General features: G+C 48.1%; 38 protein-coding genes, 4 long non-coding RNA genes, 1 other non-coding gene and 2 pseudogenes across 63 annotated transcripts; 26 read left to right on the forward strand and 19 right to left on the reverse strand.

The window, feature by feature from the left end:
* The first annotated feature begins 5,047 nt into the window (after window positions 1-5,047).
* LOC112271028 lies at window positions 5,048-5,987 on the forward strand. The gene is made up of 2 exons (XR_002963805.1): window positions 5,048-5,582; window positions 5,763-5,987. It is a non-coding gene; the product is annotated as an uncharacterized LOC112271028 (long non-coding RNA).
* Window positions 5,988-8,646: 2,659 nt separating this feature from the next.
* On the forward strand, window positions 8,647-12,968 carry LOC100830318. The gene is made up of 3 exons (XM_003568049.4): window positions 8,647-11,031; window positions 11,408-11,543; window positions 12,022-12,968. The coding sequence occupies exons 1-3, from the start codon at window positions 9,259-9,261 to the stop codon at window positions 12,693-12,695; spliced, it is 2,583 nt and encodes an 860-aa protein (XP_003568097.1). The 5' UTR covers window positions 8,647-9,258; the 3' UTR covers window positions 12,696-12,968.
* A 540-nt stretch (window positions 12,969-13,508) lies between these two features.
* LOC100830711 lies at window positions 13,509-14,491 on the reverse strand. Its single transcript, XM_003565248.4, has one exon. It carries the CDS (start codon window positions 14,326-14,328, stop codon window positions 13,762-13,764), a length of 567 nt encoding a protein of 188 aa, XP_003565296.1. The 5' UTR covers window positions 14,329-14,491; the 3' UTR covers window positions 13,509-13,761.
* Window positions 14,492-17,051: 2,560 nt separating this feature from the next.
* On the forward strand, window positions 17,052-22,372 carry LOC100834792 (plastidic glucose transporter 4). 2 transcript variants are annotated; one of them, XM_010232115.3, is made up of 14 exons: window positions 17,052-17,292; window positions 17,431-17,710; window positions 18,849-18,960; window positions 19,144-19,211; window positions 19,443-19,575; window positions 19,666-19,765; window positions 19,857-19,969; window positions 20,072-20,165; window positions 20,252-20,405; window positions 20,909-21,055; window positions 21,140-21,213; window positions 21,309-21,387; window positions 21,488-21,602; window positions 21,905-22,372. In XM_010232115.3, exons 2-14 carry the CDS (start codon window positions 17,473-17,475, stop codon window positions 21,936-21,938), a joined length of 1,461 nt encoding a protein of 486 aa, XP_010230417.1. In that variant the 5' UTR covers window positions 17,052-17,292; window positions 17,431-17,472; the 3' UTR covers window positions 21,939-22,372. The 2 variants fall into 2 exon arrangements, with proteins under 2 accessions (XP_010230417.1, XP_003568113.1); XM_003568065.3 differs by having other exon boundaries at window positions 17,055-17,292; window positions 21,309-21,397.
* A 301-nt stretch (window positions 22,373-22,673) lies between these two features.
* On the reverse strand, window positions 22,674-23,507 carry LOC100831017. Its single transcript, XM_003565249.4, has one exon. The coding sequence runs from the start codon at window positions 23,505-23,507 to the stop codon at window positions 22,674-22,676; it is 834 nt and encodes a 277-aa protein (XP_003565297.1).
* Window positions 23,508-24,060: 553 nt separating this feature from the next.
* Window positions 24,061-30,395, forward strand: LOC100840116. 5 transcript variants are annotated; one of them, XM_024458528.1, is made up of 13 exons: window positions 24,061-24,632; window positions 24,876-25,023; window positions 25,104-25,255; window positions 25,350-25,532; window positions 26,019-26,094; window positions 26,288-26,365; window positions 27,163-27,248; window positions 27,976-28,049; window positions 28,509-28,554; window positions 28,753-28,862; window positions 29,140-29,314; window positions 29,975-30,176; window positions 30,256-30,395. In XM_024458528.1, exons 1-12 carry the CDS (start codon window positions 24,366-24,368, stop codon window positions 30,137-30,139), a joined length of 1,560 nt encoding a protein of 519 aa, XP_024314296.1. In that variant the 5' UTR covers window positions 24,061-24,365; the 3' UTR covers window positions 30,140-30,176; window positions 30,256-30,395. The 5 variants fall into 5 exon arrangements, 4 of the variants coding, with proteins under 4 accessions (XP_024314296.1, XP_010230419.1, XP_003568131.1 ...); XM_010232117.3 differs by having other exon boundaries at window positions 29,975-30,160; XR_730207.3 differs by adding an exon at window positions 29,562-29,887 and having other exon boundaries at window positions 24,066-24,632; window positions 29,975-30,280.
* Window positions 30,396-30,654: 259 nt separating this feature from the next.
* LOC100831322 lies at window positions 30,655-32,381 on the forward strand. Its single transcript, XM_003565250.4, has 2 exons — window positions 30,655-31,322; window positions 31,574-32,381. Exons 1-2 carry the CDS (start codon window positions 30,711-30,713, stop codon window positions 32,231-32,233), a joined length of 1,272 nt encoding a protein of 423 aa, XP_003565298.3. The 5' UTR covers window positions 30,655-30,710; the 3' UTR covers window positions 32,234-32,381.
* On the reverse strand, window positions 31,383-31,455 carry TRNAF-GAA. The gene has a single exon. It is a non-coding gene; the product is annotated as a tRNA-Phe (tRNA).
* A 735-nt stretch (window positions 32,382-33,116) lies between the features above and the next one.
* LOC100831933 lies at window positions 33,117-34,839 on the forward strand. Its single transcript, XM_003565252.4, has 2 exons — window positions 33,117-33,726; window positions 33,898-34,839. The coding sequence occupies exons 1-2, from the start codon at window positions 33,175-33,177 to the stop codon at window positions 34,549-34,551; spliced, it is 1,206 nt and encodes a 401-aa protein (XP_003565300.3). The 5' UTR covers window positions 33,117-33,174; the 3' UTR covers window positions 34,552-34,839.
* Window positions 34,840-35,150: 311 nt separating this feature from the next.
* Window positions 35,151-36,545, reverse strand: LOC100832229. The gene has a single exon (XM_003565253.3). The coding sequence runs from the start codon at window positions 36,543-36,545 to the stop codon at window positions 35,265-35,267; it is 1,281 nt and encodes a 426-aa protein (XP_003565301.2). The 3' UTR covers window positions 35,151-35,264.
* A 1,536-nt stretch (window positions 36,546-38,081) lies between these two features.
* Window positions 38,082-40,627, forward strand: LOC100832536 (probable leucine-rich repeat receptor-like protein kinase At1g68400). Its single transcript, XM_003565254.4, has one exon. It carries the CDS (start codon window positions 38,254-38,256, stop codon window positions 40,327-40,329), a length of 2,076 nt encoding a protein of 691 aa, XP_003565302.1. The 5' UTR covers window positions 38,082-38,253; the 3' UTR covers window positions 40,330-40,627.
* Window positions 40,628-46,235: 5,608 nt separating this feature from the next.
* On the forward strand, window positions 46,236-50,084 carry LOC100823877 (delta(7)-sterol-C5(6)-desaturase). Its single transcript, XM_003568116.4, has 3 exons — window positions 46,236-46,665; window positions 48,737-49,042; window positions 49,506-50,084. Exons 1-3 carry the CDS (start codon window positions 46,419-46,421, stop codon window positions 49,793-49,795), a joined length of 843 nt encoding a protein of 280 aa, XP_003568164.2. The 5' UTR covers window positions 46,236-46,418; the 3' UTR covers window positions 49,796-50,084.
* Window positions 50,085-60,683: 10,599 nt separating this feature from the next.
* On the forward strand, window positions 60,684-63,209 carry LOC100825599 (protein SAR DEFICIENT 1). Its single transcript, XM_003568121.4, has 6 exons — window positions 60,684-60,993; window positions 61,081-61,156; window positions 61,254-61,967; window positions 62,062-62,256; window positions 62,349-62,469; window positions 62,559-63,209. The coding sequence occupies exons 1-6, from the start codon at window positions 60,896-60,898 to the stop codon at window positions 62,678-62,680; spliced, it is 1,326 nt and encodes a 441-aa protein (XP_003568169.1). The 5' UTR covers window positions 60,684-60,895; the 3' UTR covers window positions 62,681-63,209.
* Window positions 63,210-66,233: 3,024 nt separating this feature from the next.
* LOC100827470 (anti-sigma-I factor RsgI6) lies at window positions 66,234-68,697 on the forward strand. Its single transcript, XM_010232120.3, has 3 exons — window positions 66,234-67,052; window positions 67,207-68,144; window positions 68,278-68,697. Exons 1-3 carry the CDS (start codon window positions 66,408-66,410, stop codon window positions 68,462-68,464), a joined length of 1,770 nt encoding a protein of 589 aa, XP_010230422.1. The 5' UTR covers window positions 66,234-66,407; the 3' UTR covers window positions 68,465-68,697.
* Window positions 68,698-73,769: 5,072 nt separating this feature from the next.
* Window positions 73,770-76,584, forward strand: LOC104582485 (anti-sigma-I factor RsgI6). Its single transcript, XM_010232122.3, has 2 exons — window positions 73,770-73,899; window positions 74,582-76,584. The coding sequence occupies exons 1-2, from the start codon at window positions 73,885-73,887 to the stop codon at window positions 76,379-76,381; spliced, it is 1,815 nt and encodes a 604-aa protein (XP_010230424.1). The 5' UTR covers window positions 73,770-73,884; the 3' UTR covers window positions 76,382-76,584.
* Window positions 76,585-78,195: 1,611 nt separating this feature from the next.
* LOC112271176 lies at window positions 78,196-79,548 on the forward strand (annotated as a pseudogene).
* Window positions 79,549-80,309: 761 nt separating this feature from the next.
* Window positions 80,310-81,411, reverse strand: LOC100829798 (probable calcium-binding protein CML16). Its single transcript, XM_003568134.4, has one exon. It carries the CDS (start codon window positions 81,217-81,219, stop codon window positions 80,650-80,652), a length of 570 nt encoding a protein of 189 aa, XP_003568182.1. The 5' UTR covers window positions 81,220-81,411; the 3' UTR covers window positions 80,310-80,649.
* A 7,855-nt stretch (window positions 81,412-89,266) lies between these two features.
* Window positions 89,267-90,253, forward strand: LOC100832848 (17.9 kDa heat shock protein 2). The gene has a single exon (XM_003565255.4). It carries the CDS (start codon window positions 89,428-89,430, stop codon window positions 89,962-89,964), a length of 537 nt encoding a protein of 178 aa, XP_003565303.1. The 5' UTR covers window positions 89,267-89,427; the 3' UTR covers window positions 89,965-90,253.
* A 2,363-nt stretch (window positions 90,254-92,616) lies between these two features.
* Window positions 92,617-94,432, forward strand: LOC100833161 (tyrosine decarboxylase 1). The gene has a single exon (XM_003565256.2). The coding sequence runs from the start codon at window positions 92,617-92,619 to the stop codon at window positions 94,246-94,248; it is 1,632 nt and encodes a 543-aa protein (XP_003565304.1). The 3' UTR covers window positions 94,249-94,432.
* Window positions 94,433-95,118: 686 nt separating this feature from the next.
* Window positions 95,119-96,965, reverse strand: LOC100833475 (aromatic-L-amino-acid decarboxylase). The gene has a single exon (XM_003565257.4). The coding sequence runs from the start codon at window positions 96,816-96,818 to the stop codon at window positions 95,271-95,273; it is 1,548 nt and encodes a 515-aa protein (XP_003565305.1). The 5' UTR covers window positions 96,819-96,965; the 3' UTR covers window positions 95,119-95,270.
* A 4,966-nt stretch (window positions 96,966-101,931) lies between these two features.
* LOC100833782 (tricetin 3',4',5'-O-trimethyltransferase) lies at window positions 101,932-103,618 on the forward strand. Its single transcript, XM_010232123.3, has 2 exons — window positions 101,932-102,398; window positions 102,571-103,618. The coding sequence occupies exons 1-2, from the start codon at window positions 102,016-102,018 to the stop codon at window positions 103,250-103,252; spliced, it is 1,065 nt and encodes a 354-aa protein (XP_010230425.1). The 5' UTR covers window positions 101,932-102,015; the 3' UTR covers window positions 103,253-103,618.
* A 2,066-nt stretch (window positions 103,619-105,684) lies between these two features.
* Window positions 105,685-107,044, reverse strand: LOC100838174 (tricetin 3',4',5'-O-trimethyltransferase). Its single transcript, XM_003568161.4, has 2 exons — window positions 106,659-107,044; window positions 105,685-106,366 (listed from the first exon to the last, which is right to left on the reverse strand). The coding sequence occupies exons 1-2, from the start codon at window positions 107,042-107,044 to the stop codon at window positions 105,685-105,687; spliced, it is 1,068 nt and encodes a 355-aa protein (XP_003568209.1).
* Window positions 107,045-110,663: 3,619 nt separating this feature from the next.
* LOC100839695 (16.9 kDa class I heat shock protein 3) lies at window positions 110,664-111,375 on the reverse strand. Its single transcript, XM_003568166.4, has one exon. It carries the CDS (start codon window positions 111,299-111,301, stop codon window positions 110,837-110,839), a length of 465 nt encoding a protein of 154 aa, XP_003568214.1. The 5' UTR covers window positions 111,302-111,375; the 3' UTR covers window positions 110,664-110,836.
* A 272-nt stretch (window positions 111,376-111,647) lies between these two features.
* On the forward strand, window positions 111,648-112,439 carry LOC100841526 (16.9 kDa class I heat shock protein 1). Its single transcript, XM_003568172.3, has one exon. The coding sequence runs from the start codon at window positions 111,777-111,779 to the stop codon at window positions 112,236-112,238; it is 462 nt and encodes a 153-aa protein (XP_003568220.1). The 5' UTR covers window positions 111,648-111,776; the 3' UTR covers window positions 112,239-112,439.
* A 1,042-nt stretch (window positions 112,440-113,481) lies between these two features.
* On the reverse strand, window positions 113,482-114,516 carry LOC106866108. The gene has a single exon (XM_014898808.2). The coding sequence runs from the start codon at window positions 114,185-114,187 to the stop codon at window positions 113,765-113,767; it is 423 nt and encodes a 140-aa protein (XP_014754294.1). The 5' UTR covers window positions 114,188-114,516; the 3' UTR covers window positions 113,482-113,764.
* Window positions 114,517-115,048: 532 nt separating this feature from the next.
* Window positions 115,049-128,647, reverse strand: LOC100834393 (LEAF RUST 10 DISEASE-RESISTANCE LOCUS RECEPTOR-LIKE PROTEIN KINASE-like 1.2). 4 transcript variants are annotated; one of them, XM_024458494.1, is made up of 4 exons: window positions 127,768-128,647; window positions 116,937-116,972; window positions 116,488-116,742; window positions 115,049-116,376 (listed from the first exon to the last, which is right to left on the reverse strand). In XM_024458494.1, the coding sequence occupies exons 1-4, from the start codon at window positions 128,630-128,632 to the stop codon at window positions 115,439-115,441; spliced, it is 2,094 nt and encodes a 697-aa protein (XP_024314262.1). In that variant the 5' UTR covers window positions 128,633-128,647; the 3' UTR covers window positions 115,049-115,438. The 4 variants fall into 4 exon arrangements, with proteins under 4 accessions (XP_024314262.1, XP_014754857.1, XP_014754858.1 ...); XM_014899371.2 differs by lacking the exon at window positions 127,768-128,647 and adding an exon at window positions 123,259-124,143; XM_014899372.2 differs by lacking the exon at window positions 127,768-128,647 and adding an exon at window positions 119,249-120,897.
* Window positions 124,041-126,125, reverse strand: LOC104583012 (LEAF RUST 10 DISEASE-RESISTANCE LOCUS RECEPTOR-LIKE PROTEIN KINASE-like 1.2). Its single transcript, XM_024458495.1, has 2 exons — window positions 125,342-126,125; window positions 124,041-124,392 (listed from the first exon to the last, which is right to left on the reverse strand). The coding sequence occupies exons 1-2, from the start codon at window positions 126,108-126,110 to the stop codon at window positions 124,070-124,072; spliced, it is 1,092 nt and encodes a 363-aa protein (XP_024314263.1). The 5' UTR covers window positions 126,111-126,125; the 3' UTR covers window positions 124,041-124,069.
* Window positions 128,648-130,561: 1,914 nt separating the features above from the next.
* On the reverse strand, window positions 130,562-131,673 carry LOC112271180 (LEAF RUST 10 DISEASE-RESISTANCE LOCUS RECEPTOR-LIKE PROTEIN KINASE-like 2.1). The gene has a single exon (XM_024460295.1). The coding sequence runs from the start codon at window positions 131,645-131,647 to the stop codon at window positions 130,562-130,564; it is 1,086 nt and encodes a 361-aa protein (XP_024316063.1). The 5' UTR covers window positions 131,648-131,673.
* Window positions 131,674-133,656: 1,983 nt separating this feature from the next.
* On the reverse strand, window positions 133,657-137,226 carry LOC100835006 (LEAF RUST 10 DISEASE-RESISTANCE LOCUS RECEPTOR-LIKE PROTEIN KINASE-like 1.2). The gene is made up of 4 exons (XM_014898320.2): window positions 136,378-137,226; window positions 135,431-135,463; window positions 134,986-135,258; window positions 133,657-134,885 (listed from the first exon to the last, which is right to left on the reverse strand). The coding sequence occupies exons 1-4, from the start codon at window positions 137,150-137,152 to the stop codon at window positions 133,960-133,962; spliced, it is 2,007 nt and encodes a 668-aa protein (XP_014753806.2). The 5' UTR covers window positions 137,153-137,226; the 3' UTR covers window positions 133,657-133,959.
* A 1,431-nt stretch (window positions 137,227-138,657) lies between these two features.
* On the forward strand, window positions 138,658-155,588 carry LOC100835315. Its single transcript, XM_024460297.1, has 10 exons — window positions 138,658-139,511; window positions 139,600-139,635; window positions 139,784-140,892; window positions 142,892-143,717; window positions 144,107-144,148; window positions 144,453-145,518; window positions 145,616-145,831; window positions 146,154-146,313; window positions 155,161-155,196; window positions 155,490-155,588. The coding sequence occupies exons 1-7, from the start codon at window positions 138,773-138,775 to the stop codon at window positions 145,704-145,706; spliced, it is 3,909 nt and encodes a 1,302-aa protein (XP_024316065.1). The 5' UTR covers window positions 138,658-138,772; the 3' UTR covers window positions 145,707-145,831; window positions 146,154-146,313; window positions 155,161-155,196; window positions 155,490-155,588.
* On the forward strand, window positions 147,459-156,969 carry LOC100835622 (annotated as a pseudogene).
* Window positions 149,137-153,609, forward strand: LOC104582486 (LEAF RUST 10 DISEASE-RESISTANCE LOCUS RECEPTOR-LIKE PROTEIN KINASE-like 1.2). Of its 2 annotated transcripts, XM_024459495.1 has the most exons (3): window positions 149,137-149,365; window positions 151,923-152,698; window positions 153,071-153,609. In XM_024459495.1, exons 1-3 carry the CDS (start codon window positions 149,271-149,273, stop codon window positions 153,118-153,120), a joined length of 921 nt encoding a protein of 306 aa, XP_024315263.1. In that variant the 5' UTR covers window positions 149,137-149,270; the 3' UTR covers window positions 153,121-153,609. The 2 variants fall into 2 exon arrangements, with proteins under 2 accessions (XP_024315263.1, XP_010230427.2); XM_010232125.3 differs by lacking the exons at window positions 149,137-149,365; window positions 153,071-153,609 and adding an exon at window positions 149,372-150,535 and having other exon boundaries at window positions 151,923-152,086.
* A 2,279-nt stretch (window positions 156,970-159,248) lies between the features above and the next one.
* LOC112270901 lies at window positions 159,249-160,749 on the forward strand. 2 transcript variants are annotated; one of them, XM_024459497.1, is made up of 2 exons: window positions 159,249-160,238; window positions 160,322-160,749. In XM_024459497.1, the coding sequence occupies exons 1-2, from the start codon at window positions 159,545-159,547 to the stop codon at window positions 160,324-160,326; spliced, it is 699 nt and encodes a 232-aa protein (XP_024315265.1). In that variant the 5' UTR covers window positions 159,249-159,544; the 3' UTR covers window positions 160,327-160,749. The 2 variants fall into 2 exon arrangements, with proteins under 2 accessions (XP_024315265.1, XP_024315264.1); XM_024459496.1 differs by having other exon boundaries at window positions 159,250-160,238; window positions 160,337-160,749.
* Window positions 160,670-174,801, forward strand: LOC100835928 (LEAF RUST 10 DISEASE-RESISTANCE LOCUS RECEPTOR-LIKE PROTEIN KINASE-like 2.4). 2 transcript variants are annotated; one of them, XM_010234659.3, is made up of 10 exons: window positions 160,670-161,528; window positions 162,644-163,252; window positions 166,582-166,620; window positions 166,919-167,984; window positions 168,093-168,202; window positions 171,106-171,261; window positions 172,646-172,773; window positions 172,877-172,954; window positions 173,064-173,231; window positions 173,785-174,801. In XM_010234659.3, the coding sequence occupies exons 1-5, from the start codon at window positions 160,820-160,822 to the stop codon at window positions 168,196-168,198; spliced, it is 2,529 nt and encodes an 842-aa protein (XP_010232961.1). In that variant the 5' UTR covers window positions 160,670-160,819; the 3' UTR covers window positions 168,199-168,202; window positions 171,106-171,261; window positions 172,646-172,773; window positions 172,877-172,954; window positions 173,064-173,231; window positions 173,785-174,801. The 2 variants fall into 2 exon arrangements, with proteins under 2 accessions (XP_010232961.1, XP_024315262.1); XM_024459494.1 differs by lacking the exons at window positions 162,644-163,252; window positions 171,106-171,261; window positions 172,646-172,773; ... (1 more) ...; window positions 173,064-173,231; window positions 173,785-174,801 and having other exon boundaries at window positions 168,093-168,406.
* Window positions 165,138-169,397, reverse strand: LOC112270902. 2 transcript variants are annotated; one of them, XR_002963499.1, is made up of 2 exons: window positions 168,960-169,397; window positions 165,138-166,219 (listed from the first exon to the last, which is right to left on the reverse strand). It is a non-coding gene; the product is annotated as an uncharacterized LOC112270902 (long non-coding RNA). The 2 variants fall into 2 exon arrangements; XR_002963500.1 differs by having other exon boundaries at window positions 165,138-166,120; window positions 168,960-169,395.
* A 1,981-nt stretch (window positions 174,802-176,782) lies between the features above and the next one.
* On the forward strand, window positions 176,783-180,382 carry LOC100836540 (LEAF RUST 10 DISEASE-RESISTANCE LOCUS RECEPTOR-LIKE PROTEIN KINASE-like 2.1). Of its 2 annotated transcripts, XM_010232128.3 has the most exons (4): window positions 176,790-177,801; window positions 178,564-178,599; window positions 178,714-179,929; window positions 180,049-180,382. In XM_010232128.3, exons 1-4 carry the CDS (start codon window positions 176,988-176,990, stop codon window positions 180,080-180,082), a joined length of 2,100 nt encoding a protein of 699 aa, XP_010230430.1. In that variant the 5' UTR covers window positions 176,790-176,987; the 3' UTR covers window positions 180,083-180,382. The 2 variants fall into 2 exon arrangements, with proteins under 2 accessions (XP_010230429.1, XP_010230430.1); XM_010232127.3 differs by having other exon boundaries at window positions 176,783-177,801; window positions 178,714-180,382.
* Window positions 180,383-187,240: 6,858 nt separating this feature from the next.
* Window positions 187,241-189,317, forward strand: LOC100828687 (putative glutamine amidotransferase GAT1_2.1). The gene is made up of 2 exons (XM_003568215.4): window positions 187,241-187,676; window positions 187,759-189,317. The coding sequence occupies exons 1-2, from the start codon at window positions 187,589-187,591 to the stop codon at window positions 189,030-189,032; spliced, it is 1,362 nt and encodes a 453-aa protein (XP_003568263.1). The 5' UTR covers window positions 187,241-187,588; the 3' UTR covers window positions 189,033-189,317.
* Window positions 189,318-191,291: 1,974 nt separating this feature from the next.
* LOC100831238 (L-Ala-D/L-amino acid epimerase) lies at window positions 191,292-194,909 on the reverse strand. The gene is made up of 7 exons (XM_003568224.4): window positions 194,312-194,909; window positions 193,597-193,707; window positions 193,287-193,503; window positions 192,777-193,110; window positions 192,555-192,616; window positions 192,047-192,123; window positions 191,292-191,687 (listed from the first exon to the last, which is right to left on the reverse strand). Exons 1-7 carry the CDS (start codon window positions 194,831-194,833, stop codon window positions 191,682-191,684), a joined length of 1,329 nt encoding a protein of 442 aa, XP_003568272.1. The 5' UTR covers window positions 194,834-194,909; the 3' UTR covers window positions 191,292-191,681.
* A 415-nt stretch (window positions 194,910-195,324) lies between these two features.
* On the reverse strand, window positions 195,325-197,365 carry LOC112271106. The gene is made up of 3 exons (XR_002963973.1): window positions 197,229-197,365; window positions 196,875-197,071; window positions 195,325-195,405 (listed from the first exon to the last, which is right to left on the reverse strand). It is a non-coding gene; the product is annotated as an uncharacterized LOC112271106 (long non-coding RNA).
* Window positions 197,366-199,411: 2,046 nt separating this feature from the next.
* LOC100837161 (reticulon-like protein B4) lies at window positions 199,412-200,896 on the forward strand. Its single transcript, XM_003565267.4, has 5 exons — window positions 199,412-199,571; window positions 199,658-199,838; window positions 200,078-200,219; window positions 200,327-200,396; window positions 200,510-200,896. The coding sequence occupies exons 1-5, from the start codon at window positions 199,430-199,432 to the stop codon at window positions 200,671-200,673; spliced, it is 699 nt and encodes a 232-aa protein (XP_003565315.2). The 5' UTR covers window positions 199,412-199,429; the 3' UTR covers window positions 200,674-200,896.
* Window positions 200,897-203,703: 2,807 nt separating this feature from the next.
* Window positions 203,704-206,663, reverse strand: LOC100836637 (trithorax group protein osa). 2 transcript variants are annotated; one of them, XM_010232130.3, is made up of 3 exons: window positions 205,333-206,663; window positions 204,299-205,222; window positions 203,704-204,217 (listed from the first exon to the last, which is right to left on the reverse strand). In XM_010232130.3, the coding sequence occupies exons 1-2, from the start codon at window positions 206,538-206,540 to the stop codon at window positions 204,322-204,324; spliced, it is 2,109 nt and encodes a 702-aa protein (XP_010230432.1). In that variant the 5' UTR covers window positions 206,541-206,663; the 3' UTR covers window positions 203,704-204,217; window positions 204,299-204,321. The 2 variants fall into 2 exon arrangements, with proteins under 2 accessions (XP_010230432.1, XP_010230431.1); XM_010232129.3 differs by having other exon boundaries at window positions 203,704-205,222; window positions 205,333-206,662.
* A 4,646-nt stretch (window positions 206,664-211,309) lies between these two features.
* Window positions 211,310-214,577, forward strand: LOC100838994 (putative lipid phosphate phosphatase 3, chloroplastic). 5 transcript variants are annotated; one of them, XM_024459543.1, is made up of 8 exons: window positions 211,310-211,481; window positions 212,362-212,675; window positions 212,774-212,861; window positions 212,972-213,081; window positions 213,188-213,281; window positions 213,700-213,888; window positions 213,974-214,033; window positions 214,162-214,577. In XM_024459543.1, the coding sequence occupies exons 2-8, from the start codon at window positions 212,460-212,462 to the stop codon at window positions 214,320-214,322; spliced, it is 918 nt and encodes a 305-aa protein (XP_024315311.1). In that variant the 5' UTR covers window positions 211,310-211,481; window positions 212,362-212,459; the 3' UTR covers window positions 214,323-214,577. The 5 variants fall into 5 exon arrangements, with proteins under 5 accessions (XP_024315311.1, XP_014753896.1, XP_014753897.1 ...); XM_014898410.2 differs by having other exon boundaries at window positions 212,397-212,675; XM_014898411.2 differs by having other exon boundaries at window positions 212,400-212,675.
* A 3,353-nt stretch (window positions 214,578-217,930) lies between these two features.
* On the reverse strand, window positions 217,931-218,871 carry LOC112270936. The gene is made up of 2 exons (XR_002963598.1): window positions 218,293-218,871; window positions 217,931-218,223 (listed from the first exon to the last, which is right to left on the reverse strand). It is a non-coding gene; the product is annotated as an uncharacterized LOC112270936 (long non-coding RNA).
* A 30,733-nt stretch (window positions 218,872-249,604) lies between these two features.
* LOC100843656 lies at window positions 249,605-254,639 on the forward strand. Of its 3 annotated transcripts, none has more exons than XM_010232132.3 (2): window positions 249,605-251,022; window positions 254,621-254,639. In XM_010232132.3, exon 1 carries the CDS (start codon window positions 249,757-249,759, stop codon window positions 251,020-251,022), a length of 1,266 nt encoding a protein of 421 aa, XP_010230434.1. In that variant the 5' UTR covers window positions 249,605-249,756; the 3' UTR covers window positions 254,621-254,639. The 3 variants fall into 3 exon arrangements, with proteins under 3 accessions (XP_010230434.1, XP_003568312.2, XP_014753729.1); XM_003568264.4 differs by lacking the exon at window positions 254,621-254,639 and adding an exon at window positions 251,414-251,787; XM_014898243.2 differs by lacking the exon at window positions 254,621-254,639 and having other exon boundaries at window positions 249,605-249,814; window positions 249,972-251,326.
* A 4,149-nt stretch (window positions 254,640-258,788) lies between these two features.
* On the reverse strand, window positions 258,789-260,726 carry LOC112270903. The gene has a single exon (XM_024459504.1). It carries the CDS (start codon window positions 260,577-260,579, stop codon window positions 259,299-259,301), a length of 1,281 nt encoding a protein of 426 aa, XP_024315272.1. The 5' UTR covers window positions 260,580-260,726; the 3' UTR covers window positions 258,789-259,298.
* Window positions 260,727-271,811: the final 11,085 nt, after the last annotated feature.

Raw genomic sequence — 271,811 nt, forward strand, 5'->3', positions numbered from 1 at the left:
GGAGGAGTAAGATATTTATAAGGAGCCTTGTTGTGAATACGAGAAGATCAGAATATTCTAAAGGTTTTAAAATTTGAATAGAAGTTGAGATATTTGTCATGATAACTCCTACAACAATTTCATCCTGGAAAATATAAAATATTTCAGAAATCTTCAGAGATTGCATGAAAAGAGATGATATATATTTACCATGAAAGACAAAGTAAAAAAGTAAGGTCACGAGTCAGTGAGAAATTTTCTAAAACTAAGATATTTGTAAAGTATTTCAGAAAATAGATTTTTGTAGGTGTAAGATTTGGATGGTTTCCACTTGGAACTAATCCAACGGTATTGCAGTTTCTTCCAAGTGTAATATAAGTGTTGTTAGTGTGCGCAGACATGTTCCAAAACATTGATCACATATATTTTTCCTGACTCTAAGTTTCATAAAACCTCTCCGGTGTTTAATGAGTGCACCTCCGCTTGCAAATGCGAGATTTTTTTTTTACATAGTATTTAATATACAAAAAAAAGAGATCCCAAAAGCTCATCTCCTCCGTTCCAATGTCTTGTTCATCGTATCATAACTAAACTCTTAGCATGCGATTTAACGATGCATACTTGAAAAAAAATTAGAATACCAAGGACAGTGCATTGCTAGGGTCTTTACAAATTATTTATATTTAAAAATTTAATTGATAATTATTAGACTCACTAATTGGATCATGCCCATTAATGCAGGGGTATCAAAGAGTTGTTGATGAACGGACATCAACTGTAAATATTAATAGGTAGTGTAGATTGGAGGAGTAAGATATTTATAAGGAGCCTTATTGTGAATACGAGAAGATCAGAATATTCTAAAGGCTTGAAAGTTTGAATAGAAGTTGAGATATTTGTCATGATAACTCCTACAACAATTTCACCCTGGAAAATATAGAATATTCCAGAAATCTTCAGATATTGCATGAAAAGAGATGATATATATTTACCATGAAAGTCAAAGTAAACAGTAAGGTCACGAGTAAGTGAGAAATTTTTTAAAACTAAGATAATTGTAAAGTATTTCAGAAAATAGATTTTTGTAGGTGTAAGGTTTGGATGGTTTCCACTTGGAACTAATACAACGGTATTGTAGTTTTTTCCAAGTGTAATATCTTAAGTGTTGTTAGTGTGCCCAGGTCGTCACTAGTGGTCATTAGAGTTCTATAGCAAGATTTTAAGAATTAAGGTATTTAACCATGATTCATTGATTCATGACTATTAAGATTGTGAGGCTCAGATTGTAGACTTGATTATCATATACTCGAGGTAAATGCATCGTCACTCTATTAACTTGGCACGCATGTGCAGATTAGTCACCATACTTTGCCAAACGCTAAATTTGAGTGTTACAACTTGGCATGTATGAGCGTGCGAGGTTAAAAATACGAATCTGTATGTTTGGACGCTGACGTGGACGAAAACGATTTGATTTATTTACAAAAGATACCCTGAATTAATATAAGAGGGGGTAAATTGCAAAATTGCGATGAATAAAGAAAATCTCCTTCCTTCCTCCTCCAAATCCCTAGCCCGAGGCATCCGTTTGTCCGTCCCAAAATAAGAATTTATACAATTTCAAGTCACTTATTTTGGGACAGAGGGAGTAGTAGTTTTGTAAAATAAAAAATGTCTTGTCGCCCCACTGAACAAAAAACCTAGCTCCGCCACGGCCTCCAGTAGATGGCGTGTGCATCTCTGTTAGCTTGGTTAGGCCAGCGTGTAGAGATCTACGAGGTACAAATAAGACCAGGTAGTTGTAGATGAATGTATATAAGTATGGATGGGAATGGGGCCCGATACCCGGTTAGCAGCGGGTTTGGGGGAAAATCAGACCCACGGGTCTGTAAATAAGGAATTTTTGGACCCGTCAGGTTTGGTGGGTCCGGGTCTGGTAGTGGCTTACCTGGACCCGTATACCCGGAAATCTAGTTCATAATTTCATACATGTGGACCAAGGCCCATAGTGATAAGTTAATAAAATTAAAGCCCAGCCCATCTAATTCAAATGCTACCACACCCTTCTACCCCCGTACGAGATTCCTCACTCGGTCTCTCCCGCACCCCAGTCCTGTTCCCACGATTCACCCCCTCCCCCATTCCCTCCCTCTTCCCACGATTCCCCCAGCTGTGCTCGACTCTGCTGCGGCCTTCCTCGCTGTCTTGCCGGCCAACGTCCTCTACGCCCGCGACTACTCCTCCCTCTGCAGCGCCAATGCCTGCGGTGGCGCAGGCTGCTGCCGATGGAAGCACCGCGACGGGCTCACCTTGTCCGACGGCGGCGGCTGGAATCACGACGACGGGCTTCTTCCTCTCCTCTCCTCCCTTCGCCCTTCCCTCTCTCTGACCCTCCTCGACGCTGCCACCTCCGATCTGGCGCCCGTCGAGGCTGCATCCCACATCGATGTGATTCGGACTATCGAGTGCTCTCCAGAGTCGGGTCGGGTAAACCCGCGAGACCCGAGTCGATTCTGGGTCTGGTAGAATTTTGGACCAGACGTCGGGTCTCGGGTCGAGTCGCGGTTGAGAGGTTGGTGTCCAGGTCCGGGTCTGGTACTGCTGGACCCGGCCCCAAACCGGGTGGGTGCCATCTATACGTATGAGTGAAGGTAGCTCTCCACGAGCTCCGATATGCATGGAAAAGGGAGTCTTGGGTTAGGCCCGTAGAGATCTATGGGGTACGTACAAATACAAGGTAGCTATAAATGAACATGGGAGTGTCTAACTATTTATCATAGCCATCCAATTAAGATTTTCTCATCATTTATGATTGTACGAATCTTGCACGAATCTCAGTGATTGGATCGGATGATTGTTAGCGTCAACTTAGAAATAGTTATTTCTCAGTCGCCTTAGAAATAGCAAAACCGAATGAACATATGAGAGAAGGTAGCCCTCCACGAGCTCGATGTTGGAAATATGCCCTAGAGGCAATAATAAATTTGTTATTATCATATTTCATTGTTCTTGATAAATGTTTATTGTCCATGCTATAATTGTATTGATTGGAAACTCAAATACATGTGTGGATAAATAAACAAATACCGTGTTCCTAATACGCCTCTACTAGATTAGCTCGTTGATTAAAGATGGTTAAGGTTTCCTAACCATAGACATGTGTTGTCATTTAATAACGAGGTCATATCATTAGGAGAATGATGTGATGGACAGACCCAAACCTAAACATAGTTTTTGATCGTGTCACTTAAGTTTAAGTTGCTTATGTTTTATTATGTCAAGTATTATTTCTTTAGACCATGAGATCATGCCACTCCCTAGTACCGGAAGAATACTTTGTGGGCATCAACCATCATCTCGTAACTGGGTGATCATAAAGGTGTTTTTCAGGTATCCCAGAAGGTGCTTGTTGGGTTGTATGGATCAAGACTGGGATTTGTCACTCCTTGTGACGGAGAGATATCTCTGGGCCCTCTCGGTAATATAACATCCTAATGAGTTTGCAAGCATGCAACTAATGTGTTTAGTTGCGGGGGTATTATATTACGGAACGAGTAAAGAGAACTTGCCGGTAATGAGATTAAACTAGGTATGGCGATACCGACGATCAAATCTCGGGCAAGTAATATATCGCGAGACAAAGAGAATTGGATACTGGATTAATTGAATCCTCGACATAGTGGTTCAACCGATGAGATCTTCGTGGAATATGTGGGAACTATTATGGACATCCAGGCCCCGCTATTGGTTATTGATATTTGATCATGTCCACATGTTCTCGAACCCGTAGGGTCACACACTTAACGTTTCATGTTGCTTGGGTTAGATGAGATAAATGATGATGATATCGAATTATGATTCGGAGTCTTGGATGGGATCCTAGACGCAACGAGGAGCTCCGGAATGTTCCGGAGATAAAGATTTATATATGGAAAGTTGTTTTCAGGGTTCTGGAAAGTTTGGAATATTTCCCTGTTTTGACCGGGAAGCTTCTAGAAGGTTCCGGAGGGATCCGGAGGGTTCCACCTTGAGGCCCACCTATCCCTGGGCTAAATGGGCCTGTGAGGGAGCACCCTGGCCTTAATGGGCCGAGGGGCTAGCCCACAGGGCCCATGCGGCCAGGAGGAGAGTCCTGGCCGCGGGAGAGTCCTGGCCGCATGAGAGCCCTGGCCGCCGGAGAGTCCTGGCCACGGGATAGTCCTGGCCGGCCACGCCTCCTCTACCCCTATATAAATAGAAGGGGGGGCAAGGGAGAGAGACAACCCCAAGCTTTCAGTTGGATCTCTCTTCCCTGAGCCCTTCTCTCCTCCTCTTCTCACGCGCATGGCGTAGCCCTGCCCGTGAGAATATTCACCATAGTCACCACGCCGTCGTGCTGCCGGGATCTCGTCTACCTCTCCCTCTCGCTTGCTGGATCGAGGAAGGAGGAGACAACGTGAAGCTGAACGTGTGGATACCAAGGAGGTGCTGTCCGTTCGGCACTGAGATTGATCTCATTGAAAGTTCCACTACACCAACAACGATCTCGTGATCATAACGCTTAGCGGTCTATGAGGGTATGGTGTTCATGATCCCTCTCGTTACATACATCTAGTATATATATTCTTGGGTTTTCTTCCGCACTTCTCGTAGGAAATTTTTTGTTTCCTATGCAACGGACCCAACACTCGAAATCGGAGGGCTACTCGGAAAAAGGGTGTCTCGGAGTGGTCGTCGAACGCCATGGTGGTCGCTGGGAGGGCAATGGTGAGAGAAGGTGACGGGATGGGGACGGGGCGTACGGGATGTGGGGAAGCTCGTAGGGTACACATGTCAGTGACGCAAGGAGTATCTTAGAGCTGCCACGTCGGATTTTTGGTGAGGTGGCGTCACGTTAAAGAAGAAAGAAGGAAAGTTCGTATCTTAGGCCTATCGCAATGTTGGTCTCTTAGTACAATATTTTAGACATTTTGCTGACGTGCCATGCTAGTTAATGAAGAAATAGAGGAGGGTTGTCTTTTGTTGGAGATACTACTCTTACACGTAGACATAGGCAAAGACATTGATTCCTCCAATCAAATGCAAACACAACTACTAAATTAATTAATGCAGCCTTGTTTAGAGACAACTAAGGTACCACCTCCGTTCCATAATTCTTGTCGAAATATTAAATGTAACTAGACAGTTTTTAGGAATAAATACATCTATGTTTGAGCAAATTTGAGACAAAAATTATGAAACGGAGAAGTACAATGCAATATAGAGTTATTTAAGATAGACAATGCACCGGGAGAGGCCTGACGCAAGCGCCGGTCTCGTCAGGGGAACGAACACATTTCTAATTACTGCACCACCAAATCCCTTACCCTCTTTCGTCTGGACGCCATTCTTGCTCGCGGCGTTGCTCTGTCGCCTTTGAACTTGACCGTCCGAGATTGCCGCTGTCGCCCCACCCATGACGGCACGGATGGAGCTCGCCCTCCGCCGGAGAGCATCCATCGAAGTTGCCCGTCTCGACCGCTGCCCAGGCCGTAGCCGCACCATCCCGGCTGATCTCGGATGACGATGCAGTTGAGCACAGTTCCCGAGTCTTTCATTTGCCCCTGGGTACAGCCTAACGCGAGGTAAAAGTGATACCCAACCAAGGTTTCTGTTATTCCCGATCTGAAATTAATACCCATGCTTCAAATCCTCAAAAATCCATCCATTTGATCGACCCTTCTAACAAATCAACTTAAAAAATCGGTTTGTTGCCTTCCTACGGCCTCAGTTTTGCCTTCCCTTCATTGATTTTTTTGTCCCAGAAGAGGACGTGGTGGAAAGAGATGGCAAGAGTTAGGAGGGCGTTCGATGTCAGCAAAGGGGATCAGCCGCTCGTGCTCGACATGCATCTCTGACGGACTGGACTCCGTAGGTGTTCTGTTTTGTTGTTTGCGTGTCCTTGTACTGGGGTTGCCGGGTTGGCATGATTGATTGGCGCGGATGAAATAGAAAAGGCATCGGGCTAATAAAAAAAACTCCAGTTTCAACGCTGCCCCTCACAAAGTGCATGCTTGGCTACGCGACAGGGACCCAGCGGTAAAAGTGTTACTAGTAAGGGGAGGAATATTTAAAGCGGTCGGATTTTAGATAACTGACCGAGGTGGGACTAAACCTGGCCTCCTTCGCTGGGTCGCGCGCAGTAGCCTTGGGCCGCACCCGAATTTGCGGCAAAAATAGGCCCGTTTGGTTGCCTGGGCCGCGTCCGCACGTTGCACGCGAGCCTGCATCCAGAAAACGAAGGGATGGGCCGTTTCTTAGCTGCAACATCGATTCGTTTGTCTCCGCCGCATCGATCTCTCGCTCCGATCTTCTTCGTCTCATCCGTCGGCCGCTCGCAAATCGCGTCCTCCTGCTCTACCGGCGGGCGCTGCTCTTTCTCACCGCCGGTCCCGGCCGTTCCTCCACTGCCCGCCGGCCTCTGCCGTCCGCCGCTCCTCCCCTTCCTCCTCTTCAAGCGCTCGCCGGCGTCCTCAAATCCCTGGGCCGCCGCAGCCATTGATTCGACCGGTTCCGGCTCCGACGACGACGGCTGTGCGGCGTCCCGTCCGGTGTGGGCTGTGCGACGTCCGCCGTCGGAATAGTGTGCCGTCTCGGCACGCCTCCGCGTCCGAGAGACAAAGGCCAAGACCAAATGGCGGAGACGGAGAGGCTTGCGACCATCCCGGCAACCCCTCTCTCACCCTGGCTGGACGTGACACGTGATGTCGAGTCACTGGTGAATAGAAATTGCAAGTGTCAATGAAAGAAACGACAAGTGTCAGTGAAAGAAACGATTTTAGTTTTCGTTTTCATCTTGTCGCTGAACGCGGTTCTTCAAACTGATGCGATGCTCTAATTTGAAGTGTCACTGTAACTCTTTTTTGATGCCATAGCATGATGTGGTTGTCGATAATAACCCAAGTGCTAGTTGTTGTTCCTCGTAGATTTCTGAATGGTAGCTTCCAGTCCTTGGTCAGAGCCATCTCATTCTCCAACTTCTTCTGGTCCAAAACTCGTAAAAACCAACGGTGCAACATTGAAAATGAGGCAATCACCTCACCTCGACGCATAACTTATTAAATTGAACTAATCAGTATAGCTCATCATACTTACACAGAGAGGAACAGTTGCTATTGTTTTAGGTGTTCTGAAGTCTCGCATCCCGGTACATCGATCATGAACATAGCTTGTGCCGATAGTAACAGTATTACCGCGGCCATTCTGCCTGCGTACGCCAACGCCACCAGACCAGCTACCCCAATCATAAAGAAACGGTACGTACACCTTGGATCTTGGTCTCTTGGAGCACGCATCAAGAGCGACAGGAGTGAGACTGAAGTCACACAGCCTGCAGCAGCTACACTTTCATCTGTCAAAGCTTGCAACGGCAGGAAGGAAGGTTTTGGCCCGCAGCATGGCGGCTGGCGCCCATCATCAGCTCGTGATGTGCAAAACATACGCTGCATATATCGACAAATCATCATACTGCACGACGGCGCTATGAACAAAATGAGTAGCACACGGCCATGATGCATAGGTAGATGATGCAGCCATCGAGCTTCCGCTCACGAAAAGGGCAGAAGGAGGGAATCATGATCAATGATCATGAGTCGATCGCCCTTTGCGAGACCACCCTCTACCGCGTCCGACCCCGGAAATCCCGCGAGTAAAATCGGTCTAGTAAAAGACTGTTGCTTCTTCTGTTTTTAACGGACGCTTTGACAAACTAAAAACTTAGTCCCCAATACTGATCACTGGTTGTCGATGTGCAAGAGATCGAAGAAGTGAAGAGAAGCAGGGGTGCCGACGGTGCCGAGCGCCGGGCAAGCGAGACTCGGCGCTGTGCGTGTGCCGCATCTGACGAAGGACCCACTCAATAATCCATTCCGCACCCGTCCACATCCAAACTGAGGGACACTGTTGGCCCGTGTCGCGTCGAGACCCCTGCGCCCTTTGACGGCCCTGTCTCTGGCCCCAGCCCGTCACGGATCGGGACGACGAGAAACGAAGAGTCCGTCGCCTTTGACCGATCCACGCGGCGCAGGCCAGCTCCATCCGCTCCTCCTGGCCATGCCACGCACCACGCACCAGCCGTGCCGACGCCACAGTGTGACTGACTGACCGGCCGTGTGGGTGAGTGAAAAGACCGCAGCGAGAAGTGAACCCGACAATCGGCGCGCTTGGGTCTTCAACACTGACCCGGTTGTCCACTCCTTTTTCGTTTTTTTTATATCTCTGCCGCCGCGCGCCGATCGCCGATCCACCGATGATGATCTATCTATCCCCACCGAGTCCCATGCACCGACGCGCTTGCTTGCGTACCAACGGCCGGTGCCGCCTGCGCCCACCTCACCTACCCTCCCTCTTCCGCCGTTTGTCCCGATCGGCATCCGCTCGGTGAGAGTACTGGCACTACGTGGCCCTCATTTTGTCTTGACATGTTCCCCGGCGGGGACAACACCGTTGCGATCGTCCCGGTGTGCGGCCACCGGCTATGGAGAAAAAGATGTTGTTGTACATCGGTGCATGAAAGCTACGTACCGGTAACGGAGGAAAAGGAAATGGACGGCCTTCGCTCTCGATCGATCGTGTCGGTGGTCCGCGGCACATATCGGATTATTGGGCGCTTTTCTTTCTTTTTGACTGGCCACCTCCTCGAGCAGGAAACCAGAAAAGGAAACGAAAAGCCGCACACTCCGCTGAAGTACAGCTTTGTTCCCTCCCCATCCATGGCCAGCAGCAGCTGATCACAAGGCTGCTGCTGCCATTGGCTTCCTCCTCCCGTCCTGTGAAGTACCCGTCCGCACACGAGGCCTGGCCCACCGGTAAGTCGGACTGCGCGCCATCTCTCTCCTCTCCGCCTCTCCGCTCAGGTCGTTCCAGCCCCCCAAGCCTCGCTTCGATCCCTGTGCCGAGGAGAGAAAAGCTGCTGCATCAGCTGCTCGGTTGGCTTTCCTTCTCCGCGACGCGTCCCTCTTGTCCCGTCAGCGTCACGCCGCCGGAGGCAAACCTACCGCCACTGACGCCACGGCCCAAGGTCCCCAAGAGCCCCACCTGTCATCGCCCACACCTCCCTTCACCTCCTTCCTCGCGGCGCGTGCCGAGGTGGAGGAGGGGGTTAGCTCTAGCTGCCGTTGCGTGCCAGCTACTACAACATCCTCTGCTGTGCTCCACGCGACCCTCGCTTTCCACGCCTGGAATCGAATCGAAGCACGGGTCGGCCAAAGCGACTACACACGGCCTCGTCGGCAACCCGAGCTCGCGCGGTAGGGAGGGAGGATGAGCGGTACGAGCCTGGCCATTGTGGAGAAGAAGCCGCCGTTCGGCGGTGCCGGCGGCGGGGGTTGCGCTGGTGGAGTGCTGTTCCACCTCCTGGACTGGCACCGCCGCCTCGCCCGCAAGCGCCGCCTCTTCTCCCCGCGCCGCCTCCTCCCCTCCTCCATCCGCTCCTCCGCCTCCTCTCCACGCAGGCTCCCGGCCCCGCCGCCTTCCAGTTCCACCACCCCGCCGCCTCGCCCCGCGCTGAGAACGGGCAGCGAAGCCGATGGTGCCGGTGCCGCCGCCGCTCCGGGCGTCGTGGCGCGCCTCATGGGCCTCGACTCCTGGCCCGCCGCCGCGGCCCAGCCCGCGGCGCCGCCGAGGCCGCAGAAGCAGCGGAAGGTGGATTCGGCAGCGGGGGACAATGAGCCGGCAGCAGTGGTGAGAATGTTGCCACCGAGCCGCCGTTCATCCGCGCCGGCATCCGCACACGCGCCGCGGAGCCACCACAGCGCCGACCTGCCGGCTCGGAGCCCGAGGCGGGGCAGCCGGCTCGTGCACGCGGCCGCGGCGAGGCTGCTGGACCCAGCCGCGCGGGGGAGCTCATCGAAGGCCAGCGCCCCCAGGCTGCAGGCCCTCGCGTACGCCTGCTCCTCCCCGCAGCACCGCCACTCCGGCGCCTACCAGCACCACAGCTGGGGCGGTACGCTCGACGACTTCTTGTCTCGCTCCGGTAGCCTGTCGTCGGAGCGTCCCACTCCTCCTCCGGCGGATACAGGAGGACGGGGCAGTGCCGTTACTTCCCGCTGGCACGAGACGCACTCCATGAACGCCATGAGCAGCATTGCTGTTGAAGGATCAGTGGGGAGTGATACGGTGGTTCTGCCAAGAACAGATTTTGGTGATGCATACACAAGTTCAGGCACTTCTGATGTGGATGCAGTGCGCAGAGGTAATAGGGTAAGAATCGATGGAATGGGCAGTTGTGCTGGGGTTAGATCGCGCAATGCTGGCGCTAGAACAGAAGAGAGGCTGTTGCGCAGACGGGGAACCTTCTCGAGGCCAGATGTTTCTAGGAGTGTTGGCTCTGTGAACTTGGTTAGTTCGATGCGTCCGAGCGGCAATGCTCGTGAACTGGTATCTGGTAGTAGTAGGAGGGCAGCACATAGTTCTGGTCCAAGGAGGAGGGAGTTGACGAATTCGACCTATACGCAGAGAAGCAGTCACCGAGACGTGATCGATCGAAGTGGGTTGGCATCCACGAGTAGGAACACAAGTAATGCATCTGGGCCGAGGAGAGGATCACACAAGACGATGGACCGTGGTATATCTCGCGGCAACAGAGAAGATCGTAATGCAGTTGCAGTTGCAGTTGCATCTAGTTCATCAGTCAGGCCAGTATCCAGGGCTTCATCACATGGTAAAGTTTCAGAGAAGAGAGGTTTCCAATGTACCCAATTTGATACCAGTTGTGCAAGAATGCCGGTAGTAGATGCCACATGTTTGGAAGCTCAACCTTGTGTTGTTGATACATCTGAGAAAGAGGAATTTAGCAGATTGTTGAAAGCAAAAATCTATGAACTTGGCATGTCTGATAGGGTTGAGCCAAGTGAAGCTTGTTCCCGGAACTTGACTGCCTCAGTGCTTCAAGAGCTCATCTCTGCCCTTACTAATGACACAAACACCTCTGTGTCCCAAACTAGTGATCATTCTGATTCACCAGCTCACCTAAATAATGTGCAAACTGTATGCAATTCCAATGATCAATCGCCTGATTTTCAGCAGCGTTATCAGGTCAGTTTAGATGTTGCCTTGCTGCTTCATTATATCAACTGTTTATTAACTGTTATATATGCTTCAATAAATGTCGCTCTGATCAATATGTCTTTGATATTTTATATGTGTCTTCCCTTTCTGACTTGTTCAATAAATATGAACTTTTAGTGCTTATATGTAGCACTTTGTCTAATGGTAGACACTACTAACAAAGATTAGCAAGAAATCCATAGATGACGCATTTGTGAGTTTTGTTTACAAGATGTTATTGGTTGTTCCCAAGTATTTACTGAATTAAGGATATGTCAACTTTGGTGCTGATACCTGCAGAAGATGCTGAACTACTATTTTTTCTTTCTGACTATTGAAATTTGGATAACTTCTTTTGTTCTAGATCCAGGATGACCAAGAGGCTGATTCTTCCGCTACATGCATGAACGATGAGCCCAATCAACCAAGTCCAACATCAGTCCTGGAAGCATGCTTCTCAAATGATGCTTCCTCCTTAGGAAGTCCAACTGAAAAGACCGGTAAATTTTTTATCACCTTGATGCTGAGCTAGAAATTAATCCTTTCGCTTTATTAATTTACTCAGCTTCTGTTGCTGAACTGAAGTAAATAAATATGTCGATAAAACCACGAATGAAAAGTTATGTTTTGTATAAAATGCATTGGCCCCAAAATTGATAGCTTTCGTGCACTCCTTGATGCTTGGTACGATTTGAAGGTCATGTGTGCAAATGTGTAGGAAAAGCAACAGTAGATTGTGTTCGTGTATCACTAATATTTTGCTAGAATAAGATGGTGTTCTGTCACATTTGACATTTGGATGTTTTATAAGTATAGTGAGATGTTTGCAGCTCAAACCAGTTATTTTCATAGGAAGCTTAAAACAATTCTAAGTTGCGCAATGAATTTGATTAGTAGGTTTTGGCGTGTGTAAGCTGTGTTTGTGCTTCGACTAAGTAGAGTATGATGGTATCTTTTTTTTTGCTCTTTTGCTTGCAGAGGGTAAAGAATTCTTGAGCTCAATTGAGAACAAAATGGAAGATCTCTTCAATTTAGAATCTGACATTGAAGATTTGGCCATGTCCGTGGACACAATGAAGACTGATGCTCATGGCAGTGGTGAAATATCATGTGATCAGACTTTTGCGGTGCATGATTTCGAGTTCTTAGAAGGCAGGCTCCACAGCATTGGAGAAGCTATTTCAAATGCTGAACTCCTTCTGGACAGTACCCTTTTCTGTACCACGCCACCAAGTCTATCACTCCATTATTTCATCATTGAAATGCTGGAAACTGTTGATGGCTTGTGTGGTGGATCGAAGAGCGTAGGTTTCACGGAAGAAAAGAAGTATCAACATACCAACTTCCTATTTGACTGCATTGTAGAGTCTCTGGATTCAAAGTTCAGCAATTTTGGCAAATGTGGATACAAGGCGTGGCTGAGATTGCCTCTCACTTTGAGCAAAGACCTATTGAAGGGGGAGATATCCGAAAAGGTCAGCAGCTGGAGGCAAACTAGCCAGATTTCTTCGAACCAAGCCGCCGAGAAAGAACTGGACCAAGTGGCTGCCAGGTGGGACGCGTGCCAAGTCGAAGCATTTGATATCAGCGTCGCGATTGAGGAGGACATACTTGAGGCGCTGGTTGATGAGTTTGCATTCGAACAATGGTGATGAAAAGGCTTCTGGTTCACAGGACATGATCACATATAAATAACACTCTTCGGATAGTCTGTAAGGAAATTTTTGTACAGTCTCATGTAGTAAGATCGAAGCAGTCCTGCCGGTTATTCGGTACCTTCTAACTGAAACGTGCTAAAGTGTCTGCACTTTTTTACCCTCTGAGACCTTTCTGCCATTTCACTGAATAATTGTAAGAACTTTGAAGGATTTTATACCCTAGTGTTGTAGACCGAAATTTCGTTTTTCTACTGATTCCTCCTGGAATTACTGAGTTTGTTTGTCTGTCGAAGGACACTTTGCCTTGTGTGATGATGGAAAAAGGGGATCTTTTGCTGGATCTATCAAGCAAGACTAGCTAATCCCTCGGAAAACATTCTCTTTATCTGGAACGCTTTTAACCTCTTTTTCGGCATGATTATGCCGTTGTGATTTGTGAACAAGCTCCCACTGAGCAATCTGGGATAGTTTATTGCTTCATTTCCTGGACTTGCTCTTGTTGTTAAGTAGGAGTAGCACAAACTCACCAGGAAACAGGCAAGAGCCAGAGAACAAAACAGTGCCAGTTCTCGAAGCAGAGCCGCGCATTCTCTGCATTAGGAAAAGAGCATTCGTTCCTCGATTGACTTGATGCGCACCTTGAAATGCTCTTTTTTTTTATCACATTAAATAACGGTGAACTTTTTAGCACGGTTTGCTCTCTGCCACCGGCCGTTGCCGTTCCTTGGGATTTCGAAACAAACAGCCGAATTCGAATAGAGACGTGCTGCGTGATATCGCCAAGCAAACAACAAAAACAAGCCGTAATTGTGGGCCAAAATTTGAACTCGATCGAAGATAAAATTAATCAGCACCACAGCGACCAACAGAGGAACAGTAAGGTGACAGTACGACGAGCGTGTAAATTCAGACATGAAGTCCATCAGTGGACAGAACGACAGCAACAACAACAGAGGAGATGCGATGGAGAGAGACCACGAAGCAGGGACGAATTTCAAGCGGGACAGAACTGCAGCTAAGATAGCTCGCGACGCCCATGGCGAGAGGAGTCAGGAGAGGTCTAGAGGAGGCGGTGGGTGAGAGAGCTCTGCTGCTGCTGCTGCTGAAGGCGCATCTCCTCGTAGAACCGCTCGATGAACCTTTCCGCGCGGCCGTCCACCTCCTCGTCCCCATACTCCTCTTCCTCAATCTCCTCCTCGTCGCCGTCGCCGGCCCAGCCCAGAGCCCGCGGGGATTCATGGGTCCGTGGCAGCGGCGGCGGCAGGAGGAAGCCGTCGAGGCCCGCGCTTTCTTCTGCTGCGGCGGCGCCGCAGAAGCAGAGGGAGGCGAGGATCATCCTGACCGTGCTGCCGGTCTTGCTGCGCTTCCTGATGGAGCGCCAGGTGGAGACGCCGGGCGGGCGCGGGAGGAGGAGCGGAGAGGCGGAGGGGGAGAACTGGTACTCGCCGACGTAGGCGTAGTTGTAGTGGCGGAGGCGGCGGCGGTTGGCCCCCGGCCACGGCCGGTGCTTGCTGAAGAGCAGCAGGCTCTTCCTTGCCTTGGCCTTGGACAGCGGCAGCGCCAGGATGGCCATGGCCCTGCCCAGGATGGGCTTCGAGGAGGAGGAGATTGAGGACGACCTCGGCATGGCTGGCTTGCCGGCCGCGGCGAGGTCTCGGGTGGTTTGGTTTCCCTCTCTTTCTCACATTCAAACGGGCGTGGTGGGATGGGATACTACAGTGGTCGGGGTGGCGGTTTGCTGTGGAGGAGTGTGGTGTTGGATGACTGACTGACTGACTGAGTGGGTGCTGGTTTTATGGTGGTGCTGCAGCGGTCTGCGCCGCTTCGGGCTGCTGTGGACGTACAAATCTGCGTGTTTTTGCGACGGGTGTGTAAAGTAAAGCGCCTTTAAATTACCGGCGGAGCATTTACTACTAATTGCTATGCAGCGTACATAGCTACTACGGTCTTTTCGGTCCAGCGAGAAATCGATCTGATCTAAAGGCGACCGATCCACGTAGTAGGCCCAACTGAAACCAGCGTACGCGTACATTTTTTTCCTTTCAAAATCTGTACGTGCCCGGTCGTATCAATACGCCTCCGGGGGAGAGTTGTACATTAACGAACCGCAACCAGATGCCAGAACCATGGGTCCTGGTTACGCGCGGCCATAGTTGGTCATCTCACTGGTGCGCGGCAGGCAGGAGCAGGACGCGCGCTCTCGGCCTCGGAGAACCGGAGATGGATGGAGCGTGGTGGACTCTCTTTTTCGCGTGGGGTCGTAGCTGGAAAGCGGCCGATCACCCAGGTCGGTGCTCTCCGTCTGAGCTGGCCATCGTGGTCGTGCAGTGGCCAGTGGGTGCCCGTGCCGTGTGCCCCTTTTCAAAACCAAGCTAGCCGTTGTTGCCCTTTGCCTTGCCGCCTCTCCTCCGCTTCTCCACGCAACGGGACCGAGACTGCCATCCCTTCTGACCTGACCTGAACCGACGCGCGCCATCATCTCCAGATCGCAGTACGAATTCGGGCGATGCACGCACGCACGCAACGGGGGTGGGTTTGGTTTGCTTAATTCCGGTCGCTCGATCCGCATTCACTTCCCGGGTCCATGGGCCATGTGGGCGGTTCGTTCGTTCGTATCCGCACTTTCACGTACGCTCGCTACTTGCTCGATCCAATTGACTTTTGCTTCCTCCTCTCGCACATCGGCCGAATTCGCCGTCAGGGGGGCTGCTACCTGTGCCGGAATCCGTATCGGGTCGCGACTAATGACTGACAGGCCGGTAGACGGTAGTCCCTGGTACTGCTGCATACCACGATGGCATATGTACGATGATAAGCTGTTAATGTTTTTTTTATCTGGATCTAAAATCCGTACGTGTCCCTTTGGTGGTTGTTCGTTCGAACAATGCGTGGTGTTCCCATCGTCGCCGGTCCGCATCGATCCTCTCACCAGCGACCGTGTCACACTGTCACTGTGTCAGCGACTCTAGGCGTCTAGACGGATAGCTAGTGCGCGCAGGGACGACAAGCACACAAGGGGGATGTTTTTCGTTTTTTCCTTGGAGAAATTCGAGGGATCGATCGCAACGTCGGTGTTTTTATACGTGTATGTTGATCTCTTGTTCGGCGGGCTCCATGTCTTCTTCCCGGCGGACGTCTTTGGTCAACCACGATGTTGCACGAACCATGTGCTGTCACCGGACACCGGCTTTCTAAAACGATCGACCCTCGTTCGTCGGTGTTTTTTATCCAAGTCCGACAGATGTTCCTTCTTCGCTGACTCGGGCAGCGACCGTGCCAAAGTTCTGAGTAACGGCACCGTGGCGTTGGGAGTAGGGCATGGTATATCGAGGGAATTGATCATTTATGCCTCTTTGCGCTTTGACCATTTGCCTCGCCCTATCTCATTTACAGGTGGTCTCATACCTCATGTGTAAATGACACAGGTTCAGACAAAATCATCAAAGTGAAGTAAAGTGGTGCAATAATCAATTATGCTACTTCCTCTCTCCGTCCAACAAAAGATGTTTCAACTTTCACTAAATTTAAATGCATCTATACACTAAGTCATATCTAAATACATCTAAATTTTGACAAATTTTAGACATCTTTATCTTTTGTTGAAAAGAGGAAATATATCAAAATTACAAAGAAGCCAAATGAAACATATACTCCCTCCGTCCCATACTAAGTGACGAAATATTACATTTATCTAAACGTTTTTTGGATAAAGATACACTATATTTAGACAAATTTGAGTTACTTACTACTCCCTCCGTGCCATATTAAGTGACTTTCTATTAAATGTATCTAGACGCTTTTTAAACATATATACATCCATATTTGGCAATTTTGAGTCACTTAATATGGGACGGAGGGAGTACGAAACTGGGGAGTAATTGACACCTTTAAGTTAAGAACTTAAGATGACATGGCAGCTGTGGACTACTGTATTGTTTGTTCTTCTGACGATTGTCCTGAGGCAAGCAATGTAAATTCCCAGACTAACATTCGGAAGTGATTTTACGAGAGTGACAAAAAAAAAGTGGAAGCGAGGAGCACAAAGCCACAGGCCCAAAGGAAGAAAGATCTGGGCCGAGCTATCTACTTGGACCTTTCAGATTTAGATCGGCCTGGTCCGGTTATGGCCGTACCAGGCTGACATATTCATATGTTACGGCCGAGCCCGAACCACAATCCCGTTCTTGTGCTAAAAAAGAAAAAGAAAAAACAAATCACAATCCGTTGCTGTGCTAAAAAACAAGAAGAAAAAATCACAATCCGTTGGCGAGTGCTGACAAATCCTTATCCGTCTAAAAAAACAAAAATCCTTATCCAACAATGCACACGTCGTTGCCAGCACGGCAAAAGAAACGCGAAAAACGGAAGAAGAATTCCAGCGAGAAATCCGAGCAGACCAGACGAGCTCTCTCATCCCCCCCTCGGGACTATCGGATCTCGCCAAGGAGCGAGTTATCTTGGCTGGCACTCGTCTTCCTCCTCCTCTCCGCCATCCCTAGGCACGATCTACTCCAAGATAAGATACAATCCGATCGAGACCTCGCCGGAAATCGCACCACTCGAGGAGGGGCAGCTTCCTCTCGAAGGCACGGTACGTCGTCATCTTCATCCACTCCCCACTAGTCATCGGCAGTCAACGCATCGAGTTACGGCGACTTTTCTCTCTTTCTATTTGTTCCTTTTTTTTTAAGGGAAAGTGTGAATTTCTGGTGGTGGTGTGCGATCGCAGGGTCAGCAGGTATAGCCGGGGCCTTCTCTTCTCCCCGTTAAGATGTTGCGGTGCGCCGTAAAGGGTGGCGTCGGGGTCGTCGGTGCGCGGAGGTCGTCGTCGTCGTCGCCGCCGGGGGCCAGCAGCAGCAGCGTCGTGCGGATGCCGGACGGTCGCGGTTTTTGCTGCGGCATGAGGTCGCGGGCGGCGGATCTCGCCGGCGGCCTCGAGCTGGGCAGGTCCGGCTCCACGGGGCTATTCCGGAGCCCGCGCTACGGACGAGTGCGCGCCACGGCCGCAGGTGCGTCGTCTCGTCCCGCGTCACTGATTGAGGGGGCAGAGTGCTTGCAGCGGATGTGTGCTTTTGCCGTTGGGGGCTGGTCTGGTACGGTGATTCGGGTTCTAGTGTCAGGTGGAAGGGATGCGGTCAGCTCTAACAACCAATTGACGCTAGATTCCGTGCGATGGTGTGAATATTAAGATGAGGAATGTGACGGGTGGTCATCTGGTCATGCATGTTGTACGGGCTAGCATTTTCGCTGTGAATTTCGTCGGGGGATTATTGGAAACAGGGATGCATTTGCACTGCCTACTAGTAGTACCAGGTATAATCGTCCTGGCTGGTGGTTGGCGCAGCGGACTTGAACATGCTTATTATCTGTCTCAGATTCAGCTTGGGAGGGGTCTTGATTTATGTGGATGTATCATGGTCCTTGAGTTGCAAATTACGTAGTAGTACACCCCTAAATGGTTCTGCCCGTAAGGAGCTGTTCCTGTTTTGCTCTGTACTATGCCACTGCAAAATTGTGCAGCTGTGTGCACTCAAATTATGGTTAGTTTGTATGACCATGACATTGTACCACTGGATTTTTTTTCCTGTACGGTTTTCCTTTTTGGGTTACTGAATGGTAGTTGTTGCAGTTGTAAACATACATTTTGAGTGATCTACCAATTTTGTGAGAACCGTCAAGTAAGATGTTCTGACTTCTACGGACCGTTACTGAAAGGCAACTTTATGCATATGGGTGTATCATGGTCCTTGAGTTGCATAGTACACTCCTAATTATACGCGCTATTGGTATGGAGCTGTCCCCGTTTTGCTCTTTACTATGCACTGTATAATTTGTGTGGTTGTCTGCATCCAGCCTGGAGTTAGTTTTACATGATGACCATGACAGTATCACGGGATTCTTTTTGTACGGTTCTCTCTCAGTGTTACTGGAGGGGTCTGGCAGCTGTAAAATGCAACATTCATTATTAAATGTTTCACTAATTTTGTGAGAACCGAAAGATGATCTATGGACCATTTGATCCTTGTGATACTGTTTTCACTCTTATAGTCGCTGCCCATTTTTTCATAGCTTTGGTTCTGCAAGTTGAAACTGGAATAAGGGTTTAACTGTGTCAGCTAATCTCGACTCATTTACTATGTTATCCAGTTGACCCTGAGGATATTCCGTCTGACAAGGTTCAAGCTAAATCTTCTGGAAACGTTCTGCCATATGTTGGCGTTGCTTGCTTGGGGGCAATTTTGTTTGGCTATCATCTTGGGTATGTATTTTTTTTCACTGTATCGTAGAGTAGAAAATTTCCCATTCCAGGGGATAAAGCATATTTCATAGTCTGAAGTTTAATTGTTGCGTACTAGTGTCGTCAATGGCTCACTTGAATATCTCGCGAAAGATCTTGAGATTGCTGAAAATTGAATATCTCTTTTGAATATATGTGGTTCAGTGTCGTCAATGGCTCACTTGAATATCTCGCGAAAGATCTTGGGATTGCTGAAAATGCTGTGTTACAAGGTATGCCACTCTTCTACCTCCTCTTGGTGTCGGCTATTGGAGCACCTGATATTTTAGATCAATTACATGTACATTATATGTACAACGTTTTTTTTTTCAATGGACTATTTGGATACTGATATTTAAAGGGATAAGAATGATAACTAAACATGAACGCTGAAACTTGATAGCATGATTCTGTGATATACTATTTTGCCAGTATGCTTCACAATACACCCACTTTTCACTCAGGATGGGTGGTTAGCACAACCCTGGCTGGTGCGACAGTAGGTTCTTTTACTGGAGGGGCTTTGGCTGATAAACTAGGGAGAACACGGACATTTATCCTGGATGCAATCCCTCTTGCTGTAGGTGCATTCTTGAGGTGTGTTTTCAGACACAATTCACTCCTGTAACAATTAAGAATTCAAGGCATACTATTCCTACATAAACCTAATGCACAACTTGTTTGTAGTGCGACAGCTCAAGACATTCGCACTATGATTATTGGTCGATTACTTGCTGGGATTGGTATTGGGATTTCTTCTGCGCTTGTGCCCCTTTACATATCTGAGGTTTGTGGCATATCAAATTATTGCAATCGCTGTTTAGCAACTACTGCCTGTGATACTGAACTTCTCCAACTGAGCTATTTGTGTCTTGCAGATTTCGCCAACTGAAATTCGTGGAGCACTTGGTTCGATTAATCAGCTTTTTATCTGTGTTGGTATTCTCGCAGCTTTGGTAGCTGGCTTGCCGTTGGCAGGAAACCCTGCATGGTGAGGTTTCCTATTGCGCTTCGTCAAATACCTTCTAGATTTGTTATGATATACGGATGAATAATTTTCACTTTGTTTTTTATCTGTTCGTGCTGTAATCAGGTGGAGGACGATGTTTGGAATTTCAATAGTTCCATCTATTTTACTGGCTCTAGGAATGGCTGTTTCACCTGAAAGCCCTCGCTGGCTATTCCAGGTTTGTGTTCTGTAAGCTATTTCACCATATTTGGTACTCGGGTGGAGTACAACACTTGAGAATAACTTTTCTGGGATTGACTGCAGCAAGGAAAGCTTTCTCAAGCAGAATCAGCTATAAAGAAACTATATGGGAAAGAAAAGGTTACTGAAGTTATGTACGACCTAAAATCTAGTGGGCAAGGTTCTTCCGAGCCAGATGCTAGCTGGTTTGATCTTTTCAGCAAACGCTATTGGAAAGGTAACTTTGCAGACTGTCTCAGAACTGACTTACTTAGTTTTCTACGTTTTGCACCATGACATGTTTTCTGGTTTTCGATTTCATACCCGTTCTACCGGTATTATCTGATACTCCCTCCGTCCCATAATTCTTGTCTCAAATTTGTCCAAATATGGATGTATCTATTCCTAAAAAGCGTCTAGATACATGTAATATTTCGACAAGAATTATGGGACGGAGGGAGTATTTAGTAAAGTTAATGGCTTTTAGAAAATCTTACTGATAAAGATTGACGTGTCACAGAAGGCCTGACTATTGTAGATCTAAGTAGTTTGGGCAAAGCAATTTCCATCTATCATCTATGACAAATCTATAGCAAGTTGTAGATGTTGATTCTGAGGAGAACCTAGGTGGCCAGTGCAGTAGTATTCTTTGGGTACTCCCATTAGTGCATGTAACTAATAACTGATGATTAAGATGAAATTCGGCTGCGTGTCTCCTGATGTATTTCTCTGCTACTGCAGTTGTGAGTCTGGGAGCGGCACTGTTTTTGTTTCAGCAACTTGCTGGCATAAATGCTGTTGTATATTACTCTACATCAGTGTTCCGCAGTGCAGGCATTGCATCTGATGTTGCAGCGAGTGCTCTTGTCGGTGCTGCCAACGTTTTTGGTTAGTTCACTGTTTGGTAAGAGTATTTTTTGTAGTAACTTTGTAACTCCTTTCCTGAGGAGAGTATATATATATTTCTTATAGGCACGATGATTGCATCTTCACTGATGGACAAGCAAGGAAGGAAGAGCCTTCTGATAACAAGTTTTTCTGGAATGGTATTGCCTTTATCCAGTACAACATGCGTGCTTGTGTTTTTCATTGTGGAAATGAAGGATTTCTTACAAATTTACCTCATTTCTCTCTCTTGAAGGCTGCATCAATGTTACTCTTGTCATTGTCCTTTACCTGGAAGGCGTTGGCACCTTATTCTGGCACTCTTGCAGTTGTTGGTACTGTTCTGTAAGTGGGATACATTCCCTAATATGCCCTGTGCTCATTATTCCTTATTAAGTTGAGGTCTTAACATAACTTGCATATAATTTTTTTCAGGTATGTGCTGTCTTTTGCTCTTGGAGCTGGTCCTGTTCCAGCACTGCTCCTTCCTGAGATATTTGCCTCAAGAATTAGGGCCAAGGCTGTTGCATTGTCCCTGGGCATGCACTGGGTAAGTCTATTATTTTGCGCAAGTCAATTTGTATTCTGCATCCTTCTACAGTAGTCTCATATTATCTTCTGCAAAATACAAGGTAGTTTTAATTCGTGCATTAGGTGGAATCTGATTACTGTTGTCCACTTGATAATCGAAATCCGGGAAAATTTGCATTTTGGTTCATTTTGTAACAGTCAAAAACTGAACATAGATAATCCTTTCGACATGCTAAGGTGTTGTACGATGATCGACGTTGTTTTTCTCTTGACTTAATTACTGGCATCAGCCATTAATTATCTGTTCTTTCTCTGTTGCAGGTATCCAACTTCTTTATTGGCCTGTACTTCCTGAGTGTTGTCAACAAGTTTGGAATCAGCACGGTGTACTTGGGGTTTGCGTGTGTGTGTGCCCTCGCGGTTCTTTTCATAGCTGGAAATGTGGTCGAGACCAAGGGGCGATCTCTGGAAGAGATCGAGCGGGCTCTAAGTTCCCCGAGTAAAGCCGACGCCAGCCGTGCAGGTGCTTTTTTGGTGAGTGATGAATGAGCATGCAGCGCAAACATCCTTTGGTTCTGGAGATGTCCTTCCTAACTTTTATGTAGTTTCTGAAATAAACGGGCTTCAAGATCACCTGATGCCATGAAAGCCAGTGAGCTCAGCTTTTTTATTCTACGGAACTTCAGAATCAAAGAGCAGCAGTGCCTGGAGTTGACAGATTTAGCTTGTTTTTAGTGTACAGATGACCCTTTGATCTGTTGGAAATAAAATTCCAATTTGCCGTTACCATCTGATGTTCATTATCATTGCGAGTCAGGTTTCCCTAGCATCTTGTTGTACATCTATGTGCAAAACTGCAAATTCGCTGGCTTCGCAGCAACAAAGTGAGCTCCTGCTGATTCTAAAACTACACATGAAAACTTCATCTTAAACCATCCCAAATACTCGGCCCAAAGCCCCAAACACTAGCAAAAGGAATTCCGAACCTTTCGCATAGGAATAAAACTCCGGTTTCATGGCAGAATGCATACATGTATCAACGGACAGGGGATGCAAACTTCTTCCATTTAGCAGAACCCATGCAATGAAATTACTCGATGAATTCTAGCAGCATGTCGACGGCCTTCTTCCTCAGCTCGGCCCGCTGGGCGTTCACCTTCAGTTCCGCCAGCCGCTGGTTCCTGGCCTTCTTCTCCAGCGCCGCCGCCTTCTCATCGCCAATCCGCCCGAAAGCCCTCTTGAGCGCGCCGGCTGTCGCGCCGCCCGGCCGCCTCGCCATGACCGCCTCCACCTCCGCGGCGAGGCAAGGGTACATCCCCTGGAGCTCCTCGAAGCCCCTCCGCTCGGGATGCGTAACGGGCGCCGCGCGTGGCTTCCTCCTAGTCCTCGGGCACCCCCCCCAGACGCGCTTCGAGAGCCTGTAGATCTCCACGTCGGCGTCCTTCTCAGGGACGGTGCCGCGGGCGAGCCGGAGGACGGAGCCTTCGTAGCGGCGTCGCAGGCGGGGCACGCGCCCGGCCAGCTGGTCGGCGCTCGCCTGGATGCCGCTGCCGCGGAGCGCCGCGGAGAGGTCGCGGCCGGAGGGGACGCGGCCGTGCTGCTCGTGGTGCGCCGCGACGGCCTTCATGACGGTTAGGTCGTCGGCGTCCGGACACGTCCGGCAGCGTTGGAACGGACTCTTCTTCCTGAAAGCGGTGGTGGCGGTGTCGAGCTCGTCCAAGAGTGACGACGGGTCGTCGTCGGGCTCGGGGGACGCGGAAGGCGACGAGGGGAGGCTGATGTCGTCGTCGTAGTCGTGTTCCGAGGAGGCCGCGATCTCGTCCGAGGAGAAGGTTATCTCGTCGGAAGAGAGCGTGGTCTCGTCGGAGGAGGCCCCTGTTTCGTCGGAGGAGGCCCCTGTTTCGTCGGAGGACGCCGGAGCCATCGGCGGCGGCGGCGGGTGAGAGCGATTTGGGAGACGAGACGCCCGCCCCCCGGCGTGGGGTTTGCCGTTCTGGATTCGTCGATAATATGTGTCTGGACTCTGGTGACATGATCCGTTCGGAAATGGCTCAGTTGGGCCATAGCCCCATGTTCGTCTTTCTTAAGTAGTCAGGCCCAAAAGGCCATACAAACTTATGGTCCTACACAGTCCTTTTGAAATTCTTCTAATAAAAGAATTTCTTTTGAAATTCAAAAAATTATCACAGCACAGAGATTACAGTAGAAAACACTTACAAATATATTTAGAAATGATCAATCAGACACCTGACATATGCAAGAGGAACTTGGCTGGACCTTAAAGAGAGAGCAGATTTTGGTATAAAAAAAAGGAAAGCCATAAACATGTGAAGACAAACAAAATACTCCGTATGTTTTACATGTACAGTTTTGACCACCCTCCATCAGTGTAGAATTTGTGTGCCAAATTTCAGAATAACTGTTGCATGGCTGGTGTCCCACAGTTCGGTGTATCTCAGACAGAAGAATCACATGACGGGATTACTCCCAGCCGCGGAAGTAGATCGATCTCCATCCCTCATCGGTCCCATGGATTTGAATTCTGCGCAAGTATTGTTGGTTCCTTGTTCCCCATCTCGTCTCGGCGTGTTCCGCAACGTAAAGCTCGCGGTCGCGGACGAAACCAAGCTCCCCTCTCGAAATTTCCTCCCATCCTGGCTCCTGAGTCCGGAGAAGTAATCCCAATTCTGAACTGCTGCTGTGGCAGACAACCCCTGCACAACAACAAGCACGGTAGCTCCTGCTCCCGCTCTAGCATCCGCTGCAGCCTGCGGGTGCAGTCATGGGACCCCCCTCGTACCGGCTCGCGGCGGCGATCACGGCCCCCTCCAGCGGCGAGTTCCTCGTCGTCCGGCAGCAGCCCCCGCCGTCCCCGCCGTCCGCTGCACCGGGGGAGGAGGAGTACCGGCGTTACGTCGACAGCGACCTCTACGACCTCCCGTCGGCACCCCTCCTGCGCCTCGCGGATGAGCTGGCCCGGTCGGGCGTGGCCGTCGCCGGCGCTGATTCCCTCGTCGGACGCCTCGACGTCCCCGCCGCCCTCGACCAGGTAGGTGATCCATTAGTTGCGGAAAATTCGGTCGCTCTGCAGATGTTGACTGTTGTAATGTGAAGCGTATTGAACTTGGCAAAAATAATAGCAACTGCCCTCAAATGGATCTCGAAGTAGTTTGCCAAATCTAGTGGAATTTTTTCGGGGAAAGCTGCGGATTACGAGTTACGAGCTGTTTTACTTGTCCTAGAACTATAATTTGACAAACGGTAAATAATCTAAGAGATGGCTTCTCACTAGATTTTGAACCCACTGGGTTTGACTACTGCGATGTGTGGGGAGTGGAGGCTTCTCAAGTATGTTGAGGAAGCAGAGTTTGGCCCGGATGCCGGTGTCAACACGGTTCTCATCTCCGGGTCGCTGGAGTCGAAGCTGGAGATGTTGCAAGGTCTGGTGCTTAGTTTTCTTACTAGTCTTTGCGTCCAAGAACTCGTTTAAGTGCTTAACCACCTGAGTTGCGAGCTGTAGACTCATGTAAATGGATGTCTAAGGAGGGCGCCTCGGAATTGCTTTCTGAAGCTAAGCCTGGTAGTGCTCGAATTGGGCCATATGCGTACATTGGACTTCTGAAGCCGGAGGTGTCGTCCAGTCAGACTGCCGCCTCTGCACTTGCCTCACAGGTCTCTATAATTTTTGCTTGAATCAACTTTCAGTCTGTAGGCAACTGTCATGCTGGTGTCTCCTTTTTCCTGAATTTTAATGTTTGATTGATAGGAATACCCTCCTGGATTAACACTTGTACCAATGAAGAGTAGGACCTTGGCTCCTTTTCGTACAACTAACCTTGTGGTAATACAAGCAACCAGTGATGCATGTGGATCAAAGCGCTCTGATTTTTTTGCTTGTGGAGATGCTCTACTGATAGATCCTGGATGTTGCTCACAGGTTCATGGGGAGGTAAGAACAATATCTAAGAGTACATTCTTGTACGTCCACATACAGTGACACTATCTTTTACTAGATGCAGCTTCTGTCTCTGACTTGTTTTTCAAGTACTCTGATGTGCTGGTGTAGATTTCAGAGAAGTGCAAGTGTCTTCTCTCTTATCTTATTCATTTGCTTTGGTTCCTTCCAGAGGACTTTATATTACTGAAACCATCTTGTTGCCACACCATTAATTCTAGAAGGCGTCAATACTACCCTTAGCTTTATGATGGAAAGAGCTTGTGCTTGAATGTTTATCTTTTAGAGTAGAAACAGCAAAGACTACCAAACAATGACAGAAGGGAAAGAGATAGCACACCAAATCATGCTTTTGCAATAGTATTTGTTTAATATATTTTTGAATGATACCTTAATGCAGTAATTGCTTATGTTGGTGCCATTTTGATTAGAAGCTAACCATTATATTCGAACAGATGACCAAATACCTGTCATGTTCAGCTTGCAGATCTTGTCAATTCCCTTCCAAAGAAGTTAGTGGTCCTTGTTACACATCATCATAATGATCATGTCGATGGTACGGTTACAACGGCTTCCTGTAGCACTTCTTAATTATTCTGTTGAAAATTAAGGTCATATCTGGAAGAAACCAAAAGAATAATGAAGCTGGAAATATGTACATGTTATAGTTCCTTCCTTAGTTCCCTTTTTGCTTTAATGATCATTTGTCCATCATGAATAAACTGGCTGCATTTGCGTGAATAATGTAGGTCTGTCGGTTGTTCAGAGATGCAACCCTGATGCTGTTCTTTTGACACACGAAAACACAATGAAGCGGATAGGGAAAGGTAACAACCAACACCTTTTTTTAGCAATTGCCAAAGCATATCCATCTTCCCTTTTTGGAGTATCAAAAGCAGTTCAGGATATGGTACTTGGATAATTCAATTGGTATTGAGAAAGTAAAAACATGTCCTTGGACATTGTTTTGATGATCCAAAAATATTTAGAAGGATCGTCAGTCCATAAATCTGTAATTCACATGCACATCCTTCAACAGTAATGGTGCAAGAGGAGCTTATGAATAAAAAAGGAGAAATGGAAAGAAAATGACATCTAATAACCTAGACAATTATTTCAAATTTTCCAGCAGATTGTGTGCTTTCCTAGATGTTGAGCACTATAAGTGCAGTACCACTTGCCAGTTCTGTTTTTGTGGTAGAAGGGGGGACAGGAGAGCCATCGGGAGTAGTATGGGAGTAAAAATTGTAAAATAGGTATGTTTAAGCTTGTGATGCAACAAGTTTTTTACTTGGATACTCTCATATGTATGCCTTTGAATATGGTCCTCCTCAAGTAATTTTAAGTTGGTCCTGGTATGTTGACAGTTCTAAATGTGCTGTATTGTTGGGTCATCTGTGATTGTTGAATGTCAAACAAGCTATTGTTTATGTAATTCTGTTTTGCTTGTGAATGATGGTTGTGGATAATAATCTAGTTTTATATCATTAAGTTATGCTATTCACTACCTTCAACTGCTATATACCATGTGTCCGTGTGATTTAGGTCATACTTAATGCTCATTAAATTATTTGTTTTGTTCATACACATCTTATATTTCATCTGCAATGTCCATGGTGTATAGGGAATTGGTCAATTGGCTATACTGCAGTGACTGGTGGTGAAAACATATGCATAGGTGACCAAGAACTACAAGTTGTTTTTGCCCCTGTAAGCCAGTGTTTTGCTTGGAGAACTGTTCCCCTGTTTCAGTTTATGCGAATGTATTTTTACCTTACATGATTATTCATTTTTTTCTGATCATTAATAACTTAATTTATTTAGCGAGTTATATAAAGGCCAACACAAGAATATTACCCCGTAGAATGGTTTTAGTAGAAACTGACAGTCCGGCGTGTATTGCTTGGTAGAAAATATTTTTCTCTGTGCAGTTTGAATGTAGATGCATGCCATAGTCCATAGAGAAAGATTTTACTAAGCACTGATGTTATTTTACATTGATTGTTTTAACAAAAGATGGTGGCATGACATTTGGTACTTACTGGATTAGAAGTTAAAAGAATCTCAGGACTTCAGAAAAAAGGAGAGCAAAATGTACCATTCTTGATGTTGTTCTGAGAAAAAAAATAGTAGTAACAACATTATATGTGATTTCTACATCACCTAGAATTGTTCTGTAGGAAATAATTAATCTTATACAGTAATCCAAAATCTTCCTTTAAAGAAGTATATGTTTCTGTTATTTCTGTCAGATCTGCTCTGAACTTTGAACTTCTTTTCTTGCAATTATGGGTGAATCTTCTTGGTAAATGCATTAAATTTTGTATGTGTGGAATTTATGTACTAAATCAACTGTATTTTTTAATCAATTTCTTATAACTAGACCAGAAGATATGCTGGATTGTTGATTGACACTTATTAATGTTTCCAATCTTAGGGTCATACAGATGGTCATATGGGAGTTCTCCATGTTAATACCAATGCACTAATTGTTGGAGATCATTGCGTAGGGTAAGCATCATTCTTCATCATATTAGTGGCAGCACTTGCATACACCCTTTCATTGTCCTCGACCACTATATAGTTACCTGCAGGGCTGCAACTATCGAATTGAAGTACCACATCTAAATTGTTTAACTAACAGAATGACCTACTTCTAAGGACTACGACTTGCTTGGATGCAGAACTTGGTCGAACTCACAAAAGCACTTGCTCGGATGCTTTCGGTTGTCATCATGCTAGTGTCAAGTTCTTGTCAAGATAAACACAGTTGTTCATCTTTTCCAACATTTAAAAACTATAAGAGCCTACCGTTTTTCATTATTAATTTATTAAAACATGTTACGAGAGTTGAACTAGTTGCTAAGTTTCCTCGAAAATAATAAGGAAATGCTCCCACCCCAAACATGCAAGTGATGCTAAAATAAAGTAAAAACTGGTAAGTGAAACACACTTTTTTGCCATTTTCAGGCATGGGAGTGCAACATTGGACAGTAGAGCTGGTGGCAACATGAAGGTAATTATAATTATTTTTGTTTGGAAGGTAATTATTGTAATGCATGACAAAGATCGTTGTAAATCCTGAGAAAATAATCTCGATTTCTTTCATCTTGTAATTTGTTTGGGTGCTTTACCTTTTCTGGCGCTCCTGCCTCCAGAACTGTGTTGTCTAAATCAGAGTTGCATTAGCATAAGGCTGGCCTAAAATATGCAGGACTACTTCCAAACCACATACAAATTCTTGGAGATGTCCCCACATGTGCTAATTCCAATGCATGGAAGGATCAACCTATGGCCTAGACATATGCTTTGTGGATACCTAAGGTATGCAACTAATCACTACTACAAACCGTATCTACCACTTTACAAATAATATATAGTTGAACAGGTTCATTCATAGCAGGTGTTGTCAAATCAATTCAATGCAGCATATTTCCTTCTCACTCTTTTTTTAAAATAAGCGCCTTTTTTTGTATTTCTACTCTTGATCGCAGATGTCAATGCAAATTTTTTTTTCATATTTTCCATACTTGATATGGCTGTCCATTTCTAGATGCTGTTGACATTATTTTCATGTAATGTGTGTTTTCTGTTTTTTAAGGCATCGAAGGGCTCGAGAAGCCTCCATTCTGAAAACCATAGAGAATGGTGCTCAAACTCTGTTTGACATAGTTTCAAAGACTTATGGTGATGTAGACAGTAAATTGTGGATTCCTGCTTCCTTTAATGTTCGCCTTCATGTTGATCATCTGAACTCTCAACATAAACTTCCTAAGGTGAGTGAAAGTTGTAATCAACTTCTGTATGTTCCATAATTAATCCCGAATAATAAGCCTGTGATGCCTATCTGTCTTTAAGAAAACACCTAAAGTGAGTGGTAATAATTTACTTAGACGAAAATAGTCACCGGATGATGTCTAGAATAATCTGTCAACTTATTTATTACATTTGATTTGAAAGTAGCTCTTGTTGGAACGAATTATCCATTGATTGTTTAAACATTTCTTGGGGATCGTCATGCAGGATTTCTCCTTAGAAATGTTCAATGGAAGCTGCGATGAATTTGTTTCTAGCCTATAATGATCGGGAATGTGAGAAGGCCCAAATGCTCCTTCTGAGTTTGTATTCCATCTAGACTGCTTTGTTAAATTGTGTAACCCTTTTTTACACGAAAATAAACGAATGTGTGAGGGGTATGCTATTTAATGAACCAAAGCTTGTTGGCCGTCAAAAGGACAAATATTGAAAAACTCCGTTAGGTTGCCATTCAAATATATTTAGCTTTTGAATGGAATCCTAAAACATTGTGTACCACTACATCTAAATGTAGCTTGTGTATTTGTACCGAGGTAACACCTTTTACCACTTCCAGGAATGGAATATTAACATCATTTTTTTTAAAGGGGAAGATTAACATCATGATTCAATATATGCAGGACTTTTCCATGGAAAAGTTTGAATCAAGCTGTGGAATACATTTCATTTTCCGGTGGGCCGTGGCATATGCAAGAGCCAGGAGCTCACCGACTATCGTTGCGGCAAGCGCCCTTGCCGGGGGTTTGGCAATTGCTTATGCTCTCAAAAGGAACAATGGCAACTAGCCGTAGGATTCTCCAAGACGGGTAAATCCCCTTCCGCGTACGCATCCCTGCCATAACCTTAACGTCGTTTGCATACCGAGTCAAATTGTAAAGTCACATTATTTTGTCCATTACAGTATTCCATTGCTGAACTTTGCTCCATCTGTACACAAGAGAAGTCCCGGTTCTACGTTGTGTTCTTCCCAAGTTATCACTTTTGACAAGATTCGTCTGAGCCCAATACAGAGCTGAACTGACGCTACCATGCATTCTGAAACCTGCGCTGACCCTCCCCGCCTAGGTGCTTTATAAAATCTGCTCCTGTATTGGATTGGCACAAGTCGTTGGGTGGTACACGGTCACATGTGCTACCGTTCCTAAAAAGAACAAGCGATGAATCTATGATTATGATTAACAGATCGCTTCCTAGCTTGTCAAATTAAACAAATCGATGCCACTTTTTCAAGAGCAAGCCATCTTAATTTGCATAGAAACCAACGCAGAGAGTTGCACTTCCCTGCCAAGTTGTGGTCTCATGCTCAAGTAGACCAATAGCTGCATTTCTCACCCCAAGCATGCTACGGATTTTAGCATGGCCAGCACAGCCAAGCCCATGCAAGTCTTCCATTCGGGGAACTGCCTCAACACTGTCGTCACCGTGCTGCTCCTCGTCTCCTTCGGGTTTGTCCTAGGCACGATCTACAGCGCCAACTTCCCAGAATCCTACCTGCCTCCTTTCCTGCAACCATTGCCGTCTCTTGCACTCTCATCATCGCCGCTGCCGATGAACTCTCCCACGCCTCCGGCACCGGCACCTTTGCCGGAAACACCGTGCATCTTGCCGCCATTGCCCTCTACCACTCTGCCGCCAGCGCCATCTTCGCCCTCGCCGCCACCGGAGAAACCACTCATGGGGTTCACAGACTTCCTTGCACCGAGCGGCAGCGTCATGCACAACATGACCGACGAGGAGCTCCTCTGGAGGGCCTCCATGGCGCCCAAGGTTGCCGGCATGCCGCGCCGCATTGTGCCGAAGGTCGCCTTCTTGTTCCTGACGAAGGGGGAGCTGCCGCTACGGCCTCTGTGGGAGAAGTTCTTTGCCGGGCATGAGGGGCTCTACTCCATCTACATTCACACCAGCCCAGACTACGCTGGCTCGCCGCCGGCCGACTCCGTCTTCTACGGCCGCATGATCCCAAGCCAGGTAAAAAAAATCATCAAATTGCCGATCGATCAAAAGAGTACGAAAAAGGAAAAGGTTCATTGCGGTGAGCGTGGATCGAACACGCGACCTTCAGATCTTCAGTCTGACGCTCTCCCAACTGAGCTATCCCCGCTTGATGTCACTTAGCTAGATTTATATGCTTATCATCTAGAAACACCATTTAACCGTCGTTTACATCATTACACCACTATTTTTGACACTGGAATTGCAATATGCATACGTTCATGCAGAAGACGAGCTGGGGAAATATAAACCTGGTGGAAGCGGAACGCCGTCTCATGGCAAACGCCCTCCTCGACCTCGCCAACACCCGTTTCGCGCTGGTCTCAGAATCCTGCATCCCCTTACTAAACTTTGAGGCCATCTACTCCTACCTGATCACCAACTCCAGCAGCCACGTCGAGAGCTACGACCGGGGCGATGGCCGTGGCCGCCACGGCCCATTCTTCACCGCACACAACATCACCCTCTCGCAGTGGCGCAAGGGTGCCCAGTGGTTCGAGATGGATCGAGCCCTCGCCGTGGAGGTCGTCGCCGAGGCACGGTACATCACCGTGTTCCGGGGCGACCACGGCGCGTCCAACATGGAGGAGTACTACCTTGCGACCCTGGTGAACCTGATCCGGTGGGGGAACCGCAACACGAACAGGACCCTGACGTATATGGATTGGAGGGGCGGCGGGAGTCACCCGAAGGATCATGGGGAGAAGGACGTGACGGTGGAGCTGGTGGAAGGGATGAGGAGAGGGGATGGAAAATGTGGGTATAAGGTTGATGTTGGTAATGGGGTTGGGGAGGTAGAATTCTGCTACTTGTTCGCGCGCAAGTTCTCAAGGGACGCGGTGGGGAAGCTGCTCGAGCTAGCGCCCAAGGTCATGGGGTTTGGGTGACATGCTCGTTTGTTTTGTTTGTTTGGATGTGTCTTGTCGTTTGGTGTGGAAACATACCGGATTGGAGATCGATCTGGCAGTCATTGTATGATTTTGTGGAATTATTTTTTATTTTCATGGTGAATGCAAACACGGATGTTGTCGGATATGTTCTTCAGATCGAATTCAGAAAAACACGATCATGCTACTTACAAAAAGGCACTAGAAATTCTACTTGAGATCGTGAGTGAAATGAATAGCTCGTCACTCGGCTTATCGTAGTAGCGCAACTTTCAAATTTACTACTCCTAGTCCCTACACAACATTACTTCCGAGAGGAATACCGAATAGTACATAAAGACACCCCCTGGATAGCTCCAGAGATCCGGATCCTCCGAAGAAAGTTGAGTTGAGTGGCACTGTTAAGTCTTGAAATTCCCTGAAAGCTGAGTAAGCAACGTGTACTCGCATGTAGCTAGCGAACTTTGCCCCATCTATACACAAGTGAAGAGATCAAATCATCAAAGTCCACGCTAGCACTAACTAAGATATCACTATATATAGTATCGGTATAGGTATAGGTATACACATACGTACAGATCGTCGTGTGATTTAACTTGGGTCAAGCGCGCAGGTTTTACAGAGTCACGCACGCTTGCTAGCCGGCCGGCCTGATCACCATTTGCAGGTTAATTATCCATAGTCCTTTGCTGTACTTTTCCGGCTCTTCGCTGTAGAGTAGTGATTCCCAAGTCCCCTCTCTGTTGACCTTAATTAATTAACCTACCACACATGTCTTTAAACAACGCCGATCAGCACGGATAATATATGACAAACCCCGGCTCAGTTCTTGTCGTGTCGTGTATACAATATTATTCCAAGTATATATATAGTCTTTCCACAGCTCTGCATCGCTCTCCCACGCATGCCCGAGGCAAGGCAATTAAGCTAAGGTCTAGGCCATGAACAGCACGAGCAAAGCCATGCTGCTAGTCTCTCGTTCTGCAGGCAGCAGCAGCAGCCGCTTCAATGTGGTGCCAATCCTGCTCGTCTTCGCCTTAGGATATGCCCTGGGCTTGATCTCCAACTCCACCTTCCAAAACCTCTACCTCGACCTCCCAGCATTTTTCTCGGCAACACCATTGCAGCACCCTTCTCTGGTATTGTCGAGCTCGCCGCCATTGCCGTCGCCGCCGGAGAGATCACTACCGTGCATGGGGTTCACGGACGACTTGTTCCTCTCGCCTAACGGCGGCGGCATGCACAACATGACCGACGAGGAGCTCTTCTGGAGGGCTTCCATGGCGCCCAAGGTCGCCCGCAAGCCACGCCGCCTTGTTCCCAAGATTGCCTTCCTGTTCCTGACCAAGGGGGAGCTGCCGCTGCGGCCTTTGTTGGAGAAGTTCTTCGCCGGCCACGACGGGCTTTACTCCATCTACGTGCACGCGAGCCCCGACTACACCGGCTCGGTGCCAACGGACTCTGTCTTCTATGGGCGCATGATCCCCAGCCAGGTACTGATTCTGAGTTTTGTCACATTTATCCTTGCAAATCTTAATTTCTTGATCAGCCGGTTCTTACTTAGAAATAGCTATTCCTCGGTTGTTTTAGAAATAGCGGTGAGATGATCATTGCGATGCAATTAACATTTATTTTGTTTGTGTGTGTCCACGGATGTACCATAGAAAACGAAATGGGGAGATCCGACACTAGTGGATGCGGAGCGGCGGCTGCTAGTGAACGCGCTCCTGGACGTATCCAACGAGCGGTTCGTTCTTCTGTCGGAGTCGTGCATCCCGATCTATAACTTCCCCACAGTGCGCACCCACCTCTTGGGCTCCGTCGGCATCAGCTTCGTGGACAGCGCCGACGACCACCGGAACCGCGTGCGCTACAATCCTGTCTATGGGCGCCACAACGTGTCCCTCTATGTCTGGCGGAAGGGCAACCAGTGGTTCGAGATGGACCGTGCCCTCGCCCTCGAGGTGGTCACGGACGAGACCATACTCCCCGTGTTACGTGACCACTTCGACCCTAGCTATGGCGCCGTCATTGATGAGCACTACTTGCCGACGTTGGTGAGCAAGCTGGAGTTGAGTGCACACATCGCCAACCGCTCGCTGACGTACCATGACTGGTGCCCCGGGACATCGCACCCATGGACTTTCGGTGCTGATAACGTGACAGAGGAGCTGTTCGGGAAGATGAAGGGAGGCGCTATAAACTGCAGTTACAATGGCAGGGTCAGCGACATTTGCTTCCTTTTTGCGCGCAAGTTCTCTGCAGGCGCGTTGGGCAAGCTGCTCGAGCTGGCTCCCAAGATTATGGGTTTTGGGTGAGCAATCGAGAATGACCATTTGTACTCGGGAGCAATATTTAAGTGATGTGCCTAGTAGAACTATTCATGAGCTCCTCGTTGAGAATTGTAAAAATAAAAACCTTATTCCCTAACTAATAAATCATTCATGTACCCACAAAAAAAATCATTTTTGCTGGCCAGGGGAAGAAAGAGAAAGGAGGAGGAAAAAAAACAACTTGGCTCGTGTATGAAGTCCCGGCTAACAATCATTTCTGTCATGAGAGAATTCCATATTTGCACTAAGAATTTGGCCGTATGGCCATGAGAATTTGACTGTTCCAAATATACCACTCAAATTTTACATGAGGTACAAATATGGCACCGCCGTTAGTTGACCGTTATTGAAGATACTTCTGTCACCAAGGATCTCATCTTGTGGGCTCATTTTTGCCATTGTACCCTTTATACCTGAGTAATGACTTCCTTTTCCTTGTAAAAACCCAACTCTTGGTAGCAAGGGGTTGAGGTAGACCCTTGCCAGCGAGTCACTGGTGATTCACAATGGTTTGAGCCTTTCTGTCAGCTAGTACGAGCGTGTTGGCCAATCATAGAGTCAGTCGCAGGTCTGGCTGAACGTTCTAGAGAGTTTAGGGGTAAACAATCCCTGAAATTCGGAGATAATATTTTGTTTCTTATCTTAACAAGTTATACGAACTTTATCCTTATCCAGCCCCACTCAAAACGACCGTTTTCTCAGATCACTGACCCAAAGCCCATAGCCTTGGGAGCCAGCTCGAGCAGCTTCCCCAACGCACTCCCCTCAAACTTGCGCGCAAACAGGAAGCAGATGCCGCTCAACCCGCCATGATCACCACCACTAAAGCTGCAATTCCCCCCTTCGCCGCCAGCCCTCATCTTCCGGAAAATCTCCTCCGTGACCTTCTCCGGGCCATGCGTCCACGGGTGCGCCGTCCCGGCATGCCACTCGAGGTACGTCAGCGAGCGGTTCGCGATGCGCGCGCTCAGCTCCAGCAAGCTCACCAGCGACGGCACGTAGTGCTCGTCCGGGACGCCGCCGTACTTGGGGTCGTAGCACTGTTCCCGGACGACGGGGTACAGGAACTCGTCAGAGACCACCTCCAGCGCCATGGATCGCTCCATCTCGAACCACTGGCTGCCCCTGCGCCAGACCGTGATCGGCACGCCGTGGGCGGCGTGCGCTGGGTTGTACCGCGCGCGGCTGATGCCGTCGTCGATGCTGTCCACGAAGCTCATGCCTCCATTGCCGGCGCCGGAGCTGGGGGAGAAGGAGAGGAGGTGGGCGTGGATTCTGGGGAAGTCGAAGATCGGGATGCAGGATTCGGACAGTAGCGCGAACCGCTCGTTGGAGATGTCCAGCAGCGCGTTCGCTAGAAGACGCCGTTCTGCGTCCGCTAGGCTGGGGTGTCCCCAGCTCGTGTTCTTGCTTGGGATCGTGCGGCCGTGGAAGACGGAGTCTGCCGGTGGCGGCGAGATGGCAGTGTGGCCGGGGTTGGCGTGGACGTAGATGGAGTAGAGCCCGTCGTGCCCGGAGAAGAACTTATCCCACAGTGGCCGCAGCGGCAGCTCCCCCTTGGCCAGGAACAGGAATGCCACTTTCGGCACCCGGCGCTTCGGCGTGCGCCCGTGGGTGGCCTTGGGCGGCGCCATGGACGCCCTCCAGAGCAGCTCTTCGTCGGTCATGTTGTGCATGGCACTGCCTCCGCCGCCGCTGCTCGGCGAGAGGAATAGATCCGTCGCCGTCGGCAAACCCTTGCACGGCGGTGGTGATTTCTCTGGCGCCGACGACGGCATGGAGGAGGGATGCAGCAATGGCGCCAAGAAGAACGGAGGGATGTACGAGTTCTGGAAGGTGGAGTTGGAGATCAAGCCCAGGGCATATCCTATGGAGAAGACGAGCAGGATTGACAGCACCGCATTGACACGGCTGCGGTGGCTACTGCTGCCTGAACGGGAGACTGGCTGCAGCAGCATGGCCTTGCTCGCGCTGTTCATGGCCGATTGCTCGATGCGGCAAGCTAGCTGTGATTGAGAGGCTCTATGTACTTGGAACAGTATCTTCTTGGGTCAGGCCTAATTGAGCTGGCTTTTGCATGTATTGCCTTTACTGATCGTTGTTTAAGACATGTGGCCAGTGGCATACTTGATTAAGGTCACAAGTTGCAGTCAGAGGTACGTAGACACCGATAGAACCGGAAGAAGAAGAAGTAAAACGAGTCGATCAGTAGTAAACTGCAAGTGGTTATCAGGTCAGCTAGCAAGCGTGACGCTGTAAGAGTTAGAGTTGATAGAGCCTAAATAAATTACACAAACGTACTTATATACCGATGCGATCCACTCTTTTGTGTGGTAATTCCTCCTTCCAACAAAAGGACATATTAGAGTTTGGTTGACCAAACCTTTGAGCCAAATTACTTCATGAATATGTAACTAATGCGAACAAAATCATAACCATAATAAAATATCCTTAGTAGAAATATAATAAATATGAATCTATGTCATATAACTATATATTAATAGTGTAATTTATGGTCAAATCATTGGTCAAAAAAAAATTAATACATTCCTCGTCGTTGGACGGAGGCAGTGCTTACTATAGAATTTGGACAACTTGTCTTGCCTTGTGTACGGTACAGATGGGGCAAGGCTCAGTACGTAGCTAATGTACGTAGTACACGCTGCCTAGCTAATTAATTAGGACTTTGGACAATTCTTAACTTGTGTGTACGTATATAGAGAGATGGGGTAAAGTTCACTAAAAGCTGAACTGCACGTAAGAGTAGTAAATTGTGAAAGAAGTTTTTTTTTCTTTTTTTTTGAGGGGAAGTAAATTGTGAAGGTAGTGAGTGAGCAGGCCCAGCGCCGGCCCGGCCCGGGGACGCAAGATGGACGGCCGGCCCAAGGGAGGCCCATGGAGTAGAGTTGGCACCTATACTGCGAAGAACGAGTTTCTCCATCCTTCATCCCTTGTGTTTGTTACTGGGCTGGAAGGAGGCCTGGTCGCCCGATCGTTGCTCTAAAAAAAAAAACGTTATTTCTGGTTCTCTTGCTCCGAGCTCACATTCACCTCGACTAAAATCTATAGCTAGTGCTCCTACAGTTGGATAGAAAAATGCTCCAAAGCACTCGTCATCCGCCCACGAACGCGCGCGCCTGCCCGCGTCTCTCTGCTTGTTTCTTTGGCGCCATCACGAGCTCCATCGATTGTTTTTAACCTCCCAAAATGCTCGCCCCACACCGCATCCCAATCAAGGCTCTCCAATCCATGCTTCAATAATTACCCCGAGCAAAAAAAGCCCCCACTGTGACATGATGCCCAAACAATTCCCCTCCTGGCTTTCACCCTTTTCACTTTACCTCCCTCTCGTGTTTGTGTCATTGTGTGTGTGCCTCAGCTCCTGACACTCATGTGCCCATCGAAAAGCCTGGACATGTCCTCTGCCCCGTGCGTTCTTCACCGCTCTCCAATTACACGAGATGGGCCTGAGCCCTGAGGTTCCAAAAAATTATAAATTCTACACGCACTGGATCGCACTCCAATTACACGAGCCGGTAAAGGAGGTCTCAGGGGAAAAAGTAACCGGCATCGTTGAGCCAAGAAGAACGCCCTCCGTCTCGTCTCCAATTTGCTACTACTTGCAGCGCAGCACAGCTCCCAGTCGCCAGCATCCACACACCACAAGCCAAGCGCAGACAAAACACCATGCTTCCTGCATTCCTCCTGCTTCTCCTTCTGCTCCCGCCGCTGCTCTCCGTCCACCACGCCAATGCCGGTTCGCTGGACACCGATGTGGCCGCGCTCTCCGCCTTCCGCCTCGCCGCCGACAGGTCCAACGCGCTAGCAACCTGGAATAACCTCTCCTCGAACCCATGCGCCGGTACTTCTCCGCAGCCATGGCGCGGGGTCACCTGCGCGGGCGGGCGGGTGACGCGGCTGGTCCTCGAAGGCCTCTCCCTCTCCGGCTCCGGCGCGCTCCCGGCGCTCGCCAACCTCGACGGGCTCCGCGTGCTCAGCCTCAAGGGGAACGCGCTCTCGGGCCCCATCCCGGACCTGTCCCCGCTCGTGGGGCTCAAGCTGCTCTTCCTCTCCCGCAACGCGCTCTCCGGCCCCGTCCCGCCCGAGCTCGGCAAGCTCTACCGCCTCCTCCGCCTCGACCTCTCCTCCAACAACCTCTCCGGCGCCGTCCCGCCGGAGATCAACCGCCTCGACCGCCTCCTCACGCTGCGGCTCGACTCCAACCGCCTCTCCGGCCCCGTCGACGCCATCGCGCTCCCGCGGCTGCAGGACTTCAATGTCTCGGGTAATCTGTTTTCTGGGAGAATTCCGGCCGCCATGGCGGGGTTCCCGGCCGAGGTTTTCGCCGGGAATGCCGACCTCTGCGGGGCGCCGCTGGCGCCGTGCAAGGAGGAGGCGGCGTCTTCCTGCCCGCCGGGTGCCGCGGCAGCCATGGCGGCGACGAAGCCGGCCGCGGAAGGGGGTGGTGGCAAAGGGAAGATGAGCCGCGCGGCCGTGGTGGCGATCGTGGCGGGGGACTTCGCCGTGGTCGGGCTCGTCGCCGGGCTGCTGTTCTGCTACTTCTGGCCGCGGCTCTCCGGGCGGCGCAGCGACCGGCGGCACCGGGAAGGGGAGAAGATCGTGTACTCGTCCAGCCCGTACGGCGCGGCCGGGGTCGTCGCGGCCGCGGCGGCGGGGGCGGCGCCGGAGCGGGGGAAGATGGTGTTCCTGGACGACCTGTCCGGCATCGGGCGGCGGTTCGAGCTCGAGGAGCTGCTGCGCGCGTCGGCGGAGATGCTGGGCAAAGGCGGCTCCGGCACCGCGTACAAGGCCGTGCTCGACGACGGCAGCGTCGTGGCCGTGAAGCGCCTCCGCGACAATCCAACGCCGGTGGCTGCTTCGTCGTCTTCCTCGTCCTCGAAGAAGGAGTTCGAGCACCACATGACCGTGCTGGGGCGTCTCCGGCACCCGAACGTGGTGCCGCTCAACGCCTACTACTACGCGCGCGACGAGAAGCTGCTGGTGTACGAGTACATGCCCAACGGCAGCCTCTTCTCCCTCCTCCACGGCAACCGCGGCGGGCCGGGGCGGACGCCGCTGGACTGGGCGGCGCGCCTCCGGATCGCGTCCGGCGCGGCTCGCGGCCTGGCATTCATCCACCACGGAACCCGCCGCGGCCGCAGCGGCACGGCGGGCAGCAAGCTCGAGGCGCACGGGAACGTCAAGAGCACCAACGTCCTGCTCGACAGGGCCGGCGAGGCGCGGCTGGCGGACTGCGGGCTGGCGCAGCTGGGCTGCTGCTCGGCCATGTCGGGGTACCGGGCGCCCGAGGCGCCGGCGCCGGCTTCGGCATCCAGGCCATGGGCGACGCAGAAGGGGGACGTGTACGCGCTGGGGGTGGTGCTGTTAGAGCTCTTGACGGGACGGTGCCCGGCAATGGCCGCGGGGGAAGGGGAGGAGGCGCTGCCGCGGTGGGTGCAGTCGGTGGTGAGGGAGGAGTGGACGTCGGAGGTGTTCGATCTCGAGCTGATGAAGGACAAAGGGATCGAGGAGGAGATGGTGGCCATGCTGCAGCTTGCGCTGAGCTGCGCCGCCACCGCGCCGGAGCAGCGGCCCAAGGCCGCGTACGTGGTAAAAATGGTGGACGAGATCCGCGCGTGCAGGGAGGAGCCTTCTTCAGGGCGGGGGGAGCTCTCGTCGTCGTCGTCCATGGACGAGTCCTCCGCCGTCTCCGACTCGCCCGCCGTCTCCGAAGGCGGCGGCGGCCCCGCCGTCAGCCAGTGATGACGACGATTAGTGTAAAATTGAAAATTTGCCTCGTGAGAGTGGAAGGAAGATGCTTTGGGGAATTTTGTTTTTTGTTTCTTTTGGACGATTTTTAGATGTGGTCCGTTGGATTGGATCTGACTGCTCTCTTTTTTTTTTGGCTGATGATGTGTTTGTGTACGTACATGGATGACGACGGAGATGATGATTAGAATAGCTGCCGGATTGTGTGATGATCATTCGTGGTTTGTCTTTTGAGATCATTAGGAGTACTACATTGTTACTGCATGTTCTACCAAAAATGTAGGTTTCATTGTGTGTTGTGCTCTGTTCTGTTCAGGCGGCCTCAGGGGTCCGCAGAAGGGAAAGAGCCGTTGGGCCGCGCAGGGGCGCCGTTCGTCGTCGTCGTTGCAGGATCGGCCGTTTTTTCTTTCTTCCTACTCCGGAGCTTGTCAGCTCGTGTCCAGTAGCTTTCCTTGTCAGCAGCGGCTCGATCGCGACATGCACCACGGCACGCAGCGGTTTTGTTTGTCTCCGCTCGATCGGTGCACCTGTTTTAATATCGTCATGCGTGCTTTGATCCAAGGATCGCCCAAGACCGTTTTCCATTTTGGAAAAGAAAAGTTTCGGCAGAATTTTACGATCCTCAGTAGAATACATCTTCGAGCCTGCAGTTTCCCCAGATTCAGTAGACAGACAGACACGGCTGGCATTGATGAGTTCGCCGTTCGTTAGTACCTGGCAGAGCGAGAACTAGCAATGCCATTCATCATCAACACTCATGAAGATACCCCTGCCCCCCCGAGTCCACCTCCATGGATCGCTCGACCGGCTTAACAAAAAGATCTAGACGCTGGGCACCCAACATCTTATGACAACCAGTCGGTCCAAAACAAAAGCTCACCGTTCGTCCCTTCTGCTTGTTTTTATTCAAGGACCCGGGACCGGACTCAGGTTTCCCAGTCAGTCGCGTCGCAACCTACGGTAACCCCCAGCGGCAGGCAACGCAATGCAACGGTAGATGCGCAGCTCGAAGCAATGTACTGGACAGTGGTCCAAGAGCAAAGGCGTTGTGGCAGCTAGCAGGAACTTGGTGGTGCATTGCAGCTTTGGCACTGCACTGCTAGCTGCGCGTCTTAACTGAAAAGGCGCCGCCCCGCCGGGCCGTGGGCCATCGATCGATCCGTGTGAGCGTGATACCGATAGCAACATAGTACTGCTCCACAGTGAAGTGGTTGGTATTAGCTAGGTAGGTTGGCCTTGGCCGGCCGTTGGCATCTGCCACGGACACAGAGAGATGGCAAGGAAAAGTCTCGAACCGGCCTCGTCTGTTTGGTGTTGGGGATGGGTCACCTGGAGTACGTGCTGCCGGGTGTGCTCTCCGCCTAGTCGATCTCCAAACCCAACCCAACGCGTTACATTGCATCGGAGACAAAAACTACATGGCTCACGCGATCACACTGACAAGCCACCTACGAAGTACGAACAGGAACAGAGGATAGAACAGCGGAGGTTGGCGAGGAGCATTGTTGATCCATGGACACGCACCTGTTCCTCCACATGAGCACAATACATATCTCGATCCAGCAGATCTCGCTCCCATTTCCCATGATCCCCGTCGTAATGCAACCCCAGTGAAGCCGATCAATCTCGTCCACGGAGTTCGATCCATCCATCTATCAATCGGGGGGTCCCCGCCGTCCATCTTTCCGGTCCCCCGGGGGCACTCAGCAGTGAAGGGCTGCGCTGCGTGCCATGCCCTAGCTCCATCGATGCAGAGAGATCTGAACTCGGGAACAGGAGCCGTGGACCCAGTGGAGTGAGTCGATGCTGAAAGAGAGAGGCGCTCGGTTTTCTCGTTTCGCTGCATCGGAAACACGTACAGCTTGTGTGTTGTGTTGTGTGTGTGTCAGCGTGTGCAGCGTACAGAGAGTCAGAGACCGGCCGGCCGGCAGACGGTGGCCCGTCCGTGCAACGCAGAACAGCTTGTTTCTATGTTACGGCGGGTGCCGTTGTCTCCATGTATACCAGGTTATCTCGTCGATCTCACTGTGGCCAACAAACAGAAGAGCCAGGCCGGATGGTACGAGAGAAACGAACAGTAGATGAATGGACGATCGGCAGAAATTATTTAGCCTAAACTGTTGATTCAAATTTGTTCGAATATGAATGTATCTATTCTTAGAAAACGTCTAGATACATGTAATATTTCGACAACAATTTAGGATCGGAGGGGATATCTCCTCCTATTTATTTGCTTCATGAGAAATGTTTTTTAGAGAGGGCCAACTGACTGACATACTCCGTATTTTTTTTTTCGAGAATCTGGGCGAACTGAAACGGGCACTGCTGCTTTTTTTTTTAGCAAAAGGCACTGCTGCTATGCGGAACACCGATTCCTTTTTTTTTTTTTTGAGGGACGAACATAGATTCCTCGTGACTTGCTTGTTCCGGGGAGAAGTTGGGCCCAATACCAGGAGAACTTCTAGTTTTGGTGGCGTAGCCGTGAGCCCATTTGGCTCACGCGTACGACCTAGTGGCCCACGTTAGGACCAGAAATGTGGCCGCATTAGGACATGTAATAATGGGCTTATATGTATGCGACCTAATGGGCTTAGTTTTCACAATACGATTTTCCATACTATTCGGCCCTTATGTTTTTCCTGCCTATATGATGATTTTAAAGCAAAAAAAAAATCATAGTAACTGAGCTCACGCTTGAACCCTGTAACGAGCGCAGGCGCAAGCTTAACAAGCCTTAAACGAATCGAGCTAATCTCGAATTTGAGCTCATTAAAGCCAACGAGCTAACTAACCGATCTTTAATTATCAACACTAATAACCCAAAAAAAAACATACAACAGTACATGAGGAGCGTCACATGGAAGAAGAAAAAAAAAATCAGAAGCAGACAAACAACAAGTTGCCGAGCACGTACGTCCGAACGGTCGAGTCAAAACAGTGGGCGTCTTAAACTAAGAACACACTTCTCTGGTTCGAGTTGTTGCTAATTTGCTATGACGGCGAGCCACTGATAAAGAAAAAAGTTATTATTACCTTCTCTTTTCCAAATTCTTGTCGTTGTTACAAGCACTGTATTTAAGAACGTAGGGACTAGGGAGTACCAGTGATTGCACCGTGTGAGCCACAAGAGAACCTCCTATAATTCGCAGAGAGGATGAGTTGGTTCGGATAAGAAAGGGGCCAGATCAAGACTGTTGTTGGTGAAAAAGAAAGGAAAGGCAACAGACTTGACGGGTCAACAACCCAAGCCCCCCAGCAGCCAAATGGACCGATAGATCGACATCGATCGACTGGTCGACATTGCGGTAGGGTGCCCTCTCCAACTCACTCGCACTGTCCGTTATTGATACAGGGAACGGTGGTACTACTGTCTCCTATCACGTACAGTCTGAAGAATGGAGCGTGGCACCCGCTGGTTCACAACACAGCCAAATCGAGCCCATGAAAATGCAAGAGCACTGCAGCAGTGCCGTATCCCGGATGGGCGAGTCCCCATTACCCATACGTACGTACGTATAATGGTCTGTCTACCGTGCAGTTCTTCGTCAGATTGCGATTCCTTCCTCCCTTGATTGGCACCTCTTCAAGCTCGATCGATCGACTGATGCATGCACATGGCTGTCTACTTCACTCCACTCGGGTCGCTTCTTTCTTTCTCTCGAAATGGAATCGAACAGATTTGTCTCGACGCATAAAATCGTACAACATGTCGAGACAACAAGAAAGAAAGAAAAAGGCGTGGCAACGCCGGAAACCAAAGCATGCTTTGTCAACATCAAACAGCCCAAGTGTTTGAGTCATCCAATTGGCAGCGTCGACATCGATCTTTATAAGGAATAGTTGAGGGTCAAGTCGCATCCATAAAGGCATGAGTAACTTTCGCGTTCTAAATATCAGACCAAACATTACATCAGTAAATTTATATGAGAACGAACACCGTTGTGTTCGACAGTATTAACTGCAGTAAATTTGAGACGGGGAGTACTTAACTAAAGAGTGTTGCTGCACAAGAACATGGCTGCGCTTAAATTGTGCAAGCAAATCAACGGCAACGGGGATCATGGGATGTTTGGGGTAACTCAGGTCCGTTTGGTTGGGCCATAGCTGAGCTAGCCTAGCCTAGGTAGGTCAACGCGGCTTTGCTAGCCTCGTCTCGGTTATGCGTTTGGTTCTGTAGCTTTTGCTCGCTAACCACAAGAATCGGAAGGTGGAGACAGTTACGAGTTGGGATTTCTTGACCGGTTATGCCGTTGAGAGCGAATCGAATCGGCTCTTCTGGCTGAGCTAGGATTTCCTGGCCTAGCGAGACAACCTGGCTCTCAAAAGTTAGAATTTTTTACAATACCAAACGCATATCCTTGCCCAGCTGAGGCTACAACTAACTTTGGCAAGAAACCAAACGTACCCTTGATACCTGCGGCGCCCGACGTTTTGCTTGCACGTTCTCCGGGGGCACGATTGGTCGGTCAGGAATTCACGTTTGACAGATGGAGCTGATCCCCATGGCGTCAGAAGCTTGTCCGGACTGCGGACTGCCTGTTGGTACCGTTGGAGCAGCCTCACATACGACAGGGCCATGTGTCATGTGCGCGCGCGCGCTCTGCTAGAGCAGCAGACGTGATCAGTGACAGCGGCGATCCAGGTCACAACGTTTTCTTTATATAAGCAGGAGAAGATTCGTTAAGTAGAAAAAAGATTTGACCGGTCAGTAAACAAAGTCGGTTAAAGATATTTGTATAGCTAAACCGAAATGCACAAGCAAGACAGTCACTGTAAAGTGCATCGATATTATACTCCCCCCAAAAAGTGCATCGATATTATGCTAAATAGTCACTACTCGTAGTTCTGATGCCCAGCATCACTTTGCCCCCAAAATAACACCCTATTGCTTTAATCCCGAATTCGACCTGTTAACTGTTAGAATTTGGACAAACAGTGGGTTTTAATCTCAAAATTTCTTAATATTAAACCATTAACGAGGGTTGAATAAAGACACGTCTTTTGGGATTGCCTCATGGCGCGCCACCGACAAGTGCGTACATCATTTCTCTGCAAAGGCTTGTTATTTTTTATTGTAACTTTAATTTTTTAAGATAATATGGCTCACAAGATTAATTCTTTTACATGGCTTCTATGTCGAGAAGTTGTGATTACTAAGTCCTGCCTGACATATGAGAGGTCATAGCTAAGACATGTTTCGCCTATGAGAAGATCAAAACCATATATTAAACCAATCATCCTTTACATAACCATCTTTAAATTACAGTCAAAAAATAACCTCACCTAATAATATTCCTCTTTAAAGACGAGAAGTCATCACCGGCCACTCAACGCTCCTTGGAATGACAATTATAAAAGCCACGTTTTGGTAGCAACGACGAGATTGGAGTTGGCTGCCACAAAAACAATATCCTAGTTCAAATGTAGTTTCTACAGAGAGAGAAAATCATTCCCAAACTTGCCAAAAAGTATATATATCTTTGGTCTCTCAACAGCCGAAAGCGGACATCAATGTTCTCTCACCCTATGCGAAACGGTATTATCATTGACGTATCATAGTTTTAGCCCCACAAAATCCGTCTCACGTCGTGTAGCGACTTAATTAATTGTCGAAACCGGACACCAGCAGCCATCCACCCCCACCCCATACAAAACAGTACTGTATTAGTGCTGACGTGTCATGTTTTACCGCGAAAACTCTACTACCTCAAGCCATCCGGAAAACGTATCATTCCTCTCTGTTTATTTTCTTATTGGCAGAGGAAAGTGTATTCTTTCATGATACCAGGACAAAACTGGCAAATTCCAACCTAACCATTTTTCCAAACAAGACAAAAAAGGATGAGATGGACATAGTATAAAATCCAGGCGTCCCTGGGTTGCCGGCCTCCTGGTCACGCTCTTATTTCGGCAGCCAAAGTTTTCGAAACCAGGAAACCAAGGAACCAAACACCGTCTTCTTCATCTGGCACATGTAGTCCAGATCGCACCGCACTAGCCTTTTAAAACCCCACCCAGCCGTCCTCAGTTCTCTCTCCCCCACGCTCCGCTCCCACACCAACGACACCCACCCGCTGCCGGCGATGGCGGCGGCGGCGCACGGCGGAGGCGGAGGGGCGGAGTACTCGGTGCTGTTCCGGGAGGAGACGGGGTGGTACAACGAGATCTTCCTCAGCGCGGTGGTGCCGGGCGACTGGTGGCGCGCGCTGCCGCACCCGCTGCAGTCGTGGCTGCGCAACGGCGTCGGCGCATACCTCATCTACTTCCTCACCGGCTTCCTCTGGTGCTTCGTCATCTACTACTGGAAGCGCCACGCCTACATCCCCAAAGGTCCCTGCCCCCTCCCTCCCGCCCTCGCTCTGTTCCCCCCCCCGAGGATTTAGTGCGACTTTGGTGTTGTTTCGCGAAAGGGATTTGGGCTTGGGTTTCAGTGGTCCCCGTGAAGGGAAAATGACGGCAGGGAGGAGGTTAAGGCACGCCGCCGCCGGCCTTTCGATCCCCGTTAGCCCATTCACTCGAGATTTAGAGAGCTTCGTGGTCACTACCCATTATGCATCAGGTGCTCGGCGGCTTCGGCTCAACTTTTTCGCCTCTCGGTATGGTAGGGAAGTTAGGTGGGTTCGGGATTCTGTCTTGGATTTGTTCCCAGACCAGTTGATGGTTGAAAAGGATCACCTCAATAGATAGATACTCCAGGACAGAATTTGGCATTCACTGAACTAGTGGTGTGCGCCTGCATGAGTGCATTCTGCTATTGTTTGAAGCGCTAATCAGCTTGTTGCTTGATCGAGATCGGCATCTCGTGTATTACTTGTTGAACCAATCTTGTTTAGTGTAGTGCTTGGTAGGCGTGTAGCATCAAGAAACTAAGGGTGTATAATAACAACTCGTGGTGCATTTAAATACTATTTTTCTTCTGTTCTTTCAACCACTACATGTTCTTGGCAAGATCGCCAATCAAGTTAGATCAATTGATAAAGAGAGCTTGCACGTTACCCATGTACTTAGACCACTAACAGTTTTGAGGTTTTTTCGAATGCCTTGTCAGGTTGCATCATCATTTAATTGATTATTTTTGCCGGCTTCTGAGTTCAATCACATGTTGACAAGTAAACATCTCTGTCAACTTGTCAACGTCAGTGTTTGCTGTTGCTCAAAGAGTACAGATGCCACTTGTTCTTCTATGATCTGTTCTGGCACTTCGTAATTTTCCAGGTCCTTAAAAAAAATCTTACATATGTTGATGCTAGAAAACTTTTGCTCTAGGAAATAGGAATAGATTGGGCCCTGTGTGGTGTATATCTATCGAAAGGCGTAGTATATCTGCAACTGTATGGACATAATTGCATGATATTTTGAATGCTCATACATATGTACCACCTGACCAAATTCTTATTATTGAATTCACCGATTAAAAATAGGTAGGGTGCCTCTTTCCAGAAAATAAGAAATAAAGGGTAGGGCAGCCTGTCTTATTGGTGTATACTTGTGGCCAGTGATGGTTGACTTGCATTTCCTCTGGGACCGAGATGCCTATGTTTTCTTTGGTCATGCAAGAGAAAACCAGGATAGAACCTCTTCAACTGGATTCTTACTTATTTGGAAATTGGTTTCATTTTTTTGCTGCATTATACTTTCTGTGAAAAAGTTGAAAAAAGGTTAAATCATGACCTCAACATTTTCCACAATGGGCAGCATTTGGTTGTATGACATTTTCCAGACATCACGTGCCCAATTAGGTTATTGTTTTGTCGTTTTCTGCGTAGAGCTGATTTATATAAACTTTGCATCTTTATCCATACTCTTCTGACTCTTATCATCCGAACTGCTGGCTGCTAGTCTGCATAGGTGTCAATCCTGTTTATTGTCCCCTCCGTCCACATAATAAGTCGTTTTTGCTGTTTCATACTCTCCAATGCAAGACTTGAAAATGATTTCTATTCATAATTTGTAAGAAAAACTATTTATTATGGAAGTATTTTGCAACATAAATTATTTTCATGTGGTTAGTCTTTATACTTTTACATGTATTAAATGTTCAATTTTTTCAAAATGTTTGACTGTACGGATTCCATGGCGACTTATATGTAGAGATGGAGGGACTAGTTTTTGCAAGGGGACAGAGTGTTGGATATGCAGAAAATTTGTGTACGTGTTAGCTTTGGGAAACATGCAGTCAGCTGACAGGGTCGCGTACATACAAATTCCAAGTGACCAGTAGGTAGAGCTTTTAACATTATTGCCACATTCATCACGCGCACTTCACTCCTGCTCATTTTCCTTTTTCCAGTTCCTCCAATGGTTGTATTCCCTAGGGCAAATCTAAAACCTCATGTGTCTAGGTAATATGTGGTAAGACTTTATAGAAGGCGATGCTGAGACATTATGGCACTTGATGCAGATTCTATCCCCACATTAGAAGCTATGAAGAAGCAAATAATTGTTGCATCAAAGGCTATGCCTTTCTACTCTGCTCTTCCAACCATATCTGAGTACATGATTGAGAGTGGATGGACGCGGTGTTTCTTTCATATCAGTGAAGTTGGTTGGCCAATGTATCTTGTCTACGTGGCTTTATATCTCACCTTTGTGGAGTTTGGAATTTACTGGATGCACAGAGAGTTGCATGACATAAAGCCATTATACAAGCACCTACATGCAACCCACCACATTTACAACAAGGAGAATACCCTATCACCATTTGCGGGTAAGTTCTTATAGATCTGTTGAGTATTGAATATTGCAAATGCACCTTTTATTTGTTTACCGTACTAGAACTGCTGTTATATGTAATTAGATATGTATATATAACTTGTTGTAGCGGCAATGGCAAGAGTTCTGAATTGCTGGCAGAGCTGCTTTTGTATGGGACATTTACTATCTATTGTTGATGTGAAAAGTCGAAATAATTCTACGCTGATAATTGTTCTCGTCATTCTACCTATTTAGTATGTTTAGTGTGGTGGTTTTATTCATGATTTACTAATTATTTGGGCTACTTCTATTTAAAGTTCTGAACCTCAAGGGAACGCCATTAGAAAAAGACAAAAGATATGGTACTCCAGTGTGCAATGTTCACTTCCGAGTGGCCACTTTCTAAAGTTAACTCCTTTGGTGATGGCTATTGTCTCTTCACCACATCTCTAATAACTGTGTTCTGTTTTTTCCAGGACTAGCATTCCATCCACTGGATGGGATTTTGCAAGCCATACCACACGTGTTTGCTCTCTTCCTTGTCCCAACACATTTCAGGACACACATCGCTCTCTTATTCCTGGAGGCTGTGTGGACGACTAACATCCATGACTGTATCCACGGCAAGATCTGGCCGGTGATGGGTGCTGGTTACCACACCATCCACCACACGACGTACCGCCACAACTATGGCCACTACACTGTGTGGATGGACTGGCTGTTTGGCACCCTTCGCGAGCCAGAGGATATCTTCAAGAAGGATTGAGCTGCTCAAAACCATGTGCTTTCTTTCGCGCCTGTGAAATGTAGTATAGCCTCATCTGTTTGTTCCGCTTGGAGCTGCTTGTTGCACCCGCCTACTTTCGAGTGTCGATGTGCCGTTTCAGTCTAGTAGGTGAAAATAATCAATATGGTTCGTATGTAGGTCTGTTTCATCTGGGATTCCTGTGTTCCTCCTGTTGTGTTGTACCATTTCAGCACAATGATGTGTGTTATATACATAGGGTTTTAGTGCTTTTTATCCACCCAAGTTAACTGTGCAGTTTCCCTTGCAATTTGCTGACTCAAAGTTCTGTGTGTGTTATGCTGTTGTTTCTGTTGTGAAATCGCTGGCCATGCTGTTGGTGTTAGCGTAAAGACCAGGGCTAAACTGAGTATAATTGCTCTTGCTGGGTACATGACGAAGGGGTTGCTTGTATAGCTAATATTACGGCTACAGATTCTAATTTTCTTTTGTTCAAACCTTGTTCGTGAGTAAAAAAAGAAAGAGAGGCTTGGTCGCTGGTAGTTTTTTCTTTGAGAGATTTGCTCGCCGGTAGTTGTTTTCGGCCGAGTTGAAAGGGCCTTTGTGTTTAGGGGAACTCGAGTTGAAAACCGTGTGGCAGAAATTGGGCCTGGATACATAATGTGTTCATTGCTTGCCAATTTGCCATCTTCACTTTGGAAAAGAAAGTTCACAAAAGACCTGGAAACACGGCCCCTGAAACGGCTGACCGAAGAGTACTGCTAAAACAGGCCCAGGAACGGAACCCAGCCCAAACCCATCGGTCACCTTCCTCTCAAAAAAAAAAAAAACATCGGTCACCTTGGGGTCTCAACTCAACGCGCTCGACCTCGATCTGGGGATGGAGACGTGTCGTGGACTTCTAGATTAATCTGCTCCGACCCAGAAGAAGAACATCCTGATCTGATGTCCAACGACCCAAGTCGATCGAGACGAAAAATGACCGCGTCGATCGATCTTTCGTCCCCATCGATCGTGTCCTGCTCATGCTCGTGCTCATGCAGAGCTAGCCAGCCGTGGACCCGGAGCTGTACGTACGCAGATCATCATATACGGCCGTTGCTGTCGTTCATTGTCGTCCATGGATCGGTCGATTCTACCTCTACCATCGCGGTCTCGATCGCTCTTCGAAGCATTGAATCAGAGGTTCAAACAAAAAATTGCCCGGAGGTCCGACTAATTTGGTTTCTGTCGAGAGGCAGAAGATTCAACACACGCTTTCTGGGACCCGCCCGCGTGCGTGATGGTAAGTCGATAAGGCGACTCGTCTGTCTGTCAGTGTAGCTCTGCCCGTTCTGATCGACCATATATAGAGTATAACAACAAGGGCTGATCGAGGGATCGTAGCAAGGTTTTTGCAGTCCAAGCAACAACCAATTAATCCCCTTTTGGGACCGAACATTACGTTGGCCTCTATATAAAAGGATACATGCATCAAACTAAAACGGTACTACTACTCTGGTTGATGATGATGGCGTACGTTCACAGTAGTAGTAGTTTCCTTTTTGTAGCCACTAATGGTGTGCGGTTTGGTCGTTGTCGATGGAGCTTTTCAAGTCTACACGCGGTGAGAGAGCTGCTAAGATACACTGACCGATCGATGACGTGCCAAGAAGAATCGTCTGCATGCCTTGACGTACGTCCGACAATGCAGGGATATAATAACGATTGATGATGATGATGATGCATCCTATGAAACGATGGACAAATCAATCCCTGTTGTTTCTACCTTTGTAATCTACGCGTGTTGGTCTCAGGCCACGCAGGAGGAAGCTCAATTCTCCGGCCTGTCAGGAGCGAGATTACGTACAGGTGTTGTTGCTGAGTTTGCTGACCGCCGTGGCTCCTGCGATGCATTTGGAAACGGCCTTTGCTACCAACCAAATGCTACTCACTCATCTATACTTATGGAGTACTTACGATGATCAGTTAATTAACTATACTACTGTATGTCTGTATCTAACTATCGTCTATACTTGACGGGGACAATTGCAATCCCAATGGATTCCACGTACACTTTTCGGTCGCACAAATCCAAGAGAGCCCAGCTACTTTTTTTTTCCTAATTGTTTGAAAGTGCTTATGCACATCTTGCTCTCTTCGCGCGCAGGCTTCCTGGCCACTCGTTCCACCTTGGCGCAGCTGGTCCGTCAGATGAGATTAAGACAGCATCACTGTTTCCACGTTCTGTCAGGCGCACGCTAACAGGGGGACCCCACGCCCTACGTTTTTTAACGTCACGCCGGTTCCTATCCCTTTTCCTCTCTCCTCATTTCTCCATTCTTCTCCCCCACTCTACTGCTCTCTCTCTCCCGACGACGAGGTTTTTCCTTTTCGCGGCCCACGTTGTCGGCGGTGCGGGTCGACGAAGAGGACATGTGCGGGTCTGGGGAAGCGGAGCGTGGTGCGGGTCGACAGAGGTCGTCTAGCTCACCGCTGATTCGAGGGCAGGGCACGTATTGAGAACTGCGGGGCGCGCATCGACGACCCCAAGCATTCCTTCTCGGTGAGCGCCCTCTCCCGGAGCATCCCTCACACCATGCATCGCCCCCCTCCCCCCACCCGTATGATTCATGCCCCCCAATCTCCTGATTCATGGCACGATCCGTTGGTTTGGTTGCTTTCGCGGCGTGGGTTGTCGGCGGCGCGGGTCGACGGTGAGGACAGGCGCGGGTATGGGGAAGCGGAGCGCGGTGCAAGTCCACGGAGATTGCCGCTGATTTGAGTGTGGGGCGCGCATCGAGGTGCGGGGGAGGAACGAGCTCGACGGGTGCAACGAGCGTGATTTCACCTTCCTTGCAGCGAGTTTCACGGTTAAATCCCTCTCCAGCCCCATATTTATGCATGTGCTTTGTTTTGATTCACAGCTCGGGTTTGTGATGCCAATTTTGCTCCCTCGCGCACACTGCTTTGGGTGTCAATCTTGCTTCCGCACAGTGGTTTGCGCGCAGGTCATTGTTGCCTGTCGTCATAGTTGTTGCAAAGGCAGAGCTAGACTAGGCTTTAGCTTCTGTAATTAATTAACCCCCTAATTTTGACCTAGAATTAGATTCAATCCGTTTATTGATTGGGGAAATTTGCTGTTCATTTTAGATTTGTTGCATGCAGACTAGGTTTAAGCTTTTCCTAATTAACATTGTTTTGGTACTTATGTTTTTTTGGAAGTTGCTGGTGACAGGTTGATCCACTAACCAGTTTTGTTGACCACAAGTTGCATACTACAAATCTCATGTCTCTTTTGGTTGTAAGTTTGCTCCCCTAGTAGAGAGCGACTAAGAGCCGTGAGATTTGCTCTGTGATTTGTATTGATTGAAATCCTGCAAATGCATACTACGCAAAGCCTCATGGAATCTGTCTAGTTTAATTTGGGGCTTAGCTTGCAATTTCTGGCTTGGAATTTTCTAATTATAAGAAATTTGCTTACGACTAAACAACTTCCCCTAGCAGCGGGAGCAGAGATGGAGAAGCGAGCGTGCGGTTGAGCAGGGCAGGCAGCAGGAGCTCCACCGGGGAGTTGATAGGGGCCGTGGGGGGCCTCTATCCAAGCATGCATTGAGTTTTCAATATACTTGCTCGTACGATGCCCTATAGTTGCTTATGTATATGTTTAGATCTATCTATTTAGTTGCATTTTCTTAACAATATACTTGACCATGCCCGGGCCTGAAGTTGCCTTTTAACTTAGCTAATGTAGTTTGTTTTTGATTATTAGTCACTCACACACCGCCTTGTAGTTGCTTCCTTCGTTTTAATATAGGCGGCAGTAAGCAAATACAGGTGCATGCCTCAGCAAATATAGTTGCTTCTTTTAATGCACTTTCTGTTTTAGGTAACTTCTTAGGACCTTTTCTTAACTAGTTGCTTATACATATGTTTTGCTTTATCTTTGTCATTTTTTCCTTCTCAATATACCTGCTCATACACACACAACCTGAAGTTGGTTTTTAACTTAGGTAACAAAGCTGCTTTTAATTATTTAGTCGCTCACGCAACGCCTTATTGTTGCTTCTTTTTAATATAGGAGGGCAGCAAGCAATACAGGGGCATCCCTCAGCTAATATAGTTACTTTCTAGAATCTTTTTTTTAATAGTTGCTTATACATATATTTAGCTTTATTTTTGTCGCTTTTTCTTTCTCAATATACCTGCAGAACACACAACACCCCCTGAAATTGCTTTTTAACCTAGGTGATGTAGGTTTTTTAATTCTTTAGTTGCTCACACAATGCCTTATAGTTGCTTCTCTTTATTTTTGTCAATATCCTTGCCTAAACACGCCGGCTATATGAAATTAGGTTGTTGCTTTCCCCCTTTTTTTTCTTGCTTCATCCAAGTTACTCAATCGCAGGTCCATTGTTGAGATCAATGGCAGAGTTCATTCAGGTCAATTGCATTCTTCCGCACAAATAGAATCAACATGAGCAACTTCAATTTTTCAATACAAACTGCACGTTAAAACTACCTAAACTATCCTACTAATTGTTTCTATTTTCGTGATGCTTTTTTCTGCTTTTTGAACAGGCTTTTTCAGGGGGCGGGAAGCATTTTTTTGTATATGATGTGGATAACAAGTAAAGCAGTAGGAGACAGACTACAAGGAGACATAAACTTTTCTCCAACAAGAACAGGAGCATGGCAAGTTTTAGGATGCGACATTGCAGTGTTCTCGAGAATCTGCTTTTTTTTTCAAGTTGCTGAATCGTGTTTGTGTTTACCTTGGGAAAGAACCGGGAGGAGTGCTCAGTGGGACCATGCAAGTAGGGGGTTGCAAAGCTACAGTGCATGATATAATGTCACAAGATATGTTTTGAAAGATACCAACTAACCTAAAAATGTGTCTAAACCTAGGCTAATGCCCATGTTTTTCTCATTTTTCTGGATTGACTATTCGCAGCATGCCTAGTTAATTTGCTTGACGAGATTTCAATTCTAGGGATTCCAGGAACATGTGGAACATGCAAAATCCAGGTTGTTTTTGCCTAATTGTTGCTCCTGTTCTTGCTATGCTTTTTTTTTCCTGTTTTTATGCTTGATCTGGGAGGGCGAAGGAGGTGGGACAGGAAATTCTTTTCCGATTTGGGTTTTTGCGTTCAATTGATTAGAGTGCATTTTTTATGAGAAGTTGCTGGACTAATGTTTTCTAATGGCTTTAATTTGTTGCGGACAATGTGGTTGCACCATGTGTCTTAGCAACTTTATGCATGAAGTAATGGTCGTATGTGTCAGAACTACTTCTCTTGTTTTTGTAGTTTATATTTCAAAGTTGCTTTATGGGCTGCTCACAACTGATAATTTCATATCAGCTGTATTGTGATCCCTAATAGGAAGGTTGTATGTGTTATTTTCATGGCCGAGATTTCAATTACAGGGTGCAGGATCATGAAATCATTAGCAACATGTTAGGTGTTTTTTAGGGGGTAGGGGCAACTTTGATTTGAGTTAGATTTGAAAACACATGGGTTGGGTCCTTACAGTGGTAGGACGCTGGATCAAAGAAGTTTCATACAGTTCTCATAGAGGCTAGAACGGTGGGGGAGAGGGGTTGGGACTGGGAGGAGTAAGAAAGATCGAATCTGCACAGGAGGAAAAAGCAGGTTTTGTAACTTTTTTGCTTTTGCTTTTGAGAAAAGCAAATATACTTGTACAAGTACACACTTTATCTCTCTAAATCCTCTCTAAATTAGCCAAGAAAAAAAATTGGTGCTTGCTTTGTTATCCTAGCGCTGACACTTTCTGCCCGCATGAAGGGGCAACGTTCACGGGATCGGCCAATCGGGGGAGGTGCTTGACGAGGCACGAGGCAGAAGACCGTGCGGGGCGAATGCTCGACGTGCTGTAGGAGATCAAAATTTGCCTTTTTAAAAAGCGGGAACCAATACTTGTCTATTTTAGGTGTGCACCTTGGTCATCCTAATATTGCACGAGCACCATATAGCACTGTCTTTTTTTAGATTACTATATGTATACCTATATCACTAGATACTTCTTTCCGAATATATTTTTTAGCTTATCACCAGCTGGTTTGCAGCTTTTCTTGTGTCGACATGAACGAGTGAGTATATATACGTATCTGCTGGCCTCCGTGGCTCCTGCGATGCAATTTGGAACGTTGCTCCTGCATGCTAGCTAGGCTGCTATCACCTGCCAAATGCAACGCACCGACTCATATGCACAGTCATACTTACATGTACCTGCCAAATATTCCTACTACTTACCGACTAAAATTTACTGGATGAAAATTTCATTTGAAAAAAAAGGGAAATATATTTTTGTCCCTCGTCACTCAACTTTTTTGTTTATACTTCCCGTCTTGCAACTATAGAAAAAAACACTAATGGTCTCTCGTCTCCTCCAAAAGGGTATAAGTATTGATGTGGCATGGTTTTGTCCAATACTTGCCACTTTGTCGCTAAAGCTCTTGCTACTTGCTAGCTTCTTTTTTAGTCGCCCGTTTATGTCCGTTTTTTAATGATTTATAGTTGTGTGCATCGATCAATGCAAAAATAATACAGCGACTCCGGTACTCGATTTCGGACATTTTTCGGGCAGATGCAGAAAATTCACTGTTTTGACTATTTTCGTGAGCTATAGCACACACTTTTGAGTTCTCGAGCGATTTTGAGATACCGTGACGCCAAGTACACGGCTTCGGGCAGTTTCGGACCGGTGCAGAAAATTCACAATTTTCGTGGACTATACCCCACGTTTTTTGGGTTACCGGCCGATTTCGAAATACCGTGACCCCGGATACACAGCTTCGAGCAGTTTCGTGCCGGTGCAGAAAAATCACCGTTTTGACCGTTTTTGTGGGCTATAGACCACTTTTTTTTGGAGTTTTCGGCTGATTTTGAGACACCGTGACTCCAAGTACACGGCTTCGGATAGTTTCGGACTGGTGCAACAAATTCACCGTTTTAGTCAATCGGATGCTAGCTTGGCGGGTGATGTGCGAAGTCTCGGTCCGAAATCATGCCACGTCAACACCGATGTGGCTCCACACAGTTGAAGCACGAAAAGTATATAAAAAAATTAAGAGATCATCCGTATACTTTCCGACAAGTTATGAGGCAAAAAATATTTTGTTCTCGTAAATGATCAATTGATCAGGAGAAATAGAAAGAAAAAACTCCGTCCACTAGATCATGTGTCTACGATTACATTTGGAATCAGGAGATTATTTATGCATGGTTTATTTTTCAAAAAATCGATCAGTAAAATTTGCACTTTCGTACGTGCTGTCACGGTGACAATTCACGTGGATTTCTTTTCTTCCAAAGATCCGGCATAACCGGCTGGCTTTCGTACGTGTCTTAACGCAGGTAGAGCATTGTACACAAGACCACGTAGTATATAATAACGACGGCAAGGATTAATTTACAAACAGATCGTTAAAAAATTTCATCACACGGTGGATCGAAAAGGACAAGCGGGACACGAGTACGGACCGTTGGGGCAACGGCGTCTTTGATTGGTTGGGGTACGTCGTGTGCCGTCGATATGATCTGTACTTGCGTGAGACTGAGGTGGTGAGTGGTGACTGCTCCATCTCCAATTATTTTTGCAATATTGTTTCGGACAGCGGCTGATGGGTTTCTATGTGATGTACGGTTTGGATGCTAGCGAGATCCTGTTTGTGATTGATTTTGCGAGTTTAAATTTTTACTTAGAATTTGATTTGGATTTTTTAAACATGTGAGATCCCGTTTGCTTTTCTGATGTACTTGATCGGCTAGCTCCATCCCGTGTGGCGGGCGGCTATACTGCTAGATTGGACAGAGGAGCATATAAATCACCACTCGCATTAGTACAAAATAGTTAAGAAACGTATCGAAAAGTAATATTCACAATTAATTAAGGTAAGCACGCCGTCTTTATCTTTTGACCGTGAGCATATATGTTAAATATGGTTTTGTTTTGCCTCGGACATCTGAGAAATTCGTTGTCAAGAAACCATCCTATATAGACGTACATGACATTGTTCATGCAACTTGGGAACTGGATGAAAATCTTTATCGGACAACGGCTGATGGATATCATCGTGACATAGAAACAGTTACTGTTTATCATTTTTCCTATTTCATGCCCTTCATAAAAGCACAACATGAAATTGTCAAGTAGTACTCCGTTTGTCTCTTGTACTCTATCACTATTCAACAGTCATGTATGGTTCTTCGGAATGAGGAAAGGTCACTCAACACTGGCTAAAGACCAAGGACTAGAACGAACTAGTACAGACTTCAGCTTGCTTCAGGCTCAATAATTTAAGGTACCGACTTTGTTTCCTTGCATATTGTTGTTATTGTTAGCCTGACAAGACCTTGGCATTTTCTGCACTTGTTTAATTTGACCCGCATAGCAGGAGACATTGAACGGATCATTTTTTTTCTTTTTTCGGGTAAACGGATCTTTTTCGGTTCGAATTGGAACCGGAGGAACTCCCTTTCGAGATTCCTGGCGCATTATTTCCATATTGATCTGTTACTAGCAAGTTCTGAGTTTTGCAGGCATTTGTGGCTGTGCGAGCAGTCATGTGTTATGTTCCTATTTTATTTCTGCACTGTAAATAAACTCATTTCAGAACGTCTCTTGCTTCAAAATCTAGCAATAGCATACCCTTCTTTTCTCACAAACAAGAGAAGAGAGAGGAAATGAAAAGCAAGAAGGCAAGATGTGCACTGCAACGAAAAAGAATTGATGGATATGCCCCGTGAAGTCTACACGCGTCGTAGGACTGACATGGAGATTCTGAACAAGAAAGCGACACACTTGACATGAGCATCCATCCATCCATCCACGGCCTCAACTACTCCTCCACCAACGGCGATAACGACTTTGTCCCTTGGGAAATCCAGGTCGGAGATACTACACCTACCTGTCAACTGCGAGCCTAAAAAAATTATACAGAACCCAAATATGCTATAGTTGATAGTACTGAAGTATTTGTTTGTACATTATTTCTAGATCTTGACCGGGGAGACAGTATAATGCTACAAGTCTTGCTACGCGTTTTGTGACCGAAGCCCCATCCATGGTGGTCTGGATCTTCTCTGATTGCTGTCGAAACCAAGTCCGAGACCCTTTTCTCTGCTAGCTTGGCAAGGCCTCGGACCTAGCACATGAGTGTAGTGTACCTTGTTTCTATCCTAGCACGTTCACAACACAAGAACACCGCGTGCACTGGAGAAGGCCCCCCGCGTTCGCAACAAAGGCTTTTACCCTTTGTTGTTGAACAACAAAACCAAAGCATACGGTGCCACAACTCGATCGGCACCAAAGAGAAGTGCTGCCCGGGCGATTGTGACCACACACGTCGGGCCACAGCATGGGGCCTCGATCAAATCTAACAAGTGTACGGGTGAGCATGTTGCGAGTCAAGGTCTTGTTGTCCTACGTGTGATCTAACGCGTCTCGTGCCACGATACTATACTGAAATGCTCCCAGGCCAATTAGCCGCCGATGCGCCGTGTCACGCGTAACCGCGTGAACTGAACCCCCCAGGCCAATTGGCGTGATAATTTTGGGTTTGATGAGGAGATCGAAGGCAGCCTTGGGTCTGAACAAAGCTTAATTATTAGCTTCCGATGGTCAAGTGGTCGTGGCTTCTTAGTATAGGAGTAGTACTAGCTAGCCAAAGTCCAGTCATGGCCTCGATCGAACTGTACGCCGTAGACTTATAATGAAGTGTGTTGGAGAGAAAGAAAGACCCGATCCAAGTCTGGTTGCGTTACAAAAATGACGTTTCAAGCCCACCTAATGGCGGTTTAACGCATCTTCCGTGCATCACTAATATCCAGAAAATACTACTACTTGCAAGAGAGGAGTAGTACATGAGTATGTTTAGTGCAGCCTCACAAACTTAAATCACCATCTCAGCAGTTGAACTTGAACGCTCCATGAAACAAATCTCAGCGCATTTGATGAGTCTTATATATATATGTGTATGTATATGTATATATATATGTATATGTATATGTATGTATGTATGTATATATATATGTATTCTGTTCCTGTTTGGTTGCTGGCGCGCTATCCCATATTCAGATTTCAGAGCACAAAATTAGTAGTGAGACAGCAGGAGAGTTGTTACTTGTTAGGAGTACTAGCAGGACATACTATTGTATATAGTGAGGTTAACTGAACTGAATTAAGCGTAACCTAACACCGGTATAGCAGTTGCAGATGGAGTGGACTTTAGTTCTTATGCTGCGTGTCAGTGTGTCAGTTACTCTATCTCTGTCGGTTGACTTAGACCATCGGTTAGTTTATTTAGTTGGTCACTTGGCAAAGATACTTTCTTCAGAAATTTCCCGAGTTCGTCCAGAATATTGTCTTCCCAAATTCAAAAGTTTTCATGTACATGGTATGGGATGGGAGAACTTCTTGACAATTTCCCAATACTGCTGACAGACAATTCGTCTGGACATAAGTACCCAACGTTGATTACCCAGAATTATTCATTCAGAAATCATAGCCTGATTAAACCGTCTCCCATGTTTGGACATAAGTAAATGCCTCGGCAAGCAAAGTAAATTCGGTTCTTCAAATATTTGCTTTCCATTCGTGTGGCTCCATTCTTTGACCCCCACACGTATACATCAACAGAAAAAAGGAGTTAAAATGCACCTAAGAAGAACATGTCATTTCTGTAGAAACGACGGCCCGCAATAGCTTATGATCCATATCACCGGATGCTCAGCCGTGCAAACCGAAAGGCCAAAGCATATGTCGCCGGAGAATGCCGGGACGATCCATCGACGTCGACGTCGACGGCGACTTGACCATATTGCTACGATACGAGTCTATGACATAGAGACATTGCATCAGCATCACTCGACCGGACACTCCCAAGTAAGAACTGGAGCAAAACCCTTCTTCCTCACACCTTCCTGGAACCTTCCCCTCATCTTCCCATCGCCGCCCGCATTGCGGCTGGCTATATAAACGGCCAGTCTCTCCTCCCCATCGAGCAAAACTCACCTCGAATCCTCGATCGATCCCCTCTTCTTCTTCTCACTCGAGAATAATATACACAGAAAGAAACAGACAAGTGTTCCATCTGGGTAGCTAGCATAGCAGCGAGCGATGGCGGCAAAGCGGCTCCACGATAGCTACGAGCACGACGAGCAGGACTCCGACCAGCCCGGCCAGAAGCGGGTGCACCGCTTGCCGTCCTTCTCCTCGTGAGCTCTCGTTTTCTTGTTCTTGTTCTTGCGTCTTGCTCCGTGGAAGAAGCTTTCGTCTTAAGCGTGTTTGGGATTCATTTTCAGGGTGATCCGGGAGGCCATGCTGATGAAGCAAGTGCAGAATGTGTTCATGGTGCTCGAGCCTCTCCTCCGCCGAGTGGTAAGCGTCCCAAATCGTCCTTCCTCTGTTCCTTGAATCCAAGTGCTCTGTTCTGAGTTCTAATTGCTCTGATTTTTTGTCCATGGCGTGCGTCCAGGTGCAGGAGGAGATCCAGGCGGGGCTGGTGCGCAGCCCGAGGTACACGGAGAGATCGCCACCGGAGACTCCCCCACGGGCGCCATCAACGGAGCCGGCGACATGGAAGCTGGCCTTCAAGAACCCGCCGCAGCTGCCGATCTTCACGGGGAGCAAGATCGAGGACTGCAACGGGGACCCGCTGCAGGTGATCCTCGTGGACGCCGACACGGGCTCGCCATGCCCGTGCCCGCAGTTCCTGCGCGTCGAGCTCGTCCCGCTCTCCGGCGACTTCCCGCCGGACGGGCGCGAGGAGTGCGCGTCGGCGGCCGAGTTCGCCATGGGCGTCGTCAAGGAGCGGGCAGGCAAGCGTCCCTTGCTCACGGGCGACGTCGCGCTCACCATGCGCGGCGACGGCTGCGCCACCGTGGGCGAGCTCCAGTTCACCGACAACTCCTCATGGCTCCGCTGCCGCAAGTTCCGGATCGGCGCCCGCGTGGTCTCCAATGGCAGTCCAGGGAGGATCGCGGAGGCCATGACTGAGGCCTTCAATGTCAGAGACCACCGTGGGGAGCTGTACAGGAAGCACTACCCTCCGGAGCTCGGGGACGACGTGTGGCGGCTGGAGAAGATCGGCAAGGAAGGCGCCTTCCACCGGAAGCTGGCGCAGCACCGCGTCAAGACCGTCCAGGAGTTCCTCCGGATGCTCACCGTCAAGCCCGACATGCTCCGCGCGGTGAGTGATTCCTCCATTGTTGTTCTCCGAAAAGCTTGGCGGGGATGGATTCTGATTGGCGATTGCTCTGTTTTTTCGTTCTTGGGTTGAGCAGATTCTGGGCGACGGGATGACTGACAGGCTCTGGGAGGTGACCACGAGCCACGCCAAAAAGTGCGACGCCGGCGAAAAGGTGTACGCCTACTCCGGCGCCGGCGCCACCATTTACGTGAACTCCATCTTCGAGCTCGTCAGGGTCGAGTTCGGCGGCGCCGAGTGCGCGCCGCAGCAGCTGACCAGGCCCCAGAGGGTAAGCAGCCACTTCTTCTCTGCCTGCCTGCCTTCGTCAAGAACGCCGGCGATAACAGTTTTAAAACCCCGCTGACATTCAATCTTTCGCAGATGTACGTGCAGCAGCTGTGCCTGGAGGCGTACGAGAATCGCCACAGCCTCCAAGAGGCCGACTTCGTGCCCCTCATCCATGCCGCCTACAGCAGCAGCAACAGCCTCCCACTGCTGCAGAGTAAGCATCTGAACATTATACTACTGTATGTTTCTGAAAGTGTTCTGTTCTGAAATTCTCACCGTCTTGTGTTCTGAACGACATTTCAGACGCACCGCCGCCACCGGTCGCGCTGACTCCGGCGACGCCGCTGTGGTTCCTCGGCAACCCGGACATGGACTTCCAGGTGGACGACGAGCTCTCCCAGGGCATGTTCGACATGACCGGTTAAGAGATTCAGAACCTGCGTGCATCGTCAAGGCCAACTAGCCAAAGATGCAGCAGCCGTACATCAGGTGGAAAGATCACCTGCAAATTAAGTTTTTTCAGCAATAGTCTGTCTGTCTGTGTACATTATAAATGTGTGTTTCAAGCCGGTAACTGGCTTTTGGTGAACTTTGAGCGGCCCTCGCTGCTCGCCGAGCATGCGCGAGACGCATCCGCGAGCAGCGGCAAAGAGGCGTTCGGTCGATCGAGCAAAGTGCTTAAGGAATTCTTTGGTTTAATTCGTATCCTTTGTTGTAATCTTTCTTCTTCTGCTAAGGTTTAGGTGTTCTTCGGTCTGCGTCCATGCTGTCGCATGTAATGTTTGGGGTGACAATTTTACCTCTCTTTTTTTTTACATTTCCTGAAGTTTTGGGCCTTGTAATATCCAAGTCTTTGGTTTTCTGACAATTTTACAAATTGCCTTGTAATAAAGGGAACATTTAACCCTTTTTTGTACAGAATTAATGGTAACATAAGTCTTTGGTTTTCTGAGATTTTTCAGGCAATTTGATACGCAGGATTTTAAAAACACATCAATGAGTAACAACAAGATTGCCCTATCAGGCTCACTTGAATTTGCACAAAACTTTGTTTGATTGCATTGTACCATACGAACAAAACGTGAAATCTTTCTAACGTTCGAGTCACATAAATCTATAAAAATGTACTAGTGCAAAAGAATCTTTAGAAAAATTCCTACAAGATTCTATCCTACAAATGAACAGAACTCAGGAAAAATTCCTAAATTCTTCAAATCTCATACTCCCTCCGTCCAACAAACGATGTCTCAAGTTTGTAAAAATTGGATGTATTTAGATATGACTTAGTATATAGATGCATTCAAATTTAAGTCAAAGTTGAGACATCTTTGTTGGACGGAGGGAATAGAAAATATAATTCAAATCAAAAAATCCTATATTTGAGTATTATGCATACTAGATGCCTGATATAAAGCGACCTGTATGGTTGAAACAAAACCAGGATGCATCTTTAATATCGAGGTATACATAAAAGACTGTCCTCTCATTGGTAAAAACACCCTGTAGAAACCAAAAGACTTCGCAGCGTGGTCGGAGAAGTCAAAGTCAAGCGTTTGCGCGTGAAAGATGAGAAAGTGATAGGAAGATGCTCTGGGTGATTGGTGTGATTCCCGGAATCCCAGTTCCATCGATCCATCCTCTCTCGCTGGGCCAAAAAACAGGGCATCCTGGATTTGTTCCAACTCCACGTAAAGCAAAATTATCCGATAACCATATAGTTAGTGGGTGCTAAGGTAAGTCATACGCCGGTTTCACACTGAAATAGTAGGTAATAGGCCACCTATGCCAACTTACCTGCAAGATTACAAAAGAACACAGAATACACTTAGTTTGCAGTAAGCGTGAGTTTGCAGATGTGATCATGCATGCATGTGGTGCTCTGCACGCTCACAAGAAGAATTTTTGCAGGTGGTGCATGCAAGACTAAGAAAAAAAATACACGAGGTATAGCATCTTGGTAGGAGTTTTATGCCATTGTTTGTCAGTATGCAAACAATCTAATTTTTTTTCACCGAGGCATCTATAGAAATTTTGATGGTCTTATCATCGATTCAAAAACATCATATGGAAAAATCAAATTCTACAGATTAACAAACTTATGAAATTCCTTCAATACATAACTTGAGAGGAGTACTACTATGTGTGAGCAACTTTTGTTCGAGGGATAATTATTCCTAAATTATTTTTGGAATCGATAATTTATCTCACGTTTGCAATGGGCAGGGAATGGCGTTGGCATAGCAGGCAGCAGCTAGGGACTTGAGCGGCCCAAACTTGTGAGGCAAATCTTGACATTCTCATTAGAGTAGCCCATTTCGAGCCCATCCAGATCCAGTTTCGGAGGAAACACTAAAAACCACAAGCGACCCAATGCCTAGTATAAATGCATCGCTCGCACAAGGAACACCACGGCCGAAAGCAGATGATGGCCGTAAGCCCAACAACAAATCAGTTCCCCATCTGCCTTCTCAAAAAAAAAAAAAAAGCTCCTTCCACTCAAAAAAAAAAAATCTGCCCTGAATTAGGAGGGCCTGGAGTCCTGGACCCATATTGAGAGTCGGTGCCTCTTGGATGCATATACATATGCATGGCAGTAGGATCGTGTCGTGGTGCGTAGCTTCGGAGGGACGTCTGGTTGACTTTCCTTCGCCTCTCTCCGATCGTTTCGTTGCACTCAACAAACAAACATGCGCCATCAGAATCAGAAAGGAAAAAAAGACGTGACAGGTTCAGAAAAAACAATACGGAGTACTACACTACGACATGGGCATCCATAGTTCCATACACATTACACGCGTGGTAAAGCTATCTACTACTGGGGGAAAAAAGAACGTACCACGAGCGTGACAGGCCCGATCGAGATCGATCCCGAAACTGCACGCCGTTCCCATGCAGGCCGAAACGCCGAATCCATGCACCCGATCTTCCCCTCTTCCTCTCGTCAATCATCGTGGCTAGCTTGCTTGGCCCGTCACGCAACGCACGCACGCGTATATCGCCATTGGCGCAGCAAAGATCCATGCATGTTGTCAGCCACAATGTCAGGCTAGCCAGTGCGTTCACATTTTACAGGCTTACAGCCAAATGGAAGCCTTGTTTTCAGCCAATCGATCTCGATGCTTGAGTCTTGAAGCCTTGTAATTCGACGCCCTACGCATAATTAAACGATCTCCGGCCGCCCGGCCGGCCCACTATATCCTTGTCGATCGCCCGCCGTCCTCAGTTCCTCATGGTTTAGTGCGAGGGCGGCTGCAAGTTGGATACGTCGCCCTCTCCTTTGATCTTCCGCCGATCGAACAAGTTGTCCGACGTTAATCTGGCGCCTGTCCTCTGAATTCTGATCCGTGCTACTAGTAGTACAAAATTCATCACAAATGTATATATTTAGTTATTTACGCACAAGCCTATATATCGTGTTAGTACTGCTAGTTTCAGCAGCGTTAGCTAACAGTCGAAACAGCCAAATCGAAGGGATGAAATGTCCAGGATATATACATAATGGAAAGTTCATGCATGTGTGGAATCTAAGCCCCGATTGGTCTCTGATCTAATCTAATCGACCTGATGTATAACGGGCCACCCGCGACTAATTAATTAATTACTAGTATACCAAGCTAAATTATGCTGTAGCTCAATCGCTTTTAGTTGTCTCTTCCCAAAGCCAAGAAAAGCTAGCACGGCCCCATCATCATCATCAACCAATGACACATGCTTCCGGCGTCGGTAATCATCATGCTTACCAGAAGCAAAACAGCAGCCTATCACAAACAGCCGTCCCGCTTCCGTCTCTGCCATGTGGGGCCACGCGCCAGTCACACCTGCTCTCTAGACTAGTCTCTACCACCACCAGCCCACCGTAGTCCAGAGAGGCCTTGCGCAAGCTTTACTGTTACTCAAAAGCACCAGAGAAGACAGAGCAACAAAAGACGTTCTCAGACAGATCAGTGGGGTAGTGGTGGTTGCTTCGAGCTTTCACAAATTTTTCTGCAAGTGTTGGGTGCGGCCTTTTGAGCTATTTTCGCCGTGATCCCGACCGCCGACCCTTCCGCCTTTTATATACGGCCCGCCGCCGCGATCAGTCCTACCACCGCAAGAACCCACCGTCGACAAGCCAAGCCAAGCCCGTAGCTTCCCTGCTTCCTCGATCCCGCCATGGGCTGCGCTCGCTGCACCATGGCTTGCTGCGCTGCTCAGCACGAGGTGGTGTTCGACGCCAACCTGATCAAGAACAGCACGCTGGAGGACGGGCTCGCCGGGTGGGCGCCGCTGGGCGCGTGCACCAAGCTCTCGGCGCGCGTCGAGGAGCCGGCCATGGTGCCCACCGAGAGCATCAACGAGGACTACAAGCCGAGCGGCAGGTACATTCTTGCCTCTTCCCGCGAATGCCAGGAGGACGGCCTGTGCCAGCCGATCCCGGCGTCGGCGCTCAAGCCCCGGGTCACGTACCGTGTGGCCGGCTGGATCAGCCTCGGCGCCGGGTGCGCCGATAATGGCGACGCCGTGACGGACGCCGTGGTGCGCGTCAACATTCGCCTTGATGGGAACGGCGTCGGAGACGAAGACAAGGAAGGGGGGAAGAAGAAGTGTTCTGTGGTCGAGGGCGGCGTGGTGTGCGCCGAGGCCGGGAAGTGGACGGAGCTCAAGGGCGCGTTCCGGCTCAAGGCGTGCCCCGCGGCCGGCGCCATGGTGCACGTCCAGGGCGCGCCCCCCGGCGTCGACGTCAAGGTGATGGATCTCCAGGTGTTCGCCACGGACCGCAAGGCCCGGTTCAAGAAGCTCAAGAAGAAGACTGACAAGGTAAGCCTCTCACATCGATGGCACGCAATGACTCCCCTCCAAACTGACAACGATTTACTACCACTAGGTAGCCGGTCGCCGTTCAGGCAGACACGTGAGCACCAAGCTTCCTAACCAAACTGACACATCGCACACCTACGTGGAACGCATGCAGGTGCGCAGGCGTGACGTGGTGCTCAAGTTCGGCGGCGCGGGGTCAGGATCGGCGTCGGCGATCTCCGGCGCGTCCATCCGTGTAATGCAGATGGACACGAGCTTCGCGTTCGGGGCGTGCATCAACCCTGCCGTGATCCAGGACCAGGGCTTCGTGGACTTCTTCACCAAGCACTTCGACTGGGCGGTGTTCGAGAACGAGCTGAAATGGTACCACACGGAGCCGGCGCAAGGGCAGCTCAACTACGCCGACACGGACGCGCTGCTCGACTTCTGCGACGCCCACGGCAAGCCCGTGCGCGGCCACTGCATCTTCTGGGCCGTGGACAACGTGGTGCAGCAGTGGGTCAAGGCCCTGGACAAGGACGGGCTCAACGCCGCCGTCCAGGCCCGGCTCAACAGCCTCCTCACGCGCTACGCCGGCCGGTTCCCGCACTACGACGTCAACAATGAGATGCTCCACGGCAGCTTCTTCCAGACCCGCCTCGGCGACGACATCAACGCCTTCATGTTCAAGGAGACGGCCCGGATCGATCCCGGCGCCACGCTGTTCGTGAACGACTACAATGTCGAGGGCGGCATGGACCCGAATGCGACGCCGGAGAAGTACATTGCCCAGATCAACGCGCTGCAGGAGAAGGGCGCCCCGGTGGGTGGCATTGGGCTTCAGGGACACGTCACTAACCCTGTTGGGGAAGTTGTCTGTGACGCGCTGGACAAGCTGGCTACTACTGACCTGCCTATCTGGCTGACTGAGCTGGACGTCTGTGAGTCTGACGTGGATCTCCGTGCTGAGGACCTGGAGGTGGTGCTCCGGGAGGCGTACGCGCACCCGGGCGTTGAAGGCGTCATCTTCTGGGGTTTCATGCAGGGCCACATGTGGCGCCAGGACGCCTGCCTCGTCAACGCCGACGGCACCGTCAACGACGCCGGCGAAAGGTACGGGCAACTTTTGCTTTGATCATCCGATTTTGTTATATCTAAGTTGTCCGATTATTAGTTAGAGATAAGTCGATCATTCTCTTAAGATCGATCGACATTGTTCTGATTTTGTGTGCAATTGCTTCTGCAGGTTCATAGATCTGAGGAGGGAGTGGACGTCGCACGCGCGCGGGAAGATCGACAGCGACGGGCACTTCAAGTTCAGGGGGTACCACGGCTCCTACGTCGTGCAGCTCTCGACGGCCACGGGGAAGATGCACAAGACCTTCAGCGTCGAGAAAGGGGACACGCCTCTCGTGCTCGACATGGACGTCTGATGCCGGTTAATCGATCGTGACCATATAGTTATACTACTAAATTACTGATGCATACACATATTTTGATCCAATTGAGATCAAGGGAATTGTACCACACTCAAATACTAGCAGCTGTTACTACAATTTTACATTCGGGTATTGTATTGGGAAGAGTAAGCAAGGTATTGTATTGGTTAACGTTAATGGGGATGAATGAATAAAGTAAACGAGCTATTCCTCGTTTTATAGAAAAATGATACTAGTACTGAATGATGTGGACTTTTAAGCTCTGTTTGGAACTGAATGGCTTCGTTTCAAAACAGAGACTTGAGTCGATTTCTACTTGTATCTCTACCATGGATCACGAAATCCGAATGGTCTGTGTTTTGGAACCTAGACCCGATTTCAAGAAAGCTACCGAGGATTGCAGATTGTATATTTCAAATCCAATGGTGGTTGTCTGGTTGGCAGAGTCACCAAATCTGAAGCTGAGTGGCAGCCCGTTTCTGTCTTCCTGACATTTGGGCCAGTAGTACAAAAGGCCCAAGTTTAAGCGGCCTCTAAAATTTGACTTTTTAAAACCATGATACGACAAAAGTCAAATTTTACTTTCTCGGCTATTAGCATATATCTATTATTTACTAAAATCAATATGAGGGGCACTGAGGGGATCCTCCATGTTAAGCCACATTATCAATATTATACGGACCGTTAGATTCTAAGTTTTATGGTGAAGATCTAACAAGGAAAATAGATTTGACTCAGGCTATTACGGGCCAGCAGTCCGGATAGCACGATGGTATCCGGGAATCACGTCTCTTTTGTTAGCTCGGCTGCGCGTACATGCCTCGGTTGAACACTCGAACCAGAGATCGATGCTGCGTCGGTCGGACCAGCAGGCACCGCGCTAGCTCGATCACCCTGGATGACTCCCAACCTGTATTTGGCCTCAAAATTTCTTAATCAATCACATCCGGTAGATCCTCCCACTTCTATGTGCACATTATATGTATGAGTTCATGGTTAAATCTTTAATTTCACGTGCTGTATTTTTTTTTGAAAAAGGAGGACGTCTTCCGGCCTCTGCAACAATCGACACACGCATCCACTAAAAGTAATATGAGGGGTACCAAGGAGATCCTCCACGTTGCTCGACATCACCCCAATCATTTTCAACCGTTAGATATGAGATCTATAGTCGTAGGAATCGTTTGACTTTCTCCGTTCCAAACATGTGTTACCGAACCCAGTCCAAGCATGTTACGTTAGCTTCGGTCGTCCGATGCTTCTCCACGGCCATTAGCTTCGGCCGTCCGATGCTTCTCCACGGCGGCCCCCAAATCGTAATTAGTTAGATAGGATTAAGCCAAGGAAAAAAAAATGTAACAACCACTCAATCACGCACGGCCATGACTCAGGGGCATACAACTGCATGTCGACAATCACACCGAGAAAATAAAAGGAATCCTCTGTTCGATCGCGCCTTGCTTGAAAGCTTTGTGTGTTCGACTTCGTTGGTTCGTCGACTCTTCAGTCATCATCTGCAGCTGATCTCCGGTCGCCCTGCGTCCGTCTGTACCTGCGCGGTTGCGTCCCTGCCTCTTGCGATCTCCGCTCAGGTCAATTCTGCAGGAGGCCGCAAAAAAAAAAATGCACGATGCGAGGGCAGACGGTCTGAGTCGAACCGATCAAATACCCAAATCCTGCTCTGGTCAGTACGTAATATGTCTCCTTTGATTCAATGAAGATCAATTCAATTAATTCCATTTTCAGGTCTAATCAATTGATTGGTTTTGTGACTAACAGTATGCGACACTATTACACCGTAGTTCGTCAAGTTATTGCCCGAGAGACACAACCCTGTGTTCTTTTTTCATTTTCGGTCATAATTTCGAAACCAAAAATTTCAATTTTGCTCATGGGGCCCAAATTCCTGGAGACGGCCCTACCCTCAGGTCAGATCTCGATAATGCACGGCGGCACATCATGGACAAAGAAAAACGAAATTCAACCGTCGAAGCCAAACCTGCAACAAAGACGGAGATGCCAGCAAACTTTCGCTACTCAACTTATCCCTGGCGGCTCCTTACTCATCAATTTTGGCCACCACTGCTGCTCAATTCTAGCTTTAAGATAATGCCTACTCGACGGGAGAAGGTACTGCCGCCGGCCATGAAATCTGAAGACTTGGATGAAGAAGAAGACAGGAAAAGGGAAGACAACATCACAAGAATACGAGAAGATTCACCGTCAAAGAAAGAAGAGACCCGCAGGGTGCCAGCGGACACCAGCGACGGCGGTACGAGGAGGCGAATATCCCATACGGCTTGTGGAGCGGGCGCACCAAACTAGCAGCATGAAGCAGAGGGGCGTCGCCGGATCTTGGCGAGGTGCCGTCGAGCTGCTGGACAGGAGATGGGGAAGGCAGTGGCCGAGTGGTGTCGAAGCTGACGCAACGGCAATGAATGATGCGGCGGCGTTGGTTGAGGCAGTTGGTGGCGATAGTGTTGGGGTTGGGAGAGCCAGCGGCGGTGTTAATTGAGGATGGGGAGAGGCGGCCGGTGGCAGCGGCGGTCGATTTTGAGCACGGGTGAGCCTCAACCTGCATGGGGAAAGGAAGAGAGAGAGAATGAGAAAAAGGTGAGAGAGAGAAAGAGAGAAGGTGAAAAGGGGAACAGCATTTGCGCAATTCAAGTAGTGGTGGTAGTAGTAGAGACGTAGATAATACGGTTGTGTAGAATAGTTTGTAAAAAGACACAACCGTAATTAAAAAACTCTGTAAATTAAATTATAAGCATTATGATACTCTGCATTATATAGGTAATTTATGTGTTACAAAATAAAATGATTTGATTCAAATAATATGAATTTAAATTATATGAAAAAGTTGCTTGAAACACGAAAGTTTAGAAAAGAGGTTGAATAAAATACTAGAAGAGTGAAATATTTGGAGTGAGATAGGGAGTCTGCGGTGGAAAACACAAATTTAGGGGAAGAATTTTTTATAGGGAATCCCTATCTAGGAATTTGGGGGCTTAAATTTAGGAAATCTGCTGAAGTTGCTCTTAGGCATACAAATGTCATGTCTCTAATTTTAAAAGTTACAAATACGACGAATTGATATGTATCAGACAGAATCCAATATCAGTGAATTTCCTGCATACGGATTTATAAGTGTTGCATTGAATTTCCTGCCGAACTTTGACGAACAATTCTACAAAAAATTGTATGTATATAAACGTTATACTATTAATAGAGTTTTTCAATACGAATACGACAATATCTCTCTTTTGTGTCACGATAACGTCGTATCACCGAAGTAATGTTTCGCAAAAGTTCCACATAAAATCCCATGGGGGCCTAATAAACCCGAAGAGTATACCAATATGACAGGGAATCAAAAGAGTTACGCCATCAACACACACGTACAAAAGAAATAATACAACAACGATCATCAAGTCTAGCCCGCGCATTTCGCGCGGGCCATCATGCTAGTTCCCCTAAAACCTATTGGCACATTTAGTTTTGATCCTAAATTCTTTTTTGGAGATATTGCACTTTTGGTACCAGAAAAATGCGACAGAAGACTTGATAATGGACATATTCAAGGGCTCATTTAACATGAAAAATCAGAAAATAATCAAAACATCATATGATCTGAAGAACTTTTTAGGAAGGATTTAATTCCAGGAAACTTCAGAAAATAGAAAAACCCAGGTTATTTTAGCAAACAACAATTTTGAAAATGAAAATTAACAGGAAATTATAGGGGAAATAACAAACATGTGGGGAATTAAAAAAACATTGGGGAAAAGTATAACTGTAGGCACTTTTATAATTTTTATAATTCATAGAATCTCTTGTAACTCTTATGAAATATTTTGTAACCATTAGTCGAGGGTTCAAATTTAGACTTCTGCAACGGTTGAATGTCGGGAAATTGAACTTTGTTTTCCCGTCTCACAAATATTTCACCCACCGCGGCGAACCGAGCACTTCTAGATTTCTCTTCTTCTTCAGAAAGGCAAAAAAATGGGTATTCCATGTTCAAACGTCTTTTGAGATATTCAGATACATGCTTGACGGCCCAAGGAAAAGATTTATTGAGCTTAGATACGAAGTTAATGCGATTTGCATTTGCAAGATATATCGATCGTTAGGCACACGCATTAACTAGTTTCTCGTGGACAATTTGTGGACGTGTTTCCATGCTTTACAAGCAAGGATCGATCGAGATGTCCATGCATCATGGTGCTTAATTTCTTGGGTCGGCCGGCATGCGGCTTGCTTGTGCCGTCAAGATTCAAGAACGAACGTCACAGATCTATTGTGCGAACAGATCTAGGCCGATCCGAAGCATGTATGTTTGGTGTCAGATATACACAAAACATGAATGCATGGGAGACTTTCGAATTTCGTTGCCAGTCCCAGCCGATTTCGGTAGCTTGACGCCACTCTCTATGGCGCCATTGTGACTTTGTGAGACTTAATTATCTTTCGTCCAAACGGCAAAGTCGTAAGCCCATACAATGTACTTAGTGGGTCGGCGGGGAGGAGTAATAGTAAGTAGCATTATTCTGGCCGGCAGTGAAACACATCGTTCACTTCACAAAAGCAAAAGGCAGATCTCTCTCGCTTGATCGATCTAGAGTTCTAGACACAAGTATTATATCTTCCCTCATTCCCTGTACTTGGTGTACTAGCTAGTACTGGTTGGATCGAGATCTATCATGTGTTTAAAGTACATGTGTACGGGCCGGGTATGCTAGACTAGGCTAGGCTTCTCCCATACATTGGCCATGACATGTGAATTAAGATAATCCATATAATATACTCGTACTAACCGCGGCATATTATGCGTTTGCATTTGCCTATACCAACGACCGAATTAAGGAGAAAGGGTTGATCAACTTACACTCCTCCGAAAGGCAACAAAAGGGAACGGAGTTGGGAGATGCTTGGATGCTGCTAAAGAGGATCAGTTGATGGTTACTGTACCAATATTAGTTAACCATGAAGCCATATTAATCAGCTACTAGGGCCCGGGTGTCAGACGGAGACACGGTCGATCCGGCGTGATTGACTAATCTTGCATTGCCCAAACTTGAGTACTACACAAAAGATAGGAAAAAGATACGAGTTAGGTAGCTAAAAATCGATTGGCCATGGCATGCCGTCCCTACAGACTAGCAACGGGTATTTGGTCACCTTTTCCCTCTGTCGCGCGCAGCATGCATGATGATGTGACCATCGAATTGCCGGCCGGATAGACGACGGCCTATAAATTGCGCCCCTCCTGCATGCCTGCCTCTCATCCCTCACTTATAACACAAGCTAGTAACACATCGATCGATCAGCAAAACAGCAGCGTACGCTAGCTTCCACGTTCCTTGCTTCGTGAAGAACTTTAGATCGTCCTCCGATCCTAGCTGTTGATCCATATGGCATTCGCTGAGGTACGGGTCTTGATCTCTTGGCCGGCAGGGTGTGCCTGCATGCTGCCAGCTAACAATTTTTTTTTTGCCTTCTCCGTCTCTGCATTGCAATTTACGTGCTTGCATGCAATGGTATTTGATCCATGACAGTTTGCTGATGATAACCTGAAAGGTGCCATATATTGGTCAGAATCCAGTAGTATAGCTGATGGCCGGTGCTGTCCATCGTGCGCCACCGACCTTGCAATTTAGTACTACTCCGTAGTGTACTTCGTAGAATTTGGTTTGTTGCAACTGCATGCTTGGTGTCGATTCGCTGGACAAAACGGGCGTGGGTTCCAAGTATTCATCTTGTTCTAGCTAAGCTAGAAGGTTCCTGTCAATGTATATGGTTTTCGATCGAGTCCCCTTCTTCAAAGCGAAGCATGTAGCAACCGAAGAAGCTACCTACTCGTGTAGTAGTAGCTAGCAACAGATGCCGTAAACCGTGTTTGGACAACACATGTCGTGAGTGCATTGCATGGATGTCTGATTCTGACAAGAACAGGGCATCCAACTATATATTGCTATCATTTCACCTCTGATCTCTCCAACCACATCGACGGGGGCTAGCTAGCTAGCAATATGTGCATAGTACTACATGTATGTATGTGTCTCTCTGATGCTACTGTTCCCGTGTTCCGGCCGTTGGTGGTTTCGGCAGGATCAGGAGGCCGCCATCGCCATGAAGCTAATGGCGGACGGCGGCAACGGCTCGGAGGAGCAAGAAGCGCCAATCCTCACCATGGATCTCCTCGAGCACGGCGACTGCGAGGAGCCCCACGGCGGCCTGGCCGGGTGGGCTTCGGCCGGCTCGTGCACGCTGTCCGCCCACCACGATCCGGCCCCGGACACGCCTCCCCCTTCGCTCTCGGCCACGGCAGACGACGACGATCCCGACCACCACCGTCGACGGAAACCCAGCGGCCGCTACATCCTCGCCACGGGACGGGCCGGCGAGAAGGACGGGCTCCGCCGTGCGATCGCGCGCGCGCCCCGGCCCAAGATCACGCACCGGGTGTCCGGCTGGGTCGGCCTTGCCGGCGCCGAGGAAGACGCCGGCCACGCCGTGCACGTGGAGGTCCGCACGGAGGACGGCAAGCGCGTGGGCGGCGGCGTGGTCGTTCCCGAGCCCGGGAAGTGGGGCGAGATCCAAGGCGCGTTCCGTGTCGACGACGACGCCAAGCATCATCATCCACGGTGCGTCGAGGTCTACGTCCACGGCCCGCCTGCCGGCGTGGACATCAAGCTCATGGACCTGCGCGTGTGCGCCGTGGACCGGATCGCCCGGCTGAGGCACCTGAGGAAGAAGACCGATAAGGTGCGCAAGCGCGACGTGGTGCTCAAGTTCAACGGCCGGTCTTCGACAGACGCGGCCGACACGGACTTGGTAAAGGGCGCGTCGATCCGCGTCCTGCAGGTGGAGAACAGCTTCCCGATCGGGGCATGCATCAGCAAGTCCTCAATCCAGAACCCATCCTTCGTGGACTTCTTCGCCAAGCACTTCGACTGGGCGGTGCTCGAGAACGAGCTAAAGTGGTACTACACGGAACCGGCGCAGGGCCAAGTGAGCTACGCCGACGCCGACGCGCTCATCGCCTTCTGCGACGCCCACAACAAGCCCGTCCGCGGCCACTGCATCTTCTGGGCCGTGGAGAACTCCGTCCAGCAATGGGTGCGCGCCCTGAACCCGGGCCAGCTCCGTGCCGCCATGGAGTCCCGGCTCAGGAGCCTGGTGTCCCGCTACAGCGGCAGGTTCCCGCACTACGAGGTGAACAACGAGCTGCTGCACGGGAACTTCTTCGCCAACCGGCTGGGCGACGCCGACGTGAACGCGCACATGTTCCGGGAGACTGCCGCCATTGACGCCACCCCGGCGCTCTTCGTGAACGACTACAACGTGGAGAGCGGCAACGACCCGAATGCCACTCCGGAGAAGTACGTGGCTCTCATCACGGATCTCCAGAAACGTGGAGCGCCTGTGGGGGGAATCGGGGTTCAAGGCCATGTAACTCACCCCATCGGAGACATTATCTGCGGCGCGCTGGACAAGCTCGCGGCCATGGATCTCCCCGTCTGGATCACGGAGCTGGACGTGTCGGCGGCGGACGAGGCCGTCCGGGCGGACGACCTGGAGGTCGTGATGAGGGAAGTGTTCGCGCACCCGGCCGTGGAAGGGGTGATGCTGTGGGGGTTCATGCAGGGGCACATGTGGAGGTCGCACGGGCAGCTGGTGAACCAGGACGGGACACTCAGTGAGGCCGGGAGGAGGTTCGTCGGGCTCAGGACCGAGTGGACTTCGCATGCTAGAGGGAAGCTTGATGGGGATGGGAACTTCAGGTTCAGGGGATTCCATGGGAGGTACGTGGTGGAGCTGACGACGGGCGGCGGGGCAGGGCAGGTGAGGAGGGCGTTCGATGTCAGCAAAGGGGATCAGCCGCTCGTGCTCGACATGGATCTCTGACTGACGGACTGGACTACAACATTTGCGTGATGTATATGTACGAGTAGGTGTTGTGTTGTGTTGTTGGCGTGTACTGTACTGGGGCTGGGCATGATTGATTGGCTGAGAGTGAAGGTATTGTATGTATTTGTGTATTTGACAGATGGATTATTGATCTGCAGTAATAAATAAACAAAAGGTCGAATTTATCGGCCCTTGTATAGTTCGTGCATTCGTCTCCTCGCCTTTCCGATTCGTCAGGAAGTGAAATCAACACCGCACTCACGGTTCTGAATTTTGCACATGCGGTGAAAGTTCGTACCACATTGCAAGGTAAATTTGTCAGTTATAGAACGACCGTTAAGATGATACGGTGTCAACTAGTAGAATTAAAAGGGCTTCACGACTTCTGCATGTGCCGGTGGCATGCTTCGCCACAAATTGCATTTTCAGTCAGCGGATGAAATAAAAAAGGCAGCGGGCTAATTAAAATCATGAAGCCTAGCAGGAAAATATCTCCTGTCGGCCAACACACAGACATTTTCGACTATCCCTGTATAGATATCCCTGTCGGCTAACACACAGGAGTTCTATTCCTGTCGGGAAACAACATTTTTCCTGTCGGTACATGGCCGACAGGGATATTCCTGTCTGTGGTAGTGAGTTGTGGGAGACGCTGCAGAAAAATAAGGAAATTGGGTTTCGTCGAAAGTAACGTGTTGAGAGATAATAACACGTCGAGTAGATAGATCAAGGCAGCGATATCCTTTGTGCTCACGAGGATAGCCGAGAAAAACGCAGCGTGTAGAGCGAGGGGAGAGTTTGTGCGCGGATGTGGCTAAGAGATTTGGGTAGCATAGGCAGCCATACGATCTGAGATGGTCATATGTTGGGTGCACGTCGTAGAGAAGGAAGCGGGGTGTGGCGAAATTGATGGGACGTGATGGCCGGATGTTTAACAGATGTGTGGCGGTGTGCATTGCTTCAACCCAAAAATCAGGAGGAAAATTGGCCTGTAGAAGGAGAGTGCGGATGATATCGTTGGTTGTCCGGATTAGCCGCTCGGCCTTTCCGTTTTGGGGGGAAGTGTGGGGGCACGAGACGGAAAGAAACGCCGTTGGTGGAGAAAAATGCGCGGAGCTCAGCGTTGAGAAATTCGCCACCATTATCGCACTGCACACATCGGATAATAACATTGAATTGAGTACGAATACAAGCGAAGAAACATTGTACAGTAGATGCAGTGTCACTTTTGTTGCGGAGAGGAAATTATTATAACCCGAAAAACTGGGAATTGGCGACGTCCACAAGTCACAATGTATAATTTGAAAAGGAGCACTCGTAGATGATAAAGAAGAAGTAAAAGGCAATCGAGGTTGACGGCCTAATTGACAAGCGTCACACAGAGGAGAGGGGCCGGTAGGCTTATTACAAGAAATAAGGAAATTATGAGAAAGTTTGGAAAGAGATTGAGCACTGGGGTGCCCCAAATGTCGATGCCACAGGTTGCCAGATATGGTAGCAGACAGGACGGCCGGATCGTGGGCTGCTGCACCAAAAAATGGGTAAAGATCGCCACGACTATTGGATCTCAGAAGAAGTCTCTGCGTTGCTTGGTCCTTCACAGAAAAGCCAAACGGATCAAACTTAACGGAACAAGAATTATCTGTAGTAAATTTACGAACGGAAATAAAATTCTTGATAATAGGAGGAGACACAAGAACATTTCGCAGATTAAAGGGACGAGCAGTGAGAAGGGTGGATCCGGAATAGAGAATGGGAAGTTTGGACCCATTGCCAACTACAATACCGCGAGAAGTAATGCTTGATGGGGAATGAAACGAGGCAAGGTTACCTGCACTGTTGGTGATGTGAGTCGTCGCACCCGTGTCCATATATCCGAGTTTACAAAAAGAAAAAAATCCTAACGCAATCTGATCACAATACAACCTTGAGAGAATTCCATATTTGCCACTAAGAATTTGCCCATATGCAATCTGGCCGGGTGGGCTTCGGCCGGCTCGTGCACGCTGCCGGCCCACCACGATCCGGCCCCGGACACGCCTCCCCCTTCGCTCTCGGCCACGGCAGACGACGGCGGCCTCTACATCCTCGCCACGGGACGGGCCGGCGAGAAGGACGGGCTCCGCCGTGCGATCGCCCCGGCCCAAGATCACGCACCGGGTGTCCGGCTGGGTCGGCCTTGCCGGTGCCGAGGAAGACGCCGGCCACGAGGTCCGCACGGAGGACGGCAAGCGCGTGGGCGGCGGCGTGGTCGTTCCCGAGCCCGGGAAGTGGGGCGAGATCCAGGGCGCGTTCCGTGTCGACGACGACGCCAAGCATCATCATCCACGGTGCGCCGAGGTCTACGTCCACGGCCCGCCTGCCGGCGTGGACATCAAGCTCATGGACCTGCGCGTGTGCGCCGTGGACCGGATGTGCTCAAGTTCAACGGCCGGTCTTCGACAGACGCGGCCGACACGGACTTGGTAAAGGGCGCGTCGATCCGCGTCCTGCAGGTGGAGAACAGCTTCCCGATCGGGGCGTGCATCAGCAAGTCCTCCATCCAGAACCCATCTTTCGTGGACTTCTTCGCCAAGCACTTCGACTGGGCGGTGCTGGAGAACGAGCTCAAGTGGTACTACACGGAGCCGACGCAGGGCCAAGTGAGCTACGCCGACGCCGACGCGCTCATCGCCTTCTGCGACGCCCACAACAAGCCCGTCCGCGGCCACTGCATCTTCTGGGCCGTGGAGAACTCCGTCCAGCAATGGGTGCGCGCCCTGAACCCCGACCAGCCCCGTGCCGCCATGGAGTCCCGGCTCAGGAGCCTGGTGTCCCGCTACGGCGGCAGGTTCCCGCACTACGAGGTGAACAACGAGCTGCTGCACGGGAACTTCTTCGCCAACCGGCTGGGCGACGCCGGCATGAACGCGCGCATGTTCCGGGAGACTGCCGCCATTGATTCCACCCCAACGCTGTTCGTGAACGACTACAACGTGGAGAGCGCAACGATCCCAACGCCACCCCGGAGAAGTACGTGGCTCTCATTACCGACCTTCAGAAGCGTGGAGCGCCTGTGGGGTTCAAGGCCCCCACCGGGGACATCATCGCCGGACGGCCTGGAGGTCGTGATGAGGGAGGGCCGTGGAAGGGGTGATGCTGTAGTGAACCAGGACGGGACGCTGAGGGAGGCTTGAAATAGAAAAGGCATCGGGCTAATAAAAAGAAATCCAGTTTCAACGCTGCCCCTCACAAAGTGCATGCTTGGCTATCGGTCCCCCGCGACGGGGACCCAGCGTTCAACCGGGCTCACAAAGAGCACCCTTCCATGCCGCCCCTCAACATAGTGCATGCTTGGCTATCGGTCCCCCGCGACAGGGACCCAGCGGTAAGAGTGCTCAGTTGCCACGAGCCTTGTTGCTAGCACGGGGAGGAACCTGGTATTTAAAGTGGTCGGATTTTAGATAACTGACCGAGGTGGGACTAAACCTGGCCTCCTTCGCTGGGTCGCGCGCAGTAGCCTTGGGCCGCACCCGAATTCGCGGCAAAAATAGGCCCGTTTGGTTGCCTGGGCCGCGTCCGCACGTTGCACGCGAGCCTGCATCCAGAAAACGAAGGGATGGGCCGTTTCTTAGCTGCAACATCGATTCGTTCGTCTCCGCCGCATCGATCTCTCGCTCCAATCTTCTTCGTCTCATCCGTCGGCCGCTCGCAAATCGCGTCCTCCTCCTGCTCTACCGGCGGGCGCTGCTCTTTCTCACTGCCGGTCCCGGCCGTTCCTCCACTGCCCGCCGGCCTCTGCAGTCCGCCGCTCCTCCCCTTCCTCCTCTTCAAGCGCTCGCCGGCGTCCTCAAATCCCTGGGCCTGAAGCGCATGACCACCTTGGGCAAGATTGATCTGGCTGCTGGGGGGAGTAGAAAGGAAAAACAGTACAGTAGTGCAGCAGTAAAACGACAGTCGTTTCTGCAGTTCATTACGGTTTGTTTTCTGAAGATACAAACAGCCGCTCAAAGTGTCAAGCAGTGAATGTCATAGGAAAAGCCAAGCTCCCTTCAAACTTAGAAACAGAGTAAAATCAAGCTGGCTTAGATCTTGACGAAGCAGGTTCGAATCGTGCAACACTTACATCAGCAGATCAACAGTGCACACATATTCGCACTACAAACACAACGAACGCTACTGATTTTACACCTAGTTCTTAATTCCCCTTTCCATTATTGTCCGGCCAAACAATGCTACTAGTACACTGCACAGATTCTGACTGTCATGCAAGCAACGCATCAGCATCACTCTTTCTTGGGCTTGTCAGGGACGCCGGCGTCGGCATCGGCATGGGCGGCCCCGGCGTCGCGGGACATCATCTTCTTGAACTCCTCGAACCCGACGCAGCCATCGCCGTCCACGTCCACGGAGGCGATCATCCGCTGGCACTCCTCGGTGCTGCAGCCTTCGCCGATCCGGGCGAGCACCTTGGCGAGCTCGGCGACGGAGATGCGGCCGTCGCCGTCGATGTCGTAGACGGCGAAGGCGTCGCGCAGCTCGCGTTCTTCCTCTTCCTCCCTGCCGTCCGTGTGGGAGTGGAAGGCGGCGAACTCGCCGAGGTCGACGAAGCCGTCGCGGTCGGCGTCGAGCTGGTCCATCATGGAGGCAACCTCGCGGCCCCCCGCCGACTCGCTGGGCGGCGGCGCGATGGCGCGCGACACGGCCGCCAGCTCCGACGGCGAGATCCGGCCGTCCCCGTCCGCGTCGAACCGGGAGAAGAGCTTCTTCATCTCCGCGTCTTCTCCGGCCCCGGCCCCGGCGGCCAGAGATGCCGGCACCTGGCCCTTGCGCATCTTCTGCTTCCCGCTCGACATCGCCGAGGTAATTAGAGATCAGCTAAGCTCGAGCTTCGAGTGGTCAATTGTTGGCTGCGGTGAGCAGGGAGATGACTACGAGATCGAGCGGATTTGGTTGTGTGGTGAACTGGTGATCTTCTTCTTTCCGCGGAGGTATTAATACCCGGCGAGCGACGCGCTACGGACACAGGGACACGCAGCGTCACCGGCCAACGCATTCATTTTCCGGGGATAAAGAAGTGATTCCGGCGTGGGGAGTCATACGCGGGGAGGGGGGGAGCGTGTTGCTTCGGCGCCACGCGTCGCGCGATGCGGACGGCCACGCGTGCGGCCTCCTTCCGCGCTCGAGCGGTGCAAGGCAAGTTAAGTTTCCGTTCTCTCGCCGCCCGGCCGACAGCTTCCTCGAGGGCCGAGACAAGTCAAAGTCAACCGCGTGGAGTGAATCATCACCGGCCCGTGACCAGTCGGCCACGTCCGAATCGAGAATTGATTAATCTAGCAGGGCCCGGATCTCCAAGCTGGGGCCCACTGGGCCGCCCGTGGCTCCAAGGGATCGATCGAGTGGGCCTTTTTAATTTTCCTTTTCGACCCGAGGCAATCTGGCCTCCCACAAGGCCGGTTCTGCATCTTCCGGAGCACTGTACGTCTCAAGCAGGAACGAAGAAAAGGCCCATCCGTGAAGGACAAATTCCTGCCTGAGAGGTACTCCATCCTCGGCTGCATAATTCTTGTCAAAATATTACATGTGTCTAGATATTTTTATAAATAGTTTCTGCATCTTCTACGTCCATGAGACCCATGAGTGAACTAAGCCAAGGAATAAAAAAAGGCTCACGTGTGAGCTTTAGCAAGATTTATTAAACGGGATTCTGTGAAAGACAAATCCACTCTTTTGAAGAATTTGATCACGGCATCTGAAGAAACAGAAAAACTTGATCACAGCAGCCAAGTTGATCTACAGCTTTACTGATTCTTTTTGCATGAGCTAGATCCTCGGTCGCACCTGCTGCAGCAGCAAATGCCGCCGTGGGACGGCACGCAGTAGCCCTTGTCGTAACCGAAAAATTGGCAGTCAAGCCTGCACGGTTCTTCGCCGGCATCCGGGTCTTGCTCGCAGTTCGCAAAATGGAAACACATTCTATCGTACGGGGGTCCTGCCATAGGACCTACGCCACAACCAAAATGTCAAATTAGCACATAAATATATAGTACAAATTACTCAACTTAACTGTATGTTACACGAAGAAGATGTGGCTGTACCTACCTATGTTCGTCCTTGCTGCATGACAACTTAGCAGAGCTGTAGTAGACATCACCACAAGAGCAACCAAGCATAGAGCCCTTGTGTTGAGTGCCATGATCAGGAAGGTCTGTGTGTTTATCTCATTCTTTCTGCAGTTGTCCTTCCCTTGGGGTTTATAATTAGCAACCTATGTGTTTCTTGTGCTAGATAGAGTAACGTGTAGTGTTTATATAAGGGTGACTGGAGGATCAGATATTGCCCCTTCTATTTTTAGCTGGAGATAATTAACACTATGTGTGTATACTGCCAAAGTATTGCCTTGTACCTAACTTGTTACTAACTGGTGTTCCAAGTTCTGTTGTTGACGTTAATCAGCATCCAAAAAATGCAAGAGATAAGTGTCTTTTTCCTCTCTTTTTTTTTCCGTTGGTGGTCGCCGGGCCCTCACCACTTCGGTGCTCAGCTCTCTCCCCGTCTTCAGCATGACGGTGCTTTGTCTGCCCAAAAAGTTCATTTGCTCCTTTAAAAAGATTCGGCAGCGTTTCTTTTGGGGCTTGGAAGAAAATGATATCGCTAGCGGGAAATGCAAAGTCAATTGGTCCAAGGTTTCCTCGCCCCTCGATCTCGGAGGTTTGGGCATCCTTGATCTCGCTGCCTCTGGCCGTGCCTCGCGACTTTGATGGCTCTGGTACAAGTGGATATCACCTGACCGGCCTTGGCATGGCATGGAAATCCTTGTGACGACTCGGACAGAGCGCTCCTCGCCACCGCCGCCGCCCGCATCTCAATCGGCAATGGGCGCACTGCCGTCTTTTGGGAATCTATACCTGGATTGGCGCCTCGCTGCTCCGTCTCGTCTTCCCTGAGCTCTACGCCCTCACCGGGACCTGGGGCGGCCCGCTGGGCCACGGTCGCGCCAAGGTATCGGTCGGCTGGGCTTATGGACCGGGGCCTTTATTTATACTTTTGGACCTGGGGCTATACTCCGTCTAGGGGCGGGTCTGCATTTTCTACGTCTAAAGCAAAACGAACAGCCCATGAGTGAACTAAGCTAAGGAACGAAAACAGGCCCATGCGTGAGCTTTAGCAAGATCTGTTTCCCGGGACTCTGTGAACGACAATGCAATTCAACTCTTTTCAACAAATTTGATCACAACAGCCAAGTTGAGATCTACAGTTTTTACTGATGATTCTTTTTGAACGACCTAGCTAGATCCTTGGTTGCACTAGCCCACTACAGCTGCAAATGCCGCCGTGGTACGTCACGCAGTAGCTCTTCTCGTAGCCGAAAAACCTGCAGTCAAGCCTGCACGGTTCTTCCGCCGCATCCGGGTTTCGCTCGCAGTTCGAGAAACGGAAGCACATTCTGTCGTACGGGGGTCCCGCCATAGGACCTGTACGCCACAACCAATTACACGGCGTCCGTCTGTCAGATTAGCATAAACAAATTACTTATTAACTTATGCGAAGATATGGCTGTACCTATGTTGGTCCCTGCTGCATGACAACTTAGCAGGGCTGAAGACATCACCACAAGAGCTGCCAAGCATAGAGCTCTGGCGTTGTTCTTGATAAGTGGCATGATTGAGGAAGGTGTGGCTTGTTTATTTCTTCAAATCTTGTACGGTTGTCTTTCCTTGCGGTTTATGATTAGCAACCTATGTGTTAAGTTTCTTGTGATAGCTAGTCTGGTGTAGTGTTTATATATAGTCTGTCTACGGCACAGTTGACTGAGACTTGTTGTGTCTCAGTCGACCATCGTATGCAAAGAAAAAAAGAAACCCACCCGGACGCCACACCCGCGCGGATCTCAATCACATCATCGTGCGCTCCCTAACGCGTCGACTGAGAAACGAACGCTCTCAGTCGACTGAGACTGAGCAATTCCGTTATATATAAGGCTGTCTGGAAGTTCAATTATTGCCCTTCTATTTTTAGCTGGAGTTAATTAACACTTTGTTGATATACACTACCAAAATATTACCATGTGGATACTTGTTATTAACTACTTTTCAAGTTGTGATGTTGACATTAACTAGCTTCCAGAATATGTAAGTGATAAGTATCTTTTTCTTGAGTGGTGTCTTCAAGCTTTGGATCCTCATGCGTCTTCAAATAACTCCATCGGGTTTCTGTCGTCGTTTATGCTTTCGATGGCTTGCGTAGATTGCTTGGATGGTTGTCTTGGCATATCGTGTACTGTAGCTATGGTGTTGTCTTGGCCTATCGTGTACCGCAAAATTCTAAGATTAAGTTCGAAATATTTTTGTACAAAATTTCAAAAAATTTAAAAGCTTTGATTTTTCTTAGATGGAATAAAAATTTCTAAACTCAGACTAACTGTTTTTAGCATAGAAAACCTCTTTATTAACGACTTGAAAGTAGAGTTACAGCATCAATAAGAAGAGGAATTATGCTAGGAGGGGGGAATCTGCCCAGGAAGTGAAAAAATTCTCGCAAGTTTGGCAATCTCGCGAGCAACTCCATTCTCTTCACGGCAACAATACTCCGCCGTAATCTTCAAACTTTTTTGCTAATTGAAGGAATAGATTCTGTTTTGTTGCATTTGGCCGGCCCGCTTTGCTTATTTAAGGGGAAAAAAAGATATATGGGTGGCGCTTGGGCCTCGCTGGAACGTATGCATGCCGCTAGCGAGGAAACTCCCGTTAACTTCGCACGGATTAGTTTCTTACCGATTGGTTTTGTTGCATGCATATTCTAATTCAGTTCGGTTTCCATATCCATGCAGATCAGATCTTTGATTATTTTTTTATGTATTAGATCTAACAAATCTAGACCATACAACCATACGATAATTTTCGCAAAATCTAAACCATAAAATTTCTGCTACTGTAATAAGGTATTATATGGATGCACATATAGATAAATGGTTTACTAGATCAACGGATGCACACCTAGATACTGTAATATATATGGATGACCCTAGTACACCCAACAACTACTCAACACAAGATAGCACAATGCACATATGCATTATTTCTACGATGTTGACCCTAAGCAGCAACAAATTCCACCGTGGTCCCGCACGCAGTAGCCTTTGTGGACATCGTAACCGAAAAATTGGCAGTCAAGCCCGCAGGGTACTTCAGCTGCATCTGGCTCTTTTGCGCAGTTTGCGAATTTGAAACACATTTGCTTGTACGGCTCTTGTGCAGGAACTACAGGATACGAAGGAGACGGCGCTGTACGTACACCCAAATTGGTTAGTTTGAATTGCATATATATGTGTGGAATTGTACCGAAATTGAGAAGTATGGATATCACAAAGTTTCGTATCATCGTACCTATGGTCCTCCCTGCCGCATGACAGGGCAACAGAGCGGTGGACATCATCAGAAGAGATACTGTCAAGCATAGAGCGGTGTTACTGGTAAGCGCCATGATCGATCGAGTGTCTAGAGGTTTGTTGTTTCTTCTGCGCGCGTGGTGGTGTTTATATATGCAGGCGTGAACATATATTTATAGCAGTTCCTTGCGATTTTATCTATGGCAGGAGATAGTTAGTATCTACAAAACTTAGTAGATATATACTTTAAGGCCGAGGGTTTATCCTACTTTTCGAGGGAAGAAAAGAAAAACTAATCATCAGCTGTTCTCAAGTTCCATTTTTTTACCCTTTCTTTCCATTTTTATGACCCAATTTACCCAATTTAAGAGAACTTCCAAAATTATAACCCAATTTACAGAAGCCTTGCCTCGAATTACCCATTTTAGATTTCCTCCCAAATACAACGTTTTCTGACCGCCTATTAGTGTTAAGTACCCTACGGAGTATTTTTTGTGATAGGAAATTGTTAATTAAATACTACTCCTTCCGTTTCATAATTCTTGTCTTAAATTTGTCAAAAATGGATGTATTTATTCTTAAAAAACGCCTAGATACATGTAATATTTCGACAAGAATTATGAAACGGAGGCTAAAACATATCTTTTCTAGTAATATATCCTGTTCCGAAGTCGGAAATATCAAAAGTGACAATACGAAAATAGTAGTAATGGCAGTGCAGCCCATGTGGAGCCTGCGTGCTAGCACTTACTATAACTAAAAGCAAATCCACTACGGCCCATTTTAGATCCGTAGCCACGGCCCGTGGGCTGTGGATGTCTATGTCTTGATCGACCCGTAGCAGCCCAATTCAGTTGAAGCGAACGATCCAGCACTATTACTATGCACCATCCCCTCAAAAAAAAAATTACTATGCACCAGAAATTCTAAAAAAAATAGTACTATGCACCAGAACTTCAAAGTTCAGGCTGTCGCTGTGCAGAGTGTGCAGATGTGATTTCGGACGATCGAAGAGACGGTGTACGAGTACGACTGATTTCATTGTACACGCTTTGGTCACTTTTGGTCACTTTGACACGTACAACAAATTTCTCAGGTAAACGTCCGATATACAGTGGAGTGAGTTCTTAAGAAGGTTTTTATCCGCAATGGGTGGCAGCGTAAACTGCTGCTGCAAGCTGCTTAGTGTCTTTCTTGTCGGGTGTATTAAGATTTTACTTTTCGTTTTTATACGGTTTTATTGGGCCGTGTGCATCTTGCTATGCAGAGGCCGGGTGCGAACTTGCTGAATGTATCTTCTTGATGCGACTTTTAAATTCAATAAAAGCTCCTTTTATCGAAAAATAAAAATATAGCTACGACTTCTTTCTTTCACGAAAATTAAATGAAATCTGTTTATAACTGTTTCCTTCGCTGCTAAGACACCAATCACTAGTCCATCGATTAGGGTAAGAACGTACTACTCCCTTAGAAGTGATTGACATGGCAATGACTAATTTCCATCGCGTAGCTGCTACGAGACTTTGCAGAATTTATGTTCGTCCCGGAAAATCTTTCTCACTAGTACTGTACGTACTGCCGTCTGTCAAAACATCAATTCAGGATGGCACCTTTGGATCTTTCAGCTGCCGGCTAATGACCACCAAGCAAACTTATACATTTTTCCTCGCACATACCAAACGGATCGACCAAGCGATGAAGCGATCAGAAGTCAAAGTTCCTCTTTATTACTAGAGTACCTGTTAGTATAAATCTCAAATGCAGTCTCGAAGAAGCTGCGAGAGAGATGGAGATAGAGAGAGCAGTTGCTGTTGATGGTCACTTTTCATATTGGTCCGGCTATATATAGATGCAAGTCGTTTGGATCGACCTGAAATTTTGCGTGGCCCAGAAGCGTTTTTCCTGCACGGAGAACCTGGGGTCGACTCGTGGATGCTGACTTAAGTTGGTGTCTATATATGGATGGAATCATGGAAGTGGAGCGAATCACGGACGTTAATTATGTGCCGTCGGATCAACAGAACGTCGACGGTGGAAAAAGAAAACAGGGGATGCACGTGTGGTTGAAAAGTATACTCTATTGGAGTTGAATGAATTGGACTCGATGCGTATGCAGGAGCTGGACAGTTTGCTGGTCAGGCAGACTACTTTCTGCTGCTTGGACTGTTGGACATGGACACGTTCGTACGTATGCACGAGCTGGACAGTTGCTTGGCATTTGCAGCAGGCTGACTAGTACTTTCTGCCACTTACTCCTACTTGGACAGCGCAATAATTCGGGTTTTGGGAGCTCGCATCGATCGATCCACTCCAGTTAATTAAGCACACATGCATGTGTTTGTTCTTTGAAGGGCAAAAAACAAAAGCATAACATGCATGTCGACCAAGCAAAGATAGATCGTTTGTTTGGGCCTACGGTTTGAGTACTCTATGATAATGGTACTTACATAGTTACATGCCCCATCGAACTTTTGGGCAGCTTGGATTGAGCACTAGTGTGGTACCGGTGGCAGGTTCTACAAGTACAGCGGTTAGTGTAAGGAAATTGTACATTTGTACATTTGTACTACGAAAAGAGCTGCCAATTGAATACCAAGTTTGAAAAAAAGAAAAGGGGAAAGCAGATGCCGATGACGCATACACACTGTATACCTGAAGAAGCTCTCGAGGACGCCACGTGCTACTCTACGCCGGCCTAGACGTCGATGACTACCCACCTACCTACCTACAGTACTATCAAAGAAATACTGAGACCAGAGAGATCTGTGACCCGTACGTGCATAGAACACCACAAAAACATACAGGGTCCATATATATATAATCCCAGAATCTCGCGTAGTACAGGCAGATGAATCCAATTAAGTTGATCCTCTGTTACACCACAGCTTCGAGATTAGTACGACCGTACTACGTACGTGGCCTGATATATTTGATCGATATATGACGACACGACGGGCTGGATTGAAGGATCTAGCTAGCTAGCGCGTGTGAACGGATTGCACATCGAGGGTTGTAACTCGGGACGGCGACCTTGCAACGCATTTCGATGGACTTTCGATCGAGGGCTTAAGCTAAGGGACGAGCAAATGTGAACAAATTTGAACCAGGTCGACGTCCATCGGAGTGGTCCAAAAACGTGGCGCAGACAGCTCCGGCCGGGTCGATCGGGGGTCCCGGTAGCCGGAGCGGTGTGGCAGTAAAATTTGAAAAGAAATTGCAGCAGAGAACGTGTATCTGACTCGAATTTTTATCACTCCAGTCATTTTTTTTGTAAAGTGTAAATAATGATGACGATGTCAATTGTCAAGTGTTGTCGGATTTTGGATTATTTGTAACTCCATCTGGTGTGCTTTCACCGTTACGCAGATTTCTCGTGTGAGCTCTCGCGATCCTCCCCATTTAAGTCCATCCGCAAAGCAACAAATTGACCCCGTTCACACAAAACTATCGTGTCAATGTCGACCTCTCGAGCTACACAGAGATAGCTAGGCCGGGTGTCATAGCAGCACTACGTACGTGTAGGGCACCTAGCGAGGTAGGTGTGTGTGTCTGGCCACAGTGGTGTTCGTCGTCCATATATAGCCGCCCGTGCCTCGCCATTAGCCCCAACAAGCACCCGAGAAGAAGAAGAAGGAACACGAGCTAGTTAGGTACGAACAGAGCTTGATCTCCAACGATGTCGTTGGTGAGGCTGTTCGACACGCTGGCGTTCGACGGGTGGAACCCTTTGAGCATCTTCGGCACGGCGGCGGCCAGCGGGGCGGACGCGTGGCTGGCGAGCGACACGTCGGCGTTCGCCGACACGCAGATCGAGACCCGGGAGACGCCGGACGCCTACGTGTTCAGCGCCAGGCTCCCGCCCGGCGTGGCCAAGGAGGAGCTCTCCATCAAGGTGGAGGTCGACGAGGACGGCGCCGGCAACGGCAACGTGCTCGTCATCGCCGGCGAGCGCAGCGTGCGCAGGGAGGCCGTCAGGGGGGACGCCAGGAGGCAGCACGTGATCGAGCGTAGCCGGGCCACTTTCTTTGGCAGGTTCCACTTGCCCGAGGACGCCGCCGTGGACCGCGTCCGGGCCGCCATGGATGCCGATGCCGGCGCGCTGCTCACGGTCACCGTGCCCAGAGTGGGTGCCGTTGCCGCTGCGGCTCCTGATGCGGTGGTCGTGCCCGAGGCCGCGGCCAAGGCTGTCGCCGTCGAGACCAGCCCGTGCTAGCCGATGCCGATGCTGACGCGCAGCAAAGTTGCTCGTTTGATCGACCTGCTGGTTTTTACTTGCATGGTATGTGTAGTTATGTACTACGTTGTGTGGCTTATAGTTGTGAGACCAGAAATTAAGGTGCTTGCATGATGTACTTCCATCGATCTGTGGTTTGGTGTGGGTCAGCTGCATGAGAGCAACATATGCACGCATGTAAACATGCTTGTTTTGCTTGTATTACTATTTTGTCAATTCTGTGTTCACGGGCAAATCAATGAAGATCAATTAGGCTGGAATGGATCAACTACTAGCAGTATGCGTGTATTTTTGGCAAGGTAAGTTCAATTAACTGTTGAAGCTTTTTCACTGAAAGATCTTGGCACATTATTGGACAATACGTATGGAGCTGACAAACATGATACTTTAGGTCTTGGTCGACGCACGGATCGAAACACAAAGATATTTTGGGTCTGAAAAATTTCGATGCATCTTGTGGACAGTGGACATTATTAGCTAGTTGGTCGGCCGGTTCGTTGGTGGACAATACTCCATGGGGCACAAAGACGAACGGCATCCAGCAAAGCGGGGATAGTTCTCATGGGAGCTTGCGATATTTTGCAGGCCAACAGGCCAGCAGGGGCAAGAGATAACGCACATGCACGATTGCACCAACCAGGCAACCACCACGTACGAACGGCAGTTTGGCGTGGCCAGAAATTCCCCGGGACCGGAACGTCTGGTTTGGTAGAAGAGTATTCAAAATGTTTATAGAGTATTGTTCTCTTCAAATTTAGAAATACTGAAAATCTCGAATTAGCCGTTTCGTAAGCAAAGATTATAACCGGTAACCTCAAAATCGTAGCTCAAGGGGTTTGATTTCTTGTGGAGGAATCAGTCCACCCAAGTTGAAGTTAGACTTACGTGGTGGCTCACATTTTCCTAGGTTTGTTTCAGGATTTAACATGCGCTACTTTTTCAGTGGTAGATGACGTACCCGTTAACAGTGAGACGTCTGCAGTGACTTCAATTATCTCTAAAGATCTGCCGGCTGAGTCTCTCGAAAGTGCTCGCAAGGGCTTGGGTCTGCGTGCATGAGTTCATATGGGTGAGTGTACGCACGTGTTGTGAACATTTGCGTTTGTATTGTGTTTGTAAAAGAAAATACCCACAAAATAGCTTAATTTTGGGTCCACTAAAACACTCTACCATACTAGTGTTTCGGAGGTGGAAGAGGAATTCACTTGGACCAAAAATACGCCTATTTGTGTGCCAACTAAGAATTCTCTATCCTCCTGACACTGCTTCATAATGCACCACTGCAACTATGGGTGAAGGTGGTTAGGATAATTACCGACCGAATCCGTTTCCAAATCCGACGGTATTGGGTATGTGAAGATAAATAATTATCCAACCGGATACAGTATAGGATATGGTATGAGCATTATCCGGCAGATATATAACAAATTATCTGAAATTACGATAGGATAATACGGCATTTATAAGTCGGATATTATTCCGTTTTACTTTTCCACTTATGTTTGAACTTCCGGTGTGTATAATTTTGTTGACGCTCGAACTTTGTGCGTGTGCGTGCGCATATCAGTATGAGTGTGTGTTCGGGATCTTATCCATGATATGGTATCTAGGTCAAACATAAATGGTTATGAACTTAATAATTGTTATTACTATATATGCCCTATCCACACCGCACACCATTATTCGTTTCCGGTCCGGCATCGCTCTGTTACTGTACCGTATCCGTTTCCGCGTCCGAATCCGCATCCATACCGTTTTCGAATCCAATAGAAAATACAAAATATGATACGTATGAGTACTGCCCACCGAATCCGATTCGGTTTTGAAGCTCCTCTGAAAAAGATAGATTTACAATACTGTTGAATGCCACAAAAGACCGGTATTTTTTTTCCAGGGGAGTTGAACGCGGGGCCGAAGGACGATCCCGTTGGCAGCTCAAGAAAAAAAGGACGATCCTGTTGGAGTTTTTGTGGGCTTTCCGATTAGGCTGTTGGCCCAAGCCCACGAAGCGTATGGAGCATCTTATATTTGCAGGCCTGCTGATGAGAGAGGTAGCTCGAGCTTTTGGAGGTCCCATGCACTCCTGCATGTCTGTGGACCAAGACCACTTTTCTTTTTGACAGATGGAGCAAACTTCTCAAAATAATAATAATATAGAGCACCGATCTGGCCGGAGCCAAACACACACAGAAATCGTAAAAGAATGTCTGTATTTGCAACGAAATGCAGAAGGACAAGTACTGTATTTGAGAAATCTGAAGATGCTAAAACGACATCTAGCCATTTGAAACGGACGGAGCAGGTATACTGGCGTGAAATCTGGAGTAAAGCTGTGTCGGCCTTGCCTCGTGATACATGAGATGCATGTGTCGTTGGCAAATTACTTCCCCTTTCCCGGTTTAGAGGTCCGTTCTACCGTTTCACCCGTTTCTTCCAGAATTACGGGTCCGTTTTCTCTTTTGCGCGTACGTTTTCTCTTTTCCGCGTATGTTTTTTTTTCTCTTTTGCGCGTACCAAATGTGGGAGCTCCAGTGCACATACGTATAGTACGTACTCCAAGCTATAAATACGGATCTGCCAGAGCATATTCTCAGGTGATCCAACTCATTCGTTGATTCCGGCAAGCTAGCAATGGCACCGGCATCCTCGAAACTCCACGCCATCACTGATGACAAGACTCAGCAGCAGAACTCGAGCTGTCCAGCAGCATCCAATGGTGCCATAGAGCCCAGCAATGCCAAGTGCGCCGCCAGCAGTAACCATCTCCTGGACGCCGACGAGTTCCGGCGGCAAGGCCACAAGGTGATCGACTTCATCGCCGACTACTACGCCGGCATTGCCGACTACCCGGTACACCCCAGCGTCACCCCGGGCTTCCTCCTTAACCAGCTCCCCGCGGACCCGCCGTCGCGTCCGGAAGATCATCCGGACGGCGCATTCGGGCCCGCGCTGCAGGACGTCCGCGACGTCATCCTGCCAGGCATGACCCACTGGCAGAGCCCCCGGCACTTCGCGCACTTCCCGGCGTCGTCCAGCGTCGCGGGCGTCCTGGGCGAGGCCCTGGCCGCTGGCATCAACGCCGTGCCGTTCACGTGGGCCGCCTCGCCGGCCGCCGCCGAGCTGGAGATGGTGGCCGTGGACTGGCTCGGCAAGGCGCTCCACCTGCCAGAGTCCCTCCTCTTCTCCGGCGCCGGCGGGGGCACTCTCCTCGGCACCTCCTGCGAGGCCATCCTCTGCGCGCTCGTGGCCGCCAGGGACCGGAAGCTTGCCGACATCGGCACGGACAGGATCGGCGACCTCGTCGTCTACGGCTCCGACCAGACCCACTTCGCGCTCCGCAAGGCCGCGCGCATCGCGGGCATCCGCCATGACCGCTGCCGCGAGCTCCAGACCTGCCTCGCTGACATGTTCGCGCTGTCCCCGGCCGCTCTGAGCGCGGCCATGGATGCCGATGCCGGCGCCGGGCTGGTCCCGCTGTTCCTCTGCGCCACGGTGGGCACGACCCAGACCACGGCCGTGGACCAGGTCGGCGCCCTCTGCGCTGCCGCCGCCCCCCACGGAGTCTGGGTCCACGTGGACGCGGCCTACGCCGGGTCAGCTCTGGTGTGCCCGGAGCTCGCCCGCGACGCCATCGACGGCATAGAAGTCGTGGATTCCTTCAGCATGAACGCACACAAGTGGCTGCTGGCCAACACCGACTGCTGCGCGCTGTGGGTGAAGCAGCCGAAGCTCCTGGTGGTGTCACTGGGCACGCAAAACGAGGAACTCATCCTGAGAGACGCAGCCGCCGAAGGGCACGACGTTGTGGACTACAAGGACTGGGCCATCACGCTGACGCGCCGCTTCCGGGCGCTCAAGCTCTGGCTCGTGTTCCGCTGCTACGGCGTGGAAGGGCTCCGCGAGCACATCCGGGCGCACGTCCGGATGGCCGCGTTGTTCGAGGGCTTGGTGAAGGATGACCCTAGGTTCGAGGTCGTCACTGAGAGGCGGTTCGCGCTCGTGTGCTTCCGGCTCCGGGCGCCTGATCAGCTTATGGACGAGGGGAACGAGAAGAAGAAGACGACGGCTGCGGCCAATGAGCTGAACAGGAGGCTGCTGCGGGAGGTGAACGGCGTCGCCTTGGGGCCTTACATGAGCGCTGCAGTTGTAGGTGGCATCTACATTCTCCGGTGTGCCGTCGGGAGCACGCTCACGGAGGAGCGCCATGTTCGACAGGCTTGGGAGGTCGTCCAGGAGCGGGCTACGTCCATCCTCCGTGGGTAAAATCATGGCGCCGGCAGATTCTGTCCGATCAATCTGTGGGTCGGTAGGCTGAATTGGGCTACAAGGCTCATATGTTGGGCCTTTTGTTTTGGATTGCCATTTCATATTTTCATATAGTTGCCCATGGAGCTCGAGTGTCCAAAAAAGAGAGGAGAGAGTATATTGCGGTGATCCTGTTTGTCTCAGTCTAATTTTTTGCTAATTACTACCTCTGATCCTAAACAGTGTGAGTACTTTTTTTTTCTGCTTTCTATATATTTTTCTCACAACAGATTCAGCGCATCACTGTTTTAGCAACTGCAAACTGAACACAAACAAGCTTAAAAGTTTACGAGTATTTTCATTCCCTTGGCTTGATTTGAAGCATTTGAAAAAAGAAACAAGACGAGAGATCGACCTTCATTAGAGCACGGGTATAAGAAATTCTCAGTCAACTATTCCATCCGATCCATAATAAGCGTCGGGATTTAATACAAAGTTGGTAGTAATATAATAGAGGAAACATTCTTCATAGAGTGAGCCACGTGGTTTTGATCAATTCTATGCCTCGGTCGATTCGGAAATTTTATTCCTTGTTCTCAATAAGAAATACAAAATTCAAAAGAAAATTACATGCCCAAATGAATGTACATATGAAGTTAAAAAAATAACTTTTAAAATAGCTAAAAACATATTCTTGTCCAAAATAACCTAGGAACTTGCATACAAGACTCAAAATGTGAAATAAATCAAATTTAAGCAAAACCATTTTGAAGAAAATGAAGACTTGAATAAGCTGCAACATTTTAAGCAGATTTGTCGCATCAGGTAGATAAAACAAATAGCCCATGCAAATAAAGAGATAGTAAATAAACACACAACTACACAAGGAAAAAAACACGTCATCTCCCCAAGATTTTTCTCACAGAAAAAACATTATCTACCCAAGCCGCAATAATTATTTATTTGAAAGAGGATCATGTGCATGTTCTCCCCGGCTCACTTAGGGTTTCCTTTTGAATCCAGGGCTTTGTCCGTCCATTTTAATCCGTCAACTGGGATGTCGTCTTTTTGATGAGCTCCCATGAGCTTCTCACATGCCTCTCTTCCTGCAGCGACGACCCCACCGCAAAACGGAGGACGAACCTGCCTCCGACCACCGTGTGTGCAAGGTACATCTTGCCTGTCTTGTTCAGGTTCTCCATGAGCACACGGGTGGCCTCATCAGCATCATCCTCCGTCATGGTTCCACGGGCCTTGATCCTAAAGCACACCAAAGCAAAGTTCCTCGGCACAACGACCTCAAACCGGTCGTCGGCACGAACCAACTCTTCGAACATCTTAGCCATGGCGACATCGCTGCGGATGTGCTCCTGGAGCTTGGCGGTGCCGTAGGTGCGCATGACCATCCAGAGCTTGAGCCCGCGGAAGCGCCGGCCCACGCCGACCTGCATGTCCTTGAGATCGGTAACCTCGCCGGAGTCGGTGACGTCGTTCTTTAGGTACTCCGGATTTGTCTCCAACGAGTCGCTCAGCCGTTGAGTATCACGGACGTAGAGGCATGTGCAATCCAAGCACGTGAGCAGCCACTTGTGCGGGCTCATGCTGATGGAGTCCACGCGCTCGACGCCGTCAAGATAGTGCCGGAACTCCGGACAGATGCAAGCGCTGCCGGCATAGGCAGCATCAACATGGACCCACGCGTCAAACAATGCGGCGACATCGGCGACGGCACCCACAGGGTCGACAGCATTGGACGAGGTGGTGCCGACGGTGGCACAGACATACGTGGGCACGAGCCCAGCCTCCGCATCGGCCTGCATGGCCTCGAGCAGCTTCTCTGGGCTGACGCTGTAGTGGGCCTCTGGCCCAGTAGGGATAGAGCGTATATTGGCCGGGTCGAAGCCCGCGAGGCGGCAGGCCTTGAAGAATGTCGAATGGGTCTGGTCAGAGGCGTACACGGTGAGCCTCGTGATCCCGGCCACGCCATTAGAGCCGCTTCTTCTCAGCGCCGAATCTCTCGCCGCAACGAGCGTCACGAGCATGGCCTCGCTCGTCGTCCCCAAGATAACTCCCCCGCCGGTGCCGCGTGCTCCTTCGCTGCCGGTGCTGCGGGTCATGAATGTCGCCGGCAGGCGCATCAGCTGCGCGAGCCAGTCGAGCGCGAGCACCTCCATCTCGGTCGCCGCGGGGGCGGCCTTCCAGGTGAACCCCACGGTGTTCATGGCGGAGGCGATGAGGTCGCCGGCAATGGCGGCGGCGCTGTTGGTGGAAGGGAAGAAGGCGAAGAAGTTTGGGCTGGCCCAGTGGGTCATTCCGGGCACCACGGCGGACCTGAGCTCCTTCATGGTGACCTCGAAGGGGCTGGAGTAGTTGGGCGGGGAGGAGAGCTTGAGCTCCTCCTGGAGGTAGCCCGGCTTGACGTTGGGGAGAACTGCCATGGACTCGACGTTGGCGTAGTAGTCGGAGATGAAGTCCACGGCCTTGTGGAGGTAGGCGCGGACGTCGTCGGCGTTCAGCGGCTGGAAGCTGCTGCCCGGTGCAGCTCTGTCGTCGGCTAGAGCGGCGGAGTTGGCGTCCAAGCTGCCCATGTTAGTATATGATAGTATATTATCTCTTTCTAGCTAGCTAGCTGCAGGTTGATTAAGGTGTAGTACGTGTCCTTGGGAGGAAAAGAGCTACAGCTAGAGCTAGCTAGAAGAAGCTGGGGCAGAGGAGATGGATGGATGTATCTTTACTTGTGCATTGCTTGGTTTGGTGAGGAATTTGTAGAGGGTGAAGGCATATATATAGGTGGAATGGATGGAGGGGGCCGGGCCGGCCGGGAAGCGGCAACATGCCGGAGCCCGGAAGGCGCATAGGTACGTTGCAACTTGCACGGAATGTACCACTTCGATGGCAATCAACTCAGATAACTTGCGCGTAGTTAGGTAGTTACGTTAGCTGCTTAAGAAGAGGCAAATACTGTGTACAGAAACGTTGCATCCCGTGAGCATCTGGGTCCAAGAGTTTTTCGATGGCAATCAACTCAGATAATCAGCCCGGCCGTACGTGGACCATCGTAATTCATGTAAAGTGCATCCTGATAATTCATAATGCCATAAAGCCTTTGAGTACGAGGGTAGCTTCATGCCCGTTCATGTTGTGGTAATGTGTCCACTCTTGTGGCGGCAGAACCGACCGTTGCATAAATTCTTGGCGTTTTGAAAAGTAGTCTGTGGTTCGTGGTTGATAATGTCGTTCTTCTTCACGAAGATAGCGCCGCAGGGATCTGGTGGCAAGATCCCGGCCGACGTGCCACAAAGTTTTGGTCTCGTTGCATGCGGCGGTCCAGTTCATCGGCTCGAAAAAACAGTGTTTTCTACTATGGTGCTCCTCTAGATCTGGGAATGACGGTGGGGAAGATTATTGGTGGTGGGCGGCTGTTTGGCTTGGTGCAATGGTCTCCAAGAATCGGTATTTTTTCTTAATGGAGATTAATTCCTTTGTACAAATCTTCAAAGCATCTGTGTTTCTAGTGTTGTCTTGTGTGGTTTCGGTGTGGGTGCGCGCGTGCGCGTGTGTACGCGTTATAATTAACCTTGTTTTTTTAATGGAACACGTGGCTATTTTTCAAAAGGAAAAGTTACGGTTTATCTTGGAGTATTGGGACTGTCTTAAATAGCCTCCACGATCGCTTGAATACTTGATACAATACAATGGTGTAAATAACGGATACACCAGTAAGGAGATACGCGAAAATGCAGTTTTAAACAAGAGAAAAAGATTCGTGAGAATCCACGGCAGTTCCCAGAGTCCTATGATTGATCTTTAGCTAACTTACATCCTAAAAAAAAATCGCGTGACTCATTTTCAATTCTCACGAGTCATTAATTAATTAACTAATTCAGTGCCGAAAGATTGAGACCATGCAACCGTACGTGTCAACGTTGAGCCATACACCACGGAAACGGTCTGTTAGGTCGTCCAAGTTTAGCAACAATCGCAGTACAATCTCTCTTCTCAATGAATGCGGCACTCATGCGGCTCTTTTACAATACTAGCTCTCGACGAGTGAAAGTGGAACTCATGCATGCATTCCACCGTAATAGGTATATATGATGCCCTGTGGGCAGTACATCACATGTACCTTTTACTAGGGATGGAGCCAGGAATTCGACGTGACGGGAGCAGGTTGGGATTAGGAAGGACGAAATTAGAGACTTCAAGTATTTTAAGTGATTTTTAATGAACTGATTAGTAATCATTAAGTAAAAGATCGTCCAAATTAAGCAACAATGGCAGAAAAATCTCTCTCTCTCCTCAATGGATGCGGCAAATTGCGTCTCTTTTACTCCCTCCGTCACATATCAAGTGACTTTTTATTACATGTATTTAAATAATTTTTAGACATAGATACATTCATATTTAGACAAATTTTAGTCACTCGATATGGGCGGAAGGAGTACTATATTAGCTCTCGACGAGTTCAAAATGGCACTCATCACTCATGCATGCCACAGTAATAGGCGTGGCATGGCGCCCCATGGGCACATCACATTCATGTCAGTGCCTTCTGTATTTGCATCGCTTTCATTAGATCTGAACACAGTACAACGTCGAGCTTTACATTGAACAGTATACGTACTGTATAGAGATGGATTCTCCACTTCACTAGAGTACTCCGTAACAGTAGTGCATGCCAATAATTGATGGATCGAAATATGAAATGGTACCTTCAGTGGGGAGCATGCATGCAGGACTGAAGCCTACATGCATGCCACGTGGTGTGCATCCATTCCATCACGTGGAACTTCTATGGATGATGTCAACCAAATTAAAGGACGTGGCAAGACACACCTACCGTACGTTGCCACGCTTGGTCAGCATGGGAAAATTTTGTTCCCTCTAGGCGCCAGCGTGTTCGTCGTGGGAATTACTTTAGCCCTATGATCCGGATCTTGCTGCCGTACGCTGCATGCCGACGATAGGAGTGTCTCGTTTTATGTTACATCGTTATGGTAAGCTGAAGTATATATGAAGGTCTCAATCGTATCAGTCGAACGACGACAATGAGATCTTGCGTCGAACAGCTGTGCGGTTGTGGTTATATATCGCAGCCAGGGAAGCGTAGACTGAAGTTTGAATAGGAACAGTCAAGGGTAAGTAGTAAGAACATTCAAGGGTGGCGACATGTGTTATGTATAACCACGGTCAAAAGATATATAACGAAGGAAGTATCAATCATATAGCATAGACATCGATATATATATTGGACACTGCATTCCCACTTGAATCTTCCAATGGAGCTGAGTTTCATCTGCAATTTCATATTTCCCAACGGCAACTTCTGTTCTCCCTGCGGATCTATTCAAAAATCCGCGTACGTCTTGTGCTTAGCAAGTTTTTTTTGCGCATAATAATGGAAATAAAATTCCAATACTTTTTTTTAGCATATAATAAGGTGTGTTTTTAAAATTTTAGACCCGCTTTACTTTTGAAAATAAAGAGAACATGCGGCGTGCAGTTGCGATTCATTCTATTCGGCAGCTGCGTGCACCAACCGATGTTAAGGCCACACGGGTGCTCCCTCGGTTTCAAAAAAAAAAAGTTCTTCACCCTATTAGGAAAAATGTTTGAATGATCATGGGTCTTAGGAAAATTCGTGTTTTAGGTATAAAAAACGAGGGAAAAATCATGCAAGTAATATAGGGGCAGAAACATAGCCGTTATATATTTTTCGTGAGAATTTGTGAGTCATGCAAAAACCACAAAAAAAATAAAAAAAGTCAAAGTATTTACCTAATTTGTAATGTATCAATTTGTTCCACACCTCATTTTGTGATTCTCGCACATCTCATAAATGATCATATTTTTTATGAGAATTTACAGGGCTAAGATTTTCGAGTTTTTTTGAAACGTAAAAGGAAATAATATGATTTTGCCCAAGTTGTAAAAGTGGGGTCATATATATGTACTCATCATGTTCTAAAAACCCGGACCAATTGCTACCTATCGCTGTTCCACTTCTTTTTGGCCTTAAAAGTCTGATTTTAGATAGTTCCTCGGATTACCAAAAAATGCTTCCTGTGTGTTAGGCCTCGATCAAGCATATTCGGAAAAATATACCAGTATCCATTTCTTTCTTCCGGTAGCTTGCATCGACCGGCTAGCTGCATGTCAGCTTTTGTACTCACATATACATGTCCCATCCAGCCTCTCTAGTCAAGATCGATCGAAGCCACGTAGTGTTGCCGTGTTGGTCACTTTTCCATATGTCGTGCGCGTCCGTACCAAATTGTGTTCAGCGTGGGGAATTATTTAACTTATCGCTCTCCCAAAACCAAGCTGCATGGCGATGTATGTACGTCCACGTGATGCATGGCTCATGGATGAACACGAGACCCTACCGTGTACCACCGTTCGATACTTCTGGTGCATCAATTATTTGCTGTGTTCACTGTTCAGCATGGTGCGTGGACCACAATGAGATGTCCGGTACTCCAGAATTTCAGATCGATTGGCGATTAGTGTGGTTTGTACGTTAGTTTCACATGCCTTCTTGTACATGATATATACTGTATATGATGTCTTCGCCACGCAATATTATCTTTTGGAACGCTAGCGCGCGAGATGGAATTCTTTTTCTGCCTCTGCTAGCCTCTGACCACCACGGCAATGTGTGCAACGATATGGTGGTGACCGACGGTCTCGCATGACACGTACGTGGAGCGTCTGGATCTTTGCATGACGTGACGCGTGGATCTTCCCGAGGGGGCAATGGCTCCATCATGTTGGAAGATGATCAGTTGGATGCTAGCTCTATGTGAGTAGGCGTTTGGTAGTAGCAAGGGTGGATGACAAAGGTGTCAACAATGATTATGACTGTGTTTCCGGGTGAAAACCTGTTGTTTAGCTTCTTTGGTTGGATCAATTAATCAGTGTCAGCGTATGTATGCCCTACCCTTGCTGAAGGTGTTCATTCGAATTTTTGCTTATGTTCCTCTTGGTTAGACATGACAACACCGGCGTACGACGATATATTCCTTCTCAGAAGCGTTGTGATCTTTGCATTGAGTATCACCCTCATGGTTTGGTTCCGTGTTGTTTCCGTCCGTGGATTTTAGGTTTGCGGTAAAGTATGGAGATGTCGGGTCTTGCATGACTAGTAGGTTTGCGGTAAAGTAAGCAGACGAGTCAACCTTGATGCTTGCAATCTTTTAAACACAATTATTGTTGTGTAATGCAGGTCATGAGGCTTATCCTTCATTCTCGAAAAAGAAGTTAAATTTTGATCGCGCCAGTTTTTGAGTTCCGTGTGTCCAATTAGATAGGTACTCGAAAATTATGCTCTCTCTCCGTTCCATATTAAGTGATTCAAATTTGTCTAAAAATAGACGAATCTATATACTAAAATATTTTTAGATACATGTAATATTTCGGCATTTTATGGGATGGAGGGAGTATTTTTTATTTCTTATATTGGCCCAATATTATGTACAAATGATTTCAAATAGTATAGGAAATATATAGCTAGATTGACACATGATAACATTAATTTGGATAACCAAATCAATCCTCTGTGTTATCGAGCTCAAGTAGTACGATATTTGATAAGTATACCTCTGTGCTATTGAGCTTTCAGGCCGGCGAAGAAACCTGGAAGTGCTGCTGATCCCTCTCTCTCTATATATACCCCTGTTCCATTTAAAGCACACCAGCATCATCAGTCAGCTGCTGCACGCCCCCAACAACGACAACACCCACCAGCAAAAATCAACCCACTTAATTAAGTAATTGGCCACAGCAATGGCCGAGGAGGAGGCGTGCATGTACGCGCTGCAGCTGGCCGTGTCGTCGGTGCTGCCGATGACGCTCAAGACTGTCATCGAGCTCGGCATCCTGGAGACCCTCGTGAGCGCCGGCAGGGAAGCGCCTCTGACGCCGGAGGATCTGGCCGCGAAGCTGCCGGCCAAGGCCAACCCGGAGGCGGCGTCCATGGTGGACCGCATGCTCCGGGTGCTTGCCTCCTTCAACGTCGTGTCGTGCGTCGTGGAAGAGGCGAAAGACGGCAGCCTCTCCCGCCGGTACGGCCCCGCGCCCGTGTGCAAGTGGCTCACCCCCAACGAGGACGGCGTCTCCATGGCCGCCTTCGCCCTCGCCGCCCAGGACAAGGTCCACATGGCCACCTGGTAAATTAATCCAGCCACCTGGTCAAAAAAAATTTCTTATCCTTTGTACTTCAATGAATTTTATATGAATCCCGGTTATCTGATTATTAGACGGATGTCAAAATCGGTTTAGAAAGAGTTATTTCTCGGTCGACTTCAAAATAGCAAAACCGTGAAAACAATTGATGTGCAGGCCTTACATGAAGGACGCGGTCCTGGAAGGCGGTGACCCGTTCACGAAGGCGTTGGGGATGTCGTGGTTCGAGTACGCCGGCGCCGACACGCGCTTCAACCGCATGTACAACGAGGCCATGACGCACCACTCGGGCATCATCACCAAGAAGTTCCTCGAGCTCTACACGGGCTTGGACGGCATCGGCACGCTCATCGACGTCGGCGGCGGCATCGGGGCCACCATCCACGCCGTCACCTCCAAGTACCCGACCATCAAGGGGATCAACTACGACCTGCCCCACGTCATCGCCGACGCGCCGGCCTACCCCGGCGGGCGCGTGCAGCACGTCGGCGGGAACATGTTCGAGAAGGTGCCCTCGGGCGCCGACGCCATCCTCATGAAGTGGATCCTCAACTGCTTTAGGGACGAGGAGTGCGCGACGCTCCTCAAGAACTGCTACGACGCATTGCCGGCACATGGCAAGGTGATCAACGTGGAGTGCATCCTGCCGGTGAACCCGGACGAGACGCCCAGTGCGAGGGGCTTGATCCAGATCGACATGAGCCTGCTGGCGTATAGCCCTGGTGGCAAGGAGAGGTACCTGAGAGAGTTGGAGAAGCTCGCCAAGGGCGCTGGGTTTGCCGCCGTCAAGGCCACCTACATCTATGCAAACTTCTGGGCCATCGAGTACACCAAGTAGCTATTGACGCCATATCTAGTTGCTGCTGCTCGCTGCTAGCTGCGACCTGCCATTGCATCTAGTTTGTCTTTACCAAGTTAATTTTCCTTTAGTCCCCCGGTCTACGCTTGAATAAATTAAACGAGAACGAGCAAGGCAAACTCTTATTTACTAGCTCCCGTATATACCGGTGGGTTTTCAGCCGTCGGATTTGCAAGAGATCCATGCCCCAGAGCAGATCACGTGCGGGGGAACCGGTTGGCGCGTATCTCGGAGCGAGTTCCGACGGCCGAAAAACCGCTGGTATATACCGGAGCCGTAAGTAAGCTAGCCGCCTTTTGAAAGAGCAACAACAGTTAAGAGGGAAGAAAAACATGGTTCATCGTCTCTACAGCGCTCGTGTTGTGCGTATTTCCTCTACGTTTTCTCTTCCTTTGGATTATTCCAAATTCATGCCGACCATCCAATCGAGACACGAGCCTGGACAGAGCCTCACCATTCGCCAATGTTTACGAACCCAATAATAAAGCTCGGTGAGGCTCCCGAGCTTGGTCGATCCTGAAAAAAACGGCAGATTGCAGAGTTTCAGAGTTCTAATGTTGCACGCCATGCAGAGCATGTACAAACATCACAGTCAACATAATTTACTCTCTCCGATCGGATTTGAACAACTGCATCAGGTAATGGCACGTGATCACGATTTGAATAACTGCATTTGCGGATTATCGCACATCGATCGATGAATAGAACAGAAATATAGACACAGAGTACTGGAACTGGATGCAGCAACACAAATACATCAAGGATTCAGTTTAGTGTTTGCGGCCCGTTCGACTGAGCGTCGAACAACTTGATTCTGGGGTTGGCCCAATGGCGACCGCGACACGCCACTGGAGCCCGCGGGCCTCGGCATGGACCCTGATCTTATTTCTTGGGCTGCACAGGGAAAGCTATAGCCGAGCATGCTTCGTGCGGGAGCTAGACACTGCTACTGCCGGCTGCATCTTGGGCTGCGGTCTCCAGTCATGGCACGATGGGCCAATGGGCTTCCAGCCATTTCAGCTCGCCGAGCTGGTCCAAGTTAGCTCGTGGCTCGGCCCGCAGTTAAAACGAGCCTACAAGGTTGACTCGGCTCGGCCCCAGCGACACCACGCACCGCGCCCCTGCACCGAAGAGCACCACACCAGTCATCCATTTATTTAATGTATAATATTTATAACTACCTCTGATACATTTAAATTTGGGCAAATTTGGAAAGTTAATTTTCAGGTTTTCACTGAATAGTCACCTGAAACGTTCTTAGAAACATATGTCAACCGATGTTTCACCTCAGTTTGCACCTGAACAGATCACAACCAAATGCATACCATCATAGCTAGTTTACCTAGCTAAACAGGTCAAAACTGATTAATATACCTTTATAACTAAACGCTAATATGTTATTGGACCATTGAATGCATGTTTTGTTAGCCAAGTACACCAAGTAGTGCACACTCACACGACCAAACATAGCACGTACTCCTACGTGCACACTCGCACAACGCCAATTGATGACGGAGCTGCAGACTTGCATGAAGAACTATCCAGCTTAACTTGTAAGACAAATATGCGGTGTCACTTTTCACTGAGAGAATAATTAATTCACACCTTGACCTTAGCTAGTGAGACGGACAAGACGTCAAACCTGTGGTAAATGTCTTGCCGCTGCTATTTGTCTTGGATGATCCAACATTGTCCGTGAGGCTCACTTTGTACCTTATTTTATTTATTTTCACTCTTTTTTTGTTTCGTTACTCCCTTGCAATATGTATCCTTGCTGTTTACTCTCGACCATCTATAACTTGGAACTAGTGCTGCTTGGCCATTGGTGAGGCACCGGCTATCTATGGACGATCGAGTGCAAATTGTGCAAGACTCTGATAGCGCAATCCAGCATATCAGTCTCACACGACAGTACCTATATATGATCTCGTCCCGACGGGCTTCTGCATATTAAGCGGCAGTATAATGGAGCTAAGTACGATCCACTCACATCGATCAATTTCATACTCTGAACCTTCAGATCCACTCATCCAAAGCTCCACATACGATGTACAGTAATTACACCGGAGCAGAACAGAAGTATAGTGGAATTCGAATAATTCAAAGCAAGATAAATATAAAGACAAGATGCATGGGAGCAGAGCTAGCCCGGCCCGGACACACACTTAACACAACCTCCAGCGAGACGGTGAATCTCAACACCAGATGTTGGCATAGATTAACTATATAAAGCACCCCTTTCTTCCTTTTATTCGAAGTTTCGAACACAGAAAATACAAAACAAACTTGGATTAATATCCCGCCGCGAACGGAATTATTAAATGGAAACGCAAATAAACGTGGAAGGAATTGGATCATTCAGGTGGGGCAGTATGTAGCAGGAGAAGAGCGCGCTCGATCGTCCGCTATAGCTACTTGGTGTACTCGATGGCCCAGAAGTCGGCGTAGATGTAGGTGGCCTTGACGTCGGCAAACCCAGCACCCTTGGCGAGCTTCTCCAACTCCCTCAGATACCTCTCCTTGCCGCCGGGGCTGTACGCAAGTAGACTCACGTCAACGCTGATCAACCCCTGCGCGCCGTGTGTCGGCTCCGGGTTCACCGGCATGATGCACTCCAGGTTGATCACCTTGCCGTGCGCGGGGAGCGCATCGTAGCAGTTCTTGAGCAGCGTCGCGCAATCCTTGTCGCTGAAGCAGTTGAGGATCCACTTCATGAAGATGGCGTCGCCGGAGGGCACCTTCTCGAACATGTCGCCACCGACGTGCTGCACGCGCCCGCCGGGGTAGGCCGGTGCCTCGGCGACGACGTGGGGGAGGTCGAAGTTGATGCCCTTGATGCTCGGGTACCTAGAGGTGATGGCATGGGTGGTGGCGCCGACGCCGCCGGCGACATCCACGAGGACGCTGATACCCTCGAAGCCCTTGTACAGCTCCAAGAGCTTCTTGGTGATGATGACCGAGTGTTGTTTCATGGCCTCGTTGAAGAGGTTGTTGAAGCGCGTGTCCACACCGGCGTGCTCGAACCACGTCGTCCCGAATGCCTTGTTGAACGCGCCGCCACGGCCCTCGAGGATCGCTTCCTTCATGTAGCACCTGCATAAAAAATTAATTAAAGTCCATTCATTTTTACGAGACAGCATAATGTGCCATTTATATTGCCAAGAAAGGTCGATATCAAATTGACCTCGAAATACATTGCGTGAAACAGGAGCGAAGTCGTTTATGGTGGAGCGCTAGGACTGCTGCCCTAATTACTTGAGTAGTGATATATGATATATTTCATTACATATATTTTTTTGGAGAGAAATGATATATTTCGTTACACTAGTATATGGTATATTTCATTGATATATGAAATGGCTTTCGCAGTAACATGGTCACGTACCAGGTCTCCGTGAAGACCCTGTCCTGGGCGAGGAGGCAGAAGGGGGCCATGGAGACGCCATCCTCGTTAGGGGTGAGCCACTTGCAGACCGGAGCGGGGCCGTAGCGGCGGGAGAGGCTGCCGTCCTTGGCCTCCTCCACGACGCACGACACGACGCTGTACGAGGCCAGCACCCGCAGCAGGCGATCCACCATGGACGCCGCCTCCGGGTTCGACGTGGGCAGCTTCGCGGTCACCTCTTCGGGGCTCATCGTCTTCCCGTAGCCGGCGCCGGCCACAAGGATCTCGAGAAGGCCCAGCTCGATGGCCGTCCTCACCGCCATCGGCTGGACCACCGACGATGCCAGCATCAGCGCGTGCATGCACCCGGCTTCCTCTTCCGCCATTGCTGTTGCTAGCAAGCTGATGGTGGATAAATGATACGGAGTAGCTTGCTGCTGCTGACTTTGTGAGCTAGTGATTGAGCAGCTGACTGGTGATCGAGGTGTGCAAGGAACGGAGAGGCTATATATATATACCGAGGCTCCTTCAGGCCTCTTCGCCGATGGATGGAAAGGTCGATAAAGAAAGCACGCGTGTTCTGCATGGAAAAAATTTACTCATCTGATCATAAATTCTTGACTGAAATTTGCTCAAATATGATGTATCTATTTTTAAAAAACGTCTAGATACATGTAATATTTTGACAATAATTTAGTATCGGAGTGACTAGCCTCTATGCGCGACGGCGCGCGGAATCAAGGGAACGGGAGTCACGTAGCTAACACTCCCTTCCATCCCATAATAAGTGTCTCAGACTTAATACCAAGTTAATGCAAAGTTGTACTAAATCTGAAACACTTATTATGGATCAGAAAAAATACTATCTCTGTTTTCTAGAATCACCCGTCATTTTATTCAAATTCGACGTCCATTACAGGTACAATGATTTGGATAAAAAAACTTCAAAAAACTACAAAGTAAATCATATAACTAAGAATTACATTGAAGTCTATCAAAGAAATCTTCTTCATGGTACAATCTTCGCAACACGAAGTACCGTCAAGGTTTCGATAAAAATATTGTAATCAGACTGAAGCAACGACACCGCTACTCGAACACCTGCACAAACTTTACTACCTTCAAAGGTTTCGGAAAGCCCCTTGAGTCACTCATCAAAAAAGATAGAAAGCCATGAGCGTTGAACATAGTTTGGCCAGGGTTAATCCCCTAAACGTACAAGTCGTCGAACCACGAAATCTTCATCGCAACACCAAAGGATTCTGAAGCCACAAAATGTAATGCCAATAGAAGCACTAGGACACACTAACAAAAACTCACCAGATCCGTATGAATGGTTCTGCGAGTACATAAAACCAAAATTCGCAAGATTGGACACACGGAACCTGCGGATGAAAGAAAAGCTCTCTGGCTCCGTGGCGTCACCCGGTAAGAGGCGTCGTCACATAAGAGGAAGAACCAGAGTACCTTTATTATCAACGACACGTCACATCCTCCACCATAGCTTCGTCGACGAGTAGCACACAATTTATAATACCGAAGACTTTTTGAAACGTCTAGGAAGATCCGATGTTCCCCCACCTCGCATCGCCAAGGTAGCGGCCGGAGGCAAGGGGAACTGCAAATCTCCGGCTAGCTACAACGTAACCGTCCTTCTCAAACCCTAGTCGCCTGGCGGCTAGGTTTAGAGGAAGTACTACCTACTACTATCAAAGATGGCTCGGGTAAGAGGGAGGGGCTTCTCGGTCTAGCATGGTCTGTGCAAACCCACGCGGCCGAATTAACGGGAGGGTTTCAATTTTTCTATAGGAACAGCTGCTATTTAGGACAAAGCTCACAAATCAACGGCCAGATTTCGCCCAAAAGGTAGTTCCGACGGTCATAAATGATGGGGGCATGGGAGGATAGGAAGAGCGTTCAACTTTACTGTTCTAAATACAATACGTGGGTGTCTCAGAGAAGCAGAGTCAAGCCAGCGATGCGAAGCCAATTAACATGGCCTTATGGGTCGCTACACGATTGAGATCAATGAACACTAGCCTCATGTCAGAGTAGTAAAGAAATTAAGCCGGTTCAAGGCATGGCAGGAGAATGGGAGCTGCCTAGCTGCCACCATTCATCAACAGACAACAGCGAGAGGAGAGACAGAACCAGTTAAGGTTCAAAAAAAAGAGAGGAGAGACAGAAGCAGCAGGACATGGCAAATCTCTATCTCTGAGGACTCGGTTAGTAATTATATAGGCGATGAAATAATGAGCGACCGAGAGTGTGGAGACTGGAGACAGAGCAACCATCCTGCAGCTGGGGCTCGACGAGACCAATGGAACCTTGTGGCCGGTGAACATTTGAGGACGCTCAACCAGCACATTTTGTGATCAATGAGAGTGGAGACCGCTGGACGAGATCCATCGTCAGGTGTGAGAGTTGTACCACTGGCACAAAATACATATTTTTGGTGACGGGGAGCACAACTACTCGGTCGCGCGACAACTGAAACTTAAAGACATGTAAAATATTTAATTGCATGTGCTAGCTAGCCATCTCAACCAAAAGCATATATATACATACATCTAGGTTTTCTTTTGAAACTTCTAAATAACATTTTCTAGGTGGGGTTCTGGACTTCTGGTTCACCCCCCCATATAGTTGTGTTTAAATTTAAAAAAATGGTTATGTTTTCTAAAATCGAACCCCCAGATGTTCTAGTTCCTTGATATTAATCTAAATTATTACTTGGTCGGTAACTTTTGAAGTGACAAATAGTCATCAACATATTTCTTAAAGGGTCTAATTTTAAGGCCGGGTGTCATTGACATAAAACCTGACAGTGAAGACGCTAGACCGAGTGCTCAGTTTGAGATTGAAATTATTATTCCAAATTCAGTTTAGAAAGAATTTTGATGATGCTGTTATTTAACGGGGCATTATGAACTATTTGTAAGTCTCAATTTTCTTATTGTATCGTTTAAAACTCTATAGTCTGAACACGCAAACCGGAGCTTCGTATGGAACACGATCTCAAAACGTTGAAAACAAACCCAGCCGCCAATCTCACAACTCTCCCAGGCGGAGGCGAACCTCCAGGCGGGGGAGCGACTAGGGCTTCTCTTTTTTTTTGGCTTTCTTGGCCTCGGAGGTGTGGCGGATCCCGGCCGCTCGCCGGTAGAAGGGCTTCTCTTTTTTTGTCTTAGGTTTTTTTGTGTGTCTTCTTCAAGATGGTGAGCCGAGCCGAGGAAGATGGCGAACTTCTCTAGTGTTGCTCTGTTATCATCGCTGTAGGTCTCGTTGTTTGGTGTTTTTGTATTAAGGCTGCTTTTCTTAGAAGACAATGGCACCCGCCGTGAACTTTGTGCTTTGAGCAAACTTTATTCTTCTTGCTTAACTCTTTGCTGGTTTTCGTAAAAAAAAAAAGATGGTGAGCCGACCACGACATTTTGCAGCCAGGAGAATAAGGTCCTCTGTTGTGCGCCGCCGACCTATCCCTTGGGTGCTAGATCTCGCTTGTCCGATAGCTACTTGGTGTACTTAATGGGCCAGAAGTCAGCGTAGATGAAAGGTAGCCTTGACGGTCTACGCTAGGTCTCGCTCGTCCACTGGCTACCTGGTGTACTCGATGGCCCAGAAGTCTGCGCAGATGTAGGTGGCCTTGAAAGTGGCTAATATTATGGGCCCAGGACTCGCTCGCCGTGCAATCGCCTTGGTGGTCGCTATCGCGAGAGGGAGGCCGTGGGCCGAGAGAAGGAACATTTCCATGTACCGGTCGGCCCAGGGCAGTCGAGTGGCAATTGACGCGAGCGAACTCTGTAGAGTTACTGAATACCAAAACCTTTTCCCTAAAATAAAAAAACAGAAAACCAAAACGAGCATCTTATAGGAGTAATTTCAGGTCCAATTTCCAAAGCACGCGGAGAGCGCTGCCAAGTTTAAGTGCCATCTCCTTTTAGCTCTCACAACCCAAACTCAAAACGCTCGTGCAGAAGCTACCCCTGTTTGCAGCAAATTGTGTTTTGCACTCAAAAAGTCTTGAAAGATTTATTTCATGTTTATTCTTCAGGCGAACAGAGGACAGGAGATTACACAAGGCAGTTACAGACTACAGAGGAAACCAAAGGTGCAGTGCATGAACATAACAAACTGTCCCCAATTGATCACACCGTTCACACAAGCAGACGGACTACTCAACCGGAGATCTCGATGGCCTTCACCTGGGGCTTCTTGACCTCGGCCTTGGGCACGGTGACCGTGAGCACGCCGTTCTCGAGCCCGGCCTTGACCTGCTCCACTTTAGCGTTGTCCGGCAGACGGAAGCGGCGGACGAACTTGCCGCTGCTGCGCTCGACGCGGTGCCACTTGTCGTTCTTGTCCTCCTTCTCCTTGCTCCGCTCGCCGCTCACCACCAGCACGTTGCCGTCTTCCACCTCCACCTTCACCTCCTCCTTCTTCACTCCCGGGAGGTCGGCCTTGAACACGTGCGCCTCGGGCGTCTCCTTCCAGTCCATGCGGGCGTTGGCGAAGGCGGCGGCGTCGGAATCCGTGGCGGCCGCCGGGACGACGGAGCGGAAGATGCCGTCGATGGTGTCCATGGGGTCGAACCAGAAGTCGGACCGCGGGTCGAACACGCTGCTCCTCCTCACCAGCGACATTGTGTGCGTTGCTTTGGTGTGATTTGTGGTGTTTTCTTGCTGATTTGCTCTGGCTTGGGTTGGGATCCGGAGGTGGGAGATGAGGGGAGCTTTATAATGTCGCCGGGTGTTGGTCTCGAAGCATCCCGACCGCTCTCCACTCTACGAGCGTACGTTGGGTTCTTTTCCTTTTTTCAGCCCAGAAGAGCCTACTCTGTTCTAGAGCACTCGCGGGCGGTTGGTGCGGGCCTTGAATGGATCATTACGGGCCTTTTCTAGACTCAATCCGTAATAACCAGAGGCCTCGAGACGCCTCAGGAGTGCACGGCACCAACTCCTCGAGGAGCCTATAAATACAGAACCTCGCCCTCGATCTGAAACCCATCCGTCAAGAAACAGAGCAAAAGCAGAGCATATCATCCCTTCACAAACACACACTTGAAATCAATCACATTTCACCACAGATCTCCATCAAACCCGAAACCAACAAACAACAATGTCGCTGGTGAGGCGCGGCAGCGTGTTCGACCCATTCTCCCAGGACCTCTGGGACCCGATCGACAGCATCTTCCGCTCCATCGTCCCGGCAGCCGCGGCCTCCTCCGACTTCGACACTGCGGCCTTCGTCAACGCCCGCATGGACTGGAAGGAGACTCCCGAAGCTCACGTGTTCAAGGCGGACCTTCCCGGAGTGAAGAAGGAGGAGGTGAAGGTGGAGGTGGAAGACGGCAACGTGCTGGTGGTGAGCGGCGAGCGCAGCAGGGAGAAGGAGGACAAGAACGACAAGTGGCACCGCGTCGAGCGCAGCAGCGGCAAGTTCGTCAGGCGCTTCCGTTTGCCGGAGAACGCTAAGGTGGAGCAGGTCAAGGCTGGGCTGGAGAACGGCGTGCTCACGGTCACCGTGCCCAAGTCTGAGGTCAAGAAGCCAGAGGTGAAGGCCATCGAGATCTCTGGTTAATTGCCTGATCGTGGAGACTGGAGAAGCATCGTGATCGTATCGAGTGTGCTTGTGTCAGCTGTGCTCCTTGATGTGGTTCCTTTGATGTTTTTGGTGTGTCTGTCTGTGTGTGCTGGCATCTTGCTTTGTAGTCACATTGTGTGATGTGTGTACTTTGTTTGCTTCGTGAGAAATAATGAATAAATAAAATTTCGAAATTAATATCTTAAAGTATTTTTCAGCGGTATTCAGATTGTGTTGTGGAGTGTTTTTCTTTTTAGCAGTCTTGTGGAGTGTTATGGTCAGGATCTAGGCGTGTCCAGACTGAGAGCCCAGCCTTTAAGTGGACCTTCTTCGGCTTTATGTTTTTATTCAAAAAAAATAAAGCCTAAAATTTCAGTTTCCTAATCAGGCATGGCCTGAGTAAGCCCGAAACTGTTTCGGCCCGTGTTGTGCCGACCTATGGGCTTTCTGTTGGAAAAAGCCTGGCCCGAGCATGTTTTGTGTCGGACCGAAGGCCTGCGGCACGATTTGGCCCGTTCAGCTTGTTTGAAAAAACCGAAATTGGGTCAGAAGAAGAAGGGTGCAGCTTACTATTTCGGCCCGCTGTTTCTTATTAAAAAAAATTGAGCCTGGGAAAGGGTACAGCCCACTGTTTTGGTATCCGGACAGTTTTTCTCTGCTGCCCTGGCCCATTTTTTCGTGCCATGCCTGTGCCAGCCCAAAAACGCCGCGGTTTGAAAGCAAACCATGTGACGCCGTGCTTCGGGCTGGGCCTTTTTTCCGTACCTCTGGCCGACAAAAAAGCCCGGCCCGATCGGTTCCCCGCAGAAGAGAAAAATCAGACTCGTTTCTCAAAAAAAAAGAAAAATCAGACTCGTTTCTCAAAAAAAGGAAAAATCAGACTCAGTCACAGGAGTCTCTCAGGCTTCTTTTGTCCGTTTGTTCACGTGCTAAAGCAAATGGCCGCTACTAGCTTTTGAGAGCTTAAAGCAACAGGATTGCAAGGATCGGCTAGCTAGGGGCCAAGTCATTCAAATTTTAAATTTGTAATTTGAAATGCCTCGAGACTATCAAAAGCCAAGACGAATCATTCGATTTGCTCTTTATCAAAGACCGGGCTCCAGACCACTGAATTTTACCGGAGGGCTAATCTACTGTACTGGGTTTATTCTACTGCAAGCTTACGCAGATCACTGAATTTTACTGGAGTACTCCATGATCCATCTGCTCATACTCGAACGGTCGAACCTGCAAAATTCTGTGCTTGCGAGGCAAAGATTTGTTCGATTTATGTACCAACGCTTTGCTACTACTACAAGTCTACAACACAGAACATCTACAACAGAAGGGTCAACGCCTCAACGGCTCTGCAATAGACCACTGGAAGGAATGGAGCGAGGTGAAGAAAACTGAACATTGAACAGCAGGCGTAATAACCTGCACTGACATGATCTTGCACTGCACATATTGCAACGAAATCGGATCCTCAACAACACAGAAAATGACTCGATCGTTGGATCATGGATGGATCATCGGTTGATGGATCACTCCGGGATGGCGACGAGCATGGGCCGCCACTGTCTCCTCGCCATCAGCCGGCGCCGGAACCCGCCGAACATGAACCTCCGGTACTGCCCCGCCGCACCGCCGCCGCCGCCTGCCGACAACGCTGTCGTCGTGGCCATGGCCTCCGCCTCCGCCTCCGGGCGAGCCACGTCCACACGCTGCCGGGCTTGCTGGCCATCTTTCTTCTTCGCTCCACCACAGCAGCACGGCGTGGACGCGCACCGGCAGACGCCGTCAGAACCCAGGAGCTCCTCCAGGGAGCTGCTTCTGCCGAGGAGCAGGAGGCTGCTCTTCTCCCCTTCCTCCAGCTGCTCCGGTCTCTGCCTCTTGCGGCAGAGCAGGCGGCGCACGAGGAGCCACAAGCTCTTGGCCGCCCTTGCCCTCTGCCGCATCACCGCCATCGGTCCCTGCTGCCGGCCGGCCAGTCTCTCCTAAGTCGTGCTCTCAAGGAAATGGCCGCAGGATTACTTATATATATGCTCGCTTTTCTGCTCTGTACTAGGCTACTGCTCACTTTAACTTTGGAACTTTGGGCGATCTGGGATTCCGGAGAGCTGATCCTGAAATAATGGCTGGCGCTTTGGACTATCTCTATGCACCTACGAGGACTACCAGTATACTAGAATTTCTTGGCGCATAGACGTACATCCTGGCTTGGATTTATCTGGCTTACGTGCGGGAGCCGCAATGCACGCGGCGTCGCCATTTGGAGGCCCAGCCGCGGCGGGAGCAGGAACCCGGGGAAGGTGTCCGCCCACTGGATACAAAAAAAAGGGCGCGCGCGGCCGTCAGCGTCGGCGTCGCCGTCAGCCTGGGGCGCTAAAAGACGCGCAAATTTCGTGGCGACTGGCGACCCAGCCGCAAATCAAAGCAAAGCAATATCTTTGTGGATTCTGGATATGTGTCTGTGTCTGTGAGTGTCCCCTTCGGATCCCAGTTACAATGGGGCCCAAAAGGAAGCATCCATTTGTGGATTAGCCATTAGTTTAGTTTATGGCCAGGCGCCTAGGCAGGGTTCAGGTAAAGCATGTCCTGACGCTGGATATGTGAGTTTAATACTGAACATTAAGTTGTGCCTGCAGTGCAGAGCTTCAGAAAAGAAGATGGAGCTGTTGTATTGCCAGCCATGAACAGGTGAACATGGTGGTACATGTATGTACCTTGGCAGCAAAACTGCTTTTATTTGTGTGTTCAAGTTTCAGAAGCACACATCAGAGAATTTTGAGATGATTCTATATATGATCATTGCCGAACAGAACACAAGGCAAATTTGCCTGTCGTATTAGGTCTACTACTATAAACCTGTAAGACAGCTGGATATTGACATATTGTATGGTACAGTATGATTTCTTATACCTTGCATGTTGATCAGTTCAACATCTCATTCACTCTCTTTGTGTATGTATATTACAATGTTTACCCTGGTATTTGCTCCTAGTACATTGTACACCTACTGTCTGAATCTCTGCCAAGTTCACAAGTGCAGGATTACTGCCGACGTGCTTGAGCTTGTACTTATTGGTCAGCAAAGAGGGAACAGCTTCGTTACCCAGATGAATCACCTCATTAGCAAACTCTATGATATATATACAACTCATCCGATAGACGACACAGCGACCTTAATTTCTTCAGAATCAATAGAAAGCAGCACCTCACAAACCGCTAGCATTTGATGCCGCCGAGTGGTTAGTTGACTGGCTATGGAATCTATGGATGACAGAGTCCGGCGAGTACTGCATGTCCCTCAGCAAGTGCGCGTCCTCCTTCAGGGATGCCTTCTTGTTCATGTTTTTCGCCGGGCACTCCCCGTCCCTGATGCAATTTAGGACCTCCACTACCTCCTTGATCGACGGCCTCAGTTCCCGCTCCAGCTGCAAGCACTGGAAGGCCACCTCGGCCACTCGATCTATCATCCGCTTTGTTTCGCTGTCGGTATCGTAGCCGAGCTCCAGATCGACTAGCTGAGTGACTTCATGGTTCTGGATTCTGTTGAGAGCCATATTGGCCAGGTTGATCTCACTGTGACTCCTGCTCATGTCCACGGCAGCTTTTGAGGATATCAGCTCTACCAACACAACACCGAAGCTGTAGACATCACTCTTATCGGTTAGCTTGTAGCATTGGTGGTATACAGGGTCAACATAGCCCGGTGTGCCCTGTGGAACAGTCGAGACATGGGTGACTTCGAGAGGGAACAGGCGCGACAACCCAAAGTCTGCAACTTTGACATGGAAACTGTTGTCCAGCAATATGTTGGTCGTCTTGACATCACGGTGTATGATTTCAACTGCATGGAGGTATGCCAGTGCTTCAGCTGTCTCTATGGCAATGTTCATTCTTATAGGCCACGTCAGGCCTCGGTCTGCCGAACGGGATCCATGAAGATGGTCCGCAACTGTCCCGTTTGGGATGAACTCGTACACTAGGAGAAGGTCACGGCTGATACGAGACGTACAGCCATATAGGATGACAAGGTTCTGGTGGAGTAGCCGGGACAGGATGTCTACCTCATTTAGGAATTGCTCAACTCGTTTATAGTTGTTCTTGTAAAGGCGTTTCACTGCAACTACTCTCCCATCCTGGAGTTTTCCTGAATGACAAAAAAGGTCAACTTGTCATTGTCAAGTGAATAAGGGCACAAACTTCCTTTTTTCAAATAATAGAGTTGAGAACGGATCCCCTGGCATTTGCAATTTTTTACCTTTATACACAGTTCCAAATCCACCATCACCAAGTTCCCTTGAAGCACTAAATCCATCAGTAGCCACCTCAAGTTCTTCGAAAGTGAAGATATGAGGAGAACCACCCAACTCAAGATCCTTACTGTATGACTGCATTGAAGATCCACTACGCATCAGCTCACTTGATTCTCTAGCTTGTTTCCTCCTCTTGCGCTTGTGCCACACAAAAAAGGCGAAGCAAACCATGAATAAGCCACCGCCAACTGTTCCACACACTGCACAGGACAACGATATAACACATTAGCGATATGCAGCAACCAAGAGATCTGACTATTTCCGCATTATGAGATTTCATTATATCCCCTTTATCCTGCTAAATCATAATTCTGCTACTGTACAATTTTGGGGAGTAAAGGAAATGAGGGGCAAGGAAATAGATGGGTCAATCAGCTTGATAGTTGATACTCACCTATTCCAATTGTCTTCGTAGTCCTAGGAGTGCCCCCTGCATAAGAACAAAATCTGTAAATATTTCTGTTATTTATAATGTAATGAACTAGTATAGTAGTTACTTGACAAATGAGTGTAGTCTGAATTGGTATTGTCATGATAACTTTGATAGCTTCAACATAAAGTCGAACTCCCTTTTGCATCTGTTTAATAAAGAAAATCCAGCAACATCTAGATTTAAGATTCTCAACTGGAGGTGGCAATATACCAAGACATATTTCATAGAAGCCACAATCTTGCCATTTAAGAGTATACTGTAACGATGACACCAGAATTAACAGAGTCATGCATCTGTAGTCAGGACTCAAGAGTAATTCTGAAAAGGAGGTCTAGAGCAAACACAATGTAATTGTTACATCATAGTTTTCATGAATATAAAATAAATTGGTAATGCCTATGTGGTTTCTTTGGTCCTTCAGGAAAAAAGATAGGCCATTTTTCCTAAACAGGTTAGCTCAAAACCATGTAAATTTGGCCCTTGCAGCCCATGTGCCCTCCAAGTTGTTGGCCCAAGCTCCGCCACTAACTATAGCACTCAGTCACCGTACCCATTAAAAATGTTACAGTGTTCGATTCAACTTTACACCTCCAAATCCACAACAAACAGATGCAATTATATATGATTTCCACATGTCTCGCATTGAAAAGTAAGCGCATTGATTGTCAATTACGGAAATAATTTACTTGGTCAGTCATCACTAGAACAAAACCAGGAACATGGACCACAATATGGCACCTCTATCAATTAGTGCTGCTGACTAATTCAACAAACCAATTTGATTTGACTAGGACTCGATAAGCTCCAACGTCCCAGTCAATGGAATAACTTCGCTAACTAACAAAACAAAAATAATATTTTGCAGGAACTGCAAGAATCAAGCAAAAGCTTCAGAGTTGAAATATGTGCCCAATCAGCATTTGTATACTCTTCCTAGCAACAACGACGTACTGAAACGCAATAAAGAACGCTGTTTTATTCTTGACAGCACTCTATTGTCACTTGCAGCAACGAAATAACTACCAACTACATGGACATTTTTGGATTCACTGAATCGGTCAGTGTCACTTGCAATATTTTAGGGGAATACTACTAGCGTTTTCTAAGCATGTTGAAAAAACTACGAATTGGCCAGGCAAATTCGGGGGACACGCTGTTAATTTCGTCAACTCACCGCACTCCTCGGGGTACAGGGCGCCGGAGCAATTGCAGGAAAACCCCGTGCCGTTGTTGCCATACCTGCACTGGCCGCCGCTCGCCGTGCATTTGGGGCAGTCGCCTGAAGTCAGCTTCCACTCAAGAAGGAACCCTTGTCTCATGCTGCCTAAGTAGGCGTCTTGATCCAGAAACCCGAGGAACGGCACAACGGAGAGATTGCAGCCCGGAGGGAGTCCACCCTGGTCCCGGTGGCCGCCATACTCCCCGCCGACGCGGTAGAAGGACTCGTTGAGGCAAGGCGTGGGGAGGAATCCCTGCGGTGTTGGCCGCCGCTGCTGGTTGGTGCAGTTGTAGAGCACGAGCAGCTCCCTGTTCTTCTTGCTGATGGTGTACGGCCCCAGCCCGATGCCGTCGGAGACGTTGAACCACCACTTTGGGCAGCCGGCGGGCGGGACGAGGAGATTGTGGTCGACGGCGACGAAGGAGGAGTTTTGGACGAAGACGCGAACCACCTGATACTGTCCGTAGACGGAGTGAGTGAGGAATGCTTTGCCGCCGTTGCAGTTGAGCTGGAAGGACGGCGACCCGCACGGCGGCCGGCCGGCGCCATCCTCGAGCCAGAACGGGTAGTCGACGGTCAGGTCGCCGCATGCCCTGGGCGAGCAGGCCGCGCTGGCCGGCGGCGGCAGCCGGAGAATGGAAGCCAAGAGCAGGAGGAGGAGCGGGAGCGGCATGGATTGGGGAATGGATGGAGGAGGGAAACTGGTGATTGAACGGAACGGCAAAGGTCAGGAAGACTAAGAATTAAGAAAGAAGAGGAGCGGGACGGAACGGAGGGTGGGGATGTGAGATGTGGGGAGAAAGGACGGTGGCCGGAGAGACTTACCGGTCATTGTCCACACGTTGTTGTTTTTAAAGAATTTGAGTAAAGTATATTTTATCCCCTTGATTCCTGGGTTCCCCTTCCCTAACGGCAACGGCGGCGAACGACCGCCACGGTGTTGGGGATGGCGACGGCGACGGCATAGCAATGATTTGCCTGATTGGCGTTCGCGCTTCCTAGGAGCTATGAACTTCTAATAAAAAAAGAACTAGTCCGTACTCAGTGAACTTACCACCACTACCAGCAGCTTGCGGCTGCGGGCCTGGCTGCTGCTGCTGCGGCGGCGGCTGCCATGTGAGGAGGAACCCATTTCTGATGAGCTCCAAGTAGTCGCTGGCGTTCACCTTGCCGGAGTCGGATTTCCCCAGCACAGGCACGGCGATAGAGTTGCAGCCTTCCAATTCATAGCCGCCGCCGACGCCATCCCCATTGTACTGTCCTCCCGCGCGGACGAACGTGTTGTTGCGGCAGACTGTCTCCACGAGCTCATCTCGGCTCACCGTCTCCGGCGGCGGCGGTGCCTTGGTGCAGTTGTAGAAGATGAGGTTCTGGTTGAGTGGGCTGTTGGAGAACGGGAGGCCGAGTTTGGAGGTGGAGTTGGCCGTGGGGACATGGCACCCTTTTTCACTGGAACGGTTGAAGTCTTGGAACTTGTGGGCGTCGGAGACGAGCAAGGAGAAGTTGCCATAGAAGATGTGGAGGATCTGGAGCCTGTACTGGCGCTCGTAGAACCCGAGGTACGGGATCTTATCTGTGCAGTGGACCTGGAACCCCATCTGCAGGCCGCAATTGTTCTCCTCTGACTCGTCGACGAGCCCGAACGGGGCAGAGATGTTCAAGCTGCCGCACGTCTTCGTTGTGCTTGTGCAGCCGCCATCCGCCGCCGCCGCCGCAAGCAGCAGTGGTGCCGGGACCCGGGAGACGACGACGAAGAAGAAGAAGACGAAGAAGTACAGGAGGAGCAAGGCGCCGGCCATAGGAACACGTAAGAAATTCAAGGAAGAAAGAGTCGGATCGGACTGGCTGACGACGATTGCAGTCAGTGAGGAACAGAGGAGGAGAATATAATAATAATCCAGTAGTATGATTGATCGAACTGCATCAAGGTAAGTATATGTACGTGGAAGGAGCTTAGCAAGTCAGTGTGGATGGAGTGGGTCATGGCCGAAACGTTTGACTGATCGCACGACGTCTCTCTCTGCTGGGCAAGCGTCGTCCGCGCAACGGGGATGGAATTTTCCCGGGTCGTCGTGATCAGCAGTGATAAGTGACAGACGTGACCGGAGAGAGACCAAGGAGGAGTTCATCGTCTCGGTTCCGGATGCCGCACGCCGCTGCCTCCTGTCGGCCAGCTAGCTTAATTGGCATGGCTGCTAGAGTCAGTAGAGTCTTTTCTGGGTGGGTGGTTGGGTGAACCATTTAGTTTCTCTGCGTCTTCTTCCACTTGGTTGAGAACTTAAAACGGTGTCCGTACACGCGTGGAGTCACGGGTAAACGGTAAGCGCAGACAGACTGTACGCAGTCACGCCGGTGCCTGGGGCCAACCTGTACGAGGTCAAACTACACTCCGATGAAGCTTCCGCTAGACGTAAGAAGAAGATTACTCGTATTTTTACTCCGTAAGATACATGGACGATACATATGGAGTGAGGAAAGATCTTTTTTTTTTCTCAAAAAAAACCCCCATCTTTTCTTCTAAAATAAAAAGGTTCAAGACTTAAAAGTTGAAATGTAGGCCCATCACCCGGCTGGGAGAGCGTGTCTCGCTTAAGCTCAGTTACGGGCTGCTCTGCTTGCCGACACGGGCTAGAGCCCATAGAGGTGATCAAGGTTAGAAGAGAGCCCAGTCGAGTCGTCAATGGGTCAGCTAGTGTGATAGGCCCACCATGATGCGCCAAGACATCACGAACCAAATAACAAAAAAAAAAAAAAAAAAAAAAAGCAAACCGATCGGTAGGATGTCCCCCAAAAAAGAAGCGATCGGTAGGATAGAAATTCGAGTGATTTATTTTAGGATTCGCTCAAAAAAAGGAGTGATTTATTTTAGGAAGAAATAACCCGTTCCTTTAGCAATTCCCAGCAAACAAACTAATTTTATCGAGGAGGGAGCAGCTTACCTGCAGGCAGCTGCCATGTGAGGACGAAGCCATGGCGGATGAGCTCCTTGTAGTGGCTCGCATCCACCTCGCCTGATGATTGCACTGGCATGACGGTAGTGGCGCAGCCCTGTATAGCGTAGTTTCCGTCCCCGGTCGCACCGTAGCGCCCTCCCGCGCGGACAAACGCGTTCCCACACCACGGCATCTCCACCGGTGTACTCGACCCGTCGTCCCGATGTGCCGCCGCCGCAGCTGCTGTTTTCGTGCAGCTGTAGAAGATGAGCTCCATGTTGGCGACGGGGTCGATGCTGAACGGAGGGGCCAGTCTGACGGCGGTGTTCCGGCTCGGGACATGGCAGCGGCCTGAGGCTTCCTTTTTTTGCGGGGAAAAGGCTTCCAGTTTGCCTAGTACATCAACGACACGCAAACTGCGTTCCTCGTAAGAGATGTCGATGATCGCAAAACCGGGGCCGGGGCCATAGCTCCGTAGAACTGGAGTAGTTGTGTTAAATTCGCAAGTTACCTCGAAATCTGGGCGACCACACGATCTCCTCGTCTCCCAGTCAGTGAGCCAGAACGGGCGGGAGATATTCAGCTTGCCGCACCTCTTGGGCGCCGAGCAGCCTTCTCCCCCTTGCTCCTGCTGCTCCGCCGCCGCGGCGAGCGCCAGCAGCAGCCACCAGACGAAGACGAGCAAGAACCAGCTGCTCGGAGGCATCGGAGGATATAAGATTTGGAACGTCTGATCGACAGACAAGGCGTACAAAGGGGGTAGTGATCGACTGTACTTCTGAACTGAACTGCCTGTAGGCACGCAGAGAAGTAGATCGAGAGGATACTGTAAATGGGTGAAGAATGAATGGTACTCCCTGCTACTCTATATGGGAACGGCGATTGAACGGAGTCCAACTTCAGTTCGTTGTCAGAATGACCCCTTGGACGGGTAAGCCAGCCATGAGCTGCCAATTCCCCTGGTGACTTGACTATAACCCCGTTGACGGGCAAGTCCGTCCTGACCATGACCTCCGTGACTCGGCCATCGAGCTAGATTTCTTTCTTTTCTTTGACAGCGCCATCGAGCTAGATTCTTATTTTCCTAGTCACCGTTTTCCACACCTTTTTCCAGGCACACCGGTTTCAGAGACGTTTTTTTGTGTGCCTTTTTTAGAGGGATTTTGTATTTTGCTTAGAACCACACTTGAAAGGTAACAACAGAAAAAAAAAATAGCAGCCCAGTAGCCCATTATGAACGCTCAAGACCCGGGATCATGGGCTACGCCAGCCAGCCCAGGTGTTCGGGATGCATATTAGGCCCAAAGTTTTGACAAGAAAGTAAAGGCCCGATGGGTCTAGCTCCAACTGGGCTCTGACGGTACTGAACAAGTGCACGATGCCAATTTCCACCGTAGTGCCGACTGCGGACTTCAGAATTTCAGGGTTCAGTCTAGACAAGAAGCCACTTGGTGTTACTTCCTCCCATCTTAAATTGTTGTCGAAATATTACATGTATCTAAATGATTTTTAAGAATAAATACATTAATATTTGGACAAATTTGAGTCAAGAATTTAGAATCGGAGAGAATACTTGTTACCGAACGTCTAATGATGCATAACGGCTACGTACCTACCCATATCATTAGTTTTACATTCCAAGATTCTAGCAAGTGCTACTACTTAATCCTAAGAGTACCCTACTCCTAATATTCTTCTTTTCCACAATTGACGACTGCGCTATAATGATCTCACCCAGTCACCCCTCTCCTTCCAGGCGAGAGTACTCTGCCCTGGAAGGCATAAAGGAGACGACCGCACACGTTTACCTGACCGACGACAATCTCTCGTACCGAGGTCAATGAATCACCATAATCCACTAGTCAAATATCTACCGAGAGAATGTGCCGAGCTGGAAAATCTTCAAGGGATGACCTACGAAAGATCGGATCATGGAAACGGACAGCACTGCGCGACGCCGCCAAATGCACAGTAGGGCATGCCATGCCGGGGAAAATGCAATGAACCAGAGAAAAAAAAATCCAATGACTAGTCAAACTAGCATGTGCCAACGCGTCGTTCGTCGGCACGTGCTGACTAGGCAGACAGTGTACGGTAATCGGTAATGTGCGAGAGATCGAGACACACTCACCGGCGCATGTCGGCCGCCGCAGCTCGCCGTCGGGGCAGAGGCAGACGGCGGACCCGTTGCGGTACCGGCACCCGCCGCCGCTCGCGACGCATCCCGGGCACTCGTCCCCGATGCCGGTGCCATTCCACTCCAGCAAGAACCCGCTCTTCAGCAGCCGCCGGTAATCCCCCGCCGTCGCGCCCGCAGCCGCCGTCCCCAGCACCGGCAGATACGCGTACTTGCAGCTCCCTGTGCCGATCGCCGGCGGCGCGTCCCGGTCGTAGCTCCCTCCAAGGTACGCCACGATGGGCTTTCCGCAGCCCGGGACGCCGGTGGCGTTCACGAAGCCGGGGCCGCCGGTCGGCTCCGTGCCGTTGACGCAGTCGTAGAGGAAGCAGAGGGCGCGGTTGGTGGCGCTGATCTTGAACGGGCTGAGCGCGAGGCTGACCGAGATGTTGAAGTCGGTCCGGCACACGCCGTCTTCCCCGGCGGCGACCCTGGCATGGGAGGCGATGAAGGAGCTGCTGTCGTAGTCGATGCGGAGGACGTGGAGGGAAGAGCCGCGCATGGAGGCGCCCGCGCTGCCGTTGCCGATGCACGAGAGCTCGAAGGCCGGGTGGCCGCAGGAAAGGTCAGGCGGGGATTTGCTTGGCCCGCCCAGCCAGAACGGGTACTTCACGGTGAGGTCGCCGCACTTGGCCGGGGAACAGTCGGCGGCAGCGTTAGCGCGGTGGGGATAAACGAGGAAGAGCATGGAGACCAGGAGCTGGAGGAAGCTGAGCATGGCAGGAGCCATCGTCTAGCTATAGCTAGTCAATGGGAAACAATGGAGTCATGGACTCGTGGGAGGAAGGATGTAGCTAGCTAGAGAAGAGAGAAACCAGGACTGAATGGAGAGGAGGAGGAAGGGAGAAAGGGAAATGCCAATGGTATGGTTGGTTTGTTTGACTGGTATTTGTTGACTTTCTTTATCAACAGGAGTGGGAAAGTGCGCTGCCTTTGACTTTTGAGGGATCGAGATTGAGGGGAAAACGAAGCTCCTCAGCTTCTGTGGTTCTAAATGCCTGATTGCGAATTTGCGATGCTTATGTTGCCGGTGATCAGTAATGGATTGCTGGGGGCTGGTCATCTCATGCGTGCCGTATATGTGGACAACTGTTGTTGAACACGTGAGAGAGATTAATTGAGGATCAGGCAAAGTACGTAAAAGGTCGGTGGTTTATGTGACCAGGAGAAGGCAAAAGAAAGTCTTGGATTGATTTCTAGGTGGAACTGCCTGATCCAAGCATGACAGCGGACAGCAGTAGAAATTTGAGTATATATATACTATCGAAAGCTTTATATTTCAAAGATCCACTAGTTGACACGAGAAAACGACTCCGGGGAGGACCAGGAGGGATAGATTAACCAGACCAGCACTGGCTGGAATTTCTGACCAGCCATTCTTCTTTGATTAATTTGACTCTGAAACTTGATTACGCGCTGATGACAAATGCCCTCTATGGTTATGGTTCGGCCTAGGGCCTAGCTTTCATCGCGGGGAATCCATCAGTGTGGTTAATCGTGTACGATCAGGATGGATTCACCCTTCTCGCATGATGCTTGTCATTTTGTGTGACTAACTAGGTTTTCCTCATTTGTACGAGTAAAAATGACAACGACTCACTAACCCATCACTGACACAATGCTTATTGTTTGCCTTTTTGATGGATGAATGCATCAAATCAATGGATGGATATTGCTAGAGTTGGGACGTAACTGTCCAACTGTATATATATTTAGCATCCGGACGCTGACTTTGCCGGTCAAAGTGATGGATGCACGATGATTCCGTATGTAATTCCTCTGCAGCCAATTCCAGCCATTTTCGTACTACTACTGATTCCGGCTGCTACATTGAGTACGTACGTACGAGCACTAGTCTACGCAGAGTGCCCAATCAATTACTAACACGAATCGATCCCTTCAATCTAATAATCACGTTCACCATTAGCATTATCCGCTCAAGATATTCGCGGATATTTTGGACTGAAGCCTGGTCGTTTGTCCTGTAACACTAACACGCGAACGAATAGACGAGCAAGTGTCAAACAAGAGAACTCACCGCAGGTCGCCGGGTGCATTCGGCCGTCGCTGGGGCAGAGGCACCCGAACGCGTTGGCGCCGGCCTCGTAGCGGCATCCTCCGCCGCTGGCGTTGCACGCCGCGCAGTCCCCCGGCACCGTCCAGTCCAGCAAGAACCCACGCCTCACCGTCGCCTTGTAGTCCTCCCAGCTCCTCAGCTCCGAGCCCGGCATCACCGGCACCACCGAGAACCGGCACCCCGGCACCGGCATCGAATCAGCTCTGCCTCCGTCCGTCCGTCCCGTGTACACGAACCAATACGCGTTGGAAGAAGAGCCGGAGCAGTTGAGCTCGAGCGCGCCGGGCGGCCGCGAGCAGTTGTTGCCGCCGTCGGCGGAGGAGAAGAAGAGCTGCGAGTTGGCGCCGCTGACGGCGAGCAGGGACAGCGCGAAGGTTGCCGACACGTTGAAGCGCGTGGGGAGGCAGGCGTTGCCATCGACGAGGTTGGCGTGGAAGGCGATGACGGAGCGGGCGGCGTAGCGGATGTCGAGCACGCGGAGGTAGGACTCGTTCAGGCTCGGCGGCGTGGCGCCCGTGGGGTCGTCGCACGTCACGCCGAACGTCGGGTACCCGCACTCCGGCGCGTGCGTGCCCCGCAGCCAGAACGGGTACCTGATCGCCAGCGAGCCGCACGACGCCGGCGCGCAGCTCGCGTCCAGCGGCTTGGCGGCGGCGCCGAGCCACGGCAGGATTGACGCTAGAACAAGAAGCAGCAGCGGCAGCTTGCCGGGAGCGTGGGATTGCATCATGGTGGTATTTGGACGACTCGATCAGATAGATGCAAAAGGAGGTTATGCTATTTTTAATGCCGGAAATGCGACGCGATCGATCTTAGTAACTTGTAATAAATGGCCAAGCTAGCTAGCCGGGAAGGTTTGATCGACGACTTGAGGCAGAGGGAGAAGAGAGGAGCCGATTTGTCTGACATTCGGAGCACCTGATTAGGAAATACGCAGGGGTTTGGTCACCAAGTCCAACGTTGCAACTTGATCAAGCAGATGGGTTTTGATCGATTCTCCTCACGGCGTTATTTGGAAATATTTTTCCGGATGACTTTGTTGCAGGCGCGTGCCAAACCGGGAGAGGAATATGGGTCTTAAATGTGCAACTTAAGCTTTCCTACTGTGGTGGAATGCTGAAATAGACTGGCGTTTTCAGCTTTCTGAATATGCTCCCGACAGGCAGCGTACGAGTTGGAGTGTGTAAAACTAAAGAATACCTGAGCTAAGTCAGACGGGTTACTTGTCCCTTCCAGAAAAATGAGTGACCATCGTGTCAAATCAGCCTATAAATATGCCATCAGGTTCTTCCCAAAGCATGAGATTGAAGGATCAAAACCATGGCATTATATGATTTGCCGAATCGGTCAATATCACGATCATCTTTGACAACTCCTTCTATGTGACTAGATAAATCTTCAGGAAAGGAAAGGAGAATAGAAAAATAATAAGGCATGGAAATTTTGGCCTTGTTGAAGTTGACCAAAATCCATTGTGTGTGACACATTTAAACGGTTTTCTGCTAAATCCCTTTGTGTGCGACAAGTGGGACTCATGAAAAAAATCAAAGCATCAGACTCGTCCAACCCTACTATCTCTTATACTCACAAGTGACACCCTTTCCTCTATTTTCATCGAAATCCTTCTCGTGAATTTTTGTCAAAACATTCAGCATTGGTCTCCGACATGTCACATGACCTTGTCACGACGTCACTCATTGTCAGCGGTTCCCGTTCTCTCGTTGTCAGTGGACTTGGTTGTGATCTTGTTCTTGGAGGGTTGGAATCTTTGATTTTCAACTATTTTTGTTTGAGATCTCCAAGTTTTTATTAAAGTCTTGTTTCATAAATTTTTAATGTGTGCCAATTTTGAGAAGATGTAGTGAATAAAATCTCTTGGCAAAATGTAGTAGAATTATCTCTAGAATTTTGTTAAAAGCTCTCCGAGCTAATTTGCAAGTTTACGATTTTACTTTAATTTTTTTTTCAAATCCTCTTTTCATTTTGGCTCCAACGATGGCGAGCGCATCGGTGACAGAGATCGAGGCAATAAGAGGTGATTGTGCATGCCCTTCTAACAGCCTCAAAGCATTCGGAAAGTAATCGCACCAATGATGCTCGATCATAAATGCACCTAAATCAATGGAATTTTCATAAGATGCTCTGTTTCGATTTCGCCGTTAGTAAAACACATCGTCTCCTGTCACCGACAAGTGGGGTCTGGGGTAGCGGGAGGTTTTAGTTTGCCCTAGCTAAACCGACAGGAAAAAGAATGAGTTCCCCCGTTTGTGATAACCAAATATCATGGCAAAATTTCCAAAGCCTAAGAACTAGTAGCAAGACCAAATACTTCATAAAACTGGAGCGGAGTACGTAAATTAAAAGTGAACGGGTGCAGTTTGAATTACCGCAGACGATGAGCTCGGAAACTACGCCGCCGGAGCAGTGGCACTCCAGTATGTCATAGGTGGTGTTGATCCGGCAAAACCCGCCACTCTCCACGCACGCGTCGCAGTCCCCCGCCGCGTACTGCAGAAGGAACCCACCCTTCATGAGCCGCTGGTAGTCAGCCCCCGTAGCCCCCTCGTACCCGAGCACCGGCACCATGGACACCGTGCAGTTGCCCCCCTGGACGGGCTTCCAAGCGTCGTACTCCGGCCTGTAACCCCCGGCGAGCCACGCGAACGTGTTGTTGCTGGGAGACAACGACGACGGCCCGTTGGAATTATTGGAACCGGAGCCACCATCGGCGCAGGCCACGGGCGCCCGGGACGGCGGGAGTTGCTGCGGTTGGGTGCAGCCGTAGAGGAAGAAGAGCTCCTTGTTGGTGCCGCTGATGCCGAAGGGGGCGAGCCCGAGGTCGGCGGAGGCGTTGACGTGGAGCTCGATGTCGCACGCGCCGTCCTCCGAGAGCTGGAGGTTGGTGACCGTGAAGGAGCTGTCGGGGTAGGAGATGGACAGGATCTGGTACGTCCAGAGGGAGTTCTTCAGGGAGGCCTTTACTGTGTTGTTGATGTTGTCGCAGGTGACTTGGAAGGCCCGGTAGCCGCACTCCGGCGGGTGCGTGCCGCTGAGCCAGAACGGGTAGGAGATTCTGAGGTCGCCGCAGGTCGCCGGATCGCAGGAAGACGGGGAGAAGGACGAGGAGGATGGCGTGGTGGTGTTTATGGCCGTGGTGGATAGGGCGAGAGTTAGTAGAAGCAGCAGCAGCGTGGACGATGAGCAGAGCACGGCGGCGGCCGATGCAGCCGGGGCACGAAGCGGGTGCATCATATTGCAACAGAACTAGAGAAGAGAAAACCGGGTTGCAGAAGTTATTTTTTTGGGCAATATTGCAGAGAGCAAGGTGAGCTCGGCAGGGAGGGAGAGCTAGCACGGAAGGAAGGAATGCCGAATGTGTTGACTGATCGTCGTCACAGGTTTTGACTGCTGCTGGCTGGTGGCCTTTGATAGTTTGAGGAGGAGGAAGCTGAAGTGGTGGGCCGCCATGTGGGTCCCCTGGCAATGGGAGCCGGTCCTACCACGTCAGTGATCAGAGAAGGTCAAAATTTTCGTTTATGAAGATCTCCGTACCTACTACTGCTACTGCTACCACCCGAGAGAAAAATAACTGTTTTCTGGTCGTTACTGATGACCGATCGATGGGAGGAGTCCGGTAACGTGGTCGCACCCGAAGGGAGAAGAAATATACAGTGGGAAGTGAATCATTCCGGGGGTCTACGTAAAATACGCGTGGGAATATTTTTCACGCGCATAAAGAACGAGTGAAAAAAAAAGGGTGTGAGGTGGACGGTTGGGATTTTTGCTTACACTACGTGAAGCCTCTGCATATACGTACGTCTGTCACGGTAGTAGCCAGGTAATTGCAGCTTTGAGTGGACTAGAACTTCGATCCTGTTCCAACTGACCCGAAAATCCGCGTGGAAACAGAAGAGGCGCCCATGTATCGGCTCTCATCCAGAGCTAGCAAACAAACGTGCGCGACATGGTCTGAGCCGCCGCCGCCGCTGGCACGGCAAGGTTGACGACTGACGACAACAAAGCAAGGAGCTTTTTAGACTTTGGGTTACGTACAGTACCAACCATCGTGACGAAACAAATCTTTTATGGCTAACCGTCCGGCCGGAGTCTGATGATCCTCTTCATACTCTAGCAGTCTCTCTGCTTCCTTGGCTCGATTGTCACATACCAGCATGCATTAAGTCCTAGGCCCACCGCCCACATGTCACGACAGACGACTGTAATACCGCGACATCTTGGAGTAGTTGAAAGCTTAGTGCTTTCGGTAAAGAGCTCACGACAAAAATGTTTAATTTTTCCTTTGGTTCCGTTCGTCGTAAGGTCACTGTTTGTGTTTTCTTATAAATTAATCAATTTTTATAGCCGCTGTAAAAAATAATCAATTCTATGGTCATTGGGTAATTAAAAAGAAAATGTCTATTTTCCGATCAACTTATAAATAGTTATTTCTTAGTCGACAATCATGACCAATCCGATCAAGATTTTTTTTTGAACTTGGATGAATCTTGCATGAATCTCACTGATTGAATCCGACGGTTGTTAGCATCGAGTAAGAAATACTCCCTCCGTATAACAAAAGATGTCTCAAATTTGTCAAAATTTAGATGTATCTAGACATGATTTTGTGTATAGATGCATTTAAATAATTTAGTTAAAGTTGAGACATCCTCTGCTGGACGAAGGAAGTGGTTATTTTTCAGTCAACTTAGAAATGAAAAACCGGCTTAAAAAACACATACGTACAAAACTAAAAACCCTTGGCAAAATATAAAACCACACAAATTGCACTTTTGTATGCCAACATAAATAAGAAGGCCATTCACTGTCAGGGAATTCAAGCTCCGCTGGACAAGAGAAGACTGGAAGTTGAAGACGATGAGGAGAAAGACAGACGCAAGAAGAAGAAGGATGATACTGATGTGTAAAGGGGTCGAAGGATGGGCTAAGGTTTTATCTATGTTGGTCTGATAGTGGAATCCGAACGAAAAATCATTCGGAAAAAATATGTGTTGAACTTGCCCAGTTGCTAATTTTATTAGCACTCCCTTACTTATTTTCAAAAATAGAGTTTTACTGAAGTACCACACTTAAAAAATTGGACTTTTAGTTCAGAAAATACCACTAGCGCTAAACAGAGAAGGCACATGTCTGAAATATACGCAAATAAAAGCTTGCAGAAAACTACTTACCTCTGCGTACATGTTCGAACTTCGAAGTAAAGAGCGAACATGCGTTTAATTGCGTACCTGAAGCTTTGGGCGCGACCGATGCAGCAGCAGCAGAGCCCGAGGCAGCGGTCCGAAGAAAGCAGGCGAACGCCCACGGCTGGCCCGCCGCGCCCCGACGGTGGCCGCACCATCCGCCGGCTTTCTCGCAGCCGCCACACTCCCCGCCGGTCTCCGGCCTCCACCCAAGCTCGAACCCCATGTTGAGCGCCGGCACGACGGCATCCAACGGCCCGGCCCCCGTCGTCCTCCCCAGCAAGGACCTCCTGAGCACGGGCATGCCGACCACGTCCTGGCACGCGCCCGCGGCGAGCCCGTAGTAGGGCGGCGCGCCGTCGCCGTCGTGGAAGACGTAGGAGTGGTGCATGCCGTCGCCCTCGAGGCAGGCCACCAGGTGTCCCGCGGTCGCGGGCAATGGCATGGCGAAGGAGGAGGGGGAGCAGTGGATGAAGAATGTCAGGTTGGTGTCCCTGTCCGTCAGCGACAGCGGCGGGGTGGTGTTGTCCGGGGGCAAGGTGAGGTTGCGGCCGGCCACGAGCGGGCAGGTGTTGGACCGGGAGAAGACGCCCAGGTCGAAGAGCGTCACCGTCCGGTCGCCGTACTGGATGTGGCTCACGGCGTAGTCGCCCGATGGAAGGGACAGCACCGGCGTGTCCCGCCGGCACTCGAGACGAAGGCTCCGGTAGCCGCAGTGGGACGATGAGATGTTTGTGTGTGTGTCGGCGTCGTTGTCGTCGTCGATCCAGAACGGGTACCGGATGTCGACGGCGTGGCCGCACCGGTATGATGGGCAAGGGGACGTGTTGGTTGTTGTGGTGGTGGTGTCTGGGGCCGTCGTCGGCGTCTCGGTGGCCGTGGCGACGAGGCCGGAGACGAGGAAGAGGATCAAGGGGAGAGGAGCATATGTCGTTGGTGACACCATTGTTGCAATGGCTGAGACACTGACCGACAGACACGCAGATGGTCTCCGATGCGTGGCTTCGCAAGAAAAATCCTTCGATCGGTGTAGTCTGTGCATGTGTGTGTGTGTGAGAGAGATCATGCGTAATTGGTTGTCACGATTTTCAGCGGGTAACTGCTTGAATTTCATCGAAAACTCCTCGGTTCATCCAAGATGTGTGAACTGGGAAGTGAGTGCAGGTACTGAAATCCTGCAGCAGAAGTAACACAACTCTTGGATCCCCAAACCGCACGAATTTCGTTAATTTTTTATTTTTGGGCTGCCAAAGAACAGAGGTGATATGCATGAGATTTCGTCAAAGGCGAGACATGGAATATATGCAAACATGTTGCATGCATGGTTTATAGGCGGAACATGCCGAAAGCCCTCTAACCCACGTCGTGTCAGGATCCTTCTTGTATCTCTGAAGTCACTGAAGAATTGGCGGAGCAACGGTTCATTCAGATAAAGGATGGTTCAGATCAAAGCGCACAAGTTAAATGAAGACGGATGACTCGCATGGACTGGAGTCTTAATTACTGTTTATCTTCTTCAATTGACGGCAACTGTAGCCGTTTACCTGTTGCTCATTTACTTTAGTAAGTCCGCTGCTAAGGAACTATGAAGAAATTTCCCAATATTTAGTCTCTAGTGCAGCAACCTAGGCTTCTTTTTCACTGTATCGATTTATCCCCAATTACCCTTCCGTGCGCATCGATCCGGCCACGAATCTTAAATCGGGCCTCACATTGGTATCAGATCAGTCGTGGTGCTGGTGGTGATTCGAATTGTGGAGCTAGGGTGGTTGGGATCTCTTGTAAAATCCCACCAGACCCTCCCTGTTCGCGGCGGTGCGTGGTCGTTGTTGTTGGCGGCTTGGCGGCGGCATTCATTCGGGTGCAGCATTGGTGGCGAATTGAGTTTTCGATTTGGTCCGTGGGTTAGCTTGCTGAAAAATCTCTACGAGATCAACGGATTCTCCCGTGTGGAGGTAGAGATTCGAGGTTTATAGGCCGAGAGACTTCCATCTCTTGTACTGTCTCGTTTCTCTGTGGTGGTGATGGAGTCCCAAGGCACCAGTTACTGCAGAGCGTCTGGAGGCGGAGATTTTTTCAGTGTCATCTTCCTCCTCTTATCCTTACGATATTTTTTTTCTAAGTTTATGTAGATGTACATGTCCATTAAAAATTATCTCAATGCTCATGTTAATCAACAAGCTCACTGGTCTACTGACGTAAAGTTCACTTTTACAGTTTTACGTAGTCGACTCACTGAAGTTCCTGGAAGAGTACCTGCACAGTATTGCAACCGACATAAACCGATGATTGTAGTTCATCGCGACGCCGAAGGGTAAGTTCAACAACTTCAATCACAAATCGCGTGCAGTCAACGATGCAGATGGTTCTTGGCACTCGGAGTGCGAACAATATTTTTTATTTAAGAAGCAACACAAATAAAAGCCAACTAAAAGCCAATTTAGTCGGATTGGTTAATGAAAGATTTTAAAAAAGAGTAAAGAGATGTTCTGGTACTCTGTAAACTCTACCGAACAATCGACTCTGTTAGAATTTCTGATTGGACCTCCGTCGGAGAACTGCTTCACGCCATTTCGTACTCTACGATGAAGCAACCTTTTTGAGGAACTAACCATTTGCCTAAACACAACTATTGTATTTAAGACGTGACGTTTTCATCTAAGTAAATTCCTTATGTATGAGCTATTCGATAGAAATATCTTATAAAAATTATTGGTAAAAACATTAATTAATTTTATAATGTTTATATTAAAGGTTCTAAATGTTCTAACTTCGCCCCAGCGTCTCAAATATCTCAGGACCGGCCCGGAGCAGCTAGACACGCCCTGTATTCATATATATGCTACTATCAAAGTCGTACTATGTTCATTTTGACGAGAAATATCGTTTAAGGGGTAGATTATTTTGGTTCAAAGGGGCTAGTTTCAACTATGTTTATACAACGACGTCAAGGAGATTGAACTTTTAAAATTAGAAATATCTCTGCTCTAGATATTTGTTTTAGAGTCTCTACTTTTAAAATTTATAATACGAGCGGCCCGATTAATTGTCTCGAGGCAAAGCATTACCACCACATCATCGAATGCAGTCGGTTTCGAGCGAAAAATGACCATTGGCACAAGCATAACAAGACTTCTCTAGATGTTTTTACCGTGGTTCATCCAAGATGTGTGAACTATGGAGTGACTGCAGTTACCGAAATCCTGCAGAGGTAACACAATTCTGGAACAGATTGGACCCCCAAACCGCACCTATTTTCAGACCCATGGGGCATTGGCATGTTTTTAGGCGGTCCCGGGCCTATGCCAATTGTCAAATTCACTGTTCCTCTGCGAAATCAAGACGATGACCCCCAAATCATGTGTCGACTGCCAGTGTCTAGCTGCTGCAATCGGAGGTGGTGTGCGGGCTGATCCACTGGTGCATGACGGAGTCCGGCGAGCTGTCACTGCACTTCTTCAGCAACACCCCCGTGCCGTCCGCGGCGCAGTCCGCCATGCCGTTGTGAGCCTCTCTGAGCACGTCCAGGACCTCGCCCATGGGCGGCCGCACGTCCTGCTCCGGCTGCAGGCACCGGAACGCCACCTCGGCGACGGCATCCACCGTCCTCTTCATCGCCTCGTACCCGAGCCGCGGGTCCACCAGCCGCTCGATCTCGCCGCGCTGGATCATGTGCAGCGCCATGGCGGCCAGGTTCGCGTCGGCGCCGGCGCCGGCGCGGGCCATGTCCACGGCCGGCCTGGACGAGACGAGCTCCACCAGCACGACGCCGAAGCTGTACACGTCGCTCCTGTCTGTCAGCTGGTACCGGCGGTGGTACGCCGGGTCGACGTACCCCGGGGTGCCCTGCGGCGCCGTGGTGTGACAACACGCGCCGTCGCCGTCGCCTGAGAAGAAGAGCCTGCACAGCCCGAAGTCGGCCACCTTGACGTGGAGCGCGGCGTCGAGGAGGATGTTGCTGGTCTTCACGTCCCGGTGCACCACCTGGTGCGCGTGCAGGTACGCCAGCGCCGTGGCCGCCTCAACGGCGATGCGGAGCCGCGCTGGCCATGGCAGGAGGGGGCGCGCGCCATGGTCGGCATGGAGGTGCCAGGCGAGGGTGCCGTTGGGGACGAACTCGTAGGCGAGGAGGAGATCTTGCGAGGGGGAGGAAGAGGAAGAAGAGGTGCAGCCATGGAGGGTGACCAGGTTTGGGTGCCGCAGCCGGGAGAGGATGTCGACTTCGTTCGCGAACTGCTCCACGCCCTTGTAGCTGTTCTTGTACAGCCGCTTCACCGCCACCGTGCTCCCGTCCCGGAGAACCCCTGCACCAACAGGACACACATATCGTCATTGTTCAGTTGTTCTTGCTCTGAACTTTATCTGAATTCTGAACTGATCGAAGTGAAGAGCAACTGTACTTGCCTTTGTACACGGTGCCGAAGCCGCCGGCGCCGAGGACGCGGGTGTCGCTGAAGCCGTCGGTGGCCTCGTCGAGCTCCTCGTAGGTGAAGATGTGGGTGCGTGGCGAGCCGGCGGCGGCGGCGGCGAGGCTGAACTCCTTCCTGACCGATGCCAACGGCGGTCCTTCACGGATGAGGCCTGCCATTGATGCAGATCGCTTTCTCTTCCTCCGGACTCTGTGGATGATGCATACGACGCTCGTGATGGCGAGACAAAGAACAGCAGCTGCGATTCCTGTTTGCGATGGCGGGTCAATTTAATGCCAAGAACAGATCAGAGTGACTCGTGCTCCAGAATTGCTGACCAAATGATGTGTTACATTTCTGCTCACATCACATGGAAGTTATTAAAGTTGTGAAACGATGGCGATACAATCATAAACTGGTCATAGTACAATTGGCATTACCTGCGCCAATCTTGAGTCCCAGGTTGCCTCTGTCTGCATGCCAGAAGTTCAGGGATCAGGATCCAGGTGTTGATGACGAAAATGACAGTAGAAGAACGTTACAAAAATACGGCGGCATTGTTCAGAAACAAGAGTTTCAGAAGATTCCGACATGCTTGGCCATGCGTGACAATTTGGATGCCGTTCTGACCATGGGAAAAGGGCTTCGCAGAAAATATCCAACGGAACGAAAATGAAAGGTCAGTAAGCAGCTCTCTCCTCCTGGAAGACTCGGGGAAGACTTGTAGATCGATCATTCGATCAGGTACAGGTTCAATCATATTGCCTGGTATTAAAGGCATCAATTAAGAAAGGGTGGGTTCATTTTGCCTGCTGTGCAGAGAGTGATGGCTCTTGATAAATGGCACTGTTACATGTTCATCAGGCAAACATAGCAGACGTGGTTGAGATAAGCTGCGTTGACCAGATGATAAACGGTCATGTAGGAAAACGATTTGCGTTTGACTCTTAATTGAGTACCATGCATGACTAATTGGCAGTACTACTAACTGTTTATACGTTCAAAGGCAGACCATTTCCAATGGGCCGAAATAATAGCACAGTGAAATAGGATGGTCAAAGGGGAAGTGTATATCATTCAGATAGAGACCGTGCCCTTTCTTGCCTTTCTTAGCTCTTAGCAGCCTACATATTTGACTATCTGTTGCCGTTGCCATTTTGCTCTCGAGAAAATTACATGCACGAACAAAACTGTGGGCGTAAACCTTTTTCATTTCTTCCAAAATCTGTAAACGATCAAAAAGTGAACCTAAGATGCATTAACTAGACATTTCAATTTTGAACGTAGTACGGCTCGAAAGAACTTGCTACTAATACCCTTTGTCATGATTGATGCTGAAGTGTTCAAGCAAAGCAACATCCGCCGGCGGATCATTACCAATACATACCTCGAGAAGAGCACGCCGGCGACGAGGCGTCGATGCAGGCGCAGCGGAAGGAGCCGTCCTCGAACCTGCACTCCCCGCCGCCGCGGCTACAAGCTTCACAATCCCCCAGGATCTGCCATTCTGCAACAAAGCCACGACGGATCAGCCTCTCGTAATCCCACGCCTTCTCCTCCTCCCTCCCGCCGCGGCGCACCGGCACTGTCACGAAGCTGCAATTCCCCGGCACTTCGCTCATCTCCCCGCCGCTCCGGCGAACGAAGGCCTCGACCCTCTGCGCCGCGCCGCCGCACGACACGTTCCGCGGCCTGAGCCGCCGCGGGAGGGGCGCGGTGCAGTTGTGAACGAAGACGAGCTCTTCGTTGTTAGCTCCGGTGATATTGAGAGGGAAGAGCGCGAGGCCGGAGGAGACGTTGAAATCCGGGAAGCGGCAGCTGCTGTTGCCGGTTCCCCCGAAGGCGGCCGCCGTCTCCACGGAGACCACCATGGACGCGTTGCCGTAGGAGATGGAGTGCACGCGGTACAGGTGCTCTCTGAAGGTCCTGCTCAGGTAGGCCTTGCCGCCGTTGGCGGCGTCGCAGGCGAGCGCGAAGGCCGGGTAGCCGCAGTGCAGCGGGTGCGCGCCGGTGAGGGAGAACGGGTACGTGATGTTCAGCCCGCCGCATCTCGCCGGCGCGCAGCCCGTGCCGATGCCGATGCCGCCGTTGCTTGCTGCTGCTGCGTGCAGCAAGGGGAGTAGGAGGAGGAGCAGTGCTAGCATGGCAGGACGAGGAGGCATTTGAGCGAGCAGGGAGAGCGCGAGCTGCTGGAGAAGAAAGAGGATTCGTGTACACACACATAGGTTCCGAAGAATTTCGCCGTTGAAGCAGAGGATGGTGATCATCTTGTTCCGTAGAGGCGACGGCGTCGTGTCATGCCGGTCCCTTTCCAGCGAAAAATTTCTCCGTGGGCACCGGCTTCCTAGGCCAGCGAAAATAACAAGACTTGTCTATAGTTTTACTTTGTTCGTCCGTCGAAATTGTGGGGTTCACATCCTCTGCACTCGTGTTATAACTGGCAGCGACTCTCAAAATCTGTCATTCGCTACAAATCCAAAGACTCTTCTCTCCCCTTTTATTTGTAATTTAAAAACAAACTCCTGATAATATAGAGGAAAGTATCCTACGACCACAAAATTGGCACAAAACAATGTGGACAAACTACACCAACAACAAAAAAATGAAATAGGTGCGATCATTTTTTTTTTCAAATCTCAAACCATATCATCATCTGCTCATAGAATCTTCTTTCGAGGAGTTAGTCACGTTAGCCATGAGACCTTGCATTTTTTTTCGTTCTTTCAATCTGTGATAGCAGAAAAAATTGTCCACAGAATTAAGAGAAAAAAATCATTAATTTGTTTTTTTTTTGTTGCAGGAGATTTTTTTTTCCTTTTTATTATTAGGTTTTTTTTCCATTAAATAGCAGAATCAGGGGGAGGAAGGAGAGCCATTGGATTGACAGTGAAGTACAGTAACAATATGGCTTCAGATTCTGAACCCGAAATTGTGCTATCTCAAGATAATATGAAAAATAAAAGGAAAGATCAGGCCTCACATTTTGGGAAGTAGCTCATGACTTTTTTTATATTATTAGGTTATTATTATTACTACAGTTCTTTAGCCGATTCTTTGTTTATCGAAAAGGTAATCCAAATGATTGTTCATTAACTGATTTTCAGGTACAGGTGCTCTCGGAACGTCCTGAGCAGGTAGGCCTTGCCGTTGCCGGCCTCGCAGGCGACCAAGGCCGGGTAGCCGCAGTGTAGCGGGTGTGCCGGTGCGCGCCAGCGAGGGAGAAAGCCCGCCGCAGCTCGCTGACGCGCAGCCCGTGTCAATGCCGTCGTTGCTTACTGCTGCGTGCAGCAAGGGGAAGAGAGGAGGAGCGGTAGCATGATGGCATGAGCAGGATGCACTGGAGGGAGCAGGGAGAGCGCGAGCTGCTGAAGAAGACGCTTCGGGCATAGAGACTGACAGAACACAGAAGGAGCAGCTTAGGTCCGAAGAATTTCGCCTTTGAACTTTTGAAGGCTTGGAGCAGAGGATGGTTGATCATCTGTTCCGTGGAGGCGACGGCGTCGTGTCATCATGCCGGTCGCTTTCCAGCGAAAAATCTCTCCGTGTGCACCGGCTTCCGACTAGGCCAGCGAAAATCGAGCTCTAAAATCCCCTATTTGCTACGTCCACATTTTTGGCGTATAATGCCAAAGTCTAATTTACCAGTTGCACGCGGCAAAGACAAGTCCAAGCTGCACCACAAATTTACCTTGGAACAACAAGAACGAACAACCGCTCTCTCTGGTACTCCCAATTCCCAAATTCATCACGAACGTGAAGCCGTGAAGGCTCAGAATTCAGCAATGCGTCCCAGCAGCAGCTCGTTGCTACTCCTCCCAATCTTGGCCTCCCTGCAGCAACTGGCAACCGCCGCCACCAACGACGCAGGCTGCCCGCCAGCGACATGCGGGAACCTGACCTTGGCATACCCGTTCTGGCTGGCCGGCGGCCAGGAGGACCAGCAGCCATCCTGCGGCCCGCCGGCGTTCCAGCTCACTTGTCACAACAACGGGTCTGCTTTCCTGAGGACCTCTTACATGAAAGTCCTCAACGTCGACTACGGCAGCCGGTCCCTCGTCGCCGTCCACGCTCTCCTGGCCGCCGATGCCGCCTGCACCGTCATGTTCAACGTCTCCTCCGCCTTCGCCATCACGGACCGGTACAGGATCAGCCGGAGCAACCGGGAGCTCTACGTGCTGTCCAGGTGCAGGGAGAGGCGCCCACCGCCCGGCGCCGTCCCGGTCGCCAACTGCAGCGCCACCAGCAGCGGCATGTACGCCTACCTCGGCGGGAGGTATGGCACGGCCCAGCCGCCGGCGAACGAAGGGAGCTGTGAGATCTCCATGTTTCCGGTGATCGCGTCGGAGGCGACAACGGCGGAGAATTATAGGCGGCTCATCAAGGGCGGGTTCCTGTTGGAGTGGGAGCCCGTCGGCGACTGCAAAGCCTGCACGGCGAGTGGCGGCCGGTGCCGCTATGACTCCAGCACGGCGGCATTTGTGTGCCTTTGCTCCGACGGTGGCCTACGCGCTTCGACTTGCGGTAACCTGTTACCTGCTTGCCTGGACATGCATGTTTTTTTTCTGTCAGAATAGCACCATCCTTATACTGATAAACCTTTGTCATGCAGATGGCAAGCATAAAAGAAAGACCCTCACTTTGATAGGTAACTATTCTGCTGAATGATATAATCTAGTCAAAAAATTCAAATGATACAGAGAATGTGCTGTACTTAACTACTTAATTATCTGAAGTATCACATGGCTTCATGCTCAGTTTGCTCACCACCTCTGGTATCTTCTGTCCACTTTCAGTTTCTCTGTCGGTTGCGGCTGTCTTAAGTTTGGCATGTCTTGCTTGGCTGGTGTATCGTCGGAGGAGAAAAATCAGATCAACAATCTCCAAAATTTACTCTAGCAATACATCCAATGTAGAAGAAATGTTAAGAAAATGTGGATCTCTTTCTCTGAAGAAGTACAAGTACTCAGAGCTGAAGAAAATAACGAGGTCATTTGAGGACGAGCTAGGAGAAGGTGGATATGGTGTGGTATACAAAGGAAGCCTGAAGGATGGCAGAATGGTTGCAGTGAAGCTCCTGAAAGGATCAAAAGGCAATGGAGAAGATTTTCTGAATGAAGTCATGAGTATCGGCCAGACTTCTCATGTTAACATTGTCAGCCTACTCGGTTTCTGTTTAGAGGGGTCTCAGCGAGCGCTTATCTACGAATATATGTCCAATGGTTCTTTGCAGAAGCACATTTATTCAGAGAGTTCAAAATTGGCCATTGGATGGGAGATGTTCCTGAAGATCGCGATCGGTATTGCACGAGGGTTGGAGTATCTACACCAGGGTTGCAATACCCGCATCATCCATTTCGATATCAAGCCTAACAACATCCTGCTAGATCATGAGTTCTCTCCCAAGATTGCAGATTTTGGTCTGGCAAAGCTATTCCACCTCAAGGACAGCGTCCTTTCAATGGCTGAAGCGAGAGGAACAATTGGTTTCATTGCCCCTGAAGTGTTCTCTAGAGGTTTCGGAGTTGTCTCGACAAAGTCAGATGTTTATAGCTACGGGATGCTCCTCCTAGAAATGGTCCAAGGGAAGAAAGATCTGAAAAGAAATGTAGGCAGCTCTAGTGAAACATTTTTTCCACATTGGGTTCATGACCGTTTGGTGAGGGATCTTCAGGGATCTTGTGAAGTCACGCAAGGAACTGAAGAAATTGTAAGGAAGATGACCATGATTGGATTGTGGTGCATACAGATGACCCCTGAAAACCGCCCTTCCATGAGCAGGGTTATAGAGATGTTGGAGAGGAGCATCAATGAATTGGAGATGCCACCCAAGCCGTTCCTCTGCTCTCCGTTACACTCGACAAATGTTTCATCCTATGCATCCGTCCAAATTGAGATGTCTTCATCATGATATGGATCAGGGATTCAGGGCTATGGTGCATACACTAATAACAAATGTTTTATCTTTTTCTAGCAGTTGCAAACCTGCAGCTCTTTTCAGTGCTAGAATCTAAACCTCCTTGTAACTTCTGTATTTAGAGATGTACAAATGTAATTACCGTTCTGCAGAGTTGCCTTCCAACTGATGTTAGGATTTATCATAGGATTTGATCTTCGGAGTAATTGCAAGTTACAACTAGTTTCTTATCCAGATGTAATAAGTAATGCCTCCCCCTCGTCCCAGGGCTTCTCTGAATTTGAACCATACAATTGGTCAGGGAAGCCTCACAGTTTGGAGTTAAACTCTTTTATAAGCGTTCATCTTGTTCACTCCCAATATTCAAAAAGTGTTGAGTTAGGATGAATATCAGTCGAAGGGATTTGAATGAGAAAAATAAGAGATCATGGCCAAAATATCATACCAGTGCGGCACAGGACAAGTTCGTCTTCTGGTCCTGCAAAATAGTGCACAAGCACATCACCCAGAAGAGTATCTCGCTTGCCTCAAAGGCTGTTGGACATGCCGATCTGGTGGTTAGAGTTTTCCCATCAAATCTGCATAGACGAGAGTCTGGTACCTGCAAATTCAAGATCAAGAATCAGAATGAAAGTGCTTTTATTAAAGTCGATGCAAAGACCAGCAGTCGAGGAAAAACCGGCAATAATTTCTTCAAGATGATTGAGGTGGTGTAGATCTGCATGCATAATAATGACTAATGAGAGTGAACAGGGTAAGGAACTAAGGACTCATCGATCAGGTGAGCAATTTGTTCGTCAGCAGAAGCAGTGAGAAGGAGACACTGAAGAACATTAATTAACCGGATAAACAAAAAAGGGGAAAGGCCTCGGCGACATTGAATCCAAGGCCCTGAAACACCATTGAGAAGCACGACAGACTAGCCAGAAGAATTAAGGTCGTCGATCCACGGGACCCACCTTTGAGGGACTCCTTTAGCTTGATGGATGAGGCGGAGAGCTTCCCAGGAGATAGAGTAAAAAGCCTAGTTTAAGGGCTAAAAGAGGTCAATTTTCTCTTGTGGCACGATTGAACAATGTTGGTTTTGTACCTGAAATACATATTAATCGTGGATTGCCGAACATCTTATGGAGCAAGAAAGGTTAGAAAAGTTGAGTGCACACGTTCTTGACCGGTATTCAGTGCACACTCAAACCGTCGGTTGGTCACTGGGTTGTTCTCATGTTTGTTGTGTCCTGTGATGATACAAAAGAATTAACCGAAAGTACGTAATTTGAACATGCAAAGCTAAAGGCACATAGTACTATTCGGCTGAAAAACCTGAAGGGCAGAGAGACGAGCAGACGTGATGCACAAGCAGTTCGATCTGTGTCTCAACCCCACCACCCGTTCCGACGAGTTGCACCAACCTCCCCCCCCACTCTAAATCTAAACTCGGGCACGTGGCTTTGAGAGCACACTTCAAAAGTCAACCTTAGTCCACTATCGGTCGTCACAATTAATTGGTGGGACCATATTAGTCAAATACTTTGTCCACCCAGTCAAAAAGAGAAACATAAGGATAAGAGCTCTATTTATTTCTTTATTTGTTTTCACCTCAAAAGTCAGAGGGGCAGGTACTACTGATGTAAGTTCTAACTACTGACTGCACCACTAATTGCAGCAAGTTCTAAACTACTGACCAACTACGACATACTCACTGCATCATGGAGCATTAGCATGTTAGTGGTGAAGGGTGGAAACCCTCTAAACATCGTGCATTAGTAGTAAATATATTTATGCATGTACTTATGTAGCTAGCCCTAGGATGTCTGACTTATTTATGTCACTATATGGAGGGTGGAGCGGCCAAACAAACCTTGCAATTAGTCGTAGCTTCTTGGCGGAACCTTGCAATTAGCTTCTTGCCGGCTATTTCGCTCTTGTCCCTTAGCAGACGTGCATCCTCCGAACAGCATCGATCGTCGAGCCCAGCAGCCACCAGTAGCCAGCCTTCATCGGAACTACTGAATGCGTGATGCCTCAAGCCTTATTGCTCATCCTAGTACAGTCGTTCTTGCTGGCAGCCTCTTTGTTCCTCCTCGTAATCCCTTGCCACCGCGCCCACGCCGAGTGCGAGCCAGTGGCGTGCGGCAGCCTCGCCGTCATCAGGTACCCGTTCTGGCTCGGTGCTCCCGGTCAGTCCCCACCTGATCCAGCCTGCGGCCACCCTTCGTTCGAGCTCTGGTGCAACGGCGATGGCGCCAGCGCCTCGGCTTCCATGAGGGGCTCCGCCATCAACGTCCTCCGCATCGACTATAACGCCAGCAGCTTCGTAGCCTCCCACGCCAGGATCGCTGCCGGCGATGACGGCGTGTGCCGCGCCGACTTCAACATGTCGTCCAGCCTCGCCCTCAGCCCCTTCAAGACCAGCCCCACCAACCGCGCCCTCTGCTTCCTCCGGGACTGCGTTAACGGCACTGAGCCCACCGGCATCGGCAGCAGGTATGTGAATGCCACCAGCAGCTGCAGCGGCGGCCCAATCTATGCGTATCTCGGCGGGAGCTACGACCGGGACACGCCGCCGGCGATCCACACGGGGAGCTGCAGGTACACGTACCTGCCCGTGCTGGGGACGGAGGCAGAGGGCGTGACGGGTGCAGACTACGGACGGCTGCTGAAGAGTGGGTTCATGCTGGAGTGGGCGGGCACCGGTGTCGGAGCCGACTGCCCTGGCTGCGTCGCCAGCGGCGGGCAGTGCCGGTACCGCAGCGAGACTGCATCGTTCTTGTGCCTCTGCCCCGGCGGGGAGCTGCGCAGGTCGACATGCGACAGTAAGCCTGCAAATATATTTACACTTTTTTTCGGAAGAAACAGAGTGCTCCTGCAAGGCTGCAATTTACATAGAAGAAACAGAGTGCCTGGTTAATTCTATAGTTTGATACAGTCCAGTGAAAGTAACACTACATACTATGTGGAGATTAAATCTACATAAACCTAAACTTATATTTGTAAAAAACTGTATTTCAGTGACATACTTCTTCAATTACAATAAAGTCAAATATGTTTTCCATCCACTATCCTGTAATGTATCTTTTTATATAGTTGATCAAACTATTGACTATTCAAATTTGGTGCATGTTTCTTTCCTTTGGACTTTGGATGACAATTGTACAGTTGGATGAAATTGCTTCTATTTAATAAATATTATGTGATATTCCAGGTAGTATGAAGGGTACGATTGGCAGGAACATAATACTATTAGGTATGATATATACCATCTTTTCATATCTACCATTTCAATGTCAGTAGTTCACTAATATTGTCTTTGTACGAAAAGGCAGTAACTTTTAGAATTAATATTTTCTCTAGTCAGTGAACTGCGATTTTAATTAAAATTTTAAACAATAACTCTCAGTTTGTGCATAAGAATAAACAATAGCCAACAAGGAACCGCCTTGCACTCTTTCAGAAAGATAAATTAAAACTATTTTTGGTCCTGCAGATCTAAATGCCCCTATTATAACTTCTGATTTATAAAACTAAAATAACTTCTGCTTCAATCTCAGTTTTGACATCAGCAGGTGCAGCCTTGCTCTCTACAAGTATTTATGTGCTGATACGGCGTATGAAGGAGAAAAGACTAAGGTTTCTTCTTTGCACGAAGACTAGTAGCAGCACTGAAAGGAATTATGAGGCCATGATAGTATCATATGGATCTCTAGCTCCAAAAAGATACGTGCACTCAGAGGTAATGAAGATAACTTCTTCTCGCAACAATCAGCTTGGTCAAGGTGGTTATGGTGTGGTTTTTAAAGGAAGGCTACATGACGGTCGTCAGGTTGCTGTGAAATTCTTGCACGACTGCAAAGGGAATGGTGAGGAGTTTGTAAATGAGGTTATGAGCATTGGCAGGACATCTCATGTTAATATTGTTAGCTTGTTTGGATTTTGCTTGGAGGGATCAAAGCGAGCACTTGTATATGAGTACATGCCCAACGGTTCCTTGGATAAGTACATTTACTCAGAGAATCCCAAAGAAATTTTAGGATGGGAGAGGCTCTATGCGATAGCGATCGGGATTGCTCGTGGGCTAGAATACTTGCACCACAGCTGTAATACACGGATCGTCCATTTTGATATCAAACCTCAAAATATCCTTCTAGACCAGGATTTTTGCCCAAAGATTGCCGATTTTGGTCTAGCTAAACTGTGCTGTACCAAGGAGAGCAAGCTGTCAATGACTGGTGCTAGAGGAACAGTTGGATTCATTGCTCCAGAAGTTCACTCGCGAACCTTCGGAATTGTGTCAACAAAGTCAGATGTTTATAGTTATGGAATGATGTTGTTAGAGATGGTTGGAGGCAGGAAAAATGTGAGATCACTGGCTGAAAAATCCAGCGAAAAGTATTTTCCAGATTGGATTTATGACCACTTTGCTCAGGACGATGGACTACAAGCATGTGAAGTTACAAGTGACATGGAGGAAATTGCAAGAAAGATGACTTTAATTGGCTTGTGGTGCATACAAGTATTACCTGCATATCGCCCTACTATAACCAAAGTTCTAGAAATGTTCGAGAAAAGCTTAGATGATATGAACATGCCACCAAAGCAAAACTTCTGTGAACTACTGTAAGATATTTCTCCAAATATTTTTGTTCCTTTGTTTTTCAGTGAATATTATTTCGAGAGAATATTTTCAATAACCCACGCTTATCTCCCTTTCCAGTGAAAATTCAGCTGACAGTATGAGTGTGCAAAGTGCTAGTTCTACGAGACCTGAGGAGATGAGGCTTGTAAATTCAAAAATCCTACAATGACGCATGCTAACTCAGTCATTGACAGCTTGCTAGGATATATTTACAAATTAAACAAGCGCGACAGACATTGGCATTGTATCACATAACATATAAAATTGCTACTGCACGACCGGCTGCAAATTTCAGTAAGTTTCGGTCAACCACCTCAGAAGTAAAAATTACTTTAAGATTAGAGATAAGAGCAATATTACAGGGATCTAAGGGTGGTGTAATAGAAAATTCCATGTATGCATGACCTAGAGTTAAGGATAGCTCTATCGAGAACAAATGTGTAGCTTGATTTTCTGGTCAGATATAGAAGTCAGATAAAACCTTGCAATTTTCAAGGAAAAGATGTGTTTATCTTACTAGTAAGTAGCCCGTGCTTTGCCACAAAACCATGAAATAGTAACGCAGTTGCCACAAGTGGATAATGTGTGATGCATTTTTTATGTGTTTGTGCTCTAGATGGAGAGAAGCAAATCAGAGGTGGTCTGGTTTAAATCAAAATTTTGGATGAATCGGTGCACAAGGACCTCGCAAGATCAGCCATAATATATGCCTCTTTGAGCTGTAGTAGCGTGGGAGAAGCAAAAGGTGGCTATCTGCAAGGAGGCGAGAAGAGAAGGTGACGGACCACAGCCACCAATTGCCTTCTTTATAGTTGTTATATTTTTTATTTAATGGTTCCCAATCATTCATAAAAAAAAACTAAAATGAGTTTGTTACGAGTGATATCATAGAAATGGTTCAACAATAACCTAAAGTCAGGATCTTTTGACTCAGTGCCACTGGTTTCGCTATGACTATTTCAAATCAAATATTATTGCCTTTTCTTCAGGACGTCAAAGTTCCATTAAATAAAAGTATTGTCCAATGTAGCATATGAGGTATTACCACTGCATCACTACATGGGAGATATAAAGACTAACGCGCGATGATTTTGTACCTTGGTTGTATCGAAGAAAAGAAGAGGTGAGATGACATACCTTTGAGCTCATCGGTACATTAGGAGTAGTGATGGCAAATTCATTGCCGATTATCTTTAAGAACACAATTCTGTACGAAAAAAAGAGAGACATTAGCTTCCATTTGAAAGCAGGATAGCACCAACGAAAGAACAAAAAAAAAGGGGGGGAAATAGCCGATACACAAGGGGCTAATGTTCTGAACAGCAACCAGGTTTTCTTCTCCAAACACGCACTAACCAACCAGGTTTACTTTGGTGGCAAGTGAAGTTTTGGGGTTGGTGTGTATACACGAAGTTTCTTATATAGAAAAGCCGAAGCTACGAACCAAAAGAATTCAATGAAGACTACAAATCGGGCCCAAAACTAAATGAACGCCAATTAGGTTCTAACAAGGACCTTAAAATCTCCGAACGAGGATGCTTAAAAATTAAACTGCAATCCATCTAAACATTGCGAATGCATATGCCGACACTGTGTCCTACTACTACTTACCTTGGTCCTCTGCATCCGCCCATTTCCCTTGCGGGCGCACAACCGCGCCGGCGACCACTGCCACCAAATACGTGTTCCTATGGCCCGCGCCTTGCTCCTCCTGTACTTCTTCTTCGTCGTCGTCGTCTCCTGGGTCCCGGCACCACTGATGCTGGCGGCGGCGGCGGCGTCGTGCGTACCCGAGCGATGCGGCAACCTGATCGTGTCGCCCCCGTTCGGGCTCGTGGACGGGTCTGATGGCGTTGGTGCGCCCTACTCCAGTCCCGCTGCCGCGGCGTAATATTACTCTCCATTTATTTGTCTTTGGCATCATCATCCACGCAATCCATCTACTTGTTGCTGTTAAGCCCCATAATCTCACCTCCAGATCTCCCACCTTTTCCGGCCATGTCCCCCACCAGCTTGTTGCTGTTTCTCTGCGTATCTTTCTATGGTACCGCAGCCATTGCACCAGGCGTGCAAGCAGAAGAAGGCTGCACGACCCAGCGATGCGGCAACCTGACCGTGTCGGCCCCGCTCGGGCTCATCGTCGAGGGGTCGGAGGAGAACAAGTGCGGCCTGCAGATGGGGTTCCAGGTGCGCTGCACCGACGACGTCCCGTACCTCGGGTACTACGAGCGCGAGTACAGGCTCCGCATCCTCGGCATCTTCTACGGCAACTTCTCCTTGCTCGTCTCCGATGTCCACAAGCTCGGGGGCTTCAATTACTCGAGCGACAAAGGGTGTCATGTCCCCAAAGCCAATTAACACCGCCTCTAAACTCGGCCAGCCGTTCTCCATCATCAGCCCACTCAACCAGAACCTCATCTTCTACAACTGCACCAAGGCGCCGCCGCCGGAGGAGGACAGAGCAGGGCTCGTGGACACGGTGTGCCGCAACAACACGTTCGTCCGCGCGGGAGAGCGGTACTACAACGATGGGGTCGGCGGCTATGAATTGGAAGGCTGCAACTCTACCGCCGTGCCGGTGCTGGGGAAATCCGGCAGGGTGAACGCCAGCGACTACTTGGAGCTCATCAGAAATGGGTTCCTCCTCACATGGCAGCCGCCGCCGCAGCAGCAGCAGCCAGGCCCGCAGCCGCAAGCTGCTGGTAGTGGTGGTAAGTTCACTCGTGAAATTAAATTAGAGTACGGACTAGTTCTTTTTTTATTAGAAGTTCATAGCTCCTAGGAACCGCCAACGCCAATCAGGCAAATCATTGATATGCCGTCGCCGTCGCCACCCCCAACACCGTGGCGGTCGTTCGCCGCCGTTGCCGTTAGGGAAGGGGAACCCAGGATCAAGGGGATAAAATATACTTTACTCAAGTTCTTTAAAAACAACAACGTGTGGACTATGACCGGTCAAGTCTCTCCGGCCACCGTCCTTTCTCCCCACATCTCACATCCCCACCCTCCGTTCCGTCCCGCTCCTCTTCTTTCTTAATTCTTAGTCTTCCTGACCTTTCCCGTTCCGTTCAATCACCATTTTCCCTCCTCCATCCATTCCCCAATCCATGCCGCTCCCGCTCCTCCTCCTGCTCTTGGCTTCCATTCTCCGGCTGCCGCCGCCGGCCAGCGCGGCCTGCTCGCCCAGGGCATGCGGCGACCTGACCGTCGACTACCCGTTCTGGCTCGAGGATGGCGCCGGCCGGCCGCCGTGCGGGTCGCCGTCCTTCCAGCTCAACTGCAACGGCGGCAAAGCATTCCTCACTCACTCCGTCTACGGACAGTATCAGGTGGTTCGCGTCTTCGTCCAAAACTCCTCCTTCGTCGCCGTCGACCACAGTCTCCTCGTCCCGCCCGCCGGCTGCCCAAAGTGGTGGTTCAACGTCTCCGACGGCATCGGGCTGGGGCCGTACACCATCAGCAAGAAGAACAGGGAGCTGCTCGTGCTCTACAACTGCACCAACCAGCAGCGGCGGCCAACACCGCAGGGATTCCTCCCCACGCCTTGCCTCAACGAGTCCTTCTACCGCGTCGGCGGGGAGTATGGCGGCCACCGGGACCAGGGTGGACTCCCTCCGGGCTGCAATCTCTCCGTTGTGCCGTTCCTCGGGTTTCTGGATCAAGACGCCTACTTAGGCAGCATGAGACAAGGGTTCCTTCTTGAGTGGAAGCTGACTTCAGGCGACTGCCCCAAATGCACGGCGAGCGGCGGCCAGTGCAGGTATGGCAACAACGGCACGGGGTTTTCCTGCAATTGCTCCGGCGCCCTGTACCCCGAGGAGTGCGGTGGTGAGTTTCATCCAACTTTGCGCATTCAATTTGCATGCAGTCAATTCTAAGTATTCGCCTGAAAAATCTGAAGTGCGAGCAGAGGCCGTGCTCCCGCAGCCCGCCTGTCTTGTCAAGCTCCAAATCGAATTTGTGTGTTGTACTTGTGTGCGAGAGGTGAGTGGCCGGTCCGAGACTGTGAGTGAATAAATAGCACACTCAGTCAATTTTGGCGGTTACAACACGTCGCAGCAGCTTCTTAGTCAAGACATAATAGTAGCAGTAGGAACTACTAGCGGTGAACAGTCAAACAAACCTTGGTATCTGGGTACTTCTTTCGCGCTTCTGCCATTCGGACATCCTGATCCCAGCTAGTGCGCACCATCGAGCCGAGCCTCCATCGAATTATCGAGTGCATGATGCCACGCGCCTTCCTCATCCTGCCGTTCTTTGCCTCCTTGCTCTTCCTCGTTTATCCCCACCGCGCCTATGCCGCCGCTGACTGTTCCCCGGCCAAGTGCGGCGACCTCACCGTGAAGTACCCGTTCTGGCTGGGCGGGCCAAGCAAATCCCCGCCTGACCTTTCCTGCGGCCACCCGGCCTTCGAGCTCTCGTGCATCGGCAACGGCAGCGCGGGCGCCTCCATGCGCGGCTCTTCCCTCCACGTCCTCCGCATCGACTACGACAGCAGCTCCTTCATCGCCTCCCATGCCAGGGTCGCCGCCGGGGAAGACGGCGTGTGCCGGACGGACTTCAACATATCGATCAGCCTCGCGCTCAGCCCGTTCAAGATCAGCGCCACCAACCGCGCCCTCTGCTTCCTCTACGGCTGCGTCAACGGCACGGAGCCGACCGGCGGCCCCGGCTTCGTGAACGCCACGGGCGTCCCTGGCTGCGGGAAGCCCATCGTGGCGTACCTTGGAGGGAGCTACGACAGGGACGCGCCGCCGGCGATCGGCACGGGGAGCTGCATGTACGCGTACTTGCCGGTGCTGGGGACGGCGGCTGCGGGCGCGACGGCGGGGGATTACGGGCGGCTGTTGAAGAGCGGGTTCTTGCTGGAGTGGGCAGGCACCGGCGTCGGGGACGAGTGCCCGGGCTGCGTGGCGAGCGGCGGCGGGTGCCGGTACCGCAACGGGTCCACCGTCTGCCTCTGCCCCGGCGGCGAGCTGCGGCGGCCGACATGCGCCGGTGAGTGTGTCTCGATCTCGTACATACGCTACCTACACTGTCTGCCTAGTCAGCACGTGCCGACGAACGACGCGTTCGCACATGCTAGTTTGAAGACTCTCAGCGTCGTTCGTGTGCCTCTGCCCCGGAGGCGAGCTGCGCGTGTCGACATGCCCTGGTAATATAAGCCTCAGTTAATTAAAACTCTCTCAACTCAAACTACACGACGAACCTGCTGGATGAACACTTGAAATGCATCCCCGTCAGTCAATCATACATACTGTACATATTACGCATTCAGACGGACTAGCGAGAAATGCTACTACCTGTGTTCGTGAGTCAATCTTTATTTTTAATCAAAGGGGAACTCCCCCAGCTTCATTAACAAAGCCATAGATAGGGTTCGTGAGTCAATCATACACGAGCATACGAGAGGGCCACATAAAAATCATAGGGCAATGCTACGTCAAGATTTTAAGGCAACCGGCAAATATACATTAACGGAACGACAAAGACACCCCGTGACCGTCGACACGGGAGTACCACATTTGTATCCTTTGAAATTGACTGGGCTGCGAGTGAGATTCCTCATTCCAGTTCAACCGGCAAATTATTTTCCAAGTAGCCGGCAGCGAGTGGAAAAGTCAGCATCGCTCCAATGGTGCTGCACTACTTTATGGAGTACCAGACTCAACAGTCAAGCTTTAGTCCCCCGGCAGCAGTCACATCGCATGCATCGCTTGTCCCATGATGGGCCCAAATGCTCAAATACCATTTAGAATTTCCTCTTTTCCAAATATACCGTCGAATTTTACACCGCGTCCAAATTAACATCGTTAATTGACTGTCTCGTAAAATTTTAAATTTTTACCTTTCATAATACACTTATTTGATATACATTTTTCTATGAATTTGAATTTTTTTGAAAAAAGTTAACTTAGGACAAAGATAGAAGGACCAGACGGTAGATCTGAATTTACGAATAGAGCTACTTCCTCCGATCCATAAGTTGTATTAGACAAGTAATATGAATCGAAAAGAGCGTGGTATCCAATACCCAGTGACCCGTGGATCCGAAGCAGTCAGAATAACAGGTGAGAGAAGCGACGGCTGTCTCCGTCGGTCAATGCTCGTGGCACAAACCCCCACGGTACGTCGAGGAGAAACCGCGTACACTAGTCATCTCTACACTTTCAATTTATAAACCAGTCAAGATTCTGAAGGCGTTGGAAAAATTCAGCAATCTACAACAGGCATAGCAATTGTTAGCGTCTGCCGAGTGTCATTTGCAGTTTGCATATTTGCAGTACTCCGCTGCTAGTCCGTCGCAAGAGATGCATCTGTTTCATGTTCCTGCAGATGCCATGATGTGCTCAGCTATGCTACTCCTCACTCTTCTGCTATCTAGGAACCGCACCACCACTGCCATAAACACGACCACGCCATCCTTCTCGCCGTCTTCCTGCGATCCGGCGACCTGCGGCGACCTCAGAATCTCCTACCCGTTCTGGCTCAGCGGCACGCACCCGCCGGAGTGCGGCTACCGGGCCTTCCAAGTCACCTGCGACAACATCAACAACACAGTAAAGGCCTCCCTGAAGAACTCCCTCTGGACGTACCAGATCCTGTCCATCTCCTACCCCGACAGCTCCTTCACGGTCACCAACCTCCAGTTCTCGGAGGACGGCGCGTGCGACATCGAGCTCCACGTCAACGCCTCCGCTGACCTGGGGATCGCCCCTTTTGGCATCAGCGGCACCAACAAGGAGCTCTTCTTCCTCTACGGCTGCACGCACCCGCAGCAACTCCCGCCGTCCCGGGCGCCCGTGGCCTGCACCGATGGTGGCTCCGGTTCCAATAATTCCAACGCGTCGTCGTCGTTGTCTCCCAGCAACAACACGTTCGCGTGGCTCGCCGGGGGTTACAAGCCGGAGTACGACGCTTGGAGGTCCGTGCAAGGGGGCAACTGCACGGTGTCCATGGTGCCCGTGCTCGGCTACGAGGGCGCTACGGGGGCTGATTACCAGCGGCTCATGAAGGGCGGGTTCCTTCTGCAGTACGCGGCGGGGGACTGCGACGCGTGCGTGGACAGCGGCGGGTTTTGCCGGATCAACACCACCTATGACATACTGGAGTGCCACTGCTCCGGCGGCGTAGTCTCCGAGCTCATCGTCTGCGGTACCGGTAATTAAAGTTGCACTCGTTCTCGTTTTATATATGGTCTTGCTAGTATCTCTTGCTAGTATCTCAGAGTTACCCTTCTTTTCGGAAAAAAAAAAGTAGGGAGTATCTCAATCAGGAGAAATTTTTTTGGTGTCAATTTAAGGGCGAACTAGAACGCCCTCTCTTGTGTAACTGGCAGTTGGCCCTTGGGCTCTCTTGTCAGTGCATTTTTTTATAAGAAATTTGGAGGTTTGAAAACTTAGATAATTTTCCTATATGAACTGTTTGATTCGTATGGTCGAACCATTTGCATCGTATTTCATAGAAAATTTTCCATTCAGTCAGTCTCCAACCCCTTATATAGTTTCCTTTGTTTTTCAAATGTGCAATCAGACAGACCCCTTATAAACCGAAAGGGCAAAATGAGATGCGTTTTGGTTTGAGCCGCTCTTCCTCCGGAGCGCCGGATGTGAAGTTGGGCCGTGCTGGATGAAAAAACAAAATGGGAGTCACGCCTGGGTGGGTTTTTCGAAGCCCGCGGCTTGCGGCTCGTTGTCGATCAGGTACCCGTTCTGCCTGCGGGGCACGCACGCGCCGGGGTGCGGCTACCCAGCCTACGCCGTGACGTGCGATGACCCGACGGGCGCCACGCCGCCAAGCGTCCTACCTTCGCGTGCTTGACATCCGCTACGCTGACCGCTCCGTCGTCGCCTTCCACGCTAACCTCGTCGATGGCAACGCCTGCCTCCCCACGCGCTTCAACGTGTCCGCCACCTTCGCGTTGTCCCCACTCGCCGTCACCGGCGCCAATTCGCAGCTCTTCTTCTCCTCCGCCAACGGCAACAACTGCTCGCGGCCGCCCGGCGCGCTCGAGCTCAACTGCTCCGGCTCTTCTTCCAACACGTCGTGGTTCGTGTACACGGGACGGACGGACGAAGGCAGAGCTGACACGATGCCGGTGCTGGGGTGCCGATGATGCCGGGGTTGGAGCTGAGGAGCTGGGAGGACTACAAGGCGATGGTGAAGCACGGGTTCTTGCTGGATTGGACGGTGCCAGGGGACTGCGCGGCCTGCAACGCCAGCGGCGGAGGGTGCCGCTACGAGGCTGGCGCCAACGCGTTTGGGTGCCTCTGCCCCAACGACGGCCGCATGCTCCCGGCGACCTGTAGTGAGTTTGTTTGACACTTTCGTCTATTTGTTTGCGTGTTAGCATTAGGCTTTGTTTGGTGTTAGTGTATTTTTTAGCCATTAGTGTTTTGGTATCTGAGAATTTTGGGTGTGCACCCAACACTCTCAAAAACCCAAAACACTAGTGTTTTTTAAAAAAAAGGCACTATTATGAGAAGTTTTTTAATTTAGTACAAAAAATGGAGTGTTTTGTGAGGAAAATAGGGATGATCCCCTCCATCCCTTCCTACCAAACTACCATTTGGGTTTCTAGTGCTTTTCAATTTGGAGTGAATAAATTTGGAGTACATAATACCATAGAAAACACTCAAAAAACACTAGTGCCAAACAAGGCCTTGCGGTTATTTTTCTATGCCTTGTTATTTTTCATTTCTCATTTGCCAAAAGTTTATCTAGTCGCATAGAAGGGGCTGTCAAAGATGACCGCGGTATTGACCGCGCCAGCAAATCATATAGTGCATGATTCAGATTCTCCAGTTTCATGCTTTGGTAAGAAGCTAATGGCATTTTTATATGCTAATTTGACATAGAGTGATAGAGGTCCTTATGTTTTATCGGAAGACTCAGGTAACCGGTCGACCTAGCTCAGGAGTCAGGACCTCAGGTGTTCTATACTTTTTGCACACTCCAATTCGTACGCTGCCGGCAGCGACCATATTCAGAAAGCTGAAAATCAGTCCAATCCGTGACCTCCGATCAGGTTACAGAATCCCCCCCGCCCCAATTTCAGCATTCCACCACAGTAAGAAAGCTTAAGTTGCACATTTAAGACCCATATTCCTCTCCCGGTTTGGCATTCCGGGCGGCGGTGAGTGCCGGTATGGGGCTGGCCTGGACGCGTTTGGGTGCTTCTGCCCCGACGGCGGCCTGCACCCCACGGCGTGCGGTGAGTTTGCTCCAGTCCAGACATGCATATCAAGTTTTTTTTGACTGAATGCACTGACCCACATTCTACTAGTGTTTAAGGTAAACCTTTGCCGTAAGCTAGAACCTTATTAAATCTACATAGGGTAATTTTATTTATTTATGCGCAAAAAATCTACATAGACTTATAGCTTCTATTATTGCATCAAAACTGTATTAATTAACCGACATAGTTGTTAAATCAAAAGAAAGTCAGATGTGTATTCGATGCTCTTCACTATCCTGCGATGTATGTTTTTTTCTTTCTAAAGTTCATTGGCAAGATACTGAAGATTCAAATACGGTGCCTGTTCTTTTGGGAAGAAAAAGAAGAAACAATGTAGTGCTATTGAACGGTATTGCTTTTAACTAAATATTATGTGATATTCCAGGTGGCAAGAGGACTGGCACGAAGATAATACTAATAGGTATCCTAAAACTTTCACAATCTTTTCTTACGCAATTATTTAAAAGTTTGTAGCCCATGATTTATTTGATAGTAATTTTTTTAAATGTATCGATTCTAAAATAAATTTTTGAAACAATAACTCTTATGCATAATACAATTTGGAGCAAATATCCATGGCCTTTAGCATGTTCCCACTTTCTCCTCGTACCGATTTCGAAAGACAAAATAAAACTACTTATCATCTTTGAGATCTAAATGTCCATATTATAAAATTTGATATATAAAAGAAAATAACATCTGCTTCAATCTCAGTTTTGACATCAGCAGCTGCAGCCTTGCTCTCCACATGTATTTATGTGCTGATATGGCATAGAAAGGGGAAAAAGATACGGTTTCTTCTCTGTAAAAAGACTAGCAGCAGCACTGAAAAGAATTACGAGGCCATGATAGTATCATATGGATCTCTAGCTCCAAAAAGATACTTGCACTCAGAGGTAATGAAGATAACGTCTTCTCACAATAATCAGCTTGGTCAAGGTGGTTATGGTGTGGTTTTCAAAGGAAGACTACATGATGGTCGACTGGTTGCTGTGAAATTCTTGCATGATTGCAAAGGAAACGGGGACGAGTTTGTAAATGAGGTTATGAGCATTGGCAGGACCTCTCATGTTAATGTTGTTAGCTTATTTGGATTTTGCTTGGAGGGATCAAAACGAGCCCTTATATATGAGTACATGTGCAATGGTTCCCTGGATAAATATATTTACTCAGAGAACCCCAAGGAAATTTTGGGATGGGAGAGGCTCTATGCAATAGCAATTGGGATTGCTCGTGGGCTAGAATACTTGCACCATAGCTGCAATACACGGATCGTCCATTTCGACATCAAGCCTCAAAATATCCTTCTAGACCAGGACTTTTGCCCCAAGATTGCTGATTTCGGTCTAGCTAAATTGTGTCATACCAAGGAGAGCAAGCTTTCAATGACTGGTGCTAGAGGAACAATTGGATTCATTGCTCCAGAAGTTCACTCTCGAACCTTTGGAGGGGTTTCAACAAAGTCAGATGTCTACAGTTATGGAATGATGCTGTTAGAGATGATTGGAGGAAGGAAAAATGTGAAATCAATTGTTCAAAAATCCAGTGAAAAATATTTTCCGGACTGGATTTATGACCACTTTGATCAAGATGATGGATTACAAGCATGTGAAGTCACAAGTGAAATTGAGGAAATCGCCAGAAAGATGACCATAATTGGCTTGTGGTGCATACAAGTATTACCTGTGTATCGCCCTGCTATAACCAAAGTTCTAGAAATGTTCGAGAGAAGCTTAGATGATCTGGACATGCCACCAAAACAGAATTTCTCTGAACTACTGTAAGATACTTCTTTCCATATTTTTGTTCCTTGGTTTCCAACGAAATTATTATTTTGAATGAATACTTTCAGTAACTTGACATATGTGCTGATCTCATTCCAGTGAAAATTTAGATCACAACATGAATTTACAGAGTGTAAGTTCTACCAGATCCGAGGAGACAAGCCTTGTGAATTCAAAAATCGTACAATGACTGCCAACTCTACGAGAAGGTGATCTGTACTTGAGCATATTCACAGATTAAAATACTCAATGAAATTCAACTTTGTATTCCATGTATACCTAGAGTTAAGGGTGGCTCTATCTGGAATAAACACATTTCTGGTTATTTAGGATTCTGATAAATGTATTGTCGATGGTTCATTAACAAAACCCCCGCAAAAAAAGGTTCATTAATCAAAACAATTTCCCAAGGTTGCAAACTATACTGCAAATTAGATTGAGGATACAAAGTTTTTTTTTTTTGAAACTTGAGGATACAAAGATTAACCCACATAATTTGCCACCTTGGTTGTCAGGAAGGGGCGAAGAATAGAAAAGGAGGATGAAATACCTTTGAGTTTCTGATAGATAGGAGTAGTGACGATGAAGTTGCATTATTGATCCTTTTACAACACATTGTTACTGGTCATATTTATCTTTATATTCCAACAAAAGACTCAACAGGTGGTGGCAGTCCGTTGTCTTCGGACTGCATCACTTGTTTTTTTTCTTGCGTAATTTATTGACGTGGCACATTCAAATGAGAATGAATATGAGTTATATATATTTTTAGTCTGTAGCACGGCACGGGTATTGTGCTGGTCATAGCAAATACTCCTCCGTCTGGAAGCACTAAGTGTCTGATGTTCAGTTGTTCAGAACACCAAGCGTGGCTCTTAACACCTGTCACTGTCACAAATTTAGGCAGGAGATAATTAAAGCTGTTTGAGATTACTGTACTTAATACGGACCAAAAAAGAGAATGAAATTGTGAGGGTGTTTGACGAGTTTGCCAGTTCGGTGTTCCAAGTTCGGAGTACCAAGGGCAAAGGATTCATATGTATGACACGGACTGCTACCAATCCCCATTCAGGCACTAACAGTGACCCTAAAATTCCAGAATAAAAGTCATTTTGTGTTCCAAGCTCCAACTGCCAAAAGGCACTGTGCTCTTATAGTCTTATGTCAGACTCAGACAGCTACCAAGACCCTTCGAGACAACAAATCTCGCCCAAAAACTCAGTAAACGCCATTTGAATTCTAACAACGACACTAAATTTTCAGAACATGGTTGCATAACTAAACTGTATCCATCTAAACATTGTGACTTTCTATACCAAACATTAATTTTTGTCATACTTACTTGGTCCTCCCCTCCGTAGCTGCTCTGCTCTTGGCGACCACTGAAGCAAACAGCACCCACCCCTTTTTTTTTCCCTTGCGTGCGCACAACCACGCCAGCTACGATGATGACGACTGCCGCAGTCCTCCCGCGGCGTGCTTACTCGATCTCCGTCCGCTGGCGAGACGAGGGTTTTGCTCGCCGGTTAATTCCCACGCTCTTCCCTCGCGTGCGCACAACCCGCCGTATGTTCTCACGCGGCGGGAGAATGTGAAAGGCTAGCGAATCTTCGTTCGCGATGGGATGCAGGAGCGCGGCAAGGTAAGCAGCACCGCCCGGAGACGGCGCCGGCGAGTCGGGGCAATACCAGTCGCTGGCGGCGGCGGCGTGACATTGGAAGATTTGGGCTAACAGCCCGCCTGCAAGCCCAAGCGCCGAAAGAAAATGAACGAAGAGCGTTTACTAATGGGCCTTTGACTGCGTGCGGCCCTTGGAAACTAGGCCCAGACTCTGGGTGGGACGGGCTCCTATGGCCCAATACCTTTTCGTCTCCGCTTTGGATTTGCATGCTACTATACGTCCGACGATTTCTTGTCCGATGCTTGTACGACACTACCCATCACCCTCAGATCAAACATGAGACTCAGATCGAACGGCATAGCTTGAGTAGTACAGAGATCGTACGTGAATGGTCGTATGCATGCCTGTTCTAAAAACGCAGCTTTTAAAAATGACTGGGAAGTGAGATATGCGACAGTTGTCAAACCGTGTCCTCTAGTCATCTGTCCACTTAAATTTACAGACCAGTCAAGATTCTGAAGGCGTTGGAAAATTCAGCAACCAACGACAGGCACCTGCAATTGATAGAGTCTTGCCGTGTGACTCGAGTACGTGTCCTTTCCAATTTGCACTCTTGCGATACTACTGGACCGGAGGACTACGTCGCAAGAAGATGCATGTGTTTCATGTCCCTGCAGCTGCCATGCTGTGCTCATCCATGTTACTACCAAGCATACTGAGTCAATCTTAATTCGTCCACGAATCACGATCACATCGCAGCGCACACCTCATTCTCATTGGTGGAGACTTTCCCTTGGGTTTATGCTAGACTGTATTCTGATCTTGAAAAATCATTCGGCAGGAAGCCAACAAGTCCTTCAGACCCCGCGCGTATCCCAGGGGCCAGGACGCGTGGACCGAGGTTGCCCGGGATCCCACTCGCTAGTAGCATCGTATTGCCTACTCGATCATTCATTACCCAACCATGTATGGTATCCTCTCTCACTTTCTGCCCACAAACCGTACCACTTTGTTGCCCTGTTGGTCGATATCAGACGATCACTGCAGTAGATCGTTCCAAATCTTATATCCTCCGACTTGCCCGTCAACGGGGTTATAGTCAAGTTACCAGGGGAATTGGCAGCTCATGGCTGGCTTACCCGTCCAAGGGGTCATTCTGACAACGAACTGAAGTTGGACTCCGTTCAATCGTCGTTCCCATATAGAGTAGCAGGGAGTACCATTCATTCTTCACCCATTTACAGTATCCTCTCGATCTACTTCTGTGCGTGCCTACAGGCAGTTCAGTTCAGAAGTACAGTCGATCACTACCCCCTTTGTACGCCTTGTCTGTCGATCAGACGTTCCAAATCTTATATCCTCCGATGCCTCCGAGCAGCTGGTTCTTGCTCGTCTTCGTCTGGTGGCTGCTGCTGGCGCTCGCCGCGTCTGATCAGGAGCAGCAGGAGCAAGGGGGAGAAGGCTGCTCGGCGCCCAAGAGGTGCGGCAAGCTGAATATCTCCCGCCCGTTCTGGCTCACTGACTGGCGGACGGGGAGATCGTGTGATCGCCCAGATTTCGAGGTCACTTGCTTTAATAACACAACTCCTCCAGTTCTACGGAGCTCTCTACCCCGCTTTGGTTTTGCGATCATCAACATCTCTTACGAGGAACGCAGTTTGCGTGTCGTTGATGGACACAAACTGGAAGCCTTTTCCCCGCAAAAAAAGGAAGCCTCAGGCCGCTGTGTCCCGAGCTGGAACACCTCCGTCAGACTGGCCCCTCCGTTCAGCATCGACCCCGTCGCCAACATGGAGCTCATCTTCTACAGCTGCACAGAAGCTGCGGCGGCGGCACATCGGGACGACGGGTCGAGTACACCGGTGGAGATGCCGTGGTTTGGGAACGAGAGCAACGTGTTTGTCCGCGCGGGAGGGCGTTACGGTGCGACCGGGGACGGAAACTACACTATACAGGGCTGCGCCGCTACGGTCATGCCAGTGCAATCATCAGGCGAGGTGGATGCGAGCCACTACAAGGAGCTCATCCGCCATGGCTTCGTCCTCACATGGCCTGCAGGTAAGCTGCTCGCTCCTCGATAAAATTACTCCGTAGTGCGTAATCTTCTTCTTACGTCTGGCGGAAGCTTCATCGTAGTGTAGTTTGACCTCGTACAGGTTGGCCCCAGGCACCGGCGTGACTGCGTACAGTCTGTCTGCGCTTACCGTTTACCCGTGACTCCACGCGTGTACGGACACCGTTTTAAGTTCTCAACCAAGTGGAAGAAGACGCAGAGAAACTCCTCCTTGGTCTCTCTCCGACAGGAGGCAGCGGCGTGCGGCATCCGGAACCGAGACGATGAACTCCTCCTTGGTCTCTCTCCGGTCACGTCTGTCACTTATCACTGCTGATCACGACGACCCGGGAAAATTCCATCCCCGCTGCCCAGCAGAGAGAGACGTCGTGCGATCAGTCAAACGTTTCGGCCATGACCCACTCCATCCACACTGACTTGCTAATACATATACTTACCTTGATGCAGTTCGATCAATCGTACTACTGGATTATTATTATATTGTCCTCCTCTGTTCCTCACCGACTGCAATCGTCGTCAGCCAGTCCGATCCGACTCTTTCTTCCTTAATTTCGTACATGTTCCTATGGCCCGCGCCTTGCTCCTCCTGTACTTCTTCTTCTTCTTCTTCGTCGTCGTCGTCTCCCGGGTCCCGGCACCACTGCTGCTGGCGGCGGCGGCGTGCGTACCCGAGCGATGCGGCAACCTGATCGTGTCGCCCCCGTTCGGGCTCGTGGACGGGTCGGAGGAGAACAAGTGCGGCCTGATGGGGTTCCAGGTCCACTGCACAGATAAGATCCCGTACCTCGGGTTCTACGGCCGCGAGTACAGGCTCCAGATCCTCGGCATCTTCTATGGCAACTTCTCCTTGCTCGTCTCCGACGCCCACAAGCTCGTGGGCTTCAATCCCCCCAGCGAGAGAGGGTGCCATGTCCCCACGGCCAACTCCACCTCCAAACTCGGCCTCCCGTTCTCCAACAGCCCACTCAACCAGAACCTCATCTTCTACAACTGCACCAAGGCGCCGCCGCCGCCGGAGACGGTGAGCCGAGATGGGCTCGTGGACACCGCCTGCCGCAACAACACGTTCGTCCGCGCGGGAGGACCGTACAACGGGGATGGCGGCGGCGGCGGCTATGAATTGGAAGGCTGCAACTCTACCGCCGTGCCGGTGCTGGGGAAATCCGACTCCGGCAAGGTGAACGCCAGCGACTACTTGGAGCTCATCAGGGATGGGTTCCTCCTCACATGGCAGCCGACGCAAGGCTCGCAGCCGGATGCTGCTGATAATGTTGGTAAGCTCACTCGTCAAATTGTTTATGGGGCAGCTACTGCAGAACTAGCTAGGACGATATCATGGTTGGATCTGTGCCAAGAATTGGAATCCGACGCAACAATTTTCCTCACTTAATAAATGTTAAGAAAATGCAAAAAATAAATGAACAAACAAGCTTCAACACAGACTGCGGGCGAAGCAGTTACATCATGCCAAACTAATCATGCCACGAGATTAGTCCGCTGCAGAAAGAAGTGCAACTGAGGTGCAGGTGTAGGTCAGCTCGCTCAGCAAGCAGGCTTCTAAAACTCAAACAATCTGAAGTGTAAACCTGAAATACAATTCCGTCAAATAAAAATAGACCAGGAGCATTTTTTTTAACGAACAGACGGAGCATTTCAAATGACTAGTGAGAGATGCGGCAGCTGTCTGCGTCGGTCAGTGCTGGTGGAAGGCAAACCCCACGGACAATTCTGGTCACTGTAAACTTATATAGAGCGGTCAAGATTTTGAAGGCGTCGGAAAATTCAGCAACCAACGACAGGCACCATCAATTGTTAGCGTCTGCCGTGTGATACTAGCGTCCTTCCAAACGCAGCGACATCTGCCACTCTGGTTTGCACACTTGCATTGCTCCGCTGCTACGTACATAGTACTCGCAAGAAGATTCATCTGTTTCATGTCCCTGCAGCTGACATGCTGTGCTCAGCCATGTTACTGCTCACTCTCCTATCTAGCACGGTGCTGCGGAGAAGCAACCCTTGTCCACTATTCATGATCAAATCGCGTTCTCACCTCATTCTCCACTGGTGGAGACTTTTCCTTGGGTTTACGCCGGACCGTATTCTCTTGAAAAATTATTCCTCGGCAAGTCAACAAGTCCTTCAGACCCCGTATCCCAGGGGCTACGACGTGTGGACGAAGCTAGGTTGCCCGGGACTCCAGTACTCTTCATTCTTCAACCACAGTTCTCTTCTCCCCTGCTTCTCCCAGCAACCCAGGATCAACGAGTCAGTCACAACCCCCCCTTTTGTTATTTACAGCAGCAATCCCAAATCTCGCGTGCTACCATGGCTCTGAGCTGTTGGTTCTTCTGGGCCTGGTGGCTGTCACTGATGCTCGCGGTCACAGCAGCCGAGGAACAAGGGGAAGGCTGCTCGGCGCCCAAGATATGCGGCAACCTGACCATCTCCGAACCATTCTGGCTCCCTGACTGGGAGACGGGAAGATCGTGTGGTTCCCTCGATTTCGAGGTCACTTGCTTTAAGGGAACTCCAATTATACGGAGCGTCTACGGTTTAAAGTCCGGATTTGCTATCATCAACATCTCTTACGAGGAGCGCAGTTTGCGTGTCGTTGATCAACACAACCAGGAAGCCTTACGCGCCTCTAGCAACCGCTGCCATATCCCGAGCCGGAACACCTCCGTCAAACTGACCCCTCCGTTTAAGATCAATCCCGTCTTCAACATGGATCTCATCTTCTACAACTGCACGAAACCACCAGCAGCACATCAGGACGAGACGCTGGTGGAGATGAGGTGCGGGAACGAGAGCAACGCGTTTGTCCGCGCCGGAGGGCGTTACGATGGTGCTGGAGACGGAGACTACGCTACAGAGGGCTGCCAGGCCACCGTTGTGCCGGTGCTGGGGGAATCATCGGGCGAGGTGGACGCGAGCAACTACGAAGAGCTCATCAGCGGTGGCTTCCTTCTCACATGGCAGTCCCCGCCTGCTGGTACCGGTAAGCTCAACTCTTCAAATTATATCTTGGGCATCTTCTAGATGTCAGGCGTCAGATCCGAGGCTCGGACGCTTGGCTTCAACTTGATCAACTATCTGTAGCAACATGTGGAAAAGAAAACTTTATAAATGCTTTAATCTGGAAATAAGTATATAATAAATTACGGAGCAATGCAACAACTAAACATGCATAACATTGAAATATTGCATACTGTACTGTTGATTGTTTCAGACATGAAATTGAACTGGTTCTGGATGATAAAACCACAAGTTGTTTTTCTTCATACTGTGTAGTTTTGGACTTCAAAATGGTTTTGCCAGAGATTTTTGTCACCTATATGGTCAAATTGCAAAGATCTTATTAATAAGTTTTTTGGGCTGGGATGTGTGGTCCGACCTTTCCCTTGCTGCTACCTTGGCATTCCCCTCGGGTTGAGAAAACCGTCGGCGACGCAACTTCACACCCTCATTGATAAAGTGGCTGGCAAGTTGAAGATGTGGTCGGCGCCCTTGCTCTCTTCAGGGGGCAGGTTGACTTTGGTGCAATCGACTCTTTGTGCCATGCCGGTCTATGCCATGCTATCCCTTGATCTCCTGGTGAAACTCATCGAGAACATCCAGAAGATCTGCCGTGGTTTTCTTTGGAAAGGTCGTCGTGATGTTCGTGGTGGACATTGCTTGGTCGCGTGGGACTCGGTCTGCTCTCCGAAGTCAATGGGTGGCCTAGGACTTCCGAACCTACGGCTACTTAATGTGGCGTTGAGAACTAGATGGTGCTGGCTCCAAAGGACGGGCAGGGCGAAACCGTGGGCTGATCTTAATCTGCAGATCTCGGATCAGTCGCTTGACTTGTTTCATGCGGCCGTCACGGTCTCGGTGGGGAATGGACAGCGCACACTGTTCTGGATTGACCGTTGGTTGGATGGTGTGAGCCTCGAGATGATCGCTCCTACCTTGTCGGCTCGTTTGACTCCGGGCGCACGGAAGATCTCGGTTGCTGATGCCTTGGACGATAATGCTTGGGTGCATGGAGTGGGTGCCTCTCTTACCGGCCAGGAGTTCGACGAGTTCTTTGCGGTTTGGGAGCTTGTCCAGACGGTGGAGCTGTCGCCGGACGACGACGTTTTCAGGTGGAACCTGGACCGTTCCGGTGTATATACGGCGTCCTCGGCCTACGGTGCTTTCTTCTCTGGGAGAGAGGCTGCCCCTTGTGCTGACGATCTCTGGAGTTCTAGGGCACCAAGCCGTTGTAAGGTGTTCGCTTGGCTTGCTCTTAGAGGCCGTTGTTGGACGGCAGACCGTTTGAGTCGTCGTGGTATGCCGCATCCGGCGCATTGTCCCTTTTGTGACCAGGAACCTGAGACCATCTCCCACCTTTTGGTCGGCTGTGCCTTCGCCAAACAAATTTGGGACATCTTCCTCAGGAGATGGAGGCGGCTGGATCTGATTCCGAGTAGTCAGCTTGGCTTGTTGCCGTGGTGGTCCGGCCTAACTTTTGCCGACCGAAGAACTCGCAGGGACTTCGCTACGAGAATCGTCCTCATTTGCTGGTGCCTTTGGCGACACCGGAATGCGATTGTTTTCGAGGGGGTTCGTCCGTGCGTGTCGATGGTGGCTCAATCTATTGAGCAAGAAGGCACCGCTTGGGAGAGCGCGGGATTGTTTAAAGATAGAACCCTTGTTCCTTTTGTAAGGGTGCATGAGTCGTGGAATGTAAGCGAGTAATCCCTAACGTTTAGGCCTCCGGGCATGTAACCGCATCGCGGTATTCTTCTTATAATTATGATACGCCTGCCTAGGCGTATTCTAGAATTTTATTTTATTTTGCAAAGATCAAATAAGCTCGATGGGACAGCCAAGCAAGCCCCATCTGCACAATTGATACCTTCTTATAATAAAAGGGAGTATCATATTTCACTAACAAAAGCAACCAGTACAAACGTTTGGGAAAACAAAACAAAATGACCAAATGGGCTCCAACCATTTGCAATATGTTGGCCATCAGGAACTGATCAAAACCATGTTCTGACGTGGTATCGTTGGACTGTGTTGACTCGTTGAGGAAACTCTGTATCCTTCGTAATCAAGTGCTCCAATAGTATAATGTCACACAAATCAGCTCCTCATCTCTTCATAGTTCACGCCCGCTACTTCATCAAGTCCCATTTTCGATCTTAAAATAAACTATTTCTTTCTATCGGCGTTTGCTCCAATATCAGAATGCGTGCTCCCTCCGAGCTCCTCCTCCTATGCTTCCTGCCTTTGCTTGTACTGGCCTTGCGGGCGCAGCCGCTGGACGCAAGCTGTGCCCCGGAAGCGTGCCGCAAGATGACCATCAGGTAACCATTCTGGCTGCACGGCCACCACTCGTCCCACTGCAGCTACCCAACCTTCAGCATCACGTGCGACGACCCCAACGGCATGACGCCACCCAGCCTGGACGGGTGATCCTACTTCCGCCTTCTGGATATCCGCTATGGCGACCGCTGCGTCGTGGCCTTCCATGCCAACCTCGTCGACTCCGGCAAACCCTGCCTTGGCACGCGCTTCAACATGTCCACCAGCTTCGTGCTCTTATTCTTCGCTATCAGCAGCACCAACTGGGAGCTCTTCTTCTGCGCCAACGGCTCGCCACAACTGCCCGCAGGCGCGCTCCAGATCAACTGTTCTGGTCCCAGCACATGATCCGGGTACACCAGACAGAGGTATGAGCCTGGAGGCAGAGTGCAAGCCACATGACCAGTGGCATCCACCAGGTACTCGGTGAGTCGGTGGTACTGGTGATGCCCGGGTCGGAACTCCGTTTGTGGGATGCCTACAAGGGGATCGTGAGACGCGGATTCCTGCTGGAGTGGATGGTGCCGGTGGACTGCGCCGAATACAACACGAACAGTGGTGAGTGCCGGTACAAGGCTATCCTAAACGAGTTCAGGTGCTTCTGCCCCGACGGCCGCATGCACCCCGCAACCTGCCATGAGTTTGCTCCGGTCCAAAGAAGCATATTAATAAGTTTTTTGGGCTGAAATGTACTAACTCACCTTATAATGAGTAATGTTTAAGGTCAACATTTTCTGTACGCTAGGACCTTATTAAATCAACATAGGCTTATAACTTATATTATTGCACCAAAACAACAGGCATAGTTGTTCAATCAAAAGAAAGTCCGATGTGTATTTCCATGCTCTTCACTATTCTGCAATGTATCTTTTCTAAATTTCATTCACAAGATACTGAAGATTCAAATACAGTGACTGTTCTTTTGGAAAAACAACCAATGTAACGCCATTGGATGGTAATGCTTTTTTAACTAAATATTATGTGATATTCCAGGTAGCAAGAGGACTGGCACGAAGATGATAATAATAATAGGTATCCTAAAACTTTCACAATCTTTTTTATGCAATTAGTTAAAGGTCCGCGGTCCATAAAAAATGAGTTTTTTTATAGTAATTTTAAAAATATAGATCCTAAAATATAATTCTGAAACAGCATCTCTTTGTTTGTGCATACAATTTGAAGCAAATATCCATGGCCCTTTCGCTTGTTCCTACTTTCGCCACCTTGTACCCTTTCAGAAATAGAAATTAAAACTACTGTCTTTGAGATCTAAATGTCCATATTATAAACTTTTATCTATAAAGGAAATAACATATGCTTCAAATGTCAGTTTTGACATCAGCAGCTGCAGCTTTGCTCTCTACATGTATTTATGTGCTGATATGGCATAGAAAGGGGAAAAGACTATGCTTTCTTCTCTGTAAAAAGACTAGCAGCAGCACTGAAAGGAATTATGAGGCCATGATAGTATCTTATGGATCTCTGGCTCCAAAAAGGTATGTGTACTCAGAGGTAATGAAGATAACATCTTCTCGCAATAATCAGCTTGGCCAAGGTGGCTATGGTGTGGTTTTCAAAGGAAGACTACATGATGGTCGTCTGGTTGCTGTGAAATTCTTGCATGATTGCAAAGGAAACGGGGATGAGTTTGTAAATGAGGTTATGAGCATTGGCAGGACCTCTCATGTTAATATTGTTGGCTTATTTGGATTTTGTTTGGAGGGATCAAAACGAGCGCTTATATATGAGTACATGTGCAATGGTTCCTTGGATAAATATATTTACTCAGAGAACCCCAAGGAAATTTTAGGATGGGAGAGGCTCTATGCAATAGCTATTGGGATTGCTCGTGGGCTAGAATATTTGCACCATAGCTGCAATACACGGATTATCCATTTCGATATTAAGCCTCAAAATATCCTTCTAGACCAGAACTTTTGCCCGAAGATTGCCGATTTTGGTCTAGCTAAATTATGTCGTACCAAGGAGAGCAAGCTTTCAATGACTGGTGCTAGAGGAACAATTGGATTCATTGCTCCAGAAGTTCACTCTCGAACGTTTGGAGTCGTTTCAACAAAGTCAGATGTCTACAGTTATGGAATGATGCTGTTAGAGATGGTTGGAGGCAGGAGAAACGTGAAATCGGTTGTTGAAAAATCCAGCGAAAAATATTTTCCAGATTGGATTTATGACCACTTTGCCCAAGACGATGGATTACAAGCATGTGAAGTCACAAATGAAATTGAGAAAATCGCCAGAAAGATGACCATAATTGGCTTGTGGTGCATACAAGTGTTGCCTGTGTATCGCCCTACTGTCACCAAAGTTCTAGAAATGTTTGAGAGAAGCGTAGATGACCTGGACATGCCACCGAAACAGAACTTCTGCGAACTACTGTAAGATATTTCTCCACATATTTTAGTTCCTTTGTTTTTCAGTGAAAGTTATTATTTTGAAATAATAATGTATTTCAACTTGATGTACGCACTTATTTCTCATTACAGTGAAAATACAACTCACAATATGAATGTACAAAGTGCAAGTTCTACCATACCTGAGGAGATAAGCCTTGTGAATTCGAACATCCTACGACGGTTGCCGACTCTTTGAGAAGGTGAGCTGTACTAGAGTATATTCACAGACTAAACAAGCGCAACAAAATTCAGCATTGTATCATAACACGTATTCCATGCATGGCCTAGAGTTAAGGGTGGCTCTATCTGGAATAAACATGTAGTTTGCATTTCTGGTTATATAGTTCAGTACTCAGATAAATGTATTCTCAAAGCTCTCTTAATCGAAAGTGTCACTACACAGTAGATGGGGGATATAAATATTAGCACATCATAATTTAGGAAGGGGGCATGATGTGATACTTTTGACTTCAACATAGATGATACGGGAGTAGGGAGGCAAACTTGCAGTGTCAATTCGAAACAAAACATCGATTATGGCCATCGTAGTAAAATCATAGGCACACTTACTAGTTAGTTCTGTCAAAAGAAATGACATTAACTTCCATAAGGAAGTAGTATGGAACCAATCAAACAAATTGAAAAGGGGAAATAGCTGATACTAAGCGTCTGATGTTTCGAACAGGAACCATGGTTCTAACTCCTAGGTCACCAAAACTGGAACAAAAGTTTTTGGGGCGTTGTATGTGTTTTCTGTTCCAAATTCAAGGTGCCAAAAGGGCATCGGATTCATATGTCAGACGCAGACTAGAAATCTCGCTCAAAACTCAACAAACGCCATTTAGGCTCTACACCAACGATGGATGCGTAAAGTGTCCATCTAAACACCGCGACGATTTGTTTCAATTCCTAGGGAGCAAAGTAATCGTGGAAACGGAAGGCACATACTGTACTTACTTGGTCCTCTCCTCCGAAGCTGCTCTTGGCGACCACGGAAGCAAAAGGAACCGCCAAATCCTCCCTCGCGCGCGCGCATCCGCACCGGCGACCGCCGCCCTCATCCTGCCGCTGCGCACTGCTCTCCCCTCGCCGGCGAGCCGATGGTCCGCGCTGGTCCGTGGCAACAACACTCCCGTGGTCCCTCGTTGAATCCGCCGCTCTAATCACTGCCGCCGCCGCCGAGAGGGTCGGGGATGGAGGCCAGCGATTGCTCTGCGATGCCCCCGTGGCTGCGGCGAATCGAATCGGGGGCATACCGACCGGCCGGCCAGCGGCGGCGTAGCGCAACGGCCGATGAGCACTGGCAGATTTGGGCTATATTATGGGCTTTCCCGTAGGCCGGGGTTACTGTCAGCCCAAACAAACTCGACTCCACGGAAGGCCGAGCACGAAAATACCATTAGTAAAGGGCCGCAAGAGATAAGAAGCCCACGCGGGGGACGGCGCTGATCTAATCGGGTGGAGTTGAAATCACATTGAGAGAAGATTTTCGCTCAAAAAAAAAAGATTGAGAGAAGATTTTGTATATTCTTAATCGAGTGTCGGGCCTATCTTTGGCGTATGATTTTTGAATAAAAGTCTTTAATCGCGTATGATTTTTGAATAAAAGTCTTTAATCTGAGTTGACGTATGAGAGTCGTTGGATTAATATCTGGGTGTCATCTATGCTCTTTCTTCTTCCACGTGCTGACATAGAATTAAGGTCTCGATGGGCAAACGCTAACTAAAAAACAAGCAACTTATAAATACCAAAACCTTTGTTAATTACTCCCTCCGATCCATAATAAAGTCGGCAATTTAGTACAAAGTTCATTTATTATCGATGGAAGGGTGTAATATAACAGAAGTTGAGTGTAGCCGTCATTCAGTCATTTGATCTAATAAGGTTGTAAGCGTGAGTTATAATTTTTTTTTTTAAAGTTTAAGTTTCACTCCTCACCCGTGTTCTGATCCACATGATGACTACACGAGTCTTTGAACATGTCATTTTTCTGTCGTCTCATTGTTGCGCAAGAGAAATGAAAAGAACCTCTCTTCCTAGGGAGAAATACAGAAGACAAATTAATCGTTGCCAAAATCTCAACTTTATTCCTCTTCTAACACAACTTATAGATTCCAAACACAAGTTTGTTTTATTGGCACCTAGTAAAGCATGTCGATCCCGGCCTAGCTCTAGGGAAAGAGCATGTGCTTGCGCGTCTTGATCCATTTATCCCTCTTGCCGCAAATGGTGCATTGGCAAGCATCGTTGGCGCAGGTGGCGTTGAAGTCGCATTTCGGGCAGAAATTGCGTTCAGGCTCCTTCTGGCACGCGAGCCCACAAGCCCTGAGCTCACAGAATGATGTCGGTGGGATGATCTCCGTGAAACAAAAATACATGTACATGATCAAGAAACGAATAAGTATGCATGTATACCGGGTGAAAGCACAAGGAAGGCGAGGGCCAGAAGCAGCAGCACAATGGACATCCTCATCTTAGCTTAGCTTAGATGTGGTGGTGTCGATGGGAAGTGTTGTGGATGGATGGCTACTTGTGATTTGTGAATGAGAGCTAGTGGTTTTATAGGTGGCTCGGGTACCTACGTTGATTAATACTCGTTACTCTGTTAGTAAAGTCATGCTAAATTAAGCAAGACATTGGATAAGTCATGACAAGTTTTGGTAGCATAAATGTGTTAATTAATACGTACTCTATCCGATCCATAAAAAGTGTGTCACACTTAGGCTGCTCATAGTGGGAGTAAATTAGATAGTAACATAAGATGCTAACTAGTCATTTTGGTAACATGGCATGATATTAAATAAAAAAAGAGAGTGAGGTGGTAACTAGATATGTTACCATAACATCACACAAACCAAAGCAAGATGTTACTATCCACTATGGAGGTAGTAACTTAGACTATGGATGACACAATGCATGACACCACATGTATGTTACTATCCACTATGGAGGTAGTAACTTAGACTAGTAACATATACATGTTACTACTTTATGTTATTTTCCACTATGACCAGTATAACTTTGCATTCTTTGTACTAAATTTGAGACATTTATTATGCATCGGAGCGAGCACTACTTATTTTCTCTTTATCTTACAACCAGGTGTGTTTGTACACCCGCGTCTCATCTTACCGTTGTATTTTATTTTCTACAATACACCCAAGTAAGTGTATCATCTTTTATAGAAGAGAGAGCTCCGAAGCAGCATATGGTTAACAATTACAGCTCAGCCAGTGTCTCTCCGTGGCAATCCATCCGGTAAGCTCTCAAAGCCTATCCCACTCGACAACTCGGCACTGACCTAAACTTTGGCCTCACGGCCAACAGATTGAAGAATGTCTCTAGCAACTACCGACTCGTATAGTGTTCACCATTAGATGCCGAAGACATGGTAGCTTATAATGGCTGATCCTGAGGCTGATCCGGCGGAATGGTGGTCCTCGGTCCTGGTGAGCCGCCAGGAGAGGCGACAGTTTTCCACAAGCTCCACCTCGATCTTTTGGACAATTTGGAAACTGTGCAATCGGATCGTCTTTGAGAACGAGTCGGTAGTTTTTTGACCGAAAACTGTAGGAGAGACTCCGACAGTGTATATATATTGATTATATAAAAAAACACTATACGGGGGAGGTGGGGGGGAACAAAAGACAAATTAATCCAAGCACCAAAGCCTCAACTTTATTCATCTTCTAACAGAACTTATATATATCCCGTACAAGAGTTTGTTACTGCAACTGGTAAAGCATGTCGATCTCTAGCTCTAGGGAAAGATCATGTGTGTTGCGCATCTTGATCCATTAATCCCTGAAGGCCGCAAACAGTGCAGTGGCAATCATCGTCAATGCAGGTGGCATTGAAGTCCCATTTCCGGTAGGAATGGCGAGCCAACTCCTTCTGGCATGCGCGCCCACAAGCCCAGAGGTCACAAGAATGTTTCGGCGGGATGATCTCCGTGGAACAATACGCTTCCACATCTGCAACAAAAACAAATATAGCACCTAGCTTTAAGAGAATAAATAATAAGGCACACGCACAATCTAAAACGTTCTTTTTCTATCGATAAGTATGCATGTATACCGGGTGAAAGCATGAAGAAGGCAAGGAGCAGAAGCGGCTTCACAATGGACATCCTCATCTTAGCTAAGCTCAGATGTGGTTGTGTTGATGGAAAGTGTAGTAGCATTGCTTGTGAGTTGTGAAGGAAAGCTAGCGGTTTTATAGTTGGCTTGAGTACTTGTGATCAGTTAATGCTCGTTAATACTCTCTCCGTTCCATATTAAATGACGAAATATTACATGTATCTAGACGCTTTTTGGGTATACATACATCCATGCTTGGGAAAATTTGAGTCACTTAATATGGGACGGAGTATATTAATACCGTAAATTAAGCAAGGTAGTGGATAAGTTGTAACAAGTTGGTAGCAATTGAGCGAGTTAATTCGCTCCAGTGGACGAAAGCACGAACGCTAGTTCCTTATAATTTCATTTTTCACTTATCGTTCTACTTCTTTCTTTTTTTTTTCCGTTTTGCTATACACCAGGCGCCTGGTTTTTCTGTCAAATCAGGCGACGATCGGCGCCGCTCGATCGGCACATCAAGATTTGTGAAAATTTCCTCGAGTCGTCTCTTTTCTTTCCAGACTCAGTCGGCTACTTCAGTTTGTCATTTCGCTCTGCTGTAGTACGAGTTTCTCGAGAGGCCGAGCCGCCGAGAGAGGGGAAGCGATTCTGTTCGCCGTATGCGGGTTTTGCTCACCGCCGCCCTCTGGTGAGATCCCCGGCGGCCCCTCTGTGCGAGCCCCTTGCTGCTATTGTGCTCCTGAGTTTCGACCGCTGAATTTTTTTGTTTTTTGTGCTTTCTCCTTGGCTAGGTGAAGGTTTCAGAGGCAGCAGGGGTTCGAGTGCTCGTCGACGGCGTGGGGTTCCTCTCTGCGCCCTACCCTACTCTGGTGAGTCCCCCGCTCTCCCTTCTCCGTCGATTGAGATTTCATGGCTCGCGCGTACTCCCGCTTTTTGCGCCTCTGATTTTGGCCCTGGTGGCTTGGGTGAGGTGACCAGTGCAGGGCCGAGAGGGGTTTGCTTTTCCGCCGGCCTCCGGTGAGTCTCTGATTTTTTGCTCGCTCGTCGTGGTTGGTTGGGGACGGATGTGCAGCAGAAGCAGCTGTTGATTTCTCTTTGAATCCCTCGTTTTCTGGTTCGTGTCGGAGCATGCTTCGGGCTGGGCTGGTGAGTTCCCTTGTTCTTTGTCTCAGCCGCTTGCGGATGTTGTGTTTTGATTCGCGCATAGCATAAACTAGAACAAGAGATTCGCGGTTGTAGTTGCCAGGGTTGTGATGCGCCCGGCCAGAGGGATTCTTACTCTTATTCCTCTTGTTTTTGTGGTGCGGAAGTGTGTCCTGTTTTGTTAATGGATTCAGATTTTTTGCTAGGTGTAACGGATCATTGGCGCAGATATGATTTCGGAAATGATTTGTGTGGGTTTTGGTACATAGGATTCTAGCGTATTCTGAAATTTTCAGATTGAATTGGTGCAAATTTTGAGGTAGTCTTCATTGTGTTGCTCATGATATATATGTTGTGGATTTCTGTGCTCTAAAACCACCAGAGTTAGATTTATTTGCCCTAGCTGTCCATTTTTTGTTGAAATTTTCAGGTAGTGTTAATTTGGTCACTAGTATCAATGGTGCTAGACTAAATATGTACTGATTTCAGCTCATGCTGTTTTTTTATAGGGTCTTTAGCTGAACTTTTGTGTGTTTAATGGTGTTTTGGTGTGCAGATTATTTCTGCTGGCGACACTGGATCTTATGAGAAGGAATTTAGCTCGCAACATGACTCCGACCGTTGTGATGTGGAGCAGCTGTTGGTGATTCTGTGAATGACAGTGCATTTTGGTGATATATTTTGAGTGCAATATTCATTTCAGGAACTCAAACAAGCAGAACCAGAGATTGATTTCAAAACTAGAGGTGTTTTATCTGAAAATAATCGCAGAAACTAAAATAGGTAGTCCCTAAGACATTCCACCTTGTTAGTATATTTTCTGCAATGTTCTTTTTTCAATGCAATCAAACTTTTGTCAAGTTGGGATTACAATCACCACTATGAGCAGCTGCATGCAATAAATGTAGGTTGTGGGTGAGTACATACCTGATTAGTTGGTGGATAATTAGTGTTCTGCATATGTAGATTGTTTATATTGTCAATAGCCCGCTCTTGAACACTTGCAAGTAACCAAATGGTACCCAATTGCTTGCAGATATCAAGTCATATGATTACCATAAGAATTTTGCATTTTTATCTAATTTAATTGCCGTCCTTCTGTGCATGTATTGTTGTTGTTTTATGAGTAATGACCAGAGCAACATATGTGATTCCGGCGGCACCTCGCTCACCTTTGCCGTCCACGTCTTGGAGAGAGGCTTGTCCTCTCCCGCCCGGACTCGCCATTCCTGCTCAGTCAGAACATCATCCACCAAAGCTGCTTCACCCCCTGCAAAAGGACTGCAGCAGGCAGGTTGAGATACTTGGATCCTCTGGCGGCAGTGTGAAGCGCCTCGTAGACGATATGACCACAGCGGTCTTGGTGGTTTCTGCTACTTCAGGCATGTCATTTTTCATCATAGATTACTTTCAAATAATCTAATGTTGGCGAGCTGCGATTGCAACCTTGGCAAAGTGCAATTGCAATTTCACAATCACTATTTCTTCTATTTTTCTATGTGTTCATTATGTCTTTTTCTCTGGAAGTTCAAGCTCCTCCTATTGATTGTGAAGCACTTGTGTTCTTTTTAAATGTCAGTGGTTTGAGATGTGCTTCTTCTGCTTGCACCCTCTCGCAACAGTAATTGCACGTTTTCCCGCAGGGTGCAATTCCAGCACGGCGTTAGTGCAATAATAACTATGATCGTGGGTGTTTACACTCATTTGCAACTGTAGTTGCACACATTTTCTAAAGTGCAATTCCAGCAAGACGTTGGTGCAATAAAGCTAACTTATTCTAATGATCAACGTAGTTGTTTTCGAACCCCATTTGTACCCGGAATTGCACTTTTTTTTGGTAAAGTGCAATCCTAGCATGACGTTACTGCAAAAAGTTACATTGTGGTAAAGATCAATTACACAAATATATTTTCATTTTTTTATCCACTCCCAGCAACACTAATTGCATGTTTTTGCTGGTTGTAAATCCACTGCTTAGTAAGCCCAATCAGATTTTGTATCTGCTAAAGGCTTTAGAATTCTATCTGTAATTTTAGGGGATTGCAGGGATATCTTTTCAGATTTTGTAATTACATTGTTGGCATTTTGCACTCTATGGCAACTAAAATTGCATTGTTTCGCAGGCGCAATTCCAGCTTGGAGTTAGTGCAAACTCTATCCAGCTCTCTTTCCAAAGTTTTTTGCACGGCCCTGGTTACCTTGTTTTTGCATGTTTTGCAAAGGTGTAATTATTTGCACTGCTTTATCAATGTAATCTAGTGCTAACATGTCTTCATTTTCTTCTGGCCGATCTATGCGCCATGGTTTCAATTTAGCTCTTGTCATTTTCAGTCTTCAGTTCGTTGTTATGAGTCTTCAGTTAGTTTATTCTCAATCTCACTCCTAGTAATCAAAGCTTAATTTCTTCTCAATCTCAGTGTTAGTCTTAGTCTCTTTTTATTCTCAGTTTCAGTCGATTCTGTAATTTGTCTTTTTTTTTCAGCTTCAGATTAGTGAGTTCACTTTCAGTAATTTAAATCTGCAATCCCAAACTTATAACAACAATGCCTTGACTGATTGTGTTCTAGTTTCAAACTCACCAGCTTTTTACTCACGTTTTGTTAGCCCATACACGATTGAAGCAATGCTAATCCTTTTCCTTGCAGCTGACCATTGCTTGGTCGAAAAGAGCACCGAAAAACCCCGCAAGAGGGTGATTTAGAGCAGTGGGTTCTGCTGCCAACATCCATGTGGTCAGTTTCATGTCTTCTCTAGGTGATTTTGCTGTGTGGATATCTTATTTTCTTTCCTAGGCTCCATCGTGTTTTTCCTTCGTTTTTCTTTCCGCCACTGTGCTGCCAATACATATGCACCGGCATGTATGTCTCAAAAGTGTCACATTTCTATGGTTATCTATAGTTAAGGGAGTTTGATGTTTTATCTGATGTATAAATGACACTAGTCTAAAGTGCAATCCCAGTTCTTTAAAAAATGCAATTGCGGTGGGTTTAATTGGAATTGCATGCCCAGCTAGTCTTTTTTTCTTTGCACCTGTAGCCTTTTTCTCACCTGCAAATGCAGTTTTTTGTAGTGCAATTTTGCATTCTTTTCCAAAGCAGAATTTTGCTCATCTGAAATGTGACTGGTTTTTGACGAAAAACCAGGCAACTGGTTTTTGACAAAATAACAGGTGACTGTTTTGAAAAGAAAAAACAGTCGCCTGTGCAATAGACAGACCCTTCCTTTTTTGAGAATTTCTACTTTTTGTATGGAATCTCTTTTTATTCCAGGCCGGTAAGAGAGGGTCACTGCGAAAGGCCCAGTTTGTTCTTGTGATAGCCCAACATCACCAGCATGGACTAGTCGTTCCTGACGAAAAAGCCAGATCAATTCTCTCGAAAAAACAAAAGTCGTTCCTGACGGAGACACGGACTCGATCGATCACCCCACTCAGCGAAAGCATTACCATCGCCTGATGCAGTGCAAGCATCACCAAAAGTGCGTACGTAGGGCCGCTAATCAGCACGGAGGAGGAAGCTAAACATTTGACCAAAATCATGTAATTTCACACGGAACGGAAGAACACAGCGACGGGTCCAAGAAAACCGACGACCAACCGCGCTAGTTACAGTAGCTAGCTGCTGACAGAATCAAGCCAAAAACGAGTCAAACAGTCCTCATTAACGCTTAATTAACTTCTCCTCCATCCCATTCTCATCTCAACAGTCTTCTCTAAATACCTTCTTCCTCCCCACCCACACAGGATCCATCGCCAACAAGATGGATCACCGTCCGCCATTGCCGCGGCTCCTCCTCTTCTCCATCCTCACAACTTGCTTCATTTTCCCCCATCCAACAGCATCCGCAGCCGTGACAGCAGCAACACCAAGCTGCTCGCCCAAGACATGCGGCAACGTGAGCATCAGCTACCCGTTCTGGCTCACCTCCTCCTCCTCCTCCGTCCCCTGCGGCCCGTCGGCGTTCCAAGTCGACTGCCTGAGAATCAACAACAACAGCAACCTCATGATCCCGTCCCTTTCACGCTCCTTCAGGGGCGGCTACAAGATCCTGAGCATTTCCTACTCCACACGCTCCCTCGTCGTCTCCAACGACAACGTGCAGACGAACCCGGCCACGGCCGGGTGCCCGGTGCCGCGCATCGACGTCTCCGCCAGCCTCAGCCTGGCGCCCTTCTCCGCCAGCGCCGGCGCCAACCGGCAGCTCGTCTTCCTCTTCAACTGCACGGCGGCGCCTCCTCCGGCCGGGTTCGTCCCCGTGGCCTGCAACGAGTCCACGCCACGGCCGCTGGTGAGGCTGGACGAGCGCTACGACACGGCGAAGGCGAGGGCCGTGGCCGGGAAGTGCGACTACTCGGTGGTGCCGGTCGTTGGTGGTGGAGGGTCGACGGTTCCGGGGAAGATGATCGGCGAGGAGTACCCGAGGCTGCTGAGGGGAGGGTACGTGCTGGAGTGGAGGGCATCGGCGGGGGACTGCGGCGCCTGCGAGGGCTCCGGTGGCCGCTGCGGGTTCGACGCCGACGCCGACGCCTTCGCCTGCGTTTGCAACGACGGCTCCTCGCGCCCGGCAAGATGCGGTAATCAATTAACTAAAGCAGCTTATTATTGGTCACCTTTTGCTTTTCATTTGCCTTCTTTGATTTTCCCTATGATCGATCTGATTGCATGTTGGCACAAACATGTTGCTCCTCGTGGGAATTAACTACTGTAACCAAGATCGAGTTAGTAGGCCAATACACTTTTAGGACAAGGCATCTCAAAGTTGACCAGGCTACTGACATGACGTGTTAATTGCACGCCCTAGCTAGCGCGCGAGCTTGGACTTGGTTACTGGGTCAGCGCATGTCACGTTCGTCGATCGATGTCATCCCATCAACCGGATTACAAAATAGCCTCTTGCTTGCACATGGATTCTAGGTAAGGTAGGTTCCTGCCTAAAAATATACAGTACTTTAGCTACAACTTGCCTGAATTCCACGTCCTCCGGCCTCACCATTGCTTGCGTCTGTGTGAACTTGGACGAAACATCTAGCTTAGCTACCGGCTTACCGAGTCCAGCCAAGCTTAAACTACTCCCAAGTCCTAAGTCCTGCCGTTTAATCTGTTCCGTTGCCAGTCCGGTAAGAGTTCACGCGATCGTTAACTCTTGCCTCATCAATGACGCGTGCAAGTACAGTAAAAGTGGCATCACTATCAGGATACAATACTAGTCTTGATCTCACCAGCTCCATTGATTGATTATTCTGATCAAATAGTTTGACTGATCAGTTCCTTGTTTGATGCATACATTAATTCTGCATATATAGATCTAGATGTATTGACATTTTCCATGTAAGCAGGTGCGAAGAAATCCAGAAACAGAGTCATCCTGATAGGTAAAGTATACTTACATAAAAGAGAGCATCATATTTATGTTTCAACAACCAGTCATACGTATACACTCATACGTATATACTCACGTCTGTACGATCATGTTTTTTCAATTTCAGTGTCATTGTCGATCACAGCTGGCTTTCTATTGGCATGCCTCGTCATCGTCTTGAAGTTCCACCGACGAATTCGGAGATCCAGTTTACTATCCAACGTCGTCATGGACAGAGACGCCCGAGCCGACAACGCCAACGTGGAGAAGCTGCTGCAGAAGTACGGGTCCTTGGCTCCGAGGCGGTACAGGTACTCGGAGCTGAAGAAGATCACCGGCTCCTTCAAGCACAAGCTCGGCGAAGGCGGCTACGGCGCCGTGTTCCTCGGAACCATTCCCCGCGATGGCGGCGGTGGCCGGACGGTGGCCGTGAAGTTCCTGCACGAGTCGACCAAGTCCAAGCCCAAAGGCGAGGAGTTCCTGAACGAGGTGATCAGCATCGGACGGACCTCGCACGTCAACATCGTCACCTTGCTCGGCTTCTGCCTCGAAGGCCCCCGCCGCGCCCTCGTCTACGAGCACTTGCCCAACGGCTCCCTCGACCGCTACATCTACTCCTCCGACTCCTCCAACAATGGCGGCAACGGCAGCATTACTCTGGGGTGGGAGACGCTGCAGGAGATCGCGGTGGGGGTGGCGAGGGGGCTGGAGTACCTGCACGAGGGCTGCAACACTCGGATCATCCACTTCGACGTGAAGCCGCACAACGTGCTGCTGGACGCGGAGTTCCGGCCCAAGGTTGCCGACTTCGGCATGGCCAAGCTGTGCGACCCTGAGGCGAGCGTGCTGACCATGGCCGACGCCAGGGGCACCGTGGGGTTCATCGCGCCCGAGGTGTTCTCCCGTGGGTTCGGGGTCGTGTCGGCCAAGTCCGACGTGTACAGCTACGGGATGCTGCTGCTGGAGATGGTCGCTGGACGGAGCAACGTCAAGGCCTACGCCGCCGCCGAGAAGGCGCACGATGGTGGCCTCTTCTTCCCGCTCTGGATCTACGACCACTTGCTCGGCGACAATGGCGTGCTGTTGCTGCAGGATGATGTCGGCGCCGGAGACGAGGATGGCGGGGAGATGATCGCGAGGAAGATGGCGCTGATTGGGCTGTGGTGCATTCAGACCGTGCCAGCGAGCCGGCCGGCCATGAGCGGGGTGCTGGAGATGCTGGAGAGGAGCGTCCATGAGCTTGAGTTGCCGCCCAGGCCCTACCACCCTTTGTCTCCCTCGCCGTCGCCGTCGCACTCGCTCCCCTCGAGCTATCCTTCTTCTACCTCGGCCTTCACTCAACGGTACACATCTGGACTATTACTCATCCATTTTAATTGTTCTTGTGCATCTCTGAATTGACCACCAAAGAAATTTGATGACCACTTATTATGCATGATCGGTGTATGTCTTGTTTGACCAGATCAAGATCGCTTACACCGGGGAGCACAGTGTAATTATTAAGAGATGGTTTTCTGGTCAAGAGAAGAAGAAGCAGAGACTTGGATGTCTGAAGATGACAAAAACCAAAACATGATACAAAGTTAGATGCCGGCCTGTTGTTGTGATGCGCCACCAAAAAGTTCTTAATTTGTGTAAAGGAGCAAACGATTGAGAAAGAACTGTATAGATTAACCGAGGTCAAGGTTTTAGCTACCGGGGATTTGTGATCGCCGGTGACCACGGCACACGGAAAATCCTAGATGTTTACCGAACAGGAATTCTAATCAAATCTTGAATTTAATATTGCACCCCTATATGATTTTGCAAATGCAATCAGTGTGCTGGACAGAGTTATCTCTTCAGACTAGGGGGTCACGGGGTTTGACACTATTCATCTATGGCTTAAGTTCAATTAGAAAAACAATTTTGTCCAATAAACCCATATACCAGGGGATTATGAAAAGGGGTTGTCAAATGATAAATCCTGATTCATGTTTACAAATTTGCTATTACATAGGTCTAACGCAGTAACCTGATTGCGGTTACATGGCAATTAGATAGGTAATTTTTTAGACTATGGCTCAGTCAATTTCGAAATAGTTATTTCTCGGTAAACTATTCACAGCCATATCATCAAGATTTCCCCATCACTTTTGTACCTACACAAATCCTTAAATTTAATAGAACAATCATCAAAGGTGATTGAAAAATAGTTATTTTTCAGCCTTCCTTTCAAATAGCAAAACCGTTAAAAAAAATGAAATGATGTCCATACCTACCCATGCTATTTCTGGTGAGATATGTGGAGGGGTGCTAGACAATTTAGCACCCAATTATTCAGAAGCGCTCTCCCAAATTAACATACAGAAGTATCATTGTGAAGGAAAGATAAGTTGATTGTGTTCTTGACACACTCATCACCCGTGGGAGGAGCAGATGCAGTGCATCCATTTAAGCCTAAATTGTTGACAATTAACGGCCAGTTTGTAGAATGTAGATTTTCTTGGGTGAAATTTCAGAGTTCTCTGTGTGGAAACAATGCAGCAAGAAAGCACAACAGGGAAACAAAATGAAGGGTTTGAGGAAAAAACAGCTTGGTGGTAGTTTGTGCTGATCACCTGTCAGAAATTCATAACCTGTGTGGTGGTCGCCGGAGAATAGATGGCCGAAGTTTCTGGAGGGGAGTCGGTTTCGACCGCCGGACCGGAGCTCCGCCGAGCAGCATCAGAGACGTCGATTGGGCTTGTATTGGAGACGCTGGGAAATGAAATGAAGCTTGTGGTTGCGACTATACCGGCAGTGGACGGGGTAGGATTTGGATGAGGATATGAGTTCTGTTCCTACGGGAGGAGACATTTATGCAGAACGCAGCCGCCGGCGGTGTATCTTATCGAGCGCGGCCGCGGCTTGCGCAGGCGACGGCGACGGGGGCGGCGCGAGCATCGCTAGCGCGTATTGCACGCTCGCACTGGTCCGAAGTAGGTATGGCAGAATCATCCCGGAACTGCGGCCGTCGGCGGCGGGGCGGCGGTAGATGCGCTTGGCGGCGGCGATCCCCGGAGGTGGCGGCGGCGGCGGGGACAGCAATTCCCCCTTGGAATCCCTGAAGAACAGAAGGCGGGCCTTCTGTTGGAGTATTGTACGTCTTACGTGGGCCTCCAGATGTCGGCCCATGAACAGTTTTCAAGCCCAATACGAAGCCGAGCTATAAGGCCACAGATGTCGGCCCATGAACAGCTTTCAAGCCCAATACGAAGCCGAGCTATAAGGCCAAACTGTCTTGTCACGCCCACACTGCCTCGTCTTCCTCGTTCTCGCGACCTCTCCATCCCCAGATCCCTCCACGAGAGCTTCTTCTTTGCCATCCCTGTCTCTCGCCACCGAGGTTGGCACAACAAAGTAATCATCATGTAGGATTTGTGCTGATGTAGAAAAGAAAAATTAGAGGAAAGAGGAGAAGGTAGCCTTATTCATAAAGAGCTGACATTCTTTGTTTCGTTCTCTCACACACACTTTTGTATTGGCCGAGCAGCTTCCAATGCGGAGTTGATCTCGCAGGCCACGTGATTGTCTTTCCGCGCGAATGGTGGGCATCGTGCTGCTAGCCTTGGTTTGGATGCACTGCCTCTGCAGAACCACGTGCGATGCTAATTGGCCATGGTTGCATGCATGCATCTTGTACTTGTGAATTGATGAGATTTTGTCTTGTATGCATGGCTGCATGTATACACTTTGTACTAGCTAATTTTAAGACTTAAAATATTTTATAGCTCAAACCGCTTGTTCGATTCACAATTCGGTTTCACCGTTAGCTTTGTATCAATGAGAGTTTCAAAATTAGATCCCATTCGAAATATTTTTTGACATATTTTTTGATATTTGTTGTTACGAAGCAATAATGCACAAGTTACCATCATACTCCGAAATAAGTTACCACTGTTTCCATGTGGTAACTTGATACTAATATAGTGGCAATTTCATAAATTGTTGGGTGGTAATTTTAATACATAAGTAACCATCCTATTTTGTATGAAGTTGACGTGTGAAAACTTCTTACTAACAGTGTGGCAACTTCATATTTTTTTAGCTGGTAATTTTAACTCATAAGTAAATAACCATCCTATTTTGTATAGACTTTTCATGTGATAACTTGTTAGTACCAGAAATGGTAACTCATATGTTATCTGGTTGGTAAATTTAACCAATAAGTAACCATTCTTTTTTGCTATGAACTTATCATGTGGTAACTTGTTACTAACAGAGATGGAAACTTCAATGTTATTGGGTTGCAACTTTAACGCATAAGTAACTAGTCTTTCTTTTTTTTTGAGAGTTTATCATATGGTAACTTGTTACTGTCAGGACTGATAACTTCATGTATTAATGGGTGGTAACTTTTGACACTGATTTTTTTTTGTCAAAACATACCAATATGGGATCTAGTTTCGAAGTTCTCGTCGAGACAAAACTAACCATGAAGACGGATCCGAAATCAAGTACACGATTTGAGACCTATATCTTTTTAAAGTTTCAAATTTTACAAATGCAATAACAATGCTTGCACGTGACATGCAGCTATCTATTCTTCATGGTCCGATCTTCCTGTACGCGCGCCCTAACCAAAAGAGTTCTTTAATTTATTTTGAATAGATAGATCATATAGTTCCACGTATTGGTGTGCACAATCTTCATTTCTGTGTGTGTCTATATCACTTTCCAGCGAATAGTACTTCTGCTGCTACACCATATAACCCGTTATCACTTTTATTTTCGCGAAACATGCACTAATCTTAACTTATAGCAGGTTAACTAGTACACCATCAGATAGTTTCCTTTGTTGGAGCCTGGGGGGCGGGTATATATGCAGAAGGAGCACTTGCACCTGTTGTCAACACAGTCGGATTCCACGTTGCAATCGCTATTTGGAGGGCACCATTTGGTTTCCTGTCTCTTATCGTGGCATGCGTACGCACAAGGGGCGCCAGAGCACCCACCAAAAAGCTTGATCATTATCACCTTACAATCGGCCTTTTGCGCATCTGCAAACACATATATATCACCAATTAAGAACGGGAATTAAACACGGATCGATCATGACCATATGTGATTAAGTTGGACGAGCGAGAACAAACTAACAATGGTATACCCGATGATAGCACGAGGAAGGCCAGCGTCAGGAGTAGCGGCAGAGCAAGTCTCATCTTAGCTTCAATGAAGTGAGGTAGATACTGTACTTGTTATTTGTTGATCCTTATCTCACTTGTGGATTGTGGAGGAGTAAAACATGAGAGGGCAAGCCTTTTTATAGTGGACGATTATATCGACACTCATTAAGATATTCTTGAAAATTGAAGATTATGCATGGAATCATATGCAAAACATATATCACCAGTTAAGACACTCATTAAGTTTTGCACCAAATAGCTCTGATGATTTATTTATCTTGCGCAAAGGTTCGGTAATTTTTTGTTGATGTACATTCATGCTTTCCAGCAAAGAAAGGAAGGACGAGTTTGGAATTACATTGCACTAAAGAAACAGATTTGATAAGTTGTGCCAAATTAATGGCGACGTATCCAATGTGAACATTAATTTATTTGGTGCAAACTTGTAACTATCCACATGAGCTTGTAGTCATAGTTACGACAGAAACAAAGAAATTTAAGCAGGAGAATGAATCCCGTGGATATTTTTTATTTGGATGCATAAAAAGTACTCCATCTGATTCTAAATTCTTGACTCAAATTTGACTAAATATGAATGTATATATTCTTAAAAAACGTCTACATATAAAAGTAATATTTCGACAACAATTTAGAATCGGATGGAGCAGTAAAAAAAAGTCTCCTGATTCCAAATCAAACAAGATGTATAGGAAATGTTCCTTAAAATAGTTTTTTTGTACTCCTAATTAAAAAGACCGCGTGTGCAGTAATTTGAGTGCAGCCAAGGGAGTTGCATCCTCCTTTTTTTAGGGGAAGACCAAGCTTTATTCAACTCTAAAAAAAAAAGACACAAGCAATGTCAGGAGACCAGACGCGGCGTCCGAACGAGAGGGGTGAAGCCTAAATTATGAGCATCAGCCCAGCGGTTGCTCGAAGTGCATTCGGCGATCAAAAGCCCAAAGGAAGAGTGTCCGTACCAGTTCGGGCCCAAACAAATCCTCAACCCCTGTACGAAATACCCGAAGCAGGCCTAGTCAAGCAGCCCACGACACGGGAGGTTGGTCTCCATGTGTAACAGCGAGCAGAGGTTCGCTCGCTCAAAAAAAAAAAAAAAGCGAACAGAGGATGTGACCCAGATTGCAGAGCATCATTTGGTAAGCTATTTTTTTTGGCTGCGAACCCCTCGAGCAAATTTTTGCTAGCAGGAGATCGCAAAAAGGTCCCAGCAAAGCAAAAAATGCGTTTTCTTTTCCGGATCTGAAGATCGATTAGAGGATTAACCAGGAGTTTTGATGGATCTGTGACACCAGCTTCAGGTAAGGCTCGCAGCTGGTCGCTGACTCTCGGAATCAGACACGCGCACAACCGTGTTAATTAGCAGTAGCTAGCGAACACATCATGCGCATGGTTCTCCCGTGACGATCGACGGCTCCTGCAAAGCTGAAAGGCGCCGCGATGTATCGACGGGCGGTTGGCCCTCCACCCTTGCTTGGAACTTGGAAGGCCTTGCATGCATCCGGACGGATCGCCGGGCTAGATTCTTCGGTGTATCGCTGCATGCGCGGCGCGTCGACTCCGGCTGGCTAGCGCAGGCGCAGCCCAGGTTTAATTAAGGAGATAGACAAATTTTCCGGCATTCATGATTCGGTGTCAACGTGAGCACACGTACTACCTCTCAGCTCGTCGTTTCTGGCTGCCCATTTCTTTTCCGAGACCTTGACATCCCTCGCTATAGAAATTATTAATGGCGTCGTCAGCGCATGATCTTTATTCGAAATAAAGAAATTATTAATGACGGGCGTCCAGATAGATAATTCCTCCATTTCATAATCTTTATTCGAAATATTACATGTATTTAAACATTTTTTAGTAATACAGATACATTCATACGAAGACAAATCTGTAACATGAAACGGAGGGAGCACATAGATCCAGCTGCGCATGGTTACTTGTGGACGCTTTTCGGTCTGAGCACGCTCCTTTTTGGTGCATGTGGCTGACTCCACTCTGCATTCCATTCGACCGGAGTGTTCAGCATGCATGCATGTCCAGATGGATGGAAGAAGCTCGCAGATCGAGATATTCTCGATGGATCCATCGAGTTGGAAGCGTCCGTCCTTAGGGATGACCTCCCCTGGATATATACGATGCTCAAACGACCGACCGAGAGCGGCGAGAAGATTCAGACCAGATACGACCTGTACATGCATGCATGCATGGCCTCGTAGACGTCGCCGAGAGCAGCCGCGTGCTATAGCAGTGCGTGGCACGTGCGCAGCTAGATAGCAGCGGCAGTGGTGTGGGATATATCGAGTGGAGTGTCCACCACCGCTGTACGTACCCTGAACTTCATCCGATAATGCACGGATGCTTCTTCTTCCTGCCTGCTGATCACGGCTGCGTCCACACAGCAAGTACTATGCACGATCCAAGTTAACTGTCCTGCTATTCTTTGCGTTTTGTCTACTCCTGCCTCCGTCTCGTATTTGAGTAACTTTCTGTTACTGTAACTAGACGGTTATTTTAGATATAGATACATTCATATTTAAATAAATCTGACTCACTTATTTTGTTGAGACGAGCGTATATACTCCACTGCTACCTTTCGTTGCTACGTAGAGCCAGAGTACGTAGGTTACGCCTTTGACCACAGCTGCTTGCATGAGCTAATTTGGCATGTTAATCTGACGACGGTTAAGACGAGCGCGCTGAGTGGGACGTACACATCAGCAGCTTGTCACAGATCGATCGGCCTCCCCAGGATAACGACCAAATTAATTAACACGCGTCGGCACGTACCACACGTACCCGGCCGGAAACTCTCTAGCTACTCCGTCAAGGTCATGTGTCCAAGCAAATAGCACATGCTTTCTTGCTAACTCAGCATATGCCTTTCTTCTCCTCCAATTAATACTATACTATCATCATAAAATGCATCTAATGTTTATTGCTTTATATGCTCATATGTTCATCAGCAAATAACAAGTGAACTTGTCACTTGTGACATCAATCGAATTAAAAATCACATTTATACAATAAGGAATGATCCAATGCACAATGCATGTCTTTAAATTATATGATCTATGCAAGAAAAGGCCTTAATATCATAGAAATTCTCAAGGAAAGAAATCCTACACCATCAATTTAGAAAGCATGAAAAAAAAACTATTTGGAACATGTGGATCGATAAACAATATTCTCTACTTTTGATGTATATCCATGTACTCCCTCCGTTTTATAATTCTTGTCTCAAATTTGACAAAAATGAATGCATCTGTTCCTAAAAATGTCTAAATACATGTAATATTTTGACAAGAATTATGAAACGGAGGAAGTACGTCACTATTTAGTTTCCCTCTGAATTAAATAGAGACGTCACAAACCATGTCAATTAGTAACCCCTGCTAGCTGCGCAGTACTGGATATGCATGCATGTTGCTCAACCATGCTGACTCACACGTTACATACGCAATTCTGGGGTGCATGTAGCAGTTCATAGTATATCACACTTTAATTTGCTCCCTTTGACCTTCGGTGTTCTATGCTGTAACGCGGCGCCCAGACGGGGTAAACCGAAATTAATAAGTAGTTTCCTTCCGACGAGTAGTGGTAATCCTAGCATTTAACTCGCACTCGGAATCGGCCGCCGCGATTTCTGAGATAAGACCGGCTTCCTCATCCAGCTATACGTGCCACCGCTGCTGATTACTACCTTCTATAAATACCTCGATCCAGAATTCCAGATACGGAGTACAAAAACTTCCCCCAAATCCATCAAGAACAAGAACACCAGCTAGCAGCCATTGTTCTTCTACAATCACGAAAGATAGTCAGAGTCTCAGACCAGAGAAAGCCATGACTTCCTCCTCCCCTGATCTCCTCCCCCGCGTGCTCATCGTCTCCCGCCGCACCGTCCGCAAGAACAAGTTCGTCGACTTCGTCGGTCAGTCCTCTTATTCTTTAGCAGGAGTATTTTCTTCTTGGATTCATTGGACTAGGCGCTGACATTTGCTGCATGGATGCAGGGGAGTACCACCTGGACTTGCTCGTGGGCTACGGGGCGGTGCCGGTGATCGTGCCCAGGGTGTCCGGCGTGCACGCCATGATCGACGCCTTCGAGCCCATCCATGGCGTCCTTCTCTGCGAGGGCGAGGACATCGACCCTTCCCTCTACGCCGCCGGCGCCGGAGACGAAGACGAAGACCGCGGCCTGTCGGCGGAGCAGATGGAGGCCGTGCGGCGGCGCCACCCGAGCGACGCGGCCATGGCGGACCACGAGAAGGACTCCATCGAGCTCCTCCTCGCCCGCCGCTGCCTCGACAAGGGCATCCCTTTCCTCGGCATCTGCCGCGGCTCCCAGGTACTCAACGTCGCCTCCGGCGGCTCCCTCTATCGCGACCTCGAGCTCGAGCTCGGCGGCCATGGCGCCGTGGTTCGGCACATCGACTATGGCGACTACGACGCGCACCGGCACCCGGTGCGCGTGCTCCCGGGCACGCCGCTGCGCGACTGGTTCGCCGTGGAGGACGAGACGATCATGGTGAACAGCTACCACCACCAGGGCGTCCGCCGCCTGGCGCCGCGGTTCGCGCCCATGGCGTTCGCGCCGGACGGGCTCGTGGAGGCCTTCTACGACCCGGCTGAGTACAGCCCCGGGGAAGGGAAGTTCGCCGTGGGGCTCCAGTTCCACCCGGAGCGCATGCGCAAGCAGTGCGCCTCCGCCGGAGCCGGAGAAGAAGACGAGTTCGACTACCCCGGCTGCCCCGTTCCCTACCGCGAGTTCGTCCGCGCCGCCGCCGCCTACCAGGCCAAGCAGCAGCTCAAGCTCAAGCTCAAGCTCAAGCCCATGCCCATGCCCATGCCCATGCCGGCGCGCGCTCTGGACGCGCCCGTGCGCGCGCAGGCCAAGCCGGAGAAGCAGCAGCGCAAGGTGATCCTCCGGAGCTTATCGCTTGCCAAGAACCTGTGCTACACCTTCGGCCGAGGCGGCGGCAATGGCGGAGCGCGGACGGAGGAGGAGTTCGACGCCGGCGCCGAGATCATGGAGCCGGAGTCCACGGCGGCGGCGCTGAGCGCGCAGCAGGAGAAGAGGCTGAAGCAGATGGGCGCGACGGTGCGGAACGCGTCCGGGTACATGGACAGGGTGAAGGCGCAGCAGAGCGAGGAGAGGGAGGGCGCGGCGAGGGCGCTCATGGCCAAGATGTCGGCATCGCAGCTCTCCAGCCTCGCCGCCTTCTACCGCGCCATGGGCAGCATCTGCGCCGAGGTGCTCGACGCCAAATTAGCTGCTAGTAGCTAGCTCCCTTCAGCCTGCTGCGTGAGTTAACTGATGATGTATCTGATCCCTCTGCGCAATGCCTGCATTGGCAAATCCTGAATCAATTCTTGGCGTGGTGCCGATGTGAAGTATGCTGACGAGAAAATATATATGTACATGGCGTTGCGTCAGACAGTCTCCAGAAGGTTTGGGAGTTAGGACTTTGGGTTTGCTTATTGCCGCCTGCTTGTTTCACTTCGTTTCTATGTATCCTGTACGTACAATGCATCTATCTGCTCGAGCGGTCTGGCCGCTGACTTTGATGAATTCCCTTCCTTGCTGGGGTGTTTCCGTGTTTGGTCACAGGGAAGAACAAGAGCAAAAAAACGGCTAAGTTAGCACGTAGTAATTCGTTGTGTATCTTGCTGGGGTGTCATTCTGATCCAGTGATGCTGTGATGGCCAGCTCGTCAACCACACCTATCTTTTCGTCAAACTAGCAAGCGTGTAACAGCTAGCCAAAGTGCAGTTAGCTAGCACAGATGTTTAATTGGGTTGCATTCAGTGTGACAAAACAAAACTGTTAATTCACGGACTATTGCAGGAATTAAATTCCATGATAAGAAAAGATACTAGCAAAGTTCTTGATGGATCACACTGGAAAGTTTCTATCGAAGCCACACAGCAGACGGACGGACAGTCTAGGACTAGGAGCTCAAGTTGTTTTGGAACTCTGAACAAAAGCACAAAAGCACTACTACTCAAAACTGTCGGACCAAACGCACGGACATGTCAAGCATGCATGTTTAACAGGTTGCAAATCTTCTGCATGGTGATGGACCAAACGCACTGATACTTGTCCAACTGCCAGTCATAGGCGTCGGGAAGCTACAAGGCCGGATCGACATTGCAGCCTGGGCAGGAAGAGAAGGCTGATCTGACCGGTTCAGGAAGTTAAGGCATGCAAATTCTTCTAAAAAATGAAAAGTTTAAGGCATGTTAATTCCCCTACTTGCATGCCTCACTGCTACATCTAATTAACATCAACTGTACGTGTTCATTGCCCCCCCCATATATTCAAGGTGAATCAACAATCCTACTTGCCACAACTTGTATTTAGTTTTAGTTTACCTTGCTCTCTCATTCAGTAGTTGTTTTAAATTTATGTTTTACTTTTTCAATCCGGCTCTCCCCTTCCCATTATATTGCAAACGAAAATGACCAGCCTTTCTTACAGGGAACAAGAAAGGAAAGAGCTATATTGATCACTATACCACCTCTTTCCAATAGAAGTCTTTACTGATCATGGCATATATTTGTTTTTCTTTTCTCAACATGAACCGAAAACCGAACTTAACTTAACTTTAGCCAGTCAGCATGTTCCATTGCTGGAGCCTGGGCCTGCTGGACCTGAGAATCGCACCTGGTTCCCTCATTGTATGCCACAAACTTGCACGAGTTTCCAATACAGTAGCCCTCATAGGTGCAATGGTTGATTTTCCTCTGTCAGCAATTCTCTCTCGCAGCTGCTGGCGTACACATATCCGTTCTTGCTTCACGAGTTCCATAAAATGTTCCACTTTCGCATCTGCAAAGATTATCACGGCTAAGCTAGAGATACATGCCACATACTAATACAAATAATTTCTTGGTTGATTGATGAAATAAATTGAAATTAATTCGATATATGCCACTGCAATTTTGGTGAATTCGAAAAATGCCGCATACTAAGATGAGGTTTGCTCTACCTCTGCTCCTAACCGTCGCCTTCCTCGAGCATCAAGTACCATCAATTTTGGTAAATTAATGGTACCTGATGCTAGCAGGAGAAGACGAGAGTTAGAATGTGGTGTTGCTCAAAAGTGTTGTTTGGCCGTTGAATGTTGGAGTTGTGATGAAGAGGACACGAGAGGGCTGAAACTTCTTATAGCAGAGGATAGCAGAGGTGATATGAATGCTCATTGCTACCATCTCGAAGTAAAACTGAAACTAAAGGTTGGATAAGTAATGCCAAGTTAGTAGCAATTAAGTGCAATAATATATGGATAAACACATGACTGCTCATTTTGTTCAATTGGGCTAGCCAAGCCCAAATAGTTTACCACTTCGAGCCCAAACTATCCTAAACCCGAAGCCACCCAGATTGGAAATAAAACAAGACTAGTTAAGCAGCTCGCAAGGTATCATTTCCATGCATACTTTTTATGTAGGAAGAGGCCTAGCTCAATTGGCCAAAGAGCGGATGTATAATCCCAAACAGTATACCACTTCAAAGCCAAGCTATCCTAAACCCACAGCGAAGTGAAGCACAGTTCATCGTGAAAACATTATTAAGACTGACGCGAATACAAGGAGAACAGACTCTTTGTAGCTTATGAAGGTCTGCTTTCGCGGTACTTATACATCTGTGGAGCAGTTACTGCACTATTTTGTTTTGATACAACAACAATGCCAGCCAAACTAGAGGAGGCCTTCTGAACATCTATCTACAGCCTGATCATAAATACTCAAGGCCTCACTGGACTTGCAACATTACATAGATCATAGATGGAACTTTTCATGCCACGGAGTCACAGTTGCTTGTTTGATTTCAGTTCCACCTGACAAGTCTTCGAATGTCATAATTTTACACTGCGTGTGTTGATATGCTTTATGAAGTTCCGGAAGAGCAGAGGCGTGCCTTAACCATTCTTCATTTCTGACAGAAAAACATAGTTCGGACTTCAGCGCGTTAGATTCAGAACAAACCGCTAAGATTACAGAAGTCACTGTTTTTCATTTATCCCATGATGAATGAAATAGGATCAATGCCTTCTTTTCCTGAATAAATTTTGATTCGAAAGTTCGCTGTTGTCAGATGATCATATGTGGGATGTCCATGTAAACTTATTTGTAACCACATTCGATAAGTAAATCTGAGTTTACTGCAGCTGCTCAAAACATTGTTTGTAACTGGCTACATTTTTTGTTGAGTGCAGCATTTGAATACTAGGAAGTATATAAAATATTTAACGGAAATTTTGGTTCGAGTTGAGCAATGAGTGAGGTGTGACATACTGATCCATTGTTATTGTCCAAGTGAAGGAAACCACCATGACCTCGGGCATTCGTGAACTTGTAGAGAGGTCCAGAAGCTGAAGAAAGAAGTTGGGCAAGTCAAATAAAAGAATCTCGATTTACATTGAAGATCCATGGCTTACAAGGAGAGAAGACCGTTAGCTTTTCAAACAGAAAAAAAAGAACAGTATTATAACTAGATCTATGACAGCTAAGCTTTGGAAATACAGTATAATAATTTTAATAGAAATAAATAATGACATATTTTTCACAATATAAGTGGTTTGCTCAAATGGGATCTCTGTCAACATAACTTTCACAATATACGTGGTTTTCTCAAATGGGATCTTGAGATATGAAAAGGTGTGGTTTGATATATTACGCCAACTCAAGAAAAAAACCATCCATGGCATGATATGCGAACAAAAGGTGAAGGCATTACTGTATGACTGATGTAACATTTTTACAATAAGGAATTGCAGATATAGAGAATTTGGTGCAAGACTACCTTCATAGCCACCGTAAACTGGATCTTCAGACAACAAAAGAGGTGTGTCCAGGTCAATAAAACTGCAACCACAAAATGGGAAGGACCAGTTTAGCACCTAATTTTGACAGATAGAAGGTCAAAAACATTGCGCTACATCTTCCAGCTTGAACAACCTAGTGACATCATCTCTGGTTAATGAAAATCAACCTTTTGGCAGGGCATATTTCGCAAGTAACCAACCTGAAACAACCAAGCCCAGCAGCTAGATGACCAGCAAAGCCCATGGCAATCCTAGTCTCGACCATACCACCAATCATCAGTGCAATACCAGCCTTTCTCGCAGCATCAATTACTTCGAGGGCTCCAAGAACCCCTAACTTTGCCAGTTTGATGTTAATAACATGAGAAAGATTTCCATTTATTATTTTCTGAGCATCAAGTAAACCCCGACAACTTTCATCAGCAGCAACAGCAACTCTGTATTTCTCCATGGCAGCAGTGCTAACATCACGGAGGCCTTCCCAATCATCTCTATGAACTGGTTGCTCAAAGAGTACAGGAGTCACTCCCATTTCTGAAACCAATGAACATTGGAGACAATAACTTAAGTACCAGAAAACATTATAAAGACTGAAATGTCACAGTGAAAAGGCTGAACAATTTGCCTAAAAAAAAGAAAAGGCTGAACATACTGAGGACAGACTAAAACTGAAAATCCTGTAGTAGCATAAAACGTGCAGGAGTACAGACCGTTTAGTCTGTCAAGAACTTCAATGGCTTGATTTGCTGTATACCCTTCATTTGCATCCAAAATAAATGAGCAATCAGGATGGACAAGACGTATAGCCTTCAGAACTTCTATATCTGAGTTCAAGTTTTTCCCTACTTTGAGCTTTAGAGTTTGAAACCCCTGTCCTCGATATTTTGCAGCCAATTGAGCAGCTTCATTTGGTGTCACGATTGGAATCTAAATTCAGAAAATACATGAATTTAACATTTTTTATAAAGCAACCGCAAGCATGCTTAACAACTCACAGCAAGAATAGTATGATAACCATACCGTGATGTCAGTTGTCACGCTATTTGATGCTCCTCCAAATAATCTCCACAGAGGTACGCGGATGCTATTAGCAACTGCATCAATCACTGCCATCTCCACTCCTGCTCTGGCCTTCATTGAAGAAGAGCACAATTTAATACACACAACAGGAGACAATTCTTGCATCCAAACAGCAGGGAAATACTTGCGTAGTCATTAAGAGGCCAAAAAAATTGGATAATATAGAGCTAAAAAAGAGCATTGGATACTACATGTCAGCTCCTTGCATTCACCCTCTCTGAATTCCAAAAGAAATAAACAGAACAGTTATGTGTGGCCTAGAATGATCAAAATTTCAGAACTGAAACCAAGTTTGTGCTTTGAAGTTAGGACCATTCTGATTTTGTGTGTAATTTCTCTGGTGTTGCAGGCTTCAGGCTTGTGTTCCTATAGTTCCTTAAATTTCCTTTCAGGATAAAATGGGTTGTTTCAGTATGCACATCGGCTGTAAAACACCAGCAGCGGCCAATCACCTCGATCGCCATCTACATCAAGGCCTAGACTTTCCCCATCAACATCTGATAAAAGAGCCCACTCTATACGGACTCTCAGGTTTGCCCAACAACACAGGCTTTTCAGCCCGGATAATCAAGCACTCGTCACCACACAGAGTCAATCAAACTACGGCAACTGACTGGGAAAATCGGTTTGCTAGGAAACTGAATTGTGGACTCACCGAGGCGAAGGCGTGTCCAGGGAGCGCGGCGGCGACGTCCTCGAGCACGGCGCCGAGGGGCGCGCTGGGGGCGCCGGCGAGCTTGGCGCAGGCGCGGCCGACGGCGGCAAGCGCGGCGGGCTGGTCCTCGGCGGTGACGGAGGGCAGGACGGGGGCCTCGCCCCAGCCGACGGCGCCGCTGGAGAGCTCGACGCGCACGGCGACGTTGGAGACGGACTCCAGGCGCGAGGACGCGATGGTGAAGGGCGCCGCCAGCGGCACGTCGAGCGGGCGCGCCTCCGCCGCGGACACGTCCACGGAGAAGGTCTCCTTGAGAGCCTCGAAGCCGAAGGTCTCCATCGGCGGCGTCGGAGATGGAGACGGTGAGATGGCGCGGAGGCGGGTGACGGCGGGGAGCTGGCGGCCGCCGCCGCGGGCCGGGGCCACGCGAGGACCCGGGTTGACGGTCGATCTCGGGCTGGTGGAGTTTCGAGAAAGCCGGAGAAGCGGCGAGGAGGAGGAGGAGGAGACGGAGGTGTCCATTGCGACCGACACTGGGGAGTGGGGAACTCGGTGGAGGATGCGGAGATTGGTGGGGATGCCGGCCGGAGGAAGACGAGCTGCTGCTCTGCTCCTCTATATAGAGTGGTTGGGAGCAATGACAACTGACAAGAAGGGCCCAGCTGCCAGTGGGACGGCCGATGCCGTCGCGGGCATCTCCGCTAGAGCACTGCTCCTCCGTGACGGAGTTGACAAGGTAGTGGAGCACGGATAACTGTCACTGCCACCTTGGGCCCGCGTGTCAGGCTAGCTCTCTGTCTGTCTAGCGCCAAGCCGGCACAGAACCCCCTATGGTCCCACCTGTCGGTGAGCGCGGAGAATGCCGTCGTGGCTGTTTGCGGCGTTTCGTCGTGGAGCGAGTTGTCCCAGCTACTCTATGACAGGTGGGTCCCCTCGGCTCATGGTTGCTTTTCGCCGATGCCTACCATGTCCATGTGAGGCACGAGCGCGACTCACTGCTCATTGTCATCGTGGTCACTGTCAACTGGGTCGATTTAATGTCCCTCCTCATCACTAGCTAAACACTGTACTTAGTTGGCCATTAAAATCTGGATCTGCCAAAGGAGAACAGAAGCATGACCCTTGCTGTTTGCTCTAAAAAAGATGAGAGTGCACCATACATGCCCCTTGCGACCACCTAGGAGGCGTTTTTTGTTTTATGTACTGTACTTGACTTGTAAAGTTGTAAGGTAAGGGCAGGTCAAAATCTAGGGGTTTTTTTTTTTGATCTAGTTGGTGATAAGATCGATCGCACTACCTAACTATAGTTGGAATGAACCACATTGATATTATAATCCAGGGGGTGGGGTTTAACCACGTACTTAAGAAAACAGCGCTATGATTGTAGTACAAAGCAAAGCATTGTTCCTCTCGATGCTTGAAAGCAAATTTATGCACCTTGCATTAACTTAACTACTATGTTATGCGTCAGCGGACGCAGCACATTATCAGTAAAGTGGAGATGTAGGTTTCGGTTAGCCTCGTGCATTACTTGTAATCATAGGTGCCGGCATTGTTTACCTGAATGCAGCGACCGCAGGCGGCTCCTTCGTCGGGTTATCCAGAGCCGCCCAATCATATCACAACATTTGTTTCTAAATCCTGATTGTTATTTTAATTTACAAAAATTTAGAAACGGAAGAAGCATACTTTTTCCGTCCAAAAAAAGATGTCTGAAATTTGTCTAAATTTGTCTAGATACATCCATATTTTGAAAAATTTGTGACATCCTCTTTAGGACGGAGGGAGTAATACATTTACACATTTTTACACTGAACGGGCCGGCCGGTCATCAACTAGCCAGAGGAAAGATGCGGATATTTGAAGCGGCTCTTTCTGCCCCGTCCATGTGACGTCCTAGCTGGCCACGTCATTCATGTTAATTTTGTAAGCAGGCAGAGCTTCTTTTTCTAACACAGCTTTTATGTCCTCATCGTGGTGGTTGCATGATGGTTAAAAAAAAACGAGCAGGCCAAAACGTCCTAGTTAGCCAGGTCGTACTCTTCCAAAGTTCACTGTTTCTCCGGCCGATCGTCACTCGGATCGTTGGGGATTTTTTCTTTTCTCGTGGGAACTACATTTTTCTTTTTCTAATAGTCATTGTATGCCCTAGATATTAAATTGATACCGTATTATGCATCCTTTTTTCAAACACACTGTTTAATATCCCTGATCTACTACACCATATACACATAGACACGACGCTATTGGTGTTAATTAATTATTACAGTGAACAAATTAAGCATGCACGAATTAACCTTAACTTAGCAATTTAGTGCATCCCTGCTTATTTTTCCGGAGGATTTTTTAAACAACAAATATATATTTTTATTCAGTGAACCGAGTACAATTGATCAAAAAGATTGAACAACAACAAAGATTTTTCAGACAAACCGAAAGTTATGGACAAAAAATCTTTGGAGCCAACCTTCTCTAATTAGACCATTTGCATCTTGATAATTCTTCGAATCTCTGGTGACGAAACTGTAAAAGGCCAAACCTACATAAGCTAGAGTAGACTAACCTTGTAGGCTTTACACTCCTATTTGTTTTCCCCAAGGATATCTGCAGAAGGTGCACTTGCACCCCTTATGAACACACTCGGCATCAGGGCAGGGTAGTGCCTCTTCTCCAATTCATGGCAGTCGTCCTCACAGGCACCTTGCAAACACCCACCAAACTTTTTCTTGGTTACCGTCGTGCATTGTTCTTCATTTGCATCTGCACAATGCCACCATGCATGAGAGTCACATATACCATGGCCATGCACTCCCTCCGATCCATAATAAGTGTCGCCGACACACTTGAATCACCGACCCTTATTACGGATCGAAGAAAGTATCATTTGCATGAAGCACAGGAGAATATAATGGCATACCTGATGCTAGCATGAGTAAGGCGAGGGTCACTGGGAGTAGAGCCAGAGCAAACCTCATCTTATTTTAATTATATTAGATGTAATTTTGATAGCTAGATGGTGGTGTTGATAGTTTTGTCTATCTTGTGACCGGTGAGCTAGCTGTGGAGAACAACAAATGAGAGGGCGTACCTATTTATAGCGGATGTGATATCAACGCTGATTATTAATCTTGATGTCGGCCTAAAGTAAGAGCTTGGATAAGTCGTGTCAAATAATAAGTAACTTGGTTATCAATTCATGCTTTTTTTTAGTATCAAGCCGGGAGCCCGGGAAGGCCAAGTTTGAAATTGCATCACACTAAAGCCCATGTTTATTAGGGATTAAGTGCAGTATTTTGTGGATGAATATATGTCCATGTTTTCGACTACTCCGTACTACAAAACTACTATATATGAGGCTTGCTTTTTGTACACCTTCTTTTAAAAACCATCTACGTACGGATCTGAAAGTCACTTTAAAAGGCTATTTTCTCATTCGCTTTGCTACCACACACTCTATTTTTTGTTTTAGGGGAGCTACCACACTCTCGATTACTACTCCCTGCCTTCTCCTGCGGTCCGCTGCCTGCTTGGGCCAACGAAAATACACACGGCCCAACGAAAATACACATGCTCTGTTCGCATTTCATTTTTCTCTATCACCTCTCTCATGCGCTCCAGGCCCATCGTCAACATCAGGCCCAGTTCTTCGACCGAGATAGCTAGCGCCATGGATGATGGATCGCCCGAGGCCCCTCGACACAGGACGGGCCGGGACTGCTATTTTTATCTTCCTTTTGACATCCGCTCAAAAAAAAATCTTCTTTTTAACTGCTATTTTTATCGACACTTAATGAATGTAACTGCTTCCAAATATATACGGGGTATTCTATATATCTTGGTATTCTCAGTAAGATATTTCTGCATATGTTTGTCCACAAATCAATGAGCGTAAATGCTGTATTAGTTTGGTATCAGTTATGAGTCCACAAATCAAGGAGGGTAAATGCTATTACTCCAGTTTAATTGGCGTGAGTTATCAACTCTTGACGTTTACCACTATATATAAAGGGCACCCTGTCTATGTTCTCCACAACTCACAGACCAGAGATCGACAAGCATTCAGCAACACTTACCATCGATCGACTGACCAGCTAGCCCGGCCACCTACAAAGAAGATGAAGACTGCCCAGACGCTGCTCCTGGCGACCTTTGCAGTCCTCCTCGTGGTAGCGTCAGGTACTCATTTCTCGGTCGTTTAAATCCAAAAAACGTTGATTCCTCCTAATACATACACATACATATAAGTCCTGTGGTTAACTGACGGTCTGAATTTATTTTGACGACGCAGCGGGGATCGAAAACTGCGCGTCTTCGATCGCGTACGACGCACCGTGTGATTCCAACGCTTGCACCGCCAAATGTGACGAAATTTTTGCGGGCATCTCCGCCGGGTGCAAGGGCTGCACTAGCCAGGGCGACTGCCTCCCAGACAACAATGGCGTCCCCAGCCGCTGCAGGTGCACCGTCTGCACCCCTCAGGGGCATCATGGGGCAGCAGAACCCTTACAACACTAGTTAACTACTAGATCTAGCATGCATGGATGTTCACTCACTGGAATAATCAGCTGTTTTTGGACTAGCTAGCTCGTGATCTATGTGATACCGGGAGGATCTGAGGTTCCTCCCTGAATTATATAAAATTATGAAGTGAGCCCTGTGTGTGTGATGATGCCTAATAACCTTGTTTTGCACCTGATTAAAATTTACTTTTTGAAATTGCACACCTAAGTCAAAGATGAATCTTCCAATAGTAGAATGCAGATGCTAAAAACAGTTCCAGGAAAGAGCAAGACAAAAGTTTCAAGTTTATTTGCTGTATATTATACTCAAGGAAGATGCAGTGACTCACGTAAATTGATTACCCTGCCAGACAAATTAAGGAGTCATTTGTAGCGCAAGAAACGCATGTCTGTTTCATTCACCCAGCAAAAAAAGAATCCAGAATCAAAAGGTTTGGATCGGATCCCAACTCCAAAAGGCACCCCTGGAACACCAAAGTATTGTTCTGAACACGCCAAAGCATCAAACAAAAGCCTCGAGCCAAAGTTATACTTTCCTTTTGCCCTTGAAAACTGCCAAGGTTATAACTGTACTTACGTAACTTATAAGAAGAAACAAATGTGCTCGGGAGAACTTCATCGAAAACCTCGAACCAGCAGCAAAAAAATGGCGACAAGGTTTCCTGCAACGCACAGCCACAGGGCGCCCAGGCTCTTCGGCAGGGAAAGGCCGCTCCATGCCGCCCTTGGTGGACGCCAAGGTGACTAGTACAATTTATTGTTTCAAACTACATTCAAACCAATGTGAAATGCTAATCTTTCTGATATTGAATCGATGCATGTGCAGCCGCGGACATCATCCTGTGGAGGAGGAAGGAGGTGTCGGCGTCGATCCTCGGCGCGGCGACGGCGGCGTGGGTGCTGTTCGAGGTCGCCGAGTTCCACTTCCTCACGCTGGCGTGCTACGCCGCCATGATCGCCATGCTCACCTTCTTCATCTGGACCAACGCCTCTGGTTTCCTCAACCTGTACTGTACTCTACTGCATCTGTTTTCAGTCTTGCAGTAAAATTCTGTTTCAGACTTTGACAACCTTCCAGCCTATTGCAACCCTCCAGCCAGCCAGCCAGCCCATTTAAAGATCTATAACCAAGGCCCACTAAGCATCAAAGCAGCCCATTGAGCTTCCATGTTTTTAGTTTCGATTATATTCTCAAGCCCGAACCTTTTAAATTTCCTCTGAGTTTTGTGATGTTCACCGTGTGCAGGCCTGTTCCAAGAATCCCTGAAACCCTGTTGTCGGAGAGGACCGCCAGGCAGGTGATCCTGGGCTTGCACAGGAGGCTCACCTGGTTCGTCTACAGGCTATACGACATTGCCTGCGGCAAGGACATCAAGATGTTCATCCTTGTAATAACAATAATCAACTCACTCCACACAAAATATTACCAACATATCTATAAATCCATCCCTGAATAATCTGCATCTGAACATTTGATACGCAATGTTGTTTGCAGACGGTGGCGTCTCTGTACATCGGGTCAGTGATCGCCAGCTGCTTCAGCTCCCTCACCCTGCTCTACCTCGGTAACCAACTCAACCCAACTCATCTTGTCGTAATCCCAGACAGGAATTCCCGGTTCTTCTTCTTTAGGGCTTCTTTGGTTCACAGTGCTCATTGGCTCTGTTTCCTCTGGCAGTTGTGGTGTTCGGCATGACGGTGCCGGCGCTGTACGAGCGGTACGAGAGCGAGGTGGACCACCTGGCAGCCAGAGCGGTGCACGATCTCCGGAGCCACTTCGCGGAGATGGATTCAGGCGTTCTCAGGAAGATCCCAAGAGGCGCAGGGGCTACTGTCCACTGAATTTAACCATAGTTCTTCAGAGAATATACAACAAACCCTGAAGATGTACAGAGACGGAGCTGCAGATCTGTAAATATGTAGGTTCAGAATAAGGCTTGAATTGAGCTGAGAGCCACTGAAACATCGATCATAAGCTATAGATTGCATGGATTTCGTGGATCTTCCCTGGCGTGCACTTTACGGTGGTTTGGTGCGAGTGTGTGATCAGAACACCTTTTACCTACTTCTGCTCTTGATCTTGATCTTTAACGCTTTTTTCTCGTGTCCGTGAGAGACCGTGTTGGACGGATGGATGGACGATCGGTTGGTTTGTCATGGAACACATGGGCTCCACCATTAATGGCGGATCGAGAACAAGGCAAGGGGCAAAGGACAGCGACACGCACCTGACCTGAGCGTGGCTGTATCGGATGGAGATCATATTCCCTCTGCCTGAGGTAATCAACAGTGATACTAATAAGTCCCTGTGTGTGATCTGTGTCCTGCTTTTCTGCCTCTGATGGTGGGGAAGGAAGAAGATGATCTCATCCTGATTTGTTGAGAGGATTAAATGAATGGATGGATTGGACGTGGCCCTGTCGAGACCTACTTCTTGGTCGCTGTCACAGACACATATCTTTACTCTTACCCCCTCCTAAACAAATTAACCCTTCTCCGTCATGCCAGAAAAGATAAGAGAGTGCATTGTAGAACCACCAAGATGATGACAGCAACACTGACATTGATGGATCATGGATAGATGGATCGTGCAGCGTAACATTGAAGATTCAGGGACCATGCATGCACGCACGCAGGAACTCGGTCATGCAGCAACGCTATGGCGACAGGAGGTCAGCTTTAGATCCATCGTCTTGTCCATTCATACTACAGCAACGTTATTCGTCATCGTCCTGCCAACATGCGTGATCACATCTTATTTTTCAAAGGGCCTCAGGGCCGTGTGTATCCGTCGACGCATATATCGGGAGAGTACCAGTATAATGTATGTGAGCTGAAAATGAAAAGCAGGCCTCCCTCTGCCCGTGTGTGTGTGTGTGTGTGGGATAGTGTCACGATCAGGGACTCGGGGAGGAAGAGGAAGTGGCACTACTCCGTCTGGTTCAGTGTACCGAACCAGCGGCCCGTCGTCGCACGCGTACGTGGCGTGGTCGCCGGAACCGTCGTCAGTCAACCCAACGTGTGCGCCAAAAGAAAAGAAAATGAAACGATGTTGTCCAAGTCGTGTTCCCCCGAATGGACAATGGAGGAGCCACTCAGTCTCACACTCGTGCTGCCGTACTGCGCGGTTCAGCGGGAGGAGGCCATCCAACAAGCACTTTTGCTCTTTCGCTAGCTCCTTGGCCCCCCATGGTGGTTGTGTGTTGAGATGACGGGACTGTTTTACTGTGTGCCCAACCCGGGGATCGATGATAGATCGATGCGGGCTGGTGGTACCGAGACAGACAGAAGAGCACATGGCATGTACTAGTATTGGCCTGCCGGCCGGCCAGTACGTAGTGTGGTCTCCCGTTCCGGTGCACCACGGCACACGACATCATCGCTCGTGCCGTCGGTGGCGGAAAGGCAAGGGGAACGTTGCGGTGGCCTCCTAGCTCGGGCCCTCTCCGGGGAGCAGTGCATTTCGTTCTTTCCATGGATGTTCTCGGGACTCGACGCAGCGCACGCGGCCGGCCAGGGCCAGGCCTGGCCAGCGATCTGGGGGCGATGCGGCCGAGGCACCGGCCGGCACACTCCCCGTGTGGCTGATGATGCTGCTGCTGCTGGGAGACCAAGAGCGCACTGCTGCTACTGGACTGGTGCACGTGGCAGCGCCGTCCTTGGCCAGGCCTCGTGGTCTCCCTCGCATCGCAGCAGCAGCAGCAGCAGCAAGTGGGTTCCGCGCGGATCCCGAGACCGGCTGACTCGGCACCCAAAAAACGCAGGCCCCACGCCCTTCAGGATCCATCCAACACGCCAGTCTCGGCGTCTCTCCTCCCCGATCTTGCTTGGATCTCCTCCGTTTGAAGCAGAGGCCCGAAAAAAGGAGGATGCTGAGTCTGCGACGGGCCAGGGGGAGAGCCGTGATGGACTGCTGCCAAGCCAACAATAATACAGCGGCTGCGTCAGCGAGATGCGATGCTAATAAAGCCGTCTGTCTGTCGACCGAGCCATGCCATGCCGCCAAATCATTTGACCCAGCGCACAAAGTCAGTCAGGCAGGCCAGGGAGAACACACACACACAAAAAAAAAGAAAAGGGCAAGGCCAAGTTGAACGATTAGATTAGTGGGCGAGCTCTTGCTTGCCAGCCTCTCGCACCCCTTTGAATAGTACTTCCTCTATTAGGATAGCCGTAAAGCGGCGTCCTTCTGTTACACTAACAACTTTGTAAACAACCCATGCTTTACCACTCTCCATCCACACGACGCTTCTTCCTTCTGCATGGCCAGGGGGGTTCATGCGTCCAACTGTGGACGATCATCACACCGATTATCACGGCAAAGGAGTTTCAAAGAAGCTGCTGCCACTTGAGACCAAGCAATCGAGTAGGATCCTGGAGGAGAACCTCGATCACGCCAACGGAGAACAAGATCCCCTGGCAGATCACATCGCCAATTCAGCACCGTATCCTCCCAATCGAGTGCCTAGGAAAAGAACCGATGCAATTCTTCTCCCGGCGGCCAGGGGAACAAAGACAACAACTTGGGTTAAACTATCACCCCCAACGTTTTCGCGAAACAGATGCCCTCCTAAACTATCTTGTTGTATCTGACCGTGAAGGACGCTGGAAAAGGTCCAACTAGACTACCAGCATGCCCCCCCCCCCGGATTGAACCGGTTGTTGGTCCATCACCATCCACAAAAACGAAAACCAGTACATGACCATAAACATTTTCTCCATTGGAAAAGAATCAGGATGACAACACTACTGAAATACTACCACAATCATTTGGTAATAGAGCACTGCCAAGGAGAGCAACAACATGTAAAATTCGTTTGGTGAATGCTCAGTCTACCGCTAACAATTGCTCAGGTACAATCAACTGGGGGGTTGCTCAAGTCAATGTATTAAATTAAAACCACAAGAAATGTATCAACATCAATATCAAAGGTACAAATATTGGGGACCAATGTATATATGATATTTAACTCTGAATGGAGTTTCTACAAGCAAACTAATAGCACATATATCTGACATTTCAACCTCAGTATCTCCCATGAGCTTAAATATACAGAGGGCTACATAAATGATGATCGAGTTCTTGATTCGGAATGTTCACTGAGCCTTTTAGACACTATATATTTATTTATTCAAAAATAATACAGCAATCGGAATAGGAATCCAAACACTTCACAGTCCTGTCTTCACCCCCTACTTACTCCAACATTGGCAATTGGACTCTCCGCAACCAATCAGAGACACCCTCTCAGTCTCCAACACAAGAATCAACATCCCATTTTTTTTTTCAAATCTTATTTTGGACCCCCTCCCTCCTAATCACAAGCTCAGATGCATACTTGATTTGATCCCAAATGCACAGCTGCCCAACTACACCATCCAATGTCTGCCAACGATTTGTGTAACATGTAATAACAACAATGTAAGTAACAGCAGGATAACTACGCTTCTAGGATACGCAACATACCAGAATTCACCAATGCTTAAGAGCTATGAACCGCGTGGCTGATTCATGTCAGCCTGGCCTGCGTCAGGTGATCCCATGGGTTGATACTGAGGTGGCAATGATGCAGGCGGTGCTGCCTGCGAGTAGAAGACCTGTGCACGGGGATCAGCATACTCATATCCATAGTTTCCCGCCATGGTCGCTCCAGGCTGTGGTGCTGGGTGGTGTGATTGAATTACATGGTGGTAGCCCATTCCAGCGTATGCAGGGGCAGCTGTATTAGGAGCCCCTGGGGCAGGGGCAGCGGGTCCAGCAGTTCGGTACATACCCGGTTGCTGCTGCTGCAATTCAGGCTTCATATATTGTTGGGGAATCGGCACAGTTGGCTTTGGCGCACTGTCTACAAGGGTTGGAGGAGGCTGCATAGGGGCGGCAGCACCGGCAGGAATGCTATACTGCTGAGGTGCATTCGGACGCATAGGGATGTAGTACATGCCAGTATTTGGGTCAAATGCAGGCGCCTGTTGTTGCTGCGGCGCTGGCTGAGGGACAGCCTGGTGGTAATAAGATTGGATTGGAATGAATGTGCCCGTGGCTGGGTTGTGAATGAAATGCTGATTTCCCGCAGTGACATATTGCTGTGGAGCTGGCTGATGAGATTGCTGTGGCTGCGGCGGAGGGGGCTGCTGCTGCAATTGCTGCTGTTGTTGCTGGTGTAATTGCTGCTGTGGTTGCTGCTGTAATTGTTGCTGTGGTTGCTGCTGTAATTGTTGCTGTGGCTGCATCTGCGCGTACATGTAACCAGGCGGGGGCTGCGCTGCGGCTGCTGGTGCGGCAGCAACTTCTGGAGGAGGCACTGGGGTGCGATAGCTGGCAGCATCAGTTCCCACCGGCATGTCTCGCTTCAATTCCTCTCGAGGTGATCTATCGTTGTAATACATGGCCCTGAAAGATTTTACCAAGCAGACGGCCCGCGTAAGTTCATTTCTCTTCTAACGAGTTAACGATGTATAATTAGTAAGAATTAACGATGCATAATTTGTAAGAATTGCTACCTGTTGTTGGGATCGGTGGCGGGTGGAACCTCCGGCTTCGGTTGCTGTGGCTTCCGACCTGCCCCGCTGTGATCGGACGACCTGTCATCATCAGAGAACACTCGGCTGGGCGCCTCCGATGGAGGGATGTTGGCCGCTGGCATCGCAATGGCAGGGATCGGCGCCTGCAGCGGCGGTTGCATATATACCATCGCAGGTGGAGGCGGCCCCTGCTGCTCCGAGATCCCCATATTCATATTGGCGAAGTGATCCTCCATGGAGACCGGTGGGGCTGCCCGGCTATCAGGCTGCCTGTCCTCAGGGCGCACACGTATCGGCGGCAGATTCGATAGCGACGGCGCCGAGGACGTGGAACCGAAAGAGGAGTTCTTGTCGAGCATCGGCGAGTCCGGCACAGACTGCACGTCGTGCGGTTGCCTCCCAGCAGCCGCCGCCGCCGCGGCCGCAAGCTTCTGCTGGTTAGCGCGCTGGTCCTCGGCCGGACCGGAGTTAGCCACCCCGCCGCGGGAGTGCTGCGAGGAGTCGTCCTCGAGGCCGAGGAGGCAGTTGACGGATGCGGAATCGGTGGAGATCCCGCGCGGGATGCCGTCGAAGGATCCGGAGATGGCGCTGTTGAGGGCGTCGACGAACCAGGTCTCGGATTTGGAGGTGTCGTCGAGGAGGGAGCCGAGGGAGGAGGAGGACTCGGGCTTGGCCGGGAAGAGGAAGAGGCGGATCCGGGAGGTGCGCGAGGATCCGCCGCCGGAGGAGGTGGCGGCGACGCGGTCGTACTCGTCGACGAGGTTGTCGAGGTCCTCGTCGGTGGAGACGGAGATGAGGGAGTCGAGATCCTCGTTGGGGAGCTGGTACTTGAGCGTGAAGGGCTGCCCGGCGAGCAGCGAGCGGGAGAGCCGCGCGTGGACGTCGGCCAGCGACGCGTTCCGGTCCACGGCCACGATCCGGGTCTCCCCGCCGAGGTAGCAGAGAGACTTGTCCGTCGGGCGCGGCACGATGCGGCCCCCGAAGCTGCACATCAGGCGCAGGCGCCCGCCACCTCCCGCCGCCGCCGCTGCGGCGGAGGACGGGAACGGCTCGTCCCACGAGTCGCCGCCGCGGCTGCGTGGCGAGGAATCCGTGGACTCGGGGTAACCAGGACCTGGTCCTCCGCCTGCTCCTACGCCTACACCTACGCCGCCGCCAACGCCGGCGGCTGGCGGCACCGAGTCCATGGTGGAAGCAAGGGGAAGGGGATCGATCCCGTGTGGGGGAAAGGGGTTGATTTTGGGGTGGTTTTTGGGTGGAGATTTTAATGGATTTTGAGGGTGGAACGGGGAATATATCGCCAGAGAGAGAGAGGGGAAAGGGAAGAAGAACAAGAGTGGGTCCCAGCTGTCAGGAAATATCGCCAGAAGAGAAGTGATTATCTTCAGCTTAGGTGTCTACAGCTACAGCCACAGCACAGCAGCGCCCTCCGCTTTCTGCTGGTTTATTTTAGTCTAATCAATCACTGTGAGCATTGTTATTCTTCTCTTTTCTTCACACTTCATTCTTCTTTTCTCTCCCACGCCACGCCTTGTCAAAGCTGCTAATCATTTCGGCAGATTTCGAGCTGTTATTAGGCATCTTCCTACATCATTTTTCTCTGCAGGATAAATTCGCTATTATTTTGTTTCGGAATAACATCATGTCATTTCTTTTGTTAGAAAGATGATGCGTTGTTAGCTGCGCATCCAACCATTTTTATAAGGCACAAGGTCCCGAGGACCCGGCTTTAAATTAATAAAGCTCCAAACGGCTAGCTTATCTCTTTGCGAAAAAAATCGGCTAGCTTATCGAGCATTCACTACAAGTAGCTGCATGATAACAAAATTATGGAAAAATATCTTCGCTTCCTGCTCGAAGATGTGCGTTTCCTAATCCGGCATTGTGGTTTTCCGACAATTCAACCTTGTAATCAAGAGAGACTTTCAATTGACAGTCACCAATTTCTAATTTTGAAATATCGACAACATGGTAGATAGGGCTTATTAATGATGGAAAAAGAAATTATGCTTAATTTAGAGTTGAATTTGAAAAACCTCTCCGACCAAGAAAATGAGAAGGGTTGAGATCACGGAGCAAGCCCTGTCGTTTACAGAACGATGCTCAATTTAGAGCAATGACCTTTTTTGTTTTGTTTTATTTCAACGAGACATGCAAAGTGATTTCTTTCAACACACACTATATTACGAGAGGAAAGGGTCGGTGGCGGACCTATTAGTGTCGATGATCGAAGTTGTCATGGGTCCCAAATTGAAATGTATTTGGAAACATGCCTCAATGTGGGGTGGCCAATCGAACACATCCGATAATATTTGATTTTATGTCTATACGTACGGCCAATGCGATTACCTTTTTGCATTTTGTGAAATAAGTATTGAGAATTATGTCTATATAATGTCTTGGTCAGCAAAAAAAATACGGGTTAGAAATCGGCAAGCAAAAGGAATCTCAAGAAAGCAAGCAATGCCTCAAGTAATTAACTTTCTTCCTCCTTGGTCCATCGAATTACCAAACCTGTTTGCGCCAGCTTGAAAAAGCAAACCTACTAGATTCACTGCACTTGACACCTTAAGTCATACTCATAGTAGAATAATTGCCCTGGAACCCTTTTTTAAGCAAGGAACCAGCGGGCCGGGACCTGCCCACAGAATGCTAGCGGTATGAAAATACAAAAGCAAGATCCAAGGTTTGTGATTGGTGTTGGACTTAGCCCGTATCGGGAACTGAACCAACTGCCTGCTGACAGGGCAGGGTATAGACAGATCGATCGACCGCTGGCAACGTACACAGGCTAGGCTAGGCCATTCCTGCTCTCCTAGCTAGCTAGCCGTTCCAATCGTATGAACTTTAATTCTCTTGCTGTATTTTTGTACAGCAATCTTGGTGCTGGATAAATAATTACTAGCTCGTGTAGTGGCAGAAGGAAATGAGAAGGGCTGAGAGCAACCCCGATTCGTGTCCATTAATATGGCGTGCAAGTGCCACTCGTATGCTCCATTTCCTGTCCATTATGGAGTAGCTATCTAGCGTACGGTGCAGGCCAAGCTTGAATGCTTAATTTCCAGGTCATATTCCAGCAAATCAGCAGCATTATTTTAATGGTCGTTACGTGTAAGATAGGAATCGCGTATTCGCGTAGAGAATAATGACGCAGCTGGGACAAAGCGAGTTTGCGCGTAGGAAAAACGTAGGGGAATGGAAATGAACTGTTTTGCAAACGTCTCGTCGGTGTAGTTTCCTTTTTTGTACGGAGAAATGATTAACTAGGTTAGGAAGCGTTATCAGGGATGCATCCTGGTCGCCGTCGATCCATGTTTCGCTAAAACTGAACGCACGCGCACCCTCGCTCGCTCCCTTCGTTTCATAATTCTTGTCTCAAATTTGCTTAAATATGAATGTATCGGTTCTAAATAACGTTTAGATACATATAATATTTTGACAAGAATTATGAAACGGGAAAAGCAGTGCGGTCAACTCGATGTGTGATGGATCGAACCGGATGAAACCACGTGTGTAGAGTAGCTATAGAAACAATTAACGAACGATCAGGATGCAGCGGCAGGAATACGTAACGCCTCGGTCGTTTGATGGATGTGATCGATCGTCCGTTGGTTCTGGCGGCAAAGCCTGCGTCGTATACACACGGCATCTGATGAGGAGGTCCTGGCCGTACGTCCAAGCGGATCGCCGTTTGGCCGCCCGGGCTATATACCGGCCCCGCGGGCGAAGCGGACGCTCCGTTTGATCCGATCCATCCGCGAGCCGGTCGACGGAGGGGTACGTGTATTGCGTGTGCGGTAGCGGCACGTTCTGGACACCTTAATTTGTCGCTGGCTGTTCGTTGTTCCAGATGGCTGAGAGCACGTACGTACAATATATAACGTGCATCTCGGTCAAAAGTCCGACCGTCGACTTATCGGTGTGGCTTAGCTCTGTATATAGCTGGTCCTAATGCTAGGATCGATGGATGGAGAGAAGATCGAGACCAGCAAATATGGGTACGTGGCGATTAAGACGTGCCACCTGCTAGCAGCTGCTTCTCGATTCCAAGTCCGACCCGATCGATATCCGGCACGTTCGTTGCCCATATGCGTGCTCCGAGCATGGACACGACTCACGAGAGAGACGACATATATGGGCCAATTGGATCGGGTGGCCCATCAGGTTTAGGGGGATGGGCCAACGGATCAGGCTAGTCACGGCCAGGTGGGACCACGAGAAAGTATGGCCGGTCCCACTGCTTCTTCTCCGCCCTAACCTTGGAGGGCCTAACCTCACCCTAATCAACAACCTGCATCAGTGATCTGTTCTGTTTGGTGCGCCGAAACCCCTTATTTTTGACAAGTGGACCACAGTTAACGTTTCATGCATGCTTGTCCCGCGTTTCTTTTCTTCTTTTGACGTACAGATTGCAAAAGACAGTGAAAAGGCATTCGCAAATCACAAACAAAGGGCAAAAACTGCACGAATACGAAAGCACTTTCTCGCCAGTCCACATCGCCAGACAGGCAATAAGTGCGACCAGACCAGCCAATGCCAACGACCGGTCAAAGTCTTGCTTTGTGCTCGATCGGCGAAGTAATACAAGTGCAAGAGGATCGACACGTGTATGAGCGTGTATATGGGTTCGAACTATGCAGCAATTCGTGAGTGGAAATGAATATAGGCCGTTCGACGAAATTAACATTCCCATATGTCAGCAAGAAATAAACTCCATCTATATTGTTAAGTCCCTATCAATCTGTCTGTATGTATTCCGATCGATGAGAAGATAATGTTTCTCGCCATTATAGGGCTTTCCTTGCCTGCTGCTCCTACGCAATAGCCGGTTGACCTTGTTCTTACTTGTTAATTAATCAGGAGTATGCTACCTGATACGACGTTGACGTACGTGGATTAGGTCAGGTCACAACTAATAAACAAGCTTAATTCCCAGATGAGGGAGGAGCCAGGTGGTGTACACGCACATGCAGCTAGAGACAGGCCTTCTAGCTCGATCATCTTTCCCACCAGCCGTGGCAGCATGCATCAATGATTGAAAGTTTGAAACCTGCTTCTGAAACTTGTAGATCACGTACTTAAGTCCAGCAGTTGGAGTATATATATGTTTATGTGTCGGTGAAGCGAAAGAGACCGCTGTTTTGGATTGGATACCGAACGATGGAAGAAGAGTTGTTATAGCTATTATATCCTGTCGATGATCGATCAACTCCAAATATCACGCCTGACTACTATACATGCTCCAAGAACTGAAACACACGGGGAATGCGGAGAGCCAGAACGAGATTCCAAGTTTTGGCACGCGAGATTGCCGCGAGACAAAAAGTAAATCAAATCCATGATGCATATATGCAACGGTGGATGATGTGCTGCTCCAATGACGACTCATCCAGTCATATCTTGTACGAGTACTGTCATTTGATAATGTTGTTATACTCCGTACGTATAATCCAGCTAGATCATATCTCTCTCGGTACATTATTTTCCTCCTTCTTTTCTTCTCCGATCCGCGTGTTTGTTTGTTCCCGTGCGTCGCGCCGTCCGTCATCCACGTTGGCCGCCGCCCGGGTTGGTGCAGGAAGTTTAAAGGCAGGGCGGCGCGCCACGTCAGAGACGTACGTACATGTAGCAGTGTTCTACTGGACACGTCACGTCAGGACCTTTTGGTTGCGTGGGAGAAGGCAACTTGTGTCGGAAAGGACGTGGCGACGCGTAGGTGTAGGGCCGGAGCCAATATATCTTCCCTTTTCGTTTCGAGAATTCCTGTCCTGCCCGTTTTGCATGGGTTTCCCGTGAAAGCCCCAGCAGCGGGCCAGATCCAGCAGCGGGCCAGATTGTTCGATGATGAGACCAAGCACTGCGGGCCTCGGCTTCACGGCCCGGCCCAATTAGGAGGAGAAGAGCGGTGCTGCTTTTGTTCCGGCGTGCGACGCGTGTCGGGAAGCCGCCGCACGCAGCCAAATTCAATTCTCAATCCTTCCGGCCACAGCACCGTTGCATTGCCTTGCTTTTGCTCCCTTCCCCCAAAACCTTCTTCGGTTCTTCCCCTGCTTTCATCTTCTCCGGCGGTGAGGAAACACTCTGGATCTCGCCGTTCGTTCCATCGTCTCCCAAGGTTTCCGATCCAGGTGCACCATCACAGTTCACAGACGCACACGCTCTCTCAACTCCCAAGTCTCAGTTCTTCAATACGGAGTATATCTTTTCAAATCTAGACACATTGGACGGCAATGCAATGCTTCGAATTCCTGTTTGCTTGATGAATTTGTCTGTCGGTTGTTTGGTAGATTTCAGGGGGATTAATCTCCAAGGTTTCCCCTGCCTGCACTGCATCTCTGCTCTGCTCTGTTCCAGTATACTCCTATGCTTCGCCGAGATTGTTTCGATTGGGGGATGCGAGGCGTTCGTTGTTCACTGGAAAATCTAATTAACACCCATGTCTCGTTCTTGCTGAGTTTCAGTTAGGTGCTAGGGCGTTGCGCAACGTCTTCTGTTTTAAAAAGCCTGCAACTCTGAAGTCTGAAGCATGGTTCAGATTTAACTGTTACTGTTGTATTGCACTTAACCTAGATCCTTATGTAGATTTTTTTGTGTGGTAATGTAGCAACTCCGAATCATGTTCAATCAGGAATAGGATATGACGATTTTTTTTTTCTTTAGAACCAGAAGGGGACTAGTAAACCTACTATATCAAGATAAACCGGTCTTATTTAGTACAGTAAGAAGTTGCAGCTTAGTCTTAACTTGACTTCTTCAGGCGAACTATCTAACTACCCATGTGTTTCTACTAATATACTAGACTACTTGCGTATATAAAATTAAACAAATGCAATAATATATTATTAGTGTCACTTGCTAGTAATTTTATCCTGACTTGGTGGCAAGCATCTCCGCCATCTCAGCGTTTTGCAATAGATTTCATGGAGGCGGGGAGGTGACGGACCACTGCCACCTGTTGACTCTCTTATAGCAATATGGACATTTACTTCATGATGCCGTTGTTTACAGGGCTGCTGATACCCATCATTTATATTTGCTTATAGCAGCACAACTGTTTACAGAACATTGAGGCTGTTTGGACACCAGTTTCTTGCCAGAAGGATAGGATGCAGGAGAGTTGTGTAGGCTCGCACACAATCCAGACACATGGTGCTAGATTGGCCAGAAAGCACACGCATGACTGGGTTGTTCTTATTCTCCTTGCTGCGGCTGTGCTTGCCTTGCATTACGCCCCTTCGTTTGCCCGGTTCGTCGGAAAGGACATGATGACTGATATTAAGTACCCTGTGAAACAAAGTACTGTGCCAGCATGGGCTGTTCCTGTATGTCTCTTGCCATTTGCAATTTCCATACATAGCCTCATCCCTCATGTAAGCTGAAACAAAATGATTTCTGATACCAGTATTGGACCTCTTAACAGATAATCTCTATACTCTGCCCTGTGGTTATGTTCATATCGTTGTATGTTGCTAGACGAGATGTCTACGATCTTCATCACGCGACATTAGGTGATTGGCGCTGTCTGCCTTTCCATCTGATGGTTCTGTACTTCTACGCCTTCAGTTATTGGATTACACATATTGGGTAGTAACTCAATTGGTGTATATGGAATGTGTAGGTGTTCTGTTTGCTGTACTGTTAACTGGTGCTCTAACCGACGCGATAAAGAATGCAGTAGGGAGACCTCGACCAGACTTCTTTTGGCGGTGTTTTCCTGATGGAATGCAGGTACGAATATTCTGATATGCTGTGTCTAGATAGTTATCAACTCTTTAAAAAGTTGGAATGTACCATTGCTAGTTGAAATTAACATCGAACTGCATGTTTGTCTTAGCTATATGATCAAGTGACAGGTGGTGTGATTTGCCATGGCGAGAAAAGTTTCTTAAAGGATGGGCACAGGAGTTTTCCTAGTGGACACACGTCGTGTAAGCTTTTACCGTTACGTGCGTGTCTATGCTAGATGCTATTTTGATGGATAACCTTGTAGTTCCTAGTGTTAAGCTAATTGTCTGAGGTAGCAAGAATTGGTTAAAGATTGTCAACAAATGCTGCGTACCCTATATTGTAGCTTATATTTTAATAGTTCATTACCTTTTTATCTTAAGAAACTTAGACCTTTACATGGTACATCTGGATCCTCGTGCTTTACGTTTTATGCTTTGTTGGTAGAACTGTAGTTATCTTAAGCTTATACTATGTGAATGCCACTTTTGTTATTCTATCTACGAGTACTCAGTATTTTATACTATGCGAATATCACTTCGAAAAATCATCTCACAATAGCCTGTACTACAGTTATTATTATACATGAGCAGTCAGTATTTTACAGAATTTGCTTTGCAGGGTCTTTTGCTGGACTTGGATTTTTGTCGCTATACTTATCGGGAAAAATTAAGGCGTTTGATCGCAAAGGTCATGTAGCAAAACTTTGCATCGTGATTCTTCCTCTGCTTCTTGCTTCGCTTGTCGGGATTTCTAGAATAGATGACTATCGACATCACTGGGAAGATGTGGTTGTCGGCGGCCTGATAGGTTTGTACCTCTCAATCCCCTTCTCTTTTCGAATGCATTACATACTGGGGGCCTATGGTAATCGTACTGAATTGATGCATTTCAGGATATATCATGGCAATGCTGTGCTATTTGCATTTCTTCCCTCCTCCACATCACCATCAAGGTTGGTCAATCTCCATCACTGTACAAATTCCTTTCTGCCAATAGTTCAAGGGTGTGTGTTGGTATTACCAAAATCTTGACTTTTACTGTGAATGTGACAGTCTCTTTTTCTCTTTTTTAACCAAAAAGGTTGGGGGCCGTATGCATACTTCGACATGCTGGAGGAGCTTGAGGCAGGCAATTCAAACAATGCGCAGCACCAACAGTCTGCAGGTGGGCATCACATCGGAGTGACCGGGCAACACCATAACGGGGCATCAAGAAATTTTTTGGAGTCTGGAAGCGCATAACTCGTCCCTGCGTTGTATAGCCTTCCTTGTACAGTAAGAACGACTATGTTTTTATGAATGTTCTTAGCAAGTATTAGAAGTTTAGAACTAGATATGTCATGTTCTCCACCTTATGTTTACGACCGTTCATCTTGAGTTTGAAATCACAAGTTCGGTATATTCTGGCCTAGTGGAACGGACCACCTGGTGTGGCTAAAATTATCTGTTTATGTCTTAGTCTCTGTAAATTGCTAGTGGAAGTACTGATTAGGAACTGATTCTGCTGTTATAAACTAATCAGATAAGGGGGGATGAAAAAGACGGGCATATCTATAGAGCCATTGAACAATCCTACCTGGTTGCACCGCCCAGAGTAGTGGTCCAGCCGTCCAGGGGTCAGTCAGTTCATTAGGCAAAAGTACAAACATATACTCATGACTGGATTTATTCCCTATTCTTGGTCTTATTCCAAGATGGGAAGAACAGATCAACACGGATCGAGATCTTAGTTGTTGAGTTAGAGGCAAAAGCACTAGTACTGAATTCTCCACTTTACACCATGAACGCAACTGCTGTCTGTTCTATCATCCTATGTTATGTTAATATTGTCGAAAAGCATTCCTTGGTATTGCCAGATACGCTTCTCCCCACACACACACAGAAAAATGTTACATGCTTCAGTATTCATATTTTTTTAGCAAACCAGTCGTTGCCTTTTAGGCAGAACTGCACTGAGCTTTTACATTCTACGTGTTCAGCCAGAAACCAATAATGCCATTTTCTTGAAGCATGATTAACACTTTAGCAGCAGTAAAAACAAACTGGACCATGAACAATTTCTTCCGCTTTCACTTTCTCCACAAAAACAAAACAGGAGATGAAAGAAGGGGATCATTACAGGAGCTGATGCCACGGCCATCTGTGAGAGAGGAATTTTACCATATGATAAATTCCTATATGCTTTGCTTCGTGTCCAGTAGTGGCTAAACACGACGCAGTCCCGAGACTGAAGGAATAAGTTGAATACTTTCAGAGTGTGCTATTGGACCAGCATAGGTATATGCACATAAGGCAATCTGCGGCGAGAAATGGTTTATATGATTCCCGAATGAAACTGTGCTTTTCTTTTTTGGGAACTAAAACTTGCAGTTGCTAAAATGCTACACCTGCATCAAGCGAACTAGAGAATTTGAAAGTGCTGCAAAAATTCTGGAGAATTTAGGGAAGTGCAGAAGGGGGTGTCTTTTGTTTCAATCACTTTCTTTTTGTGTTACGTTGAATGGTGCCTACATCTGTCACATTACTGTTTCGCCAGTAGAAACTTGTCATGAGATTGATCTGCTTAGCCTCACCTCACTGTTGAACCTAGCACATACATATATACGCACAACCTTCCCATGCATTCTTTTCAAGCATGCATGGTTGTTACCATTTACCAATAATATCATACTAGTACTTGACAACAAAGGATGTATAAAAAGTTGAAGAAATGTAATGGGTGAACATGTCCTTCTGGAAAACTATCAGCAATAGCCTATTTACAGTTTTGGCAGCTGATATGCTGATTCAGGTTAACAAAATTGTGCTATGCTATTCCAAGCATTTTTATACTTTTGGAATAAAAGCATCAGATGAGTTGCCGTTGCAACCAACAGAACAGACTTTAGCTGCTCTTTAAGGATCATTATGGTATCAGTGCTTCACAATGTTCGTGAGAATGACCGAAAGTAATGATGATTATCCATCAGAGTTTACACAGGCATATTCATAATATTATTCGAATCAATTTTCCTGGCAGCAATCTCCGAGCCTGGGAACTGAGAAGTGACTGAAAAAAGAAGGCATGCAGAGAAGAGACGCTACATACACATGGATAAAACACAAATGGAGGTTTCAATCATCTGACGTTTCACTTCTCTCACTTGATAACTGTTATTTGATACACAAGAAGAAAACAACTACACAAACAGGCCGATAAAAAAGCCTCTGCCAAGAGAAGCTTCCCTGGATCTTAACCGTGCTGCACATCCATCGATCGACAAAACATGGAGGCAGGCTTCTGAACAGAAGCAAAGACAGACAGACAGACAGTGCTTATAGTAGTGCTTAAATTAGGGAAGGGAGTGATTCATGCATGGAGACTACCTGCCGATTGCCATGCTAATATCTACTAACTAGTCTAATAGTACCTCTGGAGAGTAGCTGTGGTGGTTGTGGTAGCAGTAGTAGCTGGGTTTGGGTAGTGGTGCAAATCCATGGGTTTCTCCTTGTGATGATCATCTGGAGCGGCCTCGCCGGCCTTGTTGTGCTGCCACGCAGGCACCAGCGGCTGCTGCGTCGGCTTCGTCTCGTCGTCAACCTTGCCTTGCGCACCGCCGCCGGTGATGGCGGCGACGGCGTCGTCGTAAGAGGAGGCCTTGCGCGGCGCCGCTTCATCGGCGGGCGACTGGTTGTTGTACTGCGGCGGCATGTACACGTGGCCGGTGCCGGCGCCGCTGTAGGGGTAGTAGGAGGAGCCAGTGTAATTGCCCCGGCCCCCGCCTCCTCGGCGGCCGTGGTGCGCCGGCCTGCTGGGGAAGTCCTCGTCGTTCCGCCTGATGCCGAAGCACATTCTTCTTCTTCTTCTTCTTCTTCTTGGCTTGTGCTGGACTGTTAGCTAGTTGTGGTGGTGGTGTTGATGCCTGCTGAAATTGACAGTGTGATGGACGATGCTATATATACCCGGGGATGGATGGATCGTGCTGGACGCCACGCAACGCAACGTGTGTTATACGAAGTCCCATCAGGAAAAAGAGGGCCTCGGTTTACACTTACTTATTGGCACTACCCTCCCCAGTTAATTGCTCCTCCGACCGAGTCCTGAAGCTAGTCTTCGCCGATCGAGTGCACAGTTTGGCGGGCATGGATGGATGCTTGATTGGCCGGCCGGCTGCGTGTCTTGTTGGGGCGGGGTCGATGGATGATTCTTCAGTTTTTAACTGTAACGCACCCTTTTTTTTCTTTCCCATGAAGAATGATTGGCACTGTGGGCAACGGTAAACATAAACTGGACTGCGAGGCGATTCTTCTGTTTTACACCGTAATGTCATTGCACCGAAATCGCTTTAGATGGGTTAAGGGATTAGCGTTGTCCGGTTTCGTTAGTTGGAAGACTAAATGTATGCGAAAAAAGTCAAGACATGATTTGTCTATTTTTGGACAAATTGAAAGACAAAAAATATACTTTTCTCTATATTTCAGTTCTCGGAATAATCGATCACTTTTAGTTCTTATCCAAAAAAAGATCAGTTTCAGTGGCAGCAAGTCTCGTCGCTTCGTGAGGCCGAAATTTTCAGTGTGTGCTACACTTTGTCAGACCACGCTTATTGGGAAAGAAGACCGTTCGCTCGGGACTACTCTGTTCTCTGTAGTCCTGTCTGAGTTTGATGCTCTCTGGGCTCTGGCGATCAGCATCACGTACGCATCGCCATTCTTTTTCTTTATTTCACAATATAATTAACTCAAATCATGGCGTCATAAACCTCTAAGGAAAACTACAAATTTGACGTCAAAAACATATGTGCCACCTGGAGCAGAAAGCAAATTAAGCATATCGATCAATTGGCACAAGGCATACATGCAAGAACAAATGGATAATAACCTGTCCTTGCTGCTACAAAGCATGCATGCCTTTATTCTCCTGTAAGCTCGGCGGAACAATGCTTTCCTTTCACTTGATTTATTTTGATACATCACAAGAAGAAGAAGAAAACAAGCTAGGACTAAAGTACAAGCATGCAGCAACTAGCTAGACAGAGTCAGAGACCGACTGATAATTTGTGCCGCAAGTGTTACATCCATAAACAAAACAACATGCTCCCATACTTCCATTCCAGTACTCCAGGTGCCTTTCAGTTTCGGAAACTCGCACATCGGATGATGACTGGCCAACACAAATTTTTCAAAAGAAAGAGCAATGGATAAATATAAGTCGCAGCTAGCATAATGATACCTTTGGAGAGTACTAGTGGTGGTAGTGGTGGTGGTTGAAATCCATGGGGTTCTTCTCGCCGTGATCATCAGGAGCAGCGCCGCTGACCTTGTTGTGCCGCTCGGGCGGCAGCAGCAGCTGCTGCTACTTCAACGTCGTTTCGTCGTCAACCTTGTCTTGAGCGTAGCCATGGCCGCCGCCGGCAGCGGGCGGCTGGAGGTGGGGCGGCGTCGGCGGCGCCTTTTGGCCGTCGCCGGCGCCGTCGTGCCCCAGCTGGCTGGAGGCCGTGGGGCGGCTGTCCTTGCGGTTGCGGCCATAGTCGTGCTGACGGGGGCGGCACCACGGAAGGCACATTCTTCTTCTTGATTGCCGGTAGCTTGCTGGCCTTTCTTTGGTGGGCTAGCAAGCTGGATTTGATAGAGTAGTAGTAGTGGTGTTGGTGGAGTGGAGAAGCCGGTTCCTTCGAACCCGTGGGCCGGGATCGGGATGTTAACGCGTGTGTGCGAAACAGATTTGGGAAAAGCTAAACAGTTTGCTTAAGTAATGTAATTGGGTACGCCCCGATGCCCCGATGTGATTGTGATTTGTGATCAAAGGGGAATAATCCCCTCCGCCCGCGTCCTCTGGCCAGTACATCTTCGCCCAAAGCTTTTACAGTATCTAGCAGAGTACGTGTTTAGCCAGAAACCATTAGTGCCACGCAGTTTCCATCAAGCGTGATTAAACACTGTTAACATTTAACAACAGCAGTAGTAAAAAAAATTAAATACTGCGAGAGAGATTCTCCCGCGTTAGCCTTTTTGCACAAACACAAATATAACATAGGAGGAGAAGAAATGGTTCATGGCAGAAGCTGACTTTGACCAAGGTTTAAAATTTCGGTGAAATTTCCAAAATTTCTATAAGTTTGGTGGTTACCGAAATTTTAGCCTGTTTGGTCAAAATGTTCGGTTCGACTATGATTTGAGCTTAGCGTAGACTAGGCATATACAAACTTGTTCTATCCCAAAATCAAGTATGCCATTTTCCATTTTTGGAACAATTTCTGGAACTTCAAACAGCGAAATCCGAAATGGTTTCTGAAATTAAATTTGACCTTGATTTTGATGGTTACCGGTGATAAAGGATTGTTGCAATAAATGAATATGGTATGACAATTTGATGAAGGTCGCTTAGCCTTCATGAAGCCAGCCCAAAAATGTGAGTTGTCCGGTTTCCACTCATCATGGTAAATAGCTTTGGATCCCAAATACTTATTCCGGATAAGCTCTTGCCACATGCCTTCCTTAAAAAGTAGTTTAAGAAGCCACTTGCTTAGTAAAGCAACATTCTTCGCATCGAGATCTTGTATAACTAGACCTCCTTGGTCCCTGCTAGGCCTGAAAAGAATACTCCATTTCGCCAAACTGTATTTCGGTTGTGGACTATTATTTTGCTAGTAACTCTGGGCGATAAGTAGTCACGGGGTATCTTAAAAAAAAGATATCATGTACATGACCATACGGATGAGAATGGAGTTGAAGAGAACTAGACGCCCACACGGTTGTAGTAGTGGCTAAACACGAGGCAATTCTGATGAGACTGAAGGAATAAGCTGAAAAAAGAGGCAAGAGTAACCGTCAGAGGGTGCTACTGGACCGACACATGTATATACATAAGGCAATCTGTGGTCAGAAATGGTTTATATGATTCACGGATAAAATTGCGCATTCTCTTTGAGAATTAAAACTTGCAGTTGTTAACATTTGACACCTGTGTAAAGGAAACTAGAGACAAAAGGGAAAGCGCAAAAGTTAGTACCGGTATCGATTCTGTTCCAGTCACACTCGTTTTTTGCTATATATATGGAGGGAGTTGCTGTCTATATCGATTTGTCGCATTTCAGTTTTGTGAGAAGAAGCCTGTCTATGTGACTATGTGAGGGACCTGCTTAAGATCACCTCATGTTGAATTTCTAATACACAAACATGCTGTCACATGCACATCCTTCCCATGCATTCGTTTAGTGGGTGGTTTGGTGATTGTTGAGCAAGGAGATGCTGATTCAAGTCAAGTTTAACCCAAAGCTGTTCCGAGCTACTAACCAACATAAAGCATCTCGTCTGCTCCTTTAAGACACTATGGGTCTCAGTGCTGCACAATCTTTGTGACAAGAACCACAAGGAATCGGTATTCACCAGTGTTTTATACGCAGGCAATTCACAATATGTTCATTTTTTTGAAAGGATTTACAATATGCATATCCAGGAACCAATTCCTGGAAGCTGTAGCCTGCAGCGTCTCAAGAGCCTGGGAAGCTAGCAAGAAGTGACTGAAAAACGGCCAGAGGAACCACATGGACATTGCAAATCTAGAAATTAGCTGGGGGCCGGAGTGGATCATCTGGAATTTCAGAATGCTTCCATTGACGTGATTATTATTTGATAGCACACAAGATGAAAGCAGCTAGGACTGAAATACAAGCAACCCCTACACAGACAAACAGACAGACAAACAGAAGCACGTGCCAAACCGCCAACTAAAAAGCTTCCATGGAGCTGGACCTTGTGCCACATGCACATCCATGGACAAAACGATCGACATGGCTCTGATCAAAGCCTCCTAACTCTCACTCCCACTTCCAGCTCCAGGTTCTATCTGCCTTTCAGTTCCATCAGACCGGATGACTGACCAGACCAAAAACAGAGGAAAACAGAGCAGCTAAACAGAAAACAGAGATTGACCTATGATGACCCACTGCCAGCAGCCATACATGCAAATGCTACCATAACAAGCGATGCAGATCGATCGAGGCGCGTATATAGATACTCTAAAACTAGTAGCAGCCCCCTTTGGAGAGCACTAGTAGTGGGGGCAGTCGTAGCTGGGTAATGGTGGAAATCCATGTACTTCCCCCTGTGATCAGGAGCGGCAGCTGCGGCTAACTCGCGGACGCGCGCCGCGTAAGTGGTGGCGTGGCCGCCGACCTTGCCTTGCGGTTGCGAGTAGGCGCCGGCGCCGTCGTGGTGGGCCTTGCGGCCGGCTTCGTCGTCCTGGTGGTGGTACTGGTAGCGCTGCTGGTGTCTCTCTCGGCTTGCTTGGGGCGGATGAGTCCCGGGGGCCGAAGTCCTCCCGGTGCCTGCTGCCGCCGCCGAAGCACATTCTCGCTTTGCTTTGCTCGCTGGTGATCGCTGATCGGCTAGCTTCTTGGCGCCTCCACCTTGGCCTTCCGCACTTTGTTCTGCAGATCTTGTATTCTCGGGAGTACTGAGCAGTAGCAAAGCGCGCCTCCTCCTACTTAGTAGTACGCCCGGCCAAGGCCCAAAGGCCCAGGGCAGGGACGACCGGACCGGACGAGGTCGGGCACTTTTCTCACTGAAGCCCAGCCATGCCCATGTACGCGTCTCCCCTGTTCCCCAGTTGTTTTGATGAGGCCCCGCCCGATCTACGGAAGGATTTTCGGATTCCTCCTGGATCGAGTCTTGGCGTCGTCCCAACTTGGCCGCAGAGTACTCAAGAATCCATCCATCGGCACAGTTGAGCGCGACCCTTGGGTGCCGTCTCCCGGACACGGAGACAGCAGCAGGAAGGATTGACCAATCATCAATTAAGCAACTTGGAGACTGTGGACTCTTTTGAGTTTGGCGTGCATCCATGACTAATTGGCCGGTCGGTCGGCTGATGATTGGCCTGCTCCTCCTAGCTCTGTTCCGCTGCGGACGGCAACGCTCACTGTTGCTGATGCTCCCCTGCACCTGCACGCTCCTGATTCTCAGTTAACTGTCCGTCATATCTTCCGCCAAGGTTATTTGCCCATGTTTTGACAGTGAGTGAGCGCGTATCGCTAATTCACAACCCCAAACTATATCCTGTCTGTCAAGACTCAAGACCACATCATGCGAATAAACTTCAGATGGTAGCTAGCTACAGAGTACTGCTGACTAGTTCCGATGATTGATCGATCGAAACTCTAGATAATTAATGGTTGGCTCCGAACTCTGATGTACACAAGAAGGGAAGCACAAGGAACAGCTACACACAGACAGATAGAAGCCTTTGCCAACTGAAGTAAAAACGCTGGACCTTGGCCGAGCGCCGCAGAGTGAGCAGCAGGCAGGTGAGGTAGGTTTTGCCCGTGTCGGGGTCTTGCTCCCCGGAAGAATCATGGACTTGGCAGGGCGAGAGTCTTTTGATTGAGCGCGACCCTTTGGTGCTGGGCGGCAGCATCTCCATCCCGGACCCGGAAGAAGGCAACCAATTCAGCAATCGCCTGTCCATCCTCGTGTTTCTTGATCAGGGGAATATTATTCGTTTCCGGCCATACGAATAATCTGTCAGTTTTAATCAGTGGACTGGGCCGGTCGATCACGTTACGCGGCTGCTCATGCTTGATATTCGGTATTTCCGTGACATGAGAACGTGAGACCGGGGAAGTCCAGTGTCCGGTACTACTGTCTACTGCTGTACATTTCTACGACACACTTCCTTCATCAGAACGAACATGCTTTTTCCTGGAAGACCGTTGACCGCGGCCTGATCTCGTCTGAGTTCAAGATCGTGTTATCTGATGGTTGTCAGTGTCACGCGTTATCACTGACTTCTTTTGACTCGACTGAACTAAGTAATTGACATCGATGGACCATTAATTAATCCATGTGAAAAGAATAACGTGACGTCATTAACCTCCAGGAAAAACAACATTTTTGACGTCAGAAACATTATCAGAGCTAGCCACTTGGTAGAAATATAAAACAACTGGAGCAAGGCACATCAGTTGGCATGGGGGCATACGCAAACGAATTTACTACTTTCTCCGGTCGGAATTACTTGTCAAAATATTACATGTATCTAAACGTTTTTTAAACATAAATACATCCATATTGGGGCAACTATGAGACAAGTAATATGGGCCGGAGGGAGTAATTTAATTACATGTATATAGACATAAGCCAATCTGCAGCGAGAAATGGTTTATATGATTCACGGATAAAACTGCGCTTTCTCCTTGGAAAGTAAGACTTGCAGCTGTTAACATCTATTCTGACACCTGTGTAAAGGAAACTAGAGACAAAAGGGGAAGTGAAAAAGTTAGGCATCTGTTCTGTTTCTTTCAATCACCTTCGTTTTCTGCTACATATGGAGTGAGTGGCTCTGTCTTTTTTTAACTTCGAAAAAGAGCTACATCGATCTGTCTCATTTCTCTTTTGCCAACACAAGCTTCTCTGTGCAAAGGGATCTGCATGCTTAACCTCACCTCACTGTTCATTTTCTAGTATACACACATCCCACATCCTTCCATGCAGCCATTTCAAATAATTCAAGCTAATTAAAGCTGTTCCGGGCTATGTGAGGGATCAGCAACCGGTGCTATGTTGACTGTTGAGCAAGGATGCTAATTCAAGTTAACTCAAGCTGTTCGAGCTATTGATGAGTTGCCAACCAACAGAAATGCAACTTGTCCCTTAGTTAAGACATTGTGGGTTTCAGTGCTTCAAAAAGTTTCAATTTACACAGGCAAATTCACAATATATACATATCCAGGAACCAATTTCCTGGCAGCAGCACTGTCTCAATAGCCTGGGAAGCTAGTTAGAAGTGAATGGAAAGCAGCCAGAGGAGCAACAGGAACATTACAAAAGCAGAGACATTAGTGGGGGAGTTGATCATCTGGGATTTCAGAATGCTTCCATTCACTTGATTATTTCATAGTACACAAGGTGAAAGCAGCCAAGGACTGAAGCACAAGCAACAACTGCACAGACAGACAAATAAAAGCCTGTGGCAACTAAAGTGAAAAACGCTTCCATGGAGCTGGACCTTGTGCCGCACACCCATGGACAAACTTAACGACATGGGGGCAGACTGTCTGATCCAAGCTTCCTGACTCTCACTCTCACTTCCAACCAGGCCTTCCAGGAGCTGCCTTTCATTAGTTTCAGCAGACCGGATGACGGAGACTGACCAAACCAAAAACAGAGGAAGAAAGAGCAACTAAACAGAGGAAAAACAGAGGAGGAACTGACTGATGATCAGTTGATCACCCACTTTCACTGCCATGCTAATCTAATTAACTAGTAGCAGCGCTCCCTAATTAACCATACCTCTGGAGAGTAGTAGTAGTAGTACTAGTGGGGTAAGTACTAGTTGTGTAATGGTGGAAATCCATGGGGTGCTGCTGGCCCCTGTAGTGACCAGGAGAAGGAGGAGCGGCGGCAGCGGCTAGCTCGCGGACGCGCATCGTGTAGTTGTAGCCCGCGCCGGCGTTGTGGTCGCCGACCTTGCTGTTCCACGCCGGGTACATCTGCTGCTGCTTCGACGCCGCCGTGTCTTGCGGCAGGTAGGCGCCGTCGTGGTAGGACTTGCGGTCGGCTTCTTCTTCCTGGTGGTGGTACTGGCCGTAGCGCTGCCGCTGTCTCCCTCGGCGGCCGCGTGGTGGCGTCGGCTTGCTGGGGGCGGATGATTCGTCGTCGCGGCCGAAGTCCTCCCGGAGCCTGCCGCCGCCGAAGCAGGCCATGAGCTCGAACTCGAAGCACATTCTTGCTTTGCTTGCTGGCCTTTCCCCTCTTTGCTTTGATCTTGTTTGCTGTGCGCCTTGAGCTGGACTTAGCAGTAGTAGTAGCTAGCTAGCTGAGCTCGGGAAGAGCTTGTGGGGTTGTGTTGATGGAAGCTAGCCCTGAGATGAGACGAGAGTGCGGCCATGGGGTATTTATATATGCCCTACCCAGTCGGATGCCCAGGAGAAGGAGAGGGACGAGCTCTCTCTGTCTCTCAAGGATGGATCAATTTGGTCCGGTTCAGAGTTCACACTTTTCTCACAACACAGACAGACAAACACACGCGTCTCCCTCCCCACTTGTTTAGGTTCCGAATCGGGCGATAGATAGAGAGCTAGCAGGTGTTGGCGTGTCGGGGTCATGCTGCCAGGAAGAATCATCGACGCTGCGAATCCATCCATCGGCATTTAGCAGGGCCGGGTGAGAGTCTTGATCATGTATGTGGTCTTGACGGAGCGCGACCCTTGGGTGCCGGGCGGTGCCGCCGCAGCATCTCTGACTCGATCGGGGGCAGCAGGACTGGACTGGGAACTGGATTGACAACCCAATTAAGCAACCGGCCGTGATCGATCCCCTGCAGTGCAGACGGCGACTGTTATTTGATCCAGTTTGTCTGTGCATCATATCCATGACTAATTGGCCGGTTGATGCGCGCACCTGCACGCTCCTCATTCTCAGTTCACTGTACATCATACATATCAATCACTCGCCTTTCTTCTTTCTTCAGATGCAAGCATGATCCATGAATCCATCTGCTATAGGCCAGGCAGACAACACAAACGAGGCAATCAAACAGTGACAGTGGATCTTCCTTTGCTCATGTACGTTTTGATGTACTCTTCTTCAGGGGAATATAGTGGACTGGGTGTCGATCACGCGGCGAATGCATGATTCCTTTTTACCTGACATGAGAACATCAGGCCGGAAAGTTCAGTGCTTAGTTCTACACTAGAGTAAGCCACTAACCCCGTTCATTTCCACATGCTTTTTCATGGAAGACCGTTGACCTGGGCTGGGAGACTTTGTTCAACATCTCGTGCTATCTGATACTATATGGTCGTCGGTGTTACGCGTTACTATTACTGAGTGACTTTTTTTGACTCACCTGTGGTACTAATTGACATCGATCGACCATTGTTCCCCTCTGAAAATAATAACATGACGTCATTAACCTCCAACAAAATCCACAATTTTGACGTCAGGGACAATACCAGAGCCCCACTTGGTGCCCAGGAAAAAGAAAACAAAGCACATCGGTTGGCACGAGGGCATCTGCGCAGACGAATTAGTATACACACAAGATTATTTTTTTGGATAATCACCAGTTCTTGCTGCTGCATGCCATGCCTTTATTCTCCTACAAGCTTGGTCGAATATTCTGTCCTAAATGCAGGCGAAATGATTGATCAACCAACACCAGGATGTGCTTAAACCAGAAGAAACCAAAGGCAGGGTACATTCTTGGCAGAAAGGCCGGTGTGTGTGGATCAAGAACCACAATCGGATTGGAGACAAATTCCAGGGAGCTGACCCAGCAAGGATTGATGGATGGATGTGCACAGAAAAATTAACTAGCTAGATATTATCTGTATCTGTCAAGGTGATTGTCCACCGAAAGCTCCTATAATTATTGGAGATTGATACCGCTGGGTAATTTTTTTCGGAGTTTGCTTGACCAAAGTGATCTCTCCATCATGCAAATCCCCAAAGTGTCCTATTGGAGATTGATGCTGCCGGTTTTTTTTTTTTTTGGTTTGCTTCGGCAAGATCTTGCATTCTTGCAAGGTCCTCCATCATGCAAATCCTATGAAAATAAGATCATCTCGCGGGGAGATCGTTGGATTTGGGGATTTGTTTTGTATATTCCGTGCCAGACACATTGGATTGGATGGAAGTGGAACTCCGCATAGTGATCATCCCCTGCCAAACTATATGAAAAGTTGTAATATTCTGAAAAAGAGAATCCTTTTCGAGCTCTTTGCAGTTAATTAACTATGCATACTCCAGCAGCTATTCTCGAAAAGAAACTTAAAGCACAACTTCTCCCAAACATAAAGCACACTCTGTGGATACGTATATCACCTAATTAAAGTTTGAAAAATTCTCCCACCTTTAGAATGAGATGTAGTACTAACAAAGCTTCCGACCACTATTAAAATCATGGAACCACTAATTGGATACTAAGGATCGATCACTACTATTCTGATGGAGTGTCTATGTTTCACTATTTGATATGGTAGCTAGGCTGCAGAATTAAGTTAGGCTCCCAGACTTTTGCAAACGCACATGACGAAAATAAATATTTTTTAACGAAGGTACTAATCTAACCAAATGTATTGTAGATGCTCTAAGAGCGGTTGTTATTGACACAACTGTCCACAAAATAATTTTTCTTTGTCTTCGCAAGAAATTCTAACATGAATCTTCGAACATACCCAGAGTTTAATAAAATTTTGTGAGTGACTAGGCGTAAGTCGACGTTTCTCAGTCGAAGTGTGTGTCCCTGTGTACATGTGTGTGCGTGTGTCCGTGCACGCGCGTGTGCGTGCGTTTGTGTCTGCCGACTTGAATTTTAAGTGGACTTTCAAAATTGCACGTGATTTTTTTTTAAAATTGCGGGTGAAAGTTTTACAATTGCACTGAAATTTTTGGGTGCAACCTCAAAATTTGCACGCGGTATTTTATTTGCAATTTTCTTAGGCCGAAACTATAACAACGATCAAATTTTAAAAAATTGCAAATGAAATTTTATGTACAATTTTAAAATTGCAGGTGAAATTTCATGCGCAGTTCTAAAAATTGCAGGTGAAAGTTTATGTCCAATTCTAAAAATCGAAGGTGAAAGTTTATGGGCGATTATCTAAATTGTAGGTGAAAGTTTATACGCGATTATAAAAATTGCAGGTGAAATGGGAGGGATATTGTAAAAAAAAAACGTTTCTAGATGAAAAAGATTTCAATTGTTGATATGTGAATTGCCCATGGGATGGAAGCTCAATTTTACTACTAAAAGAAGTGTACGTGATACGAACACTAATACTCCCTCCGTTTTATAATTCTCGTCTCAAATTGTTCAAAATGAATGTATCTATTCCTAAAAAGGATCTAGAGATACATGTAATATTTCGATAAGAATTATGAAACGGGAGGAGTACATTGGGATAGGCATTGATATAAAAACTTGCACATTCATATAAGTCACGGTAAGTTGGAAGTTGAACACAACAAAGCAATAAAAATCACGGTCAATGAAGAGGCAACCCGTACAAACAAAAATCAGGACACAGAAAACAAAAAAGAAACAAAAAAAGAAACAAAAAATGGACAGCAAAGAACTCCAACTTGCAACCTAGAGCCAAACGACCCTGGCTACCAACAACCCAACCAACAAGCTGTCTCTGTATAGAGTCAGTAGTTCTATTATTTAACTGGACAGCCTCCCATTGACCCGAGCACGAATCTTAACACATGATCCAACGGTCTAGACCATCGACTGAGAAATACGATTTCTCAGGCGACTAAGTACTAGCAAATCCGTAAAATTTTGATACATGAAACAAAGTGGCAAAGCAAAAATTAAGACCAGATTTTTCTAACAAAATCCTGCTCCATATCACAGACACTAGCATAATACCCGTGTGTTGCTATGGACTAAAAAAAATAGATATAAGAATCTGTCGCTACTGTATATCATTTGTTATCTTATAACATATAATCCATATTCATTCTCATCTTATTGGTTTGTGCTAAATCAACAAGCAATGCAATCTAAAGTTGTGACGGACTGTCTCCATCAATTGAATCTTTTATGAGAGTGAACATAAGTAAGCAACATCAATCACCAGCTCAGAGTTTACCATGCAATTCAATTTAAATAGAACTCGATCTTTTAAGGTGATTATCTACCGAAAGTTGCATAATTATTGGAGATAGACACCTAGCATCCCTGGTTAATTTTGGGTTTACTTGAGCAAGATCACCATCATGCATGTAAATCCTATGAATATAAGATCTCATCTCGCAGGGAGATCGAACAATCAGATTTCTCATGATGAGCATTTTTATCGTATAGTATTTCCAAGTGAGACATATTTGATCGAGCTCCGCGTGGTGGTCACCTAGGCCAAACTAGTAAAAAGTTGTAATATTCTGAAAAAGAGAGAATGCCTTTGAGTTCTTTTCCAGATAGTTTTTTCCTTGACGGCTCTTTTCCGGTTAGTTAACTAACTATACACACTCCAGCAGTTATTCTTGAAAGGAGACGTAACTTTTAATCCTGGCACAAAGCGCACTTTGTGGATACGTGTATCACCTAATTTTTTTTTGACGGGCAGTATCACCTAATTAAACCTCGTAAAAGATGGACATATATTGAAAAATTCCCTACTTTTACGATGATCTGTACTAACGAAGCATGTGGCCACTATTAAATTATGGAAAGCACTAGTTGGATACGAAGGATCGATCACTGTTCTCCTTGAGTATCTATGTTTCACTATATGGTATGGTACTTAGTGCTGCGGAATTAAGTTATGCTCAAGACTTCTGCAGATGCACATGACACAAATAAAGCTTTGTTTTAGACGAGCACTAATCTAAGGCTCTAAGCAGATGCATTATACATGCTCTAGGAGTGGTTGCTATTGGCACAAGGGTTTGCAGAATATTTTTCTTTGTCCTTTGATGTTCTAAATAGAGTGTTAGAACATTCAGTTATTTTTCTCTAAGGCTTTAAGTTCTGAACAGATGCTAGAGCATTCAGTTCAGTAGGAACCATCAGTTCAGAGTCCTGCCTACACCTATAGCCATACATACCACAGTCTACAGACATAAGTAAAAGCATCATCAAATCAATCATCAGAGTGGTTGGTTACCGTGCAGTTGAATGAAACCATAAACCATACTAACAAAGGACAGACTGTTCAATGAATAAAAGGGATAGCCCGATCGATCTTTTATAGCTGGAACATATGCCTTTGCTGTTCCAAATTAGACAGACTAATTGTTGACAAAACAAAACAGAAGCTAATAACATGCACTCCATTAATTGCACACAGCTAATCTTGAGCTTCATTGCCGGGAACAGAAGCCGACCAATGCCCAAATGCCAAGTCCCCAACCCCAACGCCCCGATGGCGGCAGAGCCCATATTCAAGTGCACTGCAGAACGACTCATCCTGTGTACAAATTAATAAATCTAGGCCCATGGGACGACTGATTCTGTATTGTGGGCTTTTACGGTAAAAGCCCACAACACAGGACAGCAGAAATGTCGGCCCATTCAAGAGCCAGCAACATGCTTTGATATTCCAATGGTTGACCTGCTCAGGGACCAAGATCCTACATTCTCCTACCGCTCGTTTGACCGGTAACTCCCCCCATGCAAAATTACATGTGTAGGCACCATAATACATGCCTCCTTGTTTTTCTCTCCGGATAATACCGCCCATCTACAACTGTCTCCACAATTGACTACTTCATCGAGATGACAAATTGACTGCTTGCTTCTTCAACGAAATGAAAAATTAACCGACAATAGTTACTTCCAGCCAAAAACAATTTATATATACCGTATACAACATATACACGTATATTTACTCACATTTACTCGCCAGCTACACCACAACAAAATACTTCTTGATTAATTAATACTTCATCCCATCCATAATAAATGTAGTTCATTTAGTACAACTTTAATACAAATTTATACTCAATCATCGACATTTATTATGGATGGGAGGACATAGTATTTAATATGTATTTTGAAACAGCTCACTCTCACAATTACGAAGTAAAAAAGGAAAAAAGAATCAAGAACATTTGTCCGTCATAAAAGCCATCTCAGAACAAGTTTAGCTCGATCTTCACAAGGCAGAAATAGTACTCAAGCGTTTGTGGCAAACCAGGAACAGACCAAAGATGAGGCCGTTCTACAAGATGATTCTGCTTGCACTTGCGCTTGCGGCGTTGTGTTCTTCAGGTACTTGGTTATGTTTGGCACATGTTCTTCCTATCGATCTCGACTACCCTATGATAGTTGTGGGGCAAGCAAAGAGTCCTCTTCTCATATATACCTTGTAATTTTTGTGTGTTTGGGATCGATTCTTGCGTAGATGTGGCTGCAAGAAACGCCATGGAGAGTGGTGGCGCGCTGATACCCCCTGAAGACTGCAGGCAGACTCCGGTTGTTCCTGGGCCATGTGACCCCAAGGATTGCTTCCACGGCTGTCGAGCAAATCTTGGCCCTGGCTCGGTAGGCGAGTGTATCCCCGAGGGATGCCTGTGCACCTACTGTATTCCGCCCCAGCTATAGGAAGTTAAGCAATGCAACGCAATGTTCCTTCTTGACTCCTTTCCTAAATTAATAACGATTTCAATGTTGTTTGCGGCGCCCGAGTTACCTTTCAGACTTACTCTTTTAATTGTACTGCATCTTTATTAAATTGGATTGAGATAATTCGGTTCAAAATATCTCTCCATTACAGAAATGAAGAGTGTAGTTATGCGGAGGTCGGGGTTTTAATCTCTTGCAGTTGTATCGCTTGATGCGACGTTGAGTCAATAAAAGTGGTAGTTTTCAAGTCTGTACTCTACATTTTTTTTTTGCTTTCTTTATCGTTGTGATGGACTGTGGTCATATGATGTGAAATAGATATGGGGGAACGACCTGTACTGCTGTACATGCTTGTCGGGAGCTTAATTGGCGCGAGGGGCTGTAGTTCCAGGTCTTCAGCGAATTAATTACCACCCTATCCTGCTTTAAAAAAAAATACCACCCTCCCCTTGGGAAAAAAACATACTGCTCTAACCTCTAAATTCAGCAAGATCACGAAACCATGAGCAACCATGCCATATATGCAGCAAATTAATGGCCCAGTCATCTCCACATCAACACAATTAGGTGGCGTTTGTCCATTTGTACTAGAACAATTAATGTGCAGTGTTTGACATTTCGTTCATAGCATCCATATGATACATGGGTCTAATTACCGCCAGGTCATTGAAGCAGCAAGCTCGACACTAACAAGTACTGCTCCTTCCGTTCCATAATATAACGCACGCACACATTTTGAGATTTTGGTTTGACCATCAATTGGATCAACAAAATGTGAATTATGTATTATAAAAATTATATCATTAGAAACTTCTTTCAAATACGAATCTAGTGGTATAATTTTTATAACTTATAATTCACATTTTGTTGGTGTAATTGATGATCAAAGTTAGATCTCGAAATGCGTGGACACGTTATATTTTAGAACAGAGGGAGTACTAGCCTCGTATCATGATACCTGTCACGTGGGATCATATGTACCTGACTGGTATTCAAGTCACCCCTGCAAATTGTTTCCACCTTCACTCCTCTGCTTTAAACGGCACCCAACATCCCTTTTTCCCCTCTCCATTTCTCTGATCTCAACTCATCTCACAGACTCACGCACACTCACGAACAATGCCTAGCCAAAACCCATCCTTGGCATGCAAATGTGTTCTAAATCTGGACCGGTTCTAAACTTTTTGACCGATGAATCATAGAATAGCTAGCAGTCGGCTTGTTGGAAATGTCATGATATATGGAGTTTCTTTCGGGCCTCCGTGCATAGAATTAGGAGGCATCAGAAAGTAAACAAGATCGGCCATGAGACTATGTGGAGCAGGAAAGTTTGGAACAGCTTGGCAATATGCATCTTGGGCGCCCTCTTTCTTCTGGTCTGCCACAAAGTCACACCGGGTCATCAACGATATTACCGGACTCGACAGATGGTAAATGAGTTGGTCGGGTGGTCAAGGATGAGCTCCACAAACACTATTTTCCTTTAGTTTGAGAATTCGGAAGTTCGTATTGCTTGAAAGCTCCACGAGCAATGTAAAACATAGTATATTCTTCTGCTTGAGAAAAGAAGAAGTTCTTATTGCTATAATGTTGTGCTCGTTTTCAAATTATGTTAATAAAAAAAATTGCTGCTCGAAGGAACAAGGCATCAATTTTAGTCAAGGCAGAGCTGAGGTTTCAATCCAGACTAGGGCTAGCCCATCATCATCCATAGTGCTAGCCATTTCTTGTTTATGTCGCTTCCATTTCTATCGCTTTTGATGTGACGTTGAGTCAATAGAAGTATCCATTATATAAAACAGTTATTGGTTGATTTCTACTCTCTATTTTACATGCCTTTGTTCTTCTTCTTTTTGTCATCATGATAGACGTCGGTTAGATGATGTGGAATGGATGGAGGAACGATCAGTACAATTGTGAGAAACTAAATCGGCACGAGGGGCTGTGGTTCTAGGCCGGTTCTGCTAATGACCACCTTGTCCGGCCTTGGAAAACTCTACTACTCTAGCCTCCATAAATTCATCGAGCTCACGATATCATGAGCTACCATGCCATACATGCACCAAATTAATGGCCCAATCGCCTCCACGTCAGCACAACCAGGTGGTTTTTGTTCATTTGTGTTAGAACAATTAGGGCTCATTGGGTTTGAAGGATTTTCAAAGAAAAAACACAGGATTTGGGATTCCATAGAAAGATGCATTCGGTTTGTAGGAAATGAGCAAAACAAATCCTTAAGAATACTATTCATTTCCTATGGTTTTGGAGGAAACTCAACATCTACTCCAACCTCATTTTTTGCAAAGAAATGAGGCAAACAGAATCCTTAGTTAGGCAATTGCCATCCTAGTTTTCCTATGTTTTGTTTCCTCCAAACCGAATAAGCCCTTAGTGTGTAACGTTTGTCATTTTTCTCATAGCATCCATATGGGCCTAAATACCGCTGGTCATGAAAGCAGCAAGCTCAACGCCAATCGGTAGTACTAACAACATGGTACCATGGCGGACGTGTGCTCATTTGTACCTGCGTGGTTGATAGAGTCACACACAAGCGCACATCATTTAAAGGGCACCCAGCATCCCCCTTTTCCCTCTCCATCTCTCTAGTTTCAACTCATCTCAGGAAGGCCGAGCGAAAAAGGCTGCTGACTCCCGTCTCGCAGCGGAGAAGGAACGGGAAGGAATATGGAGCGACCGGATTGATAGTGCCATTTGGTCCATAGCTGGTAGGTTGCCTGCAAAGACTCTGCTTCATATTCTCAGTTGTCGGTTCTGACCATCACTCTTTCTCACAGGTGCTCTCGACCCGCCAGCAGAGGTTCAGTTTACCCCAAGAAGAAGACCAATTTCTGAAACCCTCGACGCAGTCGGAGTCATATACGCCGAGGCGAAGAGCAGATTACGCGTGACAAGGCTGTTCTTCAACCTGGTGAAGAAAATGCTCCATGGCGAACCGGTCCCGGAGTTGTTGGCGGAACTGATTCATCTCTTCGAGTCAACTCCCGACCCACTGGACAGTTATTGCCGTGCTCAAACCAATGCAGGAGCCGAGTCAGTATTCCTGCTTGCTCTCACACATGGCGTTGATGAAGCTATGCTGCGGCGGGTAGCGTCTGGACCTCCTCGACCAAAAACCGGCAGGGGGTCTGACATGACTCCCTACTTCTCTCTTGGCAGAGAGCTGGCGAGCATTTGGACTCGGCAGATGGGCGGCTCGGCAAATCAGGAGGTTGGAGACGTCGACTCTTAGGAATCTTGTAGCTTTTGTCTTTCGTCTTGCTGTAAATAGCTTGCTCTCAGCTCTTATCCTTTGAATGAAATACGGGAGAACAGTTCTTATATTGATAGTCAGAATATATAATCTGTTATGCTAGTCACGAAAATCCTGCCGCGACTCCGTCGATGCTTGAGTATGAATATAGTTCTCCTTGTGTAGAGGGCAAATCCAGCGTCGAGTCCCTCAGCTACCAGAGAGACAACTGAGGGGACCCCGACGCCCAAAACATCGACTCCAACAGCAGCTTCTCCGAATGTAATTGACGTGGCTGGGGCTTCGCAGCCAAAAGAGGTGCCCAACCTTTCGGCTCTAGAAAGAGCCAAAAGTGAGACGGAATTCCTGCGAAGACGCCTGCAGGATGCCGAGACTCAGGCAAAGGATGCAAAGATGCGTGCACGTAAAGCCTCGGCCGAAATCCAGATTAGCCGAGCCAAGTTGAAGGCAGCCGCAGATCGAGAGGAGTTTGTCTTTTTACAACTTCGCAATTTTAGCGCTCAGCTCCAATGTAAGTTTTACTTCCTTCGAGTGCCATAGCGCTTTCTCCTTCATGTTAGTAATGCTTGGGCTGGCGTGCAGGTTTTCAGATGGATCCTCGCGCTGAGCGCGACAGAGTGACCAGCGCTCTCAACGCTCATACGGACGACCGCCAGTCGCTTTGGTCGGATCGAGCAAGGGGCCATGACTTGATGTTGTTGGATGTTCGAGTCAGTTTAGTCAAAGAGTACTTCGACTTGTGCAGAGACACATTGGTTCTGATCCACCAATCTTTCTGGCCATTAGGAGAAACACCTTCAAGTCTTGGGCTCTGATGGAGAGATGCCAGTGTGGTGCCAGCGTCAGAGAGCAGATACGACTCCAATTGGTTAGGGGTGCCAAGATTGCACTCTCCTTCGTCAAAATCCACTACCCAGGCCTTGATTTGAGTCAAGTCGATATGCTTCCGACAACCCCTGGCGAAGTATTTGACATGCGACCGTACTTTAGATTGGTCCATGGGATAGCAAAGAGTATGATCCAATGGAGGAATGAAGCTGAAGATAAACATCTCTTGCGGAGCGAGTAGCAGCAAAGGATATTGCCATAGATTCCTTCAGAATGTAGATAGTCGTGTAGTAAATTCTATCGGGTGCACGACCAGCGTTCCCGATGGGAGCAGCCCCCGAGTCCAGTTTCGACTGCTTGTAGTTGTGACTGGACTCAAGTTGTAGCTCTTGTAACCTTGATCCTTTAATAACAAAGTATTTTCTTTTGACTTTTGAATCTGAGTCGAACTTGGTGACCTGAGTATGGATCCGAGTCAAATTCCAATACCAAGTACTCCCGATGAGAGTAGCCCCTGAGGCTGCGGTTGATTATTAATAGTCGGACGCAGGCTCAGGTTTTTATCTGCCAGACGAAATAACGAATTCATTACGACCACGTGGAGACGATGGACTCCTCGGATGACCTTGAAATAATGCGCATACGCCTGAGGCATGCTGAACGTCAGATTCTGGTTGCACGAGATGAAATTGCCGTGCTTGAGTCGAATCTCCAGGCTGTGTCGAGTCGAGAAGATTTCCTTCCTGGAGAACTGGTGAAGTTGAGCTCGGATCTTAGAGGTACTGTTGAGTCGTAAGTCATTCTTTGTACTGTGTTTTGAATGCTCCAGCTGTCCACTTTTTCTTATTTGACAGAAACTATGCCAGAGCCGCCCGCCGAGGCTGAGAGAGTTCGGAATCGACTGAACGGAATTGTGTATTCGGGTCCTGACGCCCCCGTCTTCTGGTCGAACCGTGACAGGGGTTATACGTTGGCTTTGTTGCAAGATCGAGTGGCCCGGGAAGTATCCTGCTTGAAATCTTGTGAACATTGTCTGACGCTCGTGCATAGCAACTTATTTCCAGATTTGCCGAGTCCGGGAGACCTGAAGGGTCTGATTCACAGATTTTGTGAAAGCGCCGTGGTGAAGGGGGTTTCACAGGAACGAATGGTGGAAGGGGCGGTCGTGGCTCTTGCATTTGTTCAGCTTTGCTACTCTTCACTTGACTTGGAGATGTTGCACATTGTTCCTCCTTCAGTGCCGGAGGATCTCTCCTTGGGGCTAGTTTATGATGCTATGGACCACGTGGCGCGCCAGTTGCTTGCTGCCGTGATGTTGGAGTAGGATAGCTTTTTGTCATACCCTTTCTTCGCGCAGGTGTGGTTGCGAAATAATGACTATCGGGTGCGCGACCAGCGCTCCCGATGGGAGTAGCCCCCGGGTCAAGTCGTGACTGCTTGCAGTTGGGGGTAGACCCAAGTACTTTGGTTTCTCCAAATTGTTGAATCTGTAATGTTAGTGTTCTGAGTAGTGCGCCCACGTGACGTTGCCCTACTCCAACATCACGGCAGCAAGCAACTGTTGCACATTGCATTTGTTCAGCTTTTTGTCGGGCCGCCGGCAAAGTCTTTGCCGGCGGCCAAAACAACGGCTGTCGGCTAAGTAAAGTAACTTCACGGTTTGGACTTGTTAACGGCGACGCCGTCTCGCCACGTGGGCCCCGCTCGTCAAGCCTTTGCCGGCGGCCCTGAGGAAAAGCAGCAGGCAAAGAAGGGCGACGTGGCGCGAGCGCGCCGTGCTGTGCGTCACCCATGCCGGGCCCGCTCGTCAGGCCTTTGCTGGCGGCCCGGAGGAAAAGCCGCCGGCAAAGAAGGGCGACGTCACGCATTTGCCCAGAGGAGCTTTGCCGGTGATGCTCCGTGCCGACGGCCTTTGCCGGCGGCCCCGAGGAAAAGCCGTCGGCAAAGGCTTTGCCGACGGGCTTTTGGCCTTTGCCGGCGGCTGGAGGCCGCCGGCAAAGATGGTTTCTGCCGTAGTGTGCCTCCATGAAAACCAGATTAGGCGCTAACTGCGTTGACTGACGAGTAGATTTAGGTATCTGAACTCGTATTTCATCGGCTGTGGAAACCCAGATGGTTTTAGGCCTTTCTTGAGTGTCGGATGAAAAAAGAAATCCAGGACATGATAATGATTGCTTAAAATGGGTCATCCCGGCAATTGTCGAGTCAACTGGGCGCAACCCTTGAGTATGGGGTGCGACCAGGACTATTGTTGAGTTGATGGGGCGCAGCCCCTGAGTGTCGGGTGCGGCCAAGACTATTGTTGAGTCGACTGGGCGCAACCCCCGAGTGTCGGGTGCGGCCAAGACTATTGTTGAGTCGACTGGGCGCAGCCCCGAGTGTCAGGTGCGGCCAAGACTATTGTTGATTCTTAGTAGAAGAAGAAAGACATCTTTATTGCGTACCGGAGTACATAGTCGAGGAAGGGACAAAGAGTAGCAAAGCTGTGAACTAGAATATCTAAAGAGGAAAATTTAGTCGAGGAATGAGATAATAAAAAAGGATAAGCGTAAATGTGCGCCGCTCCTTTGTTGTAGGAGTCATCGATCCTTGTGCTCCTTAACCAGGCCTAGTTTGATCGGACGAGTGGAAGGAAAGTGTCATCCGCCTCCCACAGTCGAGCTGACAACTTGGTCTGCAAGAGACAGGGGCAAATGGCTCTTGTGGTAAAGCTAAATGGGTAAGACGGAGTCGGCACAAGTGCGCAGGACTCCGTGTCCCTGAGTAGTATTTGAGATGGCTAGTGAAGGAGCACGTCCGGTTGGCGACTTGAGTTGCTGCGTCTTCTTCCGTGTGTCTTTAGTCGTCAAGCCCTTTTGGATCATGCAAAAATGGCCCACCGGAGCGGGGTAGTTGTCCGCAGTGGCAGGCACGGCTTTTGGTGGCGGCGCGTGTTGCACTGGCTGGATTGCTGCCGCGAAGTTTGCCGGAAGTGGCGGAGGTGGTGGAGCGCTGATGGCCAGAGCTCCTGGTATGGGAGGTGGCTGCAGTGCGGCAGCTCCCGTGCTGGCATACGGATGAGCGCCTGGTACCTGCGGGAACCCTGTATTTGTTGCGGCTTGCTGGGTTCTTGCGGTCTCGTTTTGAAGCTCTCTGAAACGTCTGCAGTCCATTAGCGAGTGACTTGGCCTGTCGTTGCCTTGTTCATCCTTGTAGACGTGAAAGGGGCAGGGAGACGCCAATTGTTGGGCGAGACTCGGCTGTCCTCCTTCACATGGTTTCCGCTGCCATTACTGTTTGGGTTTGTTAGCTCCGCGGAAACCACCAGAATGGTTCCCTCCTTCGCGAGAGTCGAAAACAGCTGCGGAGGTGGTCGCGAAGAAGTCTGGTGCGGTTGTTTCGTCAAAGGCACGGCCAACATTTAGTCCTGAGAGTCCAAAATATGCATGTACTTGGTAGGTCCTGATATAACATTTAGTGAACTTGCCAATACATTCAATGTATTGACCCTAGTGGCTGTGTCGTCTAATGATGCAGGTTATTCTGACGATGAGTAAGGTATCGTCGTGATTTGGGTTACGAGCCTGCATTCCAACGTGCTCTCTCCGTGGAGTAGTTGTGGTTCATCTTATCCTACCATTTCCGCTTTTTAGTTTTAAACTCTATTTTGGTTATGCGGACCCAAGAGGTCATGCAGAGTTGTAAAGTACTCTAAAATTCTGGATGAATGCGTCGTAATAAATTATTTGACCTTTGTATCTCGATATTTCATCTTGAAACTGTGTGTGCTAGTGAGTCGATTCAGGGATTAGCACTATAAGCACAGAGATCAAACCCTATATGGGCGAGGTCGCTTCACTCTCCTTGACCAGAGCCCGACGGGCCCTGAGGAGACAACAGATGTAAAGTTGCAGCTCCGCGGCGGTAGGGTTGGTCAAGATCACGCTAGAGTCGAGGGCTGCCTTGACTCGAGCTTGTTCCTCCGAGGTGCAATTGTTTTGGGACGTCATGTAGACTTGGGCGATGGTGCTTGGGGGCACGGGATCGCTGCTGCTGTGGTAGCTTTTTTGCTCAGAGCAGTTGCCAGCGTCGCCAGGGACGGGGCTTTCTGCTTGAAGGGTGTGATCTGACTCGACGGAGATCGGGTGGAGATCCGACTCCTCAACGCCAAGAGGTTTCAAGAGATCTGAAGGTGAGAGCATCCTAATCGTAACAAAAGGTCGTAGACTCTTTAGAAAAGGAGTAACCAGATCTGGAAATCGAAGGATTCCAGTCCGATCGGCTCGTATGTGGTAATCTCTGAACATGAGATCCACGACAATGTGGAGTGCGTCGAAGACCGTGCGTCTGGCCGGTGGATGAGCGGTGAAGTGGTAGGGGCCAAAAGTCGTTGACTCCGCCTGAGTCGACGACTCGTCCGATGAAGATGAGGCTGTCGGAGTCGTATATCCGACACACGTCTTGTCCACAGTCGGTGCCAATGACAAAGGGTCTGTGAGATCGAGATAGGCAATCAGAGGGGGGGTGAATGATTGCGCGGAAGCAAATTAAAACTTTTCCCGAAAGTTCAAACCCTAAATCACCTTTCTGTCCGTGATAGTAAAACAGCCGTAACTTTTGATTGGATGAACCAAAAAATACGTATGAGTATGGAAAAGAAAGGTATTAAAATTATCTAACCAACGCAACAAGAATCAGCTCAATCGGACTTACCAATCAAAAGATATGATCAAAATAGTAACAGCTGACAGAAAGTTACGAGGATTAATCTAAAACCAATTTCGAGGAATAACAAGAAAGATGAATTAATTGCAATCTTCTCTTGATCTCGTGATAAACCTGCAGCAAAGTATTATAAAATTTTGATGAACCTGCACCAAAGTATTAGAAAGATCTAGCACGAAGATTTCACGAAGATCCGAGAAGAACAGAGATGACACCGCCAACGAATCTCTTTATTGCAACGATGTCGATCGATTACAAAAGATGCAACCATGCATCCAAGAACTCTCCAAGAATTGATCTAGATCCAAAGCTTTGAGTTCCCTCACGTCCTTGCTAAAACCCTAGCTAGGATGCCCTCTATTTATAAGGGAAAATTCGCAACCCTAAACCGAATCCGAATCCAACACGGACTCCTCTGTCCCGGTCAGTATTTTGCCCGTGGGGCCCGCATACGACCTCGGATTGAGATGACTCCAAAATCAAAGTTGTTCGTCTCGACGACGCACACAACTTTCATGTGGATCACTTTTCCATCCGACGCCATCTTAATGACGCTACTGTTTAATCTTTAAACAGCTCTCATCCAGCCACGGCTGGACCTATATATCTTCACCTCGATGTCACTTCATGCCATCAACTCTTCTTGTGATGTCTTCAAAACTCGACCATCACGTATCGAATATCTCCAATACCGTACATCTCCGGTATAAACAACATACGACAAACCGGTGCCCTCCCGGATCATCGTAGCCTTCACTTCCATTGTTCCTTCGCACGAACGTCCCGCATGACCTTGATCCTCGACCTCAGCTTCCCAAGCTTCGTCTCTCGATCCCGTCATCGACCACGTTCTTCTAGCTCCGGCAACACCTGAAAGCGAACACACAAATAACCAGTACGAGCACAAGTCCACGACTTGACTCAGGGTAAGTTTCACATAACTCACGCCATGTTTTCACATAAGAAACTAATGGATCAGCACACCACTAGCAAAGCACTAAGTCCAAACAAGATACATGTCATCACTTAAATATCCATATTATCCAAAGTATCCACATCAATGTTTCATCTAAAACACTTGCCAATGTTACACATCACATATGATTTCACAGGGTCAACTTCGACAATGCCCATGGTGAAGAGCTTTAGACCATGGACGAGCTACGTGTGTGTGTGTCGGCGAACCCGTCGGCTAACAAGGAGTAGGGGGACATGAATTTACCCAGCTTCGGGCCCCTCGGAAGGTAATACTCCTACGTCCTTCTTGTCTGACCTTGTATTGATGAGTCGATTACAAAGCTGCCGCAGAGGCTAAGTGCTCAGATTGGATCTGGCGGGTGCGTCTCGGCGACTTCTATGATGTTGGGTGTCTACTTGGAGATTCTCTCTCCTTGGCTTCCCCCTCCTGATCCTTTATATATGCAAGAGGCCAGGTCTCAGGGAGAGACATCATGGAGATATATGATGTTTAAACTTCCTTATCTTGAGCCGCAAGGTTTGGACATGTAGACTCCAGGAGTTGTAGTCGTTCTCCTCATGGACCTCGTCGTGGGCCATTGTGGGTTTTCTTGAGTCGAGTATGTGATTAGTCATAACCACGTCACCAGCAGCCCAATATCTACGTCCAAACGAAGCCCGAGAAATGTGGTGTTTTCTTGGGTTATTTTTTTCTGAATGGGTCCTGCCCTTGGGCAATTTGGCACTGTCGACGCTGTGGAGAAAACGATCGTTTGACCCCGGTGCTAAATTGCAGTGAAATAGCAAACTTGACTTTAGGACGTTGGTGATGCCTTTAGGGAGAAGGATTTATACAAGAAGTTTCAGTAGATGTTCTGGGAGAAATCTTGCTGATATTGAGGATTTCAAAAAGCAAGATGAACAAATCAATATTGAGAAGCGACCTTCAGAAAAACAAATTTTTTGGAGAAAATCTGAATGAGTTAACTTGGGACCCATGTACCCTATCTCTCTCTCTCTCTCCAATTTTCATTATTTGGAACATACGTACAGTATATGGTTCACGGCTTACTTTATTGTGGCGTAATGTGCTGATTTACTTTGTAGGGAGGAACAAGAGAGGAAGGGAGACGCACGAGAATGAGGGGGCTCAGGGATGGGCATCGGGCTAAGGGCGGTGAGGGGGAGTGAGAGTGTGTGAGGTACGATTGAGAGAATGGTTGAGATAGAGAGACGAGGCACTACGTGGGGTGAGTTTTCTTTTTATATTAAGTACATATGCATTTAATTATTATTATTGTCGTATGACTCAAGATAACTTCATTTAATCTAATCTTTACGCTAATTAATTTTTTTCTTGTTACTATATTTGCTCGGGAAGTTGTAAGCAGGGTGAAGAACCGCACATGAGTTTGTCGATCCGTGGCAACGCACGGGCAACTTACTAGTATAGTTGAAACTACTACCAAAACTAAGAGATCGTCTACTCGGAGTCCGAGCCCAAGTCGATGATCTCTGGCTGCTCTGTCCAAGCCTCCATGTCGTCGTCGTCCGACCATGGATACCAGCACTCGTCCTCCTCCTCCTTGACCGGAGGGAACGCGTGCGCCGGCGGTGGTGGCGGTGGCGGCGGGAGAGCGTCGTCGTCTCGCTGGAGTTGGGAGAGGTAGAGCGTCGCCCCAAGGTCGGGCCAGTGCCCGAGCTCCTCCCGCTCCGACTCCTGGATGGCCATCGCCACCATCGCCTCCTCCTCCTCGGCGGCGCCACCCCCTCATTGGGCGCCTCCTCATCGGGCGCCTCCTCCTTGAGGACGACGGCGGCGGCGGCTGAGGGAGGCGGCGGGTGTTGGGAATATGCCCTAGAGGCAATCATGTATGATGTAATTCCCAATGTATTCATAAAGATTATTAAGTTGTCCTTATTTGAACATCTGATATGTATAATTGAATATGTGATTTGATTGTGGAACTATGTATTCATGTTGTTCATACTAAATTGTCCTTGGTCATTGAGGTTGTGCTGGACACATAACCTAGACTAATGTGAAAGTTGGCTGATGACTCGGTTCCACTTGTCATGGGCATGGTGATGTCATTCCAGCTTACACGGACTCGGCTAAAGAGTTTAGCGAGTCGGACTGACCCATATTGAGATGCAACGAGTAGGTCGTCATTTGCATGTCTCAATCAATGTAATCCTTAGACCTGAGGTTATCGCACAATCCGAGTTGTGGATCACCAACTTAGGTTTTGTCAAACGTTGTTTCGTAACAGGGCAGTTATAAAGGCAGAGTTCGGGTTGACTGAGAATCAAGCTGTGTGATGTGGATAACCAAGATGGGATTTTGCCCCTCCGACTGGAGAGATATTCTCTGGGCCCTCTCGAGTGATATGATTCGGGAAGCATGGCCATGCGCGACTCGGTTAACTGTTAACCGGGTCGATCGACTAAGAGTTAGTCGGATGAATCGTATATCACAGATCGAGAAGAGAGTTGAACTATTAAAGGGATGACGATTAATCGCTTATAGTTCGACAAGGTATATCGTGAGGCAAAAGGGACTAAGACGTATGTCACATTGGAAGGTACGTCGTCATGACTCGATGGTACTTGGGAGTCGGCACGTTCTGCTAGGAGCCGCTACCGATTGATCGATTGAGAGTCGGACTCCAATCGTGTCCAAGTCGCCATGAGCCTGCGGGGTCACACACTTAAGAGCGGGAGCAAGTATTTGGTCGGGTTGGACCCAAACCGGAAATGGGTTGACAATGCGAGTTGGACTCGCAGAGTGGATGGGCCACAAGTACTGGAGCCCACTTCTACTCGGTATATAAGCAGGGGTGTGGGATGCCTAAGGGGCATGGTTCGCCACTCTCATGCGTTGAGAACCCTAGCCCCATTCAGTCCAACCATCGCACCGGACCTAGCAGTCCGCCGCCGGAGCTCCTCCTCGCACGTGTGGATACCGGCAGAGGTGCTGTACGTTCAGCACTTCGACGATCGCGGGATTGGATCGGCTGGATCGGATCGAGAGACTGCACTGCATCAAGGCGCTGCATCGATAATCCGCAACTGCGCGTCTAGTGGTAATCCTCGTGGCCTTCTACCTCGGCTAGATCGTAGGAAAAGTTTTGTTTATCTCTACGCGCCCCTTCAGTGGTATCAGAGCGGTAGCTTCTGGTATTAGGCCCTTGATCGCGCATATGTGATATGCAGTAGGCATTAGATTGGATCTAATTGCTGTTTTGGTGGTCGATCTATGAGATAGATCGGTTTTGTACAAGGTTGATTGGATCAATCATACTCGGGGAGATGGATGATCTGTTGTCCGTGATCATACCGCTAAGGTCGTGGAACGACATACCCCTACCGGTTGGTTTCCGCCATCGGGGTATACTGTGACACGTAAATCCAGTTGCGGTGATCGAAGATCAAAGAGTTTGGCCGAATCGGAACACAGACCGCCGGCTTCGCCCTGTCGTAGCGCCTTAGATGTCGTTGCGAGGTTCACAACGCCGGTAGATATCGTTTCTATGCATAACTTGTTTTTGCAGGATGTTGTGAATGGTATGACTTATGTGCATGTGATGTGTGTAATCCATACGTGATCTGCGTGTCACGTTTTTTGTCAGCCGGCTGGAGCCTAGGTGCTGTCATTTATTGTATAACGACCTGCGTGTCGAATTCTCCATGTAATTTCCGTTCACTAGCTAATGTAGCTATTTAGAGAACCTGGAGGACATGCAATCCGATGTACAAGTCGGCGACATGGAGTAAGGCGGCACGTGACAAGAGTTGGCACGAGTCTACTTACGAGCTTTGTGGAGATGGAGATCACCATGAAGAGAGCCATACCATTTCACATTATAATTGCTTTATTTGTGTTATTGTTATGCCTCAGTTTTACCTCTATTAGATAGTTGGTAGTTTAAATCTCTCAAAGAAGGTCTAGTCGGTCGCCCCGCCAAGTGCTGCACCATCACAAGTTGGACATTCTTGGTAGTGGGCTCATGAAATTGAGGTGCTACCAATTCTTTCCAACTAGGTGGGTTTGAGTCGGACTCTTACAGCGGAAGCACTTGGTAAGCTAGACGAGTTCATCACAACGGTTGTGGGGCTCGGGGCGAGGTAGGTCGGGAGTCCCAGTACGGGCTATCCTCCGCGTACGCCGGGTCGTCACCGAGGTCGTCGGGGAGCTCGGACCGCTAGCGTCAGATTTCAACCTGGCGCGCGCGGCCGCTCGCCGGGACGGGTGGCACAGGAACCCGCTCAGGATTCAAGTGCCACCCGTGTGGGAGGTGCACGTCGGGCCACGGCAGCGGAATGCCGTGGTCCCAGTAGTGCGCCACCGTGCGCACTTCGATGTTCATACGCCCTTCCCGCGTCCTCCTCGCCGGCGTGAGGCGGAAGGGCGTCGCGAGCCGCCGGTTGCGGGTGCCGGACGACGACCCCGCCTCATGGTCGTTCCTCGTCGGCGGGAACATCCTCTTGGGCACCATTTTATGGTTGGTGGTCGCCGGGGAGCTAGGGTTTTGGCTCGGTGTGAAGTGGGGTGGGTGAGTGGGGAATGGGGACGGCTGGTCCCCATTTAATATGACCGGGGCCGGGTGCTAGCGGTCGCTGCCAGGTGGGTCCGGAAGGCGAAAGGGCTTTGACCAGCTGACCCTGAGCGGACGCGCGGACTGAGCCGGCGCTCCGTTTCTCGGCCCGTGGGGACGCAAATCCGGCGCAGATTTGCGCCCGGAATGCGTCTTCGTGGACCAAACAATGGGCGCCCGCCCAAATGGGTCGCCCCGCTGGATGGCACATTTGGTCCGTTTCCTGCAAACTGACCGCGTCGGCCGAAATGGGTCGCCCCGCTGGAGGTGACAGGGCAACTCCAGCCACGCGACCCAAACGGACCACTTTTTATGGTCATTTTTGTCCGTTTGGGTTGCGGACCGGACAGAAAATGGTCCGAGTCCAGCCTTTGTCCGTTTGGGTCGGGCCGTGCGTCCAGCGGGGGGACGCAAATTGAGAATAAAAAAACAAAAATGGGGAAGAACACAACATGAATCTAAACATATTTGCTTCATCTCATATATGGCCTTCGTCCTCCTACACAAGGAGGGGAATGATGATTATACCAGAGTGGGTTGTGAACCACTTAGAAAAACTAAATTTCTAAAATGGTTCATAACCCACCCCTGTGTAGCCAGCTTTCCAGTCCCGGAAGCTACTCGTCGTCATCGGGGAACTGGAGTAGCGGCGCCACATCCTTGTCGGCTTGCCAGGCCCAACGTTTTATTCTGAACGCACGGTCCGCCGCCATCCCCGTGGTGATCTCCACGTCGTCCAAGGCCTTACGGCGGGCGTCGTCCTTTCATGACAGTCCAGTGGGAGGGCATTCAGGCTTCCCAATAACTTATAAGCGCATCAAAGCTTTGTTTCGTTGGGTGGGTATGTATAAGTTCATTCACCAACAAGTGCAGACTTGTTTGATTTGCCAACAAGCTAAGCCAGAGAGATTACCTTATCCAGGGCTGCTACAGCCATTACCTGTACCTCAAGGAGCTTGGGACACTGTCACTATGGATTTTACTTCTGGTAATGCTAATTGTATCATTGTTTTCATTGATACTTACACCAAGTATGGCCATTTTGTACCTTTACATCATCCGTTCCAAGCACAAAATGTGGTTGATGTGTTCATGGATACAGTCTATAAATTGCATGGTATGCCACGTTTCTTAGTGTCTGACAGAGATAAGATTTTTACAAGTCAGTTTTGGCAAGGAGTGATGAAACATACAGGAGCTAGACTCAATATGAGTTCTTCCTACCATCCTCGGTCTGATGGACAAACTGAACGAGTTAATCAACAAATTGAGTGTTATCTCAGGTGCTTTATTAGTTCTCATCCAACCGAGTGGAGCAAATGGTTGTCCCTTTGTGAATTCTGGTACAATACCAACTGGCACTCAGCTCTGGACAAATCTCCATTTGAGGTGTTGTATGGCTATGCTCCACGATCCTATGGCATTTCTGCTGCAGATACAGTTGCTGCTCCTGATCTCCATCAGTGGCTGGATCAGAGGGTTCTTATTAATGCTTCCATTCGTCAACATTTACTCAGAGTTAAACAGCGTATGAAACACCAGGCAAATAAGCATCGCACTGAGAGAGTTTTTGCTGTTGGTGACATGGTTTTTCTGAAACTGCAACCATATGTTCAATCTTCAGTGGTTCAACGGGCATCTCACAAGCTTGCTTTCCGCTACTTTGGGCCTTATAAGATCATTGACAAGATTGGTCAGGTGGCGTACAAGTTGGAGTTATCACCTTCAAGTGGTATTCATCCAGTAATTCATGTGTCGCAACTGAAGCGCTATTTGCCTCCTCAAGTTCAGGTACATTCAGAGTTACCTGTCGCTGATGCTAACTTTCAGGTGCCTCTTCAGATTTTGCAGCAGCGAGTTGTTACTCGGGGTGTTACGTCATTGGCTCAAGTTCTGGTGCGTTGGAGTGATTATTCTCCGGAGCTGGCCACCTGGGAAGATCTGGATACATTGAAGCAGATGTTTCCTCATGCGCCGGCTTGGGGCCAAGCCGGTTTTCAAGACCCGGCGAATGTCAGGGACGTTGTTGCTGACGAGGCTGAGTCACCTAAAACAAGACAAGAGGAGACCAATTCCAATGATGGACCAACAGGCCGGCCCAGGAGGGGGCACATTACACCAGCAAGACTAGCCGGCCCAGAGTGGGTTCGCTGAGGAGTTTTCTTTTTAGTTTCCTTCTTCCTTAGTTTTGCTAAGGATTGGACGAACTTGTATGTTGAACCGTGCTGACGGTGGCTGTGAGGGTGCATGGGCGGAGCGGCGCCGCCGTTTTACCATAACATTTCCCTGAATTCGTGAGTAGCTAGGGTTCTTGAGGGCGTAGATCCAGCTACCGCTAACACGTACCTACATGCTTTAGAGGCCTGATTCAATACACCCACCTCCCCAAACTCAGAAGTGTAGGATTACCTTTTCACGTCTTTTTTTCTTATTCCACCTGCTCTTCAGTCGACCATTCTTTTCTTTCTCCTGCCTTCTTTCTCTCTTGTAAGGTATTTGCTGCCTCAAGAACTATTTCGAAGATCCCTCCGGTGCGATTGTTCGGAATTTTGTCTTCTACGACGCTGTGAAATTTCATCACGATCAAACGGTGAAATCTCCGGCCAATACCAAAATACCGAGTGTTGTTCGGATTTCTTGCGGCCGTGCATGATCGCACGACGTTCACATGTTTCCTGTTTATTCAAGCAATGTTTCAACGATCCCTTCGGTGAGATTGTGTGGAATTTTGTCTAGTACCACAATGTGAAATTTCATTGCGATCCAACGGTAGAATCGACGAAAAACTGCAAAACACCAAGTGTTGTTCGGATTTCTCGCGACCGTGCGGGACAGCATGAACACCCGACTTGTTCGCATGGTTCCCAATATCTCAAGAACGGTTTCGTTGATCCCTTCAGTTGGATTATAAGGAATTTTGTCTGCTACTATAATGTAAAATTTCATTGCGATCCAACGGTGAAATCTCCGGAAAATTTCAAACACCGAGTGCTGTTTGGATTTCTCGCGCCCGTGCGGGACAGTACGAATATCCGACTTGTTCGCCTGTTTCCCGCTGGCTCAATAAATCTTTCGCTGATCCCTTAGGTGGGATTGTGCGGAATTGTGTCTACTATTATCTAGTGAAATTTCGTGACGATCCAGCGGTGTAATCTCTGGTAAAATTGAAAACACCAAGTCTCTCTGCCTGTCCTAGCCGCCACCCACCGCGGATCCAGATCAATCGACATCTCTACTAATTCTCCGTTTAGTGCTTTAGTATGTCTCCAAAATTACGGTTTGGTCAACCGGCAGCCGAGCTATGGTGGTGATGGTAGCACTGTGCGGGTCAATGATGAGGTTTTCCCGACTCTTCATCCACCTCGTCAATGGCGATCTTGTCGGCGGTGTTGAGGAGTGCGGGACGGTTGGTCGCTACTCTTCTGGAGTGGTGGATCTGGTTCTGTGTTTGTGCTTTGTAGGTCGTCTACGCATTTCGGTTTATTGGTTTCTTTTTCGATCGATGAGACTTGGCCAGTTTCGACCTCATCGTGGAGTTAGTGCGGCCAGGTCTTCTCGGATCTGTCTGGCCGGATCTGGAATGGTCATCCAACCCTCTTCGTCGTCTTCTTCTCCGGGACGGTGGTCTCAGATCATTGTTACTGGCGTCTTCTGGCTCCGACCGGCGACTTCTTGACTCCGACGTGGTTCGGACGTCCAGAGGCAGTATCGAGCTTCGCTCACAGCGCGCCACCGACGAGTGCAAGAGGAATACAACGACGTTTACCTACAAGAACTTGCGTGTAATTTCTTTTTATTTTAAAGATGGTTATGTAAGGGTCGGTTGATTTTAATATATGGCCTTGCCCTTCTCGAAAAAAAAGAAAATATAAAACGCTTGGTAGAGTTTCTGCAGAGAAGTTGGGGCCTTTGAAGCCAGGAGACCGTCGCGAACTATAGGAGTTATTATATTGGGCCTTTTTCAGAAAAAAGGGGTTACTGGGCCTTGGTGCCAAAATTCTGAGCGGTTCACCTGGCATCGGGGCGGTGGACCAGAACGGGCCCTAAAAGTCGTAGTGGCCTTGGCGATTCGGCCCGCAGCGCGGCCTGCGTACAAGGTCTCATATAGCCGCCGCGGATCGCGTATCCCCAAATCGCATCCAAACCCTAGCTTCCTCCTCCGGCCTCGGCGACCGTAACCCGCCGCCGCTTGCGCACCCCCAAATCTCATCCATCAAAACCCTAGCCTCCTCCTCCGGCCTCGGCGACCGTAGCATAGCAATGAAGCGCGGGAGGAACAAGTATGAGAAGCTTGATGGAGGAGGAACCGTCTCCACCCCTCTCGTCGTCAGCGATCCGCATCTGGGAGACCTCGCTCAGATCGGGGTTAGCGGCAGCGAGATCTCAAGTCGCTCGGTATACTTTGCGGTATGCCATCGGGTACAAGCTGGCTCCCCTCTGTACAAGCTGGACGTCGCCCTCTCCAACTCTGAGGACTCGCGAGAGCCTCCAGGCCGGGTAAAACTGCGTCGAATCGCTACCCTGGGAACCGACATGGGCGGCAAGACCTTTATATCCATGGAGTCAGCTGGCTGGATCATCGGCATCGGCGGCAATCCCGGCAGCACCATCATCTTCGACACCAAGGATAACAAAGCGATCCGCGGGCCAAAACTGATCGCCAAGAAGTGGTGCCCAGTTGTGGCGGCTGTCGGTAACAAGATTTATGCCCTCTCTAGGCGTCCCGATTTCCTTCAGGAGCCCGATTTCCTTCAAGAGGCCGATTTCGTGCCCTGGTTCGAGGTCCTTGATCTCTCCAAAGCCACAATCACAGAGACAGAGGAGGGGCTCAGCCTGGATGCGTGCTCCTGGGAGGCACTGCCGTATCAACTCTGCTTTCCTTGTAAGCTCACTCCAAAGGCCTACAAACGTCCAGCCTTCATAACCGTCAGGTCCTCTGTGGTGGTCGAGCCCTACATATTGATATCGCTCAATCAGCCAACCAACTACATCAATGCGTTTGACACCAACACAGGAAAGTGGCACAAGATTGATGATCAGTACCTGCCTTTTGTTGGGGATGCCACTCAGCTGGGGCATGGCAGCAGCATCTTCCTTGCCTCACCTTGGGAGAATGGGCCTATCAATGCGTACGACATCCATGTCTCAGTTAGCAATCCGGAAAACATCTCTAGTGTTGCTGACAAGGGTGGTGCTCTTAAGTTATCCATCACTGTGTTCTCAATAAGAAATAAGCATGGTGACGTATCTGCAAAGAAAGGCATTATCACCTCCCTAGGCAAGAAACACTTCTGTGAGTTGCTTTCATTTGAGGGCTGTGGACGCTACTTGGTTTACGATGGAGAAACCGAAGAATCCTATCCAGGGAAATTGTACCTACAGTTGTGTACCTACCAAACAGAGAGCCGTGCACTCCAAGGGGAGACCTCAGAGATTGTAGTCTCCTGTCAACAGGAGCTGACCTCCAGAATTCGCAGTTCCCGTGGCTTCTCTTCAGCACCCATTGCCTTCTCTTTGTCCATATAAGTAAGCCCATCAACAGTAATATTTGGTTCGCATCATTTCTACACTTCATGCGTATCTTACCTCGTACTCTCTCTGTATTCTTGTCTCAAATTTGCCTAAAAATGGATGTATCTATTCCTAAAAAGCGTCTAGATACATGTAATATTTCGACAAGAATTTAGGAACGGAGGTAGTACTAGATTACTTTCACCTTGCTACATTTGTTTACCTTGGCATTAACTTTGAAAATAGGTTACAAGCACTGTTCTTCCCTCTCGCCCATACATTGTGCTTAAAAAAAATGACGCGCACAAATTTGTTTTTCTATTCTTCTGTCAACTGTTACACATTATGGTTGATAATAATTGATGTCCTGTTTCAATTTGAAAGGTATTGATCGGCTATTTTGTAGGGCTGATGACGCGACCGCCCCCGTAAACGGATTCGATCTCTGTGCTTTAGTGCTAGTCCCTGGATCGACTTACCAGCACATACAGTTAAAAGATGTAATATCATAGAAGGTGTCAATATTACAACGCATCATTCAGAATTTAAAAGTACTTACATACTTGCATAACCTCATGGGTTAGCTGGAAATAAAACAATTGTTTAGCAGCGGAAAACGGATGATAAAAAGGCTACAACAACACCACGGTGAGAGCGTGTTGGAATATAGGCCTGTAACCCAAACAAACAGATCATACTCTTATTTTTCGTCGGAGCTTTCTGCATCATTAAACGATGCAGCCATTAGGATCAATACATTGAATGTATTGGCAAGATTCATTAGGAGTTATATCAGAAACTACCAAGTAAATGCATAATGTGTCAAAGTGGGGTTCAAGGCTATTTGCATAAAAGTTTAGTTGTTTTGTTCTATCTTTTAATCAAATAGAATTTTATCACTATTGGACATGGGGTAGACACCCATGCTCCTATTAAACTAAGGACATTAAGTAGAAACATCAATGCTCCTAAACCCAAGTTCAAACCATTCATTTTATTTCGAAATTAGAGTGAGTGAGGTTTTCCTTACAGCTCCACATCTAGTTGCTCAAATTGTCCATTGTCAGGGACACGGCTAAGTACTTAGTTTTGACGCTCTCGAGAGTTTGTACACATTCCCCACAAGAAACTGACGGGTTAATCCCTTGTTGTCCTCAGGGTAGAGTAGCAACGGCATCGATTACGAGATTTTCACAAGTAATTACCTAAACCACGAGAGAATCATGCTCCCCTACACATTCTACCTCAGTACAATTTCTCGGGTCTAGATCCATAAAACTTACTCTTGTCTCGCCAGAGCCCATATAGCATTGTGGTTGTACTGGAAGCTTTTAAATAGGAAACTAGTCCAGTCTCGGTTACCCCAGGTGGCATTCCACATTTGCAACGTAGGCGCTCCCCGAATCCACGGGAGAGACGTCCATGGACGATCCCTTCCCGAATCCACGGGAAGTCGACTCAGAGGGACCCATAGAAATGGCCCTGACGCCGCTAATCCTCAAAATCCTCAAAGCAGCCCACCCAGGATGGTTCATTCAATCAATTGTTTTGCCTTACTCTAATAAAACATTTCATATCTCCATAGGCATAACAATATCATAATGTAGTAATTTCCCCCACGATACTATCATAGCCTAGCATTCAACTACAATCGATGATAATTTGGTAGCATGGTAATGACAAGGGTAAACTATACTACCTGGGATTTATAACTAGCATAGAGGCACGAGTAATATTCCAAATGCATTTAATAAAACAACTAGTGCATAGTAAAATATTTGGGAGATGATCAAAGTGAACTTGCCTTGTCCAAGGTTGTGGTAGTTCTCGCACTCTTCGCAACAACAAGGTTCACAATCCACACAATCTAAAATAAAAGAAGGCACACACACAATAAACATGCCATTTAATACAAAAACATGATATGATGCATATGCCATGATGATGCACACTTAGGTTGCTTCTAAATGTAACTTGTTCAGTTTCTGTTTTGAAAAACTTCTCAAAAGATTTAGACAGATTAATACAATAATAAGGAGGTAATTACTATGCATGAAACAAGAATGGGCTTTAATTAAAAGCTTATTTGATTTTTGTCAAGCATAGAGCAAGATTAAATTTATGTGACAATATCATATACAAAATAATTTCTCTTCTGGTCCTAATGGACATGGAACATGCTCAAATTATTTTTCAGCAAACTAATATGCTCAAAACTAGTTGGAATTAATTCATTTGAAAATTAAACCATAATTAAGCATTCTGTAATTTGCTTCTGGTAAAGTTGTTCAAAGTTAAAATCAAACTATACCAAAAGATTCTACAAGTTGTGAGGATTCCAGAAAGGTATAGAACTTCAAATTTGGCCAAACGGTTTGAAAGACATGAGGGTTTGAAGTTTCAGGGGCTTTTCTGCAAAGTTACAATTTTAATTCGGCCGGGAATTAAGTTTTAATAAAACAGGGGACATGTGGCAGCACACGGTTGGACGGTACCAGTTCGGTTCAAGAATAAAAGACAACCATTGGATTTTAAGAGGGATGGACGGTTGAGATGAGCCCGTACCCTTTCACTTAAGTGATTTAATTTGGGCCCTTACGTGCGGACGTGCAGAGCTGAGGAAGCGAAGAACCATCCGGGTATGGTATTTGTATCATATAAAGATGGCACTGCTCTTCTGTGGATTAGAAGTCATATAGCTAAGATAGCATGAAGTAAGAAATGGTATCCATGATGTTTTATAAAAATGGACCCGACCCCTTTGACCGTTGGCGGGGGTCCTCCTTTTATAGCCAAGGGGATACCACAGGTGCCACGGTGCATGGTTTACAAGTGGCGGGCAAGGAACTTGGGCAGCTCCTCCTCGGTGCGCTGGTGGCTTGCATGCATGAACGCCAACCCCGTGGCTAGGGGTCTAGGCCCTAAAAGATGGGACTGGACAGCAACTGTTCGTCCGACAAGACGGATAACGCCCCTTCTGTCGGCTCATTAAATGCGCCGTGCGGCTCACTCCTTGCCCTGGCGAGACTGCACACTGGGCGTCCAGCACGCGCCCACGTGGCGTCGCTGCCCTGCTCGCTCGGCCCCGCCCTTACGGCGGGAACCGACGCCCGGAAACCCCTCCTCCCGGGAGGTGCCCAGGTGGGAATATTCCCTGAAGCCCCGCTAGCCCTTCCGGGCTGGTAGCTTGCCGGGGCAAGACCCTTCCGAGAACTTGGCCACGCGACCCACGCGTCGTGCAACGGTGGTACCCCGGGTGCCACTGGTGCGACAAGAGCAGAAAAACCAACCTGCTGTTTTCGAAACTGGTATTTATTAGTGCAGAATTTGAAGATGGAAGTAATAGGAAACTTGTAGATGATGTCGATACCTTTCCAACGGGATATCATTTGCGTAATTCCAATGACCGGTCTGAGATTTAGAACAGAAAAACCAAGCTGTTGTTTTCAAATGTTTTCCATGTTGTTTCTATTGTTTTTCCATACTGGTGAGTACTTATTAGTGCATAATTTGAAGACGGAGCTAATATGAAACTTGTAGATGCTGTCGATATCTTCGCAAGGTTACGTATTCGTGATATTGACAATCTTATGGTCCTATACAACTTTGCAAGGCTTAACACCAAGGGCGACATGGTGTGGCAGGAGAGGAAGATTGGGACAAATCTATTGCTCTCGTTATTTTTTTAATTTGGTACCGTCGTATGGAAGTCCTGAAGAAGCAAAATCATCAAAAACTGAGAAGTTCTTGTTTCATTCTCATATCGTAGTGCTGTTTGTTTCTCTGGATACGATTATGTAAAAATCTGATTTTTATTGCCTTTGCATTCTGGCCGGATACTATAGCTCACTTGTTTTATGTGATTGCTAGCTACTCCCTTTGTCCACAAATAAGTGTACGTTTGGGTTTCAAATTTGTCCACAAAAGAGTGTACTTCTCTCTTTTCAAAGCACTTTAGACTAAGATAAATAGTTTCTCTCTCATTACACGAAAATCAAACTCAATAACATTTCTTCATGCACTTAGCTCATCAGAGGTGGAGGAATTAAAGAGGAGAGAGGTGGTGGTTGGCATATTCACAATGCATTTTCTATCTCAATGCTTAAGTTTCTTGAAAAACCCCAAACATACACTTATTTACGGACGGAGGGAGTATTCTTTATGAAATACAAGGCCTTGCATTGCTAGTTGTTGTTTCTTATTGCTCTATATATTTTTTTTAGATGAAAATGGTATCAGTTCTGTCACATTTTTGTATCTGTTGCAATATTTGTACAATAAAAACCAGATTTTTACTCAAACAAGTGTAACTAGTGTTTTAGTCCCCTCGTGCCACTGCAACTAGTGTTTTAACTTTTCCACAAAATGCAGTGTTTTCAGAAAGAAAAAAAACAATGTTTTAAGTGAAACAAGTGTTTTCACGCAAACCACTAGTGTTTAAAACACAAACCCCCAAATATACTGCCATGCCAAACAGGGCCTAATATTTTCACCTATTGGTGGTCAAAGCTAGACATTCTTAAATTAGAACAAACCTAAAACTACATCACTGAGTATCAGTTTCCATAAAAATATAATATTGTGAACCGAAAGAGATTATGAAACTATTTTAGGATGAAGTAGTGGCATCATGCATATGTTGCAAGCTAAAAAGGTACTTCAAACAAACCAAAAAAGTTTCATCCTTAACCTTCCAATGTCATCAGATACAATAACTTAAACGATCATTAAACTCTGAATTCCATCAGATACGAAGTACATGTTTTGCATTAGGATAATATAAAGTGCTTGTTGTCCCATGAAACAAAGAGAACACGGGTTAAGCACATTCCACCAGCGGGTAGCACATCCCCACCGGACACAGCCAGTGCTTAATTGGACACGATACCTGAATCAAAAATTGCGAAACACTCAGTAAGATATATAAATGAGACAAAACAAAGACACGACACAAAAAAAAATATCAAGTGAATCCTAGCATATTTGTGTAATCCAAATCTTAGTATTCTTAGTAAAATACAGGTAAATGAAATCTTATAATTTTGACAGAATGAAACATGAAAAGAAACACCCTCCGTTTTAAAAAAGATGTCGCAAAATTTTCAAAATAGGGATGTATCTAGACATGTTTTAGTGTCTAGATACAGCCAATTTAAACAAATTTGAAATGTCATTTTCCGGATGGAGTGAGTAGCATAATATATTGGTATTGTATGTCAAGGTAGGCTGTACATATCGTTAAAGGAAGGAAGTAGCAGCTGAATTTAGGAAGTTATGTCTGACGAGGAATAGTAGCCAGTAAGGATTCGTTCAGATCCTTTTCTGTTTGGTAGTTTAGAGTTTGTTTGGAAATAGATTACTTTAAGAATAGAAAGCTAGAGTCCAGATTGAGTCGATTTGTATTGGCTGGCTATATATATACCGGATGTATCCTTGGATTGAAATTGAAAAGCAAGCAAATACAAATCAATTTAGTTTCTCATCTCTCTCCTCCGTTGCATCATCTCCTTGAAGATAGACGCTTAGGCGTCTTCCAACTATGCCATGCTTAACTTTCTGAAAGATACAATTCTGACCCACACCAGAAAATGCTATGCACATATGTAGATATAACCTTCAGAACATGCTTAAATCTGTATCACATGAGCACACAATTGAATTTCGTTGGCCTGATTCTTTTTTAAAGAATGATAACAAATAGAGCACCGGCAGATATAAGTATGTGAACTTGACATTTAAAAATGGTAGTCTAGAAAACACTATGCAAAGTCAAAAACCCAGCCAAGCAAATAATGTTCATCCAAACTTAGATACAAATAACAAGCATGTGTAAATGGTGCTAAAAAAAAAACGATGAGCTAGCATTCCAAACGTCACGGTACCGTTCCCACTATCTACACCCCTCGTTGTGTCCACACACGTGTCCCCCCCCCCCCCCCAACCCCACCCCCACACACACACGAGGCTTTCTCGTCTTCTTCCCATCTTCTCCTCCTGTCCTCTCTCCCCAGCGAGAGAAGCTCAACCCTAGCCTCTCCGCCGTCGCCGCAAACTCCGGCGAACCGCTCGCAGGGCCGTCGCCCTCCCTCGCCTCTCCCGACACGCCGTCCAGCAGCGCCCTGGTCTGTGCTTCACGGGGCGCCACGGCGGTCGACACGCGGTGCAGCAGCAACAGGCGGAGCCCATGGCTGGGGGGACGGGCGCAGGATGAGGCCGAGCGCCATGGCCGCCATGGGACGGGCGGTTCTTCCATCTTCCCCGCGTTAACCCGCCGCCGGCCTTGAGCAGCGACGGCCGGGAGATGCAGAGGCATTGGAGCTCGGCACGCCGCCGTCTTGTTTAGAACCTGGATCTCATTTTTTATCTTTGATTCCTTGACTGATTTCTTATGGCTGAGGATTGATTAGGTAATTTGGTACTTCACCGATGAGGTACTGTGTTTTGTTGATTTTGGATGTTAGATTCTTTTTGAATCTTGTATTGTGATATTGTAATTTTGTACTGTGAGTACCTTCATGTACCATGCGATTTTTGAATATTTGTGGTTTCTTCTGTGATGATTGTGTTGTGATTTTTAAGTAACATTATGTACTGCACGAATAGGTACTGTGATTGTTGTGTGATGTTTTTGAAATTGATGACGTACATCATGTGTATATTAACAAGTACTACAAAATGACGAGGTACATTGAGAAGGTGCTTAATACTTTTGATTGTAATCGTAGTGTAGATGAATATTGATAGGGTACTTAAATTGATGAGATACGTATATTTGACGATATGTTGCCATGTACTGACGTGTACCCTTATGTACTTGCTATGTACTGACATGTACCCTGATGTACTTGCTATGTACTACTCATGTTTTATGTACATGAGGTATTTAGAAAGAGATTTAGAAATTAACAAGATCATGTACCACAATATACAAAATATGAATTTAAAAACATGCCATGTACAGTAATGTGCCTAAAAGTGAGAGAGAGAGAGAGAGAGGAGAGGGAAGAGCAAAAGTTGTAAGGTGGTCTATCAGACTGTTAATACCCATTTAGTTTAAATTAACTAAGAGAGATAAAGGAAAGGAAAGACAAACATGTGGATAGAAAGGGGGTGTAGATAGCGGTGGGTGTACAACCTCCGCGTTAGAGCTAGCATCACGTGATATGGCAGTAGAAATATACGGTAAGCTGCCCTAGCAGCTTCAGTATCAAGCTCTACAAGACTACAAGTGTATCTTCCATCTCGATTTTCAACAAATACCACACGCTTGACTGTATCTTGCATCTCGATGTTTCAACCTCACATACCACACACATTAAGAGAATACATAATGGATTCGCCAAGACTCCAACCTCAACATACCATCAACAATAAGAAATACACAGGGTTCAAAATAAAAAAAACAATGGATACCACCTTTGATCACAACATGAAACATTAGTAGTTTAGGAAATTAACACATCTACATGATTCAAGTTAATTTCCTAAGGTCACAAATTTCTATAAAGCCCATATTATTTCAAATTTCAAATAAAAACACTATGGATTACTTTTCAAGATGAATCTAGTAACATCAACCATGCCTCAACAAACCATTAATATTTTCACCTATTGGTGGTCAAAGCTAGAAATTCTTAAATTAGAACAAACCTAGAACTACATTACTGAGTATCAGTTTCCATAAAAATATAATATTGTGAACCGAAAGAGATTATGAAACTATTTTAGGATGAAGTAGTGGCATCATGCATATGTTGCAAGCTAAAAAGGTACTTCAAACAAACCAAAAAAGTTCCATCCTTAACCTTCCAATTTCATCAGATACAATAACTTAAACGATCATTAAACTCTGAATTCCATCAGATACGAAGTACATGTTTTGCATTAGGATAATATAAAGTGCTTGCTGTCCCATGAAACAAAGAGAACACGGGCTAAGCACATTCCACCAGCGGGTAGCACATCCCCACCGGACACAGCCAGTGCTTAATTGGACACGATACCTGAATCAACCATCAGGCGTATCGATTAACGGTAACACACATTTAAATATATACTCATCACAATAAGGTTCTAGCCTAAGATGTATTGACAGAAGGATAAAAAACAAATTTGTAAGCGTCATTTTTTTAAGCACAATGTATGGGCGAGAGGGAAGAACAGTGCTTGTAACCTATTTTCAAAGTTAATGCCAAGGTATAAAAATGTAGCAAGGTGAAAATAATCTAGTACAAGGTAAGATTTGCATGAAGTGTAGAAACTATGCAAACCAAATATTACTGTTGATGGGCTTATATGGACAAAGCGAAGACAATGGGTGCTGAAGAGAAGCCACAGGAACTGCGAATTCTGGAGGTCAGCTCCTGTTGACAGGAGACTACAATCTCTGAGGTCTCCCCATGGAGTGCATGGCTCTCTTTTTGATAGGTACACAACTGTACGTACAATTTCCCTGGATAGGATTCTTTGGTTTCTTTATCGTAAACCAAGTAGCGTCCACAGCCCTCAAATGAAAGCAACTCACAGAAGTGTTTCTTGCCTAGGGACGTGATAATGCTTTTCTTTGCAGAAACGTCTTCACCATGCTTATTTCTTATTGAGAACACAGTGATGGATAACTTAAGAGCACCACCCTTGTCAGCAACGCTAGAGATGTTTTCCGGGCTGCTAACTGAGACATGGATGTCGTACGCATTGATAGGCCCATTCTCCCGAGATGAGGCAAGGAAGATGCTGCTGCCATGCCCCAGCTGAGTGGCATGCCCAACAAAAGGCAGGTACTCATCATCAATCTTGTGCCACTTTCCTGTGTTGGTGTCAAATGCATAGACACAGTTGGTTGGCTGATTGAGCGATATCAATATGTAGGGCTCGACCACCACAGAGGAACTGACGGTTATGAAGGGTGGACGTCTGTAGGCCTTTGGAGTGAGCTTACAAGGAAAGCAGAGTGGATAAGGTAGTGCCTCCCAGGAGCACGCATCCAGGGTGAGCCCCTCCTCTGTTTCTGTGATAGTAGCTTTGGAGAGATCAAGGACCTCGAACCAGGGCACGAAATCGGGCTCTTCAACGAAATCGGGAAGCCTAGAGAGGGCATAAATTTTGTAACCGACAGCGGCCACAACTGGGCACCACTTGTTGGCGATCAGTTTTGGCCCGCGGATCACTTTGTTATCCTTGGTGTCGAAGATGATGGTGCCGCCGGGATTACTACCGCCGATACCGATGATCCAGCCAGCTGACTCCATGGATATAAAGGTCTTGCCGCCGATATCGGTTTCCAGGGTAGCTATTCGACGCAGTTTTACCCGGCCTGGAGGCTCTCGCGAGCCCTCAGAGTCCTCGGAGTCGGAGTTGGAGAGGGCGAGGTCCACCTTGTACAGAGGGGAGCTAATTTGACAAGCAGACCAGTCCCGATGGCATACCGCAAAGTATACCGAGCGACTTGAGATCTCGCTGCCGCTAACCCCGATCTGAGCGAGGTCTCCCAGATGCGGATCGCTGACGACGAGAGGGGTGGAGACGGTTCCTCCTCCATCAAGCTTCTCATACTTGTTCCTCCCGCGCTTCATTGCTATGCTACGGTCGCCGAGGCCGGAGGAGGAGGCTAGGGTTTTGATGGATGAGATTTGGGGGTGCGCAAGCGGCGGCGGGTTACGGTCGCCGAGGCCGGAGGAGGAAGCTAGGGTTTGGATGCGATTTGGGGATACGCGATCCGCGGCGGCTATATGAGACCTTGTACGCAGGCCGCGCTGCGGGCCGAATCGCCAAGGCCACTACGACTTTTAGGGCCCGTTCTGGTCCACCGCCCCGATGCCAGGTGAACCGCTCAGAATTTTGGCACCAAGGCCCAGTAACCCCTTTTTCTGAAAAAGGCCCAATAACTCCTATAGTTCGCGACGGTTGGAGGCCGTTTTCGAAAGGCCCCTAACAAGCATTTTACAGGAGCAGCCGTTTTACAGTCAAAGACAGAGCAGTCTTGGAGAAGCCAAAAAACTTTCTTATATCCAAAACGGCTCCGGAGCGGTTTTGAGAAGCCCTGCCAAAGGGGCCTATCATGCGCGAGGTTGCACCACAGGTGGCCATTCGGCCACGCCATTTCAAAAAGCCCGAAAGCACACCGGCCTTGGCCCGTTTGTGCCGGCCCAGCACAAGATTAATCGGGCTGGTCCAAGGCCCAGCCTGTGCCGAGCCTGAGCCTCATCCTCAAGCACTCAGGCTGGCCCGGCACGGTCCGTTTAATTATTTTAGATATGACCCATCAAATCTAAAAAATTTGGCCCAACCCAACTTAATTTTACATTTGTCCCATCATATCAACTACGTATGGAGCATTAGCTCCTCAGTTTTGGCCCATATTCATGTTTTATTTTTTATTTTTTTGTACATTTGGCTGAGGGGGCTTGCTGGGCCTTGCTGGCCCCACCGGGCCTTAACAAACCTGGGGTTGGCCCGGCTGGACTCAGTCCCGTGCCTGGGCCTGGAAGAGGAGATTTCGGGCTGGCCCGGCCCGGCACCTTTAAAGTCGGGCTTCATCGGGCTGCGCCCAGGCCAGGCCCGTTTAACCTTAGACGGACCGCTGCCGGGCCGGGTCAGCCAGATGGCAACCTAAAGGTTGCACTGGCGCAATCACGCGACTCCCGCGGCCTCCTGCAAGAGAGGATGGGCTTTTGCAGCCTACGATTACTTTTTTTAATTTTCTCTTTCTATATCTATCTATCGATATATATATACCTATCTATAACAGACGTTAAGGTTCCACCTTTTTTTCTCCACAATTTTTCCTCAAGCTCCTCCCACCCCTGGCATCGCCCAGCAGGCCCACGACGTCCATTTCCAGCCCCTCCCTTCGTCAAACCCGATCCCACGCACGCGCGCCCCTTTTCCTCCGTTCGGTTGCACCACCATCCTCAGCTTCCATGGACGCGCTCGTCGCGTGATGTCTCGCCTTCAAATCCAGGGACGCGCTCGATGACTTCCTCCGCCACGCCGGCTGCCTGCCACGTCCTACCTCGAAAGAAAACCCTCCCGCACCGCATCCGCCTTCCTTGCCTGCTTGAAAGGTGTTTGCCCAAGTTGGTGCCTGCTTTGGTCTCCTCCTGGATGTAGATTGGTCTAGCTTATTCAAGAGTTTTTATCAGAAAGTTAGGATCAAGGTTGCTTGTCAGGATCCTAGGAAAATCCCTTCCGAAAGGTTGATTGAAATGAAAAGGAAATTGTTTCTCCTTAGGTTCGCTGTTGAAGGATTTACTCAGGATGGGAGTGAGGAGGAGGATTATGATGGTGCTGAACTTGATATGGATGGCCTGGGGGATGACTTTATGAATGTTGCTGAGAAAAACAAATCCTCTGCCCCATCTACAAACACCCCTGCTGCTCCTAATGGAAGTTCTTCTACTGGCAAAGTTCCCATGAATGAATGTCAGCATTCCCTGTTCTCTGCAGCAGTACATTTGTACATGTCTAAATTGACTGTGGGCTCTGCTACACATCATCGGGATGCACATCTGGATACAATGGGTGATGTGGTTCACCATGCTATGGACCAGACGCTGGATGATATGTATAATCTTTCTACTCCACAAGCTCAAGATATTCTGCTGACATCTGTGAATGATGTGGTTCACAATGCTATGAATGTTCCCAATACTTCTCCACAAGGTTTTCTGTCCCCAACACCTTCTGGTATGCTTGGAGCAACTGCTGTGGAGCAATCCAACCGGTATTGCTCAACTTTGCTGCAAGAACTGGAGGCAAATGACTCTGACTCTGATGGGGCTGATCCTGGGGATGTGCAGGAATGCTTGCCTCCTCATATAATATCTGGAATTCAGATTGATGATGTGAAGAGATGTTTGCTCCCACTTCTTGAAGCCAGTCCTGAACAATTGGAGCATAAGATGGTCCCTGAACCTCTATACAACATGGTCTCAAGAAGAGGAAATGGGGGCCTGTCCTTGCAACAAGACAGAGCTCAAGAATCAGTAACCAGATGCATGTGTTGGACAGGGCTCAGATCTTACTACAGAAGAAAAACTTGGAGATTCCACCTACCTTTAAAGGTAATTCTTTTGTTGTCCTTAATCATGACTATCTTGGCTCTATAGCTTATAAAGTTGGTCTTAATATTGGGGCTGACCCTATAGATCATGCTAATACTATTGAGATGCTTGTGCAGAATGAGATGCAATCCTACTTACAATTTCCTAATGCTAACCCTAAAATAGCTTTATCTGATTCTTTGGATATTGATCTACTTTCTACAACTACAACACATGATTCTACCTCTCCCATTATTAATTACCATGTTCTAAGTGGAAATGAATCCTCTAACATTTGTAATTTGGGGCCTTGCGGATGCTCTTCCTCCTCTAAAAATGCTATCCTAAGAAATGGCTCTCTCCTCTCTCCTAGGCGACCATGGCGATTCTGAGATTTTCCTCGGCTGATCCTTGGATGCAGAAGAATGGAGTCCCTAATTCTTCAGGATTTCTCCTATGGAGACCGCGTGGAGGCTCAGGTGTGTCGTCGTTTTCGTTCCTCGGTAGGTTTTGGAGGATCACCATCTTCTCGGGAGTTCTTCCTTGTTGTGGCTTTCAAGAGATTTGCTTTCTCTTTGGATGTGGATTCGGTTTCTTTGGCTCTTCAATCTTGTTTGGGAGGAAAGGCAGTGGATTACGGTGTCACGATTCTCAGTGATCATAGATTCAGATTTTCAGTGGCTGGTAATTGGGTTGGGCATTTCGTTCATGCTCTTGGTTCATATTCCTGCCTAGAGTTCTACTACACTTTCTCCTTGCTTAGAGGCACAGCTGCAAATTCGAGATTGGTTTTTGAGAGAATTGAATTCAACAATGATCACCAGGACATCCCGATCAAATCTGTTTTTGATGGGCTTTCTGTGCTTGACAAGGCTTCTTCGGATCATGTTACATTGGACAATTCTTTCATGTCCAAGGGTTTTTTGACTGGAGATTGGTCCTCTCCCAAAACTAGAAATTGTGGCACCCCCTTTTATTTGCGAAAGGTGGATCCGCGTTTGAATGATGGCCTAAACCCATCGCAATTCGTACAAAGCTTGAGTTTCTTCGTGACAATTCAAAACTGGCGCATTCTCCTGATCATATTCATTCTCATCTGAATAATAATGATCACTCTAATATTTGTGCTAATTCATTCATGATTGGTGAGATTGCTTGTCCACTCCGACGATCACCGAAAATTTGGTCGGTTTCTTTTGGTCAAACTACCGTTCAACAGAATACTCCTTTTTTGAGGGATCTGTAGATTGACTTGATTCAAGCCCGTTATTCGCCTTGGGAAATTCAAAAAGCTATGATTGCGGATAACTTTTGTGGAAAATGTCTTTGTCCGGGTCATTTAAGTCCAGTTTGCTTAAAGCCTAGGTGTTGTTTGGGCTGCTTTTCACCGAGACATTCTTGGGCCAAGTGCCCAGATAGAGCGCGGATTGGATTACCAAATTTTGTTCGTTCCAACAGTAAAGATCTCTCCGCTGTGGATGGCCGTTCCGTGCAGCTCAACTGGATTCCTAAAAATAAGTCGTTAACTTGTGTTCGGTGTATGAAAGTGGGGCATTCCTTTGTCTCCTATTCCCTTGTCCCCAGATGTTAGCGATGTGGTTCCTTGGGGCATTCTGTGGTTGGCTATCGACGGGTTTTGCCTAGTAAATGGGTTTGGAGGGTTCAGCAGGACTCTTCATCTTCCTCGGGCTACCCAAAACCCCAACCCTCCTCTGCTTTGGCGACTTCTGGTGCCGAGCGAATCGATGCAAATTTTCTGGTGAACCCAACAGCGTTCGTGCTGCCGGGCTGGGCTGTTGAACATGGATCACAGACAAGAAGGGTTCGCGGTGATCTCATGTTGTCCGGAGAGCCGCCTCTCTGACACGAAGTGTTTGCCATCGCGGAAACAAATCTTGAGGTACCCTTTCATCTGAAAATAGAGGCTAGAGCTGCTCTTCGCATTGCGATGAATGATGTTGTTCATGAGGTTACTTATTCCGAAGACTCTGCCTTAGGGCAAGGCCTTTTTGCTTTTAGATCGGAGTTGATTCGAGATACTGTCATTGGTCCTACTTTTCCGATAGATGAGATTTATAATGCAACGTTTGTTAAGCATGATGAGGGCCTTAATTGGAGAATCCCTGCTCAAGGTAGATTGAAGTGGATTATGCTGTTGAGTTTTCCTATGGACTACCTTAATGAGTACTGGGTGGAGCGTGCTGTCTCTCTTTTTGGCAAGCTTGTTAAGTGGCATGCTCCTAGAAGGCACTACTCTAGAACTCTAGTGAAAGTCTGGGTGACTAATGATGATTTGATACCTAGGAGCATTGTTATGAGAGAAGTTTCTGGACAGAAACACTCCTGGACTGTGCCTGTGTTTGTCCTTCGCAATGCTGATTGGAATCCACGTTTGCATGATGTGCCAATGAATGATGGTGAAGATCCTCCTCCTCCAAATGGTAACTCTCATCCTCTCTTTGGTCCATATTAGACCGTTGAACAGAGATTTCAAGCTAGGTTTCAACAGCACTTGATGCAAAATGGCATTTTTTTATGGGTGGTCATGGTCATGGTCATGGTCATGGGCATGTTCAGATGCAGGGGCAGGTTCAGATGCAGGGGCATGAATTGGTTATTCATGCACAGGTGGATCAGCCCCATCATTTTATGTTGCCTGAGCAGGGGCAGGCAAATTATCAGGCTTTTTTGCGTGATGAAGGGCTCAGAGTTTCTAATGGTATTGTGCCTGCTAATAACTTGGTTGATAGCCCAATGACAGCCTGGAATGATATGATGTCTGATGTTTCTTCTGGTTCTAGTGAGTTTGTGCTTGCTGAAGGATCAAAGGACCCTTGAAGTGCAAAATGTGCTCTGTAATTTTGTTCTTATCCCTGATTGCACAAGCTCTGTTCCTGCTAAAGTGGATGGTGGTGGTCACTTTTCTCTTTTGAGTTCAGTGCTGCATTCCCTCTTAAAGCCAAATCTGTTCTGTGACGCTAAGCAACTGAGGAAGTACTCAGGTCCACCCATCCCCTTTGTGATAACTTCCTTCAAGAGACCTGCTACTCATGATTGGATTATTCCATCTAGAAGAGTTGTCAGAAAGCTGTGCTTTGAAGATGTTGCTTCTGTTGCTCTGGCTCATACCAGGGAAGTCTTTCAGCCAACTACTCCTATTAAGAGGGGAAGGAAGCCCAGAACTGTTACTCCTATTGTGTCCTCTGGCCTTCGTAGAAGCCCAAGGGCCAATATCTACAAAGGCTTCAAAGTGGCCCAGCCTTCTGACTGCAAGAAGCACACCTCCAAGGTCAAGGTAAGTAATTGTTGATATGTCATAGGCCTCCTCAACGTTCCTGCTCTCATTTCAGTTGAAGATCTACAGATGATTGGGAAGAACTTTTGTGCCATTCTTGATGGGGAGATCACCTCTGAGAAGCTGCTGGCAGAGACCTCATAGGAATAATGGGATCTGTGCACCTTATCTTTTGGATTTAATAATTGTTATCATCTAGTATTTGTCTGCTACTATGTCTTTATCTGGTGCTAGTTGTTTGGCACTTTTTAGTTTCGTGATGTTATGCTTGGCACTGTTATATCTGGCACTTTATGTTTGCTTGGTACTGGTTCATGTTGAAAACTTGTTATTTGCTTTATGACAAGTCAAGTTAGTAATTCGAATATTTTTTGCTGGAATGTGCGTGGGATAAATTCGGATGAAAAACATGCGCCTCTTAGGATGCACATTAATGACTCTGCGGCTGCGGTTGTTTGTCTTCAGGAGACGAAAAGAGAGCATTTTGACCATTCCTATATTCGTAAATTTTGCCCAAGACGTTTTCATCAGTTTTCCTTTGTCCCCTTTGAAGGAAATTCTGGGGGTCTCATAACTATTTGGAATAGTGCTTGTTTTTCTGGTATTGTGATTTACAGTACACACTGGGTTATTGTCACGCGATTCATGTGTACACATTCTGCCTCCTCATGGGTGTTGTGCAATATATATGGCCCTTGTTCTGGTGAAAGAAGACAATTCTCTGATTGGCTTTATGAGCTTGATATTCCAGTGAATGAGAACTGGGTTTAATGGGGGACTTTAATTTTATCAGGTCCCCGGAAAATAGAAACAGACCTGGTGGAAATGTTGAGGATATGTTCCTTTTTAATGATATTATCCATGTGCTTGCTTTGGTGGAAATACCTATTAAGGGCATGACGTTTACATGGAGTAATATGCAAGAGATTCCTCTACTTGAACAATTAGATTGGGTTTTAACTTCATCTCATTGGTCTAATGACTTTCCCAATACCTCTGCCAAAGCCCTTGCTAGGCCTGTCTCAGATCATGTACCTTTTATGATAACAGTTCAGACGAAGATTCCTAGAACAAAACTTTTTAGATTTGAATTTTTTTGGATCCATCATACTGGTTTTAAAGAGGCTGTTGCAGCTGCTTGGAATCTTCCGGTTCATGCAATAAAATCTGATGCCATTTTGAATGGTAAATTAAAGAATGTAAGAAGAGCTTTGAAGAGATGGAGTAGGGCTCTTTCTAAACTCACTCTTTTAATCGGCTATTGCAACAAGGTTTTGGCTTGTTTGGATGCAATTGAAGAAAGGAGATTGCTTTCTACTCCAGAAAGAAACTTTAGAAATATTCTGAAGAAACACCTAACTAATCTCCATGCCTCACAGAACCAATATTGGAGGAAAAGGTGCACTATAAGATGGACTAAATTTGGGGATGAGAATACAAATTTTTTCCATAGAATGGCGACAGAACGTCATAGAAGAAATAATATTGCTTCTCTTCAGCTTTCTGATGGGCAGTGTGTGGAACAACATGATGAAAAGGCTGAGGCTTTATTCAATGCTTATAAACAGCGTCTAGGTGAATCAGCTAATCACACAATGCTATTTGATCTGGCAGCTTTAATTAAAAGAGTTGATGGGCTGGAGATTCCATCTTCCCCTTTTACTAAACAAGAAATTGATGATGCTCTGAAAAAATTTCCAATTGACAAAGCACCCGGACCTGATAGTTTTAATGGTTGTTTTCTTAAATTCTGCTGGGACATTATTCCTGATGATTTCTATAGGGTTTTCAGGGATTTTCAAGATGGAAAAATTGACCTTCTCAGCTTAAATAACTCCCTGATTACCCTCATTCCTAAGAAGCTCAATCCTATCACTCCTAATGACTATAGGACCATTTCCCTTCTCAACTTTTGTTTGAAATTGTTGACTAAACTTTTGGCAGACAGGCTTCAGAAATGGATATTGCAAATTGTTCACACTAATTGGTATGGCTTTATTAAAGGTAGATCTATTCAAGATTGCTTAGCGTGGGCCTTTGAATATTTACATCAATGCCGGACTTCAGGAAGATCTATCTTGGTCCTTAAACCAGATTTTGAGAAAGCCTTTGACATGATTGAGCATGGTGTCATTTTAAAGATGCTTCATTGTATGGGGTTTAATGATAAATGGATTATGTGGATAAAGACAATCGTCTCTTCGAGATAGTCTTATGTGCTTCTGAATGGTGTTCCTAGAAAGATTTTCAAATGTCTTAGAGGTGTCAGGCAAGGTGATCCTTTACCACCTCTTCTTTTTGTACTTGCTGCTGATTTACTACAAGCCATAATAAACAAGGAACATGAACTTGGACACCTGAGCTTGCCAATCCCAAGAGATGGTCCTTTCCCTATTATCCAATACGCTGATGATACTATTCTAATTTTGCCTGCGAAGGAATGTCAATTGCTGCATTGAAAGGAGGTGCTTCAGAACTATGCCCCTTCAACTGGGCTCAAAATTAACTTTCATAAATCTAATCTGATCCCTATTAATGTGAAAGCTGACAGAGCAAAGATTTTGGCTGATATTTTTGGCTGTGCTATTGGTTCTATGCCTTTTACTTATCTTGGCTTGCCTCTGGGGACCACACAACCATCTGTTACTGATTTTCTCCCTTTGGTTGATAGAATTGAGAGAAGAATGTCTACTATCACTGCTTGGGTCTCTTATGGTGGTAAACTTACCATTATTAATTCAGTCCTCTCCTCTTTGGCTGCCTACACTATGTGCTCCTTTCAGCTACCTGCTAAGATAGTGGATCAAATTGACAAAATTAGAAGAAGGTGTCTCTGGAGCAAAGAAAAAAAGTGCAAATGGTGACTCTTGTAATGCTTTAGCGGCCTGGGATAAAGTATGCCGCCCTAAAAAGAATGGTGGTCTTGGAGTGATCAATCTTCACTACAACAAATGTGTTCATTTGTGATCTTTTTTTGATGACCATGAGAGAAATGGTCATAATTTATGACCATTTTGTCCCGAATGGTCGTAGAGTGTTTAGGAGGCCATTCGTGTCAAAAAGGTCATGATTTTATCACACCAAATGATCATAAAATTACAATATGGTGTAATATGTGAATTTTAATTGACCGTGACCAATTTAAATAGTCATAACTTTGTAAACCATGATGCATTGCTATGACTGGACTGCCGGCTCAGCAACTCCATGCTTACGTGTCCATAGTTGTATTAGATTTGACTGCCAATGACACGTGGGACCCACTGACAGTAAACTAATTGTGTCCATAGTGTATTAGATTTGACTGCCAATGACACGTGGGACCCACTGACACTAAACTAATTATTGACATGTTGACTGAGTCCGACTGACGTGTGGGACCAGCATCCCAGTGGGCCACAGTGTGACATGCGGGCCTCACTTACATTCCAGCCTTACTGACCAGTGGGACCGGCCACCATGTTGGGCCCGCCGACTGACATGTGGACCACACCGAACTTGTGGGGCCGGGACTCAAAAGTGGGACCAACCTAAGCTTAATTATAAGAGAGTGAAAAACTTTTTTTTGTCCACTCTTTATCAAAAATGACAAAGCGAAGTGCAACTGGGCTGCACCTGGGCTGCTCTAGCTGTCCGCTAAAGGGTCTGCTCTCCAGCCCGTTAGAGGGCGACGGGCCAGGGCCATGTCTCAATACAAAGAGAAAAAAAAAGGATCGATGGGCTAGTGGGCTGGTGGGCTGCTGCTGGCAACTGGCACAGTTCCGCCGGGCTGCAGACCTACTAGAAGTAAGTTGGGCTGCCCTCCGGCCCATTCGAGGACACAGGAAGGAAAAGGCTGGGCTAGTGGCTGGTCAGGCTGCTGCTGGCCGCTCGCATAGTTAGGCCGAGCTCCAGCCCGAGGTAAGGCTTTCTTTTTACTTTTTTTTTCGTTTTTATTTTTGTTTTACTTGAGTTCATACGCTTTTAAAATGTTTTGTGAAGAATGTTTTCCAAAAAATGTCGAAATCAAGTCATGCATTTTCGTGTAAACGTGTACCTCTAAAAAGGACAGATCATCCTAGATGTTTTTTGGAGTTCAACCTTAAGTAACCTTTATTGCCAAACTAGCGTGAAAAATCATCATATTGGCTCCAAATTCAGTCCAAGGGTTCCTTTTGACATGGTGAGTAGTTCATTGGATAAATTTTGCTATTTCCATGTGAAAAACATATTTTCCATTAACTTAACAGATGGTCGGAGAGGGGTTTCTCTGTGAAGCAACATGCCCAAGTTCCATTTATATGGGTAAAATGCATCAGAAATCCTAATTCTTTTGCAAATATCCCAAGTCAGTTCTAATTCTTTGAAACTGCACGTTTTAGTCCTAATAGTTTCGTAAGTGGTTAATCTCAGGTCCTATATTGTCTCTGACGTGGGCCGCCGGCCTACGTGGCTCTTCGGGCCCACTTGTCAGGTGACAAGGTGGACTCTCTTTTGCAAAAAAAAAAATACCTTCTATATTTCTCTCTTCTTCCCCTTCGCCCCTTCCTCTCCCTCTACTGCTCCCCTTTTCCCCCAAACTCCCGAAGCGCCCTCTCTCTCTCTCTCTCTCTCTCTCTAGTTCCCCCTTTCTCGCTACCTCCGGCGAGCTCGCCTCGCCCTTGTTGGCTCTCCCCCGCGCCCGCCACCCCTTCCACCGGCACCGCATCGACGCCGAGGAGCCCCCGCGCTACCCCTGGATGCCGAATGCGCGCGAGCCGCCTCGCCCACGGGCCTTCTTCTCCACTTCCGGCCAAGCACCGCCCGTCCCGATCTGCTTCCCCGCGGCCCTCCGTGCCTCTCCCCCGCAGCCCTCCGTGCCTCTCCCCCGCGTGCAGGAGCTGCGCATCGACGCCCTGAGCGCACCATCGCCTTCTCCCGAGCCCACGGTTGCCTGAGTCGCCCCCGCGTCAGAGCTCTCCTGCCTCCACCTCTCGTCACGGGGAGCTCCCTCCCGGGACCGCTAGACGACGACCCGACGACATCGTCTCCAGTTAGTCCACCAAGGAACCCGCGCGCAGGCATTGCCCAGGAATGCGCTGGGCAGCAGAGGCGAGAGGCGCGCGCACAGCTCGTGCCAGAGCCAGTATAGGACCTGAGATGAACCACTTACAAAACAATAAGGTCTAAAACGTGCGGTTTCCAAGAATTAGGACTAATTTGGGACATTTGCGAAAGAATTAGGATATCTGGTGCATTTTACTCGGGTGTATCCATATCTTGTGTGCATGTGGTACACCACATTTAATGGTCATTGATGATTTTCAGGGATTTTCACAATGTTTAGCTATGTTTCACCATTTAGTTGCATTTCTCAGCATTTAATGGCCATAAAAAAGAATAATATGGTAGAAAGTTCAAAAAATGATGGGATCTGTCATGGAGCCATATATTAGGCATATACGGACGTCATAAAAAAATCGGGTTGTTTGGAGAATGTTGGGAAACAC

This window comes from Brachypodium distachyon, chromosome 2 (assembly GCF_000005505.3).
Source record: "Brachypodium distachyon strain Bd21 chromosome 2, Brachypodium_distachyon_v3.0, whole genome shotgun sequence".
NCBI classification, from domain to species: domain Eukaryota; kingdom Viridiplantae; phylum Streptophyta; class Magnoliopsida; order Poales; family Poaceae; genus Brachypodium; species Brachypodium distachyon.

What these genes read in the sequence shown, in the direction of transcription:
- LOC100833475 (XM_003565257.4), bottom strand. Translation starts at nt 96,818, where the DNA reads ATGGGCAGCTTGGACGCCAACTCCGCCGCTCTAGCCGACGACAGAGCT.
- LOC100823877 (XM_003568116.4), top strand. Translation starts at nt 46,419, where the DNA reads ATGGCGGCGGCGGCGCACGGCGGAGGCGGAGGGGCGGAGTACTCGGTG. An exon ending in CCACGCCTACATCCCCAAAG is followed by an intron (nt 46,666 to 48,736) that starts GTCCCTGCCCCC and finishes CACTTGATGCAG; the next exon opens with ATTCTATCCCCACATTAGAA. An exon ending in TACCCTATCACCATTTGCGG is followed by an intron (nt 49,043 to 49,505) that starts GTAAGTTCTTAT and finishes TGTTTTTTCCAG; the next exon opens with GACTAGCATTCCATCCACTG.
- LOC100836637 (XM_010232130.3), bottom strand. Translation starts at nt 206,540, where the DNA reads ATGGACTCGGTGCCGCCAGCCGCCGGCGTTGGCGGCGGCGTAGGTGTA. An exon ending in GCCACCGATCCCAACAACAG is followed by an intron (nt 205,223 to 205,332) that starts GTAGCAATTCTT and finishes AAAATCTTTCAG; the next exon opens with GGCCATGTATTACAACGATA.
- LOC100837161 (XM_003565267.4), top strand. Translation starts at nt 199,430, where the DNA reads ATGTGCTCGGGAGAACTTCATCGAAAACCTCGAACCAGCAGCAAAAAA. An exon ending in GCCTCTGGTTTCCTCAACCT is followed by an intron (nt 199,839 to 200,077) that starts GTACTGTACTCT and finishes CACCGTGTGCAG; the next exon opens with GCCTGTTCCAAGAATCCCTG. An exon ending in ACATCAAGATGTTCATCCTT is followed by an intron (nt 200,220 to 200,326) that starts GTAATAACAATA and finishes TGTTGTTTGCAG; the next exon opens with ACGGTGGCGTCTCTGTACAT.
- LOC100834792 (XM_003568065.3), top strand. Translation starts at nt 17,473, where the DNA reads ATGTTGCGGTGCGCCGTAAAGGGTGGCGTCGGGGTCGTCGGTGCGCGG. An exon ending in TTGTTTGGCTATCATCTTGG is followed by an intron (nt 18,961 to 19,143) that starts GTATGTATTTTT and finishes TATGTGGTTCAG; the next exon opens with TGTCGTCAATGGCTCACTTG. An exon ending in TGCCCCTTTACATATCTGAG is followed by an intron (nt 19,766 to 19,856) that starts GTTTGTGGCATA and finishes TGTGTCTTGCAG; the next exon opens with ATTTCGCCAACTGAAATTCG.
- LOC100835006 (XM_014898320.2), bottom strand. Translation starts at nt 137,152, where the DNA reads ATGCCTCCTCGTCCTGCCATGCTAGCACTGCTCCTCCTCCTACTCCCC. An exon ending in GCCGGCGTGCTCTTCTCGAG is followed by an intron (nt 135,464 to 136,377) that starts GTATGTATTGGT and finishes TCTGGCATGCAG; the next exon opens with ACAGAGGCAACCTGGGACTC. An exon ending in GGGACTCAAGATTGGCGCAG is followed by an intron (nt 135,259 to 135,430) that starts GTAATGCCAATT and finishes CATCGCAAACAG; the next exon opens with GAATCGCAGCTGCTGTTCTT.
- LOC100830318 (XM_003568049.4), top strand. Translation starts at nt 9,259, where the DNA reads ATGAGCGGTACGAGCCTGGCCATTGTGGAGAAGAAGCCGCCGTTCGGC. An exon ending in ATTTTCAGCAGCGTTATCAG is followed by an intron (nt 11,032 to 11,407) that starts GTCAGTTTAGAT and finishes CTTTTGTTCTAG; the next exon opens with ATCCAGGATGACCAAGAGGC. An exon ending in AAGTCCAACTGAAAAGACCG is followed by an intron (nt 11,544 to 12,021) that starts GTAAATTTTTTA and finishes TTTTGCTTGCAG; the next exon opens with AGGGTAAAGAATTCTTGAGC.
- LOC100832536 (XM_003565254.4), top strand. Translation starts at nt 38,254, where the DNA reads ATGCTTCCTGCATTCCTCCTGCTTCTCCTTCTGCTCCCGCCGCTGCTC.
- LOC100829798 (XM_003568134.4), bottom strand. Translation starts at nt 81,219, where the DNA reads ATGTCGAGCGGGAAGCAGAAGATGCGCAAGGGCCAGGTGCCGGCATCT.
- LOC112271180 (XM_024460295.1), bottom strand. Translation starts at nt 131,647, where the DNA reads ATGATCTCTCTCACACACACACACATGCACAGACTACACCGATCGAAG.
- LOC100831933 (XM_003565252.4), top strand. Translation starts at nt 33,175, where the DNA reads ATGAACAGCACGAGCAAAGCCATGCTGCTAGTCTCTCGTTCTGCAGGC. An exon ending in GGCGCATGATCCCCAGCCAG is followed by an intron (nt 33,727 to 33,897) that starts GTACTGATTCTG and finishes GATGTACCATAG; the next exon opens with AAAACGAAATGGGGAGATCC.
- LOC112270903 (XM_024459504.1), bottom strand. Translation starts at nt 260,579, where the DNA reads ATGAAGCGCGGGAGGAACAAGTATGAGAAGCTTGATGGAGGAGGAACC.
- LOC106866108 (XM_014898808.2), bottom strand. Translation starts at nt 114,187, where the DNA reads ATGGCGGTGATGCGGCAGAGGGCAAGGGCGGCCAAGAGCTTGTGGCTC.
- LOC100831017 (XM_003565249.4), bottom strand. Translation starts at nt 23,507, where the DNA reads ATGGCTCCGGCGTCCTCCGACGAAACAGGGGCCTCCTCCGACGAAACA.
- LOC100841526 (XM_003568172.3), top strand. Translation starts at nt 111,777, where the DNA reads ATGTCGCTGGTGAGGCGCGGCAGCGTGTTCGACCCATTCTCCCAGGAC.
- LOC100827470 (XM_010232120.3), top strand. Translation starts at nt 66,408, where the DNA reads ATGGGCTGCGCTCGCTGCACCATGGCTTGCTGCGCTGCTCAGCACGAG. An exon ending in TCAAGAAGAAGACTGACAAG is followed by an intron (nt 67,053 to 67,206) that starts GTAAGCCTCTCA and finishes GAACGCATGCAG; the next exon opens with GTGCGCAGGCGTGACGTGGT. An exon ending in GTCAACGACGCCGGCGAAAG is followed by an intron (nt 68,145 to 68,277) that starts GTACGGGCAACT and finishes TTGCTTCTGCAG; the next exon opens with GTTCATAGATCTGAGGAGGG.
- LOC100835928 (XM_010234659.3), top strand. Translation starts at nt 160,820, where the DNA reads ATGGCCCGCGCCTTGCTCCTCCTGTACTTCTTCTTCTTCTTCTTCGTC. An exon ending in GTCCCCGCCTGCTGGTACCG is followed by an intron (nt 163,253 to 166,581) that starts GTAAGCTCAACT and finishes GTGATATTCCAG; the next exon opens with GTAGCAAGAGGACTGGCACG. An exon ending in GAAGATGATAATAATAATAG is followed by an intron (nt 166,621 to 166,918) that starts GTATCCTAAAAC and finishes TTCAAATGTCAG; the next exon opens with TTTTGACATCAGCAGCTGCA.
- LOC104583012 (XM_024458495.1), bottom strand. Translation starts at nt 126,110, where the DNA reads ATGATGCAATCCCACGCTCCCGGCAAGCTGCCGCTGCTGCTTCTTGTT. An exon ending in AATGCACCCGGCGACCTGCG is followed by an intron (nt 124,393 to 125,341) that starts GTGAGTTCTCTT and finishes GTTCAACAACAG; the next exon opens with TTGTCCACATATACGGCACG.
- LOC100840116 (XM_024458528.1), top strand. Translation starts at nt 24,366, where the DNA reads ATGGGACCCCCCTCGTACCGGCTCGCGGCGGCGATCACGGCCCCCTCC. An exon ending in GCTCACAGGTTCATGGGGAG is followed by an intron (nt 25,533 to 26,018) that starts GTAAGAACAATA and finishes TGTCATGTTCAG; the next exon opens with CTTGCAGATCTTGTCAATTC. An exon ending in ATGCTTTGTGGATACCTAAG is followed by an intron (nt 28,863 to 29,139) that starts GTATGCAACTAA and finishes CTGTTTTTTAAG; the next exon opens with GCATCGAAGGGCTCGAGAAG.
- LOC100834393 (XM_024458494.1), bottom strand. Translation starts at nt 128,632, where the DNA reads ATGATGCACCCGCTTCGTGCCCCGGCTGCATCGGCCGCCGCCGTGCTC. An exon ending in TACGAAGACAATTGGAATAG is followed by an intron (nt 116,743 to 116,936) that starts GTGAGTATCAAC and finishes TGTCCTGTGCAG; the next exon opens with TGTGTGGAACAGTTGGCGGT. An exon ending in ATTTGGAACTGTGTATAAAG is followed by an intron (nt 116,377 to 116,487) that starts GTAAAAAATTGC and finishes TTTGTCATTCAG; the next exon opens with GAAAACTCCAGGATGGGAGA.
- LOC100833782 (XM_010232123.3), top strand. Translation starts at nt 102,016, where the DNA reads ATGGCCGAGGAGGAGGCGTGCATGTACGCGCTGCAGCTGGCCGTGTCG. An exon ending in AAGGTCCACATGGCCACCTG is followed by an intron (nt 102,399 to 102,570) that starts GTAAATTAATCC and finishes ATTGATGTGCAG; the next exon opens with GCCTTACATGAAGGACGCGG.
- LOC100836540 (XM_010232127.3), top strand. Translation starts at nt 176,988, where the DNA reads ATGGATCACCGTCCGCCATTGCCGCGGCTCCTCCTCTTCTCCATCCTC. An exon ending in CTCGCGCCCGGCAAGATGCG is followed by an intron (nt 177,802 to 178,563) that starts GTAATCAATTAA and finishes CCATGTAAGCAG; the next exon opens with GTGCGAAGAAATCCAGAAAC. An exon ending in AAACAGAGTCATCCTGATAG is followed by an intron (nt 178,600 to 178,713) that starts GTAAAGTATACT and finishes TTTCAATTTCAG; the next exon opens with TGTCATTGTCGATCACAGCT.
- LOC100828687 (XM_003568215.4), top strand. Translation starts at nt 187,589, where the DNA reads ATGACTTCCTCCTCCCCTGATCTCCTCCCCCGCGTGCTCATCGTCTCC. An exon ending in CAAGTTCGTCGACTTCGTCG is followed by an intron (nt 187,677 to 187,758) that starts GTCAGTCCTCTT and finishes GCATGGATGCAG; the next exon opens with GGGAGTACCACCTGGACTTG.
- LOC100832848 (XM_003565255.4), top strand. Translation starts at nt 89,428, where the DNA reads ATGTCGTTGGTGAGGCTGTTCGACACGCTGGCGTTCGACGGGTGGAAC.
- LOC100839695 (XM_003568166.4), bottom strand. Translation starts at nt 111,301, where the DNA reads ATGTCGCTGGTGAGGAGGAGCAGCGTGTTCGACCCGCGGTCCGACTTC.
- LOC100838994 (XM_024459543.1), top strand. Translation starts at nt 212,460, where the DNA reads ATGCAGGAGAGTTGTGTAGGCTCGCACACAATCCAGACACATGGTGCT. An exon ending in GGTTGTCGGCGGCCTGATAG is followed by an intron (nt 213,889 to 213,973) that starts GTTTGTACCTCT and finishes GATGCATTTCAG; the next exon opens with GATATATCATGGCAATGCTG. An exon ending in TCCTCCACATCACCATCAAG is followed by an intron (nt 214,034 to 214,161) that starts GTTGGTCAATCT and finishes TTAACCAAAAAG; the next exon opens with GTTGGGGGCCGTATGCATAC.
- LOC104582486 (XM_024459495.1), top strand. Translation starts at nt 149,271, where the DNA reads ATGCACGGCGAGCGGCGGCCAGTGCAGGTATGGCAACAACGGCACGGG. An exon ending in GTACCCCGAGGAGTGCGGTG is followed by an intron (nt 149,366 to 151,922) that starts GTGAGTTTCATC and finishes TCTGCTATCTAG; the next exon opens with GAACCGCACCACCACTGCCA. An exon ending in GCTCATCGTCTGCGGTACCG is followed by an intron (nt 152,699 to 153,070) that starts GTAATTAAAGTT and finishes ATGTGCAATCAG; the next exon opens with ACAGACCCCTTATAAACCGA.
- LOC100830711 (XM_003565248.4), bottom strand. Translation starts at nt 14,328, where the DNA reads ATGCCGAGGTCGTCCTCAATCTCCTCCTCCTCGAAGCCCATCCTGGGC.
- LOC100838174 (XM_003568161.4), bottom strand. Translation starts at nt 107,044, where the DNA reads ATGGCGGAAGAGGAAGCCGGGTGCATGCACGCGCTGATGCTGGCATCG. An exon ending in AGGGTCTTCACGGAGACCTG is followed by an intron (nt 106,367 to 106,658) that starts GTACGTGACCAT and finishes TTTTTTATGCAG; the next exon opens with GTGCTACATGAAGGAAGCGA.
- LOC100832229 (XM_003565253.3), bottom strand. Translation starts at nt 36,545, where the DNA reads ATGAACAGCGCGAGCAAGGCCATGCTGCTGCAGCCAGTCTCCCGTTCA.
- LOC112270901 (XM_024459496.1), top strand. Translation starts at nt 159,545, where the DNA reads ATGCCTCCGAGCAGCTGGTTCTTGCTCGTCTTCGTCTGGTGGCTGCTG. An exon ending in CGTCCTCACATGGCCTGCAG is followed by an intron (nt 160,239 to 160,336) that starts GTAAGCTGCTCG and finishes GACCTCGTACAG; the next exon opens with GTTGGCCCCAGGCACCGGCG.
- LOC100833161 (XM_003565256.2), top strand. Translation starts at nt 92,617, where the DNA reads ATGGCACCGGCATCCTCGAAACTCCACGCCATCACTGATGACAAGACT.
- LOC100825599 (XM_003568121.4), top strand. Translation starts at nt 60,896, where the DNA reads ATGGCGGCAAAGCGGCTCCACGATAGCTACGAGCACGACGAGCAGGAC. An exon ending in AGCCCGACATGCTCCGCGCG is followed by an intron (nt 61,968 to 62,061) that starts GTGAGTGATTCC and finishes TGGGTTGAGCAG; the next exon opens with ATTCTGGGCGACGGGATGAC. An exon ending in AGCTGACCAGGCCCCAGAGG is followed by an intron (nt 62,257 to 62,348) that starts GTAAGCAGCCAC and finishes AATCTTTCGCAG; the next exon opens with ATGTACGTGCAGCAGCTGTG.
- LOC100835315 (XM_024460297.1), top strand. Translation starts at nt 138,773, where the DNA reads ATGCGTCCCAGCAGCAGCTCGTTGCTACTCCTCCCAATCTTGGCCTCC. An exon ending in CCTACGCGCTTCGACTTGCG is followed by an intron (nt 139,512 to 139,599) that starts GTAACCTGTTAC and finishes TTTGTCATGCAG; the next exon opens with ATGGCAAGCATAAAAGAAAG. An exon ending in AAAGACCCTCACTTTGATAG is followed by an intron (nt 139,636 to 139,783) that starts GTAACTATTCTG and finishes GTCCACTTTCAG; the next exon opens with TTTCTCTGTCGGTTGCGGCT.
- LOC100831238 (XM_003568224.4), bottom strand. Translation starts at nt 194,833, where the DNA reads ATGGACACCTCCGTCTCCTCCTCCTCCTCCTCGCCGCTTCTCCGGCTT. An exon ending in CTGGACACGCCTTCGCCTCG is followed by an intron (nt 193,708 to 194,311) that starts GTGAGTCCACAA and finishes TCTTCAATGAAG; the next exon opens with GCCAGAGCAGGAGTGGAGAT. An exon ending in GCGTGACAACTGACATCACG is followed by an intron (nt 193,504 to 193,596) that starts GTATGGTTATCA and finishes TTCTGAATTTAG; the next exon opens with ATTCCAATCGTGACACCAAA.
- LOC100831322 (XM_003565250.4), top strand. Translation starts at nt 30,711, where the DNA reads ATGGCCAGCACAGCCAAGCCCATGCAAGTCTTCCATTCGGGGAACTGC. An exon ending in GCCGCATGATCCCAAGCCAG is followed by an intron (nt 31,323 to 31,573) that starts GTAAAAAAAATC and finishes ACGTTCATGCAG; the next exon opens with AAGACGAGCTGGGGAAATAT.
- LOC100843656 (XM_010232132.3), top strand. Translation starts at nt 249,757, where the DNA reads ATGAAGCGCGGGAGGAACAAGTATGAGAAGCTTGATGGAGGAGGAACC.